The sequence below is a fragment of the Salmo salar genome, chromosome 07 (genome assembly GCF_965601325.2).
Source record: "Salmo salar chromosome 07, fSalSal1, whole genome shotgun sequence".
NCBI classification, from domain to species: domain Eukaryota; kingdom Metazoa; phylum Chordata; class Actinopteri; order Salmoniformes; family Salmonidae; genus Salmo; species Salmo salar.
In genome coordinates, this window is record NC_138297.1 from 17,915,389 (window position 1) to 18,196,790 (window position 281,402).

The 281,402-nt window shown below is 42.9% G+C and overlaps 13 protein-coding genes and 1 non-coding gene across 22 annotated transcripts; 5 read left to right on the forward strand and 9 right to left on the reverse strand.

Moving 5' to 3' along the window:
• Positions 1-3,245: 3,245 nt before the first annotated feature.
• Positions 3,246-47,628, reverse strand: LOC106608658 (protein Dok-7). Of its 2 annotated transcripts, none has more exons than XM_014206749.3 (12): positions 47,508-47,628; positions 47,364-47,409; positions 40,403-40,633; positions 36,646-36,846; positions 30,645-30,764; positions 25,949-26,053; positions 24,614-25,422; positions 19,822-19,870; positions 17,852-17,934; positions 16,611-16,680; positions 10,728-10,904; positions 3,246-8,804 (listed from the first exon to the last, which is right to left on the reverse strand). In XM_014206749.3, exons 1-12 carry the CDS (start codon positions 47,559-47,561, stop codon positions 8,668-8,670), a joined length of 2,082 nt encoding a protein of 693 aa, XP_014062224.1. In that variant the 5' UTR covers positions 47,562-47,628; the 3' UTR covers positions 3,246-8,667. The 2 variants fall into 2 exon arrangements, with proteins under 2 accessions (XP_014062224.1, XP_045577544.2); XM_045721588.2 differs by lacking the exon at positions 3,246-8,804 and adding an exon at positions 8,812-9,421.
• Positions 47,629-47,989: 361 nt separating this feature from the next.
• hgfac (HGF activator) lies at positions 47,990-67,042 on the reverse strand. The gene is given in 14 exon segments (NM_001140139.1): positions 47,990-48,288; positions 48,785-48,927; positions 49,319-49,459; positions 50,088-50,227; positions 51,120-51,405; positions 58,537-58,634; positions 59,471-59,645; positions 59,941-60,051; positions 62,444-62,575; positions 62,879-63,022; positions 63,329-63,402; positions 65,447-65,540; positions 66,207-66,270; positions 66,428-67,042. Coding segments are annotated over 14 exon segments (1,830 nt in total). The 5' UTR covers positions 66,482-67,042; the 3' UTR covers positions 47,990-48,114.
• A 2,481-nt stretch (positions 67,043-69,523) lies between these two features.
• Positions 69,524-149,985, reverse strand: LOC106608656 (regulator of G-protein signaling 12). Of its 2 annotated transcripts, none has more exons than XM_014206742.3 (18): positions 149,787-149,985; positions 147,092-149,060; positions 136,026-136,127; positions 93,264-93,285; positions 91,330-91,502; positions 90,190-90,282; positions 89,749-89,892; positions 89,143-89,322; positions 88,634-88,787; positions 87,783-87,880; positions 87,201-87,398; positions 84,776-84,849; positions 83,190-83,316; positions 82,549-82,648; positions 81,911-81,981; positions 81,275-81,371; positions 80,438-81,031; positions 69,524-70,650 (listed from the first exon to the last, which is right to left on the reverse strand). In XM_014206742.3, the coding sequence occupies exons 2-18, from the start codon at positions 148,967-148,969 to the stop codon at positions 70,313-70,315; spliced, it is 4,443 nt and encodes a 1,480-aa protein (XP_014062217.3). In that variant the 5' UTR covers positions 148,970-149,060; positions 149,787-149,985; the 3' UTR covers positions 69,524-70,312. The 2 variants fall into 2 exon arrangements, with proteins under 2 accessions (XP_014062217.3, XP_014062218.3); XM_014206743.3 differs by lacking the exon at positions 149,787-149,985 and adding an exon at positions 149,482-149,760.
• Positions 149,986-155,019: 5,034 nt separating this feature from the next.
• Positions 155,020-157,899, reverse strand: LOC106608655 (myb/SANT-like DNA-binding domain-containing protein 1). 2 transcript variants are annotated; one of them, XM_014206741.3, is made up of 3 exons: positions 157,262-157,899; positions 156,693-156,980; positions 155,020-156,230 (listed from the first exon to the last, which is right to left on the reverse strand). In XM_014206741.3, exons 1-3 carry the CDS (start codon positions 157,513-157,515, stop codon positions 155,930-155,932), a joined length of 843 nt encoding a protein of 280 aa, XP_014062216.3. In that variant the 5' UTR covers positions 157,516-157,899; the 3' UTR covers positions 155,020-155,929. The 2 variants fall into 2 exon arrangements, with proteins under 2 accessions (XP_014062216.3, XP_014062215.3); XM_014206740.3 differs by having other exon boundaries at positions 157,256-157,899.
• Positions 157,900-163,254: 5,355 nt separating this feature from the next.
• On the reverse strand, positions 163,255-180,594 carry LOC106608654 (E3 ubiquitin-protein ligase DTX4). Of its 3 annotated transcripts, XM_014206737.3 has the most exons (9): positions 180,213-180,594; positions 179,735-179,782; positions 179,322-179,536; positions 175,417-176,560; positions 167,782-167,843; positions 167,317-167,478; positions 166,474-166,856; positions 166,239-166,328; positions 163,255-166,081 (listed from the first exon to the last, which is right to left on the reverse strand). In XM_014206737.3, exons 3-9 carry the CDS (start codon positions 179,527-179,529, stop codon positions 165,851-165,853), a joined length of 2,280 nt encoding a protein of 759 aa, XP_014062212.3. In that variant the 5' UTR covers positions 179,530-179,536; positions 179,735-179,782; positions 180,213-180,594; the 3' UTR covers positions 163,255-165,850. The 3 variants fall into 3 exon arrangements, with proteins under 3 accessions (XP_014062212.3, XP_014062214.3, XP_014062211.3); XM_014206739.3 differs by lacking the exon at positions 179,735-179,782 and having other exon boundaries at positions 175,417-176,521; positions 180,213-180,593; XM_014206736.3 differs by lacking the exon at positions 179,735-179,782 and having other exon boundaries at positions 180,213-180,593.
• A 274-nt stretch (positions 180,595-180,868) lies between these two features.
• trnaa-cgc (transfer RNA alanine (anticodon CGC)) lies at positions 180,869-180,940 on the reverse strand. The gene has a single exon. It is a non-coding gene; the product is annotated as a tRNA-Ala (tRNA).
• A 1,660-nt stretch (positions 180,941-182,600) lies between these two features.
• LOC106608695 (uncharacterized) lies at positions 182,601-187,346 on the reverse strand. Its single transcript, XM_014206801.3, has 3 exons — positions 187,194-187,346; positions 183,566-183,695; positions 182,601-183,280 (listed from the first exon to the last, which is right to left on the reverse strand). The coding sequence occupies exon 3, from the start codon at positions 183,276-183,278 to the stop codon at positions 182,628-182,630; it is 651 nt and encodes a 216-aa protein (XP_014062276.1). The 5' UTR covers positions 183,279-183,280; positions 183,566-183,695; positions 187,194-187,346; the 3' UTR covers positions 182,601-182,627.
• Positions 187,347-202,176: 14,830 nt separating this feature from the next.
• On the reverse strand, positions 202,177-218,440 carry LOC106608653 (coronin-1B). Of its 2 annotated transcripts, none has more exons than XM_014206734.3 (11): positions 218,288-218,440; positions 216,692-216,897; positions 215,908-216,030; positions 215,440-215,569; positions 210,456-210,637; positions 207,751-207,870; positions 205,791-205,895; positions 205,527-205,672; positions 205,239-205,296; positions 204,703-205,035; positions 202,177-204,160 (listed from the first exon to the last, which is right to left on the reverse strand). In XM_014206734.3, exons 2-11 carry the CDS (start codon positions 216,893-216,895, stop codon positions 204,038-204,040), a joined length of 1,524 nt encoding a protein of 507 aa, XP_014062209.1. In that variant the 5' UTR covers positions 216,896-216,897; positions 218,288-218,440; the 3' UTR covers positions 202,177-204,037. The 2 variants fall into 2 exon arrangements, with proteins under 2 accessions (XP_014062209.1, XP_014062210.1); XM_014206735.3 differs by lacking the exon at positions 218,288-218,440 and adding an exon at positions 217,929-218,257.
• An 8,752-nt stretch (positions 218,441-227,192) lies between these two features.
• On the forward strand, positions 227,193-232,029 carry LOC106608652 (zinc finger HIT domain-containing protein 1). Its single transcript, XM_014206733.3, has 5 exons — positions 227,193-227,322; positions 229,355-229,531; positions 229,753-229,832; positions 230,945-231,114; positions 231,625-232,029. The coding sequence occupies exons 1-5, from the start codon at positions 227,298-227,300 to the stop codon at positions 231,644-231,646; spliced, it is 474 nt and encodes a 157-aa protein (XP_014062208.1). The 5' UTR covers positions 227,193-227,297; the 3' UTR covers positions 231,647-232,029.
• Positions 232,030-233,681: 1,652 nt separating this feature from the next.
• LOC106608650 (uncharacterized) lies at positions 233,682-244,570 on the forward strand. Its single transcript, XM_014206731.3, has 5 exons — positions 233,682-233,932; positions 234,364-234,415; positions 235,139-236,384; positions 243,404-243,540; positions 244,164-244,570. Exons 2-5 carry the CDS (start codon positions 234,401-234,403, stop codon positions 244,275-244,277), a joined length of 1,512 nt encoding a protein of 503 aa, XP_014062206.3. The 5' UTR covers positions 233,682-233,932; positions 234,364-234,400; the 3' UTR covers positions 244,278-244,570.
• A 287-nt stretch (positions 244,571-244,857) lies between these two features.
• Positions 244,858-248,497, forward strand: LOC106608694 (ceramide-1-phosphate transfer protein). 2 transcript variants are annotated; one of them, XM_014206800.3, is made up of 5 exons: positions 244,858-245,231; positions 245,338-245,403; positions 246,216-246,433; positions 246,573-246,941; positions 247,144-248,497. In XM_014206800.3, exons 1-5 carry the CDS (start codon positions 245,157-245,159, stop codon positions 247,370-247,372), a joined length of 957 nt encoding a protein of 318 aa, XP_014062275.1. In that variant the 5' UTR covers positions 244,858-245,156; the 3' UTR covers positions 247,373-248,497. The 2 variants fall into 2 exon arrangements, with proteins under 2 accessions (XP_014062275.1, XP_014062274.1); XM_014206799.3 differs by having other exon boundaries at positions 244,859-245,231; positions 245,333-245,403.
• Positions 248,498-255,570: 7,073 nt separating this feature from the next.
• Positions 255,571-262,456, forward strand: larp7 (La ribonucleoprotein 7, transcriptional regulator). Its single transcript, XM_014206727.3, has 13 exons — positions 255,571-255,881; positions 256,161-256,388; positions 256,719-256,819; positions 256,923-257,006; positions 257,097-257,261; positions 257,360-257,465; positions 257,624-257,986; positions 258,155-258,293; positions 258,526-258,674; positions 258,922-259,037; positions 259,153-259,312; positions 261,554-261,645; positions 261,826-262,456. Exons 2-13 carry the CDS (start codon positions 256,178-256,180, stop codon positions 261,901-261,903), a joined length of 1,764 nt encoding a protein of 587 aa, XP_014062202.3. The 5' UTR covers positions 255,571-255,881; positions 256,161-256,177; the 3' UTR covers positions 261,904-262,456.
• Positions 262,457-263,077: 621 nt separating this feature from the next.
• Positions 263,078-266,612, reverse strand: LOC106608649 (stabilizer of axonemal microtubules 1). 2 transcript variants are annotated; one of them, XM_014206729.3, is made up of 4 exons: positions 266,533-266,612; positions 264,595-264,777; positions 264,261-264,460; positions 263,078-264,167 (listed from the first exon to the last, which is right to left on the reverse strand). In XM_014206729.3, exons 1-4 carry the CDS (start codon positions 266,568-266,570, stop codon positions 263,122-263,124), a joined length of 1,467 nt encoding a protein of 488 aa, XP_014062204.2. In that variant the 5' UTR covers positions 266,571-266,612; the 3' UTR covers positions 263,078-263,121. The 2 variants fall into 2 exon arrangements, with proteins under 2 accessions (XP_014062204.2, XP_014062203.2); XM_014206728.3 differs by lacking the exon at positions 266,533-266,612 and adding an exon at positions 265,255-265,792.
• A 2,081-nt stretch (positions 266,613-268,693) lies between these two features.
• Positions 268,694-273,948, forward strand: LOC106608647 (perilipin-2). Its single transcript, XM_014206725.3, has 9 exons — positions 268,694-268,809; positions 269,133-269,164; positions 269,526-269,721; positions 270,186-270,268; positions 270,591-270,876; positions 271,430-271,614; positions 271,840-271,947; positions 272,121-272,411; positions 273,172-273,948. The coding sequence occupies exons 2-9, from the start codon at positions 269,135-269,137 to the stop codon at positions 273,292-273,294; spliced, it is 1,302 nt and encodes a 433-aa protein (XP_014062200.1). The 5' UTR covers positions 268,694-268,809; positions 269,133-269,134; the 3' UTR covers positions 273,295-273,948.
• Positions 273,949-281,402: the final 7,454 nt, after the last annotated feature.

Sequence of the window (281,402 nt, forward strand, 5' to 3'; positions counted from 1 at the left end):
GTAGGCCGTATTATAATTTCCGACATTTGGTAGACCGTATTATAATTTCCGACATTTGGTAGGACGTATTATAATATCCGACATTTGGTAGGCCGTATTATAATTTCCGACATTTGGTAGGCCGTATTATAATTTCCGACATTTGGTAGGCCGTATTATAATTTCTGACATTTAGTAGGCCGTATTATAATTTCTGACATTTGGTAGGCCGTATTATAATTTCTGACATTTGGTAGGCCATTTGTTTGTCAACTATAGTTAGATACATGCAGCTTATTTTGAGTCATAACTTGTTGCCTCAGGACTAAATAAAGTAGTGCTCACCAGAATAATGTCTTACATCAATAGAATGAATACCTTAGTTATCTAGTTAACACTGGTAAAGATGCCTGTTTCGTTTAGGTCTGCGTTTAGGGACCAGGGAGAACACAATAACTCCAAAACAGTGGAAAGATTGGTCCTGTGCAAAATGTCCAAATGTCATCAGTTTTAAGGAAATGAAAAGCTGCAAAAATTATGAAACTCGTTTCGGATAAGACTTGGGTGCATATTTTATGTGGTTGACATACTGTCTGCTTGCATAAGAGTGTCAAAGATAACACTTTACAGCGCTTTCACATTTTCTCAAGAGATGCTGAAAGAAATTATATTTCTCCAATCCTGTTCCCAAGACAAAATTAACATCTGTTCTATAATTTTACTGCAAGATATGAATAATTCAGCAGGAGTTAATATTATATTATGCTACATGTGAGAGTTTATAGGCCTACAGTCAGTGTCCATCAGAGGACGCTGGTGGGAGGCGCTATAGGACGTGCTCATTGTTATGGCTGGAATGGAATAAATGGAACGGTATCAAACACATAAAGCAAATGGAAACCACGTTTGACTGTTCCATCTATTCCATTCCAGCCATCACAATGAGCCAGAAGCTTACCAGTTGCCATTTTGGGAGCCTAAAGTGGTGTTGATTGAAGATCTGCTGCAGCTGGGTGATTTGGGGATGAGGCCCGTCTGTGCAGCTTTGGACAGTGTTGGTGTTGTCGGGGATTTGCGCAAAGTATTATTTACTTTGTGGTGATCTGCCTATGTAGTTAAATTCATAATGTTTTTATGAAGAATTCACATCATGTTTCTGTAAAACTTGTAAGCATGCTGTTTAGGCCCAGAGGTATTGGAACAGAAAACAGTGTGTGTGATCACCTAACTACACATTCTGTGTTGCATGAAAATAGCTTTGGGGTTTTCTAATATTTAACTTAATTATCTAACAAGCACATTGCATTTGATTGTAAGCCTACTCATTGACATTATTATAACTATCCTATGCATGCATCAACCAATGGTTGCGTGACACATCATCAACTGTACCATCAGCCACCAGATTGCTATAACATGAGGTTAGCTAGCTGATCCTTAAAATACCTATCCAGGTGTTGTAAGATCTGGCATGCGTCAGCAACGCTTGGGCAGAGGAACAAAGCACCTGTCACTGGCTGCATTTACCCGGCAACCCAATTCTGATCTTTTGCTCAATTATGGGAAAAGGATCTGATCTGATTGGTCAAAAGATTAGTTAGATGTAAAACATCAGAATTGCGTTGCCTGTGTAAACACAGCCATTGGGTGCGTTCCTCTGCCCAGGCGTTGCTAACGACTGCCAGATCTTACAACGCCTGGATAAATATTTAACGTATCAGCTAACCACATCATATGTTATAGCAATCTATTAGTCGATGACACAGTTGAGGATGTAGCATGCAACCATTGGGTGATGCATGGAACGTCTGAGCGGGGGAACACGACCATTGAGTTGATGCCAGTTTTGGTTAAGTGTAAACCTATCCATGGTTAATGGTATGGTCCATGGGGAGGGGCCATTTGTATAAAGCTGTCTGTTTCTCAAGTGTGCGGTGCTTCATTTCTATTCTAGCTCAGGTATGTGAGCTGTGAGGAGGCTGTCACTAGCTGGCTGATGAGATCAAACATCATTCATCATTAGCTGTGATATCCGTTGATAATAGGCTGCTATTTGGTTGTACGCGTCAGATTTTCGACCATCCTTTACATGGCGAAGCTTTCTTTATTCTCGACTTGGAAGTCACCAGTGTCTTCTAAACTCCCATGACTAGTTGCAGGAGGACAATTTGATTGGGAAAATGATCCGTTATTGAATTAGATAATCTTTTGCTCCATGAAGTAATCCAACAGTGTATACGTCACCATCTTGTCTATTTCTGATACTCTCTTACTGATTGAGACAGGTGGGTGTCACTCCAAAGTGCTGCATGGCATGACCGAGATTCAGAAATCAAGTGTCACTTTGAATGACACTCACTTGGGGTGTATTCATTACAGAAGCCGTTTACTGTTTAAGAACCAAACGGAAGCAAACAGTGCAAAACTAGAGTTTGTATTGGACAGATTCAGGTACAGTAGGTCCCGTTTTGTTCCGTTTGCGTCCATTTAAGAAACGTTTGCAATGGAATCGCCGGAATGAATACACCCCAGGCTTGATGATTAAGAGGATCAGAAATAGACATGATGGCAGCATATACATTTTTGGATTCAGAAGAAGCTGGTGGGAGGAGCTTTAGGAGGACGGGGTCATTGGAATGGAATTCATGGAATGGAGTCAAACATGTGGTTTCCATATGTTTGATACCGTTCCCTTTGCGCCATTCCAGTCTTTACAATGAGCCTGTCCTCCTATAGCTCCTCCAACCAGCCTCCTCTGGTTGGATAACATCATGGAGAAAAAGGAGATTTATTTTAATAAATAAAAATTCTCAACTCAAACGTTCCCCCTGCAACTAGCCATGGGAGTTGAAAAGTATCGCCAAGTAACGGTTGGTCGAAAATCTGCTGCTTACAACTAAATAGCAGCCTGTTATCAACGGCTAATCACAGCTAATTATGAAAGACATTTCATCCCACCAGCTAGTCACTAGCCCGGTATACACCAACCTGCTATAGTTGTTTTGGCAGGGTAGGCCTGATTTTGAAGCTTAGCTTTCGATTTAATTCGAACCAGTGTTTTAGCAGTGACTGAGAATTTCTCTATTTTGTAAATATTTTTATCGTCCTTGTAAATATCGATTAGATTGAGTCTGTAAATAACCTTTTCACTGTAAATAAACTGGACACTGTTTTGCACCTGACCATGCTGCCTCCTGTTTCTCCAACATTTGGTCCCTACAACAAGCAGAATAATGATCTTTCACTCCAACCAAAACAAACAACCATTTGGTTGTAGGTGTTTTATTACAGTGTAACCATTGGGTTTATGTTCAATGAGCCACATGAGGATACAATTAGTCCCATGAGTGAACCAGTCACACATCAAACAATGTTATTTGTTATAAATACAATTTAATGAAAATAAGGCTTTCAAAAAAATACAGACATTGTTTTTAAAACTCTTTACATTGATCTGTACACATCTTCAAATGTATAATGTTTGAGAAAACCAAGATGACTAGAATTAAAACAGGGAAATGTATTTGCAGATACTGGAGAAATATACAGTACCAGTCAAAAGTTTGCACACACCTACTCATTCAAGGGCTTTTCTTTACTTTTACTATTTTCTGCATTGTAGAATAATAGTAAAGACATCAAAACTATGAAATAACACATATGGAATCATGTAGTAACCAGTATTTTAGATTCTTTAAAGTACCACCCTTTGCCTTGATGACAGCTTTGCACATGCTTGGCATTCTCTCATCAAGCTTCACCAGGAATGCCTTTTCAACAGTCTTGAAGGAGTTCCCACATATGCTGAGCACTTGTTGGCTGCTTTTCCTTCACTCTGCAGTCCAACTCATCCCAAACCATCTCAATTGGGTTGAGGTCGAATGATTGTGGAGGCCAGGTCATCTGATGCAGCACTCCATCACTCTACTTCTTGGTCAAATAGCCCTTACACAGCCTGGAGGTGTGTTGGGTCATTGTCCTGTTGAAAAACAAATGATAGTCCCACTAATCGCAAACCAGATGGAATGGCATATCGCTAAAGAATGCTGTGGTAGCCATGCTGGTTAAGTGTGCCTTGAATTTGAAATAAATCACAGACAGTGTCACCAGCAAAACACCATCACACCTCCTCCATGCTTCACGGTGGCAACCACACATGCAGAGATCATCCGCTCACCTACTCTGAGTCTCACAAAGACACAGCGGTTGAAAGCAAAAATCAAAAATTTGGACTCATCCGACAAGGACAGATTTCCACCAGTCTAATGTCCATTACTTGTGTTTCTTGGCCCAAGCAAGTATCTTCTTCTTATTGGTGTCCTTTAGTAGTGGTTTCTTTGCAGAAATTCGACCATGGAGGCCAGATTCACACAGTCTCTTCTGAACAGTTGATGTTGAGATGTGCATGTTACTTCAACCCGTGTAGCATTTATTTGGGCTGGTAACTCTAATGAACTTATCCTCTGCAGCAGAAGTAACTCTGGGTCTTCCTTTGCTGTGGCGTTCCTCATGAGAGCCAGTTTCATTATAGCGCTTGATAGATTTTGCGACTGCATTTGATGAAACTTGAAAAGTTCTTGAAATGTTCCAGATTGACTGACCTTCATGTCTTAAAGTAATGTTGGACTGTCGTTTCTCTTTGTTTATTTGAGCTGTTCTTGCCATGATATGGACTTGGTATTTTAACAAATAGGGCTATCTTCTGTATACCACTCCTACTTTGTCACAACACAACTGATTGGCTCAATCGCATTAAGAAGGAAAAATAATCCACAAATGTACTTTTAACAAGGCACACCTGTTAATTTAAATGCATTCCAGGTGACTACCTCATGAAGCTTGTTGAGAGAATGCCAAGAAAGTGCAAAGCTGTCAAAGGCAAAGGGTGGCTACTTTGAAGAATCTCAAATATGAAATATATTTTGATTTGTTAAACACGTTTTTTTTGTTATTACATGATTCCCCCCAAAATCTACGCAGAGAGCTCGGAAATTCAAGCACCTGGCCACAGATAAAATAATGTCTAATCACGATATATCTACCGTAGCTTTGGTTGGACTGATCATGTCAACATTGTACTTTCAAAATCTTATATAGCAAGCTTGCAGTCCTTCTCATATGAAGAGAAATGACAGATGAAACGTATCGGTGTTCATCGGCCATTGGACATAAACATTACTCAATGAGTGGAGGAATCGGTGGTTAACTTCAAGAGTTGCAAAGCAATTACTAGTCTGCTATTCAGTGGAGTTGGTGTGTGCACCATAAATTCAGAGAATGCCAGACTTTGATGACAAAGTTTGATGTCAAAATTTGCCCACAAAAGACCGCCGCACCACCTTCCTGTTCAAGTGAGTCCAAAAATGTATTGTATGCTGCTGCATAAATGATGTAATATGCCAGGGAGATATGTATACTGTAGCTAAGAAAGCATTACTACGTGTATGTTGTGTAGTAAGCTGTTGGTGGTGCACATGTAGCCTATAGCCTGTTTTAGAGAAATGTCATCATCGAATATTGTAAGAGCGTTCATTATCTGCTTATATGCCCCCTTTATCTATCCTACGGTTCTGACTTGGTGTACAGGGTGAATACTGTAAAAACCGCCTATGTTCTGAATTATGTTGCTGTACATTTCAAAAGTGCTGAGCAAATAGTTTTATTGACTACATCCATCCTAACTCGCTCATTAATGTCCTAATCGAAATTACGGATTGCCTCTCCACTCATCGTCCCCTTATGCCATGGTTTGTACATCTCAATTGTCAGTAGAAACCACATTTGTTTAAGCAAGTCAGCCATATCAGCTATGTTTTTTAAAAGGTAGTAAATGAGGCTGAATGAACTGTTTCGCTGCCAGAGAAGGCTCCGCTGATAGCCAGGTGTAGCAGTGTTAAGGATTCCCTCTTTGGTGCTGAAAAGAAAGCTCTGCTGTTGGGGCTGTTGGGACAACTTTATCTAGGCCCTAACAGTTTGTGGGCACCGTATTGTATTGTTTCATTATTCCGTTTTTCAGTTTTTGCTGGCATGCAACCAAACATTTTTGGGGGAGTTTGCCCCCACCAGGATTTACATTCTAAAATTGCCAGTGTATACTTGGCATGTAGGTTTCTCACTCCTGGGTGGCACAAATTAGGATATGGGGGATGGGAATGGGTGGAGTACATTAAAATGAAATACTGGAGTATGACTATTGTTTAAAAACAGTAGTATTTTTGAGGACACTGTAGTGTTTAGGCGTATATTACTGTTGTATTTACTAAAGTGTTTTTTAAGGATAATTTTGTAGTATTTACGATAGAATTCTACAGTATATTACCAAATTCTATAGTAAGTACTACACATGATCGAGGGATGCTACAGGATGTGGCATTGTATTTCCCAGTATACTGCTAAATTATATAGTAAGTACTACACATGATCAAGGGATACTACAGTGTGTAGTATAGTATACTTACTATATAATTTAGTAGTATACTTGTGCTTACAATTACATTGGAAGCACTACACGATCGAGGGATACTACAGTGTGCAATAAATATAGTATTCTCCAGTATTCTACAGTTTATTACAGAATGATGTAGTAACTACTACGGTAGAATCTTTTCCTGTCGGTGAAACTTTCAACAAACAATAGGGAATACAGACAAGAAGCAATTTAAATTCCTCTAAGGTAAAATGTACAAAGGAACTCCTGTCTTAAATTATCTATTTCAAAAATGTATGTGTGCATAATGGGGGCCAAAGGCTCTTCTGAAAAACATTTCCGGGATATTGTTTTACATTTTTCATTTCTGCAAAGCTGAAAAAAATCCTATGAATTTTCTTTCGACATGTACTGAATTATTTATAGGGTGTGTGTTGCTAAAGCTCTGTCTGTCCCTCAGCGAAGCCACGTGAACCGTGAAAGCTGAAAAACAAATGGAGAGCACCTAGAAATGAACTCTACATATGTGGTCAACAGTGGGCAATTAGCCGCACTCAAGCCAACCAAAGTTCATTTAGACAACGCAGAACAATAACAAGCCTGGGCTGAGTCATCAGAAGCCATTAATGAGGATTTAGTTGTGTTGTTCTCATCGGTATACAAAGACCGCCGCAGCTTCTATGCCCACTTTGTTGCATTAGCTTCACAAAGTTTCTAAAAAGCGTGGTGAGCGTTCTGAATGAGTAAGACTGCATGTAATGTACAGGACAAATAGAGACTGATTATCCATTATCTACCCGGCCCTGTGCTGAATTAGCCTCTATCAAAAAGCCTCAATCAAGTCTTTCGTACAACTAACCGCTGTAGAATTAATACAATGATAATCAGAGAGGAGTTATGGAGGTAGACGCTCTTCATTTTTTCATCTCCCTCATCTTCCCCAAATGAGATCCTAATCATATTGCATCAGATTAGGGGTGGCACTGGTAAGACTGTGAAAAACCCACTGCTCGTCCGGGTAATGACTCCCCCTAAGCCTGGCACTTTCAGCCCCCCACTCCACCCAAGTCTGCCCGGGCTGTGACAGTGACATAATGCCTTCTAATGAGATTTCTGAATATACAAAAGCCTTGTTCACACTGCAGGCCTTAATGCTCAAATCAGTTGTGTTTTTCAAATCCATTCTGGACTATTGAATGTCCAAACAGCAAGTTACAAGTGACAAAATCGGATCGGTGTGTTCTGACACCATTTGCTGACAAAGCTATGCTAGTAGTAATGACGGATGTGTGTGCGGTGTTGTAGGCTGATTGGTGGTAGTGCTTGTGCATCCTATCCCTCAGAAGTTAGGTAGCAAGGTAAGGTGGCAACAATGCCTGCCATGGACATTTCCCAGTTGCTTTGAATGTTCAAAATCATAGTGTAAGAACACTTTTAAAGCCGCGAAGGATAAAATGATAAAGTCCTTTTTGGCTAGCCACAGCAGTCAACTAGTTAGCTAGCCACAGCAATCAACTAGTTAGCTAGGTAGCTGTTTAGCTTTCTAGCACATTCACTCATTTGTTGGTAAACAATTAACAAGCTAGTTAGCTACCACATGTTCACGTCAAACTGTCAACAGAGCAGCTAACAAGCAACAAGATATGCCGAATAACAGTCTAAAATAATTCAGATTTGACCGTTCAGCCACAATTTACATGGCCAGGAATCAGATTTGTATCTATTCAAACCACCTACGAATGTGGTTTGAAATGTAGCTTGAAATATCCGATTACATGTGCTTTTGGGCTGGTCAGTCTGCAGGAAAAATGAACAGATGCAAATCAGAAATGCAAATAAATAGGATTCGAGTCACTTTAAACTGCCAATGTGAACACGGCTAAAGAGAGCCTTGATTGAAATGTTCCCTTCCATCCAAGCAGCAACTTTAGTTTTTTCCTTTGAGTTTGATTTCATGTTGCTTTCATGATGATTGTGGCGCGTCAGTGCTGTAGGCCTACTGTCGGTATAATTCACACTGAGGGCAGAAGGCTGATTCTTGGGGTTAGCCTTCCCCGGAAGAGCCCAGTAATTGGGACAGAATTCAATGGAAGCTGTCAACAATTGATGTGAAAGAAATCAAATCTGGCAGATCTCCGAGGAGTTTGACATCACGGCAACTTGAGGCGCCCCAGGAAATCCATGTTTCTGGTGAATTCTATACAACAGTCTGGTCTAGGCCTGTCAGATGGCCTGTGGAGGTCAAGATTGGAGGTGGGATGTCACTGTGGCACTATCCTCCTCCTCTGCTCCAGGGTGTGAAGACCCTCCTCTCTCCCCAAGGCATGCTGGGTACCCGTTTTGTGGGCGGCATCTGTAGCAGTGATGTCGATCTGGGCATATTTAGAGGAACTTTTCCCTGTAGAATGAAGAAACACCAGACAGTCCATGAGATCAGTAATATTGTTGACCCTCCGTTCAGGACGTCATGCATAAAAATAGAATGAACACGGTAGAGAGGTTTATTTAAAAACACTGAGTGATCACTCTTGTGTACAGTTACCATTCAAATGAGAGAACAGCAATATATTCCTGTCCTTGAGCTACAGAGGAAGCAATGAGATTGACTTGAAGATTGCTTCAGTTATGCATTCTCCAGGCGATCTCATAAAGTGGACAAATCCTTACAAACATGCTCGCACGCACACACACACACACACACACACACACGTCAACACACTCTGGGAAGATGACCACATTAGAGCGAGTGCCTTCACCACGGTATTCCGAACGCCCTATGACCTTCTGTCGCGGCTAAACTGGAACGCTGCTCCTCCAAGTGATATATAGATGATGGCACACACCAGGACGGAAATCTTCTCGCTGACATTGGAAATGAACCTTTCTCACGTTGAGCAAGACTGTCCCTCATATTCCCGGAGAGTAATGACGTTAATGGTTGACTTTTCTGCCGATTACACCACGCTGATGACGGTGGCTCAGTTGTCACTCGGCAAGACCGGGAGCAATCTCCAACTAAAGGAGAAATAGAATTAGGGGATTATCATTTTCCAAGAGTCTCTCAAGTCTTATTGGAATCGATACACCAGTGGTCGCAAGATACCCTGTCCCTCGTCACCATTCTGTAGTTCTGAGCGATTAGCGCTTTTTGAGGTCGGTGCGGTTTATTATAATACATTTTAAAAAATCACAGTTTTCGATTTTGGTTTCGATGATTTTTCAAACACTAAATACATGATGAAATAAGACATTAAAATTATTTTAGAGCTTTTCAATGAAAATCCCAAAGCTAAAAATAGTGAACATTAAATTTCCAAAAGATTGAAAATATTCCATTGCCTCTGTCAGGTCCACATTGGGTAGACATTAATAGAAAAACAGGAAATTACTATGAAATAATACAATGTTTCAGTTGTGTATATGAATTTGTTTCTATTTACTGACTTTATTGTTTTTCATTCCTTAAAGTCATCCTCTTGTCTCTGCTCAGGCAGTAGCAGCCAGCCAGACAGACAACCTACGTTATCTCTGTGCTCCTTCCTGTTCTGTCTTTAGTCATCCTATTTATCTAGACTAGCCTGCCCAAGTATTCTGCAGAGCTGTCTGACAAAATTATTGAACTAGTTCTTCAAAGTAGATAAGGCGTACTTTCACAAACTGTCTCCGTCCTTCTCGTAGTTGTATTATATTCCTCACTCTCATGTGGTCTATGTGTATCTAACCTAATTTAGCAGGTGAAAAAGTCTCTGTCCGAGCTGGCACAATGCATTATGGTCATTGTAGTTAATTACTACATTTCTGCACTGAACTAGGTTGAATATTTGCTTATGAAAACTACAACTCCCTTCAGCCCAGCGTCCCACATAGTTCTTGATGTCGGTCAGTTGCTTAATAACCGAAAAAAAATTGACATTTTGGTTCATCCCTCAGCACTACTATCCTGTTTCTTTTTGCGTGCAACCAAGAAATCTGAAATACAAATGCTCACACAATAAATATACTGTATGCCACTTGATATTGTCTTTGATCACAATATCACCTTCAATATACAGTGTACTTACATGTCACAGGAGGCTGCTGAGAGGAGGTTAGTTCATAATAAAGGTTGGAATGGAGAGACCATTCCATTTAATCCGTTCCAGCCACTACTATGAGCCTGTCCTCACCAATTAGCCATGTACAATAGTGCACTTCAAGATGCACATCATTTCAATTGGCTATAGAAAAATTCATAGCAAGACAGAAGACATTGAAATCACAGAAGTGCGGACCACCAGAGACCCACAAAAGACAGGTTGTTATTGAGAAAATGGGCTCTTACTCTGTCCTGGAAGGTGTTGGCCAGTCCCCCTGACCCCAGCATGCTCCTGATGCTCCAGCTCCATGTAGTTCAGCTGTTTCTTAGATATGGGGCTGATAGGAATATTGACGTATGTCACACCATCAGCGCGGGGTCTTTCTGGAGCCATCATGTCTGGCGGAAACACAAACTTGGCCCCTGCCAATAGAGAAATACCAGGGTGTTATTCACAGATCTTTCTGGGGGCCTAATGAGGCTGACTTATCAGCAGGCACAGGTGATGCATACCTAAAAAAAATGTGAATCTGAACCACACGTGAGTGTTATTTTCAGAATGAACTTCTCTACACTATACCATATTCTCAATATTAGTGACCCACTGGTGGCCATTTTGTGGCACTTAACATGCTGCTGTGAGTTTCTGTTGGTGTCTCCATCAGGGCAAAGCAATGGTCTCATAGAAAAATCTAGTCCTTGATAGGACCTACAAAAGGTATTAGCAAATGTGTGCAACCGAACCTACTGTACAGATGCCATATCTTAATTTGATCATCCTGTTGTTGCAGGAATTTTCCTGCACAGCAGGAAATGCGAACTTGTCGTGTATTCAAGGTTAAAAAGGTTTGTGAAGTTTGTAATTTCCACTTAAATATTTCAGAATTGATTTTCAATAACGAAAAATGTATCAAGCCCTACAAAAAAAAATTCCATTAATTATAATCCACATTAAAATTCACATGTACTGTTGCTTCAGGATTATTTTTCTGCTGTAGCAAACTGGCTCAAATTAAGATATGGTATCTGTACATACCCAGGACCAAAGTTATTATTTATTGCTGAACGGTTGAAGTAGTTGGAAAAATACATCTTAAAACAACCAAAAGGTGTGTATTGTATCAGTTTTAACAGTCTTTCCTGTCAAACACAGAAATTAGACAAATACAGCAAGTCAATGTGTTCCACCCACATTCTTTGCACCTGCTCTCAGATAGTGTAGAGAGACAAGAGAAGGAAGTCCCCAAAGAGCTTTGCCTGTCATAAAGCTGAAAGCCATTCAGGGTAAAGAGAGGAATACATTACTGGTTGGTTGACTGCCATTGACCTCAATGTCTTATTCGTACAATGGTATAGACCATAGCTAAAATATGTACATTTCAGAGTAGTCGCTTTTTATCAGCTACAGTAACTACCATCGCTTTTCATAAGCTGATCCATTACAGCTTTCCCGGCCTTGAATTAAATAACGTATACAACTACAACCTACAAATAGGGATTTGTGAAGGATCTGATTCAAGGGCTATTACAGAATTTGGTGTTAACCTTTTGGATAGCGATGTAAATCATTACTGCTCACGTAATCCTTTAAATGGTTCAGTAAAATACTTAAACTGCAGTAAGATGTTACTACATCTGCTATTGTAACCTGTGTATCTGCTATCATCAACGGCACGATAAAAAACACTGGAAGCAGCCGTTCTTGAGTAAACATTGTTAAATCACATTCATCTTTCTAGGTCAGTGCATCTACTCCCTATAGCCAGGGGCCATTTTCTGGAAGAACAAACACTGCATTTAAGGCTCTTTCTGTATAAAACGGTTATGGTGGTCATCTTACTGTGAAAACAGTGGGATAGCAAAACCGATACCACTTTACACAGATAGTTCTAAACAGACCATGGGAGGATTTATGTCACTTTTTCCTGTAAAGTCAGCTAGCTTGATTTAGGATCTAAAAGCACCAGATAGTGTACAAATGTTTCACAAATACAACTATAGGATAAAACGTTCTCCCTATTAGTACACACAGTGTTTGACACAAGCCTCTGTTTCATTTAGCTTCTCTCAAGAGAGTCAAACTACAGTATCCCTCATACATACTGATACAGTACATAAAACGCAACGTTAGTGGACTAGCGTTCTGTACATCAAGCTGCCTCACGCTAGAGAAGCAGGAGATAGGCTCCTGCCCTATGGGCTGCTCTGGCTTGGAAAAGGCTACCTACTTCTACAGTGATTCCATTCCTTCATTCCATTTCAAACCTTCAAAATGGCGGCATTGGCACCCTAACCAGCTGAGCACCAACAGTGTCAGGGCAATATTTCTCCAAAGTAATTGAGAAGCCATTCGAGACTGGCAGTCTCTCTGCGGGTCTTTCCTTTGGTATCGTCTGGGAGTACTGATGCCTAATTGATCAGACATTAACCATCCCTTGCAATCACAGCAGGCCGTAATGGCAGCCCATTGCAACAATGGGCATGCACACAGCTTCAGAAGCCGGGATCTTTTAGCCTCCGTTCACACAGAGTAAGCCCAGCAGGGGTGCAGCCATTTTGGCAGACAGCTCTTTGTGGAGCAGCACCGCTCTGTGGATTCTCTTTGGAAGGTCGGCTGCTTCGGCTTGTAGAACAGAGTGCCAATGGTCTGTGCCAATTGTCTAAGCAGGGGCTCGATGCTGATACTCTAGCTTTTTGTTGTACTCTGGTGGGTAGGAATTTGTTTTATCAAGCCCAGGTGAGAGGTTATTTTGCCACCGAAGTTCTATGAAATTTTAGAAGTAAGTTTATTTTTAATAAGGAGCTGAAAGTAGCCAGTTTTGAGATGTTCAGGGAATTTTTTGGCACAGGTTGTCGGACATTTAAAAAAGTACAGTCGCTAGAGAGCTGATGCTTTTGTAAGGTAAACAGTGTCCCCAGTACTCATGACCGAAGACCTGTCCTAGAGAGTTCCAGCAAGCCTGAGGGGCAATAACTACTAACTAATGTTATGGCTTCAACAGGAGGAGGGTGGCAAGGTGACATGGGAACTGAAGCCAAGTGTGGGAGGCAAATGGTGGTGGAATGAGTGATGGGTGTGGTGCCACTGTGTGACAGCGGTGAGGAGAGTTCCAGAACAGGTGTGTAAAGGACTGAGGGGACGTGGGAGTTGGCGGCCTAAGTGACCCTGATGACTGTCCCTTCACCTCACATCATGGCCAACACTCTGTCATGTGCACTTCACTGCCTGGACATCCTTTGCGGAAACGCTGTATGCCGACAGTACAACATTAGATTGAGTGTTCTTCTCACAGCTGTAACACAAAAATGTGTGCTCCTTATGCAACATGAGTTACATAAATACAAAGGCGCTCAGTCATTTTCGAACACACAGAGATGATAATAGACATGGAAGCAGAGACAGTGTACAGCATGTGAAACAACAGGACAAAACACATTTTTACTCACTGTACTGTACAATACTTCAATTGAGTTGACAGCGCAAAAAGCTAGTTTGACACAGGCACTACTGTTCTGTAATACTATTTATCAGACGTTAGTTAAGGCCAGAGCTATATACACTGCTCAAAAAAATAAAGGGAACACTTAAACAACACAATGTAACTCCAAGTCAATCACACTTCTGTGAAATCAAACTGTCCACTTAGGAAGCAACACTGATTGACAATAAAGTTCACATGCTGTTGTGCAAATGGAATAGACAACAGGTGGAAATTATAGGCAATTAGCAAGACACCCCCAATAAAGGAGTGGTTCTGCAGGTGGGGACCACAGACCACTTCTCAGTTCCTATGCTTCCTGGCTGATGTTTTGGTCACTTTTGAATGCTGGCGGTGCTTTCACTCTAGTGGTAGCATGAGACGGAGTCTACAACCCACACAAGTGGCTCAGGTAGTGCCAGGATGGCACATCAATGCGAGCTGTGGCAAGAAGGTTTGCTGTGTCTGTCAGCGTAGTGTCCAGAGCATGGAGGCGCTACCAGGAGACAGGCCAGTACATCAGGAGACGTGGAGGAGGCCGTAGGAGGGCAACAACCCAGCAGCAGGACCGCTACCTCTGCCTTTGTGCAAGGAGGAGCAGGAGGAGCACTGCCAGAGCCCTGCAAAATGACATCCAGCAGGTCACAAATGTGCATGTGTCTGCTCAAACGGTCAGAAACAGACTCCATGAGGGTGGTATGAGGGCCCGACGTCCACAGGTGGGGGTTGTGCTTATAGCCCAACACCGTGCAGGACGTTTGGCATTTGCCAGAGAACACCAAGATTGGCAAATTCGCCACTGGCGCCCTGTGCTCTTCACAGATGAAAGCAGGTTCACATTGAGCACGTGACAGACGTGACAGAGTCTGGAGACGCCGTGGAGAACGTTCTGCTGCCTGCAACATCCTCCAGCATGACCGGTTTGGCGGTGGGTCAGTCATGGTGTGGGGTGGCATTTCTTTGGGGGGGCCACACAGCCCTCCATGTGCTCACCAGAGGTAGCCTGACTGCCATTAGGTACCGAGATGAGATTCTCTGACCCCTTGTGAGACCATATGCTGGTGCGGTTGGCCCCGGGTTCCTCCTAATGCAAGACAATGCTAGACCTCATGTGGCTGGAGTGTGTCAGCAGTTCCTGCAAGAGGAAGGCATTGATGCTATGGACTGGCCCGCCCGTTCCCCAGACCTGAATCCAATTGAGCACATCTGGGACATCATGTCTCGCTCCATCCACCAACGCCACGTTGCACCACAGACTGTCCAGGAGTTGGCGGATGCTTTAGTCCAGGTCTGGGAGGAGATCCCTCAGGAGACCATCTGCCACCTCATCAGGAGCATGTCCAGGCGCTGTAGGGAGGTCATACAGGCACGTGGAGGCCACACACACTACTGAGCCTCATTTTGACTTGTTTTAAGGACATTACATCAAAGTTGGATCAGCCTGTAGTGTGGTTTTCCACTTTAATTTTGAGTTTGACTCCAAATCCAGACCTCCATGGGTTGATAAATTTGATTTCCATTGATTATTTATGTGTGATTTTGTTGTCAGCACATTCAACTATGTAAAGAAAAAAGTATTTAACAAGATTATTTCATTCATTCAGATCTAGGATGTGTTATTTTAGTGTTCCCTTTATTTTTTTGAGCAGTATATTTAGAGAATTAGGCCAACTTTTAGAATTTTGAATACTGTTCTAAATCGAGACATTTAGTTCTGTAGCATTGTTCCCTATGTAATGTTAATGGGGAGATAACAAGGCTGCTATAGAATGTTGAAGTGTGATGTAAATGCATCATAATGCAGAAACCGCATAAGCCCAACTCTCTAAATACACTACCTAGGTTAAGCCACGCTAGGTGTTCTAAAGTGTACACCTCGTCAAATGAAGTGTTCCCTGTCAGGCGCTAGTCTATTACCTTTGCTCAATCTCACAGAGCACTCCAGGTGTCACAGACCTGTCTGTACCTCTTCTTCACCCACTCTGACCCCTACATCTGGTGCTTGTCTCAATCCACCAGGATGCTGTTTGTCTGTCTGTCTGCCATTCCAGACGGTCAATATGTCATTCCACACACTCTGAGCAGCAGGTGATAACTCATCAAAATGATCCACTTTAATGGAGAGAGAGCACAGGAACTTAGGCGAGAAATTGAAAGGTGAAGTTCAGCTAAGAACTTGCCTCCGATTGACAACTGAGAATCAAGAAGTTACCTCAGTTGACCTGAGAAGTTGATGGCCTAGAAGTGAAACCCCAAATTTTCTGTTGAGGAAGATAAACAAAAAATAAACTGCTCATCAGTCAGAGGCACATTAAGGGCAACCTTTGTAGATGTTTTATTTATTTTTAATTTCACCTTTATTTAACCAGGTAGGCCAGTTGAGAACAAGTTGTCATTTACAACTGCGACCTGGCCAAGATAAAGCGAAGCAGTGCAACACAAACAACAACACAGAGTTACACGTGGGATAAAACAAAAGTACAGTCAATAACACAATAGAAAAATCTATATATGGTGTGTGCAATGTTTTGACTGGCTCAGTATTCAGACAAAAAAAACGAACATAAATGACAAACCTCATTATCTTGCTCTCTCCACGCTCATTTTCGGCTATTGTGGGACAGAACACTGGAATATTAAATGCACTCACCTTCAGTCTCATGAAGGAACTGTTGTTGTCCACAACTGCCCACCAGCTCATACTTGCTATTCTTCTCTGGCTGAAAGACACAGTACACAATAAGTAACATGCTTGTTTAGAAGGGGTGGCTTACGTCAAACTAAGTCAAGCCTGAGGCTGTAGTTAATTACAAAGAATTCAGTCCAACTTGAATAAAAATATATATTTCAACAACAGACTAAAACCCAGACTTAAAGATAATCTCTACTCAACAGTTCACGGGAGTCACTCAAGTTAGATTTAGAATTGACTAATTGGAGTGTGCTGAAATCTCACAGGCTTGTCTACTTAAGCTGAAAGGAGCATGTAGCTTGAAGTGTCTCTTGTTCTTATTGAGGCTTATTCATGCCTTTTCTTCTGAGTCCATTGTTCAGGGGGTTTTGCTACAGTCTTTGGTGTGAAAACATGATGGAAAAGTGCAGCCTCAGTGCTTCCTGTCAGACTGAAGCGTAAGAGATCCTGACTTAGGTAGTAAAGCTCTTACACAATGTGTTCTATCTGTTCTGCTCCATAACTGCCAAACAGTGTGTTACACTGACTTGCTTGGCACACCCACATAATCCTCCCAAAAATAACTGTCACTTTATTTTAATGAACTGTTCTTAAAGCTGCACTCTCAAACTTTTGTATAATTTCAGCCAGTAAATTTGAAAGTGGCTCTCACGAGCCAAAATGGGGCCCTGTTTTTTTGTGTACCACATCACCCAACTGTGTACTACATAATCCATTTTGTGTGATATGTTACAAATGTAGCAATTCGTTTATCACACGAATTTTGCAATTTGTGCGATATGTTACACATCTCTTGTGCTTAAGATCCCAGAGTGCATCTTTAAGATGAGAAGGACTGTCACTTAAGACCACCATTGTGTATAAGAGCAGTACTGACACATCACATAAGCATTGTTGACGTTCATCAATGTTTGTTCCACTCATGTTAAATACTAGGGTCACAAAGAAATGGCAAACTGCAAATGTCTGGATAAATTATGAAAAATCTATAACAACCCAAAGTGTTCTAAGTAACTATGCAATATCTTGTAATCTTTGCTGTTACTTTCTCAAAAAATAAAGTATTTCCCTTTTTTCCATAGACATTTGGCCTCACGGGTGTTTCCTTTTAAGTTTGGACCATAGTAATAAAAACAATTGAAGCATTTGAGTGTGATGATCGTAAGAGGAGTGAGGAATCCCATTCATAAACCTCCCACCTCTGAACTCTTCTCCAACGCCCGGCTATCCATGGTATCATACTCAACTTTGCTCCTCTCCTCCATACTTTTCAGCTTCTTGTCTGGTGGCAAGAGGAAAATAAAGTGTGTTTGAGATGTGCAACAATACACCAGAATCCTATTACACTGCAGTAAAGCCTGTCAGAAAAATATCCCAATATCAGGTTTTACTTTTCATCTACTATAGATGTAGGATCTTAATTTGAGCCAGTTTGCTACAGGTGGAAAATAATCCTGCAGCGACAGGAAATGTGATTCATTACATGCATTATAATTAATGGAATTTTTGTAGGGGTTGATACATTTTTCGTAAGTTTTCAAGTGTGAAAATTCAAAGTGGAAATTACAAACTTCAGAAGCCTTTTTAAACCTCAAATACACAACTTTTACACTATACTATTTACATTTCCAAATTAAGATCCTACATCTGTACATGCTGTGAACTAATGCAGCCAAAGAAGCGGTGTCTCTTGGTGCCAAATCACGTAACCTGTCTGATCCTAGGATAGGAAACGATTGGGGAAGACGATTGCAGGGGATTGATTAATCAACATCTTACAAGACCGCAACATGTCAGAGGACAGGATATACTTTAGCATTACATTGTCTGGAGCTCCCTAGTGTGGTTGGGATAAGTGCTGTATTACTCATGGGGATGGCTCTGTTATGAGCACAGCACAGTACAGTGGCCCTGATGTCATTTCCAGTACAAATGGAAACCTTCACAAAACCACATTGTCTAAATAACGGTCAGCGTAATGCTATACAATCTGGGGTCATGCTGGACAAATATGACAATGGTCTATTTAGTTTGTAATTTTCTTGTTTACATCACAGTAATGTAAAATGATATTGCTTCTTATAACATTCTGTTTCATCCTGCAGCAACTGGTTGAGATTCTCTGCATCTCTCCCAACCGTCTAGGCAGCTCAATCGCAAAATCAATGCAGCATGAAGAAACATAGAGAGGCATCGACAGCTTATCAAAGGGAGGAGAAATAGTCCAGGAAATAAAATATCTTAGTCAAGGAGAACTGGGAAAGAAGTGAATAAATGGAGGGGGGAATCCATGAAGGAAGAGGCAGGCTTTGTCTGTTAGCATGGAGTTCAGTCAATAAAGAGAGGAGGAAATCGGAAGGGGAGCGCTCTCTTACCTTCAACGGAACTGAATGACCTTTCACCTCCACACATGGAAGGCCTCCATCTTGTAATTTATGGTCCAGCAGTTGCACTTCAATGGGCTTCTCTTCTTTACGTGTCCCTTCACAGTCCACACCGTTCTCCAAGCAAGGCCCAGAGGGTAGTGGCTGTCCAAAACATACACCACTGTGGTGAATCTGACCAACCTATAGGACAACGCTGTTCCCGGGCAATGCTGGTGTCACCCTTGTGGGCGAATAGCACTCCTCCCCGTTCTTGCACTTGAAGCAGTTTTCGTAAAATGATAGTCCCCTTGTCTTCCCCATTGTGGCCTTGTCGTGCCGAGTTCAGATCACGCAAAGGTCTGCAGGTGGTAACAAGTTCTTGGGATGTAAGCTCACGTCCCAAAGCAGAGACCGTTGACTCATACAGATTCAGTGTGTTTGTCTTTTTACATGGCTCTCCGGTTGTGCCGCGGGAGCCTAATAGCTCAGCTGAGAGCTGCTGGTTCCTCATTCATCCTCTTCAGCTTCTCAGAGCTGTGATTGGTCACTGAGGCAGGTGAGGGCGTGGTCTCGATAACCTCAGTCCATAGGTTCTGTGCTTGCAGCTCAACGCATATCTAGTTATACAGGTTCTGTACATCGATTTAATAATTCATGGGATTCATTAATAAGAACGAACTACTTATCTAAACATGCTGCAAAATAAACAAGTCTGAATAAATTCATGCTTGGACAGGGATATTAAAGGCATATAATAGCATCGGTGTGCATACACACGCACACAGCCAGTGGAACAGACTTACCTGGTATGGCTGGCATTGCTGAGCCCGCTGTGTAGGAGAGCGGGTTCCCCTGTGAGAAAATAAGGAAAGAGAACATCTTCAATAATTCATACTAGATAGAAAAGGTCCTTTCACACAATGTTTTCTCTTTTTGTGCCAGTCTTTCAACTAATATAACTAGGGCATTGTCTTTATGTAAAAACATGAGAGCCACTTTGGATTGCTCGCATAGAGTTACAATGACTTATTGGAACCTAAGGGCGCTTAATGGTCTTTGTTTTCCTAGCTGAGGTTGAGTATCACAACGATGTTGATAGATGTGCACTCACACAATGCTTTATCCAAGAGGACCGGTGCTGGGCAGCTAACAGAGGAATGATTGTACTGTAAGGCTGGACCTTTACGGCACTCATAGGGAATATCTTTCAAAGTGACCGAAGACTACACTAAAGACAAGTCAGAGGAATCAACAGAACTATCCCTTTTTTGATTTCTACAAAGGTCATCAGAAATTAACCTTGATAAAGCAATATGGGATTATTAATATCTAAATGCACCACCAGCAGAGGGAGCTCTAGGTTTAAAAGATCAATAAAGTCACATACTGTATACGGGGCAGAAAAAACATGAACATCATTTGAAGTTGTTTCATCAGAGAGTGAAACAGACTCCCTTCGACGAAAGAAAAGCAATTTGGTTTAAGATGTTTGAAATTCTTATGGTCTGAATTGTTCTTCATTCATTTTATTTTTAACCACACTCAATGAGCTGTATAAGGCCATAAGCAAACAAGAAAATGCTCATCCAGCAGCGCTTCTAGTGGTCGGGTACTTTAATGCAGGCAAACTTAAATCGGTTTTACCTCATTTCTACCAGCATGTCACATGTGCAACCAGAGGGAAAAAAAACTACAGACCAGCTTTACTCCACACACAGAGACTCACACAAAGCTCTCCCTCACCCTCCATTTGGCAAATTTGACCATAATTATATCCTTCTGATTCCTGCTTACAAGCAAAAACTAAAGCAGGAAGTAGCAGTGATTCGCTAAATGAGCTAAATGCCTTTTATGAGCTAAATGCCTTTTATGCTCGCATCGAGGCAAACAACACTGAAGCATGCATGAGAGCACCAGTTGTTCCAGATGACTGTGCAATCATGCTCTCCGTAGCCGATGTGAGCAAGACCTTTAAACAGGTCAACATTCACAAGGCCACGGGGCCAGATTGATTACCAAGACGTGTACTCAAAGCATGGCGGATCAACTGGTAAGTGTCTTCACTGACATTTTCAACCTCTCCCTGACCGAGTCTGTAATACCTACATGTTTCAAACAGACCATCATAGTCCCCGTGCCCAAGAAAGCGAAGGTAACCTGCCTAAATGATTACCGCCCCGTAGCACTCACGTCGGCAGCCATTAAGTGCTTTGAAAGGCTGGTCAACCCTAGAGCCACCCAATTTGCGTACTACCCCAACAGATCCACAGATGACGCAATCTCAATCCACACTGTCCTTTTCCACCTGGACAAAAGGAAAACCTATGGGAGAATGCTGCAAATTGACTACAGCTCAGCGTTCAACACCAAAGTACCCACAAAGCTCATCACTAAACTAAGGACCCTGGGACTAAACAAATCCCTCTGCAACTGGATTCTGGACTTCCTGACGGGCCGCCCCCAGGTGGTAAGGGTAGGCAACAACACATCTGCCACACTGATCCTCAACACTGGGGCCCCTCAGGGGTGCGTGGTTAGTCCCCTCCTGTACTCCAAAACCATCATTAAGTTTGCTGACGACACAACAGTGGTAGGCCTGATCACCGACAATGATGAGACAGCCTATAGGGAGGAGGTCAGCGACCTGGCAGTGTGGTGCCAGGACAACAACCTCTTCCTCAATGTGAGCAAGACAAAGGAGGGCCGAACAGGCCCCCATTAACATCGATGGGACTGAAGACAAAGGAGTTGGGGCTGAAGTGGAGCGGGTCAAGAGTTTCAAGTTCCTTGGTGTCCACATCACCAACGAACTGTCATGGTCCAAACACACCAAGACAGTTGTGAAGAGGGCACGACAACACCTTTTCCCCATCAGGAGACTGAAAAGATTTGTCATGGGTCCTCAGATCCTCCAAAAGTTATACAGCTGCACCATTGAGAGCATCCTGACCGGTTGCATCAATGCCTGGTATGGCAACTGCTCGGCATCTGACCGTAAGGCGCTACAGAGGGTAGTGCGTACGGCCCAGTACATCACTGGGGCCAAGCTTCCTGCCATCCAGGACCTATATACTAGGCAGTGTCAGAAGAAGCCCCAAAGAATTGTCAAAGACTCCAGTCACCTAAGTCATAGACTGTTCTCTCTGTTACCTCACAGCAAGCGGTGCCGGAGCACCAAGTCTAGAACCAAAAGGTTCCTTAACAGCTTCTACCGCCAAGCCATAAGACTGCAGATCAATGAATCAAATAGCCACCCGGACTATATACATTGACCCCCCCCCTTTGTTTGTACACTGCTGCTACTCGCTGTTTATTATCTATGCATAGTCACTTTACAAATTACCTCGACTAACATGTACCCCCTGTACATAGCCTCGTTATTGTTATGTAATTTTCTTGTGTCACTTTTTGATTTGATTAGATTGTTTTACTTTAGTTTATTTAGTAAATATTTTCTTAACTCTATTTCTTTAACTGCATTGGTTAAGGGCAAGTAAGCATTTCACGGTAAGGTCTACACCTGTTGTATTCGGTGCATGAGACAAATAACATTTATTTGATTTAATATAATCAAAAGCACTGCTTAATAAAATAGGTATATTTTTGATTAACAAAAAATGCCTACAATCAGCTATTCTGTTCGACTGACAATTTTTTTGAAAATATTTTGATCTAATCAAGAGTCTCATTCTCTGTGTATGAATAATACCTCTTTCAAAGTATATAAGCATGAGATTTTATGTTGTAAATCACTTGTAAATGAGATTATTCAAAGACCAAACTGAAGGGTTATCGTTTCTTGTGGTTCTATAACAAGCCAAGAAAGCGGAATAAAAAAAAGTTTGTAAAAAGAAAATAAGTAAAAATCAATTCCCTGCACTTGGATGACCTCAGAGAGAGAAGATGGTCAATACAGCCGTTTTTATCTCAATATGAAATCATTTCTGGGTAACAATTAAGTACCTTACTGTGATTGTTTTCAATCAAAAAGAAACAAAAATAGCTTCTTAGCAAAGAGCAATTTATCAAGCAAGAATTTTGCTTGGATTGTATCTGGGAGTAGTCTAAATGGGGAGGGGAAAACTGAAAACTAGCTGTTATTGGCAGAACGGTTTGGAACCCTCTTTCTTATTGGTCTATTAACTAATTTACCGTCTGGTGATGCCACCAGGCAGGCTAAAACGCCATCCCACCAAAAACAAGCTGACATTTCAGGTCTTCAAACAGCTCTTACACTAAAAGGGTATTATCATCCAGCCTCATAGTGTGGAAATATATATAAAACACAGGCAAATAACGTTTTTGACTACACTGGGCCTTTAAAAAGCTCAAGACAACCCAAAATGGTAGTACAAACTCAAGATGGAGGCCCATTTAGAAGAGCAGTAAATATTGTGACACAGATGCTCTTATAAACACACTTTCTACAGAGATGGGGATGTATAATCGATCCATGAACAACATCTACACACAGAAGAGCATTTCCTGACCTTATTGAGTGAGAGGACAGCTGATATCTCAAATGCCTAGTAGAGTCAGTGTTGGGGAAGCTACTCTGAAAATATAGTTTACCAAGCTACCTACTCCTTCACACTGGAAGAAGATACCCTATACTAAATTACACTTAAGAAAAATATAGTTTACTAAAGTTACTTTGGAAAAGTAGTTTACTACATCCAAACTACTTTGTGAAAAATGATCATATCTAAATCTGAAATGTCATAGACTACAAATTGCAGGAACAGATTGCTCTGGAGTCAGACGTTAACAGAATGTGTGACTTAAACACAGAAAGTGAGAAATAGGCACACAAAAAGTGTTTCAAGTGACAAGTAGGCAGGTCTGATGTTAAAAAAGAAAGGAAATTATTGCCTATTTCACCTATGTATTATTTTCTTGGTAGTGTTTAATTCAGTAGTTTGCTAAACTGCTACATGGCTAAAAAGTTGTTAACTACTGAAAACACTACTGAGATTGGAATTTAGTTCAACTACCACCAAGCATCTGCAAAATGCAATTGAATTACTTGTTGAACTACATGTAGTTTACTACTCCCCAACACTGAGTAGAGCGCAGACAGACAGGCAGCAAGATTATTAATGTTCCAACACCAATTGCTGTGAGATAGATTTCACACAAAGGGACGCATTGACAACTATAGCCGGCAACAGATGATACCAAGATGACAAGGGTTTACTCACAGTCGAGCAAGCTGTTATAAAGTGAAGTCTAATCAAAAGCAGCTGACAGTATTTTTGTAGTTTGGTAGTTGGTACTCATGAGAAAAACAAAGCAACTCTGAAGAAACTAAACATTTTGGTACAAACTGTGTCAATCTGATGATAATAAAAGTGAGACAAACCAGTGGAATACAGTCAATTGGATTAAGATAAACATGTTTTTCTTTTTTAACACTTTTCATCCATAGATTAATAAAAGTGACCAGGGGAGCATCTCAATTGTATTTCCTTGATTCCTTGTGTCCTCTCAAAACACATTGGAGATGAGGATCCTAAGTTTCTCCAATAGGTTTTGAGAAGGAAGCGAGGAGAGAGGACACAAGGAATAAAGAAGATTCACCCCAGCTCTCTGTACCTTGAATCCTCCACAGGTGGGGCAGATAGTGAGGAGGGTTTTGGAGGCAGTGGGTTGGGAACTACTGCAGACCTGACAGGACTCTGGGTGTTTTCTGTCACTAGGGGGCACCACCCTTCTTTTACTCTCCTCAGAGTGGCTCTGCAGGAGCTCTGTGGTGGAGCGCCTGGCAACATTGTCCGAGAGACCCCCGGGAGGAGCATCTTTCCCCTCCTGTGATGACTCACATAATGGGGGTGAACTGGCCACCTGGTCCATAGGTGTTGTGGAGGTATCCTGCCCCCTGGCCCCTCCTGTTCCCCCCTGCAGTAGAGTTCGGGGGGTGTCATAGATGTACCTCAGTGAGGTGGGTACCTGGTACTCATGTCCTGGCGCATGGGGACAGATACAGGGGGCCAGGTCTAGAGACAGGTGAGGGGGCAGGCTGAGCAGGGAGCCAAAGTCGTCCCCCCCAGGGCCAATGTCCAGGCTACCCACGTAGGAGGAGAAACTCCCAGAGTAGGAGGAGTGGCTTCCTGTGGCGATGCCGCTGTCGGACGAGCTCTGGCGACCAATCTCCTGCAGCTGCCGGGACCGAGGGGTCTTGGCTACTACACGGGCTCCACCCACCTGGCTGGCGGACGGTTTCTCCTTGGCCTGTAACTGGCCAATGATGGTCTCTGTGCAGGCAGAGCTTGTTGTGACAGGCTCAGTCCAAATGGCCAGCCGGCTGCCGACGATGGAGTCTGATTGGCTGGTGTCGGAGGTGTGAGAGGAGCCTGATATGCTGCAGTCGTCTCCCGCCACAGACAGACCATATCTGGAGGAAGCTGCCAAAACAACATAAGAAAACACATTATTTATTCTTTAAAAACAAAACTATTACTTATATACCGTATCTACACAACACATTGAGGCACTACATCAATTAAACATAACATCAGATTATCCAAAAGAAGTTTCCTCAGTCAATTGTCTGACTGGTATTCACAGCCATAATACTCACAATAAATCAACAACATAATAAATATGACGCTATAGAAATGTACTTTTAGAAGGTTACTTTAAAGCAACAAGCACCATTACTGGGAAACGCATCATTTTCCATGGATTAGTCATGGAGAATAATAACACTAACACTAGTACACGTTACATATGTTAGAGTGGCGGTACTTCCTGAAGTTTGTTTAAAGTGAAAGGAAGTGAGGTCTGTTTATGAAACTAAAGGTTGGTGTTTTCCTAGTGTTGTCGAGGGAAGATAAATGGTGGAGTGGCAGTGGAGGCTGGTGGAGATATTAAATTGGAGGACGGGATCATTGTAATGGCTGGAATAGAATAAACGAAGAGATACAGCACCTGTGCTGCTCTGGTGAGACAGCATGTTGAGTCGTTTCTCCAACTCCTGGGCCTCATGGTTCACCCTCTTCTCAGAGTAGGCCTGGCTAGCGACAGCGTTGGTGTCTGTCAGAGTGAAACACACAACAGTGTTCATTTTATTTTACCTGTATTTTACCAGGAGTCAACAGTCAACAACAATACGTAGTATCAATAACACACTAATACAATGATGAACTGAGCTGCAGGATAGGAAAGAAACTGCTTAGGGAAGTCACCATGAGGCCGTTGGTGATTTTAAAACAACAGAGTTCAATGGCTTTGATGAGAGAAAATTGAGGATGGATCAACAACATTGTAGTGACTCCACAATAATGACCTAAAAGACAGAGAGAAAAGTAGAATAAAAGTATACAGAATCAAAATATGCAAAACGTATCATCCCCAGCTTCCAATTGGCTCATTCAACCCCCATCCTCTCCCCTGTAACTATTCCCCAGGTCGTTGCTGCAAATGAGAATGTGTTCTCAGTCAACAAGGCACTAAAGTAATACTGAAAAAGAACACTGCTTACACCAGACACTGGGAGAGGAATTCACCTTTCAGCAGGACAATAACCTACAACACAAAGCCAAATCTACACCGGAGTTGCTTACCAAGAAGACAGTGAACGTTCCTGAGTGAACAGTTTTGACTTAAAATCTGCTTGCAAATCTATGGAAAGACTTGAAGATTGCTGTCTATCCATGATCCCCAACACTTTTACAGAGCTTGAAGAATTTTGAAAAGAATAATGGGCAAATATTGCACAGTCCAAGTGTGCAAAGCTCTTACGAGACTTACCCAAAAAGACTGACAGCTGTAATCACTGCCAAAGGGGTTTCTAACTTCTATTGACTCAGGGGTGTGAATTCTTAACTAATCAAGGTGTTTTATTTTTCGTTCATCTTTTTTTTATTTCTTTTTCTTGCAATTTGATATTACAGAGTATTTAGTGTAAATAGTTGATAAAAAAATATGATTAAATAAATTTTTATCCCACTTTGTAACACAAATCCAAGCGGCTCTGGCACCCCAATGGTGGAACAAGCTCCCTCACGACGCCAGGACAGCGGAGTCAATCACCACCTTCCGGAGACACCTGAAACCCCACCTCTTCAAGGAATACCTGGGATAGGATAAAGTAATCCTTCTAACCCCCCCCTTATAAGATTTAGATGCACTATTGTAAAGTGGTTGTTCCACTGGATATTATAGGTGAATGCACCAATTTGTAAGTCGCTCTGGATAAGAGCGTCTGCTAAATGACTAAAATGTAAAATGTAATGTAATGGGTGTAGTCTTTCTATATGCACTTTAGGCCTACGTTAACCTGATTTTAACACTGAAAAGGCTTTTTCTAAACTAAACTAAAATATCCATCTGACATTGTTACATATACCATGACATTTCGAGTTATTAATTTAATAAAACAACAAACTTTACTATGTAGTTTTTATGGCGTGATGGTGCACCCCATAGAAAGACTGGCAGCCGTCACATGTGTAGCTTGTTGTTTATGCTGGCCAATCAAAGCGGCAAAGAGGCTCAACATGTAGCAAGTGGAGTGAGAGTTCACTAATGCAATGCAAGACGGAATAAAATGACGGATTTAAAAGTTAGCGAAATGAGAAGGAGTAGGCTACAACGAGCCTTTTATCTGAATGGGGTTGGTGAGAAAGAACAACATGTGACCTCAATTTGCCTAGCTAGCTAGCTTCTCTGGGCTACATTTACATAAACATTTTAGTCATTTAGCAGACACTCTTATCCAGAGCGACTTAAGGTTAATGCATTCATTTTAAGATAGCTAGGTGGGACAACCTCATACCACAGTCATAGTAAGTAAATTATTCCTCAATAAAGTAGCTATCAGAGCTAGTAAGGTGGTCAAAGAAGTCAAGTGTGGGTGTTAGTTCATGAAGGGGGGGGGGGGGGGGGGGGGTCGGAGTGAGAAGGAGATGCGAGGCTGGGTGCTGTGGGATTATTTAAGATACTCTTTGAAGAGGTAGGATTTCAGTTGTTTTCCGAAGATAGGCAGGGTCTCTGCTGGTTCCACCATTGGGCTGCCAGAACAGAGAAGAGCTTGGACCGGGCTGGATAAAACAGAAAGGTATTACCTGAACGTTCTCAATAAGAACACTCATTTCTGTTTCCTGTTGCAAAACATTTTGCTACGGTGTGCCCTCTATCTGTGAGGGTGAGAACGCCAGGCCTTTAGAGGGCTAATAGAGAACAGAGTCACATGGGAACACCTTGCTGTTTATGCAACACTACATGTGTTTATTAATAGCACTGCTTGCCACGTGGCCTCTGTGGTACACGCGACGGATTGTTAATACCGCGGCCAGGATCTTATAGAAGTTACCTTAGTCCTAACCCAAGATCAGCTGTTATTGCTAAGTTACATTGATTTCCTGGTCAACCCATATTTTTGAAAGGGTGCTTCCCAAGGGTCATTGTCATTTTGGTTGTGCAAGTAGAGTGCAAAATGACATACAAATGGCAAAGGACTACCACAAGAATTTCAATATGTTATCTAGCTGTTAATGAATGGACTGTAATAACTGACATCTGCTTCAGCTTCTTGTTAACAACCGTGTTCCCTTGCACGAGAAGGGACAGTGGTGTTTACAGAAGAGTAAGGAGACTAGACACACAGATTGAGAGAGAGAGAGAGAGAGAGAGAGAGAGTATAATTACTCAAGAAAGAGGGGAAGACAGAGGAAGGAACAGATTGAAGGGGAGAGAGGAAGAAATAACACAACAAGATGGAGGACGGCAATGAGAGAGAAAGAGAGAGAGAGAGCGAGAGAGAGAGAGAGAGAGAGAGAGAGAAAGGAACAGAGTGTATGTACACAGAGTGTGTGTGAGAGAGAGGCACCGAGTTTGTGATGGTGGGGGGGTACAGGGGACACTGGAATCATGGGGATGAGGTTACACACATGCTCAGAGTGATTAGAAGGGTTTGGTGTGCTCTGTTTGTGTGAACTGTGACTATGACCCCCCCCGCTTTCCCTCTGACATCGTCTCCTGTATTTATTCTACTACGCACTACAATAATAGAAAATTAGTTCAAGGCCTGATTGGGCGAGGGGGATGTATGAACCCAGGAATACCCACACAGCAAATTCACCAGTGTTACCTAGTGTTGATTTTTCAGTGTAACATTTCTAGTGTTAATTCAGCTGTTTAATTAACTCTGTAAGTGTTAAATTAGCACTCATTGGTGTAAAATATCCTGTGTTGGTGTTAATAACCAGTGTTAATCCAAAACCACACCCCTCATTAACACATTTCCCATTATGTTTCTTTCAGTGTCTATGTTTTGTATGTATATTGATTGATTAAATACATTTTATGCTAGTCAAATATAAATAACATCAATTCTTCTAAACTAATCCAATCTGTTACTTGGACTTATTGCACCTGTTAATGAAATGATTGTTCCAGTTAAGATGTTTTAGGTAGTCTAATATCTTAGTCTTCCTAACCCGGAAATCATTCTGAATGTAGGTTGCGGGTGAATAAAAATTCCAAACGTTGGATATCCCCACTCTGGCTGTATTCCAACAGAAAGTACACATCACTTTGCAAGCCAGCATAATGTGACTTGCAGGCCTGATGTGGCTTGTAAACCATACGTTTCAGGCCACTGTATTAGGTTGAAACTAGGTCCTCAAAATAAGGCCTTATGAAATATGTGTTGTATTGTGTTAAATCATTTAATATGAATGATAACATATTTGTTTAGGATTTCACTTGGTGAAGGCCACGGGACTGAAAATGGATGAATACAACAACCATGTACAGTATCTGTCACTAACAAAAACAGTTATGGGTGGTAAGTCTACTATTCACTTGAAAGGCAAGACACTCTGGGAAATATGCAAATAAGGCTTTACACTAAGCAATGTGTTAATTTAACACTGAAATTGTGGACCCTTATAGACACTGGACCAGTGTTAAATGTAACACTCTCAGTGTTGATTTAACACTGGAGAATTTGCCACAGCTGCAGCGCACACCCTAACCTCTACCGTACCTCTCTCACGATGCGACAGAGCATTCAGAGGTGACTGGATTTAATTTGTTGCTATAGTTACAGTTAGTACAGTGGTTATCCTATTACATATGTATAAGGTGGTCCCGTTGTATATGCTGCTTATGGTACAGTTAGTTCAGTGGTTATCTTATTATATTCACTATTATTACAGTCTGTACCCAGCTAATCCAATTAAGTATAAAACAGCTGTCAGTCATCATTCTGTTGGATCAGAGTACATTGCATGGAATCCATGGGACTCAATGGAAGTGGCTGCATTCCAGAAAGCACATGGGATGGACCCCTTTTATAGAGAGGATAAATCCCACTGGAAGTATGTCTCGAAGAACACTTGTTTTGATTAAGACGGTAAGTGTTCAATTTAAGTGTTTGCCAACTCAGAAGGCGAAAAGGCAATGGATACTCTACATCTATATACCTTATCTCAGAATGACCTTGATGGATACATTTCATCCATCCCCATTTAAATTGCCCAGAAATTTGATAAAAATACCCCCAGCTGCCATATGTCCTGTACACCACCCTGGTCGGTCTGTGCTTGTTTAGGCAAGCCGTATATCTAGCCGTGACAACCTTCATACCTACGCATCAGTAAACACCTTTGGTACTGACCTGGCAGGACTGGCCGAAGTCCAAAAGGGACTCTGCTGGGGGAGATGCCTCTGACGATGCAGTCGAATAGAAAGCTGATCTGCTCACCCTCCATGGACGATAGGAAGAAGACGCCAGCCCCTGTAGGAAACACACAGAGACAGACGGCTTAATGTCACATTCCACTCTTTAGATTGTGGTGAATGTTTCACTACACCCGTCTGGGTCAATTATAAATGGATGGAAGTAGAGTGCAGTGATGCATCTTTGTACTGGCCAGTTGGCTCACAAGCATAGCAATTGCTAGCACCCATTAATTTTGTTTGCAGACTGAATGGACATGATTCTGGATTGTCAACCAGACAATTGTTGTCCATTTCAACTTAGCCAGATAGTGAAATAAGAGCAACCTTGAACTTTCATAGATATAAAAAAAACGCTGAAGTTAGATTATGTTAACCAACTACATTCTAGAATATGTACATAAGCTACGGCTAAATAAAGCCTCACACAACACAAATGAACTGTAAAAATGTCAATCTCTGATATACAGCTCCGGTCACTCAAAATGTCCAATTCGAAGCGTAAAGTTGGTATAGGTTGAGAAGGTGTTAGGGTTAATGGGTCAGGAGTTATTTGCCTTCTCCGCTAACAACCAAGGCTGCTAACCATCACCCCCAAGCCTTAGACACACCAGGGAGGTCACCAAGAGGGTCCTTCTGTCACTTGGTCCTGAGACCACCCACCACAGAGCTGGCCCCCTTCACATTCTTTAGATGCCACCGACCCTAAGAAGAGGTCAGAGGTTAGCAGCTAAGACCACTCAGACGTCTACACTGAGGGGACTCAAGAAGCATGTTACAACATCTCCTGTCTGCAGTCATCTGTTGTCATCTGTCATCCTGTTCTGAGTAAAATGGCTAATTCACAAGGTTAATTAACAATCTGACTTGAGAATAATTTACAGTATTCATGGATTCTCAATAGCTGCAATGTCTACTACTGCACCTATGTATTGATTTATGTCAGTACCTGGGTGGAAAGTAATCCATCATTGTTCACCTGAAGTATGAATGGCGCTTTGAGGACAACGCAAGGCTCTGGCTACAACAACAACAAGCAACAAGTGAAATAACATACTTCCTGAATGATGACATCATGAAAAGCCTTCAACAAAGCTAAGCAGCACATCTTGCACACTCCCCACCCTAACGTAATGAACCCCTCCACTTCTGCCTTATAGAGTCCGAATCATAGGACCAAACCAAGGCTCAGCCATTTGCTGGGGGGATAGGGTTTTAGACTAGTATGTAAGTAAACTCTAAGCTCTGCGGTGAAGCAATGAGAGTCAATTTTGGGTCTCTTATTTTTACCCAGGATCAGTAGCAGTTGACAGTCGTCCAAGCAGCAGGCAGGGTTGGGGAGTAACATATTACGTTTTTTTTTTACTGTAATCTGTTACATTACCAGCAGAAATATTGTAATCAGATTGCAGATCCTTTTGAAAAACTTGATTACTTCTAGGATTACTTTTAAATTCAGAAAGGATGTTTGCCCCCAAAAAATTTGACACCTTTCTGTTTTCTCAATGACATTCAAATCAGCATTGAAAAAAGTTGAAAATTTAAGTTTGTTCTGCCTGAGCGAGTCTGACCACAAGACCACTATGATGACACCAAATGCATTTTGATAGATCGCGAGAAAATAGCAGGAATACTAGTCTTTTGTATGCTACAGTCGAAGCTATGTCTTCCAATGGTGCGACTGCTGTCGGCATCCAAAGATTATCCAATTTGAATAAACGCTTGAAGGTAAGGATGTAGCCTTCCGGCGATACGGAAATCAATTAGGTCTATTATAGGCTACATAGGCCATTAATGTGAATCACACTGATGCTCTGCTATTGTTTTGGATGCTTTTCAGAAATGTTTTTCTGTATTTAAACCCAATAATGGTTGAACTGAAGTAGTTTAAACTGCCTATCAATCATTGTTTTTGTGACAAAGAAACAAATCGGAAGCAAACAGAGCAAAACAAGAGTTTCTATTGGGTAAATTCAGGTAGGTTCCTCCCCGTTCCGTTCTGTTTGATTCCGTTTAAGAAATGTTTGCACCAGAATCGATGTAATGAAGTTGACAGCCAGTGAAAAATGTGCTCTTGTGACAGCTGCATCGTGCGGATCCCAGCCTATGGAATAAAAGTTTGAGTTCCTCCCTTCTAAACTCCCCCGTTATGTTGTGCTCCATACGAGTTCAATTTAAGATGACCATGAGTGGGGCTTTTAATGCTCAATTTAATTCGTGCTAGTTTAAAAAAAATCTATTGGCCTAACGGACACATGGTCAAACTTTGACACTTTTGATAGACTTAAACAGCTGCAAGTTATGGAAATATTAACGTTTCACCTACAAAAACGTAAACAATAGGCCAATAGCAAATGTAGCCAATGGAATTTTTCAGGCAGAACTGGGTGATTTCCGCTAGATGGGCCAAGTCAAAATTTGCTATATTGTAAACATTTATGGGGGGGAAAAAGTGCTTTTTGGTCTTAATTTGAGGTTAGGGCTAGGCGTTAGGGTTAGTACTGTGGTTAAATTTAGGGTTAATTTATCCTTAATCCGAAAATGTGTTTTGCATCGCCGTGTGCCTACCAAATTTTGTAACAATGCGGAGAACTCCATACAGCTCCGCATTGACATGATTGGTTGACGGTAGATGGGGGCGGGAGGTCCTGTATAAACACAAACTCACTTCCTTGACAATTTCCTTCCCAATAGCTCTGCGCTGCCCTGCGAAGTGCAATAAGTATGAATGCCCTGACTTCTGCAGATGCCGTATCACTGTAGATGCTGCACGGCCAATGTAGACGTCAGATTGACCATGCAGCGGCGTTTAAGAGGAAAGTAAAAGTAACTGAAAGTAATCCGATTACGTTACTGAGTTTGGGTAATCCAAAGGGTATGTTACTGATTACAATTTTGGACAGGTGTATTTAACTAACAGAACAAACGGATTACATGTAGAAAGTAACCTGGCCCACCCTGGCAGCGACCATTAACTGACACCAGCAGCAGTAGATGAAAGCACTGAATGAGCACTGAGTAACTAGTAACTGTTACGGGTTACATTTAGAAAGGAACCTAGCTAACCCTGGCAGCGGCCATTAACTGACACCAGCAGCAGTAGATGAAAGCACTGAATGAGCACTGAGTAACTAGTAACTGTTACGGGTTACATTTAGAAAGGAACCTACCCAACACTGAATGAGCACTGAGTAACTAGTAACTGTAATAGGTTAGATTTAGAAAGAAACTACCCAGCACTGAATGAGCAGTGAATCATATAGGAACACACTTATTAATGTATATCTGCGTTCAGACGGCCTTGTCCCTGCTCTTTAAAATCATTATAAAAGCCCTGTATTCCTCAATGGAAGTATCCTTCGTTTTGAGGTCTCTTTGGTAAGCTGCTGTCCAGTGCAGACTGTCTGTAGACTGGTCTGGACAGACTGATCTGATCTACAGACTTTGAACAGACATTAGCTTCCAGCTACATAAAAAGCAGTAAGAATATTTCCTCTCTCATTATACTGTAGTTTTGTTATCCATCCCCGTTCCCATTGTCATAACATGGCTTTGAAACATCTCAGTTTTGATATTTGACAATCCCTGGGAGTTGTTTTAGACAGACTTTGAGCCTGGCCTTAGAGATAGTCTACATGGGAAAGACTGAAGAGGCCAGTTCACCACCAGACACCATGCAGCAACGTTACCCCCCAGCCAGAGGTCCAGTAACACTGTCGCCCCACTTCTCCATCTGCTGTGGATAAACTGTGCTGCGTCAACGTATCTCTGGAATGCATGCCCTTCGCGACACTTAAACATTCAGACGCGCCCATGTATAGATCCCGTGTACACACACACACATTTTTCCCATCTTTGAAAAAGGGATGTGCTTCCCTTTTATTTATGACGCATGGATTGGAAAACTCTCCCCGAATGTGACCTTCACGATATTAAGTTGCACCTCTAGCCGAAGATTGAATGGAGCTAAATGAATCACGGATCACATACTGGAGTCTCCTGTTTCCAGTTCATCGTGTGTATTAATATTACTCTGATGTCTTCAGCTTTGCGTTCCTGTCTGTGTCCACTACAGGTGTTGACACGCGTCCTTTCCACCTTTAACGGTTTAGAGTCTATTCCAGGATGTAAACTGCAAAATACCATATCACAATCACATACACATGTTACGGCCATGGAAATAAACTTAACGTGCTCTCTGCTCAAGTATGACTTCATTGACTTTATATTTAGAGATTAAGTTTTGCTGGACCAAGGCTAAATGAGATTGGATTTCTATTCAAAGCTTGCAAGCTTTGTGAAAATCGGCCATGACAACAAGTACTTTATTTCATGTCGTCTACCCAAGTTACAAAAGCAGATGTTTATACGTCTGATCCATCTTGTCTGACGACTCAAACTGAATTCTTCCGCTGTTCTATGTTCACTACATACTTCAGTCTGAGACTGCCATCGTTGAAGTCGTTTGTGGTGAAGTCAAAATGAGAAGTCATCAGCGATTGGATCATCTCTAACCAATCAGAGTATCAAAGCCAAAGACGCATTTTCAAATGCCGCTTTACCCACGTGTGTTCTTGCCCACCCAACCCATCGATTTTTGGGACCAATCAAACGGTCTAGAATGGATTTCCATCCTAGAAATCATCAGTTCCCGACTCATTGCGGTGAGATGAAACTAACATGCAAAGAGCTATTTTTATGATTCTGTGTCTCGTCAAACACCACTGAGCATATTTAATGTAAGTCTGGCCCCAAGTATGAGTCATAAAAATTAAGAAACATCCAGCAACTCTGTTTACCACTCTCAGTAGTCATAGTCCCGACACTAATGTTCTCCGCCTGAATGATGCCATTTGGCACGCTGTTCCTACAGGGTAGACGACTCAGAGAGAGAAAAAAAGGAAAATGTAATGATCTAAACCCACTGAATGCCAAACTCATCTTTCATGCTCTCAGTGATGAGATAAATCCCAGAAACATGTAAATTAGATAAACTTGTGGAGTGAGACAAGCTGCTGAAAGCACATGCCAACATACGCTCCATGTGAACATGAAACACATTTTGTAAACAGTGGTACTGAAGTCTAGTAACCAAAGTAAGTGAAAAATAAAACTTGGCAAAAGCTTGGATATATCGTTTGAATTAACTTCTGTAGTTGTCCACTCAATAAAATCAAGTTTAGTCCCAAAGGTCACCATAAATAATAGCCATCATATACAGGTAACTGACAAAATAAAGGAATCACTTGAGTAAATGAGGGATACATAGTATATTGAAAGCAGATGCTGCCACACAGGTGCGGTTTCTGAGTATATTAAGCCATTAACATCCCACCATGCTTAGGGTCATGTATAAAAAGTGTTTCCCACCACCATCGACAAAACACCAAATTATGGAATTTCTCATGGAAGAATGGTGTCACATCCCTCCAATAGTGTTCCAGACACTTGTAGTATCTATGTCAAGGTGCATTGAAGCTTTCCTGGCGGCTCGTAGTGGCCAAATTCCTTATTACGACACTTAAATGTTGGTGTTTCCTTTATTTTGGCAGTTACCTGTATAACCCACAGATCATTCCTTAATGCCACATTCACCTTGAATTTGAATCTATCAAAGATCAACTGTGGGGTCTGATTTCCTGTTGTTATGTACTGTATTGGATTAGCATTCTTATGACCAAACAGAAACAGACGCTTTATTAGTTCCATGATACTTCATCAGATCATATAGTCATAGAAGTTTGTTCCAGTTCCTAAAAAAACAGTCCAAGACTAATTTTATAGGCCATTGGGCTTAGATTTAAAGGATCCATCTGCTAAAGCCTAATGTCAAACTGGAAATCCAATGACAATGCCATTCTTCATTTTCGTGACACAATATGAGAGCACAATGGTTAGTAGCCGTAGCACAACAACAACAGCGACATCAATCAACTCACAGTAGCCGCATCGCGTCCCCCCCTCAAAGACGAAGCCGTTTGGTACAGGCCCATATCTGCGCAGGTCTGGAAGGTTCCACTGGCCGATGATAACGGGGAGAATGTCCCTGACCAGGACCAATAGGTTGTTACACAAGTGAAGGGTCGCAGGCCCGCTCTCTAACATGGTGCCTGGTAAGATACCAACACTAAACCTGTGGACTGGACAGAGAAGAAGAGAAGTTGAAAACCAGTTAAACAAAATACAATAAAAACAAATAATTGATTTAATCAAAACATATCACTCCCTCGACACAAATAATTGTTTTATTGGTAGCCAATAACTGAAAAAGGGATAGAAATAACAATTTCATCCTAAACATTATTGCTCCAGTATGGCTTTGATTTAACTGTATAGTAAAAAAGGAAAACAGTGAGTGCATTGAGAGTGAGATTGGTAAGCTGAACAGAGTAGAGCTCAGATCTGAAGCCCAAATGTAATCAATCAGAGCTTGTCACAAACACCAATGTAATTGACTCAATATTTTTGCTAATGAGCAACACAAGAGGAACAGCAGGCCTGGTCAGGGTAGGAACCTGTGTTGTCTGTTTATCTGTTTTATAAATGTTTTAAGTGTGTGTGTGTGTGTGTGTGTGTGCGTGTGCGTGTGTGTGCGTGTGTGTGCGTGTGTGTGTGTGTGTGTGTAGACTGGGTGTTTTGTGTATGTGAATTGTAAGTGCTTGAGAAACAGTGTGTGAGTATGTGTACAAGTGGGAGTTCCTCGATACCAAGCAGGAACTACATTAAAATACATGAGTGATGCCAGTGAGTAAACTCTGTTAGAAGAGAGATTGATGGCGCCAAAGATGAGAAAATGTCAGCCAGTCCCGGCGTGTCATCGCTCAGTTTGAGAAAGATTCATGGGGTGTCACAAATCACAACAAAAGCGCTGGCACACAGCGGCCCTCAGCCACAGGCTGGCAGGTGACATTTCTGCGTGCCTGGCCACAAGTCAGCAAGACGGTGGGTTGAGCACACCTCCAATCACATCGACAGGGCTGTAGTGGAGCGGGTCGAGAGCTTCAAGTTCCTCGTGTCCACATCACTAAGGGTCTATCATGGTCTACACACACCGACACAGTTGTGAATAGGGCACGACAACGCCACTTCCCCCTCAGGAGGCTGAAAAGATTTGTCACGGGCCCTCAAATCCTCAAAAAGTTCCACAGCTGCACCATTGAAAGCATCTTGACTGGCTGCATCACTGCTTGGTATGGCAAATGCTTGGCCATAGACTGTTCTCTCTGCTACCGCACGGCAAGCGGCATCAATACACCAAGTCTGGAACCAGCAGGACCCTGAACAGCTTCCACCCCCAAGCTAGTTAGTTAAATAGTTAACTTAATAGCTACCCGGACTATCTGTATTGATCCTTTTTGCACAAAAGTTTTTTACCCATCATATAGACATACTGTTCATTATCTGTCACTTCACAATTTATTTTATTGACATTGTGGCATTGTATTGTGACAAAACTGCACATTTAAGAGTGGCCTTTTATTGTCCCCAGCACAAGGTGCACCTGTATAATGATCATTCTGTTTAATCAGCTTCTTGATACACTGTATATACAAAAGTATGTGGACATCCCTTCAAATGAGTGGATTTGGCTATTTCAGCCACGTCTGTTGCTGACAGACGAGCACCCAGCCATGCAATCTCCATAGACAAACATTGGCAGTAGAATGCCTTACTGAAGAGCTCAGTGACTTTCAATGTGGCACCGTCATAGGATGCCATCTTTCCAATAAGCCAGTTTAGCAAATTTCTGCCCTGCTTAAGCTGCCCCGGTAAACTGTAAGTGCTGTTATTGTGAAGTGAAAACTTCTACGAGCAACAACATCCCCGCCACGAATTGGTAAGCCATACAAACTCACAGAACGGGACCGCCGAGTGTTGAAGCATGTAGCGCGTAAAAATCGTCTGTCTTTGGTTGCAACACTCACTACAAAGTTCCAAACTGCCTCTGGAAGCAACATCAGCACAAGAACTGTCCGTCGGGAGTTTCATGAAATGGGTTTCCATGGCCGAGCAGCCGCACACAAGCCTAAGATCACCATGCGCAATGCCATGCAACGTCTGGAGGGGTGTAAAGCTCGCCGCCATTGAACTCTGGAGCAGTGGAAACGCGTTCTCTGGAGTGATGAATGACGCTTCACCATCTGGCAGTGTGACGGTTGAATCTGGGTTTGGTAGATGCCAGGCGAACACTACCGGGCAGATTCAAAGCATAGTGCCTCTGTAAAGTTTGGTGGAGGAGGAATAATGGTCTCTGGTGCGGTTTTTTGTGGTTCGGGCTCGGCCCCTTAGTTCCAGTGAAGGGAAATCTTAACGTTACAGCACATAATTACATTCTAGACGATTCTGTGCTTCTAACTTTGTTGCAACAGTTTGGTCATGTAGTGTATCTACCTCAATTACCTCGTACCCCTGCACATCGACTCGGTACTGGTACCCCGTGTATATAAGTTGTCATTACTCATTGTGTATTTTATTATTGCATGTTTTACTTTTCTATTATTTCTCTATTTTCTTTCTCTCTGCATTGTTGGGAAGGGCCAGTAAATAAGCATTTCACTGTTAGTCTACACCTGTTGTTTACAAAGCATTTGTAAAGAATAAAGTGAAGAATAAAATTACATTTGATTTGATTTGACACTTCACACCAGAGCACGACAATTACCCCACTCACCCACAAACACACAGTAGAACACACACACTAGCATTTACATTGCACACACACACGCACACACACACACACACACAAGCACACAGACAAAGGGCAGCTGCAATATGTCCGCCTGACCATTCCAATTACACTCCACACAATAGATCAAATACATCAGATTTTTTTTACACTCATTTGTTCCACAACACAATTCAACTGGACTCTGTGGAGTCAATAAGAGTTCTACAAAATATAAATTGCCTTATTAAACTTCTACACCAAAATCAGAGCATAAAAATGTCAAAACACATATTAATGAATACATATTTCCGGATGTTGACAGGGATATGAATAGATACAACCAGTTATAACCCATTCCATGCTCAATCAGTCATCAAACTGACATCTAAAACACCTTACTGGTTACATTGAAATGATTTGGTTTGATGCACATGTTATGTAAATTCATATTGCACAACACTTGGGTGACCCAGAAGAGCACGTCAATGGAGAACACTGTCAACAAGGACCTACCCGTAAGACTGCCTGTTGCCTAGGCTGTAGTGTAGCAGATACCAATGTGCCAGGTCCAGCTAAAAACACGCTGATTTGACTCAACGCCTAACAGTTATACACATTACATACTACTTATGTAACAGCGTAGGTTCCGTCCCTCTCTTCGCCCCAACCCGGACTCGAACCAGGGACCCTTGCACACATCAACAACTGACACCCCACGAAGCATCGTTACCCATCGCGCCACAAAAGCCGTGGCCCTTTCAACGCAAGGGGAAACCCTACTTCAAGTCTCAGAGCGAGTGACGTCACCGATTGAAACGCTATTAGCGCGCACCACCACTAACTAACTAGCCATTTCACATCGGTTACACTTACATGGGCCCCCTGCAATAACCATCGGGCTGAAGGGGACACGGATGTCCAAGGCTAAAATCTACTACATGAGTTCAACTTATTACTTCACAAACTAATCCACATAGTACAAATATGGGGCACAAACAATGACTACCATAAAGCAGTGCATCTCCCACCTTCCCCCAGACTGTAGCGGATGCGGATGTCCCAGGCCAGCAGAGCCTCCTTTCCATCGAAGCCCAGCATGACAACCTGGCCCAGGCAGAGGATGACCAGCGTGTAGCCCACCCCCTCATAGGAGAGACATGTCTCCAGACCACAGATGTCCTCCAAGGTGACGCTGACCCTCTCCCGGTGGCCCTGGGCTTTATCCGACTTGTCTTTGTAGACCAGAAGTACCAAGCAGTCTGGGAAAATTGGGAGAGAAGAGAGAACATAAGGAAAAACTTAAGTTTCACAAAATTATGATGTATAAAATTGATGATCTATTACATTTGTATCCTACAACATAAAGGGTCAGTTTCCTGGACAGACTAAGATCATTCTTGGACTAAAAAGTGTGTTCAAAAGAAATATCCTTTGAAAGTGCTTTTTAGTCCAGGACTAGGCTTAATCTGTGTCCAGGAACTGTCACAACTTCCGCCGAAGTCGGCTCCTCTCCTTGTTCGGGCAGCGTTCGGCGGTCGACGTCACCTCCATTTTTCATGTCTTGTTCCCTGCACACCTGGTTTTCATTCCCCAATCAATTCATATGTATTTATTCCTCTGTTCCCCATCATGTCTTTGTGTAGGATTGTTTGTGTTACCTATATTTTGATATTGTTACGCGCATTACTTTTTGTCTATGTTCTGTGTTTTGGGCACATTTTATGTTATTTTTGTGCTGTCATTTTGACCGGAATAAAAAGTGCGCCTGTTCACTACTCTGCTCTCCTGCACCTGTGCCATGATGGATCGCATTGTCCAGACCATGGACCGCTGAGAGAGACAGGAAGTCTCTCCAGCGCCTCGACCAGCTCAACCGGGGTTATCTCTACCCGTCCCGTCCGGATCCAGCTCCAGTGGAATACGTCTCTCCCTTCCCAGGGAGTATGATGGGACGGCCGCACAGTGCCAGGGGTTCCTTTTACAACTGGACCTATACCTGGCCACTGTTCACCCAGCTCCCTCAAGAAGGGAGAGAGTATCCGCCCTCGTCTCATGCCTCTCGGAGAGAGCTCTGGAGTGGGAAAACGCCATGTGGGGAGAGGAAGACGCGGCGTTGGACCACTCCGAGGAGTTTACCCCCGTTTCCGGGCCATCTTTGACCATCCGCCCAAAGGTAGAGCGGCGGGTGAACGACTCTTCCATTTGTGGCAGGAGACGAGGAGCGCACAGGATTTGGCCACTGGAGCAGGATGGAACGACAGGGCCCTCATCGACCACTATCGATGCAGCTTACGTGAGGACGTCCGACTGGAGTTGGCCTGCAGGGATGCCACCACCACCTTTGACCAACTGGTGGATATGTCCATCCGGTTGGATAACCAGCTGGTCATCCGTGGACGTCCTGAGGGGGCTCTATCGGTTTCATCTCCCAGCACTCCCGCTCCGGTGCCCATAGAGTTGGGAGGGGCTGCACGTAGGGATGCTGGAGGAGGGGCCTTCACGTGCACCATCTGTGGCCGCAGAGGGGACACTGCCGGTCGGTGCCAGGTTGGTCCCTCTGGGAGTTGAGGCAGCAGGCAGGGCACTCTGACGTCACCCCAGGTGAGTATGCACCACTCTCATCCAGAGTCCTCTGTTGTCCACCTGTTTGTACCTATTTGTTTCCCTGAGTTCTCCCCACATTCCCAGCATAAGGCGCTCGTCAATTCAGGCGCAGCTGGGAATTTTATTGACAGAGCGTTAGCACTTAGTTTAGGGATCCCCATTATTCCTGTGGATAGACCTTTTCTGGTTCACACTCTGGATAGTCGACCATTAGGGTCCGGGCTAATCAGGGAGGCCACCATCTCCCTGGCCATGGAGACGCAGGGGGTTCACGATGAGAGAATCAGTCTCTTTCTCATTGACTCTACTGCGTTTCCCATGGTACTAGGCCTTCCCTGGTTGGCTCGTCATAACCCCACCATTTCCTGGCAACAGAGGGCTCTCACGGGGTGGTCGCGAGAGTTCTCAGGGAGGTGTGTAGGGGTTTCTGATGGTGCTACCACGGTGGAAAGTCCAGACCAGGTCTCCACCGTGCGCATTCCCCCAGAATATGCCGATTTGGCTCTCGCCTTCTGTAAGAAGAAGGCGACTCAATTACCACCCCATCGACGGGGGGGGTTGTGCGATAAATCTCCTGGTAGACGCTGCACTGCAGTGTATCCCCTGTCGCAAGTGGAAACGGTGGCTATGGAGACATATGTCTCCGAATCCCTGCGTCAGGGGTACATTCGGTCCTCCACTTCACCCGCCTCCTCGAGTTTATTTTTTGTGAAGAAGGATGGAGGTCTGCGCCAGTGCATTGATTATAGAGGTCTCAATCAAATCACAGTGAGGTACAGTTACCCGCTACCTCTTATCACCACGGCGATTTAGTCAATGCACAGGGTGCGCTTCTTCACTAAACTGGATCTCAGGAGTGCGTACAATCTGGTGCGTATCCAAGAGGGAGACGAGTGGAAGACGGCATTTAGTACCACTACAGGGCATTATGAGTGCCTCGTCATGCCGTACAGGTTGATGAATGCTCCATCAGTCTTCCAATCCTTTGTAGACAAGATTTTCAGGGACCTGCACGGGCAGGGTGTAGTGGTGTATATCGATGACATTCTGATATACTCCGCTACACGCGCCGAGCATATGTCTTTGGTGCGCAAGGTACTTGGACGACTGCTGGAGCATGACCTGTACGTCAAGGCTGAGAAATGCCTGTTCATTCAACAGTCCGTCTCCTTCCTAGGGTATCGCATTTCCACATCAGGGGTGGAGATGGAGAGTGACCGCATAGCAGCCATGCGTAATTGGCCGACTCCCACCACGGTAAAGGAGGTGCAGCAATTTTTAGGGTTTGCCAATTACTACCAGAGATTTATCTGGGGTTTTGGCCAGGTAGCTGCTCCCATTACCTCACAGCTGAAGGGGGGTCCTGTACATCTGCAATGGTCGGTTGAGTTGGACAGGGATTTTGGGCAGCTGAGAGCTCTGTTTACCTCGGCTCCCGTGCTGGCCCATCCGGATCCCTCTTTGGCATACATAGTGGAGATGGACGTGTCCGAGGCTGGGATCGGAGCCGTGCTCTCTCAGCGCTCGGGCACGCCACCGAAGCTCCGCCCCTGTGCTCTCTTCTCGAAGAAGCTCAGCCCGGCGGAGCGGAACTATGATGTGGGGGACCGGGAGCTGTTGGCTGTGGTTAAGGCTTTGAAGGCGTGGAGACATTGGCTTGAGGGGGCTAAACACCCTTTCCTCATCTGGACTGACCACCGCTACCTGGAGTACATCCGGGCAGCTAGGAGACTGAATCCTCGTCAGGCAAGGTGGGCCATGTTCTTTACCCGTTTTGTGTTTACCCTGTCCTACAGACCAGGTTCCCAGAATGTTAAGGCAGACGCACTGTCCCGGATGTATGACACAGAGGAGCGGCCCATGGATCAGACTCCCATTCTCCCGGCCTCCTGCCTGGTAACGCCGGTCGTGTGGGAGCTGGACGCGCACATTGAGTGGGCGTTGAGTACTGAACCCGCTCCACTCCAGTGTCCCGTCGGACTTCAGTACGTTCCGTCTGCTGTCCGTGACCAGTTGATCTATTGGGCCCACACATCACCCTCCTCTGGTCATCGGTCGGACGGTGCGCTGTCTGTCTGGGAAATACTGGTGGCCCACCTTAGCTCGGGACGTGAGGGTTTATGTTTCCTCCTGCTCGGTGTGCGCCCAGTGTAAGGCTCCTAGACACCTGCCCAGAGGTAAGCTACATCCCTTACCCGTTTCACAACGGCCTTGGTCACACCTGTCGGTTGATTTTCTAACGGATCTTCCTCCCTCACTGGGGAACACCACGATCTTGGTCGTTGTGGATCGTTTCTCTAAGTCCTGTCGTCTCCTCCATCTGCCCGGTCTCCCTACGGCCCTACAAACTGCGGAGGCCCTGTTTACACACGTCTTCTGTCACTACGGGGTACCTGAGGATATAGTGTCTGATCGGGGTCCCCAGTTCACTTCGAGAGTCTGGAGGGCGTTCATGGAACGTTTGGGGGTCTCGATCAGCCTTACCTCGGGTTTCCACCCCGAGAGTAATGGGCAGGTGGAGAGAGTGAATCAGGATGTGGGCAGGTTTCTGCGGCCCTATTGCCAGGACCGGCCAGGGGAGTGGGCGGCGTTTGTGCCCTGGGCAGAGATGGCGCAGAACTCGCTCCGCCACTCCTCCACAAACCTCTCCCCCTTTCAGTGTGTATTGGGGTACCAGCCGGTTCTGGCACCGTGGCATCGGAGTCAGACCGAGGCTCCTGCGGTGGACGAGTGGTTCAGACGCGCGGAGGAGACCTGGTCACCTCCAGCAGGCCGCGCTGCGCCAAAAGACCAGCGCGTACCGTCACCGCAGTGAGGCCCCGGTGTTCGCAGCAGGGGACAGGGTCTGGCTCTCGACCCGAAACCTGCCCCTCCGCCTGCCCTGCCGGAAGCTGGGCCCGCGGTTTGTGGGGCCATTCAAAGTCCTGAGGAGAGTGAACGAGGTATGTTACAGGTTACAGCTTCCCCCCGATTACCATATTAACCCCTCGTTCCATGTGTCTCTCCTCAGACTGGTGATGGCTGGTCCACTCCAGGAGATTGAGGTACGGTAGGTTCCTCCGCCCCCTCTGGACATCGAGGGGGCCCCGGCGTACTCCGTCCGTTCCATCCTGGATTCAAGGCGTCGGGCGGGGGACCTTCAGTACCACGTGGAGTGGGAGGGGTATGGTCCGGAGGAGAGTTGCTGGGTTCCGGTGGTGGATGTATTAGACCCTGAACTACAGCGTGAGATCCACCGTCGCCGGCCGGATCGCCCTGCGCCTCGCCCTCCGGCTGGTCCCCGAGGCCGGTGTCGACGCACCGCTGGGGCTGCGCGTCGGGGGGGGGGGGGGGGGGGTACTGTCACGACTTCCGCCGAAGTCGGCTCCTCTCCTCGTCACCTCCATTTTTCATGTATCCATTTGTTTTGTCTTGTTCCCTGCACACCTGGTTTTCATTCCCCAATCAATTCATATGTATTTATTCCTCTGTTCCCTATCATGTCTTTGTGTAGGATTGTTTGTGTTACGTGTATTTTGATATTGTGGATATTGTTACGGTACTGTATTGTACTGCATTGTATTATATTATATTTTATGTTATTGTAATATATTGTACTGTACTGTATTGTACTGCATTGTATTGTATTAAAATATATTTCACATTGTATTGTACAATATTGTACTGTACTGTATTGTATTATATTAAACTGCAATGTGTTCTTTTGTAATATGTTACAATTTAGTATATTATAATTTATTTTACTGTTTTTTTTATGGTATTGTACTGTATTGTACAATATTGTAATGTATTGTACCATATTATATTGTATTATATTATATTGTATTGTAATTTATTTTAATGTATTATGTTATTTTATGTTATATTGTATTGTATTATGTTGTATTGTATTGTATTATATTGTAATGTACTGTAATGTATTCTATTGTACTTTATTACATAGTATTATATTGTATTGTAATGTATTGTAATGTAATGTATTGTATTGTATTATATAGAATTATAATGTATTGTAATTTATTGTAATGTATTGTATTGTACTGTATTATATAGAATTATATTTTATTGTAATGTATTGTATTATGTTATGTTATGTTATGTTATTTATTGCATTATATTGTATTGTAATGTATTGTATTGTCAGTTCTGAGGTGGGAGGATGAAATAGGGGAAGAAGAAAGACCATTAGAAAATGTTTTATACTCGACTTCAGTACATCCCTACTGTCTAGGGAAGAATACGAGTTAAATAAATGGACCATATTGTCTGGCCTGCTTCGAAAATATCAAAAGGACTCTGACTTCCTATATTATCCTGAAAGGCTACACTCAACACAATGATAAGTCAATCAGCGACTTTTGCACTTTGAGTAAACCTGTTGGCAGCACCTGACACTTGTAAGACATGGCCAGAGCCCATAATATGCCAGGCCTACTGTAAGTACCAGTACCTCTTGACATAGTATGAAAGGCAGGTGGAATGGTTATCTTGGGTGCTTGGCATTTACTGTGACCGTACAGGCATATGGTGAAAACAGACAGTAGTTGGTCCACAGTAGTTGGCCAGTGCTCCTCGCTACTGACAACACATGATATCCCACAATAATATTGTGAGTGCATTTACTGTTATATCTGAACCACAGAAGGTTGGTGGCACCTTAATTGGGGAGGATGGACTCGTTAATGGCTGGAGCGAAATGGGTGGAATGGTATCAAATACATTAAACACATGGTTTCCTTGTGTTTGATGCCATTCCATTTGCTCCATTAAAGCCATTATAATGAGCCGTCCTCCCCTCAGCAATCTCCACTGATCTGAACATCAAGAGACACAATAACTAGCCTATAGCACAGTAAAGGTAATCACTTCCAATCAGAAGACTATATTTTAAATTCTTAATAACTACAGACACATTTGACATACAACTACATTTCCTACATTGTATTTACAGCGTAATTGCCTGATGCATGCTTACAAACCAGTTATAAACACACATACAGCAGCGGCCTCTTTAAATGTAGCCTAGCACCAGAACACTTTCATTTTAATACGGGGCGAGCCAAAGTTTGAAGGAGCAACCCAAAATTCGAAACTATCAGCACAGTAGCCTATGCATGGGAAAATATTGAATTCCATGGCATGCAGTAATGCAACTTTGTTGCTGTTTTTGGGGATGTTTAGTAGGCTAAATAACAAGTAGAAAGTTATTTATCGATTTCCTACGGTAGTAAATAGACCACAAGCAGTAAACCTTCGAATTTAATTGTAGGCCTATTAAATGACCATATACATTTAAAAAAAATAAAACAAAGTAAAGTTATGCGCTGATGTTTTTCTAACAACGTGTGTTACGCGCCATCGAATATAGAACAGTGAGCGACGTACCTGCAACCGGCGATGGCTTGCGAAGTGCGACCCACCTATCCTTCCACTGAAAGAGACAACCGTACGAAACAGACGCAAACGTTAAAATATTGTATAACTTTGATGCACATTCAAATTCACTGAATTAATTTGTTTTGTAAAGACCTTTTTTCCATCTCTGATTTTGACATATCCCTCCACGACAACTGAATCCGTCATCTTCAGTCATGGTTCCAAACCAAACAGCTGCGGTGTCGCTGTCCGGTGCCCGAATGAGAGGTCATTTTCAAAATAGCTTTAGCCTACTGGTGAGGGGCACACACTCCCCCTTGTACACGCGCTTCGTGCACGCCCATCCGACACCAACGCAAACACACAGAACCGCACCCACCCAAATTTACAGATTTTTCAACAGGTGATTTTTCAACAGGTGATTTTTCAACAGGTGATTTTTCAACAGGTGATTTTTCAACAGGTGAATCAGGTGATTTTTCAACAGGTGATTTTTCAACAGGTGATTTTTCAACAGGTGATATTAATCAAAATATGTTAAAGAAATGCTACTTGCAATTGACTAAATGAGTTAAAGGTTATCATTTGGGGATGGCTCACTAACAAGACATAAATAATGAATTGTTACACACACATTTAACAATATTTACAATGTTTATTCAGTCACAAAATAATCTTTATTTCACAGTTGTGCAAAAATCACTATTCTTCCACAATAGGACACAAGCTGTAAGGTCCATACAATAAGGCTGATGTCCATTCATTTAGACTTGGGCTTGCGCTTGATAATTGTGTTGATCCAGTTGACATAGCTAACAACTTTGGTGTAGACACCAGGCTTCCCAGTCTTTCCACAGCCATCACCCCAGCTGATGACTCCATACAGGAAGCTGACGTCATCCTTCACACAGGCCAGGGGGCCTCCTGAGTCACCCTGGGGGAACAAGCAGACACACACACACACACACACACACACACACACACACACACACACACACACACACACACACACACACACACACACACACACACACACACACAGGCACACATGCACACACAAACAATGAGTCATCCCCTTGAAACCTTATATTACACAAACCAAATGCACTCCTACCTACATTCAATATTTGTGTCATTACAACACAACATATAAACAAGGTGGGACGTTAACCATAACCTTTCATTAAAGAGAAAGCAGCTGAAAGCCTTGCAATTTATACAGCAGCGTCCTCCATATGTATGTTCTGTGAGCGCAACCCACTAAAGTCAAACCGAAACAGTCCAGAGGCTCCTCTATATATTATACTGTATCACTCATTACACATCCTTATCACATGGCTGACTGTACAATGTACAAGAAAACATTTATGCTCTTCTATTCTAATCAAATTTTGGTCCAGAAAAGGAGCCCTAGGTCTATGCACTCTTACCTGGCAGGCATCCACACATCGGTCGGTCCCGGCACAGACCATGTTGGATGTCACATGGTTGCCGTAGACTTCAGGCTGGATACACCTCTCAAACGGGAAGATCCTCACCCCAGCCTCCTGCAGGTTGCTGTATTTATTCGCCTCTTTGGAAAAATAAGGCAAATAAATCCATAATGGCTTGGATAGACTTATACACTGTAAGCATTAGGTCACATGATAACAATTACATTCATGTAAAGACATGAATAGGACACATGGACCTACTGTATATGGAAGCGCAGGTGATTGGATAGACGTATACACTGTAAGCATTAGGTCATATGAAAACAATTCCATCAGTGAGACATTAATGTGAAGATATGAATAGGACACATGGACCTATATGGAAGAACATGTGATTGGACATGGTGCATTGATGTCTATTTGAGATGTTACATTGTGATATGAAGACATTCAAGACCATAATGACATATCTGACCAGTACAGTGAAGGACACGCAATACACCAGATGACTCTTTTTGACACAACACTTACTCTCATGCATGTGGCCCCAGCCAGTGATCTGACAGCAGTAGTAGTCTGGGAAGGTCATGGCTTTATCCGGCAGGCAGATTGGCCGTATAAATTGAGTCCTTCTCACACAGTGGCCATCTTGTTTTTTCAGTTTCACCAGAACTGTTGGAATAGAAACATTCTTATCATAAGACAGGAAAAGGTGAAGAAGAGTTTTATTTATTTCATTTTTATTTAGCCTTGGCGTGTACATTGAGAACCACTGTTCATTTCCTATGATTATGACCTAGAGTGGGGAAGTCATTCAAATAAGTTATAGAACGCTGTAGGATGTAGTGTAGTCGTTATTCAAAATCTTGAATCATAAAAACACAGAACGATTGCTGCACTACTGAATAATGTCTGTTTTGCTTTCAGAAAATCGCTCTTGTAAAATAGGGAAAGATCAGAAAAGAGAGAAAAAAGTGAGGGAGTACCTTTTGAATGGACACAGATGCTCAGACACTGTCATACCCAAATGTATGTGTGTGTGTGTGTCTGTGTGCGTCTTCACATTGGAGACAGCTGTTCCAAGATGCACAGCTGCGAGCACAGAGCGTGCATTGCAGACACGTAGACTGGGGTGTGTGAGAGTGTGTGTGTTTCTTTGTATGTGTGGGGGGGTGTTGTAGTCTAGGAAGACGTGTGTTAGTCAGTGTTAGAGCATGTGCAATAATGTAAACTTTGTGGGAGTGTGTGTGTATGCAAATAATCAGTGAGAGTAAAAAGGAGCATGACATAGTATATTTACCAATGTCGTGGAGAGTTGGATTGAAGACAGAGAAACGGTCTGGAAAGATGTACTTCTCCACTCCAAAGGTTTTGGTGTCCGAAGTTGTAACGTTGAAGTTATGCTGACCCAGAATCACACGAATCTTCAACACAAGGGGACTGAGGACAGAAACACATCCTTCTCATCATTCTCTGTCACTAGTAGTGGACCATTATGTTGCATGAAATCACTTGAATACAATTACATTTCATTTGCATGATATTAATGCCTTAAGTCCTGGGGCCGTCTGTATCAAGTGTCTCAGAGTAGCTGATCTAGGATCAGGTCCCCCTTGTCCATGTCATTTTAGTCATTGTGATTTAAAAAGGTCAAACTGAGCCTAAGCACTCCTACTCTGGCACCTGGACTGAAAAGTTTAAACCTAAAGACCCAAGACCATAGTAACGAGGAATCTTCAAGGAAAATCCTCCCAGGGCGCTTCAGTTTTTACTCAAACTCAATGTTTGTGTCTAATTATACTGTAGTTTGTGTTCATAAAATGGCCATGTTAAGGTCAAAGCCATGAGTGTCTGTGAGAAAATGTGAGGTTGAAGGTTGAACGTGAAAGCTAGCACACCAAACCTCATATTCTCTGCTGCCTTATGTACCAGTGCAACCATTCCAAGCAAACGCCTACACAAATATTGAAATGATCAGACATTCTTTATTTCTTACTAAGCTTAACATCTAGTTCTTATTGTACATGGTCCCTCAAGAAATGCAGCACGGTAGAATTGAATCACAGTTGCATCCAACACAAACAGGTGACAAAATAAGAATCACCCTACTTCCCAAATGGTAAAGTACACTCTTACAATACAATAGAACCTAAAAGGATTCCAATCCCGTCAATGGAGAACCCTTTGACAAACCGTTTCGGTTCCATTTAGAACCCGTTCCACAGAGAACTGACTCACAGTGGCATAAAATCCAAATAGGTGATGACATAATCAACACAAATGGATGCTCCAAGTAGTAGTGTAATGTCTATATCCTGTAATTCTACAGTACCTGCGAAAGAAGCAGTGTGCTGCAGAGACCACCCAGCAGGATGAGACCAGGGTGCCCGCGCAGAAGCTGTCATCTCCTATGTAGAGGGCTGCCATCCAGGGATGGGAACCGGGCAGGGCAGAGCTGCCACCCAGGATGCGACCCTTGGCCACTGATATCCTCTTCTTATGCCTCTTTCCGCACACAGGCTTCTTGGCTGGCTTGGCATCATTGGTTTGGTTGATGTCAGGGAGGACGTTAGGTAGAGGTGGCGGCCGTGGCACCTGTACCACTCTCCGCGAAGAAGCTGTGTGAGGGAACAGGGAAGCAGACTTAAAGTAACTGTCCAGGGAAAATGTCACTTTTAAAGTTCATATTCTGTTAACTCATACCCAAATAGCATTCTTGACTCGTCCTATACTCGTATTTGTGGCCAAAGCATAATTTTAAGAAAAAACACTCCCCACCTCAAACAGCCTGTTTCACAAATGCTTGCTATTTCCTCATAGAGAATGATGTTTATTTTACCTTTATTTAACTAGGCAAGTCAGTTAACCTGTTAGGGCTAGGGGGCAGTATTGACATGGCTGGATAAAAAACATACCCGATTTAATCTGGTTACCACTCCTACCCAGTAACTAGAATATGCATATACTTATTACATATGGATAGAAAACACCCTAAAGTTTCTAAAACTGTTTGAATGGTGTCTGTGAGTATAACAGAACTCAAATGGCAGGTCAAAACCTGAGAGATTCCTTTACAGGAAGTGGCCTGTCTGACCATTTCTTGAACTTCTTTTCCATCTCTATCTTTTACTAAGGATCTCTGCTCTAACGTGACACTTCCTACGTCGTCCATAGGCGCTCAGAGCCCGGGAAAAACCTGAATGTTGTCATCCCAGCCCCAGGCTGAAACACATTATCGCCTTTCTCAAGTGGCCGATCTAGGGACTCTGGGCTTAGGCGCGTGACCTGACCGCCCCCGTCTTTGTGATTTTTTCCTCTGTTTGCCGAAAAGGAGATTCCCGGTCGGAATATTATCGCTTTTCTACGAGAAAAATGGCATAAAAATTGATTTTAAACAGCGGTTGACATGCTTCGAAGTACGGTAATGGAATATTTATAATTTTTTTGTCACGAATTGCGCCATGCGCACGACCCTTCTTTACCATTTCGGATAGTGTCTGGAACGCACGAACAAAACGCCGCTATTCGGATATAACGATGGATTATTTTGGACCAAACCAACATTTGTTATTGAAGTAGCAGTCCTGGGAGTGCATTCTGACGAAGACAACAAAAGGTAATCAAACTTTTATAATAGTAAATATGATTATGGTGAGTGCTAAACTTGCCGGGTGTCTAAATAGCTAGCCCGTGATGCCTGGGCTATGTACTTAGAATATTGCAAAATGTGCTTTCACCAAAAAGCTATTTTAAAATCGGACATATCGAGTGCATAGAGGAGGTCTGTATCTATAATTCTTAAAATAATTGTTATGCTTTTTGTGAACGTTTATCGTGAGTAATTTAGTAAAATCTTAGCGAATTCCCCGGAAGTTTGCGGGGGGTATGCTAGTTCTGAACGTCACATGCTAATGTAAAAAGCTGGTTTTTGATATAAATATGAACTTGATTGAATAAAACATGCATGTATTGTATAACATAATGTCCTAGGGTTGTCATCTGATGAAGATCATCAAAGGTGAGTGCTGCATTTAGCTGTCTTCTGGGTTTTTGTGACATTATATGCTAGCTTGAAAAATGGTGTCTGATTATTTCTGGCTTGGTACTCTGCTGACATAATCTAATGTTTTGCTTTCGTTGTAAAGCCTTTTTGAAATCGGACAGTGTGGTTAGATTAACGAGAGTCTTGTCTTTAAATAGCTGTAAAATAGTCATATGTTTGAGAAATTGAAGTAATAGGATTTTTAAGGTTTTGAAAATCGCGCCACAGGCTTCAAGTGGCTGTTACGTAGGTGGGACGAATTCGTCCCGCCTAGCCCAGAGAGTTAAAAACAAATTCTTATTTACAATGACGGCCTAGGAACTGTGGGTTAACTGCCTTGTTCAGGGGCAGAAGGACAGATTTTTAGCTTGTCAGCTCAGGGATTCGATCTAGCAACTTTTCGGTTACTGGCCCAACACTCTAACCACTAGGCTACCTGCCGCTCCAGATGTGATAGCCCTGAGGAGGATGAGCTGGCCAATCAGCGGTCTAGAGGAGGATGAGCTGGCCAATCAGTGGTCTACTCGCATTAATATTCTAACTCAAGATTTTTTACGCAACATTTTTGAAAAACATGATTCCACTTTGACATTATGGGGTATTGTGTGTAGGCCAATGACCCCAAAAAATCTAAATTTAATCAATTTTAAATTCAGACTGTAACAACAACATTTTGAAAAAGTCAAGGGGTGTGAATACTTTCTGAAGGAACTGTAGGTCATATTTCATACAAGTCTGGAGTGACTAAGTTCACATATAAATTCTCATTAAAGCAAGTCTAAGAAGCGGTAGACGTGTCCCATTTCTATGCTTTTAGTTCTTAAGTTTCATTTTTCCATCTTTTACTTTCATTTTTGTACACCAGCTTCAAACAGCTGAAAATACAATATGTTTGGTTATGGAAAAATATATTTCACAGCGATTTAGATGGTACAATGATTTTCTACACTATACTTGCTTAACTTGTCACATAAACTGAAATGAGGCGAACTATCTGAAGTTTGGCAACCAGGAAATGGGGGAGAGATTTCTGCATAGTGCACCTTTAAGTTTAGAAGGGCTTCATTTCAAATTAGTTCACATTCACTGTGAAGAGCACTGATTTCATTGTCAACATGTGATAGGGTAATACTAGTCATAAACTGGTACTACTAAACTACTACTAGTAGTAGTCTTTTATTACTACTAATACTAGTGCTGCTGCTACTACTAGTGCTGCTGCTACTACTACTAGTACTACTACTACTGCGCTTACAATTACTACCTACCAGCATACAGTTAATCACTACATACAAGGCTTCTAAGTATACCTCTTATCATTTTGGATTTTACCAGTGGCTCATTTCCCCCTGAAAAGACAATCAACAAATAGAGCTGTTTTATAGAAAGTATTGAAAGGAATCCCAATAACACATTGCCAGAAATTCAGATTAGCATACCATTTGCCACCCAACAATTACCATTCAATGACGCGGTGGAATAGTAGTTGGCACAACATTGTTTTTGCTTTCTGTGCATAACCACGACATCATGACATCGATATAACAGAGCCAAGTTGGCCGAGTTACTGCAGAAGCATTTGGCACTTTCTGAGTGATACTCAGTTTCCTTATCTCAATTTTCACATTTTTCTTAGCTATTCTGACTAACTTTCTATTTAAACATTAGGCTACCTGTGTCAAGATAGCATTCTCTTCTGAGTGGTACAGGAAAGTTAAGTGTAGTACAATTCCAAGAATCTTCTTTTTATCACTAATAGGGCCATTTGTTTATTAAAAAGTGCTGCGCTTTGAATTTTACGTAGGGCGAGGTGTCATGGGTTATGTCACTGTTCTGTGAAAGCAGAGAATAACATTTTTCAGGGAATATAAAAACAGAGATGGTTCTATTCCACTTAAATGAGATGCAGCTGTTGGTGAGATTCAAAAAGCTGTCCAACTCTTCATAACTCATTATAATACAGTAGAGGAAAGTGAGGTAAGTTGAGCTATATTTACATTCAGCATCATTCCCTCAAGGGAAATATTGTATTTATTCTAACAAAGATACCTACATATATTTGATGTCACGATTGTCGTTGGTAAAGGAGGACCAAAATGCAGCAGGACTGTATATGCTCATCTTGACGTTTATTTAAACTATAATCAAGTGAACACCAGAACAACAAACAAACAAACAAACAAACTTACGATCAACGAACAGTCTTGAAAGGCTCACTCACGCTAAACAAGAAACAATCTCCCACAAATGACAAACACACCCTAATATATGGGACTCTCAACCAAAGGCAAATAGACAACACCTGCCTTCAATTGAGAGTCCCAACCCCAATTAATCAAACATAGAAACAGACTCACTAGACTAAACATAGAATACATGAATATCAGACAGTGCCCAAAAACCCCCGGAATACTTAAATCAAATGCCCTTCTAGAAAAACACCACCCTGAACCACATAAAACAAATACCCTCTGCCACGTCCTGACCAAACTACAATAACAATTAACCCTTATACTGGCCAGGACGTGACATTTGAGGATGTTGTGTATCCCCGGAAATGATCAGAATTCATGTAAACATTACAGTTTTGAAAACAGCTTTTCCAAAAAATGTAGTCTCTTGGCACAACTTACCCCAGGTATGGGGTAAATTGAGCTTCGGGACAGGGTAAGTTAAGCCGCCTACACAATTCTGTACTAAATGAAATATTACCACTACATTTTTAAAACCATGTCTATCTTTATTTCCCAAACACAATTCAACACAATCACAATCGCTTGTTTGTCTTTAGAGTAACAAACAAGCGATTACTTTTTTATACACTTTTAACATAGGCCAGGTGTAACGTCCGTTGTTGGAATGAGACCAAGGCGCAGGGGCGGGACGCAGACCCCGCTCCACCACTGGCTCACCCCACTTTGGTGGCGCCTCTAGAGCGGGGACTCTCGCAGCAGGCCCCAGACTAGAGGGCGACTCTGGCTGCGCCGGACAGGCGGGTGACTCTGGCTGCACCGGACAGGCGGGCGACTCTGGCTGCGCCGGACAGGCGGGCGACTCTGGCTGCGCCGGACAGGCGGGCGACTCTGGCTGCGCCGGACAGGCGGGCGACTCTGGCTGCGCCGGACAGGCGGGCGACTCTGGCTGCGCCGGACAGGCGGGCGACTCTGGCGGCTCCGCACTGGCGGGACTTGCAGTAGGCCTGGCTCTGGGTGCAGGCACAGGATTCACCAGGCTGGGGAGACATGCAGGAGGCCTGGCTCTGGGAGCAGGCACAGGACTCACCAGGCTGGGGAGACATGCAGGAGGCCTGGCTCTGGGAGCAGGCACAGGACTCACCAGACTGGGGAGACATGCAGGAGGCCTGGCTCTGGGAGCAGGCACAGGACTCACCAGGCTGGGGAGACATGCAGGAGGCCTGGCTCTGGGAGCAGGCACAGGACTCACCAGACTGGGGAGACATGCAGGAGGCCTGGCTCTGGGAGCAGGCACAGGACTCACCAGACTGGAGAGACTTGCAGGAGGCCTGGCTCTGGGCGCAGGCACAGGACTCACCAGGCTGGGGAGACACACAGGAGGCCTTGTCCTTGACCGAGGCACCGGATACCCTGGGCTGTGGAGGCGCACTGGAGGTCTCGAGCTGAGAGCCTGCACAACCCGTCCTGGCTGGATGGTGACCTTGGCGTGGCACGTGCGGGGCGCGGGCACAGGAAGCACTGGGCTGTGCCGACGCACTGGAGACATAGTGCGCAGAGCCGGCTCAGGATATCCTGGCCCGAGGAGACGCACTGGTGGCCAGATGTGTTGAGCAGGCATACTTCTCCCTGGCTGGATGCCCACTCTAGCACGGCACTTGCGGGGGGTTGGCCTATAGCGCACCGGGCTATGAGTGCGCACTGGAGACACTGTGCACTTCACAGCATAACACGGTGCCTGACCAGTACCACGCTGATTCCGGTAAGCACGGGGAGTTGGCTCAGGTCTATCGCCTGACTCCTCCAATCTCCCCGTGTGCCCCCCCAAAACATTTTTTTTTGGGGGGGGGGCTGCCTCTCAGCCTCCTCTTGCCGTGCCAGCCGATCCTCCCAGAAACGCCGTTCTGCCTTCGCTGCCTCTATCTCCTCCGGCGGGCGGCGGTATTCTCCCGGCCTTGTCCACGGTCCTGCCCCATCCAGGATTTCCTCCCAGGTCCATGACTCCTTTATCCCACGCTGCTTGGTCCGTTGATGTTGGGAAGTTCTGTAACGTCCGTTGTTGGAATGAGACCAAGGCGCAGCGTGGGTTGGGATCATCATATTTTAATATAAATGGTGAACCAGCAAAACCCAAAACAAGAAGCAACCCAACGAACGAACAGTTTCGCAGGCTTCTCACAGCAATGCAAAAACAACTTCCCACACAGACAGGTGGAAAAAGGGCTACCTAAGTATGGCTCCCAATCAGTGACAACGATGTACAGCTGTCCCTGATTGAGAGCCATACCAGGCCAAAACACAGAAATACAAAACATATATAGGGAACATAGAATGCCCACCCCAACTCACACCCTGACCAAACCAAAATAGAGACATAAAAAGGAACTCTAAGGTCAGGGTGTGACACCAGGCCCTGTTATTACCTCATATCCCAGCGATAATGCCTTGCATTACTCCTGGGAAGAAAATATTTACATTTGTCTCAACTTGCCATTGTCTCAACAACTTGCTCAACTTACCTGATGGCCATTGGCACAATATTCCCCGAGGCAAACGTTTTGGCTATATTAGCTCACACAGCTACAAGGATACACTTTCATGCTAGGTTTAGGACCTCATATTGAAGCTTATAGAGACCCCAACTGATATATAGAACAAGTTAGTATTATCTAAAAAAAATGATCTAGATACTTTGGTTTAGATACAAGTATCATGAAACACAATACATTAATTTGACTAAGTGAAAATCTTTTTTTTTACCTAACCACTTTTTTCATGTGGTTTCTTCCTCCTCAGACTCCATGAAATGATGACCTCTTCCTAAATATTTGGTAAAATTATACATGTATGGTTCCCTAGAAACAAGGATGTCTCAACTTTGCTCAATTTATCCCGCTCTCCCCTAAGGTTTTAAGGGAGTACAAATTGAAGACTGACAAATGCATATTTCACCCTCGATCAAGGATAAAGCCCCTTGCAGATCAGAGAGACTCGCTGAGCTCTGTCATTCGTATCAGGTTCCTTTAACCCAACTCTATTTTCTAAAGTAAACTTCATCCACAAAGGTATAATCAATCAATCCTTTAAATGGAGTCCTCTAACAAGGTTATTCATAGTGAGATGACAAGGGCATTTCTCAAAATGACCAGATGAGTACAGTGGCAAATTGTCATGACAATCAATCTCACTCAATGAATAAAATAGATTTTGAAAACCTCAAATTTGGCACCCCTTGGGAGCATGTTCCCACTTCCACCCACTTTTTTCTAAAGCTTCAACCAGCCCTGTTACACTCGACGCATAACTTTTGCCAAGCGTGACAACACTCCCATTATTTTCAATGAAACCTGGGCGTAAGCAGTGCTGCTCCGCGAGAAGCTTGCTCAGCTCAGCTTAAAATAATGCTCTGGTTCTATTTTCAAAATTTCCACACACGGCTCACGCCCGAGAACACTTGATAAAGTGGCTTGCGCTCTGCTTTCGTGACACCCCAGTATAGCACTCATGTTACTCACATAAACGCATGACACAAGACGGTACATCACAGTTCTCCCAGGAGATGGCTCTGTCGTTGAGGGTGTAGCACCACGGCATCTTGTCCCCGTCTGGGTTTCTGGACAGTGGACATGTTATGCTGGTGTTATGACACACTTTACAGTAACCCGGCCTGGACCCCAAAAGAGCAAGCATAAGCGCAGCGACAAGGGAAAAAAATCACCAAGAAGAAAGAAACCTCAAGAGCAGTGGTATTCAAAGTCGGGGTCGCGACAAAACTGTTCTCATCGTTCTCGCAGGGGATCTCTCAAAAAACATTTTTTCTTTTTAGGAACAAAATATTCAGAGTACAGATTATTGTATGGGACAATATACAAATGTTTTGGAGAAAGACAATTTGAAAAATAAAATGTTATTGAGTAAATATATTTATCGCTTTCTTTTCATTTTGATAAGTATACCGATTTTAAAGGTTACGTCATTATATTTGGGGTGGGGTCGCCAGAAAATGGTCCCTGCTGAAAAAGTTTGAATACCACTGAAAAACAAGAAGAACCAGAGTCAGAGGGGGAAGTCCCTCAGAGGGGGAAGTCCCTCCTCTGGCTGTAGCTGGTAGAATAACCATATCACCATCAAAACCAGACAGACAGACAGACAGACAGACAGACAGACAGACAGACAGACAGACAGACAGACAGACAGACAGACAGACAGACAGACAGACAGACAGACAGACAGACAGACAGACAGACAGACAGACAGACAGACAGACAGACAGACAGACAGACAGACAGACAGACAGACAGACAGACAGACAGACAGGGGGGAGTCGAATGATAGTGCTGTGATAGCGGTGGCACGAAGCATAGACAGACTTACACTTCTGTTCTGGGTTGCCAGATTGGTTGTCAATAAAGACTTAAAGAAATAAAGACAACGTAATGCCACACACACCTGCAGTAGGAGTGTTCCCCCAAGCCCCTGAGGGTGGCGCGCTCCACAGTGCCCATGTGGAGTTCATCATGTAACAGGTCAGAGTTCCACGGCAGACAGCGGGCACCAGAGACGGTGGTGTTCACTACGCCACGGTAGTCTGTGCCCTTGTTGTCATAGCACTCTGCCTCTGGAACTGAACAACAAGAGATGTGAGGGATAAGAAAATAAGTATATCACAGTTTCCTGTGTTTATGTGTTTGTTTATGAGAGTGTGTGCGTGACTGTCGGTTTGCTTTATTTTGGAATATCTAAATGTTTATAGTCTACATGTAACCATAGAGTAAGATAAACATCATAAAATCTACCTCTATCTCAGTGAATGACCTCTGGCTCAGACTAGTAATTCTAAGCTAATGCTATGCTATGCTAAACTAGGCTAACCTAGCAATGTAAATGTAACTGTGTTAGCATGTAGCGGTTGGACTAACCGATGCTACAGTAGGGTCCACTGTAGCCAGGCCTGCAGGCACACACCTCCTCCCTGGTGGCTGTGATGAGGCGGCACGTGCCATCGTTCTCACAGGGGTTATCACTGCAGACTGAGGACAGTTACACATTACATTATGACAAACCACAGCACTAGGATCAGTTCCAACCACCCATTTCCTGCCTGATAAACACAGGAGCTGGTCTTGCATCAGTGCCTCTAAGGGTGTTAACTTGGACCAAAACAAACATGAAGCAGTAGACTACCTACATTAGAGTGCTTATGGTTCAGGGTTGCAAAAGTATAGTGGGAGAAATGCATTCACTAACACAGACACCAGTGTAGTTGTCAGATTTGACATGTAGTTCTTGGTGTGGCCTTGTGGGGACAGTACGAGTGGGAAAAGCCTACATAACAGGCTGGCAAGGTGGGGGCAGGAAAAGGCAAGTCCTTCTGTACCAAACTAGACGAAGGGGAAGTTCTGCCAGCAAATGGTAGCGCAAAATCCCATTTGTTTGCATTCCCTTATAAAAATCCTTCCTACCATGACAAAACAGGTTCCGGTCAAACGGGCTCTCCAAAATGCCTTTCTCTTTTGTAAGTCCCATAAAACATCGACCATTGAGATGAAAGACCCTTCAGCGAGATTCGGGTGTGTCCCACACTCCCCTCCTGAGTCACGTTGAGTCATGTAATCTGTCTTTTCATCTACAGCAAGGTTACACTTGTAACCATGGAGAGTAGATTCAAAGAGACAGCCTCTATAGCAGGGACGGGCAACTGGCGGCCCCCTTTTTGTAGGCCCGTGGAACAACTGTCGGGGTCTCAATTTACTGTTTAGCGTTAGAATAATAGCATGCAATGAGGTGCAATTTCATCAGCAGTCACTCAGTTAGCCCATAAATTAGCAGTGCTGACATATGAGGCCATTTAGGATAGCCCAGTTAGGTCACATAGTGATTAGCTCGTGGAAGATCGCATACAGTCACCTCATTGTGTTGTAGAGCAATTCCCCTTGGATTAATGAGGACTATAATTATTAAGTCATTATATTTATTACAGTAATATAAGGTATTGAGATGGATGGTCTGTGTGTGTGTGTGTGTGTGTGTGTGTGTGTGTGTGTGTGTGTGTGTGTGTGTGTGTGTGTGTGTGTGTGTGTGTGTGTGTGTGTGTGTGTGTGTGTGTGTGTGTGTGTGTGTGTGTGTGTGTGTGTGTTTATGCGTGTGTTTATGCGTGTGTGACTGTGTCACCTCACCAGTCAATAACTGGGAAACCCCTTTGAGTGTACAAGAGTGAGGTATCTCTTTAAGTAATGGAAACGTGTGGCAATGCTGTGTTGTGTGTATGTGGTTGAAGTGGTTGTTTGTGTCTCCAAAACACTGGATACTAGAGTGACTAACAATAAGCTGAGATGGCTGATACTGGACTCATCAAGGTCTGGAGCAAGGCTACAGCAAGGCTACACTTGTAACCATGAGAGTAGAATCAAATAGACGGCCAACCCTGCTTTTGGTATCTCTAAAGTAGGCCCACAAACCAATTGTCCAGGTCTCAACTTACTGTTGAGAGTTTGAATAGTAGAATACAGAAGGTGCAATTTCAAAATGTGATTGTGCATCAGCAGTCACTCAATTAACCCATGTCAGCTAAATTGTTTTAGATTGGTAAGTTAGTCTAACAGCCAGCTATCTAAACTCGTAGTAAGCATGGTCGAACTGCCGACCGGGATGGGGCCCATTGATCATCAGTTATCAAAACCACAAACATTTCCCTCCACCCCATGGCAAAATGTAGAGAATTGCAGGAGAATAGCTTTAAAACTTTACATTTTTCTATCCGCCCCATGGCAAAAAGAGTAGAACTGCATAAAATGAGTTATACCATTTCAAAATCTTCTCTCTGCCCCGTGGCGAAATGTGCAGAATTGAAGGAAATTAACTTTAAAACTAAAAATATTTATCTTCACTGTCATGAGGGGTGCAGCTAAAATGTTTTGCTCACAAGGTGGGGGGGTGGTACGCAGACAGACGAGCCACTGCGGCCCCTCATGATGAGTTCCATTTATTTGTGTCCCCCACCCCTATCAAAGCTGCCCATCCCTGCTCTATGGGAACAAACGTGAGGTGATTTGTTTTTTTGGCTGGGAGGTTCAGAGGTTTTCTCAAGGCCTGGTAGCCTCGCCCAAACCGCCCCCAACCATTAAGGCATTGAGAAAACAGTGTGATGCTTGGCAACACAGCCGAGACTAAAGCCTGATCATCTGAGAGGTGTGGGAGATTGAGGAATGTCGGAATGGGAAGTATTGAGACGGAGATTTACTAGAGAAGCCCTCATACTCCAAAGGTTTTAGGGGCCCCTCAGGGGCCCATTCCCCTGCCAAGAGACAGCACCTCATCAAGTCTAAGGTTCCACTCGCATTTTTAACAAAAGATAACAAGACAAAAAATACATGGCAAGGAGTGGCTAAAGCAACAAAGGTTGAAAGAAAGCATGAACGTTACCGGTATAGCGGACTCTCTCACAGGAGATCTCCCCGTCCACACATGTGCACCGTTCCACATTACGGTGGTAGATTCTTCCCCAGGATTCTCCGATGTCATAATATCTCAGGTGTATGGTTTCATAGCACTTCCCTGACAAAGGGGAGAACAGAGGGATAAAAGGTAGTTGGGTGAAATGTGAGAGGAGGAGGAAGGGAACAGGTCAATAAGGTGTTAGGGGGCATCGTTTGTGTTTGGCACTGTGAAGAGCAAGATATGGGTCAATGCTCTATTTTTCAAAAGGGTAGACAGTTTCTCTACCACCTCCACACCTCTAAATGTAGAGTAAAACCCCATTGGCAATTGACTCTAAGCTGAATGTATAACTGCTTCAGTTTCATTGAAACTACTTTGAAACACAAGTCCATATAGAAAGTATGATTGTGAGTGACTCACTCTGATCACAGTGCCTCCCGGTGAAGTTCTCTGGACAGGAGCACTCAAAGGAGCGTCTGTGGGGGACCAGAGTGCAGATGCCGCTATTTTGACATGGATTCACCTGACACAGGTCTGTGAATCTGCGTGATGAGTGGACGAACACTAAAACACATCAAATAAATACACAAGGAACTATATTAGTGAAAACATTAGTAAGAAACAGTATAGTACATCAGTAACATCAGAATATAGTATGTAGTAATTTTGGCGTGATTAGCTTTCAAGCTGTAAGAGAACATTTCGAAAACGCACTTAGATTCAGACGGATTGAAAAATAGTCCATGCTTATGCATACTGCTACTGTAAATAGCAGGAAATGTGTATCTAAGATTTTATAGATACAGAGACAATAGAGACTTAGTAGACTATGAAGTCTTGTCCACAGTTTCTACAGAAAAGACCTCTTACCACTAGGTTGAGTGTTCACAGATGCACAGTATCCCCACAGAAAGTCCCGATCAAAGTTGTGCGTCAGAGAACACCTATGATTCAGAAATCAAAACATTCCTGTAAAGCACACACAGCAGTTTCAACTTAGCCATTGAGATCAAGGAGTCAGATAGCAAATCAACAGCGTGTTGACAACTAGCAGTCACCTGGGTAGGAAGTGTGAGCATACTAAAATGGACCCTTATTCCTCAGAAACCTGTATGTCTCAGTAAGTAGCACTGTATGTACAGGAGGTGGGTTTGAAACTGATACCATATTTAATAATGACTGTCTTTAATATTTATTGAGGAGAAGGTCCTAACAACGTTGCACTTCTTTAATCCTTTTTGGGCAAAAATGATATCCACCCATCCATCCACACCCACTAACTAAAACCTCGTACATTACAAAAACCCAATACACCAAACCCAATACATTGGGTTTAAAAAACGTTTGAAAAAAAATAAATAAAAAGGGATAAAGTGACTTCCAGTGGCTGAGGTTCTAAGAGGACACACGCACACGCACACACACACACACACCCTCACACACCCTCAAAATCCCTCACAGTTAACGATGAGCCAGCACTAGGCTCTTGCTGTTAATTGAGAACTGAGTGGAAGAGGGCAAGAACACCATCCATATTGAATTGCATCCTAGTTGTTCATACTTGCAGACACCTGTAGCCCTGTCATAGCCTGAGTGGATTTATCCTGCAGCCACAGCGCAGTTCCACAGATGACGACCTATATCATAGCACTTCCTGTCCAACAGCTGTGGTTATGAGACACACATCTGTGGTCTCGTCGTTTTCACAATACAAGAGTTTAATCAAAACAAGTAAAGACTGTATTGTGAGACATGACATCATTAATATACACCATTAAAACAGTGGTGAAAAAAATACCCAATTGTCATTTTTGAGTAAAAGTATAGATACCTTATTAGAAAATGACTCAAGTAAAAGTAAAAGTCACCCAGTAAAATTCTACTTGAGTAAAAGTCTAAAAGTATTTGGTTTAAAATATACTTAAATATCAAAAGTAAATGTAATTACTAAAATATACTTAAGTATAAAAAGTAAAAGTATAAATAATTTCAAATTCCTTATATTAAGAAAACCAGACAGCACCAATTTCCGGATAGCAAAAGGTACACTCCAACATTCAGACATCATTTACAAACAAAGCATGTGTGTTTAGTGAGTCCGCCAGATAAGAGGCAGTAGGGATGACCAGGGATGTTCTGTTGATAAGTACATGAATTGGACCACTTTCTTGTCCTGCTAAGCATTCAAAATGTAAATAGTACTTTTGGGTGTCAAGGAAAATGTATAGAGTAAAAAGTATAATATTATCTTAAGGAATGTAGTGAAGTAAAAGTAAAAGTAGTCAAAGATAGAAATAGTAAAGTAAAGTACAGATACCCCAAAAAACTACTTAAGTAGTACTTTAAAGTATTTTTACTTAAGCACTTTACACCACTGCATTAAACCATTAACTCAGGTTATAAAACCAGCGTAACCATGTTATAAACATGTTATAGCATATTCATTACAGTTTATGGTGAATAAATTAGCAGTGCTGACTAGTGCTGACATATGAGGCCATTTAGGATAGCCCAGTTAGGTCACATAGTGATTAGCTCGTGGAAGATCGCATACAGTCACCTCATTGTGTTGTAGAGCAATTCCCCTTGGATTAATGAGGACTATAATTAAGTCATTATATTTATTACAGTAATATAAGGTATTGAGATGGATGGTCTGTGTGTGTGTGTGTGTGTGTGTGTGTGTGTGTGTGTGTGTGTGTGTGTGTGTGTGTGTGTGTGTGTGTGTGTGTGTGTGTGTGTGTGTGTGTGTGTGTGTGTGTGTTTATGCGTGTGTTTATGTGTTTATGCGTGTGTGATTGTGTCACCTCACCAGTCAATAACTGGGAAACCCCTTTGAGTGTACAAGAGTGAGGTATCTCTTTAAGTAATGGAAACGTGTGGCAATGTTGTGCTGTGTGTATGTGGTTGAAGTGGTTGTTTGTGTCTCCAAAACACTGGATACTAGAATGACTAACAATAAGCTGCGATGACTGACACTGGACTCACCAAGGTCTGGATGAACTGATGGTGATACAGTGGTGGTGAATGCTTCCTCCCTGACGGAATGGGAACTTACATTCTTTCCTATCTACTGTAAGAACTGGACCCACAGAAACAAAGTTAGATACATATGGTTATCATGAGTACAAGTCATCATATTTTATTATACACATATTCTAGGTGTCAATTCTGCATTCTCTGCAAGAAAATGACAAAATAATTTCAACTTTTTTCATTAAGTTTGCCGTACAAGATCAAGTTCGAAGTAAAAATCCTATTCAAAGTAAAAACTAATAACACTTTGTGGCAGAATAGAGGTAATTTAATGTGAATATGCTAATGAACAACCAGGTGTTCTCCCATGGCGTCGGAGGGACAATGAATCCTTTGAGTTTGACAGTGGCTCCAGCCAGGACCCAATTAAGTTATATTACTGTAGAGGCCCAGTAGAAGGGCACCATAAATCTCATAACTTCATCCTTCCCTTAGACAGCCTAATCATTGTTCTGGTATGAAAAGAGATGTGGACCCTTAACACAAACTAAATAGTACTGGATTCCTACTGCATCGACGAAAGAGATCATTATCTCTTAGTTCTTGATTGGTAAAATGGTTAATGGGCTGTATTGTACTATTGTGTAAAGTTATTATACAAACTAAATATTTAAACATTTCATAAACAAAGAGGCCTACAGGATAGTGACGATTACGCACAAATCAATTAAACAGGTGCTTTATGTTGTTAATGTGAATAGGAAATAATTACCTTTATGACTATTGTCGTTCACATTTCTCGTACGTAACGTTTCATATCCAGGGAGTACCATTCGCTGTTATCAAAGTGAAACAAAGTTAAAGTAATGCATTGTCAGTTTACTTTGTTTCCAAATTACGCACGTAAAAATATGCCTCTCCAAACGGTTCACTGGTTGCGCTCTAGAAGAACTGCAATAATTGTAAGAAATAACTGTTTTTAAATTCACTTACCGTCCGTGAACTGAGGACATACGGTAGGAAAAGTAACACAAAGTATAGCATCATAATATTTTTGTTTGTTTGGTCGCTGACTTAGATATCATGCGCAAAATTTTTCGAAGTAAATTTCCTGAAGGAAGTCCGTTAGATTAACGTTGTCACGTTTTATCTGTCAACTCCAGAGAACTCAGTCTGCTTTTGGTCATTGAGAACGTGAGAAATCCTGCAAGAGCGATACTGTCCTCTGTAAACTCAAAATCTATTGAGTAAATCAATTTCGTCATTAGACAGACTTTTCGGGTATGGACATTATTCTACACAAAACATCGAACGTTTTCCCTCACGACACGCCCACGATGAAGCCTGCGGATCTTTTGATGTAATGGAAAGTAACCTTTTGGCGGATGGGGGCGGGTGACGGTGCGGGATCCCTCCTCTCGATCTGAGCTTGGTCGCCATGCAGCGTCCCAGAGTTGTAAACATTCCAAGTGCGGCATGCTGTGGCAAGAATACCCACTGTCCCATAACCAAGCCTCTAATTTTCCAAGGTTGCAATATTTGACATCCCTGCAGATGCTATAGTAAATTACACAATGAGACCTAGTGTTACAGGATTTCGGACAGTTTACAAGACCGGTAAAAAAAAAAAGTGGGTTATAATGTGCGGCTCAAATATGAAATTGTTCACTTTAATGATAACTAACACTGTTAATAATTTACCATTCTGACCAACTGGGCAAACAGACTGAGAAGACAAAACACACCAAGGAGAATTTTGGAATGTGAAAATCTTATAAACCAAATGATAAGGGTTTTACAGGTCTATGTTTGAACCAGGTTGGGTAACAAGTATTTGCATTCTATTTTTTTTTTTATTTCAAGCTAAATGAATAATTAAAGGTGCAATCTGAGATTTGTACATCTATTGTTGAATGAAATTAATGATATACACAACCTTTCAAATGTTTGGGGTCACTTAGAAATGTTCTTGTTTTCCAGCAAAACATACATGAAATTAGTTGCAAAATGAAAAGAAAATATAGTCAATACGTTGACAAGGTTATAAATAATGATTTTTAATTTAAATAATAATTGTGTCCTTCAAACTTTGCTTTCGTCAAATAATCCTCCATTTGCAGCAATTACAGCCTTGCAGACCTTTGACATTCTATTTGTCAATTTGTTAAGGTAATCTGAAGAGATTTCACCCCATGCTTCCTGAAGCATCTTCCACAAGTTGGATTGGCTGGATGGGCACTTCTTACGTACCATATATGGTCAAGCTGCTCCCACAACAGCTCAGTAGGGTTGAGATCCGGTGACTGCTCTGGCCACTCCATTATAGACAGAATACCAGTTGACTGCTTCTTCCCTAAATAGTTATTGCATAGTTTGGAGCTGTGCTTTGGGTCATTGTCCTGTTGTAGGAGGAAATTGGCTCCAATTAAGCGCTGTTCACAGGATATGGCATGGCGTTGCAAAATGGAGTGATAGCCTTCCTTCTTCAAGATCCCTTTTACCCTGTACAAATCTCCCACTTTACCACCACCAAAGCACCCCCAGACCATCACATTGCCTTCATCATGCTTGACAGATGGCGTCAAGCACTCCTCCAGCATCTTTTCATTTTGTCTGTCTCACGAATGTTCTTCTTTGTGATCCAAACACCTCAAACTTAGATTAGTCTGTCCATAACACTTTTTTCCAATCTTCCTCTGTCCAGTGTCTGTGTTCTTTTGCCCATCTTAATCTTCTCTTTTTATTGGCCAGTCTGAGATATGGTTTTTTTCTTTGCAACTCTGTCTAGAAGGCCAGCATCCCAGAGTCGCCTCTTCACTGTTGATGTTGAGACTGGTGTTTTGCGGGTACTATTTGATGAAGCTGCCAGTTGAGGACTTGTGAGGCGTCTGTTTCTCAAACTAGACACTCTAATGTTCTGTGAAGGGAGTAGTACACAGCGTTGTGTGTGTGTGTGCATGCGTGCACGTGTGCTGGCACGCTTTTTGCGTGTGCATGTGTCTATGAGTGAGTGTGTTTATGTGTGTGTGATTGTGTCACCTCAACCAGTCAATTACTGGGAAACCCCTTTTGAGTGTACAAGAGTGAGGTATCTCTTTAAGTAATGGAAACGTGTGGCAATGTTGTGTTGTGTGTATGTGGTTGAAGTGGTTGTTTGTGTCTCCAAAACACTGGATACTAGAGTGACTAACAATAATCTGAGATGACTGACACTGGACTCACCAAGGTCTGGATGAACTGATGGTGGTACAGTGGTGGTGAATGCATTCTGCCTGATGGAATGGGAACTTACATTCTTTCCTAACTACTGTAAGAACTGGATCCACAGAAACAGGGTTAGATATATATGGTTATCGTCAGCACAAGTTATGCACCGGGGCCTCCCACTCCTCTTTCTACTCTGGGTAGAGACAGTTTGCACTGTTCTGTGAAGGGAGTAGTACACAGCTTTGTACGAGATCTTCAGTTTCTTGGCAATTTCTCGCATGGAATAGCCTTCATTTCTCAGAACAAGAATAGACTGACGAGTTTCAGAAGAAAGACCTTTGTTTCTGGCCATTTTGAACCTGTAATCGAACCCACAAATGCTGATGCTCCAGATACTCAACTAGTCTAAAGAAGCACAGTTTTATTGCTTCTTTAATCAGGACAACAGTTTTCAGCTGTGCTAACACAATTGCAAAAGGGTTTTCTAATGATCAATTAGCCTTTTAAAATTATAAACTTGGATTAGCTAACAAAACGTGCCATTGGAACACAGGAGTGATGGTTGCTGATAATGGGCCTCTGTACGTCTATGTAGATATTACAAAAATCTTCTTATCAATTAGATGTTATTTTAATGGACAAAAAATGGCTTCTCTTTAAAAAACAAGGACATTTCTAAGTGACCCCAAACTTTTGAACGGTAGTATATAGCCATTGATTCTTGAAGAATATAACTTAGAAATGCCTCGTGAGTTTAGTTCTTCGAACATAGCCCCATCGGGTGGGGCTGTTTGAAATCCCAGATTGACCCTTTAATTGAATCCTTCAACATATGACTCCTTACCATACAGAAATCAAAATGACTAACGAGAGAGGCTTCCATGCTGGAATTATAAAGGTAGGCATGTTTATTGGGTGGAATTTGAACAACAGCCAAACATAAAGCCAATCATAATACTGTAATGGTACATTTACAGATATGAAGATGGATCATATGTTGTTCCCAATGAAAGCGTGGAATATATATATATTTTTTACTTTACCTTTCTTCAACTAGGCAAGTCAGTTAAGAACAAATTCTTATTTACAATGACGGCCTAGGAACACTGGGTTAACTGCCTTGTTCAGGGGCAGAACGACAGATGTTTACCTTGTCAGCTCGGGGATTCAATCTAGCGACCTTTCGGTTACTGGCCCAATGCTCTAACCACTAGGCTACCTGCCAACTAGAATAATGCAGTAAAATGTACTAGAGTTGCGAGGAGTTTCCATTGTTCCCACAATTTGTGAATCCTATCTTCTCCTCTACCTGAAAGAGGTTACGTTCTATATCCCCTGCCTTGCAGTACCTACAGTATCAGCAACCATGTTTTAAACAAGGTCGCCTATCCCTTGATAAATTCCCAAACAGTAGTTTATTACCAAAATTGTTCATCAATCTGAACTGGCAATTCATTTTCTTTTCATGTATACCCACTAAACACACACCAGAGTAATGTTAAATAATACAATATATTTCACCAAAACAATTATTATACATTCTATCAGTTCTGGAGTGAAAATCAATAGCTTTTTACGGTTAAAGTCCCTCATTTGTCAAGTAAGCTCCAGTTTGAACAGACAGTGACTCAAGCTTGGAAAGTGCTGGTGAAGGTTGCTCAGCCTCAGAACTCACACGATTGTGGCCTTGTACATGTCAGTGTTAGAGTCTTGGATCCCCTCTGATTGGTCGCGGGCGTTGAGGGGCACCTGGGAGGTCTTCATCCGGCTTTGGCACTGCCGGAGCTCAGTGGCATACCCTTGGAAACTGAGGTTGAGCTCGGAGTCTTCTCCCCGGATGATGGTGACCTCCCCCACCTTATCTCTCTCCTCCCCCTCCTCCTCCCCCTCCTCTAGACACACTCCCTCCACGTCCATCACCTCCTGCAGGGCAGGCTGAGAGCGGAGTGTTCCAAGACAAGGCGCCCTCTTGTGGGAGCGGTCAAGAGCACATGCTCTTTTTCTTCTCTCTGGGTAAGGAAGGGAGAGATGGGAGAATTAGTAATGGAAGGATGTGCCATTGGAAGAATCCCAATTGCATTCTCCTAGAGTCCTCTCTCCTCTCTCCTCGCCTCCTCAAAAACCTATTGGGGGAGAAGGTCAGAGGGGCGGGACCTCTGGCTTTCCCATCCAATGGGTTTTGAGAAGGCGGCGAGGAGAGAGGACGCGAGGAGTATGCAATTGAGATTCTCCAACTGTGTTCCAGCTGAAGTATTCGCCACAGTGGTCAACAAAGAGGATAAGTACCAATACTCCACAGCCTTGAGGCCTCTAATCTACCATGAATGGGTTAATATAATTGCTAATCAGTGTTGAATCAACTTCTACCGTTTCCAGCTACAATAGTTATTTACAACATTAACAATGTCTACACTGTATTTTTGATCAATTTGATGTTATTTTAATGGACAAAGAAATGGCTTTTCTTTCAAAAACAAGGACATTTCTAAGTGACCCCAAACTTTTGAACGGTAGTATATAGCCATTGATTCTTGAAGAATATAACTTAGAAATGCCTCGTGAGTTTAGTTCTTCGAACATAGCCCCATCGGGTGGGGCTGTTTGAAATCCCAGATTGACCCTTTAATTGAATCCTTCAACATATGACTCCTTACCATACAGAAATCAAAATGACAAACGAGAGAGGCTTCCATGCTGGAATTATAAAGGTAGGCATGTTTATTGGGTGGAATTTGAACAACAGCCAAACACGAAGCCAATCATAATACTGTAATGGTACATTTACAGATATGAAGATGGATCATATGTTGTTCCCAATGAAAGCGTGGAATATATATATTTTTTGTTATTTAACCTTTATTTAACTAGGCAAGTCAGTTAAGAACAAATTCTTATTTACAATGACGGCCTAAACTACATGTAGTTCAACTAGTAATTGAACTGAACAATTTCCAGATGCTTGGTGGTAGTTGAACTAAATTCCAATCTCAGTAGTGTTTTCAGTAGTTAACAACTTTTTAGCCATGTAGCAGTTTAGCAAACTACTGAACTAAACACTACCAAGAAAATAATACATAAGTGATATATAGATGACACAATAATACATTGTCACTTGAAACAAATTGTTTTTGAGTTTAATAGGCTAAATTACTTTCTGTTAACAGATGAGCCCAAAGTGAACTGTTCTTGCAGTTTGTAGTCGATGACAATTCAGATTTACAAATGACAATTTTTCACAAAGTAGTTTGGATGTAGTGGACTACTTTTTCAAAGTAACTTCAGTTAAGTAAACTATGTTTTCATTAAGGGTAGCTTTAGTATAGCTTCCCCAAAACTGTTGCTAATGATTCACTGACGGTTTACTGCAGTGCATGTGGTATGACTTGTCTAACACCTCCCTTGTCTAATATACAAAGTCTTTCAGAGGATCTGATCATCCATGTTATAATCAGTGTAAAACAGAGTCATAGGGCCACCAGCGCTTCTCCACTGAGCAAACACTGGTTGAATCAACTTCATTTCAATGAAATAACATTGAACCAACGTGGAATAGATGCTGAATTGACATCTGTGCCCAGTGGGTTGTCTTGACATACGCCCTTTTTTGATGGTAGAGGACAAAAAGAGTGAACAGCGGAACCAAGGGGGAGGGGAGAAAATCCAGACACAACCTTTTAAGAAACCCTCCGGAAGAGCTTTTTCCGTCTCCATTATGATGGAGCTCTGACCCTTGAAATGCAGTTTGTCCATTGAGCTGATCTCAGAGCAGTGACCCGTAGGTGACAAAGCATCAGGCTCAGAGTATTTTGGCTTGATGGCTTCTGGTCCAGGACCAGTTCAGATCATTGCGCACTATGATCTAACAACATGAAACCATCTCAACCATAACAAGAACTATGCGTGCCTTTCAGCTTGTCTGCTTAGCTTCAAAATAACAAACTGACACTGTTTAACTTATTGGTTATTCATTAGGTCCACTGTGTACACTCGACTACTATGGTCTAGACGTGTTGGATGTCAACCAAACGTGGCACTTGTGCAAAAACTGAGCAGTGTTGCATTGATATGATGATACACTGTCAAACAGAGGTACATAACACAGAACTTTATCAAAGGTGCATTTTTGGATCCAGATTGAAGTCTGTAGTCAGAATGGAGCTGTGTCACTATGGCCATGGCACATTTCAGTGAGTTTTCTTAGCTGTATTTTTATCTTGACAAGTGTTGACAAGAGTGACTATCACAGATGGAGAAAGAATATCTGCACTGAAGCCAGTGTACGTAATGAGACATCACATTAGAAGAATTGGTTCGCTGACTCATTCAGTTCTGCTGTAACACATCTCCATGATACTGAGAGAGTGTGAGTCGAGTCCAAAGCTACAGATGTAGGATCTTAATTTGATCACTCTTGTTGCTGAGAATGTTCCTACAAAGGAAATGAGGGTTCAAGAGTGAGAAGATAGTTGATTTATGAAACCAATCCAGTAGTGAAACAAATGATGATGCTCCATCTGTAACTGTGATATTACAGTTCCAATGAGTAATATTTATCCTCGTCCCTCCTGTGGCCCTTAAACAAAAGGTCTAAGTGACTCCAACACATACACCCTCTGAGCTCCTACGCCTCTGATTCACAGAATCGATGCAGTATTAGAAACACAATCTCCACGTCGTTCCCATTCTCACAGCTGAACACACACAGCGACCTCTTTGCCAAGCGTAGGCCTACTTAAAAAGTTTATGTGCTCAAAATTGTCTCATGAAGCTACTTCAAATAATAGTCAACATCAAATTATTACAGTGGGAATTATAAGTAAGTATATTGAGCGATTGAAGTGGTTTGGAATAAACGTCTAGCTCTCATTAAAGAGTTGAGCTAAGAGGTGTAATTCTTGTCTTAGCACTGCTGTTAACATGAGCCTGCTGGCTGTCTGTCAGGTGTCTTCTGTCAATGTCCTAGGGCACCAGACTAGCCCAGACAGACCAGCTCTCCCCAGGGCCAGTTTGGAACAGAACCAGCCGCACAGCTCAGACTGGCTGAGATCAGCCCCAAAGCCCCCTGGTTGCTGCCAGATTGATGATAAGACAGACTGAGGGTCAGGCGAATCCAGCTTACAGGTGTGTCAGCCAGACTGCTTCCCAATGTTCCCTACATAGTGGAATGCTTTTGACCAGGGCACTATATGGAGAATAGGTTGCCATTTGAGACGCAGCCAGTGAACCCTAAAGCGAGATGAAAGGAGGTTCGAGCCACCACGTCCCTCAGGCACACAGGCATGCCCTCAGGCACACAGCCATGCCCTCAGGCACACAGGCATGCCCTCAGGCACACAGCCATGCCCTCAGGCACACAGGCATGCCCTCAGGCACACAGCCATGCCCTCAGGCACACAGGCATGCCCTCAGGCACACAGGCATGCCCTCAGGCACACAGGCATGCCCTCAGGCACACAGGCATGCCCTCAGGCACACAGGCATGCCCTCAGGCACACAGGGTTCACAGAATTCTCAATCATTTGAAGCTATTGACGTTTATTTTTTGCCGGTATTACGATTGTCACCTTTTCATTTTGTTGTTATGGTGCAGTGGGTTGAACGCTAAGCCCTGTGCCTAAGTGGTTGATTGCATTTGAAAGTATAAAAGCCGTTCTAAATTGTGGATATGAGCAATGACAAATAAGTCCCATTTATGAAAACGTTTGTGTGAGAGGCCAATGATATCACAAAGTCTTAGAATCAGGACCAATCACTATACAAATCAAATCAAAATGTATTTGTCACATGCTTCGTAAACAACAGGTGTAAACTAACAGTGAAATGGGTCCTTTTTAAAAAATGCACTTGCTCTGATAAATACAGTAAAAATATGATAACCAATCCACGGCGTCAAATGTTATGCATTGGTTCTTTACTATGACTAGAAAACTGAACAGTTCTGAGCTTATCCTCAAAAGCCCTAGTATGGTAGATGAGGTTATTAATGCCTTAAATGGTGGAGGAGGAACAGTTATACTATATACTGTCGCCCTCTAGTGGGCAAAAATAAAGAATTAAACAAATAATGACCAATACATGTTAATCTGACCAATTCAAGTTTATCTGACCAGCTGCGCAACCCTCATTTGATTTGACATGGAAAGGAAACACATTATTAAGATACCCATCAGATTATACAGTGTATTTGAGATATTACAACGGTAAATGTATCTCAACAAAGCACAATCATGAGGTCAAATTGATTGTTATTTCAAATGTTAGGTGGAGTGACCCTAGCAGACCTGAGTGTTTTGTTTTTCATCATAAGTTTACATTAATGCCGTAGTCAGGGATTGAACTGGGATATCCTATAGGAGCGGACCACAGAATCTCTCTGTCTGAGTGCCAGTCTGTTGATGCTATCATGCCAACTCCCTGTCACACTCATTGTCATGCAAGCATGTTTGGCTGGACAATGACAAGAATGGAGTTGGCAAGAGCACAAACAGATCTGGGATCAGGTTATAGGGGGAGACAACAGATCTGGGACCAGGTTATAGGAGGAGACGACAGATCTGGGACCAGTCTACCCAAAACCACCCTTATTGGCATTAGTTACATTTGCCAAAACCCCTCAGTTTAAAAACACAAATATTAGGGCCTACCTGTAGTCAGAAACAGCTGGAAGAGGTTGCTTTAACTGGGACATATGTTTGAGTTACAGCTGGGGTTTCTGTGTTTGTATGAGAACATCACTAGCTTTTTCATCCTATTTTTTTTACCTTTATTTAACTAGGCAAGCCAGCTAAGAACAAATTCTTATTTACAATGACGTACTACCCAGGCGAAGCTGGGCCAATTGTGCGCCGCCCTATGGGACCCCCAATCACGGCCAGATGTGATGCAGCCTGGATACGAACCAGGTACTGCAGTGCGCCCATAGGGCAGCACACTCTTGCACTGAAATGCAGTGTCTTACACCACTGCGCCACTCGGGAGCCCAAAACTTGAACAGATATTAGTTAATTAACATCTAAGCCAAAGTGGAGGTGAACTTCATTCCACTGCTACTCCGTTCCAACTCTAATAAGTAAACTCCAGGGAACATAAACCCTTGGCTCCTACTTAGATGAATCCTTTGGTTTGTAATATATGGCGTCTGTTAACCTGTGGAAAACACTTTCTCCAGCAGAGGATGGGAGTCTTGAGAGTAGCCATAACATAAACTAACAGAGAAATGATTTCATTTCTACTCATCCCACTGATTATTAAGAAGACAGTAGTTTGATTGACTGAAGTGCGAGATGATTGCATTTATATGTAAATGAATGATACAACATCTAATTATTTGAGTTTACTCAGAAATGTGCTTGATGCACTGCATACAATTATTTCTCTCTGATGATGTGTCAATTTGTCTTTTTTAAAGGTCAAAGGTAATTCATTCCAGGCCATCATAATGTGACATAAAAATGGTACCTTTCAGATGTACTGTCACTAATTGTGTGCATGCCGCGTTCCTCCGTGCATACAGATGCATACTAGCTGTCGTGCATACAGATGCGTACTGGCTGTCATGCATACAGATGCGTACTGGCTGTCGTGCAAGCAAGAGCATTCCGCAAGGCACAGGTAAAGAACAGAACATAAATACTGCATGCATAATAAAGAACAAAAATTCTATGCATTTTCAGGCAGGGACTTTCTGTTTAGCTTGGAGCGGGCAGTGAGTGAGTGAGAGCGAGAGTTTGAGAGAACAGAGACAGAAAAAGAACACCCCCCCCCCACAAAAATAGCAACAGTTTCTCTCTGCAGCAGCACAGTCAACTAATGCAAGGCGGACCTGTTACCATGGTTCCTAATGTGGCAGAATCAGGCTGATGCGCTTAGTAACCAGAAAAGACAAGCAGAGAGAGACTCTGTGAGTCTGATTCTACCCACTCGTATCATCTTGTGTACACATATCACCTTACAGATATCTATTGACAGAGCCATTTAGAAAAGGTCAGGGCTAGACACGTCGTGTCCTCCGGAGTGATGGACTCGGTGTACTTTGAAGTGTGCCACCCTTTGAGCTGCAGGCATGGGTTAAACATAATTTGTTTTCATTCAAATACTTAAATGTTTTGATTGAGCCTGCCTGGAGTGCTATAATGGATGCACTTCAGAAGACTATTCCATTGGTTTGCACTTTGGGGACTATTCCATTGGTTCCATTGCATCAGACAAGTTTGATCAAGTGCATGCTTAAGTATTTGAAACAAAATGAATGCTATTTGAACCCAGGTCAGATGCTGAAAACACTTTTTTGCTTTATATCCTCTGCCATATCATGTTTCAAGAGTTTCCTGTCTAACAGAACACAGAGGGTGTTATTTAATGGAAGCCTCTAATGTAAACCAGGTATAGTTTGGCATACCTCAAGGTATCCATCTTGGCCCCTTACTTTTTTCTATTTTTACTAATGACCTACCACTAGCATTAAGTAAAGTCTGTGTGTTTATGTACGCTGATGACTCAACATTATACACGTCAGCTACCACAGCAAGTGAAATCACTGCAACACTTACCAAAGAGCTGCAGTCAGTTTTAGAATAAATAAATATAAATAAATATATTTAAAAAAAACTTTAAGCATTTTATTTGGGACAAATCATTTTCTAAACCCTAAACCTCATCTAAATCTTGTAATGAATAAAGTGGCAATTGAGCAAGTTTAGGAGACTGCTGGGTATAACCCTTGATTGTAAACTGGCATGGTCAAAACATATAAGTCAAAACATATAGGTCAAAACATATAGGTCGTTGCTCTGCTTTCTTGACATCATAATCAACAAAATACGCCCTACAGGCCCTAGTTTTATCACACCTGGACTACTGCCCAGTTATATGGTCAAGTGACACAAAGAAGGGCATAGGCAAATTACAGTTGGCCCAGAACAGAGCAGCACGGCTGGCCCTTAAATGTACTCGGAGGGCTAATATCAATAACATGCATGTCAATCTCTCCTGGCTCAAAGTAGAGGAGAGATTGACTGCATCATTACTTGTCTTTGTGAGAGGTATTGACACGTTGAAATCACGAACTGTCTATTCAAACTGCTAACACACAACTCAGACACCCATACATACCGCACAAGGCATACCACCAGGGGTCTCTTCACAGTCCCCATGTCCAGAACAGACTCTGGGAAAACGCACAGTACTACGTAGAGCCATGACTACATGCCTCTACGTAGTAATTCAAGTGAGCAGATAAATCTTTTTTTTTTTTTACATAAAACCTCACCTCAAAACACGGACAGTAAAGAGAGACACACACAGACACTCTACAAACAAACACATTGTAATATTGCTGTATTGTAGTATTGTACATTTGTAATTAGAGAGTAATAATGTCCTGTATGATGTATTGTTTTATTTATGACGTAGGCTGTTGTTTTGTTTTGTTGTGATGTAATTGTTTAAATCCTGTTTGGACCCAGGAAGAGTAGCTGCTGCCTTGGCAACAGCTAATGGGGATCATAATACATACTAAATAGATGAGCTGAGACATGTAAACACCTTATGTAATTCTAGCCGTCTTGCTTCTTGATAGATTTTTTTTAGCTGTACAGTTCTTCAAACAGCACAGCTGGATAAGGCTCACTTTTAAATTGGGATTTCAAAGTGTGTTGTTATTATTTTAATAGGTGTTTGAACAGGTGAAACTAGATTCATTTGGGACTGTTGTGGCAGCGTGCATTCAATCAGAGCATGCCGTTATCAGGAGCAACAAAATCATTTGGAACTCTAAAACTGCAATTATCAGAAGTTAGTTGACTGCATTCACCAACTTCTCTGGATCACCATGACTATCAACCTCACTTAAAGGTCCTACTGTATATAGTGGAGAACGAGAAACTGACCAGTGGCTAGGGGGTATGGGAAATAAAATCCAGGAGTGATACAGATATACACGGCTCATACTAAAAGCATTAGATGAGGTACATTACAGTAAATACATTTTTTTCCAGAACTGGTTGGAAGATTCCTGGAATCAAGAGGAAATAATCTTCCAACCAGGAGTTCTGGAAAATCTGGGCATTTTGGGAAAGTTACAGAAATGTTGCAATCCCTCAGAAGACACAACAAATCAGAATTACACACAAACACAACATCGAATGACCCTCTCACACAGACACAACAATCAGAATTACACACAAACACAACACCGAATGACCCCTTCACACAGACACAACAATCAGAATTACACACAAACACAACATCGAATGACCCTCTCACACAGACACAACAATCAGAATTACACACAAACACAACACCGAATGACCCCTTCACACAGACACAACAATCAGAATTACACACAAACACAACATCGAATGACCCCTTCACACAGACACAACAATCAGAATTACACACAAACACAACACCGAATGACCCCTTCACACAGACACAACAATCAGAATTACACACAAACACAACCACAAAAATCTGAATTACCCAGACACAGACGCCACAAACTTCTCAGAAGTGCACAGACAAAGCAGCTAGCATGCATGAACAGGACAGGGAGAAGGAGGTGGAAGACAAACTAAATGAAAGCGATGTAGGTCGTGTTGGGGAAAGTTGGTGAAGAGGAGACATGGAGTAGTAACTGAATTTGAGATTACAAACGTGTAAAAAGACAGACGATGTGATTCCAGGTCTAACATTTATTAGATCTAATCAAACACAGATACAGAATGAATGTTCATGATTATCTACAACAGGCATCCACAGAAGGAGAGGATGATTCCAAACAGAGTGTGACATGCAATTCAACAATGATACCGTTCATGTTAAACTAGCTCTATCATCACTGTCTATAATTATCACCATTTTGTGAAGAAAAAAAACAATTTTAGTTTTCTTTCTCTATATATTGAATTGAATTTTAAAACCAGAGTGAAATACTTATTGGCATTGTTGAATTGCATTGCATTAGATGATGGGATGGAAGAAAATACAGCTTTTCAATTCAAATAATTCAATACAAATAATACAAAGTACATGATCATCTTTTCAAATAACAATTTCAGAACTCTTTGGTTTAGTTTTATCTTGTCTGTAGCTGTGTAGTGGGCAGAGAACTACACACCAATTATAAACTCACAATGCAAGCAGAGAGCTTTTATTGACTGACATGAATGCTGGCTGTGACTCATGGCAATCTTTCAGGTTTTCTATTACAGTCAATCAAACCAAACAATTCACACCTGCATAGTAATTGTAGCTTGCTAGAATTGGTTGCTGTGAAATTATAGTAGGACTATTTTTCATGGATTGTAATGACAATTGTCATTTTGACCATTAAAGCATTATGAATGTATAATGAGAGTTTATTCACCTGGGTCAAATCTGTATCCTCATATACTCTGAGGTACAACAATAGGAAACTTTCTACGGTTTACTATCACCTCAAATCTCAGTTAGGTTGTAAAACCCATCAGTTCAGTGGTATTCCAATGTAAATGTCATTCATTTCTAAATATATACATCACTATTTACAATTGAACTCAACTTACTATTGAAAGTGACCACAAACAATGCTATCTATGTTTATTAGAAAGTATTCAAAGGAGTAAAAATGATTGGGGTACAACTGAGAGAGCAGTTGTACATAAAGTGCATTGAAGTCAGTATAAAATGAGTTGTCATTGGAAGTCAGGTCACCCTCAGACACACACGATCACACACTCTCCATCTCTCACACATACACAAACACATATACACACACACACACCAACACACTAATACATAGTCACAATGTGGAAATACCTGAGCTGGGCTGGCCATTCCCACATCCATCCTGGGAGGTTTGGGCGCAGGGCGCAGGAGGGGTGAAGTTAGCCTCGGGCAGGCTGGCCTCGTGGGACAGCGGCATCGGCGAGGGAGGCAGAAGGGTGCTGTTGGGGCTGTTGATGTCCCCCTCTCCCACTAGAGTCAGGTCATCATGGGTGTCTTCCTCCAGCGTTCTGAGGCCCGGGCCTCTAGCCTCCAAGAGGCGGGGGATGGGGGAGAGGGTGGCGCCGAAGGTGGGTATTGGGTGGCGGGCTGGGGGCAGTGCCCTGCGCCCGACAGCGGAGTGGGAGTGTCCGTTGGCACTGCTGAGGGAGGAGTCCAGGCTCTCGGAGCGCAGGCTGGCGTTGAGGGGACCCCGGGCGGGGGTGCCGCCCATCCCGTTCACCCTGCCTGCCCCCTGGCCCTGTTTGATGGAGGTGGGGGTGGAGCAAGTCGCGCCTAGGGAGGCAGTGGAGGGGGAGCAGGTGGTTAACCGCAGGAAGTCAGGTAACTCCAGGTCCTCTTTGTTCAGGAGGCCTCTCTGGGCATTTCTCCGGCTGCTCTGTGCCCGGCTCAGGAGCTCGAAGAATTCTAAAGAGAGAGAAAGCAGTTACTTCCTATTCCTAAAACCCTCCCCAAGAACAAGGAAACAGGTCAGATAAAAAGGGGATTAGTTAGTTTAACGTGTACAGTACACAGCCCCACGCTGCACTGAGAGATAACTGTGAAGGTTGAAGGCTCCTTTGAATGATGCCAAAGAGATGGTGTTGGTGACGCAGCGAAGCAAAGCTCAGAGAAGCCACCACAGAGTAGAAAGAGAGGGGGATGATTTACCTTCAGCTTCATCTATATTAATCTTTTTCGGTTTTCTCTTTTCCGTAGGAAGCGACGGGTCTGGTCCGCTTGCCTTTCCTGATGACCTGTCATCTCCCTGCAGACGCAACAATAACAACGCACTCCATTAAGGGGGAGGGAGGAAGCTGTGCATGCCCTGTACTAACACCACTACGACACATCCCGGACAGATTGACTTACACTGTGAGTGTTTAAGTGTTTGCACCTGTTGCCCTGTTATATTCAGAAGTAAAGGAAAACCCCCAAAACAACCATAAAACACAGGCACGTTGTTCCTTTTATGCGTGTTGTTTCTTTGATGCGCGTTGTTTCGTTGATGCTTAGTAAATCAAGTTAATGTAATATCCCTAGGGGACAAGGTCAGGTCTCAACTATAAAGGCGACCTGGAGGCTGAACTACAAAGCAGGGGGTCAGTCAGTGTTCAAGTCAGCTGCAGCCAGCATTCAAGCAAGGAAACCACTTGGAACAAAGTAGAGTAGAGCACTTGAGCAATTATTATGTGACGTTAAATTGTTAAGAAGCAGCATAGCAGGGGAGCCGGAGACAGCACATTTAGAAGTTTAAGGATACTTGAGAAAAGTGGAAACAGGGATAAAAGAAGGAAGTCTCCTTACTGTTGCTGAAAGACTCCTGCTGGTCAAAGATGGCAGATGGGCTTTCAAGGAGGCTGACTTGGACTTGGAATCTATAGAGAAAAACAACATGGGGGTGAATCTGAGCCAACGAGCCATTATCACTAGAAGTAAGTGGGACAACAAAACAGGACATAGATTACAAGAGTGGTTTGAATTCCTGGAAACAGATGGGCTGAAGTGCAAGGTCAACATTGGAAAAATGTTGCCATTGGATTTGTCCAGTCACTATCTTAGGGTGATTGGGGGTTTGAGTATGCCAGTGGGTCACTGTTAGCCTGGTCCCAGATCTGTTTGTGCCGTCTTGCTAACTCCTATGGACAGTGTGCTACCTTAGCATGTAGCGCTGCCTCCCTGAACCTACCTCTGACTGGGCTTGAACTAGACTGCCCGTGCAAACCGTTTGAGCTATACAACAGGTACCAATTGGATAGCTCAAACGATGACATTTCAAGCTAGCTGTGGAGTGAGCTTGTGGTACATTCTTAGCTTGGTTACACTGGCAAGACAAACTGGGACCATGCAAGGTCACTGTAGGAGTGAGTGGAAACAGTGACCTTCTTCAGGGTTGGTTGACCTTGTCTCTTGTGTTTTGGAGTTTGGTGTGGTGGCGGTTTTACCTTTCCCTGAAGCAGAGGGATCCGCTCTTTCCAGCACTATGCGCAAACCGTCGAGGCTGGATATGGCCGCCCCTAGGTCTAAAGGCTCCGTTTCTCCACTCTGTCAAAATACACAACATTTTAGCAAGTTAGCTTGCTAGCATTATTAGCATGTTCCCATCCATTTCAACAGATTAGGATGATGCCATATTAGCATGTCATTCAAACATTTAGCGTATCATCTCAACTTCTGTGTACTATCATTAACCATGTAAGACATGGAAGCCCTCGCTCTACTTAGAATGTGGCTTTAGCTTCCTGTATAATACTGGGGTAAATGCTTGGAAACACACCACAGGACAAAAATAAAGCAACTAACTGGCAAGGATTTGGGGAAAGGGAGGAGTCTTTCTACCCCCTTCATCCCTCATGTTTCAGGAGTGTAGTCATTCATAATTATAGCCCTCTCTCTGCAAAATCTGAGGCTGGTTGAGTCAGAATGAGCTAACCACCCAGTAACATTTGAAGAGCATGAGGTTCCTTCCCCCTTCCAAGCCAATGAGACTCCACCCAGTGTCACTGTCATGCTCTACAGAAGCGCTGGGGTGGGTTGGATACACAGCTGCAAACAGAAAACCTCGAGGCGACCCAGCCAGACTTACTATTTTGGCCACCAGATCGTTGAGGTGGAGGCCATACTTCGCCACGACAGGGCGCAGCACCTCAGTAACGGGTTTGGTGGGTTTGGCCTTCAAGCCTACGGACCGATTAATGGGTACCAGGTCCAGCCTAAAAATAGAGGGAAAATAAATATACAGATACTTTCTCTTACCCAATCATAGGATTTCATTAAGATTCTCTTGGGAGAATAGAATGGAGGTGCGAAGAGTTATTTTAAATTTTAAATTGGTAAATAAAAAGGGTGGAATGTGAGAGAGAGAGAGAGAGAGAGAGAGAGAGAGAGAGAGAGAGATATATAGAGAGAGATATAGAGAGAGAGATATAGAGATATAATAATATAGAAGGTACATTATATGTGCGGACACCTGCTCGTCGAACATCTCATTCCAAAATCATGGGCACTTATATGGAGTTGGTCCCCCCTTTGCTGCTATAACAGCCTCCACTCTTCTGGGAAGGCTTTCACTAGATGTTGGAACGTTGGTGGAGCGACAAGAGCATTAGTGGGGTCGGGCACTGATGTAGGGCGATTAGGCCTGGCTCGCAGTTGGCGTTCCAATTCATCCCAAAGGTGTTCGATGGGGTTGAGGTCAGGTCTCTGTGCAGGCCAGTCAAGTTCTTCCACACCAATCTCGACAAACCATTTCTGTATGGACTTCGCTTTGTGGACAGAGGCATTGTCATGCTGAAACAGGAAAGGGCCTTCCAAGTTGCCACCAAGTTGGAAGAACAGAATTGTCTATAATGTCACTGAATGCTGAAACGTTAAGATTTCCCTTGACTGGAACTAAGGGGCCTAGCCCGAACCATGAAAAACAGCCCCAGACCATTATTCCTCCTCCACCAAACTTTACAGTTGGCACTATGCATTTGGGCAGGTAGCGTTCTCCTGGCATCCGCCAAACCCAGATTACGCCGTCGGACAGCCAGATGGTGAAGCATGATTCATCACTCCAGAGAACGTGTTTCCTCGCGCTTCCAGTCCAATGGCGGCGAGCTTTACACCACTCCAGCCGACGCTTGGCATTGCGCATGGTGATCTTAGGCTTGTGTGCGGCTGCTCGGCCATGGAAACCCATTTCATGAAGCTCCTGAGGAACAGTTCTTGTGCTGACATTGCTTCCAGAGGCAGTCTGGAACTCGGCAGTGAGTGTTGCAACCGAGAACTGATGATTTTTACGAGCTACGCACTTCAGCACTCGGCGGTCCCGTTTAGAGAGCTTGTGTGGCCTACCACTTCACGGCTGAGCTGTTGTTGCTCCTAGACATTTCCACTTCACAATAACAGCACTTACAGTTGACCGGGGAAGCTCTAGCAGGGCAAAAATTTGACAAACTGACTTTGGAAAGGTGGCATCCTATGACGGTGCCACGTTGAAAGTCACTGAGCTCTTCCGTACGAGCAATTCTACTGCCAATGTTTGTCTATGGAGATTGCATGGCTGTGTGCTCAATTTTATACACGTCAGCAACAGGTGTGGCTAAAATAGTCAAATACACTAATTTGAATGGTTGTCCACATACTTTTCTGCCATGTAGTGTATACAGTAGATGCATCTGCTATTACCTGAACAGGGTGCGCTTTTCCATTCGGAGGTCCCGTGAGCTGAGGGTCATGCAATCTTGGTCCAGCACTAAAGGCTAAACAAAATTGAAAACAACATGAAAACCTACTCATAATGCCATGAAGCAATGCCTAACCAATATAATAATAATATATATGCCATTTAGCAGACGCTTTTATCCAAAAAGCCATTAATCGGCTCCATTAATTCACTGCACGGAACCTTTTAAGCACACGTGTTTCCGCACGGAACCTTTTCGGAGCAGAACCCAACATGGAACACAGCTACAGTCAACGCTTGCGTTTTTAGCTAAATCGCTGAAGACTGTGTGCCTCTAGTCCAAATCTTGTATTACATATTTTTTTTATTTTTTTTTTTACCTTCATTTAACTAGGCAAGTCAGTTAAGAACAAATTCTTATTTACAATTACGGCCTACCGGGGAACAGTGGGTTAAGTGCCTTGTTCAGGGGCAGAGTGGTAACGCGGGTGCAAGCAGTTGCTCCCGACGCCACTTGGGTACACTGCAGCATCCACCGAGAGGGTCTTGCTGCCAAAGGAATGCCTGACAGCTTGAAAGATGTTTTGGACACTACAGTGATAATTGTTAACTTTGTTAAAGCAAGGCCCCTGAACTCTTGTGTATTTTCTGCACTATGCAATGATATGGGCAGCGACCATGTAACACTTTTACAACATACAGAAGTGCGCTGGTTATCAAGGGGCAAAGTATTGACAAAAAAAATAATAATTGAGAGACGAGCTTAAAGTTTTCTTTACTGACCATAATTTTCACTTGTCTGACCGCTTGCATTATGATGAGTTTCTCACACGACTGGCCTATCTGGGTGATGTTTTTTCTCGCCTGAATGATCTGAATCTAGGATTACAGGGACTCTCCGCAACTATATTCAATGTGCGGGACAAAATTGAGGCTACAATTAAGAAGTTGGAGCTCTTCTCTGTCTGCGTTAACAAGGACAACACACAGGTCTTTCCATCATTGTATGATTTTGTGTGTGCAAATGAAGCTTACAGACAATGTCAAATGTGATATAGCGAAGCATCTGAGTGAGATGGGTGCGCATTTACGCAGGTACTTTCCCAAAAGGGATGAAACAAACAACTGGATTCTTATCCCTTTCATGCCCTGCCTCCAGTCCACTTACCAATATCTGATTAATCGAAATTGCAACAAGCGGTTCTGTGAAAACCTCATTTAATCAGAAGCCACTGCCCGATTTTTGGATTGGGCTGCGCTCAGAGTATCCTGCATTGGCAAATCACGCTGTTAAGACACTGATGCCCTCACTAGCATGAAAACTAAATATTGGCACAAACTGTGTGTGGAAAATGATTTAAGACTGAGACTCTCATCAATACAACCCAACATTGCAGAGTTATGTGCATCCTTTCGAGCACACCCTTCTCATTAACCTGTGGTAAGTTATTCACAATTTCCGATGAACAAAAAAACTTTTATATGTAAGATGGCTAAATAAAGAGCAAAATTATTGATTATTATAATATTATTATTTGTGCCTTGGTCCTATAAGAGCTCTTTTTCACTTCCCACAAGCCGGGTTGTGCCAAAAACTCACACTCATTCTTATGTTTAATAAATGTATCATATAGTGTGTGTGTGTGGCAGGCTTACAATTGTGGCAAAAAAACTACATTTGAGAGTGCGCTGACCCTGGTGCTAGAGGGAGTATGCAGCTGGAGGTTGAATGTTTGAAGGGGTACGAGACTGTAAAAGGTTTGGGAACCACTGGGCTAGACCAACTATATCTTACACCAAAGACATCTTAAATCAGTTTTTTGTATGTTTTTCTGCCGTGAGTAATATGCGGCAGGCTATTAGACTATGTATTGTATAATGGCACAATCATTATTTTAATTCAGGTTTTTTTGCGGGCTCATACACTACCGTTCAAAAGTTTGGGGTCAATTAAAAATGTCCTTGTTTTTGAAAGAAAAGCACCTTTTTTGTCCATTGAAATAGCATAAAATTTATCAGAAATACAGTGTAGACATTGTTAATGTTGTAAATGACTATTGTAGCTGGAAACTGCAGATTTTTGAGAAACCGACGCCTCACAAGTCCTCACCTGGCAGCTCCATTAAATAGTACCCGCAAAACACCAGTCTCAACCTCAACAGTATCACATATGACGGTGGCGGTAATATGGTCACTGCAACAGCCCTACCAGTAACGCAATGCACTGCTTTTTAAATGGAAAAATCTTTCTTTAGTGCCAAATTTGAGCAAATTCTACAATTGTGATTAATCACGATTAATAATGCCATTAACTCGATTCATTATTTGAATCATTTGACAGCCCTACTTAATACATCAATGAATCTGGATAATGTCACTCTAAATCCACATTGAGATGTACAGTAAGAATCAGTGTGCTTCCCTCACCTTCTCTCCTCCCACCAGGAAGAGGTCGACGGCGACCATATTGATGCAGAGTTTCTGACAGAGGACCCGGAGCACCTCCCTGATGGTGGCTCCCGGCCGCAGGGTCACAGAGGAGCACGAGCCATCCGGCAAGGTCACATTGCAGTGCTTGGCGGAGGACACCCTGTCCCACACCGGCACTGAGTGACGATTGTCCCCCTACACAGGACAAACCATAGTCAGAGATAAAACTCAACAGAAGCAAGAGAGGACCAAGAGTTAAAAACAGCAACAATGTCTCTATGTCTTGTATTGTATGTAGTGTTTAATGTTCGTCCTGTCTGCAAACAAATCTCCCTATGGGGTAAAAGAAACTACATTGAACGTCTGAACCTTGAAATGAACCCCCATTAAGTCATATGTTTCATATAACACCTGTCATAACCATTTTGACAGCGGCATACCCGAGTCAAGAGGACTTTCTGGCAACATGCCACGAAACTAAACAGAGTCGTGATCTGTATAATGTCTGCTTCTACTACAGAGCTATCTTGGTTCAGCGTTGCCATGGTGACCTGGCCTGGCCGTGCATGCAGATGTTACCTCGATCTTGCCCGCTGAACAGGAAGTGGCCAGCTCCAGACTGGCACCTGAGGACAAGGAGCCCTGTGATTCCCTCCGACCGTTGCTGCTCCAGGAATCTACCCAACACAGGAAGGCCAGGGAGGTCAGAGGTCACAGTTAGGAACTCATTCCACATATACACAGAAAACGCACCAGTATTGCGATATTCTTTCCATGCAAAATGAGAACAAGAGGCAGACATAACTATTTGTTCCTTTAAAAACCTACTGTATGTACAATATTGTGTGCTATAGCTCGGGAAATAAATAAATGTGACTCTGGATGACAACATAATGATGTTTGTTTCCAACATTAAGGCTGTTTACCTTTGTGGTTTTTTTCTTTACCACGATACAAACTAGTATCACGATACTGGTATCATCCCATCCCTACTTACTATCCATGCATCATCACAACACAGCTACACATAAAAGACAAGCTACTATCCATGCATCATCACAACACAGCTACACATAAAAGACAAGCTACTATCCATGCATCATCACAACACAGCTACACATAAAAGACAAGCTACTATCCATGCATCGTCACAACACAGCTCCCCCCCTTAAAAGACAAGCTACTATCAAGGAAAAACATTTGCATAACATCGCCAATGACATAAATCAGATGAAGCTCAAAACACCATTTCAAATGCCGCTTCAGAAGCATGCAGTGCTGTGCTGTGTATTGCCTGACCAAAGAACATAATGCATGCCAGAAAGCTTCATGTCAATATTGAAACCATACACAAGAAGTTCCCTCACAGGAAAAAAACGTTATTTGAATTGAATACATAAGATTAACTTCTATGACTGAGGATTGCTGACCGAGGTTGATTTCTCCAATGTCCTTTTTCTTGGGTCCCTTCCCGAAGCTCCGGTTCCGGGACCAAGAAAAGAAGGTGCCCCGTTTCTTATGCTCATCATGCTCTTCTCCGGGGTCGTCATTTAGTGACCTTCCTGACCTCTGCTTCCTGGCCTCCTATTGGTCAACAAAACAACTAGTTCAAACAACATGTCTAACACCTGGGTTGTATACATTAGTGCACAATGTAGCAAACCGTTTTTCTATTGAAAACATTTAGAAACAATAAAAATTGCAATGGAAAATGAGTTTCTTATTGGACAAGTTCAGGTAGTCCCTTTTGGTCTGTGTTCCTTCCATTTGGTATCAAGTGAATATGACCCTGATGTTTTGAAGGTTAACAAACACCTATACTGGCTACAACACAAAATGTGCATCCCACAGGCGAATGACACAAACATTTGCGATGGTTACTAAGACAATAGCAGATACTATTTGGGCTGTTAAGGTTACTTTAGTACAAGGCAGGTACCTTTATGGGCGTGGAGAGGGAGAGGGAGGAGCTGGCGCTGTGCTTGGAGGGGGCGGGGCTACAGGGGATCTGGTAGGGGTCAGGTAAAGGTCGTCCCTCCACCTCGGCCAGCATGCACTCCTGATACAGGCCAGACTTGAGGAACCTGGAGTAGCTGTCAAACTTCATCAGGTTGAAGATCTACAGACAAAATGGGGATAGAAAAGGGTCTGGTGTTATGAAGGGTCACAATCAGTTATGACATGTGTTATGACATATGTGGTAATAGCTATGATTAAGTCATGTTTGTAACAACATTGGACAGATCTACACTGACGTTGTACAGGCCTGTGAGTTTGTGTGTGTGTGGGGGGGTGGGGGGGGGTGGATGCCAGTTTGTGTTTGACCTTGGTAAAGCACAAGAGCCATTTTGGAAACAGGCAGATTACACTGAATAATAAAAATTGTTCCAGCAGTGCTGCCCCGGCAGTTGACACTGTGCTGCTCATAGCCTTATGTGTGTGTGTGCGTGTGCGTGTGCGTGTGTATAAGGGTGGGTTGACAATAAAATATATTATTCTTTATTCAACAATATAACATAGAGTTCCAGGCAGTTGGTCCTCTCACTTGTAACTGCTGAGCCTTGAACATGTTTGGACATGGGGAGGTGAGGACGTCGTCAGCCAGTTGGGCCTGACTGTCGATGTTGACCGGCGTGGTGGCTTTACTGGACAGGAAGCTGTTGTAGATCTCCCCTGCCCTCTGGGATAGCTGGAGAGGAGAGGAAGATGTTTTAAAAACACACACACACAAACAACTATGACATAACCTAGTCCATTGTTATGAAGGGGACTGATTCTGGTGTTTTACACACAGATCCTCACTCAGCCACACAAGGTGCTGCACAACCAGCACTTCTAAGGGCACCAAGGAATTGTCTGTCGAGACACGCAGACATGTCCAGTATATTGAGGGCTCTTTTTTAATCAATCCATGACATCCAAAGCCTATGGACTAGATAGGAAAGTATGGTTTGGTCTTGGTGATGTGTACGAGGAAGAACCTTACCTGTTTTTTGTCCGTTGCAGGTATATGACTGAAGTATTCGCAGCCCTGCCAGAACAAGATATTCTCCTCACTGAATTCCTTCTTGAGGAATTCCTGTGGAAACACAAACAACAGCTTTATCATACCTGCAGTAAGCATGGAATGTTCGGGTCCAGTGTTGACTGGCTATTGATGGATTCTGGGTTCTAACACCTAAACTTGAAATAAGGTTAATTATCAGGTATTCTGTTGAAATATTGAGTGCTATGGTTTAGAGGGTCTACGCCAGAAGTAGATGGTTATCTGTAGGAGGAAGGTATATGGTGGGTGCAATTAAGCTTGGAATGTACTGAGTGTAGGGAAAACGATCATATGTGGCAGGCATTGATAAGGGGAGAGAGCCATGGATTAGTGATGAAGGGGGTCGAACTCAGGTCACGTTAAGGGAGAAGGAAAGGTTTATTACCTGTATCACTTAGTTTCCTGCCTAGCAATAAAGATACAATGTTTAGCGAGAAGGAGGAGACTCCATCCAAAGTGGGGTACATATACCACCACTATTGTAAACATGTTTTTGTCGGTTCAACTGTTCGATCCTTTGGGAAGAATAAACTTGGTTTAAGCTATCATAGTGTCCATCGAGTTCTTACTCTGATAATTAGAACCTAACACTATATAGTTAACTATTGCTTCTATTCCATAAGAAGAGAATGGTTTAACGCCTTCAAACTCAACTCTGGACCTCGAAGTCAGTTCCACTGCGTTTTTTCATTGTTGCCCTCTAATCAGGGACCGATTTAGACCTGGGACACCAGGTGGGGGAAATGAATTATCAGGTAGAACAAAAAACCAGCAGGCACCAGACCTCGTAGGGTAAGAGTTGAATACCCCTGTATGTCTGAGGTAGCTTCACATTGATTTCATCCAACAGAATGGAGAATGAGAGAGGTAACTGTAACATCACGTAACATGCAAACTAAAACATAATTTTGGGTGTCTGAGGTAGACGAGTATAGATTTCATCAAACAGAATGGAGAATGAGAGAGATAATGGACTGTTGAGTTTGTTGGGTTTCAGATCACATAACTAAACTAACAGTGAACTAAAATGATGTGAACTAAAATAAAACTCAATTTCCCAGAGTTCTTTACTGTACATACTGAGAAGTAGCGGACGCCAATGGGGTCCTGGAGCAGGCGCTCGAAGCAGGCGGCCCAGCTGGCCACCCGGCGTTCTGACAGCCTCCTGAGGCTGCCGGCGCCGGGCAGACTGCCATTGCTGTTCAGACTGCTCTGGCTGCAGCAGCCCTGGAGCTGCACACCACCACCATGGTCTGGAGAGAGAGGGAAATGGTAGGGAAAGTGGTTAGGGGACAACGGGAGTAGGGACCAGACCTGTTCTGACAGTGACTGTTCTGACAACAACAGCCTTAATACTGCACCATAGTCTACAGCAGAGAAAAAGTTCATTCAGTGACACAATTCTAAGCTAGTTCAAAGATAGGGGAGAAAATGATATTAGTCCAAAACCACTCAAAAGAAGGGAATAGCTTGTGGAATCTAGAGAAATAGGCCTATTTAAACAAGTACTTCCAAGGACTCACAGTTAGTGCCTGCTATTATGGCGGCAGATGCCCATTTCAAAGTCCCACCAACCAGAAAGCAAAATAACAAAAACACAAAAAGGAAGGCAGTAAGGTCTGTTACCAAAATGCTCTTGAATGGTCAATGTCAGGCAAGAGGAGTGTTCACGATCTGCCAATGCTAAGGGAATTGAGGAATTTTAAGCCCCTGTTAGGAGCTTTCTGAAAACACTACACAGATGAATCCATAGCCTCCAGCACCAGGGTATCTGATCACTGATAAGCATGCACAAGCACGGGACAAATAATAATTCAATGTAGCCTCTAAATGCTATTGCAAATATTACATGACAACTTGGACACTGAATCATGACTGTTCGTGACTGACTACTTTACAATGTTGTGAGTAATGCCTCGGGATACAGTCTAACTATAGAAGCTCATGCCTTTGTTAGCCAACTCGCCCAGCTGAATCAGTAGGTGTCAGCAGAGTTGTAAAGGCATAAAACAAGCTGGTTTTTACAAGCCTTCACATCTCCCATTAAAAGACGCAAGAGACGTATTCCATTTTCTATTGCGCCAATCAATTTGTCCCAGACATTTGTTTATATTTTAATTTCAAAGCTCTGCCAATCGACCTCAGTGACATGATATTGACATGATATTTGGTTTGGAGTTAGCCGTATTAGATTTGATGGTTTGGAATCTTGAGTTTGCCAGCAGAGAGCAAATATGGGTCCTGTGTTGCTTTGTTAATGAGGTGGTTTTCAGGATAAATAGCATAGCGTTTCTTCGCCACATGCTCATTGAAAGAGCTAAGCAGCTCCTCCAAAACCACAGCTCCATTGAACATGGCGTTCAGCAAACATTATTAAACGTCTGTGAAAGGGGGAACCGACAGCAAACACCCAAGCCCAAACCCTATCCTAAAACAGTGATTCCCAACTCCAGTCCTCCAGTGTCCCGAACTTCGCACATTTTTGTTGCAGCCCCGGACAAGCACACCTGATTCAACTAATCATCGAGCCCTCAATAAGTGGAATCAGGTGAGTTTGTCTGGGGCTACAACAAAAATGTGTGCTGGTTGGAATACTCGAGGAGTTGGGAAACCCTGTCCTAAAACCCTTGCACAAGAGCCTTTTGGTGAGGTCGTAAATAAATAGGTTGACATCATATTCTGTGAGCCTGTTTTATTCAATAACCTCAGAGTTGCGTGTTGTGGAGAGCTTAATAAACACACAATAAAAAGCAAACATACAGGAAGCAGAAAGCCGCATTCAAGACAAAGGCACACAAAAAGTGACTATTATTGTTCAACAAAAAAGTCCATGGAGGGACAAAACGCCCCATTTGGCCCATGCTTGTTTTGGAACACTTTCGTTGAACTCAACTTAAAGCGTATTACTTTGCCTAGTACATACAGGTGCAGGAAACAAATATATGTGCTGTGTTCTGTCATCACAGATAAAGTGAATGTAAGAACAAGTGTAAGGAAAAGAGAAATGTACTCACCACCTTCTGAGGAAGCAGCCGACTGAAAGACAACAAAGAGAGACATGAGTGAGAAGATGCCGTCATGACCTCCTCCTGCTCTGAGGCAAGGAACCACTGGAGCCTGAGCACAGAATGTCTCTCCAGGCATCCCACCAGTGTGTGTGTGTGTGTGTGTGTGTGTGTGTGTGTGTGTGTGTGTGTGTGTGTGTGTGTGTGTGTGTGTGTGTGTGTGTGTGTGTGGCTATTATTGTGGGATGTGGGTGTATCCAGCCCAGGGCCTCTGCACACACACACAGCTGCTCACACCTCAAGAATGGGTCCCACTTCTCACCACACACACACTCACTATCTATGACTCACACGCTTTGGACACACAAAAACACACTCGGAGCACATGAACACATTCGGAGATGCACACTCTCTCTCACACACACACACACACACACACACACACACACACACACACACACACACACACACCACACACACACACACACACACACACACACACACACACACACACACACACACACACACACACACACACCAAGTGGCATGTTCCCTCTCACTGGTGTGGTGGTCAGACTAGAAGTCATCATGAGGAGCCAAGTAAGCGGCCGTTGCTTGCACTAATAGGCCACTTTTCACATGCTAATTCAGGGGCTGAGTGGGCAATGAAAGTCTATATAAGACTATAGGCCACAGAGTGATCAGCAATTCTGACAAGCATCTTTGGAAAGACAAAAACAAAAAAAACACAAAGCCTGGGTGTAATCATTATGCCGATTTTGTTGCGAAACGTTTTGTCTGTTTACTCCAAACGGAAAATGCAAACAAGAGTTTCTATTGGACAAATTCAAGTAGGTCCCTCCCTGTTTGTTTCCGTTTGTTTCTTAAACGGTAAATGGTTTCTGTAATGAATACACACTCCTGGAATTTCATTTTTGGCATATTTATTATAGAAATGGTCTCTTCTCTTCACAAGAATAGGTTGATTTTATGCAGCAGCTACAAATGTTTACTTAGCAAACAATTTGAAGACTGCTGGTGAGAGAATGGCAAAAAAACAGGGATATCTGTTAACATTGGTTTAGTAAGGCTAAAATAAAGGTTTACAGCTGAAAGGCAAATATTTTCAAATGCAGCAGAGGAAATGAGTTGAGCATCGTTCAGCTTTGTCCAAGAACACACTATTAATTAGTGTGTTGGAGGATTCATTTAGAAAGAGAGACCGAATCCCTACGAGGTTATGAGAAGCCACTTCAGCGTGAACATGCTGGTAGATACAGTCACCTCCAAAATGATTGGCACCCTTAGTAAAGATGAGCAAAAAAAACTCTTTATAATAAATAATACAAATACTGAGCTGTATTGTACGCTGAAAACAATTGAGAAATTCAATATTTTATAATAATACAATTGCTCAGAGGAAGAGATTTTGTTTAACAAGTAATTTCAAAATATCTCTAAAAGGGATAAGGATATAGCCTTTTTCTAAAATGTTAAAATTTGATTGGAGAACACATTTGAAGGCATATTTGACCATTCCTCCATACAGAATCTTTCCAGATCCTTGATATCCTTTGTCTGCTCTTATGAACTGCCCTCTTCAATTCAAACCACAGGTTTACAATGGGGTTCAAGTCCGGAGACAGCGACGGCCATGGCAAAATGTTGATTTTGTTGTCCATTAAATATTTCTTTGTGAATTTTGATTAGTACTTGGGGTTATTGTCTTGCTGGCCAAGTTTCAGCCTCCTGCCAGAGGCAACCAAGTTTTTGGCTAAATTGTCCTGTTACTTGGTAAAGTTCATGACCTTAACAAGGGCCCCAGGACCAGTGGAAGCAAATAGCCCCATGTCACGGCTGTTCGAAGGAGCGGACCAAAATGCAGCGTGTTCGTAGTTCCACATATTTATTAAACGTGAAACTGAATGCAATACACTTAAATACTTGAATATACAAAAACAACAAACCGTGACGCAGAGGAAAACACACTACTCAAAAGATAATAACCCACAAACAGGAAGAGAAAAAACCCTACTTAAATATGATCTCTAATCAGAGGCAATGAGGATCAGCTGCCTCCAATTAGAGATCAACCCCAAACAATCCCAACATAGAAATAGAGAAACTAGAACTTAAACATAGAAATAGAAAACATACAACAACCCAAAACACCTCCTGTCACGCCATGCCCTACTCTACTATAGAAAATGACATCTTACTAGGGTCAGGACGTGACACCCCATAACATCAAAGATCCACCACCATATTTTACCGTAGGTACGAGGTACTTTTCTGTCCACCGGATGTGTCTAGACAAGGCACTTCCAACCAGGCTAATGCTTGAGATAAATCATATAGATGGCGCCGGAAGATGGCGCCGGAAAAAATGGAAGCTGTTTTACGGGCGCCTAACCAATTGTGCTATTATGTGTTTTTTGTCACGTTATTTGTAACTTATTCTGTACATAATGTTTCTGAAACCGTATTTTACGGCAAAAAAGAGCTTCTGGATATCAGGACAGCGATCACTCACCTCGGATTAGACAAAGATTTTTTCTTCAACAAGCAGGACGCACAGGATGTACTTCAGACACCCGACAAGGCCGAAATCCCCGTCATTGGCAAGAGAAAGAGACGCAAGTATAGAGGACACAGGGCGGGGTGCCTTGTAAGGATCCGCTGATGGCGAGTGGGAAATCTGTCCTTACCATCAATATTACTTGCCAACGTACAATCATTGGACAATAAATTAGATGAGGTACGATCACGAATATCCTACCAACAGGACATCAAATAGTGTAATATCTTATGTTTCACCGAATCGTGGCTGAATGACGAAATGGAAAACATTCAGCTGGAGGGATATACGCTGCACTGTCTAGACAGAACAGCACACTCCAGTAAGACGAGGGGGGGAGGGGGGTCTGTGTATATTTGGAAACAACAGCTAGTGCACAAAATCTAAGGAAATCTCTAGATTTTGGTTGCGTATCTCATGATAAGCTGTAGACCACACTATTTTCCAAGAGAGTTTTCATAATTTTTTTCGGGGATGTTGATTTACCACCACAGATGGATGCTGGCACTAATACCGCACTCAGTCAGCTGTATAAGGAAATAAGCAAACAGGAAACCACTCACCCAGTTGCGGCGCTCCTAGTGGCCGGGGACTTTAATGCAGGGAAACTTAAATCAGTTTTACCTAATTTATATTAGCATGTTAAATGCGCAACCAGAGGGCAAAATCTAGATCACCTTTACTCCACACACAGGGACGCGTACAAAGCTCTCCCTCACCCTCCATTTGGCAAATCTGATCATAATTCTATCCTCCTGATTCCTGCATACAAGCAAAAATTAAAGCAGGAAGCACCAATGACTCGGTCTATAAAAAAGTGGTCAGATGAAGCAGATGCTAAACTACAGGACTGTTTTGCTAGCACAAACTGGAATATGTTCCGGGATTCTTCCGATGCCATTGAGGAGTACACCACATCAGTCACTGGCTTTATCAATAAGTGCATCGAGGACGTCATCCCCACAGTGACTGTACGTACATACCAAAACCATAAGCCATGGATTACAGGCAACATTCGCACTGAGCTAAAGAGTAGAGCTGCCACTTTCTAACCCGGAAGCTTATAAGAAATCCTGCTATGCCCTCCGACGAACCATCAAACAGGCAACCCGCCAATACAGGACTAAGATTGAATCGTACTACACCGGCTCCGACGCACGTTGGATGTTGCAGAGCCTGCAAACTATTACAGACTACAAAGGGAAGCACAGCCGCGAGCTACCCAGTGACACGAGCCTACCAGATGAGCTAAATCACTTCTATGCTCGCTTCAAAGCAAGCAACACTGAGGCATGCATGACAGCATCAACTGTTACGAACTACTGTGTGATCACGCTCTCCGTAGCCAACGTGAGTAAGACCTTTAAACATGTCAACATTCACAAGGCCAGAATGATTACCAGGACATGTGCTCAAAGCATGTGCTGACCAACTGGCAGGTGTCTTCACTGACACGTCCCTGATTGAGTCTGTAATACCAACATGCTTCAAGCAGACCACAGTCCCTGTGCCCAAGAACACTAAGGTAACCTGCCTAAATGAATACGGACCCATTGCACTCACGTCCGTAGCCATGAAGTGCTTTGAAAGGCTGGTAATGGCTCACATTAACATCGTTATCCGGGAAACCCTAGACCCACTCCAATTTGCATAACGCTCAAACAGATCCACAGATGATGCAATCTCTATTGCACTCCACACTGCCCTTTCCCACTTGGACAAAAGGAACACCACGTGAGAATGCTATTCCTTGACTACAGCTCAGCGTTCAACACCATAGTGCCCTCAAAGCTCATCACTCAGCTAAGGATCCTGGGACTAAACACCTCCCTCTGCAACTGGATCCTGAACTTCCTAACAGGCCACCCCCAGGTGGTGAGGGTAGGTAGCAACACATCTGCCACGCTGATCCTCAACACGGGAGGCCCTCAGGGGTGCATGCTCAGTCCCCTCCTGTACTCCCTGTTCACCCATGACTACATGGCCAGGCACGACTCCAACACCATCATTAAGTTTGCAGACGACACAACAGTGGTAGGTCTGATCACCGACAATGACGAGACAGCCTATAGGAAGGAGGTCAGAGACCTGGCCGGATAGTGCCAGAATAACAACCTATCCCTCAACATAATCAAGACAAAGGAGATGATTGTGGACTACAGGAAAAGGAGGACCGAGCACGCCCCAATTCTCATCGACAGGGCTGTAGTGGAGCAAGTCGAGAGCTTCAAGTTCCTTGGTGTCCACCTCACCAACAAACTATCATGGTCCAAACACACCAAGACAGTCGTGAAGAGGGCACGACAAAACCTATTCCCCCTCAGGAGACTGAAAAGATTTGGCATGGGTCCTCAGATCCTTAAAAGGTTCTACAGCTGCAACATCGAGAGCATCCTGACTGGTTGCATCACTGCCTGGTACGGCAACTGCTCGGCCTCCGACCGCAAGGCACTACAGAGGATAATGTGTACAGCCCAGTACATCACTGGGGCTAAGCTGCCTGCCATCCAGGACCTCTACACTAGGCGGTGTGAGAGGAAGGCCCTAAAAATTGTAAAAGACCCCAGCCCCCCAGCAGACTGTTCTCTCTGCTACCACATGGCTAGCGGTACTGGAGCGCCAAGTCTAGGACCAAAAGGCTACTCAACAGCTTTTACCCCCAAGCCATAAGACTCCTGAACAGGTAATCAAACGGCTACCCATTGTGTATCGCCACCCCCCCGGCATCCCCTCATTTATGCTGCTGCTAGTCTCTGTTTATCATCTATGCATAGTTACTTTAACTATTCATTCATGTACATATTACCTCAATTAGCCCGACTAACCGGTGACCCGGACATTGGCTACCCGGACTATTTGCACTGTCTCCCGCCACCCCCCACCTGCCAACACCCTCTTTTACGCTGCTGCTACTCTTTGTTTATCATCTATGCATAATCACTTTAACTATACCTACATGTACATATTACCTCAATTAGCCCGACTAACCAGTGCCCCCAAAGCTTAATGACAAAAGATTGCATAACAAGAGATAATTTAAATATCTTTGTGGATCTACTATTGGTCACAGCTGGGAGAAGCAATTTATGCATCTAAAATAACATCCTTCATTGATCAATGACTTGAGGAATATGACCAGACACATTTTGTACCCGCCCACTGACTGACTCAGTCTCAGAGTCAGTCAGTGGTAAATAATGTTGGACCATCTGAGGGTTAGGGATCACGTTCATGTGCACCCACTGCGGTCCATTCCATTTTGGGAGTGACGGTGACCATATTTAAACCTTGCATCAGGGTTTTCCCTCTCTCACAGAGGCGAAACAAGGGGCAGTCCCAAGAACCACAACATCTAGTCTTCACTCAACAACCACAAGGCTGCTGAACCAACCTCATACAGACGGGTCCTAAAAGCCACCTCTTGTGTGGTGGCTAGAACACATACATAGAACACAAAAATCTCTAAAACTGGAAACACTTATCTCCCTCACTAGCTTTAAGCACCAGCTGTCAGAGCAGCTCACAGATTACTGCACCTGTACATAGCCCATCTATAATTTAGCCTAAACAACTACCTCTTCCCCTACTGTATTTATTTATTTATTTATTTTGCTCCTTTGCACCCCATTATTTCTATTCCTACTTTGCACTTTCTTCCACTGCAAATCTACCATTCCAGTGTTTTACTTGCTATATTGTATTTACTTTGCCACCATGGCCTTTTTTGCCTTTACCTCCCTTATCTCACCTCATTTGCTCACTTTGTATATAGACTTATTTTTCTACTATATTATTGACTGTATGTTTGTTTTACTCCATGTGTAACTCTGTGTTGTTGTATGTGTCAAACTGCTTTGCTTTATCTTGGCCAGGTCGCAATTGTAAATGAGAACTTGTTCTCAACTTGCATACCTGGTTAAATAAAGGTGAAATAACTAAATAAAAAACATACAGCCAGGAGTCAAAGGGAGAGAAGATGAAGGGGTCAATAGAAAACAGAGGGTGGAGAGAGCACCCACTCAACTGTTGCTTCAGTAGATCTGTCAGTTAAAAGTACTAAAAACACCACCTTTAAATACACAGTAGTCTCCAGTAACCACATTTTATTCTAAACTACAGACAGCCATCATCTATGATATGACACACGTCTTGGTTAGTTTATAACTCATAAAAAGTCCCTACTGAAACCATGCAATTGGGTCATTCTACGAAAGTGGTTGCTTTCCAGTCCACCGCCTTAACCACGAGGAAAAACAGTTAAAACATCAGATAATAACACAAAATATATGCTTTTGTTTTAATTGAAGTGTTTTTGTGTTAATAAAACATATGTAAGACAGTTCTATTGCAAAAAAAATGTTTTATATATCCTAGCTTGTCCCTCGGGTCAGGAGTCGTGGTCAAGTGACATATTTAGAATTGAAAATATATATTTTTTACACACTTTAAATGTCATAATACAAAGGAAAGTAGTATAGTTATTTAGTGGATTACTTAAACTAAAATATCAACTAAATATTATAAATAATTTACAGGGAATACCTCTCAATTTCATGTCCCTCATGTTACCCCATTATAAAAACCACCATAAAAAAAACATGCAACATGCTGGCCAGCTTCTAACTGGGTCAAAGGTTCTTCGGAGGTGGGGCTGTTTTGAAAAGCACATGGTGAGTCTGGAATCTCTCTTCTATTAGCAATTTGATGATTATTTATTATTTATTATTTATTATTCATTTCATGTGAAGCCTTAAGATGTGTCACCGGTGTTCCACAGCTTACAGTAAAGGGAAAAGGGAATTTGATAAAAAATAATTGTGGTTTGAGCCACTATGGCTGCCATCTTTTCATTATCATGAAACTTTTCTGTCTTTGATTATATATTCAAATTAAATAGTCAAATTATATTCTGGAAAGCCTGAATTTTCATCAAAATATGGGTAATACCAGTGACAAAAACGCTACAGGGATTTTTTTTAATATGTTGTAAAAATAGCAAAATACATTAAGCAGTCATGTATGTTAATTTACATTTTTAAGGGGTTGACTATTATCTGACTAAGTATTATTACCGTTGTGCCCTTGAGCAAGGCACTTAACCCTAATTGTTCCTGTAAGTCGCTCTGGATAAGAGTGTCTGCTAAATGACTCAAATGTCAACACAAAATCAGTCGCTATAGTAGAAGCCTAGCCAAATACCGTATAGTCCTAGTAGTAGTATGATATTTCAAGGCCTTGTGTTGTGTTACATTGATGGGAAAAACAGTTGAGATGTCAGCCATATCCTGTTCTCTAGGATGATGGACTTACCAAACAATCTTTAATTCATGTTGCCTCATAGGAGAGCATAATACAGTGCATCTCATCCTGACACATCGCGGATCATAGCCAACCAAGTACCTTCTCTCCTAAATCACTATGTGTCATATGAGAAGCGTTTCTGATGAACGATAATTATACATGTCAGATCATGTCATGTCAGGTTGCCTTTCACATATGTAGGTAACACTTCACGACACATAATCCATAAAAAAATTGCAATTTCAACACTCTTTTGATTTATCTCGCCACACCTACGAAAGTTGTCACACTGGTGATTCACGAAACAGAGTGTGTGTGTGCCTGTGTGCGTGTGTGTGTGTGTGAGTGTGTGTGTGTGTATGTGTGCGTCATCCGTGTGTGTGTGTGTGTGTGTGTGTGTGTGTGTGTGTGTGTGTGTGTGTGTGTGTGTGTGTGTGTGTGTGTGTGTGTGTGTGTGTGTGTGTGTGTGTGTGTGTGTGTGTGTGGTGACAGCCCACAGTGGTTGCTGGGACTACACACACACACACCTCTGTGTGTTTTCCAGCTCATTATTTCCTTCACAGCAGTACACCCCTGTGAAGAGATCAAGTGATGGCTGCCCACCTCTGTTGTCTCAACTGCTCTGCTCTCGTCCTCTGTTCACACCTCCAGTGACTGGCTCTATCCATGGGTGGCACTAGGCAGCCAGGCCATAACTACATATGAGGACTCTGAGGTCAGGACCTCTGTAATTTAAAAAAATAAAATAAAGAAATAAATAATTAGGAACTCAGTCGGGGTCTCAACTTACTGTCGAGGGTTAAAATAGTAGGAGCAATTTTGAAACTCTGTTGTTCATCAGCTGTTTCCATTATGTTGTTGTATGTCACTCAATTAATTAGCCCATGTCAGTAAGAAAAGTTAGATTGGTCAATTTGTCTAGTTAGTCTAGCCAGCTAATCATGGCCCTTAACTCCAGGGGGGGCCACATTGATTTTGTTAGTCATCTCACTCAGATATCATATTAACATGGCATACATCATGGCAAAATGTGTCAAATTACAGGAAATTATATTTTAAAACTGCTACAACAGAAAAAGTTCTGTAAAGCAAATGTATTTGTTAACTTTTATTTAATAAAATACTTTTTCTGCTAACAGATCCCTCTGTACGTATAAAATTATAGTTTTTAATCCCGGTGCTGAGTTCATGTGCGTTCATGTGTAGTGGCTAATTGTATATCTAATAGGCTATGTGTTTGTAAATTGATTGAGACGAATGAAGCAACAGCATCCAATCTGATAATGGCTTGGGTACATTTTCAAAAACTCCAAATAGCATTTTTGAGTTTTAAATTGCATAGAAATGTAGTAAAACAGTTTACTGAAGTCCTGATGTTTTCATATAGCCCAGGTGCTGGTAGAGAACTCAAGGGGGAACACAGATTATACACTGATTCCTAAGAAGTAATGTAGGCTACAGTCAGGTCCAACATTATTTATACCTTTGATAAAGGTGAGAAAAAAATACTGATTTTATTGTATAAAAAATTATCTAAAAAATATGTCAAAATTATTTGTACCCCTAAAGATTCTTATCAATAAAATTAAAACAAAATACCATCTGCATTAACATTCTACTTTTTAAAGTTAATGTCAGTTTAAGGAACTGTCTTGTGGCTTTTACATGGATCCTGTTTCACTGGGGTATAAAAATGATGTAACACACATTTGGATACAAAATGGGTACCAAAAAAATGGCACAAAATTAAATACGACTTACCACTATTAGGGCAACAATTAATATGTTTAAAACCACTGGAACAGTGGTAAACTTGCCTGGTATTGGAAGCAAGTGTATCTTGTCCCCACGCACAGTGAGGAAGATGGTTCGGGAGGCAAAGAAAAGCATGGTCTCATCTTTGGGTCACCAAGTCTCCAAATTTACAATTAGATGTCACCATGCCAATAGGCTCTTTGGAAGGGTTGCCAAAAACAAGCTTTTACTGAGAGCAACCGAAGAATGTAAACGCCTGGAGCTTGCTAAACGGCATTGGCACTTTGATTGGAACCGGTGCTATGGGCAAATGACAAGAAAATTGGTCTCTTTGGCCACGCATACCAGTCGTGGGTTTGTCGTCAAAAGAAGGATGCAGATTATAGAAAACAAGGGTGCCAAAACAAGGGCGGCAATAATTGACACCTTTAGATGTATTTGTATAACTTGTTAAACAAAATCTCTTTCTCTGAGCAATTATATTAGTATAAAATAAAATAATTATATTTTTTTTGCATAAGATATATTGCAGTATTGGTATTATGCATTTTATACAGTCTTTATTGCTCATCTTTATCAAGAGTGCCAATAATTATGGACCTGGCTGTACATCTGATAGTGGCCTCCAAATCAAATCAAATCAAGACAAGCGTATGACAGCCATGTGTAACGAACATACAGTTGAAGTCGGAAGTTTACATACACTTAGGTTGGAGTCATCACAAATTTCTTGTTAACAAACTATAGTTTTGGCAAGTCAGTTAGGATATTACTTGTGTCATGCACAAGTCATTTTTCCAACAACTGTTTACAGAGAGATTATTTCACTTATAATTCACTGTATCACAATTCCAGCGGGTCAGAAGTTTACATACACTAAGTTGACTGTGCCTTTAAATAGCTTGGAAAATTCCAGAAAATGATGTCATGGCTTTAGAAGCTTCTGATAAGCTAATTGACATAATTTGAGTCAATTGGAGGTGCACCTGTGGATCTATTTCAAAGCCTACCTTCATACTCAGTGCCTCTTTGCTTGACATCATGGGAAAATAAAAAGAAATTAGCCAAGACCTCAGAAGAAAAATTGGAGACCTCCACAAGTCTGATTCATCCTTGGGAGCAATTTCCAAACGCCTGAAGGTACCACGTTCATCTGTACAAACAATAGTAGGCAAGTATAAACACCATGGGACCACTCAGCCGTCATACTGCTCAGGAAGGAGACACATTCTGTCTCCTAGAGATGAACGTACTTTGGTGCGATAAGTGCAAATCAATCCCAGAACAACAGCAAAGGACCTTGTGAAGATGCTGGAGGAAACAGGTACAAAAGTATCTATATCCACAGTAAAACAAGTCATATATCAACATAACCTGAAAGGCCGATCAGCAAGGAAGAAGCCAGCTCAAAAACCGTCATAAAAAAGCCCGACTACGGTTTGCAACTGCACACGGGGACAAAGATCGTACTTTTGGAGAAATGTCCTCTGTCTGATGAAACAAAAATGGAACTGTTTGGCCATAATGACCATCGTTATGTTTGGAGGGAAAAGGGGGAGGCTTGCAAGCTGAAGAACACCATCCCACTCGTGAAGCATGGGGGTGGCAGCATCATGTTGTGGGGGTGCTTTGCTGCAGGAGGGACTGGTGCACTTCACAAATTAGATGCCATCATGAGGAAGAAAAATTATGTGGATATATTGAAGCAGCATCTCAAGACATCAGTCAGGAAGTTAAAGCTTGGTCGCAAATGGGTCTTCCAAATGGACAATGACCCCAAGCATATTTCCAAAGTTGTGGCAAAATGGCTTAAGGACAACAAAGTCAAGGTATTAGAGTGGCCATCACAAAGCCCTGACCTCATCCTATAGAACATTTGTGGGCAGAACTGAAAAGGCGTGTGCGAGCAAGGAGGCCTACAAACCTGACTCAGTTACACCAGCTCTGTCAGGAGGAATGGGCCAAAATTCACCCAACTTATTGTGGGAAGCTTGTGACTACCTGAAACGTTTGACCCAAGTTACACAATTTAAAGGCAATGCAACCAAATACTAATTGCGTGTATGTAAACTTCTGACCCACTGGGAATTTTATAAAAGAAATAAAAGCTGAAATAAATAATTCTCTCTACTATTATTCTGACATTTCACATTCTTAAAATAAAATGGTGATCCTAACTGACCTAAAACAGGCAATTTTTACTAGGATTAAATGTCAGGAATTGTGAAAAACTGAGTTTAAATGTATTTGGCTAAGGTGTATGTAAACTTCCGACTTCAACTGTATCCATTGAGACAATGTACAACCACAATGATGTTAAGAAAGAAATAAAACTAAACCTTTCCAATGTAAGCATTAACATATGGCAGCCACAGGCTATGCATACATTTCCAACACAAATGCAGGTTTTTCCTAAACACTGCTTTTTTTGTCCTAAACACCACACATTCAACACTGACCCAGGTACCAAACTGTAGCTCAGCTGAGATGTAGCTCAGGCCACAGCCCACTGCCACCCAACTGTAACTCAGTTGGTAGAGCATGGTGCTTGTAACGCCAGCGTGGTGGGTTCGATTCCCAGGACCACCTGTATGTAAAAATGTATGCACACGTGACTGTAAATCACTTCAGATAAAAGCGTCTGCTAAATGACGTATATTATTATTATATTAAAGACCAGAGTTGTAGAAGAAGTTAAAACTATGGCAGATCACATCCCACTTCACTTGTTTAGGAGGGTTTTGGTTAAGAGATATTCACTTTCTTGATCACAGAGAGAAATGCCTTTTCAACCTTCACGCAAGTTGAAGCAGTTCCTCTGTCCCAAAGCACAACTGTAAAAACAACCGTTACCACAATGAATGTGATTCCCCACTCCAGATTGATGTTAGTGAGAGAGAACGCCCGACACAGCTGTTTTGAGTGGGAGGAGAGGATAGAGAAAGAGAGAGAGGAAAAGAGAGAAAAAGAACAGGAGAGAGAGAGTAATTACTAAAGCAGATGCTTTAACAAAAACAGGAGTCCTTTACCACCACCACAAGACAAAAGAATGAAACCTACGAAGTTCTCAGGAGTTTACTTACGGTGTTGAAGTACCAGGCTTTCTTGAAGGAGAGTCTCTTTTTGAGACTCATTGTTCTCGGAGTCTGGTGTATGTTAACAGGCAGACAGATATGTGTCTGAGCGCATACCTGAACACTCCCCACCAAGGGCGGAGCTTCAATGCAGCCAATAAGGGGAGCCCCCAAGAATGTTTGTCATATCATAAAAAAAAATGGTGACAAAGAAAATAAAATGATATGGTAACACTTTACATGACACCCGGTGTCATAACACGTCATGACAAGGTCTTAACCATGTCATAATGTCATAAAAACTGACATAACTTGTTATAACCTGTCATAATATGGTCATAACACTGTCATGACCCATATATTTAGACTTGTTGTGACATATATTGTGTTATTTTATGGCTGGTTATGACACCTACATAAGAGTGTCAAACCCCACATTTATTCAAATTCATTTTTTTCTCTGCCAAGAAGTTTCCTTTCATTTGAAAGCTTGTTTCTAAAATCCTTTGTTGTTGTTGTAATGAATTCCTTACAGTCATGTTTTTTCATCAAATTTTAAATAACTTGTAGAAAATATGCTTTATGACACTGTCATTAAGCATTATGACCATCCTGTTTCACTTTACTTGGACTAAGAAAATACACTTTATGAAGCATTATGACCATCATAATCATATAAGCCAGATAGGCCTATCACGTAAATGCCCTTATATCAAATCAAATCACATTTTATTTGTCATACAGTGAGGGAAAAAAGTATTTGATCCCCTGCTAATTTTGTACGTTTGCCCACTGACAAAGAAATGATCAGTCTATAATTTTAATGGTATGTTTATTTGAACAGTGAGAGACAGAATAACAACAACAAAAAATCCAGAAAAACGCATGTCAAAAATGTTATAAAAGGATTTGCATTTTAATGAGGGAAATAAGTATTTGACCCCTCTGCAAAACATGACTTAGTACTTGGTGGCAAAACCCTTGTTGGCAATCACAGAGGTCAGGCGTTTCTTGTAGTTGGCCACCAGGTTTGCACACATCTCAGGAGGGATTTTGTCCCACTCCTCTTTGCAGATCTTCTCCAAGTCATTAAGGTTTCCAGTCTGACGTTTGGTAACTCGAACCTTCAGCTCCCTCCACAGATTTTCTATGGGATTAAGGTCTGGAGACTGGCTAGGCCACTCCAGGACCTTAATGTGCTTCTTCTTGAGCCACTCCTTTGTTGCCTTGGCTGTGTGTTTTGGGTCATTGTCATGCTGGAATACCCATCCACGACCCATTTTCAATGCTGGCTGAGGGAAGGAGGTTCTCACCCAAGATTTGACAGTACATGGCCCCGTCCATCGTCACTTTGATGCAGTGAAGTTGTCCTGTCCCCTTAGCAGAAAAACACCCCCAAAGCATAATGTTTCCACCTCCATGTTTGACGGTGGGGATGGTGTTCTTGGGGTCATAGGCAGCATTCCTCCTCCTCCAAACACGGCGAGTTGAGTTGATGCCAAAGAGCTCCATTTTGGTCTCATCTGACCACAACACTTTCACCCAGTTGTCCTCTGAATCATTCAGATGTTCATTGGCAAACTTCAGACGGGCATGTATATGTGCTTTCTTGAGCAGGGGGACCTTGCGGGCGCTGCAGGATTTCAGTCCTTCACGGCGTAGTGTGTTACCAATTGTTTTCTTAGTGACTATGGTCCCAGCTGCCTTGAGATCATTGACAAGTTCCTCCCGTGTAGTTCTGGGCTGATTCCTCACCGTTCTCATGATCATTGCTACTCCACGAGGTGAGATCTTGCATGGAGCCCCAGGCCGAGGGAGATTGCCAGTTCTTTTGTGTTTCTTCCATTTGCGAATAATCGCACCAACTGTTGTCACCTTCTCACCAAGCCCATTCCAGCCTTGTGTAGGTATACAATCTTGTCCCTGACATCCTTGGAGAGCTCTTTTGTCTTGGCCATGGTGGAGAGTTTGGAATCTGATTGATTGATTGCTTCTGTGGACAGGTGTCTTTTATACAGGTAACAAACTGAGATTAGGAGCACTCCCTTTAAGAGTATGCTCCTAATCTCAGCTCGTTACCTGTATAAAAGACACCTGGGAACCAGAAATCTTTCTGATTGAGAGGGGGTCAAATACTTATTTCCCTCATGTCACGTCCTGGCCAGTATAAGGTTAATTGGTATTGTAGTTTGGTCAGGACGTGGCAGAGGGTATTTGTTTTATGTGGTTCGGGGTGGTGTTTTGGAAAATAGGGTGTTTGATTTAGTATTTCCGGGTTTTTGGTTTATGGTCTGTGTTTATGTATTTCTATGTGTTATCTAGTTAGTTGTATGTCTATGTTTGGTTAATTGGGGTGGACTTCCAATTGAAGGCAGCTGTGTGGTGTTGCCTTTGATTGGAAGTCCTATATTAGTTGGGTGTGTTTGTTTGTCTAATTGTGGGAGATTGTCTTTGGATTGCTGTGTTGCCTTCAAGGCTGTCATTTTGTCGTTCATCGTTTTGCTTATTTTTTGTATACGTGTTTGTTTGGTTTTTCCCTTCTTTTCCGTTAAATAAAGAAGATGAGTATACACATACCTGCTGCGTTTTGGTCCGCCATCTCTAACGACAAGCGTGACACCTCATTAAAATGCAAATCAATTTAAAACATTTTTGACATGCATTTTTCTGGATTTTTTTGTTGTTATTTTGTCTCTCACTGTTCAAATAAACCTACCATTAAAATGATAGACTGATCATTTCTTTGTCAGTGGGCAAACATACAAAATCAGCCGGGGATCAAATAGTTTTTTCCCTCACTGTATGTGCCGAATACAACTTACAGTGAAATGCTTACTTAGAGACCACAGACCACGGCCACCCAACTGTAGCTCAGTTGGTCGAGCATGGCGCTTGTAACGCCAGCGTGGTGGGTCAGTCATCAGTCAAAAAGAGGGTGTCTTGTCCTGCTCCTAAAATCTGCTCCTGCATTAATCCCAGATTACAGCATTGGGGTAGGTGCGTGTCTGACATCAATGTGTGCGCAATTACAATTATAATTTAACATGGTCAAATATATATTTTTGTTATATATAACATAAACATACAGTTGACACGTAGGCTTTGGTGTATGGAACATTTTGCCTTGTGTGGTAGGTTTTGTGGGTTTTGACACTCTTATATTAAAGACATTTCTTAAACCTGTCGTCCAGGGCCGTATATTTAGAAATACAGTGAGCTCCAAAAGTATTGGGACAGTGTCCATTTGTTTTGGCTCTGTACTCCAGCACTTTGAATTTGAAACGACTGACTTTTTGTACATGGTCCCCTAAAATGGGGGAACTAAAAGTATTGGAACAAATTCACCAATGTATTTGGTCCGATATTCCTAACACAAATTGGGCACAAAATAATCTGAAACACAAACAAAACAGCAAATGAATCCAATGCTTGATGTAATCATTGTGTGCTAAGAATATGGGACCAAATAAACTTTTGATAACTTTGATACACACAAGTGAACTTGTCACAATACTTTTGGGCCCCTAAAATGGGGTGGGGGGGGGGGGTGGGGGGAGAAAGAGTCCATGTACAAAAAGTGCTGTCATTTCTAAACGGCTCATATGGATGAAAATACCTTCAAATTAAAGCTGACCGTCTGCATCGAAAGTGCTGGAGTACATAGCCAAAACAAAACACACTGTCCCAATACTTTGAGCTCACTGTATCTCTGCTAGAGCTGACCTTATCTGCTATTGTCCCTTCTCAGTGTACAGGGCTTGAGAGGGATGCCTAAGGTAAAGCCAAACATGTTTAATGTTAAAATCTGCTACTCTTTTGGAACGCAGTATTGTCAAGATAACTACTTTTTACCGTGTGTAAAATTGCTTGTTTCATTTGAAAGCTTTTTATAAAAATACAAAAAATGCATGAAATGAAATGTATGCATTCACTACTGTAAGTCGCTCTGGATAAGAGCGTCTGCTAAATGAGAAATGTAAATGTAATGTTATGTAGGTGTCATAACCAGCCATAAAATAACGCAATTTATTTCACAACAGATCTAAATATGTGTCATGACAGTATTTTATGACCTTATTATAACAAGTTATGTCAACTGTTATGACATATTATGATATGACCGTGTCATAACGTGTTATGACGCTGGGTGTCCTGTAAAATGTTACCTTTATATCTGCATTTATTTAAGATATTACCTCGCATATCATTGGCACATTCGTCCGTTGTCATGGATTCCCATAATGCATTTTAGGATCCGACCAATCTGTGACAGTCTGCTCATCTGCGTCAGATCTAGCCGGCTAGCTAGCTAAAAATCGTAGCTCTGGCTAGAATGGAACGTAGGTATAAACCTGGGTCTGAAACGCGAAGAGAAAAGGAAGGAAAAACCTGGTCACATGGGCCCTTTACACATTTATTTAGTCAAGTTGAGCAGCATGACAAGATTGAGACTAACAACAATGTACCTGACACTGACAGTGAATCTGGTGACCGTGTCAATGACATGAGAAGCAGCTGCATGGCAGCATCAAGCGAGGAAAGAGTGCTTCGAGTCCGACAGCTAGCACCGAGGCCAGGTCAGGAGGAGGATGTTGAGCAGGGGAGGAATGACAGTGTCACCAGCGAGGACCTCATTGGTAGGAATAACAACGAGGGGGTCCCCATGGGAGTGAAAGCTCCGCCGCTGGTCCCCACCCAAATGCTGCCACCATGTCTGTACAAGTCGGAGAGAGCCGGAGGAATTTGAAGAGGTACCGGACCGGAGGACCTCAGTTCCCCTATACTCCTGCGCTCACTGTTGCCGTGGCAACCCACATGAGCAATACAGTACATTCAGCCTCCGCAACCACAGTGCGTGAGGGATTCGGATGAAATAAAACACAACTCCCTGCTCCCTCCTCCTCGAAAAATGTCAAACCACATTGGCCTCTTTCCTATTCTTTTGTTTCCAGACACAGTTTTCTATATGCATTGCCTTGAGAGGGCTTGAGTCACTGATACATTTAAACCAGATGAATTTTCATATAAGATTTAGCATTTATCCTCATCAGGTTGCACCGTTCAGATATAATTTGATCCACCATAACTAACAACTACAACTACAAAAGCAATGGACCATTTCTATAACCAAGAAAACAATGTATGATTTAATGAAAATAATTCTGTCAACTATTTGACTGGTTCTACTAGCAGTTTTTCCTTTCCACAAAAGAGAAGGAAAATACGTTTTGAAACCTTTGGCATTGGAGTCGGACTGAGTCGCAGTTCTGATGTTCTTTGGCAATCTCTGGGATCTGTGTGCAAATTGCTTTGGAACCCACTCTATTTTCCCAAACATGGGTGGCCCATTCCAAGGTTTTCTCACAGCTGATGGACAAGCCTTATTCCATTTCATTCCTCTCTTAACACAGAGTTCCCATCCTTTCATCATGGCCTGGAAGTGCCGTGTAACCATGGTTTCACATGTAGTACTTCTTAACATGTTAAGATTTCCCAGAGGATTGTTTTATGTCCTAGTGCATTTGAACATGGTACATTATGGTCTATTAATGTTTATCATGGGAATGTCCTCTCAGTCATGGTCTGTGTCAAAAGAGAGAGAAAAGAGAGTGAGAGAGACAGACAGACAAAGAGAGAAAAAGTGTGCATGTATGTGGTTAACGAAAATTAAAACAAAGACAAAACAGTTATGAAAAAAACTATTTCGTAAACTGAAATAATATAATTAACTAAACCGTTTGAAAAACTAAAACTATTCTGAATCTATTATCTTTGACTGCAAAACTAACTAAAATAACAAAAAAAAACAATGAATTATGTTGTTTGAGTTTTTTTTCCACTATCACCACAAGAGACTGGACTCAATGCTGTAACTATGGGAATACATTTCTTTAAAAGGTGGTAACATTCTAGCCAATGATAAGGCAGATTCGCAAGTGAATGACAGGCACAACGCCGATATAACATTGTTTTTCTCAAAGTTGCCAGGATGCCACGTGCTCTTATATCAGTACATTTGTAAAAACCTAAACATTACAAAACTTCTATTCGATCAAATAAGCTTCACGTATTCGACACTCTCTCATTGACCTCCATACAAAAAAATATTTTTTTTGACTGGTTAATGCTTATTTTCGCACAGGCAGATTTTGGAGCACGGTCAGCCCTATGGCTTCGCTTCTACCTCTCTGCTATCACTAGCGATCACTAGCTACAGTATCACTAGCTATCAGGGAAGAAATCCGCTAGGTAACTAGCAGAGCCAAAGGGCGAGAATGCCAGGATAGTGGGTTCAATTCCCAGGATGACCCATACATAAAATATATGCACGCATGACTGTAAGTAGCTTTGGATAAAAGTGTCTACTAAATGGCATATATATTATTAATATCGCATGTGTACAAATTTACCAAACACAAATAACCAATAACCAATCCATTTGTTTTTATTTAATGTGCAGCATCTTTTTAGATCAGTTCCTCATCCAATTGTCATGCTTACGATTCTTCCTTACTGACTGTGAGCTGTTAGAAGAAAGCCTAGTAGAAAATTCCCACACTTTATGCTTACTGACATTTTCCAAAATGCCTCAGCCTGTTCCAACCATTGTCTATTGAGTCCCAGTGGTTCTAATAGTCAAAATGAAGGCATCCCATGATGAGACTCCATAAGATGGAATCCGCAGTAGGGGAAACAGCACCACTAACCACCCCACGGCCCTTCTTATTGTTTTGTTGACGAAGCGGAGGAGCGTCGCACAAAGTGGTAAAAAAATGTGCAGTACATATTCTGCTATTCCATCGCATGTGTAATGATGTCCAAAGAGGAAACAACTGTTGTTTGCAGTAACTTTTTTGTTATTGTAATATCGCAAACGGATGTGACAGCTTCACCATTAATGATTCCAGCTTTAATAATCCCTGAGCCAACACTCCCACAACCAAATCAATTAGTCTGATATTTCCTTTCCTCCCTATACTCTATTCCTATGCGAACACTCCAATGTCAACAAGACCTCGGCAGCACTCGTCAGAAGTTCTAAACAAAGCAATCTCCAATTGAAGCAGACAACTAATCTCTGCCTGCTCTCTTATGGCAGACTAAAAACTATTCCTCTGAAAACAACATCAAGAGAGGGGTTTGGAAGCCACTTCCTTTGACTGATAAGATGGAAAATGCATTTCTTCCCCAACAAAGAGAGGAGAAGAAGAGAGAGAATAGAGACTCCTCTGGCAATATGTGAGCGAGTGAAGATACCCCCCCAGACAGAGCGACAGCATTGTGTTGTGTGCTTCAAAATGTTTTCACTGGGAAATGTGTTTAGCCACAACGTCCCTGTAAGTTTGCTAGACACTGTGTAACATCAGCTCAGATCTGATGATGAGCTCATGAACGATGATTGGGTGACAGTGAGGGATAGTAAACAAATTGAACGCAATTAGACTAGTCTCTCCCTAAATGTGCCATCTACTTCCTAAATGCAAAGTGGGCATGTAAGACCAAGGATAAAACAGAGGATCATTCCTCAATTCTGACCATGGCATGCATACAGTCAGTGTTCATACATTTTTCATGACTTCAATGGGTGATCATTCATTGCTGGTGTTTGGATGTAGCCTAGAGGACTTATCTGGGGCTATTTGTTTGCAAATTCAATAAAATGTCCACTTGTTTTGAATAATTCTACTACAAAGATCTTCTCGCAAGCATACACGATGTCGCAGCCTAAATATCTTTGCCTTGAAGAGCAGCAAGGAAGGACCATGATCAGGTCAAACAAGGAACTGGAGCCCACTGGAACCAATCAGCTGTACACAACCATTCAGCCTTTGGTGTAATCAATTCCAGAAACAAAGACCTTTAACTGTCATTTAAGGTCAGTCTGATTTTCATGTGAACAACAACCATTGTCCCGTTGCGTTTCATCTCCTAATCTCCCTGATCTGTGCTAATCACAGTCATTCTTCTTTAAGAAGAATTGGCTCTCCAATTAGCCGCTACAGCCGCAGCAGATGGGGTCGGCTCCAGTCTGGACTTAAACTGGTATGTGTTAAACTGGTATGTTGTTGTAGACTACCTGAGCTGGGTGTGTGTGTGTGTGTGTGTGTGTGTGTGTGTGTGTGGTGTGTGTGTGTGTGTGTGTGTGTGTGTGTTTGCATACGTGTGTGCACATGTATGCGAGCGCACCCATGTGTACGCCCACACGTGTGTGTACGTGCAAGTGTGTGTCGATACACTATATATACAAAAGTATGTGGACACCTCTTCAAATTAGTGTATTCGGGTATTTCAGTCACACCCGTTGCTGACAGGTGTATAAAATCGAGCACCCATCCAATCTCCATAGACAAATATTAGCAGTAGAATGACCTTACTGGAGAGCTCAGTGTCAACGTGTCACCGTCATAAGAATCCACCTTTCCAGTTCAACAAATGTCAGTTTGACAAATGTCTGCCCTGCTAGAGCTGCCCCGGTCAACTGTATGTGCTGTTATTGTGAAGTGGAAATGTCTGGGAGCAACAACAGCTCAGCCGCGAAGTGGTAGGCAACACAAGCTCACAGAACGTGACCGCCAAGTACTGAAGTGCATAAAAACAGTCTGTCATCGGTTGCAACATTCACTACTGAGTTCCAAACTGCCTCTGAAAGCAACATCAGCACAAGAACTGTTCATCGGGAGCTTCATGAAATGGATTTCCATGGCCGAGCAGCCGCACACAAGCCTAAGATCACCATGAGCAATGCCAAGCGTCGGCTGGAGTGGTGTAAAGCTTGCCGCCATTGGACTCTGGAGCAGTGGAAACGCATTCTCTGGAGTGATGAATCACGCTTTACCATCTGGCAGTCTAACGGACGAATCTGAGGTTGGCAGATGCCAGGAGAACGCTACCTGCCCCAATGCATAGTGCCAACTGGAAAGTTTGGTGGAGGAGGAATAATGGTCTGAGGTTGTTTTTCATGGTTCTGGCTAGGCCTCTTAGTTCCAGTGAAGGGAAATATTTACGCTACAGCATATAATGACATTCTAGACGATTCTGTGCTTCCAACTTTGTGGTAACAGTTTGGGGAAGGCCCTTTCCTGTTTCAGCATGACAATGCCCCTGTGCAGAAAGCGAGGTCCATACAGAAATGGTTTGTCGAGATCGGTGTGGAAGAACTTGACTGACCTCAACCCCATAAAACAGCTTTGGGATGAATTGGAATGCCGACTGCGAGCCAGGCCTAATCGCCCATCATCAGTGCCCGACCTCACTTATGCTCTTGTGGCTGAATGGAAGCAAGTCCCCGCAGCAATGTTCCAACATCTAGTGGAAAGCCTTCCCAGAAGAGTGGAGGCTGTTATAGCAGCAAAGGGGGGGACCAACTCCATATTAATGCCCATGATTTTGGAATGAGATATTCGATGTAAAGGTGTCCACATACTTTTGGTCATGTAGTGTATATATCTGTGTCACTGTTAGCCAGGTCATTTAAGCTGGTGCTTAAAGCTAGTGAGGGAGATAAGTGTTTCCAGTTTCAGAGATTTTTGTAGTTCGTTCCAGTCATTGGCAGCAGAGAACTGGAAGGAGAGGCGGCCGAAGGAGGAATTGGCTTTGGGGGTGACCAGTGAGATATACCTGCTGGAGCGCGTGCTACAGGTGGGTGCTGCTATGGTGACCAGCGAGCTGAGATAAGGGGGGACTTTACCTAGCAGGGTCTTGTAGATGACCTGGAGCCAGTGGGTTTGGCGACGAGTATGAAGTGAGGGCCAGCCAACGAGAGCGTACAGGTCGCAGTGGTGGGTAGTATATGGGGCTTTGGTGACAAAACGGATGGCACTGTGATAGACTGCATCCAATTTATTGAGTAGGGTATTGGAGGCTATTTTGTAAATGACATCGCCGAAGTCGAGGATCGGTAGGATGGTCAGTTTTACGAGGGTATGTTTGGCAGCATGAGTGAAGGATGCTTTTCTGTGAAATAGGAAGCCAATTCTAGATTTAACTTTGGATTGGAGATGTCTGATGTGAGTCTGGAAGGAGAGTTTACAATCTAACCAGACACCTAGGTATTTGTAGTTGTCCACATATTCTAAGTCAGAACCGTCCAGAGTAGTGATGCTGGACGGCGGGCAGGTGCAGGCAGTGATCGGTTGAAGAGCATGCATTTAGTTTTACTTGTATTTAAGAGCAGTGGTGTCGGAACGGTGTCGTCTGCGTAGAGGTGGATCAGAGACTCACCAGCAGCAAGAGCGACATCATTGATGTATACAGAGAAGAGAGTCGGCCCGAGAATTGAACCCTGTGGCACCCCCATAGAGACTGCCAGAGGTCCGGACAACAGGCCCTCCAATTTGACACACTGAACTCTATCAGAGAAGTAGTTGGTGAACCAGGCGAGGCAATCATTTGAGAAACCAAGACTATTGAGTCTGCCGATGAGGATGTGGTGATTGACAGAGTCGAAAGCCTTGGCCATACTAGGGCAGCCATGACAGTGATAACGCGTTAGCTGGGAGTGTTACTGTGTTAGCATTCCTCTCACTGGAGATGTTTACCTTTCTCATTCCTGATGCTCTACATCTCTCAGAGTCAGACACACCAAACCCAGGCTATATAACAGTCAGAACTGAGTGTTTCTTCCTTGTTCCAGAGACGGGTAATATCAATTTAACCCCGCCTGACCCTTCGTACAGGTACAGTGACCTAATGTCTTTCCGAGGCATGACATTCGCTCCATTAAGCAATTGCTAATGTCGCTCTGAATGCAGATACGTCAGTGTGGCGGAAGCGTAAAAAATTGGTAACTTCATTGAGAATAGATTGGATAACATCTGACATCTCAAACTTTCATAACAGGCTTACTGTACAGTGTGTGACATTCAACGTTGAGCTGAAAACATCATTGCAGTAAATCAGTTGAGGAACATTGAGGAAGATCGAACGGGTCCACGCAAGAAAAATATTCAGACATCACAGCCTCGTTGACTATGACAGAGGAGAGCCTTGAAGGCGTGCAGAGTTGGCCACATTAGACCCCATCACGCCCTCGCCCTGCTTTCTCTTCACTTTCTCTCCCACAGCTACACAATAAATGGGCTTTCCAAACTGAAACCTTGCACTTGTAATTAGCCCTTAGATTCTTCACCATTAGTCTCCCAAAAATAGCCTCACTACAGAGAGAGAAAGCTTGAAGGGTTTCATGCAGTGTTTTAAAAATCAAGGGTGATCTTACTTGGGCGGTCTCCCATTATGGCATTAGGGGCCACGCCCCACTTGTCATTGGTAAAAAAAAAATAACACTTGTGATTGGTCAACAACAACAACAAAAAATATATATATATATATATATTTTAATAATATTTCAAAAATATATTGTTCAAAAGAAACTGTTCAGTGTACTTACTACTCTGCCCCTCATTGACTACTGGTAGCAGCATCTTTGCCTCCATGGGTGCATAGGCTTTGCGAACATTGCTTGGATAGCTATTGGCTATGACGGGGAACTGTTAGCATAAATTATAACAGCACAAAGTAAATGAACCATCCTGGGGCTCTCAAATGTGCGTTCAGTCAGAACTGGGTCTAATCTAGTCTCCCTCCCAATACGTCTCTCACGCCAGACGCCGTGAGACTAGATCTGCTCTATCAGGTACAGGTGGTGTTGAAGCAAAAAGCTAATTGTAATTAACCTGATATCTACATCCAACAAGAGTCGAAGGACAGAGGAATACACTCGCTAGAACCTTCTCACCGAGGATCTGGTAAGACAGAAAAGCATGATGGTGGCTTACTGCTTCCCCCCATGTTGTTCGTCAGGTTCTACTATAGGTGAAAGGGCGACATGTGTGGACTAAAACAGCATAAAACCGGGTGTATCACAAAGCATGATCAAATGAATTACCCAGCTACAGTAATTTTCAGACATATTGAGAAATAGTTTGGTAATTTTTTTGGGGGGGGTTGAATTAACCAGTTATCTACCTTTGATAAGCAGCTAGCTATCTATAGGTAGCTGGTAGCTTGCTAGATAGTGCCCATGCCAATATCAAGTCTTTCTAAACTCAGTTCTGACTAACTCGTAAATGTGAAGTTATTTCAGAATGAACGTTAACTGGCTAGCACATCATGCTTCGTGACATTATGTTAGCTAGCTAACCCCAGTTAGATAATATGTTTTCACTTATTGCATCTGCATGCTTGTAGCGTTCTCCCTGGTGTACTCGTTCGTTTGTGAGCTGGCTGCTCATTTTAAATCTAATCTGGTCAAAACTGAGGCAGCATGAGCAGCAGTGGTCATTCGGTTTTGACGTGCAAAACTGAAATTGGTGTATTTACGCTGTTGTCCAAATGCACAGATCACTTTATATACTGTATCTTCTCAAAGAAACTAATGGTAGTTCAAAAACGTGGCATCATATTTCTGTCATGCTGCTTTGTCCCGAGTACTTAGCCAATCAGCGGCCACCACCGGTGGTTTTGTTTTAGCCTATGATGAGAGGGACAGCTAGTTTCCGTCCTCCTCTGAGTACATTGACTTCAATTAAAAACTAGGAGGCTCATGGTTCTCACCCACTTCCATAGACTTACACAGTAATTATAACAACTTCCAGAGGACGTCCTCCAACCAATCAGAGCTCTTGCAGCATGAACTGACATGTTGTCCACCGAGAATTTATCTAGTACTGAACGCATTAGCTACAGCTAGCTAGTACTGCAGTGCATAAAATGTGGTGAGTAGTTGACTCAAAGAGAGAGAAAGACAATAGTTGAACAGTTTTGAACAAATTAATTTATTCAAAAACGAAGCAGGAGCAAGAAAGAGAGAGAGAGATTGCTGTATTTAGCAATTTTTGTTCTCTCACTTTCACTGACAGTGCCTTCAGAAAGTACACAGACCCCTTGACTTTTTCCACATTTTGTTACGTTACAGCCTTATTCTAAAATTGATTAAATAAATAAGAATCCTCAGCAATCTACACACAATACCCCATAATGACAAAGCAAAAAAATAAAAACAGAAATAAGTTATTTACATAAGTATTCAGACCCTTTGCTATGAGACTCGAAATTGAACTCAGGTGCATCCTGTTTCCATTGATCATCCTTGAGATGTTTCTACAACTTGATTGGAGTCCACCTGTGGTAAATTCAATTGATTGGACATGATTTGGAAAGGCACACACGTTTCTATATAAGGTCCCACAGTTGCACAACACATCAGAGCAAAAACCAAGCCATGAAGTCGAAGGAATTGTCCGTAGAGCTCTGAGACAGGATTGTGTCGAGGCACAGCTCTGGGGAAGGGTACCAAAACATTTCTGCAGCATTGACGGTCCCCAAGAACACAATGGCCTCCATCATCCTTAAATGGAAGAAGTTGAGAACCACCAAGAGAAGGGCCTTGGTCAGGGAGGTGACCAAGAACCCGATGGTCACACTGACAGAGCTCTAGAGGCCTTGATGGTAGTGGCCAGACGGAAGCCACTCCTCAGTAAAAGGCACATGACAGCCCGCTTGAAGTTTGCCAAAAGGCACCTAAAGACTCTCAGACCATGAGAAACAAGATTCTCTGGTCTGATGAAACCAAGATTGAACTCTTTGGCCTGAATGCCAAGCGTCACATCTGTCTGGAGGAAACTTGGCACCCTCTCTATGGTAAAGTATGGTGGTGGCAGCATCATGCTGTGGGATGTTTTTTAGTGGCAGGGACTGGAAGACTAGTCACGATTGAGGTAAAGATGACTGGAGCAGAGTACAGAGATATCCTTGATGAAAACCTGCTCCAGAGTGCTCAAGACCTCAGACTAGAGAGAAGGTTCACCTGCCAACAGGACAACGACCCTAAGCACACAACCAAGACAACGCAGGAGTGACTTCGGGACAAGTCTCTGAATGTTCTTGAGTGGCCCAGCCAGAGCCCAGACTTGAACCCGATCAAACCTCTCTGGAGACTTGAAAATAGCTGTGCAGCAACGCTCCCCATCCAACTTAAGAGGATTTGCAGAGAAGAATGGGAGAAACTCCCCAAATACAGGTGTGCCTGCCACACCTGTATGCCAAGCTTGTAACAAGACTCGATGCTGTAATCACTGCCAAAGGTCCTTCAACAAGCTTCCGAGTGGCGCAGCGGTCTAAGGCACTGCACTCGGTGCAAGAGGCGTCACTACAGTCCCTGGTTCAAATCCAGGCTGTATCACATCCGGCCATGATTGGGAGTCCCATAAGGTCATCCGGGTTTGGCTGTGGTAGGCCGTCATTGTAAATAAGAAATTGTTCTTAACTGACTTGCCTGGTAAAATAAAAAAACAAAGTACTTACTGAAGGTTCTGAATACTTATGTGATATATATATACATATTTTTTTAAATAAGCATTTTTTTGCTTTGTCATTATCGGATATTGTGTGTAGATTGATGAGGGAAAAAATGTATTTAATCATTTTTAGAATAAGGTTGTAACATAACAAAATGCGCAAAGCACTGTAATTAGCTAGAAAATGCAGCTAGCTAGTTTAGCCTACTCAAACACCCGGCTCAAACAGAGAGGGATGCTATGTTAGCTAGCTGGCTATGACTATCCAACACTAGAACTCTTCCAATTCAAGCTAAGCTTTTGGTTTTATTAATTTACTGCCACCGAGGCATGCCTGTGTAACAGATAAACTGCTTGCTGACTGTTCACTGTACTGCGGGTTTACTAACATGTTAGTTCTAATAGCTATGTTGACTAGCTATAACGCTAGCTAATATGGTGAGAACGATTTAGGCTGTGTGTAGAGGTTAACAGTTATGATATGATATGAAGGTTTGGCTTGGAAAGTTTTTTTCGCCTGGTCACAGATAGCTGATGTGTTGTGCACTGAAGTTACCAAGTGAAGGGAAAATGTGAGAGGAGGAGAGCTCGTAGATGCGAGAATGAAAACAATGAGCAAAGTGATCATGCTGTTTGTATGTGGCTGCTATGAAAGTGAACTGTGTTTGCACGTGATCAGGAGCGTGTGTATTCATTACGCTAATTCTTAAATAAAACGAAACAGGGATAAACATACCTGAATTTGTCCAATAGAAACTCTCATTTGCAACTATTGGACAAATGATTACACCCCAGATCAGCTAGATGTGTGCAAGGTGGGATTAAATGCCCTGTCTGTCACCTTGATTATTCACATTTTTCTCTCGACCTGTGCACCTACACTATCGTTCAAAAGTTTGGGGTCACTTAGAAATGTACTTGCTTTTGAAAGAAAAGCACATTTTTTTGTCCATTAAAATAATATAAATTGATCAGAAATACAGTGTAGACATTGTTAATGTTGTAAATGACTATTGTAGCTGGGAACGGCAGATTTTTTATGGAATATCTACATAGGCGTACAGAGGCCCATTATCAGCAACCATCACTCCTGTGTTCAAATGGTACGTTGTGTTAGCTAATCCAAGTTTATCATTTTAAAAGGCTAATTGATCATTAGAAAACCCTTTTGCAATTGTTAGCACAGCTGAAAATGTTGTTCCCATTAAAGAAGCAATAAAACTGGTCTTCTTTAGACTAGATGAGTATCTGGAGCATCAGCATCTGTGAGTTCGATTACAGGCTCAAAATGGCCAGAAACAAAGAACTTTCTTCTGAAACTCGTCAGTCTATTCTCGTTCTGATAAATGAAGGCTATTCCATGCGAGAAATTGCCAAGAAACTGAAGATCTCGTGCAACGCTGTGAACTACTCCCTTCACAGAAAAGCGCAAACTGACTCTAACCAGAATAGAAAGAGGAGTGGGAGGCCCCGGTGCACAACTGAGCAAGAGGACAAGTACATTAGAGTGTCTAGTTTGAGAAACAGACGCCTCACAAGTCCTCAACTGGCAGCTTGGTTAAATAGTACCCGCAAAACACCAGTCTCAACGTCAACTGTGAAGAGGCGACTCCGAGATGCTAGCCTTCTAGGCAGAGTTGAAAAGAAAAAGCCATATCTCAGACTGGCCAATAAAAATAAAAGATTAAGATTGGCAAAAGAACACAGACACTGGACAGAGCAATTCTGCCTAGAAGGCCAGCATCCCAGAGTCAGCTCTTTTCAGCTGTGCTAACATAATTAGAAAAGGGTTTTCTAATGATCAATTAGCCTTTTAAAATTATAAACTTGGATTAGCTAACACAACGTGCCAATGGAACACATGAGTGATGGTTGCTGATAATGGTCCTCTGTACGCATATGTATAGTTGAAGTCGGAAGTTTACATACACCTTAGCCAACTACATTTCAACTCAGTTTTTCACAATTCCTGACATTTAATCCTAGTAAAGATTCCCTGTCTTAGGTTAGTTAAGATCCCCACTTTATTTTAAGACTGTGAAATGTCAGAATAAAAGTAGAGAGAATGATTTATTTCAGCTTTTATTTATTTTATCACATTCAGAGTGGGTCAGAAGTTTACATACACTCAATTAGTATTTGGTAGCATTGCCTTTTTAAATTGTTTAACTTTGGTCAAACGTTTCGGGTAGCCTTCCACAAGCTTCCCACAATTAGTTCCTCCTGACAGAGCTGGTGTAACTGAGTCAGGTTTGTAGGCTTCCTTGCTCGCACACGCTTTTTCAGTTCTGCCCACAAATTTTCTACAGGATTGAGGTCAGGGCTTTGTGATGGCCACTCCAATACCTTGACTTTGTTGTCCTTAAGCCATTTTGCCACAACTTTGGAAATATGCTTGGGGTCATTGTTCTTCAGCTTGCAAGGCTCCCCCTTTTCCCTCCAAACATAACGATGGTCATTATGGCCAAACAGTTCCATTTTTGTTTCATCAGACCAGAGGACATTTCTCCAAAAAGTACGATCTTTGTCCCCGTATGCAGTTGCAAACCGTAGTCGGGCTTTTTTATGACGGTTTTTGAGCTGGCTTCTTCCTTGCTGATCGGCCTTTCAGGTTATGTTGATATATGACTTGTTTTACTGTGGATATAGATACTTTTGTACCTGTTTCCTCCAGCATCTTCACAAGGTCCTTTGCTGTTGTTCTGGGATTGATTTGCACTTATCGCACCAAAGTACGTTAATCTCTAAGAGACAGAACACGTCTCCTTCTTGAGCAGTATGACGGCTGCGTGGTCCCATGGTGTTTATACTTGAGTACTATTGTTTGTACAGATGAACGTGGTACCTTCAGGCGTTTGGAAATTTCTCCCAAGGATGAACCTGACTTGTGGGGGTCTATAATTTCTGAGGTCCTGGCTGATTTCTTTTGATTTTCCCATGATGTCAAGCAAAGAAGCACTCAGTTTGAAGGTAGGCCTTGAAATACAGCCACAGGTACACCTCCAATTGACTCAAAAGATGTCAATTAGCCTATCAGAAGCTTCTAAAGCCATGACATCATTTTCTGGAATTTTTCAAGCTGTTTAAACGCACAGTCAGCTTAATGTATGTAAACTTCTGACCCACTGGAATTGTGATACAGTGAATTATAAGTGAAATAATCTGTATGTAAACAATTGTTGGAAAAATTACTTGTGTCATCCACAAAGTAGATGTCCTAACCGACTTTCCAAAACTATAGTTTGTTAACAAGAAATGTGGAGAGTGGTTGAAAACGAGTTTTATTGACTCCAACCTAAGTGTATGTAAACTTCCGATTTCAACTGTAGATATTCCATACAAATCTGCCGTTTCCAGCTACAATAGTCATTTACAACATTAAAATGTCTACACTGTATTTCTGATCAAATACATGTTATTTTAATGGATAAAAATGTTGCTTTTCTTTCACAAACAAGGACATTTCTAAGTGACCCCAAACTTTTGAAGTGTAGTGTACGTTGTAAACTTTAATTGATAGGCTAGGTTGTATAGGGAAAATTTGAGTATAATGTTAAGTAGCCTAAACCTATCGATGTTACATTGAGCTGGGTGAAAAGAATATGAATAACAGTCATCCAATATCCTGTAATAGAAATAAGGCCATGCTCATAATTAAATAATCGTCCTCCCTCATCTTAAAACGGCACCGACCACTACTGTCATACTGGGAACCTTAACTGGCGGTGGTAGACTGGGAAATAAAACGGGGATGGGGGTTTCGGTTAAGTCAGTCCCCATAGGGGAAAGGCGAACGGATGCCGTCGTCTAGTTAGTCCTCATGGGTATTTGGCATGGGGACAAGTTCGGGGCAGCTCTCAGAGGGGCAAAAATAGATGTTTCTGGAGGGAAACAGACAGAGACAGTGTGGATTGCTGTGTTTAAATACAAACTGTTACAGAGACTGAGTGGGTGAGAGTAGGGAGAGTTATATGTTCCGCTGTGTAAAAATAAACTTGAAATATTATAACACACTGGTGTCATCTAATCCAATTTTGCTTCCAAAGGCCAATCTATCCATCCTTTGAACCACCCACATCTTCCTACTAGAGAGAGTTGTTGCCTGCAATTAAATAAATGCAATGAAATAAATCTGAAATACTGATGCTAAGTAATCCTAGTATTTATATCTATATACTACTTTTCTCCACCCACCCATGTGTGCTGCGCCTTTGGGGGGATTAGAATGTTACATCAGTGATGATATCAGGCAGTTCTCAGGTCAATTTTCCTTTAATAACCTCCTACAGGGAACGGGGGAGGGTAAACTGAACCTAGATTTGTCATTTTAGGGGCAACATACACCTCAAACGCCTCTGGAAATACCATGACCACATACCATGTACTGTACTTTATAGCACAAACCACAGGTGTTACTGTTTTGTTCAACAGAAAGCAACTAGGTCACACAATAGAATACTGCATTAGTCCTGTGTGGCTCCGTTGGTAGAGCATGGTGCTTGCAACAGCAGGGTTGTAAATTTGATTCCCACTGCGGCAGGATATGAAAAAGTATGCAGTACTGTGAGACACGTGGATTAAAAGAGTCTGCTAAAAGGAAACATTATATAAACCTACGTCCTAGATTTCAATCCATTGATATGTGTCGATAAGTTATTGAAATATCTCACGAGAGAGAAAAGGGTAGTGTTTGGCTTTGCAAAGCAAAGCTCTCACAATAGCGTCGGAGAGGAACTTGTCTCACAAAGATCTGTGTTTATTCTATCCATGGTGCTAAGGAGACAGGACCTTGGCATTGTTTCTCGACGTTCTCTGCCAACATATGGCCAAAGATACCAACAAACGCTTTCATTCCCTGCATTATTGAAGAACCGCATTCTCTTAGTTCTAACACGACACCACCTCTTACTCACGCCCGTACGAAACAGACACAGGTTTGAGGTTAAAGACAAATAAAAACAATAAAAAAAAACAAGTGTGTACTAGTTTCTCTCTCCGACATGTTCAAACCGTTTCCTTTCATGAGAAACGGTGTCCTAGTTCCATGGTTTTCCTTCATTGAGTTACTTCCACACCCTTGGCAGGAGATGTACTGCAAACGATGCAGTATGAAGGAATAGATGAAAAGTAGAAAGAAATCAAAATAAATAGGAATGTAAATAGCGTGGGTGGGTAGATGGCCTTGGAGGTGAATCATACTGCTTTATTCCCAGAGCCTGCCTATATCTCAGATAGGAGGAGGCTATCCAACACAACCAGGTAAATGGGACAAAACAGCGCTGACTGTTGCCAACTAATTTAATACACCTCCTTTCCCACCAGGCAGTTGGCTAAATGTTGACAGAATGATGTCATGGTTTTGGTGTCACTGTAATGACATCATTATGTTTTGAGCTGGGTGTACTATGCACAATAACCACCCAACCACATGGTCAGTGTGGGAGTACACAGTACTGTATTTCTGACCTCGGTTGGTCAGACACTGCTTTCTTTCTGTGGTCTTAAGGTGGTCAGCAACCGCTGTCGCATCTGTCTGTTTGGTCACAGAGTTTCCATCCTCTGAGTTCTGCAGCTAACTGAATCTGGAGTCCAATGCAGCTAGCCATTTTCCAGTCTGTGGGCAGAGAGGCAGCTTATTTAACGCAATGAAACCTCTGCAGGAGGAAAAAAAGTGCACCGCTGTGAAGAGGCATTTAGGAAATGTCAGGCCACTTGCTCTTTACATCCCATAATGCTGTGCCCGAGGACACATTTCGTGAGAGCAACTGTCCACCCACACGTCGACGCTCTCATCCTGTGACGTCTGCGAGATAAAAGCGTGTCGTGATCTTCCCTCGACTGCTAATCCTCCCAAGAACACACCATTTCTGTACCGCCTTTCAAGTCACAGCAGCAGCATCATAATGTCCCAAGCAGAATCCAGACGTATACATACGGTGTATCTCCATATACGGCTCTGGCTGATCCCATACATTTAGATTAGAATAAAACATCTAGACTAAGCCTAGGCTACATGTTTCTACAGGTTGCTTTAAGAGAAAATAGACCAGAGACAGAACATATACCAAAAACAGATGTGCCACCACTGGTTCCTTTAAGACAAAAACATAACTGACTGTCTAACAGCAGGGGGTGAATCAGTGCACAGTAAACAGAGAGGGGCAGAGTAAAACCACATGCAACCACATCAAGTTCAACCTCAACTCAAGCTGCTATGGGCAACCCAAAAATAAAAAAATTCTCCATGTCGGTTGGGTCCTTTAGGTTGGGTCCTTTACACCAAAACTGTGCTGCACTCCTCCAAACGACACTAATTCATTTGAAATGGGTCACTAGCCAAGGGACTCCAAACACAGCGCCACTCAGTCAACAGTTCATAAAGAACACTTGATGAGAGTTGACGATGAGAAAAATCACTCATCACTTCACAAAACCCTTTTAGTATGATGCCTGATTTAAATTCAGTTTGTGTCCCCGGTCCCAGTATTCAGGAAGCAGGACAGTATCTCTGTATAGAACTGCACAGTGTGTCACATAGCTACACACACATGCAAGCTCTGTTAGAGGCTGGAGCTGACCAAAACATTCCTCTGAAGGAACACACAAGCTAACCACTGTGAGGCACTTAAACAGTCAAATATGAGTTACAAAGAGCCCAAAGAAGGCAAGAAAACTGTCAGGGAGATGCAGGAAGACACCACAGCACAAAGATAAGCATGAAGAGAGAGAGAGAGAGAGACGCTCGATGAGTTTGATGAGAATACTTACAGAGTTGAGAGTTAAAGTTTGCTCCATGTATGGCGCTGTGTGCAGCTTGTGTTTGGCTTGTCTTCAGTGCTGATGCAGCTCCACACGCCCGGTGTGTGGAAACAAGTCCATTCGTCGGCTCACTCCGCGGTGTGTGTGTGTGTGTGTGTGTGCTGCCAGGGAGAGCTCAGCTCAGGCAGAGAGCGGCAGTCCAAGATCCTGACAGCTACTGAGAGTTCAAACACTCCCTCCCCCTGCTCCTACTGTGCCTTGCTTCCTCTCTCTCTCCCTCGCTCACTCCCTACCTACCTCTCTCCCTCCCTCCCTCCCTCCCTCCCTCCCTCCCTCCCTCCCTCCCTCCCTCCCTACCTCCCTCTCTCACTCCCTACCTCCCTCTCTCCCTCCCTCCCTCTCTCACTCCCTACTTACCTCTCACTCCCTACCTCCCTCCCTCTCTCACTCCCTACCTCCCTCCCTCCCTCTCTCACTTTCCCTCTACCCACTCTATCATCCTTCCCTTTCAATTTATTTTTCTCTCCCTCTGTCTTCATTCCTCCTCACAGTTCCTGCTACGCCCACAAAGTGGATCTCTTAGCCTCAGGCAGGCAAACCAAGCTTTGTTAACCAGCCTATGATGTGTGAGGGAACGCAAAACCTTAGACTCACGGATAAGGGAGGGCCATCAACTCTTGGCACACACATAGGTACACAAAATAGCATACACTCACAAGCATTCCTTCACACTATTTGTAATGCATTTATACACATAGACCACAGAAACGCACAGACATTCCAAATACACACACACACACACACTTATCATTCAGTGTGCAAAGCATCTGATTTAAGTCAGAAATTAAAGCCTGAGATTGGGAAGGAATTGGCGAGCGAGGGGGGAGGGGGCCGGCGGGGCTTTGACAAGTGTGCTGAAAAATGAATAGAAGAGAAACAAAGTTCCCAAACAACAAAGCCCCAGTGTGCAGCGAGACGCTCCTATCACGCAATCTCCACACACACACAAAATACATCAACCGCTGATCATCACAGCTCCTCTGCTGAAACCAAATGGCAACCAGGACAAGCGAAACAGACAGAAAACAGCAGATTAGGCTAGCCGACAGGACAGTCTGGCATAACTACATGTCAGAGGCTCTATGAGGTCAAATATAACAGTGTTTACTGATTCCTGACCCCTGTTGCCGCGGCTCTGACGCACACGACTAACCACGAAAAAAGCGACAGAGCCGCCGCATGTGCTTGCAGCTTCCGTAGCATCAAACGGTGAGAGGTTATCCACAAGCAGGGGTCTCACCACAGCGCCGCTGGCAGGGTCTCCCAGGGGCCCACGTTGTCCGCTCATGTAGAGATGTGTGCAGTGACCGGTGGCAGCTTATCACATTTTGGATTCCCACAGCGTGAGAAATGGGCTCAATAACATCCTAGGGAGTCGAGGACAGGACTGAGGAATCAGGAGGGTAGGAAAAGCCCTCAAAACAAAACACCTTCCAATCCCTGTATAATGGGATATTCCAACGTGATGCACGCTCGTAATCTGGAGAGGCTGAGATACGATGACACTTGCTATTTATATGGTGAGGAACAACATAGGGAATCTTACATTGTGGGTGTAAAACTCCTTTGATGTAGCTTGCACAACATGCACCTGTTTGCCATTCCATATATTGTCTTTACAGGATGCCTGCCAAATGGAGGCTCTCACTTTCATTATCAAGAAAGAGCAGATGATGTGTTTCTGTTGCTCTACATTGAGTAATTTAGCAGACTTACAGTAGTGAGTGCATACATATTCATGCTTCCTTTCCGTACTGAGCCTTGAGGAGGTTCTCATTGATCTTTGACTGATGATCATATGAAGCTGTTATAGCGTAGTTAAACTTGACTGAATGCCGTTCTCCGGTGAAACAATGGTGTCTGGTTTAGCAAGGATGGTGACGCTGAGCCCTTGGGGTGATGAGCCCTTGAAGTGGAAACCAGGGGTGGGCGATAGCCATAGATGAGGATCTAATTGCCTTTGGCCACCATTAGAAGAAAACCTCAAACATAGTAATTACCTGGAATGTATACCATGACTTAAAGCTGCATGGGTAAATTGCACTCATTTTGTCATGGTTTCAGGGTGGCTGAAATGATGACTGCACAATGAAAAATGTGCAAATACGCCACTGTTAAGTTCTTACCAGACCACAGACGTGCTTACACAACAACTGTTTTGCAGCAACAAAAAACTCCCAGAGGACCAGCAATTCCTAAGAAACCCTTAAAAGGTCCAATGCAGCTGTTTTAATCTTAATATAAAATAATTTCTGGGAAACAATTATTAACTTATGTTAATTTAAATGGTCAAAAATAAACAAAAATAGCTTCTTAGCAAAGAGCAATTTCTCAAGCAAGAATTTTACTAGGACTGTCTGGGAATGGTCTGTGTGGGGAGGGGAAAACTGAAAACTAGCAAAGAGGTTTGGAACTCTTGCTTATTGGTTAACTAATGTCACAAGGCAGGCCAAAACTTCATCCCACCAAAACATTTCAGCCAGTCATTTCAAACAGCTCTTACACTAAAACGGTATTATCATAATTTTCACAATTTCACAGTATTATTCTGACCTCATAGTGTGGAAATATATATAAAACACATGACAAATCATGTTTTTGACTTCAATGGGCCTTTAATTAGGAACTTCACCATTTCATAATTTAGAAAAGTACAGCTTGAGGAAAATGCTATACTGTAAAGGTGGGATTCCCTTCCGGGACTATGTTAAAATTCCCTTAGCCCCACTCTGCTCTGCAGCCACCCGCTGACCAAAATACTATTTAGCTGGTGGAATACACCCAAGTCTTAATGTTCCAGGAAACACTTGAGGAAATCCTACTACTCTTACTTGCTGTTCCCAATTTGAACGGGGATTCCCATTCAGTCTGTGGCAACCGAAATATAGCCTTTTGTTTTTCTAGGCCAAAACTATTTCTGAGAGAATTACAGTTTGCGTCATAGAGAGGATCAAACAGTAGGATGAGCTACTACCCTGAAAGCCCAATTATAAAATAGACATCAAAATGAGTTATTATTTAATTCAATACGAGCTGACCTTAGCCCATTGTTCATTTTTCTCTCTATAATAGTCCTTTATTCTGTTGGATTAGAGCTATAAGTAGTTCATTACTAGATAGCAGGTTTTCTTTGTGTAGGCCAATAGCAGACCTTTTTTTTAGGATCCTATTATAGGTGTATAATTCAGTTGTTTACATCCAGCATGTGCAGTTAGCAGGCTCTGTAGACAGAGATCATAGCTAATGCTAACATAAAGTATGAAAGCTGTAGCTCGTTTTATTGACCTCACAGACACTTGCAACACGTCAAATGCCCCGTCTCTCTCCATAGCCGTCACAGTAGCTGTTGACCCTGAAGAGGCTGCAAGGCCCTAGTGTACTTGACCCTGAAGAGGCTGCAAGGCCCTAGTATACTTGAAAGAATTTGAGATGGCCTCAACCAATGACATCGCTCTAGCGTTCGAAAATGGTGAAGTGGAGCAAATCTATCTATATATATATAGAGTTCCCGGTTCAGGGTTCACACACTGACTGACAATACCATTATCTTATCTTCACTCCTCTGCAGTACCAGTGACTCAGAAATCCCTAACAAGTAATCTAACAATTCCCCAACAACTACCTAATACACACAAATCTAAATGGGTGAATGAGAATATGTACATATAAGTATATGGATGAGCGATGGCCGAGCAGCATAGGCAAGGTGCAGTAGATGGTAAAATACAGTATATACATGTGATATGAGTAATGTAAGATATGCAATCATTTTTAAAGTGGCATTATTTCAAGTGGCACTGTTTAAAGTGACTAGTGATCCATTTATTAAAGTGTCCAGCGATTGGGTCTCAATGTAGGCAGCAGCATCTCTGAGTTAGTGATTGCTGTTTAGCAGTCTAACGGCCTTGAGATAGAAGCTGTTTTTCAATCTCTCGGTCCCCGCTTTGATGCAACTGTACTGACCTCGCCTTCTGGATGATAGCAGTGTGAACAGGCAGTGGCTCGGGTGGTTGTTGTCCATGATAATCTTTTTGGCCTCCCTGTGACATCGGGTGCTGTAGGTGTCATGGAGGGCAGGTAGTTTGCCCCCGGTGATGAGTTGTGCAGACCGCACCACCCTCTGGAGAGCCTTGCGGTTGAGGGAGGTGCAGTTGCCGCACCAGGCAGTGATACAGCGCGACAGGATGCCCTCGATTGTGCATCTGTAAAAGTTTGTCAGCAGCCTGAAGAAGGCTGTTGCGCCTTCTTCACCACACTGTCTGTGTGGGTGGACCCTTTCAGTTTGTCTGTGATGTGTACGCCCAGGAACTTAAAACTTTTCACCTTCTCCACTGCTGTCCCTTCGATGTGGATAGGGGTGATGCTCCCTCTGCTGTTTCCTGAAGTCCACGATCATCTCCTTTGTTTTGTTGACGTTGATGAGAGGTTGTTTTCCTGACACCACACTCCGAGTGCCCTCACCTCCTGCCTGTAGGCTGTCTCGTCGTTGTTGGTGATCAGGCCCTCTACTGTTGTGTCATCTGCAAACTTGATGATTGAGTTGGAGGCATGCATGGCCACACAGTCGTGGGTGAGCACACACCCTTGTGTGAGGAAAGGGCTGAGCACACACCCTTGTGGGGCCCCAGTGTTGAGGGTCAGCGAAGTGGAGATGTTGTTTCCTACCTTCAACACATGGGGGCGGCCCGTCAGAAAGTCCAGGACCCAGTTGCACAGGGCGGGGTTGAGACCCAGGGCCTCCAGCTTGACGGTGAGCTTGGAGGGTATAATGGTGTTGAATGCTGAGCTGTAGTCAACGAACAGCATTCTTACATAGGTATTATTTTTGTCCAGATGGGATAAGGCAGTGTGCAGTGTGATGGCGATTGCGTCATCTGTGGACCTGTTGGGGCGGTATGCAAACTGAAGTGGGTCTAGGGTGGCCGGTAAGGTGGCGGTGATATGATCCTTGACTAGCTTCTTAACCTGTTAGGGCTAGGGGGCAGTATTGACACGGCTGGATAAAAAACGTACCCGATTTAATCTGGTTACTACTCCTGCCCAGTAACTAGAATATGCATATAATTATTGGCTTTGGATAGAAAACACTCCAAAGTTTCTAAAACTGTTTGAATGGTGTCTGTGAATATAACAGAACTCAAATGGCAGGTCAAAACCTGAGAAGATTCTGTACAGGAAGTACCCTGTCTGACCATTTCTTGGCCTTCTTTGCCATCTCTATCCATTACAAAGGATCTCTGCTATAACGTGACACTTCCTACGGCTGCCATAGGCTCTCAGAAGGCGGCAAAAAGCTGAATCGTGGCTTTGCAGTCTCTGGCTGAAAAAAAGTAGCGCGTTTGGGTAGTGGCTGGTTACAGTACTGTGAGACTCAGGCGCGTGCCCGCGTCGACCGAATGCTTTGTTTTCTTTCCTCTGTTTACCTAAACGGAGATTCCTGGTCGGAATATTATCGCTTTTTTACGAGAAAAATGGCATAAAAATGGATTTTAAACAGCGGTTGACATGCTTCGAAGTACGGTAATGGAATATTTAGACATTTTTTGTCACGAATTGCGCCATGCTCGTAACCCTGATTTACCATTTCGGATAGTGTCTGGAACGCACGAACAAAACGCCGCTATTTGGATATAACGATAGATTATTTTGGACCAAACCAACATTTGTTATTGAAGTAGCAGTCCTGGGGGTGCATTCTGACGAAGACAACCAAGGTAATCAAACTTTTGTAATAGTAAATCTGACTTTGGTCAGGGCTAAACTTGGTGGGTGTCTAAATGGCTAGCCGTGATGGCTGGGCTATCTACTGAGAATATTGCAAAATGTGCTTTCACCGAAAAGCTATTTTAAAATCGGACACCTCGATTGCACAAAGGAGTTCTGTATCTATAATTCTTAAAATAATTGTTATGTTTTTTGTGAACGTTTATCGTGAGTAATTTAGTAAATTGTTAGTAAATTCCCCGGAAGTTTGCGGGGGGTATGCTAGTTCTGAACGTCACATGCTAATGTAAAAAGCTGGTTTTTGATATAAATATGAACTTGATTGAACAAAACATGCATGTATTGTATAACATAATGTCCTAGGTGTGTCATCTGATGAAGATCATCAAAGGTTAGTGCTGCATTTAGCTGTCTTCTGGGTTTTTGTGACATTATATGCTAGCTTGAAAAATTGGTGTCTGATTATTTCTGGCTGGGTACTCTGCTGACATAATCTAATGTTTTGCTTTCGTTGTAAAGCCTTTTTGAAATCGGACAGTGTGGTTAGATTAACGAGAGTCTTGTCTTTAAAATGCTGTAAAATAGTCATATGTTTGAGAAATTGAAGTAATAGCATTTCTAAGGTATTTGAAAATCGCGCCACGGGATTCAACTGGCTGTTGCGTAGGTGGGACGAATTCGTCCCGCCTAGCCCAGAGAGGTTAAAGCACTTCATGATGACATAGGTGAGTACTACGGGGCTGTAGTCATTTAGTTCAGTTATCTTTTCCTTCTTGGGTACAAGAACAATGGTAGCCATCTTGAAGCATGTGGGGACATCAGACTGGAATAGGGAGCGATTGAATATGTCCGTAAACACACCAGCCAGCTGGTCTGCACATGCTCTGAGGACCCGGCTAGGGATGCCATCTGGGCCAGCAGCCTTGCGAGGGTTAACAAGTTTAAATGTTTTACTCACGTCAGCCACGGGGAAGGAGAGGGGGAGAAGCAGTCTTTGTTAGCGAGTCGCAACGGTGGCACTGTATTATCCTCAAAGCGGACAAAGAAGGTGTTTAGTTTGTCTGGAAGCGTGACGGCGGTGTCCGTGACGTGGCTGTTTTTGTTGTCCGTGATTTCCTGTAGACCCTGCCACATACGTCTCGTGTCTGAGCCGTTGAATTGCGACTCCACCTTGTCCCTGTAGCGGCATTTCGCTTGTTTGATTGCCTTGCGGAGGGAATAACTACACTGTTTATATTCAGCCATATAATATTCAGCATATTAAATGCAGTGGATAGCGCTTTCAGTTTTGCGCTACCCTAACCAGAAACCATCCACGGTTTCTGGTTAGGGTAGGTTTTAATAGTAACAGTAGATACAACATCTCCAATGTACTTCTTTATAAACGCACTCACCGAGTCAGCGTATAGGTCAATGTTGTTCTCTGAAGCATGGCTTCCGATTGGTTAGACCAGCAATTAATGTTTGTCGTCACTGGTACATCCTGTTTGAGTTTCTGCCTATAAGACGGAACGAGCAAGATGCCGTCGTGGTCGGATTTGCCGAAGGGAAGGCGGGGGAGGGCTTTGTATGCATCGTGGAAGTTAGAGTAACATTGGTCGAGAGTATTAGCCCTGCGAGTCGTGCAATCAATATGCTGATAGAATTTAGGTAGCCTTGTTCTCATATTTACTTTGTTAAAATCCCCAGCTACAATAAATGCAGTCTCCGGATATATAGTTTCCAGTTTACATAGAGTCCAGTGAAGTTCTTTGAGGGCCGTCTTGGTGTTCGCTTGAGGGGGAATGTACACAGCTGTGACTATAACTGACGAGAATTCTCTTGGTAGGTAAAATGGCCGCCATTTGATTGTAAGGAATTCTAGGTCGGGTGAGCAGAAGGACTTGAGTTCCAGTATGTTGTTATGATTACACCATGAGTCGTTAATCATAAAGCATACACCCCCGCCCTTCCTCTTCCCAGAGAAATGTTTATCTCTGTCGGCGCGATGCATGGAGAAGCCCAGTGGCTGAACCAATTCCGACAACATATCCCGAGAGAGCCATGTTTCCGTGAAACAGAAGGCAACTCTCTGGAAGGCAACCCTTGCACGAATTTCGTCTACCTTGTTGTCTAGAGACTGGACATTGGCGAGTAGTATAATCGGGAGCGGTGAGCGATGTGCACGTCTACGGAGCCTGACCAGAAGGCCGCTCCGTCTGCCCCTTCTGCGGCGACGTTATTTTGGGTTGGCTACTGGGATCAGATCCATTGTCCTGGGAGGTGGTCTGAACAGAGGATCCGTTCCAGGAAAGTCATATTCCTGGTCGTAATGTTGGTAAGTTGACGTTTCTCTTATATCCAATAGTTCTTCCCGGCTGTATGTAATAAAACTTAAGATTTCCTGGGGTAACAATGTAAGAAATAATACATAAAAAAATACTGCATAGTTTCCTAAGAACGCGAAGCGAGGCGACCATCTCTGTCGGCGCCATTTTATATAAGATACAGGTTTATGTTCCAAAGAGACTTGTTGAAAACCCTATTGAACTTAAACAGAGAACCAGATGCCTCAAGTTTTTGACACTACTGTTTAGGGTGTGTGTGTGTGTATGTGTGTGTGTGTGTGTGCATGTGTGCGTGTGTGTATGTGTGATAGCGAGGGGCTGTAGAATCCCTGAGCAATGCTAATAGGGGAGAAATGTGGGAATGTCATTTAGTAGCACTGCTCGTTAGCAAGGCCATACCAACAGGGCCCATGCCTCAGGCTGCTCGTTAACAAGGCCAAACCAACAGGGCCCATGCCTCGAGCCCACACAAAGACCACTTTGTGAGCCACCCTCGCCGCAATTGTGGCACCAAATATGAGAGTTGAAGGCAAACAGAAATGAAAGGTTCAAAAAGAGTGGAAACTGGAGCAGAACGGGGGAGGGATGTTCGGCTGAATGTCCAAATTAGTCAAGCTGACCAACTCCTCTGCATATAAGCGAGCAGCATGCCCTCAAAATGCAGTTCCCATAAAAGATGGGTACACAGCGTTACAGGGCCATTTTACAATGTTACAATAAGCCAGAACAGAGTTTTATTGAATTAAGTTGATTGAACACCAGATATTTTACTCTAATAAAAAAAAAATCAAATTCCAGAAACACAAATGGGGTTAATACCAGGCAAACCGAGTAGGATGGTGCTAGGTTTTAAATTATATGACAGCAGTTATAAATACTGTACTGGACATGGGGCCTACCTCCAGGTCGTCCAGTGATCGTGCCAGACTGAGCCTCTTGGAGTGTCCAAAGGAGCGACGGCCAGAGGAGCGGCCGGCGCCAATGCCCCAGAACTTGGAGCCCTGTCATGGGGAGAAGAGAGAACATTAACCTTTTACTGCAGTGGGCTAAATCAAGGTCACACTGAGTATTTCTTAGTAGTCTTTAAACAAATCTACTTTGAAACCAAAGTACACACCTCACACACATGGTTATGGGCTTAAAAAAAATAAGACACATGTACCATGCAGATATAGAGTTGAAATGTATTCGATTTTGATACTTCATATACATCACAGAAGACTGAAATATAACAAAACTGTTCGACATTGTTTTTTAAATGTTGATTAATTATGAAAAATATGAATAACATTCCACCCATGAGGCCACAAGGTCATTTGACTGCAGGAAAGGGATAATGACTGTCTGCCAAAACATCACACTACTACATGGACCACTGATCCAATCATGGTTTCTGTCATACTTAGCTATGGGTCATGAGCCTACATAACACCATCATAAACATGACATAATACCTTTAACATGATGTAAGCATTAGGGATTAGTAAAGTAAACTTGTCAATGGTGATCATCCCTTTGTCTGGAATACACTTCCATACAAAATAGGCATATCCCTATACACTGTACAAGCTTGTAGTTTTGGAGAGATTTGAGAGTGATAAGGGACTATCTCACTGGGCAATTAAACCAAGATGATGTAAACCAACCAAGATGATGACAGATGTTCTTCCTGCCATGACCTTCAGGCCATATGGCGTGTCCTTAAATAAACAGGGGTCCTGACACACAACTCCCTTCCTGCCCGACAACATAACTGTGATTGGCCAACAGATTGTACAAAAATAACGGATTGGCCACAAACACACACACACACACACGGCCCATTAGGCTCAGTTCTGCACAATGTTGACGATTTCACAGACACCAGTTGGGCTGAGGTAGTGAAAAAATTGTTTTTCACCTACTTTACCTCAAAAGCCTCCATCAAACTCAACTCCTCCCCTTTCATCTGCACCTTAATCTCACCGTTTCACTGCTACACTAAAGGAGCATGAGAAACACATTTCGCCAGCAGCCCTGCTATTATAATGATGGGTGAAAGCCCAGCCTAATGTCTGAGCTGGAATAAAGAATTGCCGGTAATTACCATGGTATCACATGGGCTCTATCCTGTAATTTGCCTTAGCTTCCTGTGCAAAACTTCTTTTCAGAACAGAGGACATTTCAGACAGACACATTATTCATCCAGTGTATGCACACAGGATAATAACTTTTGCTTGGATAAACAGCGAGAGACAAACACAACGATAAACAGCGTAATATTTTCCCCTATCATCTGACTCGGGTAATCTGCTCTCTGTACTGGAAAGAAGAAGAGCGGAAATAAAAAATGCATCAGATGGTTGAGGAGGATTCTCTCAATTTGTGCAAAGATTCTATTTTGCCAAATGCCTGATTTTCCATGGAACACATCCATCTTTATCTACTGTACTCATGCATGCAATAGCGTAGCCACAGGAGAAACATAATATTAAAGGTTAACTTTCTGTATTGGCTTTTCAAAGTACTTTAATATGTTTTGAGGATTTTTCCAAAAGTTTAGAATGCACCTTTACTTCTGTGTCAACAGGAAACATATTGAGTATACAGTATACAGGTAACTGCCAAAATAAAGGAAACACCATCATAAAGTGTCTTAATAGGGCGTTAGGCCTTGTGATGCGTGGGTCAGCTGTTTGTTCACCCGCCCGCAACTGCTAATAACCCATCCGCAACCGGCCTTCTACACAGTATGTGATAAAGTGAAACTTTGAGGACCACACCTAACCCTAGCCCGCAAATAGAAAATGGATAGCAGAACGATTTTTTGACAGGGCTTTTTTGATAGGCCTAGGTTTCTGCTTATATTTTCAGACATTTTGGTAGGCTGTTTGTTAGTAATTAGATACATGCAGCTTCTCTTCTGTCAATACTCGTTGCCCTAGAAGACTAAACAAACCTTTGCTCACCAGAATGTCATAAAACAATAGAATGAATGCTTAAATCTAGTTGACATCGGTAAAGTTTGTTTTTGCTTTCATCTCTGCTTCTCTCAAGCAGCAAATACGTTTAGGGACCGCAGAGAATATGCAATAACGAAGAATGTTGTGCAAAATGTTCAAATGACATCAGTTTGACCGGTTTTGAGGAAAATTAGAAGCTGTTAAAAACGACACAACATGTTTTTGATAAGATTTCAGTTCGGCTTGAATGCATATTTTATGTGGTTGAAAGACAATCAGCTTTTATGATGCTGATAAAGACAGCACTTTGAATGCGCCATTAGGGACCGTCTGTAATTATGTCATGATGCTAAAATAAATAAATAATATTTCTACACTTCTGTTCCCGAGTCAAAACGTACATTTGGTGTATAATTTTACTGCAAGCAATGCTTAATTCTGCAGCGGTTAACACTATATTAAGCTATGTGAGAGGTTATAGACCTACAGTCAGTGTCCAGAGTTCAGATGGGTTAAATGAAATTCTAGCCTATCTGAACAGTACAGTTCCCTTGACGTGACATTTTGAAGTCCCCATCTTGCGACTGTCGAATTTTTATAGCGCCTCACAATCATCACACATAACACTGCTATCATCCTCTTTTACCAAATCTTTCCCAAACATTAGACTACTGTTCTGGCCCTCCCTTCTATTTATTTTCAACTCTCTATTTCAAAGCCGTTCTCTTACTGAATTAAACACCGACATTGTCCTTTTTGTCTCAGTGGATCGACATTAACTTAACAAGTAAAAAAATAATTTGACAAATGGCATGTATTTGGCCCTAAAGCTTAGGCTACACACTAACGTCAAATAAAAAGAACGAAAGGAAAAACCTCAATCTAGCATATAGACATGAATTGCACAAGAATTTGTGAATTTAATGCATTGTTTTCTCTTTATTCTACCCATTTATGGATTTTAATGCATCTCTTTATTCACAATATTCCATGACCCTTAACCCGCCCACCCCGCACATATAACCGCAGGGACTGCGGGTTATGAGTCAACCCGCGCATCACTAGTTGCTTCCAAAATAAATGTAATACTTTTAGTGTTTTGTCGATGGTGGTGGAAAACACTCTCAGGCACCGCCTCAGAATCTCCCATAAGTGTTCAATTGGGTTGAGATCTGGTGACTAAGATAGCCATTGTATATGGTTTACATCGTTTTTATGTGTCACGTCCTGACCAGTGAAAAGGGTCATTTGCCATAGTAGAATGGTCAGGGCGTGGCAGGGGGGGTTGTTTTGTGTGTTTTGGGTTTTTTTGTTTCTAGGGGAATTTGTTCTAGTTTTCTATTTCTATGTTTCGTTTTCCATGTTTGGCCGAGTATGGTTTCCAATCAGAGGCAGGTGTCTTTCGTTGTCTCTGATTGGAAGCCATACTTAGGCAGCCTGTTTTCCTTTGGGTTTTGTGGGTGGTTGCTTTCTGTTTAGTATGTTAGGATACCTGACAGAACTGTTTGGCTGTCGTTTGTTTTTCTTTGTGAAGTGCTTTCATTAAAAGTAAAAGATGAGCACTATACACGCTGCATCTTGGTCTAATCCTTTCGACGCCTGTGACAGAATCACCCACCACAAGAAGACCAAGCAGCGAGGGAGGAAGAGCGGGACCGAACACTATGGCTCAGGGTCATGGACCTGGGAGGAGATCCTAGATGGGGCAGGACCGTGGACAAGGCCGGGAGAGTATCGCCACCGCCGGAGGAGATAGAGGCAGCGAGGGCGGAACGGCGATACTGGGAGGAACGGCAAAAGGAGGCTGAGAGGCAGGGGGGCATACGGGTAGTTTGGCTAGGTCAGGGGGAGCCCTGACCTAACTTCCCGGGCGTATAGGAGAGAGCCGTGGAGAAAACCGGAGCCAGTTCAGGAGTCAAGTGCGGAGTTCAACGCAAGATTCCGGAGAGTGGTACTGGCGGAAAGGGCACTGCGGAGCGGGCGTGCAGAGGGGCGAGAAATGCATTATGGTGTGATGCGCACTCTCGCCCATCCGCACGCACAGTCCGGTGCGGTCAGTACGGGCTCCGCAGCGTTGCCATGCGAGAGTTGGCCGGCAGCCAGGAAGAAGTGCGCCGGCTCAACGCATCTGGTCTCCAGTGCGTCTCCTCGGCCCAGTTTATCCTGCGCCTGCTCTACGCACGGCAGCCCTCATTCCCCAGCACAGCCCAGTTCGCCCTGTGCCAGCGCTCCGCCCGTGCCGGGCTACAGTGACCAGTGCTTAATGAAGTGCTTTCATTAAAAGTAAAAGATGAGTACTATACACGCTGCGCCTTGGTCTAATCCTTTCGACGCCTTTGACATCATGCTTATCAAACCATTCAGTGACCACTCGTACCATGTGGATGGGGGCATTGTCACCCTATGGGAGCATCGCCATGGTAGCCAAAAATCAACAAGACAAAGGAGCTGATCGTGGACTACAGGAAACGGAGGTCCGCATGCCCTCATTCACATCGACGGGGCTGTAATGGAGCGGGTCGAGAGCTTCAAGTTGCTCTGTGTCCACATCACTAAGGATCTATCATGGTCCACACACACCAACACAGTCGTGAAGAGGGCATGGCAACGCCTTTCCCCCCTCAGGAGGCTTTGAAAAGATTTGGCATGGGCCCTCAGATCCTCAAAAAGTTCTACAGCTGCACCATTGAGAGGATCTTGACTGGCTGCATCACCGCTTGTTATGGCAACTGTTTGGCATCCGACCGCAAGGCGCTACAGAGGGTAGTGCGTACGACCCAGTACATCACTGGGGCCGAGCTCCCTGCCATCCAGGACCTCTATACCAGGCGGTGTCAGAGGAAGGCCCTAAAAAATGTCAAAGACTCCAGCCACCCTAGTCATAGACTGTTCTCTCTGCTACAGAACGGCAAGCGGTACCGATACACCAAGACTGGAACCAACAGGACATTGAACAGCTTCTACCCCCCAGCCATAAGACTCAAAAATGGTTAAATAGTTAGCCAAAAATGTACCCGGACTATCTGCATTGACCCTTTTTACGCAAACTTTTTTTGACTCATCACATACGCTGCTGCTACTGTTTATTATCCATCCTGTTGCCTAGTCACTTTATTCCTAGTTATACTGTATGTACATACAGTGCCTTCAGGAAGTATTCATACCATTTGACTTTTTCCACATTTTGTTGTGTTATAGCCTGAATTGAAAATGGATTAAACAGAGATTTTTGGGGGTCACACAATACCCCATATAATGTCAAAGTGTAATTATGTTTTTCAATTTTTGTTTTACAAATTAATAAAAAATGAAAAGCTGAAATGTCTTGAGTCAATAAGTATTCAATCCCTTTGTTATGGCAAGCATAAATAAGTTCAGGAGTAACATGTTTTTTAAATGACTACTCCATCTCTGTACCCCACACATACAATTATCAGTCAAGGAGTGAATTTCAAACACAGATTCAACCACAAAGACCTGGGAGATTTTCCAATGCCTCACAAACAAAAGCACCTAATGGTAGATGGGTAAGAAGAAGAAAAAAGCAGACAATGAATAACCCTTTGAGCATGGTGAAGTTATTAATTATACATTGGGCAGTGTATCAATACACCCAGTCACTACAAAGTCACAGGCATCCTTCCTAACTCAGTTGCCGGAGAGGAAGGAACCCGTTTAGGGATTTCATCACGAGGCCAATGGTGACTTTAAAACAGTTACAGAGTTTAATAGCTGTGATAGATGGCATGGATCAACATTGTAGTTACCACACAATACTAACATAACTGACAGAATGAAAAGAAGGAAGCCTGCACAGAATAAAAATATTCCAAAACATGCATCCTGTTTGCAACAAGGCACTAAAGTAATACTGCAAAAAATGTGGCAAAGCAATTAAGTCACTTTTTGTCCTGAATACAAAATGTTATGTTTGGGGCAAATCCAATAAAACACATTACTGATTACCACTCTCTCCACTCAAGCATAGTGATGGCTGCATCATGTTATGGGTATGATTGTAATCGTTAAGGACTGGGAAGTTCTTCCAGGATAAAAAACTTAACAGAATGGAGTTTAGCACAGGCAAAATCCTAGAGGAAAACCTGGGTCAATCTGCTTTCCACCAGACACTGGGAGATTAATTCACCTTTCAGCAGGACAATAACCTAAAACACAAGGCCAAATCTACACTAGAGTTGCTTACCAAGAAGACAACATCAATCAAATCAAAGTTGGTCACATACACATATTTAGCAGATGTTATTGCATGGTATAGCGAAATGCTTGTTCCTGAATGGCCAAATTAAAGTTTTGACTTAAATCTGCTTCAAAATCTATGGCAAGACCTGAAAATTATCTTGCCATAGACAGAGCTTGACAGAGCTTGGAGAATTTTGAAAAGAATAATGGGCAAATGTTGCACAATCCAGGTGTGGAAAGCTCTTATAGACTTACCCAGAAAGACAGGGGTAATCACTGACAAAGATGCTTCTACAAAGTATTGACTCTGGTGTGAATACTTATGCAAACAAGATATTTCTGTATTTCATTTTCAATAAATTTACAAAAAAAAATCTAAAAACATGTTTTCACTTTGTCATTATGGGGTATTGTGTGTAAATGGGTGAGAAACAAAGTCTGTAACACAACTAAATGTGGAATAAGTCAAGGGGTATGAATACTTTATGAAGGCACTGGATCTACCTCAATTACCTCATACCCCTGCACATCAACTTGGTACTAGTACCCCATATATTGTCACAGAAGTTGTCATGTAGAGAAGAGGACCAAGGCGCAGCGGGATTGTGGACACTCATGTTTATTCAAGGAAACATGTAAAGCATCCACTTGAACAAAAAAAACAATAAACAGTACTTACAATGGTAACAGTGTGGCAGGCTCAAACCAACGCAGTGCACACAAACACCACCCCACCCCAAGAAAACACACACACCTATATAGGACTTCCAATCAAAGGCAACTCAACACACCTGCCTTCAATTGGAAGTCCCAATCACCCACACAACATTTAACAAACAAACCACCTGCCACATCCTGACCAAGACTAACACAACACACCCTCTGCTGGTCAGGACGTGACAGTACCCCCCCTTCAAGGTGCAGACCCCGGGATGCACCTAAAAAAAGAAAAACACAAGAAAATCCCCAATACCCCAACAAACAATAACCCCTAACAAATAAGGGAGGGAAGGGAGGGTGGCTGCCGTCAACGACGGCCCTGTGCTACATCCTGGAGGTGGCTCAGGTGCAGGCCGTTCCGGGCAGTCGGGCCACTCAGGCAGCTCGGGGCAGTCTGGCCACTCCGGCAGTTCGGGGCAGTCTGGCCACTCCGGCAGTTCGGGGCAGTCTGGCCACTCTGGCGACTGTTGACTGGCGGGCAGCTCTGACGACTGTTGACTGGCGGGCAGCTCTGACGACTGTTGACTGGCGGGCAGCTCTGACGACTGTTGACTGGCGGGCAGCTCTGACGACTGTTGACTGGCGGGCAGCTCTGACGACTGTTGACTGGCGGGCAGCTCTGGTGACTGTTGACTGGCGGGCAGCTCTGGTGACTGTTGACTGGCACTCCAGTCTTGCCCCGTCAACCAGCCCTTGTGCCCCCCCCTAAAAAATTCTTGGGGGTGCCTCTCGGTCTCCCTTACCCGTTGTGTCTCCCAGTCCTTGCCAAACTTCTTCCGCTGCTTGGTCCTTTATGGGTGGGGAATTCTGTCATAGAAGTTGTCATGTAGAGAAGAGGACCAAGGCGCAGCGGGATTGTGGACACTCATGTTTATTCAAGGAAACATGTAAAGCATCCACTTGAACAAAAAAAACAATAAACAGTACTTACAATGGTAACAGTGTGGCAGGCTCAAACCAACGCAGTGCACACAAACAACCATCCACAACCCCAAAGAAAAACACACACACCTATATAGGACTTCCAATCAAAGGCAACTCAACACACCTGCCTTCAATTGGAAGTCCCAATCACCCACACAACATTTAACAAACACAAACCACCTGCCACATCCTGACCAAGACTAACACAATACACCCTCTGCTGGTCAGGACGTGACATATATATTGTCACATCCTGACCATAGAGAGCTCGTATTTTTCTATGGTAGAGTGGTCAGGGCGTGACTGGGGGGTTTTGTGTAGTTTAATTTTTCTATGTTATGTTCTAGTTTCTTTTTTCTATGTTGGGGTTTTCGTATGATTCCCAATTAGAGGCAGCTGGTCATCGTTGTCTCTAATTGGGGATCATATTTAAGTAGTTGTTTTTCCCACTTGGTTTTGTGGGAGATTATTTTGAGTTATAGTTTATAGTTTATTGTATGTCTTGCATAGTTTCATATAAATAAAGATGTGGAGCGATACCCAAGCTACGCCTTGGTCTCCTTCCTACGAAAGCCAAGTCCCATCCAAACGTGACAGAATCTCCTACCACCAAAGGACCAAGCAGCGTGGCCAGGAGTGGACATGGGAAGAGATCCTGGATGGCAAGGGACCCTGGACGCAGATTGGGGAGTATCGCCGTCCAAGGGAGGAGATAGAGGCAGCAAAAGAGGAACGGCGACGCTACGAGGAATTAGCACGGCAACAACGGAAACCCGAGAGGCAGCTCCCCCCAAAACATTTTTTTGGGGGGGGGCACACGGAGGGGTCGGCGGAGCCGAGGTGTGAACCAGAGCCAGTCAGGGAGTCGAGTGTGGAACTCGACGAAAGATTCAGGAGAGAAGTGTTGGCGTTGAGAGCGCTGCAGAGCGGGTGTGCTTACCGTGGGGAGCGTGTGACCAGTCAGGCACCGTGTTATGCGGTGATGCGCACTGGAGATACAGTGCGCATTCATAGCCTGTGCCTGCGCCCCGCATTTGCCAGGCTAAAGTGAGCATTCAGCCAGGATGGGTTGTGCCGGCTCAGCGCTCCTGGTCTCCAGTGCGCCTCCACGGTCCAGTATATCCTGCACTGGTTCTACGCACCAGGTCTCCAGTGCGCCTCCACAGCCCAGTACATCCTGTGCCTCCTCCTCGCACTCGCCTTGAAGTGCGTGTCACCAGTCTGGTGCCACCTGTCCCGGCTCCACGCACTAGGCCTCCAGTGCGCCTGCTCAGTCCGGTGCGTCCTGTGCCTGCTCTCCGCAACCGCCCTAAGGTGCGTGTTACCAGTCTGGCGCCACCTGTGCAGCCCCACGCATCAGGCCTCCAGTGCGCCTTCCCGTTCCAGAGCTTCTGGCGACAGTTTCCAGTCCAGAGCTTCCGGCGACTGTTCCCAGTCCAGAGCTTCTGGCGACAGTTCCCAGTCCAGAGCTTCCGGCGACTGACAGAGATTGACAGAGTCGAAAGCCTTGGCCAGGTCAATGAATACGGCAGCACAGTATTGTTTCTTATCGATGGTGGTTATGATATCGTTAAGGACCTTGAGTGTGGCTGAGGTGCACCCATCACCAGCTCTGAAACCAGATTGCATAGTGGAGAAGGTGCGGTGGGATTCGAAATGGTCGGTAATCTGTTTGTTGACTTGGCTTTCGAAGACCTTAGAAAGGCAGGGTAGGATAGATATAGGTCTGTAGCAGTTTGGGTCAAGAGTGTCCCCCCTTTGAAGAGGGGATGACCGCTGCTGCTTTCCAATCTTTGGGAATCTCAGACGACACGAAAGAGAGGTTGAACAGGCTAGTAATAGGGGTTGCAACAATTTCGGCAGATAATTTTAGAAAGAAAGGGTCCAGATTGTCTAGCCCGGCTGATTTGTAGGGGTCCAGATTTTGCAGCTCTTTCAGAACATCAGCTGACTGGATTTGGGAGAAGGAGAAATGGGGAAGGCTTGGGCGAGTAGCTGTGGGGGGTGCAGTGCTGTTGACCGCGGTAGGGGTAGCCAGGTGGAAAGCATGACCAGCCGTAGAAAAATGCTTATTGAAATTCTCAATTATAGTGGATTTATCGGTGGTGACAGAGTTTCCTATCCTCAGTGCAGTGGGCAGCTGAGAGGAGGTGTTCTTATTCTCCATGGACTTTACAGTGTCCCAGAACTTTTTTGAGTTTGTGTTGCAGGAAACAAATTTCTGCCTGAAAAAGCTAGCCTTGGCTTTTCTAACTGCCTGTTTATATTGGTTTCTAACTTCCCTGAAAAGTTGCATATCACGGGGGCTGTTCAATGCTAATGCGTTGTGACTAAGCATGATGGAATGTTCATGTCTTAATTAACTCAGGAACCCCACCTGTGTGGAAGCACCTGCTTTCAATAAACTTTGTATCCCACATTTACTCAAGTGTTTCCATTATTTTTGCAGTTACCTGTAAGGAGCCATTTAAGTACTTCTTCCATGGGGAAACTCACTCCCATCACAGTTAAATAGTGAAACAGGGACATCTTGTGGACAATGAGGAGAAGAACAGAAAAGGCTGTTTGGAACTGAACTTTCTCTGGATGTGGATTTATGACAATGACATCATTGAGGTATAAGCTAACAGGTGGCCTTTTCATGCTCAATTCACAGCCAATTGAGCAGTGAAATGGCTGTTGTGTCAGAGTGAATGGTCTGTCCACCCTCTCAGTGCCTAGCAACTCAACTCCTGCAACAGTTTTATCACTTCCTGTAGAATGTAGTTGAACATAAAGCAAACAGAAACACAAAACCAGATGCTAAACAGAAGGGAGCATGCAAATGTATTTTTGTTGCGTTGCACAATGTAAATATAGGAGCTATATTAACTTTGGGTTAGGGTTACACCCTGGAAAAATTTACTCTGGGCTCCCGAGTGGCACAGTGGTCTAAGACACTGCACCTCAGTGCTAGAAGAGTCACTACAGACCCTGGTTCAATTCTAGACTGTATGACAACTGGCTGTTATTGGGTGTCCCATAGTGTGGTGCATAATTGGCCCAGTGTTGTTAGGGCTGGGCTGTTGTTGTACATAAGAATTTGTTCTTAACTTACTTGCCTAGTTAAATAAAGGATAGATACATTCATTAAACACATACAAGCATTGACACAACAGCATTCCCTCTTCTTATCTCACCTTGGTATTGGCATCTTTCCTGGGATTTCCATTCAGCAGCTCTCCAGATTCTACTCTCCAGAGTCGTTTGGCCCACTCCTCCCTCTGGGGCAGCAGCATCATGGTCTCTGCTGCCAGGTACCTGTCTGGTGGGATCTGGCTCATGGGGGGTGGCAGAGCGTTGGTGCTACCCACCGTGGCTGGTCCTGACCAGCTGTTAGTGGCCGGTGTTGCCTGGGATTCGGGCTCTCCACCTCGGCCCTTAGGCCATCTCTGCTTAACACTCATAGAGAACCAACGCTGACTGCTTCTGAAGGAGCCTCCTCCTGTTAGGTTCTGTTTCTGGTTCTTAGCCAGAAGGTACGGTGGTGGCGGGGGCTTGAACTGAAACTCCAGCCTGGGAGGAGGGCCACCGGATGGGCCTGTTAACGACGCCGGGCCAGGTAGAGATTCGGAAAGGGAATTTGTGCTGCCTGGATTAGGATGGCCGTTTAGTTTTAGGCAGCCATTTTGATTAGCTACTATTTGGGTGAGGTCTCCTTCAGCCTGGGGGTAATCCTCCCATGGACAGCTGGGGAGCTGGCCCCCAGGGTCGTTTCCGCGGGCGATGGGGAAATCCCTGTCCGCTCTTTCCTCAGGGGGGGAGGTGTTTCCAATCCCGCTGTCTCCGTTGCTGCTGGCGCTGCCATTCTTACCGGTGCTGCTGCGATTCTGTTGCGTGTGGAGGTGGTGGGCTGAGTCTCTGTCCAGCCTGGTTCTAAGCCTCTCCACTGCCTCCCCCATGTCACAGTATAAGACAGATACAAACTGGAGGACAGAGGGGGGAGTGAGGGGGAACTCCAGGCAGCCCTGGGTGTCTGGGTCGGGGGTGCAGTCGAAGCCGAAGCGCCCTGTGATGCCCAGGTGGTCACTGTGGTGGCACAGCTCGGGGTCGATGAAGAAGACGTGGCAGGAGGTACTCAGGGGACCGTTCTGGCCAACGTGGCCGCCAGAGATGTGTGCAGTGGTGACCAGACAAAAAAAGCGCCTGTCCTCGGAACACACCACGCCCAGGACAAGGTTCTCGGAGGGGAAGGCGGCCAGGACGGCTCCTGTGTCATCACAGAGGCGGACGCAGTCGAACATGATCTTCATCATCACCAGCGTGTGGGTCTCCTGCTCTGTGCCCAGATGTCTGATACACCCACGGATCACCTGTAGGCAGTCGTCCTCTGAGCCACGTCTGGACAAGGCCAAGATCAGTTCAGTAGAGCCCAAGTAGCCCACCACCATGGCTGTGTTCAAAATACTCCAGTCTCGATTCACATCATCCTCATGCTCGTTGAAAACAGAGTCGCCGTCTGCCACTCGGGCGGTTTCCTCCTCAGACAGGAAGACAGGCTGGGTTTTGGAGTTCGAAGGCTGGATCCAGTGGGACATGTCAGGTTCTGACACAGGTCTTGGTTTAGCTGGGGTGGCATTTACGGAATTAGATGACGAGTTGCCAGAGTGGTCCGAAACAGTGCGAAAAACTCCCCCCTTCTGAAAAAGCCCCTTTCCCTCTGTTCTAGAAATCCTTAATTCCTCATCGCTGGAGGATAGGTCCACCGAGGGCCCACTCCCGACAAGCACCACCAACCGTAAGGGGCCTTTACAGGTGCCAATCAACTGCACCACAGCCTCATGGGATGCCTTTGCCACATCAGTTCCGTTGACGCTCACTATACGATCCCCCTGCTTCAGTCCCACATGGTCTGCAGGGCTGCCCTCCAATATACCACTCAAGAGGCACGGGCCTTGTCCCGATAAGGTAAACCCGTATCCTACACGTCCTCGAACAACCTCAACCCGTCTGACTTCATGAGGAGAGGTCAAATCCAGACGCCTCCGCGCCCCTTCAGCCTGTCCCGGCATCCTCATCCTGAATATGGCCGTTTTTAGAGGCAGAGCGTTTGAACCGAATGTCACTCTGGAGTGATATCTTTTAAGTGCCAACACTGAAGTGTAAACACTAAAAGTAGACAAGAGAGAAAGATTTAAGCTGAGTGAGATACGGTGTATAAAATAATGATTAGGTATAGGCCTACTGTAACATTATTTTTAACAACTGAAACTGTAACACTTATCATGTGATATCATTATGGTACACAACATATTGTTATACAATGTATAAACGAAATAATAATGGTGTGATACAATGTATTGTGCACAAAATCCATAAAATATATTTCTCCTTTATTTTAGAAACATTCACTGTAAAGAAAATACTGTAAGATTTCATTCTGCAACAATAATGCTGCACACTATAACAATCTCCAATTTTTTTTACGGAAATATACGTATGAGTTGTTATAGTTTAAGCAGACACGTATGGGTTGAAGAGACCATTTAGCCTCGTCCCATGTCAGCGTGCAAATGAACCATCTACTAACCATAGAGTAGACAACGCCAGCTGGCCCCTTTCTCAAGAACGGTTCAATCAATGCACGAGCATTCAAGCGAGACGTTTCTTAATGAAACATGCTCGAGCGCCTTGATTTGGTTTCGTTTGACATCGTTTCTCTACCGCGCTTAGTTAAATGTTTACAAAACAGCAGACTACTTCGGCATTGTCCATCAAAATACAACAAAACAAAAAAATAGCCTTGCTAAACTATTTCCTAGTATTAAATGTAAAGTAGTCTCCCACACGCTCGACGTCTAGATACAATGTTGCCAGTGCTGAGACTGAAATTACCGTTTTAAAGCTTCATGAAGTCAGTTTAAAAGTTGCATACTCCCAACAGTCCAAACTAGTTACAAATCCACACGTCCGTAGTTTCCGTAACATAATTTATATTTTCCAAAGTTTCCCTCCAGTATTATGGTATTCCATATACCACGGATGACAAACTCCACTCGCCTCCATTCACTGTTGGGATTACAAAGCGTCTTTCATAGTAACCATGACATCGTTTTCAGAGCACGTGATTTCTTTCGCCAATCCCCCTGTCTGAGAGCTAAATATTCAAATATTTGCGGTGATCCTATTGGTTCTGATCATCTGAAATTGATAGCCTAAATAAAAACATTGTTGATATTGTTCAGGCCACATTTCAAACACATATCATTACCAACGTGCGCTAATTTACACTTTACTAAGCATGACAAATAACTATGCAGATGTAGCCTAAATGGCTATTAAATGCAACCACCACCACACAATTAATAATGGATATATAACAAGCTAATTAACATGACGGGATGAATTACACGCTCAAGAGGTGATCATTTGTTGCGTCCTGCCAGGAGAGAAAAACAACAACAAAAAAACAGGAATTATGGCTAAAATGCTGCAAGGTCGCAAGGGGAGTGAGTCACATGGTCCTATTGCACGCCACAGTCAAATAGACACAGTGAGTCAGTCAATGGAAACAGTGAAAGCCAAGAAATGGTATGTATGTTTAGGCCTACTAAAACCCGGGACAAAAAACCTTAGGCCTTGTAAGATAGTGAAGTGATAGTCATTTGAATCGAATAAGCAGGCTATTGATATTTTTTTGTATATTTTTCTGTATATTATTTAGCTGTTTTCACAAATGTAAAATGCAAAGCCTATATGTGGCAAAACTACATTCAACTCCCTTCTTTAATCCCATGGTTTCACATAAGAGAGCACTTCAAGACAATGCGGTTTTAAGTGAGTTAATGGAACTGTCTTCTCAAATTATCCACAACACTAACCATTTCCTTGATTTGTCTAATTAGGATGTCTTGCACTTTCAATCGCTCAATGTGATCCAAAAAAATGGTTTTAACAACATATATTGTATATCCCTTTCCTCTGAATGAGGACTTTTTCAGTCAAGGCACTAGCTGCCATATCAGATATATCACATACAGATACACTACCGTTCAAAGGTTTGGGGTCACTTAGAAATGTCCTTGTTTTTGAAAGACAAGCAAATTTTTTGTAGGTTAAAATAACATAAAATCGATCAGAAATACAGTGTAGGCATTGTTAATGTTGTAAATGACTATTGTAGCTGGAAATGGCTGGTTATTAATGGTATATCTACATAGGCGTACAGAGGCCCATTGTCAGTAACCATCACTCCTGTGTTCCAATGGCACGTTTTGTTAGCTAATCCAAGTTTATCATTTTAAAAGGCTAATTGATCATTAGAAAACCCTTTGCAATTATGTCAGCACAGTTGAAAACGGTGGTGCTGATTAAAGAAGCAATTAAACTGGCCTTCTTTAGACTAGTATTTGGAGCATCATCATTTGTGGGTTCGATTACAGGCTCAAAATGGCCAGAAACAAATGTCTTTCTTTTGAAACTCGTCAGTCTATTCTTGTTCTCAGAAATGAAGGCTATTCCATGCAAGAAATTGCCAAAAAACTGAAGATCTCGTACAACGCTGTGTACTACTCCCTTCACAGAACAGAGCAAACTGGATATAACCAGAATAGAAAGAGGAGTGGGAGGCCCCGGTGCACAACTGAGCAAGAGGACAAGTACATTAGAGTGTCTAGTTTGAGAAACAGATGCCTCACAAGTCCTCAACTGGCAGCTTAATTAAATAGTACACGCAAAACACTAGTCTCAACGTCAACAGTGAAGAGGTGACTCCGGGATTCTGGCCTTCTAGGCAGAGTTGCAAAGAAAAAGCCATATCTCAGACTGGCCAATAAAAAGAGAAGATTAAGATGGGCAAAAGAACAGACACTGGACAGAGGAAGATTGGAAAAAAGTGTTATGGACAGACTAATCTAAGTTTGAGGTGTTTGGATCACAAAGAAGAACATTCGTGAGACAGACAAAATGAAAAGATGCTGGAGGAGTGCTTGACGCCATCTGTCAAGCATGATGAAGGCAATGTGATGGTCTGGGGGTGCTTTGGTGGTGGTAAAGTGGGAGATTTGTACAGGGTAAAAGGGATCTTGAAGAAGGAAGGCTATCACTCCATTTTGCAACGCCATGCCATACCCTATGGACGGCGCTTAATTGGAGCCAATTTCCTCCTACAACAGGACAATGACCCAAAGCACAGCTCCAAACTATGCAATAACTATTTAGGGAAGAAGCAGTCAGCTGGTATTCTGTCTATAATGGAGTGGCCAGCACAGTCACCGGATCTCAACCCTATTGAGCTGTTGTGGGAGCAGCTTGACTCTATGGTACGTAAGAAGTGCCCATCAAGCCAATCCAACTTGTAGGAGGTGCTTCAGAAAGCATTGGGTGAAATCTCTTCAGATTACATCAACAAATTGACAACTAGAATGCCAACTGTCTGCAAGGCTGTAATTGCTGCAAATGGAGGATTCTTTGACGAAAGCAAAGTTTAAAGGACATAATTATTATTTCAATTAAAAATTATTATTTATTATCTTATCAACGTCTTGACTATATTTCCTATTCATTTTGCAACTCATTTCATGCATGTTTTCATGGAAAACAAGGACATTTCTAAGTGACCCCAAACTTCTTAATTTGAGCCAGTTTGCTACTGCAGGAAAATAATCCAGCAGCAATAGAAAATGTGAATGATGTGGATTATATTTCATGAATTTTTTTTAAAGGGTTGATACATTTTTCGTAAGGGAAAATCAAGTCTGCAATTTGAAAGTGGAAATTCAGAAGCCTTTTTAAACCTCAAATACACTACAAGTAAAAAATGTCCTGCATCGCAAAGAAGTTCTCAGGGTGATCAAATTAAGATCCTACATCTGTAGTATGTTTTGTTACACATTATACAGTACCCGTCAAAAGTTTAGACACACCTTCTCATTACATGGTTTTTCTTTATTTTTACTATTTTCTACATTGTAGAATAATAGTGAAGACATCAAAACTGTGAAATAACACATATGGAATCATGTAGTAACCAAAAAAGTGTTAAAAAAATCTAAATATTTTTTATAACAGAGATTCTTCAAAGTAGCTACCCTTTGACTTGATGACAGCTTTGCACACTCTTGGCATTCTCTCAAGCCTACTTCATGGGGTAGTCACTTGGAATGCATTTCTGTTAACAGGTGTGCCTTGTTAAAAGTTAATTTGTGAAATTTCTTTACTTCTTAATGCGTTTGAGCCAATCAGTTGTGTTGTGACAAGGTAGTTGTGGTATACCGAAGATAGTCCAATTTGGTAAAAGACCAAGTCCATATTATTGCAAGAACCGCTCAAATAAGCAAAGAGAAACGACATCATTACTTTAAAACATGAAGGTCAGTCAATCCGGTCAGTCAATTTTGCAGTTGCAAAAACCATCAAGCGCTCTGATGAAACTGGCTCTCATGAGGACCGCCACAGAAAAGGAAGACCCAGAGTTACCTCTACGGCAGAGGATAAGTTCAACAGAGTTACCAGCCTCAGAAATTGCAGCCCAAATAAATGCTTCACAGAGTTCAAGTAACAGACACATGTCAACATCTACTCCAAATTTGCGATTTTTGGTTCCAACCGCCGTGTCTTTGTGAGACGTAGAGTAGATGATCGGATGATCATGGTTGCTACCATGCTGTGTTTTCATGTGTTGCTGCCATGCTCGTGTGTTGACCTTAGGTCTCTCTTTATGTCGTGTTGTGGTGCCTCTCTTGTCGTGATGTGTTTTGTCCCCGCAGGAGGCCTTTGCCTTCTGGTAGGCCGTCATTGTAAATAAGAATTTGTTCTTAACTGACTTGCCTAGTTAAATAAAGGTTCAATAATAATATATATATTTTTTTTATCTCTGCATGTGTGGTTCCCACCGTGAAGCATGGAAGAAGAGGTGTGATGGTGTGGGGGTGCTTTACTGGTGACACTGTCTGTGATTTATTTAGAATTCAAGGCACACTTAACCAGCATGACTACCACAGCATTCTGTAGCGATACGCCATCCCATCTGGTTTGAGGTTAGTGGCACTGTCATTTATTTTTCATCAGGACATTAACTCAACACACCTCCAGAATGTTACTGTCAGACCAGGTGTTGTATGTGGAGGATGAGGGCTACAGTTGATATCTCAGATAGGGGGGAGTGAGGCCTAAGAGGGTTTTATAAATAAGCATCAACCAGTGGGACTTGTGACGGGTATACAGCGCTGACCAGTTTACAGAAGAGTATAGAGTGCAGTAACGTGCCCTATAAGGAGCATTGATTGCAAATCTAATAACCGAATGGTAAAGAATATCTAGCCGCTCGAGAGCACCCTTACCGGCCAATCTATAAATTACGTCTCCGTAATCTAGCATGGGTAGGATGGTCATCTGAATCAGGCTTAGTTTGGCAGCTGGCGTGAAAGAGGAGCGATTACAACAGAGAAAACCAAGTCTAGATTTAACTTTAGCCTGCAGCTTTGATATGTGCTGAGAGAAGGACAGTGTATCATCTAGCCATACTCCCAAGTACTTGTATGAGGTGACTATCTCAAGCTCTAAACTCTCAGAGGTAGTAATCACACCTGTGGGGAAAGGGGCATTGGTCTTACCAAACCCCATGACCTTTGTTTTGGAGGTGTTCAGAACAAGGTTAAGGGCAGAGAAAGCTTGTTGGACACTAAGAAAACTTTGTTGTAGAGCGTTTAACATAAAATCCGGGGAGGGGCCAGCTGAGCTATGTTGTTGATGTAAATTGAGAAGAGTGTGGGGCCTAGGATTGAGCCTTGGGGTACACCCTTGGTGACAGGCAGTGGCTGAGACAGCAGATTTTCTGGCTGGCTACTTTGAAGAATCTAAAATATAAAATATATTTTGATTAGTTTAACACTTTTTTGGTAGAAAATAGTAAAAATAAAGAAAAACCCTTGAATGAGCAGGTGTGCGCAGATTTTTGACTGGTACTGTACGTTATCATTTAATATGCTGTGTTATTGTATGTAGATCATATTACATTACAGTACACACAAAGTGTGAATGCTGACTTTATGTCGGCTACATTATGACAATATTTAGGATGAAAGGGAGACAAGATTGTACCAGGAATAGTTGAAAGACAGACAAAAAATGACAACAGAACATACGTTTTTATTTCAGTCATACATTTCAAACAAGTAGGCTATGCTAGTTGGAAGATGCATACACCATAGCAGGACACACATTAGAAAATAAGTGATACAACACCAAATGCCCATGCCTTTTGTCATTAAGATATAGAATTTGTGGACAAATGTTGTCTTTTGTCAATGTGAATAAGCACAGTATTTTCCTAGCTTGTAGATATCTCTCAAATCGGTCAATGAATGGTGGAACTTGTCTTAAAGCAGCCTCAGCCATACACCTCTGAACCCTCACCCCTGACCTCTCACTCTCTCGCAGCAACCACTAGATGGCCATGCTAGAAAGGATGAAACAGGCCTCTCAGCACTGATGAGCAAGTTGCTTTTTTCCTCTCTCTGCCAGTGAGCATTCAGGTCAGGGGTAAGGTTAGGGTGAGATTGACATTATTTACTCTCAATCAGTTGTTAAAAAGTGTCATACACCAGGTGAAGCATAGCCATATTATAGCATAAAACACATAGCCATATTATAGCATATAACACATAGCCATATTATAGCATATAACACATAGCCATGTAGCATATAACACATAGCCATGTAGTATTTAACACATAGCCATGTAGCATATGGCATTTATTTTCTAGCATAGCCATATAGTGAGCACCACCGGGACGCAATTTCGATACAGCTACGACTTCTCGTAGCAGGTTAGGAGAACTTACGCAGCAGGTTAGGAGAATTAATGTAGCAGGTTAGGAGAATTAGGTTAAGGTTAGGGAAAGGGTTAGGTTTAGGTTTAGGGTTAGCAAAAATGCTCACCTAACCTGCTACGAAAAGTCCCTTGTATCGAAGTGGCATGTTTTTAGGGAGTCCTGACCACCATCACCACCCTCCTTGGACCCCTCACTCTGGACCCTTCATCCCTGGCCTGGCTCTTTGACCCCAGGCTGGGCAGCAGCGCCCCAGGCTGTCGTGGGGGCAGTCAGTGGCTGGATCATCTTCTCCAGCAGGTTCATCATGCGCTCCTGGAGCTGCAGGCTCTGCACCTGGAGGAAGTTCTGCTGGTGCATGACGCGGCGCACCTCGCGGCACGTCTCCTCCACTGCCCGGCTCACCTTTCGCTGCTCCTGCAGCATGGCCTCCATCACCTTCAGCTTCCGCCGCTTCAGAGACAGGTGCTGGTGCACCTTCTTTCTCTTGGCCGGCGCCGGGTGGGAACTGGACAGAAAAGGGTTTTGTTAATCAAAGCAATGGTAATGACATCATTTATAGAGAGAGTTATACAAGCATTCAAGAGTTCTGTAAGGAGGGCCCTTTTCGATCAAACTTGGTAAAGCGGTTTCTGGGATAAGCCGAGAACTACAAAATAATGTGAAATTAAAGTAAACTCACTGTATGCTAATTACTCACATGCTAATTAACTATCATCACAATACATTGTGATGTTTATCACTTAGAGAGCCTTGTGGAGACTATCAGTTCGTACCAATGACAATAGATGACCCCTCTCAGCAAGGGTGGGCAGTTTAGCTCAATACCTCAGCTTGATACCCCCCCCCCCCCCCCCCTCTCTCTCTCTCTCTCTCTCTCTCGCTTTCTCTCTCTCAGGGGGTGTCCTCTCTCTCTCTTTCTCTCTCTCTGTTTCCTCATTTGAAGCCCAATATGTAACCATGGCCTTACTCAGGACAGGGAAGCCCAGAGTGCAGGCTGCCAGAGCTCTCCCATCCATCCAGGTCCTCCCTCATCTCCATCTCGTCCGAGGAGCCTGTGTACTCCGGAAGGAAGCCCATGGGGAGGCCCTCCGCATGGGACATCGAGGCCTCTGTGGAGGTGGAGGGGCCAGGAGACTGGAGCTCAAACGGGTTCATACTCCCATTATCATCAGTCTTGGTGAGGAGCTTCTCTATTGCTTTGTAGTACGGCCAGTCGGGTGTCCCACCGCTCCCATTGGTTGTGCACTTCATTTTCCTGTCAAATAAGGAGTTAAGGATGGTATATATTAGTTTGGGTAAAGTAGGGGACATAAGAAGTCTGGGTTTCTAAGTATCATAGCAGCCCGTATTGAGTTCTAGTTATGCAGGATGCTCTGACACCTGTGGAGTTCCATTCCAACGTAGCCTACTTCAGTTCTTTCTGGATATTAAAGTGCATTCATACAATACAAGATTTTTATGGATTTATGTTGCCACCTTTTTCAACCCCCCCCCCCCCCCCCCCCAAAAAAAAGCAAAGGTATTTCTTACACTTGCCTGTACTGGAAAGACATGTTGGTGATTTTCATCTTTATCTCCTCCCGATGGCGTTGTTCTCCAGTGAGCTCGAAGAACCTCTGGGCCATCTTCTCGTAGATCTTGGCGTTCCTCTTACATTTCTTCAGCTCGGCGACGTTCTGTTCCCATACATACAGAAGCCCCTTCATCTCTGCATCGGTCCAGTTTCGGGCCCTTCTGTGCTTCTCGCTGTGGCCCGGAATGAGGTAACTAAAACTCTCCTCGGCAGCCATTTTGAAAGCCCTCTCAAAAGCACTCTCTTCCTGTTTTGGTTTTGTAAACAAAAATAGGCCCCAAAAACGGTTTAGTTTGAAAGCCCTTCTCTGCTGTCTAGCATTATTTCTTATGCTGTCAGTGGAATGTGGTTGCAAACAGTCACACACCGCTCTGCCTGTGCTGTGCCCTTCCCCCGAGCTTAGCTGAAAGAGGACTCAAAATGGGGCCTAGGGCAGGAGAGGGATCCGGTTAAAAGCTTTTAAATGGAGGAAATCGTCACTGTGATGTCAAGTTGCCCTAGCAACTAGGAGGAGGCCCCTCTTTCTCCCTCCCTCCCCCTCTCTTAACCACTCCCTCTCTTTCCCTTCCTCTCTCTCGCTCTCTTGCTCCAATGCCACAACAAAAAGCTTTTAGCTGAAAGGCAATGAGGTATACCAGAGATTACAGGAAAAACAGATTTGAAATATGAGCCTTGGGGGAAGGAGGGAGTAGAGCAAAAGAGCAGGTGTCATTTGTTTCCTTGGCAACAGGCCTTTGGACTGGGCTGGCTGCCAAGATGTTACTGCATTTAAATGCTTTTAATAACAGACAGGGACTGGCTTTTTGCAGTCAAAGTGGTGGAAACAGGAGTATATTACTCTTCACCTGAGGAAAAGACACCTACATTTTTTTATCAAAAGCAACATACTTTGGCAGTGTGTGGATACTATTCTCAATGCACAATTAAATGATATGCAAATAATATGAAAGTGCAGGGGAAACAATTGTATTGAAACGGGTATGTATGGGTAGTTGTAGAGTACATTCAGGGGGGAGTCAGTGTATTCTAATCATCCAAGACAATGGGAGTCTTGTCGGTAGGTCAGCTTATGTGTGGACAATTTAACACCCTCCCCCTCCCACACCACCATATGGACCTTGGCCTGTAAGGGTGAGCTCAGCATGTTATCTCTCTCAATTCAATTCAATGGACTTTATTGGCATGGGAAACATGTGTTTACATTGCCAAAGCAATTTGAAATAGATAATAAACGACAGTGAAATAAACAATTAGAAATTAACAGTAAACATTACACTCAAAAAAGTTTCAAAAGAATAGAGACATTTCAAATGTTATAGTATGGCTATGTACAGTGTTGTAACAATGTGCAAAAGGGCAAATAAATCAACATAAATATCGTTTGTATTTACAGGGGTGTTTGTGTTTCACTGGTTCACCCTTTTTTGTGACGACAGATCACAAATCTTGCTGCTGTGATGGCACACTGGTATTTCACCTAATAGAAATGGGAGTTTATAAAAATCTGATTTGTATTCAAATTCTTTGTGGGTCTGTGTAATCTGAGGAAAATATGTGTCTCTAATATGGTCATATATTTGGCAGGAGGTTAGGAAGTGCAGCTAATTATCCAGCTCATTTTGTGGGCAGTGTGCACATAGCCTGTCTTCTCTTGAGAGCCAGGTCTGCCTACGGCGGCCTCTCTATAGCAAGGCTAAGGGAAAGGGAAAGGGGGATACCTAGTCAGTTGTACAACTGAATGCGTTCAACTGAAATGTGTCTTCCGCTTTTAACCCAACCCCTCTGAATCAGAGGCTGCCATAATCGACATCCACGTCTTCGACTCCCAGGGAACAATGGGTTAACTGCCTTGCTCAAGGGCAGAATGACAGATTTTTACCTTGTCAGCTCGGGGATTCGATCCAGCAACCTTTCAGTATGCTCACTGAGTCTGTGCATAGTCAGAGTTGTCCTTAATGTGGGGTCAGTCACAGAGGTCAGGTATTCTGCCACTGTGTACTCTCTGTTTAGGGCCAAAATGCATTCCAGTTTGCTTAGTTTTTTGGTTAATTCTTTCCAATGTGTCAAGTAATTATATTTTAGTTTTCTCATGATTTGTTTGGGTCTAATTTTGTTTCTGTCCTGGGGCTCTGTGTGATTTGTGTTTGTGAACAGAACCCCAGAACCAGCTTGCTGAGGGGACTTTTCTCTGGGTTAATCTTTCTGTAAGTGATGGCTTTGCTATAGAAGGTTTAGAAATTGCTTCCTTTTAGGTGGTTGTAGAATTTAACGGCTCTTTTCTGGATTTTGATCAGTGGGTATCGTCCTAATTCTGCGTTATTTGGTGTTTTACGTTAGATACAGAGGATGTTTTTGCAGAATTCTGCATGCAGTTTGGTGTTTGTCCCATTTTGTGAATTATTGGTTGGTAAGCAGAACCCAGACATCAAAGGGTTCTATAACTGTTTCAAGTATTTTTAGCCAGATCCTAATTGGGATGTTGAATTCTCTCTCTCTCTCTCTCTCTCTCTCTCTCTCTCTCTCTCTCTCTCTCTTCTCTCTTTCTCTCTTTCTCTCTTTCTCTCTCCCTCAATTCATTTCTAAGGGGCTTTATGGGAAACATATGTTTACCTTGCCAAAGCAAGTGAAATAAACAATAAATAAAAGTGAGAAGAAATACATTTAACATCAACAAAAAACCGAGAAAGAGAGAGAGAGAAAGGGAGGGAGAGACATTGTAAATACCACCAAAAATTATCTGTTTATTTACTGTATCTTGCCCCACTATTCGTACTACAACTATTTTCACTTTGCTAAAACACTGATAATATAACACTTGAAATGCTTATCTCTTTTCAACCTTTTTGAGTGCAATGTTTACTGTTCATTTCTAATTGTTTTTTGTTGATGTTAGTTTTAGCAATGTGAAAATAGTTGTAGTACGAATAGTGGGGGAAGATGCAGTAAATAAACAGATAATGTTGGTGGTATTTACAATGTCTCTCCCTCCCTCCCTTTCTCTCTCTCTCTTTCTCTCAGGTTCACTCTCTCTCTCTCACAGATTTAACTTCTTTAGGAAAACAGCCCTAATGTTGTACACAAACATCATTATGTTGTCATCCAGAGTCACATTTATTGATTTCCCGAGCTATAGCACACTGTTTACATACAGGAGGTTTTTGGTCTGAGTTTGGTCTGCTTTTCGTTTTCATTTTTGGCATGGAAAAAATATTGCGATACCGATATCGCCCCGGGCCTACAAAACAAAGTGCACTGATGGATACGAGCCATTATACTGTAGTCAATGGCAGGTTTCAATACTAGTTTCCATTATACTGTAGTCAATGGCAGGTTTCAATACTAGTTTCCATTATACTGTAGTCAATGGCAGGTTTCAATACTAGTTTCCATTATACTGTAGTCAATGGCAGGTTTCAATACTAGTTTCCATTATACTGTAGTCAATGGCAGGTTTCAATACTAGTTTCCATAAAACACTCTGGAGACAACATGGACGTGATAGCGTCTGTTTGGATAGCCTGCTGAGATCTCCAACAGGAGTACATAGAACATCCTTTTCTCACCTTGGAGTTCGCGTTTTAAGAGGGCTACTTGTGAAAACACCCCCAACCAATCCTCAAATTTCCAAGAAGGGGCCTCATTGAAGTCGAAAGAGATTATATTGCCACTAATAGCCGGGTCCATCTGTGACTTACCATCACTTTGTCTTTATTAGTGACACTTTCTGTCACTGTGTCTTAACACTATTTTGCCCTTATTAGACCTCCTGGTCCATCTGCTCCAAAGAAACTGACAGTCGTTCAATCATGCCATAACACAGGCAGCTTCTCACAATCCATCACTGCTGTCACTTACATATAGAAAACATCCATTATTGAAATGGACAGAGAACTAGAGGTTTATGTTAGAGCACTTACCAGACACTGATATCCAAAGCAACTTACAATAAACTGTGGGAGTTTGAACCCATGATTGTTGCTAAGCCGCACATGACCACAAAACACTACATATTGATGTGTTTTCATGTCTGTCCTGAAGTGGCAAAAGATGGTAGAAGAGCAAACCTTGCTTCAAATGTATTTCTAGTTCTATACTGAACAAAAATATTAACACAACACGTAAAGTGTTGGTCCCATGTTTCATGAGCTGAAATAAAATATCCCAGAAATGTTCTATACACACAAAAAACGTATTTCTCTCAAATGTTGCGCACAAATTTGTTTACATCCTTCTTAGTGAGCATTTCTCCTTCGCCAAGCTAATCCATCCACCTGACAGGTGTGGCATATCAAGAAGCTGACAGGAACAGCTGCACCTTGTGCTGTGGACAATAAAAGGCCACTCTAAAATGTGCAGTTTTGTCACACAACACAATGCCACAGATGTCTCAAGTTTTGAGGGAGTGTGCAATTGACATGCTGACTGCAGGAATGTCCACCAGAACTGTTGCCAGAGAATTGAATGTTAATTTCTCTATCTTAAGCCTCCTCCAATGTCGTTTTAGAGAATTTGGCAGTACGTCCAATCGGCCTCACAACCACAGACCACATGTAACTACACCAGCCCAGGACCTCCACGTCCGGCTTCTTCACCTGCGGGATCGTCTGAGACCAGCAACCTGGACACGTGATGAAACTGAGGAGTATTTCTGTCTGTAATAAAGCCCTTTTGTTCGGAAAAAAATATTCTGATTGGCTGGGCCTGGCTCCCCAGTGGGTGGGCTTATGCCCTCCCGTGCCCATCCATGGCTGCGCCCCGGCCCAGTCATGTGAAATCCATAGATTAGGGCCTATGAATTTATTTCAATTGACTGATTTCCTTATATGAGCTGTAACTCAGTAAAATAGTTGAAATTGTTGCATGTTGCGTTTTTATTTTTGTTCATTATACATAATTAAATAATTTGAATAATATCAAACTTGGATAATGTTTCAAGAGACCCCTTTTGGCATTGTAAGGATTATGCTTCTAGTTGCTTGGTGGTGCCAGGGCCATGTTCTCACTTCATTCCTCAAATTAACCCTGAACAAGAATCAAATCATGTGTTATCTGAAAAAGGGAACTCCAAGACTTCCAACAATGGCAAGCCTCATAGAATCCTTATGAATTTGGAGCCTATTCCAACCATAGCCATTTCACAGACACAGACAATGTTCATCTACTTATACCTCTTGACCGTCTGCATGTCCGCAAATGTATTCAAGCAGCTCGAGCCTGTCAAATAGATCAAAACCTAATCAGAAATTGGACTTAATTGGCCAGAAATTGCACTTTGTGTACAAAAGCCCTCTCATAACCATACAGTGATATATAGCAACTGACTGGTAGTCTACAAAGACTGCGAAATGCTAGTAGGTGTGTTGGCTACTGTGCTACACATTTGCCTAGCAACTAAAAGAAGAGCAGAAATTCAACAGTCATTGTTTAATCTAATAGGCTACTCACACTACTGTATATGGCTTTTCTCATTCGTTAAAGTGGACATAATCCAGACAACTAATCCAGAGCATAGACTAATCTAGAGATGAACTGTCCCTCGTGGTTTCGCATGGTTAGACTGAACCAATAGACTGTAACTAATCTGAAGAAGAACCTAATAGAATTACTGTATTCTTTGTAAAAAAAAAAAAAATGCATAAATGCAAAAACAATGTTGGGGTGGTTACTGTATTCTGAAAGGCACTTTCCATCAGGCAAATCAGGAATATTTTTTGGTTGCCTGAAAATGGTCACTTGCCCAAACATGTTTACATGCAGAAACGCCATAAGTTGGCCATCTTTCACTTTAACAATGGTGAGGAACCAGAGAGTTCAGGTTAAGGCTACTGGAATTCTTGCAGTTTGGTTGTTTCAGTAAAATAATTGCACGCCTTTACCAACTGCTTAGTTTACTTGCCCTGGGCCGTAGGGAAACCCTTAACGTCACACATCCACACATTTAAAAACACCAACACCGTTATCATTATAGTCATGTTAATTTAATAGTCCCACGGTTACTTCAAATCTTTTTTACTTTTATACATGTTACTACTTTCTCTGCCATCATAGATATCTCCACGTCATTCGTTCTCGCCATTACAACTTTTACAGAGGTTTTATACAAAGTGTGAATGAGCCTTCAATCGTTGTTTCATTCCCATTGACAGACATGTGCCTGGGAAAGAAAATGATAAGTACCAAACTGAGCATTGCAAGAACTGACATAAAACATGACTGACTACATAAAGTCCTACATTTCCCAATCCAGCTGCAGGAGTCATCGAAAGAATTACAAGGTACCAAATGCATGTACCCCTAATCACAAAGTAGAATGGGTATGTAGTCTTCATGTAGTCATACAGCTTTAAATGTGGCTAAACAATACCTCAAAGTGAAAAAATAGTGGTTTTGAATTATTTGAACTGAACAATTTGATACAAATGATTAAAAAATAGAGAGCACATTAAATAAAGGAGGTATTAAGTGTACAGCTATGTTATACTCGTACCTTTAAAAATGGTTTAATGGTTTTAAGTCGTGTACATTAACACATAAATCCAGTGCATACAGAAAGTATAAATGTTGGCCTAACATTGTATGTTAACACATACTGATAAATATTGTCAACAGTATCGCTTTATAAGCAGGTCCGTCATGGACCTAACACAAACCGACTGGACCGTTTGACCACAGATTAGATTGACGACAGAGCAAATCTTTCAAATTGTACCTCGTTATGGCAAAAACAATAGAAGGTTCGCTTTCCTTAGAGCTGCCAATGGTGCCAACATTGTCCAAAACAAAGAAAATACAATGAAACCCAAAGTAGCTTTAACTGTTATATCTAACTTTCCGTGTTTCCTTTTGACTGAAGGAAAAAAGAGAGTATGCCCTGTGCAGTGCAAATCTGACCTCTGGTGGCAGGTCCAATCATAGCTTTATTTCTGACTCAACTGTCTATAGGGGCCTTTTTTCCATTCCTGTTCCTTCATCTGAATTGACATGAAAGAATAGGAGAGGAAGCTACACAAGACTATTGAGATGCACCCATGGTCTGAGGAGGACTCTTATTTTGTACATTTAGACTCACCCACCCCATCAATAGGGTTCCCAAATCATTAATATTGATTGGCAACGGATGAGTCTAAAATCGATGTCCAGTGAAATTTTTTGAACACACACATAGTGGCTCATAATACTCAGGAGCCCTCCCGAGAAGACTCAAGCTTGACACATCTCCTTACAATGCCACATATAGAAAATAATGCTCTGGCAATCAAATAGACAACGTACAATGTTAAAAATTAAGAACAAAATGGAATGTAAAAATGATACTCAACTCAACTGAGCCAATATATATCAACTATTTAAAATGTACAACAATGCATTTTCCAAATGGTACAGCAATTAATAAAATACCGATAAGAACCTAGAGGAAAAGGGAATGTATTTTCGATAAGTACCACTAGAGGGCAGTAAACACTCATGCTCACACATATCCAGTCATAAACTTCAGATATTTTGAACGTTCTCTATAAAGTTTTCTGCACCCTCAGTGGGTAGGTTCAACCGGATGCATCCGGTTTTCATAGCAAATGGAAATAGAGACGACTTCTTCTTTTGGACATTAACGAGGCGACATCACAGAGCTAACCGTCTTTGGTGACGCTCCATCTCAACTCCTCCACATTTACTGGATTGGTTAAACATTGCAGATTCAGAAGAGAAAATCCCCTAACATTTTTTTATTTTCTTGTCAGGACTAGAAAGAAAGAAACGCCGCTCAGACGATTCTTTTAAGCCTGCTATGTTAGGTTATGTTTTCTGTAACGAGAGATTTGTTACTATGCTGCCAAAGGTCTAATACTTTAAGCCTAGTATTCTCTCTTGCCCTCTTCCATTCAATACCCTATTAAGCATATTCCCTTTAATACCCATTTTTAGCACTCATCCTTCCACTTACAGCCGCTCTGGTAAACTTGGTACACCATTGAATTCAAATGGACCAATTAAGATTCAGTACATTCTTGTCGAACTCTCAGGGTCTAAACGACAACTTCTGTCCAACACTGAATTGCATGTGCACTGTGGCATCAAACCTGTCACTGAATGACATTTTGTGACAGCCCCATTAACGTAGCAGAAAAAAGATATATACATTCCATCATACAACTGACCCATGCAGTGGAACCGACCCACAGCCCACCTGTATCAGAGGGTTTATAATGTCGTACCTCAGTTAGCTTCTCTACAAACTACAGCCAGAAAGTCTATTTGTCTGTTTCTCTATTTGTTTTATGTCCCGTTGGTTCTTTTTTTGGCTCATCTGTTCATCGGTTCATTCATTTCTTCTCGTATGCTGTCTTTCAGGCTGTCTGTTTCTGTGGGTGTCACAATTTGTACCGTCTGTGTTCATTTCTGCACTTCTCTTTTTTAAAACATATTCATATGTCTATGACTCCCCCTCTCCGTTCCTTTGTCTCTCTGACTCTGTATGTTCATTGTCTTAGCTCTGCCCTCCAGTGTCTGACAAGTCTCTCTGTTGCTGTTTGCCCATCGGCCCGTCTTTTAGCTCAGTCTCTGGGTAGGCACTCCTCCTCGGTGATCCCCTGGGCCTTAAGCTCATCCAGAACGTTGTCCAGGTGGCCTGGGTCGGGGTAGCCGTGTCCCGTCAGGTTGGAGCCGAACTCCGTCTTGTGGTGCACCTCGTTCCAGATGACTGTGTCCGACTCGCCCGTGGTGCTGGATGTGCCCACTGAGAAGATGAGCCGCCGGTCCCACGCCACCAGCAGCAGCCTCAGTACCTGGGGGGGGGGGGAGAAAGAGACAGAGTGAGAGAGAGAGAAGGAGGAAATTAGTTAGCCACATAGTCCAGTCATTTCATCCACAGCAAACCGGTACAACTGGGTAAACTAGTAATCAAGAAGTTAAACATTAAACAGGAAGTAGGCTGGTGTTTACCTTGCGTCCCTTCTCGCTGTCAGGGAGGTAGCAGTGTCGGGGGAATCCCCGGGCGGTGAAGGGCTTGCCTGGGTTCGGGTGCTCAGGGCCCTGGGAAAGGTGAAAGGTCATGATTAGAATGTAAACAAGTGACATGTACATTAGTTCTTCCTAAGTACTAAAGAGTGAATTGAAAATGATGGTCAACATCATGATTTACAGAACATCAGATGTGGATAAGCAATAAGGCTGTTACCTGGATGCCTGGCGGGATGTTATAGATGATGCGGATGGTCTTGCAGTCGGGGTGGCCGGGCAGCGAATGGGGGATAACGTGGTACTCCATCTTGCCAGGCGGCTGGTTGCCCGTCTTCACGCCGTAGATGGTCTTGCAGGTGGGGCACTGAAGGCTGCCATCCTTGTTGCCATTGTTGTACATGGCCACCAGACACTGTAGGTGGTACTGGTGCCCACACTGAGCCAGGCGACCCACCGACTCTGCCCGCTGGATGCCCCCAACACCGGGGCCTTTGTAGCCCGAGGGCCCAGGCAGGGCCTCCATGCAGATAGTGCAGTCCTCCTCTGGGGGGCTGCGGACCTTCTGAAGGTACCTCTTCACTACTTCCTCAGGGGTCTTGCCTGAGAGAAAGGGAGGAATGGATGAGAGAGAGATTTTCACAAATTTCCTATGCTGGTGTCTGACTGTGTGTGTATGTGTGTGTGTGTGTGTGTGTGTGTGTGTGTGTGTGTGTGTGTGTGTGTGTGTGTGTGTGTGTGTGTACATGTCTGTCTGTGTGTCTCTTTGTGTTTGTGCGTGCGTGTCTGTCTGTGTGTCTCTGTGTGTGTGTGTGTGTGTGTGTGTGTGTGTGTGTGTGTGTGTGTGTGTTTGTGTGTGTGTGTGTGTGTGTGTGTGTGTGTGTGTGTGTGTGTGTGTGTGTGTGTGTGTGTGTGTGTGTGTGCGTGCGTGTCTGTCTGTGTGTCTGTCTCTCTGTGTCTCTCTGTGTGTGTGTGTGTGTGTGTGTGTGTGTGTGTGTGTGTGTGTGTGTGTGTGTGTGTGTGTGTGTGTGTGTGTGTGTGTGTGTGTGCGTGCTACACCCACCTTTGCGAGCCTGCTTCTTGGTGGTCTTGCGGCAGCAGTGGCCGAGGCCGGGAACGGGCTTGATGTCACTCTTGCTGACGGGCGGGGGGTGGAGCACCAGCTTGGGGGGTCGGGTCAGACAGACAGGAAGTCCTGCGGCGCTCATCAGGATCCCTGTAATACCTAAAGACAACCAGCAGAAGGAGCACTGAGACCACTTCTCCATCACCATCTATTGACACTGTTTAGACACAATCTCATCCATCAGAAGCTACTCTCATTGACCATATGTGGGTCACATTCATTAAGAAATTAAGCCTGATTCTCTGTAACACTGTCTATCATTGTTAGGTAAAGTGACCGTTGATAGGCCTAGCAACTAAGAGCGAAAATTAATTTGGACACTGGCATTTCCTTAATAGCTCAACTAAGAAACTAGGCTTGTTGTTTATATTGTTTTGATAGTGTTTTAATGACTGTTCCTACCTGCCAATGCAGGGTGGACAGGGCTGGATCCATTGAGGTTCTTCACAGGAACCGTTGGGACTCTGAAATACAAAACACACACTAGGGTTAAAACACCACTTCGTAACACACACACACACCTAGCAGACACAAACACACACCACACACAATCACACACATTTGGATTAGGATTAGGCACACTAATTGCTGTGTCATAGGTAAACTGCAGGTGGGAAACACACAGGTGACCATAGCGTCTGCTGTTTGCTGTGTCAAGGGTCACATCTTGTTAGCAAGTCAAAGAGCTTTTACCAAGTCACGTTTTAGACACAATGGCTAAGTGGCTCATGGACTAGAATAGCACCATGTTCACATGTCACTGCGCCAACCAGGACTCCCCTAGTTGTCTAAGCCCTTGCTGAAAACAACAACCCTAACCTGAGCCAGCACTGCTTTATTGTTCAGTACATAGAAGGTTGTGAAACTTCTGAATATTTATCAACAGGAAATAGAACCCTTTGGAGTCAGCAGAGTTGGCCCGTTGGTCAATTTCATCTTAATTCCAATCACCTCAGAAATGGAATATCACTCCTATAGAAAAATTCCATGCCCGATATAACTGACAGAAATTGAAACAGAATTCAATAGCCAGGCTTGAAATTGCACATCATTCCCTACGGTCTTCTCTGTGGGACAACTGAAAGACTGCTGTGCTGTATCATTCTCATGATGAGACTCCACATTATTCGCAGTATAATCCAATCCGAAACCATACTCACTTTGCGTTGAATTTGATTATGGTCATCTTGACTTTGATTGTGGGGTTTGTTTCTCAGCTGAATCTGCAAAACCCCTCAGCTACAAATAAATGTTCTATCCCAAAGACGCTTTCTCCAAGCTTTAATCTTTCTCAATTCTATCTTCCTTCTCCTTTCCAAATCTAAAGAATAAATCCTTGTTAACCTCAGATATGCTGTATCTCCCTGCTCCAGTCTCTCTCTCCAGTCTCTCTCTCCTCTCTAGATCAGTCAGTAGGTGTATGATTGTCCCATCTTATTCCTCTGGCACTTATAGGGATAATCCACCTGTTTACATCTGTTGATATCACCACACTGAGATTACCTGTCAATTAGCACATCACCGTGCAAGGCCGCCGTACCGCAGACAGACACCAGCGCATACTGTAGTAATGACATTAGCTGGGGTCACACCCTCTAACCCTCGACACTAACCCTCTAGGCAATGCTGTGGGGTTTCACTGAGGGATAGTACATGACGTGAAGCAGGGACTGGGATTGGTCTCGGGTGATTAATAAGGATCCGCCCCTTTTTTGCCTAAAATAACATACCCAAATCTAACTGCCTGTAGCTCAGGACCTGAAGCAAGGATATGCATATTCTTGATACCATTTGAATGGAAACACTTTGAAGTTTGTGGTAATGTGAAATAACTGTAAAAGAATATAACACATTAGATCTGGTAAAAGATAATACAAAGAAAAAAACATGTGTTTTTTGTACCATCATCTTTGAAATGCAAGAGAAAGGCCATAACAAATTATTCTAACCCAGGCGCAATTTAGACCTTGGCCACTAGATGGCAGCAGTGTATCTGCAAAGTTTTAGACTGATCCAATGAACTATTGCATATCAAATCAAACTTTATTTGCCACATGCGCCGAATACAACAAGTGTAGACTTTACCGTGAAATGCTTACTTACAAGCCCTTAACCAACAGTGCAGTTCAAGAAGAAGAAAATATTTACTAAGTAGGCTAAAATAAAAAGTAATAATAAAAAGTAACACAATAAGAATAACAATAATAAGGCTATATACAGGGTTCACTGGTACCGAGTCAGTGTGCAGGGGTACAGGCTAGTTGAGGTAATCTGTACATGTAGGTGGGGGCGAAGTGACAATGCATAGGTAACAAACAGCGAGTAGCAGCAGCGAGTAGCAGTCATTGGCAAATTGTTCGGTGGCGATTTTTATGAATTGTTCAGCAGTCTAATGGCTTGGGGGTAGAAGCTGTTGAGAAGCCTTTTGGTCCTAGACTTGGCGCTCCGGTACCGCTTGCAGTGCGGTAGCAGAGAAAGCAGTCTATAACTTGGGTGACTGGAGTCTCTGATAATTTTATGGGCTTTCCTCTGGAGGTCGACCGATTAATCAGAATGGCCGATTAATCAGGGCCGATTTCAAGTTTTCATAACAATCGGAAATCGGTATTTTTGGATGCCGATTTGGCCATTTAAAAAAAATATAATAATTTAGACCTTGAAACGTACTGTTAGCCCACCAACTTGGATATTTCTTAGCATCTTTCTGTTTTTGAAGACAACACTGCACTGACCAACTGTGGATCATTCGTTGAATATACATTACCATCCACCATACCCAAGGTCCATTCCTCAACAGAGATATTCCTCATCTGCACATTTAGAACCAGTTACACCCCCATCAGTCCCTCTTTAAAAATGTTGGTCTAAAGAAAATGACCCCATCCCTCCACAGGACCTGTCTGGTGTCATCCCCTAAGTTGGCTGACCAATAGGGAAACACCATGCAGTTCATTGGGTCACCACCCTCACCCTCCTGCATGGTAAACAAGTGACTGTCTGGGTTATCTATCCCCATGGTTCTCTCAGGGATATTACGGTGTTGACGAATGTTTGAATGAAACAGCACCTTGTGAACTAGATTTGTAGATATAAACACATTGGGGAACACACTCATGCCAGGGAGCGAACTTGCAAGGTGTGAGATAATGAAGGATGGAGAACGGGTGGAGGGGAGAGGAAAAGAGTGAAGGAGGGGAGGGAGAGCGAAAAGGTGACGAGGAGTTGGGACTTGGAAGTTAACTATGTTGTTTAGTCACGTTTGTTTGATCCCTGGAGCTCTAGAAATTATATAACAAGAATAGTCACACACAGCCTGGCCATAGGAAACATATACACCCACAAGCTCTAAAATGATGTGTTGTGGGTCAGATCCTAAAACAACTGTCTGGTTCACAGATACCTGGAAATACACACACAATTGCCAGGAACACTGTGCCTGGACCACTGACATGCACACACATGACAGGGGAGAAAGGGGTTGACCCTGTAACGTCATGGGTTAATCTCTTGACGTGGCTGACCATGCCCCACCCACTCATTTTGTCACGCCTGCCCCCTGCTCCCCCTCTCTGGCGCTCGAAGGTGCCAAGCGGCCCATCATTACGCACACCTATCACCATCGTTATGCGCATCATCGGTTCATTGGAATCACCTGAAATCCATCACTTATTGATTGCCTCCCCTATATCTGTCTATTCCTCAGTTTCATCCAGTGTCAGCATTAATGTAGTTTTGTTCCCTCTGTCCAGTCCTTGTTTTGTTTCATGTCGTTTATTTATTAAATATTCACTCCCTGTACATGCTTCTCGTATCCCAGCATTTGTTATCACAGAATGCTGACACCACAATATTGGAAGCATCAGGGAGTTTTTTGTTTCTTGTTTTTTTGTTGGTGATGTCGGGTACAGGTGCCGCTGCCAAAGGAACCAGGGGTGCCTTGGCTGGCTTGAGAGGTTTTCTTGCCTCATTTGGCTCGGCAGGCTCCCATCCCACGTCATACCTCAGCCAGCTCATCGGGCTCCCACGCCTCAGCCGGCTCGTCGGGCTCCCACGCCTCAGCCGGCTCATCGGGCTTCCACGCCTCAGCCGGCTCGTCGGGCTTCCACGCCTGACGAGCCTGCTCCCGCTCCCCCTATCTGGCGCTCGAGGGCACCAGGCGGCCCATCATTACGCACACCTGTCACCATCATTACGCGCATCAGCGCTTCATTGAACTCACCTGGACTCCATCACTTATTGATTGCATCCCTTATATCTGTCTATTCCTCAGTTTCATCCTCATGTCAGCATTAATGTTGTTTTGTTCCCTGTCCAGACGCTGTCCTTGTTTTGTTTCATGTCGGTTATTTATTAAATATTCCCTCCCTGTACTTGCTTGTCGTCTCCCAGCGCCTGCCCTCACACACTTCACTTTTTTCAAAGGAAAACTTGCCAAACAATCGTGAACAGAGACTACAACTATGCTATGAAGTGTTGAATGCATTAATCAATTAAACGTATTGGGCCGGTGTCCTGGACACAGATTAAGCCTAGTCCTAGAAGTGCAATGTTATTGCGGGTGTAACGAGTGTTTCTAGCTCCAACAGTGCAGTAATATCTAACAAGTAATATCTAACAATTTCACAACAATATACACAATATACACAAATCTAAAGTAAAGGAATGGAATTAAGAATATATAAATATTTGGAAGAGAAATATTGGAGCGGCATAGACTAAAATACAGTAGAATAGATTAGAATACAGAATATAAATATGTAAACATTATTAAAGTGACTAGTGTTCTATTATTAAGTGGTCAGTGATTTCAAGTCTATGTATATAGGGCAGCAGCCTCTAATGTGCTAGTGATGGCTATTTAACAGTCTGATGCCTTGAGATAGAAGCTGTTTTACAGTCTCTCGGTCCCAGCTTTGATGTACCTGTACTGAATCGCCTTCTAGATGATAGCGGAGTGAACAGGCAGTGGCTCGATTGGTTGTTGTCCTTGATTATCTTTTTGGCCTTCCTGTGACATCGGGTGCTGTAGGTGTCCTGGAGGGCAGGTGCAATTGCCGTACCAGGCGGTGATACAGCCCGACAGGATGCACTCAAATGTGCATCTGTAAAGGTTTTGTGAGGGTTTTAGGTGCCAAGCCAAATTCCTTCAGCATCCTGAGGTTGAAGAGGCTTTGTTGCGCCTTCTTCACCACAGTGTCTGTGTGGGTGGACCATTTCAGTTTGTCAGTGATGTGTACGCCGAGGAACTTGAAGCTTTCCATCTTCTCCACTGCGGTCCAGTCAATGTGGATAGGGGAGTACTCCCTCTGCTGTTTCCTGAAGTCTACAATCAGCTCCTTTGTTTTGTTGACATTGAGTGAGTGGTCCTTTTCCTGGCACCAAACTCCCAGGGCCCTCACCTCCTCCCTGTAGGCTGTCTCGTCATTGTTGGTAATCAGTTTATTATTTTGGAAATCACATTTTCCCCCCACAAAATAGGCCTGAAACTGTCTGGTACTGCCCTCTCGTTAAACTATATGTCACTTCACAAAAAAATTATAATTGAAAATGAATTAATAAGCAGTGATCAGTGATTCTTGTGAAACAAACTAGGCGTCCGCAAATAGCCGACCCTCCACAAGCCCACGAATACATCTCTCAGCCTCTGACACCAGACTTCAGCTACTGTCTGTCTGGTATAGTTCAATTAGAGTTTGGGGCTCCCGAGTGGCGCAGCGGTCTAAGACACTGCATCTCAGTGCTAGAGGTGTCACTATAGACCCTGTTTCGATTCCAGGCTGTATCACAACCGGTCGTGATTGGGAGTCCCATAGGGTGGCTCACAATTGGCCCAGCGTCGTCCGGGTTAGGGTAGGCCGTCATTGTAAATAAGAATATGTTCTTTAACTGGCTTCCCTAGTTAAATAAAGGTAAAATAAAAAGAAGTCTTAGCTCTTCCCAGTGAGTTGGTCACTCAGCAAAAAGTGCCCTGTAGTGCTAAGAGGAGATCATTGCTACACTCTCACTCTTCTCACAATAACACATTCCTTCAAACAGCACCAGTAACTATGTCAATATTGATACTCGCCCTGTGGGCCTATCCTCAGGTGACAACTCATCTATTTGCATGTATGTATTACCTAAGTATCTACTACCTCACCTTAAAAACAACCTAGGTTGTCCTTTGCCAGGATCCCATACCACAAAGAATCTTGCACTCAATCCCAAATCACCCCCTTACCCCTCCTACCCACAGATTTGAAAAAATTAGACAGGTAATATGGCACATGCAAAAGTGATATGGAAAAAGGTGGAGCTTAAACCTGTCTCTCCTATCCTTTCCCATCTACACATGCTTGAGTACTGGGTAGTGGCTCATTATAGCATTTACCAGTATGACATGACCCTAAGTCCCTACCCCTAGACACTTCTCAATGGCCCCTTGTCAATCTGAAAAGATGGCATTGGTGAAAGCAACATGGTAGTTGTCTAAACCAAGCCCCTCAGGCACCAGGAACACATCTCAAACTGAGACGCTGCTTTGTGTCTCCAAGACTGGAGACGTATGGCTCTGACAGTCCCCCTCCCCTTCCCACTCCCTCCTCAACCAAATGTCCCTCATCAACAAGTCTCACGTCTCCATATTACCCCCATCGCCACCCACCATCAATGTCACATTCACTCTCAGGGCCAACTCCCCAACCAATACCACAGGACAGTCACGCAGCGTCGGTTTCTCAGGGTAACACTTGGGCCAGTCGCTACAACGTTGGGATCTCCCCATACCCCCTGCCCTGAGAACCCCCTGCCTCTGCCCATGTCCCAACATTGTTTTGTAAATGGGAACCAGGACTCGGCTCTGCCCACAATGGTTGCCGCGGTGACCGCACCCTGACATACTCACACTAACAGGGGTAGAGGGGCCTGTAAGAATGAGAATAGGCCTGGGTGCTGTGTGTGTTAGGGAAGATGTCAGTATCTCCCCACTCCCTCCTCCCCCCTCCTCCCCCCTCCTGTCCCTCACATTCTAACTGTGTGAATCAAATCTGAGTGACGCTTGTGAAAATGCGGCATTCTTTATATGACTACGTTGTTTGGGTGTTGCTTTCACATGGAAATGAACAGGCTAACAGAATTTGCCATAAGGATTAAAGGCTTATGAATTCTAATGAACTGTTTATGTCAGATATGGGCAGTGATTATGGAGGCATGTCTACGCTAGTGGAAACGCTTCAGATCAAAATGTATAAATTCCTTGCATATCCTCATTTTTCTTACCTCGTGTCGTGTTTATCTGCGAGAGACAAGTCCGTACGTTGGGTTAGTCGACCGTGTATCATGATGGGATTACCCATTGCATAGGGTACATAACACTATTGAATCTCATTCTCAACACTGAAAGGCCCTTGTCTTCAGAAAGAATACTTGGCCAAACTCTTTGGGACGACTTCCCAGGGAAGGGTTAAGCCTAGTTCTGTAGTAAAATGCATGTTCAATAGAGATTCTCTGAAGAGCCATTCAATATGTAATAACAAGACAAGCAGTGTTCCCATGTCTATTGATTTTAATGATAATATACTGATTCTGTGACTTCAAGTATCGATTCTCAACAACAGTAAAAAAAACATTCACTAGTGGTAGTCGGCTGTGCTTGCACCAAAACTTGAGTATTTCTCCTCCTATAGCTTGGCCAATATCTTCTTTTTTAATGGTGAGCCAATATGTTTTCAGCACTTTTATGTACATGACTGATCAACATTTTTTATTATGGCTCTCTCTTGTCCCTCTGCAGCAGACATACAGTGAGCAATATGTTTGAAACATCGAATTGCAATAAAATCGCAGTATCAAATCAAAGTGCATTTGGAATGGTGATAAATGGTGACACAAATTGTATCGTTTACCTACTGTAAGTATCGTGACAATATTGTATAGTGAGGTCCCTGCCTGAACAGGTGTAGTATTGGGATAGTACCTGGATAATTGATCATTTAAAAGGAATTGGTGTAATATTAAGTGAATTGTAGTGACATAGCAACAGCTGGAGCAGTGACTCACCCGGAGGCTATAAGGGCTCTGGACTGGGCCATGGCGATGCGCTGCAGGGCAGGTCGGCTCAGCCCAGCCAGGCTGGCACGGGGAGGCAGGGGGGCGGCACAGGCCGCCGCCGCTGAAGACACCGGCCCCAGGACACGGGCAGAGGGCGAGGGGGTGCAGGAGGAAGCTGATGTGGAGATGAGAGGAGGGGGGGGCGCGGGCATCGACAGAGGGGCAGAGGAAGCCATGGATGCCATGAAGAAGGAAGAGGAGGGGGGAAGAGTAGCACTGTTGGAGGAGATGGAGGAGGGCGGAGGAGGCGGAGGAGGTGGAAGGGGGGGTAGAGGCGGGGGAGGGGGCCGGGTGGAGGAGAGGGACAGGGCAGCGGTGGCCGAACCCAGGAGGGAGAGCGAGTGGGCAAAGCCACCGCCCCCTCCGACCCCCAAGCCACCGCTAGCCCCGCCCACGGACGTCCTGTGGGGAGGAAAGGACCTGCCCATGGAGGAGGGGGGACGGGGGAGGGTCAGCGAGTAGGACCCCCCCATGGCCGAGTAACCCCCACCCAGTTTGGGGCTGGGAGGCTTGTTCTGGGGTGGCCTCCTGCCCAGGGTGTGGGCTGTTGCCATGGCGCCCGCCTTGACGCTTAGGAGCAGCATGCATTGCTGACAGGCGCAGGGCTGGCCCAGGGAGGTGATTGCGGAGGCTGGCAGGGCGCCGCTGGGGTAGGCGCTACCGTTCCCGTTCCCCATCCCGCTCAACCCCACCCCCATGCCTACTCCAGACACCCCCAACAGTCCCCCGGGGCCGGGCCCCCAGGCGTGGTGTGACTTGGGAAGGGGACCCGAAACCAGTGGGTAAGCCAGGTCAGAGCGGCGCTGGATGCGGCGGCAGCGTTGCGTCTGCCCGTTGATCTGGGTCATGCTCTGGAAGTGGATAAGATAGCAGAATCCCAGCGGCGCCAGGTCCAGCCAGGGCTGCTGGCGGTCGCGTGCCGCCTGGATGGCGATGCCCACCTCTGTGTCGTAGGCCGTCCACGAGCCTGTGTCGTTCTCCCACTCCCACAGCCAGCCCTGACCCGGCGCCGACGTCGGGTCGTAGAAGCTGCGGCGCACCGGTCTGAGGGTACCTGGGGTAACGGTAGAAAGACGAGGGTCACGCCACAGAACTACAGAGAGGGGAACAAGAAGGACCTGTTCCAGAAGACCTGTCAACTAACCACACACTGTCACACACCCACTGTTCACAACACTGACATGTATTATTACACTACTGCATTAACAGACGTACATTGACACAAATCACTAGTATGTTTCTAGCCATATCTCTAGACATGATTGTGTTTCTTCTTTTATGTGATTTGATACGACCAGTTCAAGTTTAAAAAAAGAAAAGGAAAAACATGAATACATTTTTTAAATAAGGCTTTGTTGTTGACTAAGACCAACAGAGCTACATGAGCTAAATGTTCTGTAGGCCCTGCTGTAATATTTGTTGTAGTCAAGCAGATTACACAACCAGCAAATCTGAGATATAGGTGTGTGCTCGCTAAGAATTTGGGCAAACAGGCTAACAGCTTTCCCTTGGTAACCGCACACCATGTTCTGGATTGTGATTGGTCGCTGGCCTTGGTCGGGCTCAGAGCTGGTCATGTTTGCTTTCCCAGCGAGTCCAGAGACTAAACTCAGAGAATGTTCAATAAAGCCCTGTCCATACTGTTCACCTATTACCTGGGATTTAAATAACTTCTAATCCTGCAAAAATATTACATTGAGAATGACTGGCAGACAATGAATGACGGTTGCTTGTTTTAACAAAGACTACATTTTGGGAGAATAAATTGTGTAAAAGGGCTTTTTAATTTATTTTTATTTCACCTTTATTTAACCAGGTAGGCCAGTTGAGAACAAGTTCTCATTTACAACAGCGACAATAGAAAAGTAAAGCTTCAACTAAGAAGGCACAAACCAATATAATGAATCTATCAATATAGTATGTTGTTCAAAACAATAGGGTTTGAATGTAAAGTATACTTGAAAAACATACATACTTAGTATAGTCTATTACAATGTAGAGAATATACTAGACACACAACAATGCCTGGAATGCAACAGAGTAATTATTTAATTGAATCTGAACTCAACCCAACTACCCCCTTCTCTCAATGACCTCAGACTTCTGCAATTCATCTCTCTCTCTAGTTGTGGGACAAGGGCAGCCTACCCCCTCTCTCCCCACAGCTATCCCGGCCTGGGAAGCAGGCAGACTGCACAAAAGCTTTTGTCAGCCAAAGTTGAGAGGAGGGCGGTGGTCTTGGCCAAAGTGACAATTCTTCCCTTTGTGTTATCCCATACTTTCCTCACTTCAATGTGTGAAGACTTCTCTCTTTGCCAGCACCTAAAGTCTGGAGGGCTTGAGACAATCGGTACCATTCTACAGAATAGCATTAACAGCCTTAATAAGAGGCCTATAAGGGAAAGTGTTGGGATGAAGTAAGGTTCAGATAGCATTTCACCTTCACCCTCTCTATTCAGATAGCCAGTCATAGGTGAGAGTAGAGTATATACAGGAGTTTTATAGAGATTTAATTTGGAAATGTGCTGCTCATGAGAAATCATGTGAGCCTTGCAGTTGCACTGTGAACCCAATCCAGGATTGCATGGTATGGGTATGTGTCATGATAACTGTGTGATAAAATAGTGTGTACCCTCTGCTTCCAACAAAAACATACTGCTGATCAATGTGGTATAACTCCACACAAACAAGCGGGCAAGCTAAAATCGACCCCAATTTCCCCCTCGGCCTTCTCGCCGTTATTCATGATCATGTTTTGCATACTCATAATGAGAGGCCTGAACAGCTCATCCATAACTTTGGCCTACATACACTGTAGATGTCCATATACACACTACAACCAGTGACTAACCGCTGAGTATTGGCACACTGTACGCTCACAGCCTTTGAAGTCGTGAACACAGAAGCTGAAAAACCCTCCAGTCGTACTGTACATGTATTCAATGTACATAGCAGAATCCAGGGGCCTGTAATGCATCAAGTGTCTCAGTATATGAGCGCTGATTTAGGATCAGTTTTTCCTTTTAGATTACAATGAATGAGATTGCATGGACCTAATGATAAGTAGACTCCCTAATGAGAACAAACTTTTTAAGCATGCAGTTTTCCAGGCCCAATTCAGTTGCTTTCCATATATTTCCAGATATTTATTTCCAGATATCAGCATGCTCCAGTTTACTGCATGATGTAAAGGCCTATTCCAAGCCGTTGCATTTATCAAGAGTGGACTGCACTTGCAAGATGTGGAGAGAAGGAGCATAAAATCAGCTTGTAGCAACATGGAAGTGATGCAGGCTACTCGGTGTTGAAGTTGAAGATATTAATAGCACAATTTGGCTACCTCTCTATTTTTTCTTCGATTTTTTTTATTTATCTCTATGCTAGGTTTCTCTTTAGCCCCTAACCATGTTATCCAGATCTATAATGTAAATATGATAACAGTGGTGATGCTGACAGAATCTTGTGAAATAATGTTTTGTAAAATTCAAAACACATGATCAAGAGAAAAATAAAAATAAAACGGTTTGGGATAATGGAGGCAACTGCAGTTAACAAACAAGGCCTTGAAAATCTCAGTGAACAATAACAGTCTGCAACCGTGCATGCACACATAGGCTATAGCCTAGTCTGCATAAGATGTCGCATCAAACAATAACATAAAGGCTGTTATTTAAAACATGAAACCAAATGTGGGTTTTATGAGTTAAATTAGAAGTGCTGGCTATTGTATTGCTGTGTCGTATGCCACATCATCGGTTTCACTGCAGTAATAACACTGTAATAGCGTAGGGCCAATTCATATTCCCTCAATACAAATAGGCCTATGTCACGGCTGTCAATCACATTCGTCTTACCTGTATCTTGTCGGAATTGGTGCATGGAATGCAAGTCGACGATGTAGGGCGAGAGGCGAGTGTCCACCTGGCCTAAGACAACACTACCACCCCGTGGGTCGTTGCGGATGACTGCCTCGATGTGGTGAGAGACCGCTGGGCTGTAAGGCCGCCAGCGCCCGTGCTCGTTCAGCCATTCCCATACCACCACGGCCGACGCTAGTAACATCCTACTCCTGCAAAAGAAAATAGCACAAATTACGCGTCTAGGTGGTTTTCTTTTTAGAAATGTCCTATTTTACACACATCTCCGTGCGCAGCTGCATCCATCTTGAGACATTTACAAGCTAGGATAGGCTATCGAAATTTGTTTATATTAACTATAATATTGCAGCTCTGTCATAGGTAGGCTACCTATTGTCTGTGCAGCCTACCTTCCATGTTGATATCCCGTACAGGTAGCATACAACAATATTTCGTTCCTTTGTTCAAGCGAATCAATAAATCATTAGAATCGTTTTTCATATAGCAGGGCAAAAAAACAAGCAGGTTCCTTGCATTTTGGTCCGTATGCAGAAAAATGACGTATATGTTAGGCTACTGAAATCATTTATATGGCACAATCCAATTTGGGTGTGTGAAGATGCTATGTGCTATGGTGGTGGTGCACTGAGTTTGGATACATCAAACATTAATAAAGTGGGTTACTGTAACAAGTGCCAGATATGTATGCATTATTTTAATAGATACAATGTAACAGATATGCAGCGAGCGCCCACTGGTCACTGAAAAGACCAACAACTGTCAGGAGTTCCACAGCTTTAGTCCACTGTATTCCCTTAACATGTTAGGCGTATTGGTTTATTTGTAGGTAGGCTATAGCCTAAAGTAAATCAATATAGACATATTTACCAATGCCGGGTAGCCTACTTTTAGTTCGCCTTCTGCTACCTCCAATCAAAGCCAATCCAGTGTGGGCTATGGTATTTTCGGTTTTACGGTTTAGCGATTATCCATCTCGTTCTGTTAGAAAAGATAGCCTAGTATTGCAAATCCAAGACGTTTGTGTCGAGAAAAATCACGGATTCGCGTTATATAATTGCCCTGACGTTCAATGCAATAGCTTTGTTTAGACTATTTGTTTGAATCTCTTTGAAAGCGCATTTGGGTTTGCATAGCCAGGTCGTGCAATTGGTCCATGATGTGTCTTGGTTTTATGAGTGGGTTGCATTTATATGAGAGGACCACTGGAAATAATTCCGTGGGTGCTCCCGGCAAAATAATATTTGACTAAATGTTGGCGTGAATGCTTGGACCAGTGTTTCACCCCGCCCAGTTTATAGGTAAAGTAACCAATCAAATTCCAGAAGCAATGCCCAATACTCCGCCCATGGCTGAGCGGACAAGGAAGCATAATGTGCAAGCAGCATTCATTGTCACAGCCCTATAATAAAACATAATAAATAAATGACATGATTAAATGTGTTATTCGGAGTTAGTATGACTTTAACTCCAAATGACAAGTTTCTGTTGTAATGAATTTCTTGTGTAGACAATAGGTAAAAACATGGAGATGCCGGGGATTGAACCCGGGGCCTCATACATGCGAAGCATGCGCTCTACCACTGAGCTACATCCCCATTGGTTATAAGCAAAGTTGCAAAAAGCCTTATAAAGCTAGTAAATTTTAGAAAATAATAGCTTGTATAGATCTTTCACTAAAAGTATATTTATGAATTAAAAAAGTATAAGTATTATAGCCTACACTTTTTATAATACTAATATTTATTTTTTTGAAAAACACACTTAAATAATAGTCATTTAGAAAATATTGTTTTATTTCAACAATATAACTATCAATCAAATCAAATCGAATGAAATATTATTTGTCACATGCGCCGAATACAACAGTGAATTGCTTGCTTACAAGCCCTTAACCAACAATGCAGTTTTAAGAAAAGGAGCACACAATATAATCACATCAGCGCAAACACTTAAAAGCCTCATGCAACCGTTTTTATATCAATACCAAATGACTTCTGGGTAACAATTAAGAACCTTACTATAATAGCGTTTCATTAAAATGGACAAAAATAGCCTTTTAACAAAAAAATATTTTTCAAGCAAGAATTTTGCTAGGACTGTCAGGGAGTGGTCTGACTGGGAAGGGAATGCCATGCAAACCTGCTGATTTTAAAAATGTTTTCAACCTTTATTTAACCAGGAAAAGCACATTAAGACCCTCTTTTTCAATGGAGACCTGGCCAAAAAGGCAGCAACAATCAATACATTACAGAATTATAACATACAACAATACAATTCAACAACATGTTCCAGCCTAAAAAAAACATTTACACTCCTCTGTAACAGTCTCTCATCAAAAATAAAAATGTAAAGGCCCTGTGTAGATTGTATTTTCAACCAGCAACTATCAGGAATAACACTGATCAAATCTTTTCACACTTTTATAGTGTTTGTTTCATCAGTTGCTGTATAACATGATACAAAACACAAGCAAAACATCATTTTGACTGCACTGGGCCTTTAAGTTGTATCAGATAATAAAAATAATAAAATTGTCACATGCAAATCAATTAAATGGTTGGCCTACTGCTCTCTGACTGTGGCAGAGGCTCCAATTCACCACATGTATTTCTCTGGAAATAAACATCATGCACAAAAGACATGAAACAGTATAGCACAAAGTCAAGCCATAGGCCAGGGCTGAATTTAATGGCTATTTAGATAGACCTGCCCAACCCTCTTCCTGGAGATCTACCGTCCTGTGGGTTTTCAGTCCAACCCTAATTTAACACACCTGATTCTACTAATTAGCTGCTCAACAATACCTTACCTAGCTGAATCAGATATGCTAAATTAGGGTTGGACTGAAAACCTACAGGACAGTAGATCTCCAGGAAGAAGGTTGGGCAGGTCTATCTAAATAGCCATTAAATTCATAAAATATACAGAACACAAATATTTACAATACAAATCATCTCATAGCAACAGTGCAAACCCCAAAACTTCGAAACCCATGAAACTTTGAAACCGTTTAAAAATTACATTTTATATCTAAAATACATTAATATAGCTTCATGTATTCAAGCTGCAATTGTTGCTCTTGTCAGTCACTTTGATAATTGGATTGATTTAGTACACTCTCTGTTGCTCTCTGCCTTGATTGTTATAACACTGGTTTGTAAGGTTTACAATTATGACAATTATGACAATGATGGTGATGATGACAAGTAGCCAATGTTCTGTCAAGCGCTATTACTGTACAAAAATGTATTATGGAACTCTTTCCCCTTTCTGATCCTTTCCTCACAATGCAGTCACATCATTGTTGTCTTTGCCTCCCTCATAATCTTCAGACCAGATAGCACTACCAGAGCACTGATGCAGGTGTATCAGCAAACCTCCCCGTCCACTTTCTTCTCCTCCCACTGCTCCCTCATCACCTTTGCTATCCCCCTTTTCCTCCATATTCTCCTCTCTCTTCCCCTCACACTCTCTCCTCTCCTTCTTCGCGTCCATGACCTTCACTCTCTCCGTCAGGCCACAGCCCTCCGCACTGGAGTTGTCATCCGAAGAGTCGTCCACTCGGTCCTCCCTCTCATCCCCCTCCTCCTTCTTCCCCTCCCCCTCGCTTTCCCCTCCCTCACTCACTCTCTCTACATCCTCCTCTTCGTCTCTCGGTTCCTCCTCTCCTACAGTCTCCACATCCTCACTGAGAGGCCAAAAGCGACGCCTGAACCACACCTCCAGGTCTTGGACCCCGCCCCTCACCCGGTCCCTGGCCCCACCCTCCCCAAGGACCAGTTGGTGGACTGTGTACTGGCCATTAGTCTGGCGATTTAGCCACATGTACAGGACGACCAGGAGGGCAACGAGGGTGACCAGGATGAAGAAGACAGTCAAGACGACGAAGGTGGAAGTGGTTTGGTCTTTGATTTCTGGATAGTTAGTAGTCATGTCTACAAGGGAGAGTAACATTGGAAAAACTGTTTAAACTGACATTTGACAGGAACATTGGGTTGGATCTAAAGTGATTGGTTGGCCTCATCTGCACTATAAAAATAACATTTCAATTGTCAGACTGAATTGAAATGGAATTGACCCCAACTGACAGTCACAAAATACAAGTCTCTTATTCTAAAGCTGTTCAAATCCAGTCATGTTTGGCCTCTTATTAGAACAAAACCATAAATCCGTTATTATTGGGGTTATCAGGGTCACATAGATTTGATGTCGCAACGTACCTCTTCAAATAGTTCTCAGAAAAGTTGAAGAAATCTTTGCTCAATCCAAGGTAAAACTGCTGCGGTGGAGATCCAGTTTCTTTCCTTTCAATTGGAGGTGATCCATACATTGATTTATTAATGACTGGATCTGTAAAGAAAATATAGTAACATTAGCTTCCTATTGACGAAAATGTTTGCAGTATAATTGAGCAGTGTTCATTATACCTCCTGACAAGCAACACAGTTCACCTCCCAATTACAATATCCATGCAGCAATTTTTTTAAATATACATACAGATAATTACACCTGAAAAAGAAATGTTTGTGGCGGAAAGGTGGACTCTCAGAAAAAAATATTTTACAGGATAAAGTATGGCTGGTTTTAAATGTAGACTGAAAACTGCTCATGAATAATAATATGATTATTGTAATCAGAATCTGTCACACTGACTGGTTGTGAATGGTTCTGACAGTTGTAGTGTCATGGTGATTGATGTGCCATGCTATTGTTTCATTGTGCTGTACTGTCCCTGCAGATACCACAAGTCACACCTCACAAACACAGGAAGTGAGTGTGAGGCGGAGGCAATGGGAGAATCTCAATTGCATACTCTTCGCGTCCTCTCTCCTGTCTCCTCGCCTTCTTCTCAAAACCCATTAGAGGAGAAGGTCAGAGGGGTGGGACCTCTGTTTTTCTCATCCAATGGGTTTTGAGAAGGAGGCAAGGAGAGCAGAGAGAGGACGCGGGGAGTATGCAATTGAGATTCTCCCCCTGATTCTGCATGTGTGACTCACTAACAGGAAGCCAGCAGATGCTTTCTCTCCCTCGGTCTTGCTCACATATAGTTGAATAATTATAACAGTCAATTGGAAACTGTTATATAGATGAATATGGATGCTTGTATAGATAAATATGGATGCCTGTCAGAGTCGACAAATGCATTTTAAAATAAATGCACCTGTGGTTTCCCCAAATCTGTGTGGATAGCTGACATATTGAGTAAAGACTAATTTATAGTTCTAGTTTAGACAGGAATGCAATGGGATTCATGTACACAATCTCTCAAAAGTTTGGGGTCACTTAGAAATGTCCTTGTTTTTGAAAGAAAAGCATTTTTTCTGTCCATTAAAATAACATCCAATTTTTCAGAAATACAGTGTAGACATTGTTAATGTTGTAAATGACTATTGTAGCTGGAAACGGCTGATTTTTAATGGAATATCTACATAGGCGTACAGAGGCCCATTACCAGCAACCATCACTCCTGTGTTCCAATGGCACGTTGTGTTAGCTAATCCAAGTTTATCATTTTAAAAGTCTAATTGAGTATTAGAAAACCCTTTTATAATTATGTTAGCACAGCTGAAATCTGTTGTTCTGATTAAAGAAGCAATAAAACTGGCCTTCTTTAGACTAGTTGAGTATCTGGAGCATCAGCATTTGTGGGTTCGATTACAGGCTCAAAATAGCCAGAAACAAAGAACTTTCTTCGAAACTCGTCAGTCTATTCTTGTTCTGAGAAATGAGGGCTATTCCATGCGAGAAATTGCCAAGAAACTGAAGATTTTGTACAACGCTGTGTACTACTCCCTTCACAGAACAGCGCAAACTGGCCCTAACCAGAATAGGAAGAGGAGTGGGAGGCCCCGGTGCACAACTGAGCAAGAGGACAAGTACATTAGAGTGTCTAGTTTGAGAAACAGACACCTCACAAGTCCTTAACTAGCAGCTTCATTAAATAGTACCCGCAAAAAAACAGTCTCAACGTCAACAGTGAAGAGGCAACTCCGGGATGCTGGCCTTCAAGGCAGAGTTGCAAAGAAAAAGCCATATCTCACTGGCCAATAAAAAGAAAAGATTAAGATGGGCAAAAGAACACATACAATGGACAGAGGAACTCTGCCTAGAAGGCCAGCATCCCGGAGTTGCCTCTTCACTGTTGACGTTGAGACTGCTGTTTTGCGGGTACTATTTAATGAAGCTGCCAGTTGAGGACTTGTGAGGCGTTTCTCAAACTAGACACTCTAATGTACTTGTCTTGCATTTCTCAGAACAAGAATAGACTGACGAGTTTCAGAAGAAAGTCCTTTGTTTCTGGCTATTTTTAGCCTGTAATGAAACCCACAAATGCTGATGCTCCAGATACTCAACTAGTCTAAAGAAGGCCAATTGTATTGCTTCTTTAATCAGGACAACAGTTTTCAGCTGTGCTAACATAATTGCAAAGGGTTTTCTAATGATCAATTAGCCTTTTAAAATGATAAACTTGGATTAGCTAACACAACGTGCCATTGGAACACAGGAGTGATGGTTGCTGATAATGGGCCTCTGTATGCCTATGTAGATACTCCACAAAAAAATAAACAATTTCCAGCTACAATAGTCATTTACAACATTAACAATGTCTACACTGTATTTCTGATCATTTTGATGTTATTTTAATGGACAAAAAAAAAATGCTTTTCTTTCAAAAACAAGGATATTTCTAAGTAACCCCAAACTTTTGAACGGTAGTGTATGTGGACTTGTTGTTTCCTATGACGTACAAATGTGACATTCTGCTCATCAGATGAAAGTTATCAACAAGGCATAGTTAATCCCAACTAGATTGCCAACTTGATTATGCAAAATATGTTAAGCAGTGTTTTCTCTCTCTTTCTACATCCTACAATGCCTTTACATTTATGCATATGACCAACCAGCCAATAAGTCAAAGGCATATCTGAACATTTCCCGTTACATGTTTTCATGTGGTGCAGGCAGGCAGGGTACAGTAGGCTGTGTTTAGACAGGCAGCCAATTCTGATCTTTTTTCCACTAATTGGTCTTTTCAACAACCACAGTAGATCTTTTCACATCAGATCTTTTTCAGAGCTGATGTGATTGGTCAAAAGACCAATTAGTAGGAAAAATATTAGAATTAGACTGCCTTTGTAAAGGCAGCCATATTGGCGGGAGCACTGATTTAATAAGGATCTTTAATAAGGATCTCACTGAGGGATGTGCTGTTTACATACTCTGTTTATATGCATAATACCTTCGCAGCATTAGCACAGATAACGTAAATGTTTTAAGCAAAGGCCCACTTGATATGCAATCATTAACCACACCCTTTACCCCCAATGCAATTCTTTCATTTTGTAGATTGGTATTGGCATTTAATTCAGATACCCATTAGCTGTTGCTGAAGGTGCATCTACTATTCCTGGGCTCCACACAAGACATAAAACATGACATAATACAAAACCTCAATAGACAAGAACAGTTCAAGGACTGAACTACATCCACTAGGATTCCTCTTACAGTTCTGAAACTAAATACACCAGGGTCACACACAAAAAAAGAAAAAGGGAGGGGAAATGTGTAAAAGTCCTAAAAAGACTAAATAAAAACCCAGTAGGAGGAGAAAAACAGTGGTGGGAGAAAAGTGAGGAGGAGATGTGGAGAGAGAGATTGATTGGAGAGTGTGAAGCTGAAGGATGGACATACAGAGAGTGGAAAGAGCCGTGACAAGATGGTCACACATAGGAAGATGAGAAATGTCAGAAAGATGGAAGAAAATGTTCAAACAGATCCACACCATAAAATGCCAAACATAGGGGAGATTTGATGAATTACGATTGATTAAAAAAAAAGTAAACTCACCAATGTGTTGCTATAAAATGAATTGAATTATGGTTTCAAGAGACAGACCCAACGAGGCAGGTGTTAGTGGTGGCACTTTTTTAAACAAGAGATGGGGATACAGAAACTTAAAGATAGGCGTGTAAGAAATAGAGCGAGAGGGGATATAATGTGGGTGGAGAGAAAGAAACAGAGAGAGAGAGAGAGAGAGACAGAGACAGAGAGAGAGAGCGAGAACCTCCTGCTGAAGACCATATTAGAGACACATATTTCCCTCAGATTACACAGATCCACAAAGAATTCGAAAACAAATCCAATTTTGATAAACTCCCATGTCTATTGGGTGAAATACCACAGTGTGCAATCACATTAGCAAGATGTGTGACCTGTTGCCACAAGAAAAGGGCAACCAGTGAAGAACAAACCATTATAAATACAACCTATATTTATGTTTATTTATTTTCCCTTTCGTACTTTAACTATTTTCACACCATTACAACACTGTACAACACTGATACAGAGAGAGAAAGACATAGAGACAGAGAGAGAGACAGAGAGACAGAGAGAGAGACAGAGAGAAGAGCAGAGATTACTTTATTTTTTATTTTTTTATTTAACCTTTATTTAACTAGGCAAGTCAGTTAAGAACAAATTTTTATTTACAATGATAATTGATAATTGATAGATAACCCAACCCACTAACTCAAGCAGGGTGGAGTGGAAATGTTGCAAGGGATGATAAGCAAGTAAAGTGTGCACCCAAATATACATCCAAATATACATAGAAAGAGGAAGCTGTAGTGTTCTGTGTACTTTAGCTGTAGTGCAGATTGAAGGTTTGACAGCTGGTGTGCAGGGTAGCTACATGAGTATCAGATGTGCAGCCAGACTTATTAGCCACTCCTTTTGCCTCATCTCTTTCAAACATACCGTTTTTCGATTCCTCATAAATCCATGGAGCCTGAACAGTTCAAACAGTCAGTTTCTTAACAGGTGCATGTTTATCAATAGTTGGAAGAAGCAATTTCATAAATTCATCAAGTGCAGCATCAGCAAGTTATTGATTTCATTAACCTTATTTCTTAGGCTACATATATTAATATGGGCTATTTTTAGCCCTTTCCTGGGTAGCTTATCAGAGATAAAGCAAGAAAAAAATATATACATTCAGCAGTCCATTAATCAATTGGTGTGTGTACGTGTGGTGTGTACTGTGATGTTAAAGCTATGAACCCATAGTCTTGGTTCTCTCATCCCTTCCAGGCATTTTTGGGAGGGAGGGTGGACAATGAGCCTGTCATAGCGGATGTAAGCAATGTCCACACGCGCTCTGGCAGCTTTCATGGCTGGGATCAGGTATTTTCTCTTCAGGCGCACAGCTTCAGGATAGTCCTCGTTGAGGAAGATATACATTCCTCTCAAGTTCTTGGCTCTTCAATTTCTCTGAGATCACTTCCCTCACTTTGTCCTCAGACTCCCTCCAGGTCTCGTGGAGATTCTGCTATTCCGTCCACAACCATGTTGTTCAGTCTTGATTGTACCTGGAGATAATCTGATTTATCCATTATTGTTATCATGGATTCACACATAGAACTGATGTCCTCTCTCAATGATTTACAGATTGCTGTCATCTTGCCATTCTTCTGTTTAAACTCATCAAGCTGACCCTGGGAGAACTGAAAACTGTTCTTCAGGTCCTGGACCTTTCTGGTCAGGTCGTCCATTCTTTTATTAGTTGACTCCACCAGTATTTGGACAAAACACTTCAAGCTATTTTGTTATTTTTGTAACAACTGCTTGTAGAACTCTTTTTGTTAGTTTAAAAAATCCTTCACCTAGTTGTCCATGTGGACCAATTTATCTGTGCATTCTGAAAAGCTATCCAAGGATTGTTCCATAGGATTTTGTTTTTAGGGAGTGATATTGTGAAAGTGAAAGTGAATGTGAAAGTTGTGTGATTGTGAGATATGACAAATTAAGCTGATTGAAATTTGGATAATAAGATTGATTGAATTGTGGATATTAAGAAATATGGATAAATAGCTTTGAAATTTGTATAATAAGAGATTGAAACTTTAGAGATAAAGTAACATAATATTGAGTATAATGGGTTACTAGAGATGTAACAATAGAAGAAAAAATATATACAACTTGCACACCCACACCCACACGTATGTAAGTGGTGTAAAAAGTATTATGAGAAATGTTCAGAATGGTCCCTTTATGGATAATTTGAGGTGTGATAAGGTTAAAGCATTGTATGGGACTTGACTTACCCCTAACCAATAAAACTATAAATAGAACCAATGAATGTTGAACATGATTTTCTGTTAACTAAACTTAAGGCTACAATTGATTGTACTCCTGATGGAGTTTTTGTTGATATCCCAAACGATGAGATATTAAACCAATGAGTAAGCAGGCAAATTGAACCAGTCCCCCAGGATGACTGGGGGTCTGACACTGCCTCCTAGTCTATTTTGTCTCAAATGCCAGAAACCTTATAGATAGAACATTCCAATGACAGTGAACTGATAGGCAGTGCTAGCCTAGTTATAATAACTGCTTATCTCTCCCCTTCTAAATTGACCAATGTATTTTATAAATTTGGCACATTACATATGAAGCTTAAAATAATAGACATTTAATAAGTGTGAAGCAGAAAGTGAACATCCAACAGAAATTTGAAATAAATATATAGACTAACATTGTTAGGGTAGACTAAAATGAAAACAATGCCTTCCAATATGGAGAAGGTTATCATGTTTGTTTTGTTTTGTTTTAAACCTTGCAATAGGGAGGAAAGCAGAAAGTTGTTTGAGAGTGATCTGTGTGTATTAACAAAGTGATTAGGAAGGTCTTCCTATTGGGAAAGAAGGAAACAGATATGGAAACTAGTGAAAGTAACAAAGTGAATAGTAATTGGCTTTCAGATAGCACTCCAATAATGCAATATCTTAGTAATTTCAAGTAGTAAACAAAGGGATTGAGCATTGGGACTGATATTAAATTAGAGGCCGCTCACTCTTCAAGGCCTGGTCCACTGCTCTTGTGTTTAAGTAATCTGTTGTTTGGGTTAGAGATCAGCTTCCTGTGGAACAATAGCTGCCAGTACACACTGAACCCAAACAGGCTGTAAGAGGCACAGTGGGGAAATTTGGGACAGAGGTTTGAATAATTGAATAAGACACGTTTTTGACAATGTATTACTCAATTCTATAATATGGGTAGCACCAGGGATTTAAGTAAGAAGGTAATGTCATCTAAAACAATAATCTGTTTCCATTACCTGGAACTGTGTCCAGTGATTTAAGTGGGTAATGTCATCTAAAACAACAATATGTTTCCATTACTTGGAACTGTGTCCAGAAGGAAGTAGATCCAAGTAAATGTTTTAGTACCGAATATTGATCTGATAATCCAGCACCAACTTTTTGAAGGTCCTAGCAGATTTGTTAAACAACAGGTTTTATATTGTGACTAAGTTTATGTCCCAGGGATAGTTTGTACAGAATTGTATGTCAAAGGAACAGGTCGAAATGACAGTGATTACAAGAGAGGGGCTCTAGGTTTGTTTACTTTAGAAGGTGCCTATTCAGCTTGACGGGACACTGTATCATCTGATGTGTCTATCAAGTTTTTTTCTATGTTTATCAATGATTCTGTATCTCTTCCTTTGAAAGGATTTCCAAGTCAAGTGCCTTAGGAGAGCAGTTAAAGGTACCCGGATCCAGCTGTTAAGGGAGCTCCCAAATTAAAACCTCTCTGGGCTAGGCGGGACGAATTCGTCCCACCTACGTAACAGCCACTTGAAGCCTGTGGCGCGATTTTCAAAACCTTAAAAATCCTATTACTTCAATTTCTCAAACATATGACTATTTTACAGCTATTTAAAGACAAGACTCTCGTTAATCTAACCACACTGTCCGATTTCAAAAAGGCTTTACAACGAAAGCAAAACATTAGATTATGTCAGCAGAGTACCAAGCCAGAAATAATCTGACACCCATTTTTCAAGCCAGCATATAATGTCACCAAAACCCAGAAGACAGCTAAATGCAGCACTCACCTTTGATGATCTTCATCAGATGACAACCCTAGGACATTATGTTATACAATACATGCATGTTTTGTTCAATCAAGTTCATATTTATATCAAAAACCAGCTTTTTACATTAGCATGTGACGTTCAGAACTAGCATACCCCCGCAAACTTCCGGGGAATTCGCTAACATTTTACTAAATTACTCACGATAAACGTTCACAAAAAGCATAACAATTATTTTAAGAATTATAGATACAGACCTCCTCTATGCACTCGATATGTCCGATTTTAAAATAGCTTTTTGGTGAAAGCACATTTTGCAATATTCTAAGTACATAGCCCAGGCATCACGGGCTCGCTATTTAGACACCCGGCAAGTTTAGCACTCACCATAATCATATTTACTATTATAAAAGTTTGATTACCTTTTGTTGTCTTCGTCAGAATGCACTCCCAGGACTGCTACTTCAATAACAAATGTTGGTTTGGTCCAAAATAATCCATCGTTATATCCGAATAGCGGCGTTTTGTTCGTGCGTTCCAGACACTATCCGAAATGGTAAAGAAGGGTCGTGCGCATGGCGCAATTCGTGACAAAAAAAATCTAAATATTCCATTACCGTACTTCGAAGCATGTCAACCGCTGTTTAAAATCAATTTTTACGCCATTTTTCTCGTAGAAAAGCGATAATATTCCGACAGGGAATCTCCTTTTCGGCAAACAGAGGAAAAAATCACAAAGGCGGGGGCGGTCGGGTCACGCGCCTAAGCTCAGTGTCCCTTGATCGGCCACTTGAGAAAGGCGATAATGTGTTTCAGCCTGGGGCTGGGATGACGACATTCTGTTTTTTCCCGGGCTCTGAGCGCCTATGGACGACGTAGGAAGTGTCACGTTAGAGCAGAGATCTTTAGTAAAAGATAGAGATGGAAAAGAAGTTCAAGAAATGGTCAGACAGGCCACTTCCTGTAAAGGAATCTCTCAGGTTTTGACCTGCCATTTGAGTTCTGTTATACTCACAGACACCATTCAAACAGTTTTAGAAACTTTAGGGTGTTTTCTATCCATATGTAATAAGTATATGCATATTCTAGTTACTGGGTAGGAGTGGTAACCAGATTAAATCGGGTATGTTTTTTATCCAGCCGTGTCAATACTGCCCCCTAGCCCTAACAGGCCTGGCAATTTTGTTTGTTTTTACCCTACGATTTTTACTATATACACGCCAGCACCCACACACAACCCACCTGTTAATGAATATTTGTTAGTGGTTAATACTCTGTTTGATTTATTGATGAGGGTCTTAAATTAAAGTGATAGAACCAACGTGAAGCACTACGGACTGTCATTCTAAATTTGGGTTGGATAATTTATCAATATTTATAATTATGATATGGAAAGGAGAGGCTTCTAGAGACAGAGCTATGCCCCTAAATTGTGAGGAGAGCCACTAGATTGTAGCTTGGGCTAACCTTGCCCCAATCTCATTCTATCAAGGTTGGTGTGAAACTGTTATAACATGTGTTCTCTCTCTTCCCTGTGAAAGTCAATATGCATGTGCCCTAGACCAAATTCAGGAGATCTCTAGAGACATAGAGAAAATTGACAATGCTAAAAGAATTGTGTAAATTGGCTCTGGAAAACAGAGAGGCTCTTGACTATCTTTTGGCAGGTCAAGGGGGTACTTGTGCAATTATTGGAGATGAATGTTGTACTTTTATCCCAGATCACTCTTCTGATATGACTGCTCTCGCCGAATACATTGCCACTGTTGCTAAGAATAATTCCCCACAACCAGAGTGGACGCCTGCAACTTGGTTGGAATCCCTGTTTGAAAGGTTGCTAGATCGAATCCCTGAGCTGACAAGGTAAAAAAAAATCTGTCATTCTGCCCCTGAACAAGGCAGTTAACACTGTTCCTAGGCCGTCATTGTAAATAATTATTTGTTCTTAACTGACTTGCCTAGTTAAATAAAGGTAAAATAAAAAATAGTATTACCATACTAATTAGATTGTATAACCCAGAATGAAGGGCTTGAAATTAGTGTCTTGTTTTTTTTTCTGCGTTGATTTCCCTAACTTTAATAGGAGTATAGAATATTATGATACAGAAGCTAAAATCTAAATGCTTACATTAAAATGTAATAATTATCATCACACAAGTGATAAGAGGATGGAATGTGATGGAAATGTGTATGTTTGTGCTTTTCTAATAACCAATTTCTGTGTTATGTTTATGCTTTTCTATAAACCAATTTCTGTGTTCATGCAAGTGACTGATTGAACGAATCCTCACTGTCAGTATCTGCAATTTGACAGTACGCCTAGAACCTTGTTTAGAGAAAGGGATATCTCATTTTCAAGGTCTCAGCTTAGAGAGAAGAAGCCTGTGAGGTATTGGTCTGTCACATGCATGACCCAGTATTTGTTCATCACATGAATGAAGCAAACATTAATTATTGAATGATGAATAAGCTAAATCATGCAAATATAACTTGTCAGTATATAAGGGAACTAACGGGACTGCACCGTTAGAGCTCACTTCAGACCGGTACTTTATGCATCTAAGTTTGACTGTGACCTTTCCAGCTTGCTGACAAAAAATAATGATTAATTTAAGATTGACTTCGAGTGCCCCTGTGTAAGAATTTCCACAACAGCTCTTAGCTTTATCCTTTGAAAATATACACAAGAAAAGATTCTATGGAATTGATATGTACAACCATGGAGGGTTGATGTCACTAAAGGAACCCACCAATTAACATACTGTACCTGCAAAGTTCAAGGTTCACAGATGCATACAGTCCAATGGCCACAGAGTGGCTGAACCTAACTGGACATAGTGATTCTGCTAATTAACACCAACTCTTATAAAAGCAGCTCGCACTCTAAAGTGCAAATTATATCAGTTTTATCAGGATTTCCCAAACTCGTTCCTGGAAAGGCACACACCTGACTACAGTCGTGACCAAAAGTTTTGAGAATGACACAAATATTAATTTCCACAAAGTTTGCTGCTTCAGTGTCTTTAGATATTTTTGTCAGATGTTACTATGGAATACTGAAGTATAATTACAAGCATTTCATAAGTGTCAAAGGCTTTCATTGACAATTACATGAAGTTGATGCAAAGAGTCAATATTTCCAGTGTTGACCCTTCTTTTTCAAGACCTCTGAAATCCGCCCTGGCATGCTGTCAATTAACTTCTGGGCCACAACCTGACTGATGGCAGCACATTCTTGCATAATCAATGCTTGGAGTTTGTCAGAATTTGTGGGTTTTTGTTTGTCCACCCGCCTCTTGAGGATTGACCACAAGTTCTCAATGGGATTAAGGTCTGGGGAGTTTCCTGGCCATGGACCAAAAATATCGATGTTTTGTTCCCCGAGCCACTTAGTTATCACTTTTGCCTTATGGCAAGGTTCTCCATCATGCTGGAAAAGGCATTGTTCGTCACCAAACCGTTCCTGGATGGTTGGGAGAAGTTGCTCTCGGAGGATGTGTTGGTACCATTCTTTATTCATGGCTGTGTTCTTAGGCAAAACTTGTGAGTGAGCCCACTCCCTTGGCTGAGAAGCAACCCCACACATGAATGGTCTCAGGATGCTTTACTGTTGGCATGACACAGGACTGATGGTAGCGCTCACCTTGTCTTCTCCGGATAAGCTTTTTTCCGGATGCCCCAAACAATCGGAAAGGGGATTCATCAGAGAAAATGACTTTACCCCAGTCCTCAGCAGTCCAATCCCTGTACCTTTTGCAGAATATCAGTCTGTCCCTGATGTTTTTCCTGGAGAGAAGTGGCTTCTTTGCTGCCCTTCTTGACACCAGGCCATCCTCCAAAAGTCTTCGCCTCACTGTGCGTGCAGATGCACTCACACCTGCCTGCTGCCATTCCTGAGCAAGCTCTGTACTGGTGGTGCCCCGATCCCGCAGCTGAATCAACTTTAGGAAACGGTCCTGGTGCTTGCTGAACTTACTTGGGCACCCTGAAGCCTTCTTCACAACAATTGAACCGCTCTTCTTGAAGTTCTTGATGATCCGATAAATGGTTGATTTAGGTGCAATCTTACTGGCAGCAATATCCTTGCCTGTGAAGCCCTTTTTGTGCAAAGCAATGATAACGGCACGTGTTTCCTTGCAGGTAACCATGATTGACAGAGGAAGAACAATGATTCCAAGCACCACCCTCCTTTTGAAGCTTCCAGTCTGTTATTCAAACTCAATCAGAGTTTGAGAGCGAGAGTTGCACCCCTTCTGAAAAAACCTACACTCGACCCCTCCGATGTCAACAACTACAGGCCAGTATCCCTTCTTTCCTTTCTCTCCAAAACTCTTGAACGCGCCGTGCTTGGCCAGCTCTCTTGCTATCTCTCTCAGAATGACCTTCTTGATCCTAATCAGTCAGGTTTCAAGACTGGGCATTCAACTGAGACTGCTCTTCTCTGTGTCACGGAGGCTCTCCGCACTGCTAAAGCTAACTCTCTCTCCTCTGCTCTCATCCTTCTAGACCTATCTGCTGCCTTTGATACCGTGAACCATCAGATCCTCCTCTCCACCCTCTCCGAGCTGGGCATCTCTGGCACCGCGCACGCTTGGATTGCGTCCTACCTGACAGGTCGCTCCTACCAGGTGGCGTGGCGAGAATCTGTCTCCGCACCACGTGCTCTCACCACTGGTGTCCCCCAGGGCTCTGTTCTTGGCCCACTCCTATTCTCGCTATACACCAAGTCACTTGGCTCTGTCATATCCTCACATGGTCTCTCATATCATTGCTATGCAGATGACACACAATTAATCTTCTCCTTTCCCCCTTCTGACAACCAGGTGGCGAATCGCATCTCTGCATGTCTGGCAGACATATCAGTGTGGATGACGGATCACCACCTCAAGCTGAACCTCGGCAAGACGGAGCTGCTCTTCCTCCCGGGGAAGGACTGCCCGTTCCATGATCTCGCCATCACGGTTGACAACTCCCTTGTGTCCTCCTCCCAGAGTGCTAAGAGCCTTGGCGTGACCCTGGACAACACCCTGTCGTTCTCCACCAACATCAAGGCGGTGACCCGATCCTGTAGGTTCATGCTCTACAACATTCGCAGAGTACGACCCTGCCTCACACAGGAAGCGGCGCAGGTCCTAATCCAGGCACTTGTCATCTCCCGTCTGGATTACTGCAACTCGCTGTTGGCTGGGCTCCCTGCCTGTGCCATTAAACCCCTACAACTCATCCAGAACGCCGCAGCCCGTCTGGTGTTCAACCTTCCCAAGTTCTCTCACGTCACCCCGCTCCTCCGCTCTCTCCACTGGCTTCCAGTCGAAGCTCGCATCCGCTACAAGACCATGGTGCTTGCCTACGGAGCTGTGAGGGGAACGGCACCGCCGTACCTTCAGGCTCTGATCAGGCCCTACACCCAAACAAGGGCACTCCGTTCATCCACCTCTGGCCTGCTCGCCTCCCTACCTCTGAGGAAGCACAGTTCCCGCTCAGCCCAGTCAAAACTGTTCGCTGCTCTGGCACCCCAATGGTGGAACAAGCTCCCTCACGACGCCAGGACAGCGGAGTCAATCACCACCTTCCGGAGACACCTGAAACCCCACCTCTTCAAGGAATACCTGGGATAGGATAAGGTAATCCTTCTAACCCCCCCCCCTTAAAAGATTTAGATGCACTATTGTAAAGTGGTTGTTCCACTGGATATTATAGGTGAATGCACCAATTTGTAAGTCGCTCTGGATAAGAGCGTCTGCTAAATGACTAAAATGTAAATGTAAATGTAATCAGCATGACAGAGTGATCTCCAGCCTTGTCCTCGTCAACACTCACACCTGTGTTAATGAGAGAATCACTGACATGATGTCAGCTGGTCCTTTTGTGGCTGGGCTGAAATGCAGTGGAAATGTTTTTGGGGTATTCAGTTCATTTGCATGGCAAAGAGGGACTTTACAATTAATTGCAATTCATCTGATCACTCTTCATAACATTCTGGAGTATATGCAAATTGCCATCATACAAACTGAGGCAGCAGACTTTGTGAAAATGTATATGTGTGTCATTCTCAAAACTTTTGGCCACGACTGTATATAAAGTCCCACAGTTGACAGTGCATGTCAGAGCAAAAACCGAGCCCTGAGGTCGAAGGAATTGTTCGTAGAGTTCAGAGACAGGATTGTGTTGAGGTACAGATCTGGAGAAGGGTACCAAAACATTTCTGCAGCCTTGATGGTCGCCAAGAACACAATGGCCTCCATAATTCTTAAATGGACGAAGTTTGGAACCACCAAGACTCTTCCTAGAGCTGGCTGCTCGGCCAAATTGAGCAATCTTGAGAGAAGGGCTTTGGTCAGGGAGATGACCAAGGATCCGATGGTTACTCTGACTGAGCTCCGGAGTTCCTCTGTGGAGATGGGAGAACCTTCCAGAAGGACAACCATCTCTGCAGCATTCGACCAATTAGGCCTCGATGGTAGAGTGGCCAGACGGAAGCCACTCCTCAGTAAAAGGCACATAACAGCCCGCTTGGAGTTTGCCAAAAGGCACCTAAAGGACTCTCAGACCACGTGAAACAAGATTTTCTGGTCTGATGAAACCAAGATTGAACTCTTCGGCCTGAATGCCAAGCGTCAGATCTGGAGGAAACCAGGCCCCGCTCATCACCTGGCCAATACCATTTTTCAGCGGCAGGAACTGGGAGACTAGTCAGGATCGAGGGAAAGATGAACGGAGCCTGGGGTCTGAATACTTATGTAAATGTCATATTTCAGTTTGTATTTCTTTATACAATTGCAAACATTTCTAAAACCCCATTTTTGCTTTGTCATTATGGGGGGTATTGTGTGTAGATTGATGAGGGAAAACAGTTTAATCAATTTTAGAACAAGGCTGTAACGTAACAAAATGTGTCAAAAGTGAAAGGGTCTGAATACTTTCCGAATGCACTATGTTAAGAGTTGAAGCAGTGCAGAACCACTCGGCTGACATACACTGCAGAGCCCAGAGGCAGGAAGTGAGTGGTTCAAGAGACACAGAGCTGATGCTCTTTCAACCTGGGACCACATCCTGTTATGTGCTCCACTGGCTAGTACAAACACAACACCAGAAACTACTGGGGAACCGTAGAGGCAGATTTTCATTCATGCACATTTTGCTATGATGTTGTGGGAGGACTAAACTTAACAATCCATTTCTAATGCTGAATATAATTGAGTTCTTCTTTCCAAAGAGTTGAGGTATCAATCAGAAAAGCTTCAGGAGCATGCTTATCCTGTATGATAACAAGATGATAACCACCTGATTTCACCATGTATGATAACGCAAGATGATTACCACTGGGTTACACAGTGTATGATAACACAAGATGATAACCACTGGGTTACACTGTGTATGATAACGCGAAATGACAATCACTAGGTTACACAGTGTATGATAACACAAGTTGATAACATAAAATGATATCCACTGGGTTATGGCGCCAGAGATGAAGGTAGACGTTTTACGTGTCCCCAACCTATTGTGTTTTTTTTTTACATTTACATTACATTTACGTCATTTAGCAGACGCTCTTATCCAGAGCGACTTACAGTAGTGAATGCATACATTTCATTTCATACATTTTTTTTTCTTTTTTTTTTTTTCTCGTACTGGCCCGCCATGGGAATCGAACCCGCAACCCTGGCGTTGCAAACACCATGCTCTACCAACTGAGCTACAGGGAAGGCTTGTTCGTTTATTTGTGTTGTTTGTAACTTATTTTTTTTCACTTATTTTGTACATAATGTTGCCGCTACCATCTCTTATGACCGAAAATAACTTCTAGACAGAAGCAGAATCCTTTTTTTCCTTTCACGACTCTGACGAGAAGGATATACTGATTTCTCGGGAACAGGCCCAGATCCCTGCGATTTGCGTGAATTTGTAGGTGATCTAATAAACCCCCACTTCCCTCCATTCTGCTAGCAAACATAGAGAATAATATCGACAAGCTACGCAGAAGATTAAACTACCAACGGGACATTAAAAACTGTAACATCTTATGCTTCACGGTGTCGTGACTGAACGTCGACCCTATCAACATACAGCTGGCTGGTTACACGCTATACCGGCAGGATAGACAAGGGGCGGCAGACTGTATTTTTGTAAATAACAGCTGGTGCACGATATCTAAGGAAGTATCGAGCTATTGCTCGCCCGAGGTAGAGTATCTCATGATAAGCTGTAGACCACACTTTCTACCTAGAGAGTTTTCATCTGTATTTCTCGTAGCTGTTCACATACCACCACAGTCAGAGACTGGCACTAACACAGCATTGAATGAGCTGTATTCCACCATAAGCAAACAAGAACACGCTCACCCAGAGGTGGCGCTCCTAGTAGCCGGGGACCTTAATGCAGGGAAACTTAAATCCATTTTACCAAATTTTTTACCTGCATGTTAAATGTGCAACCAGAGGAAAAAAAATCTCTGGGCCACCTATTCTCCACACACAGAGACGCATACAAAGCTCTCCTTCGCCCTCCATTTGGCAAATCTGAACATAATTATATCCTCTTGATTCCTGCTTACAAGCAAAAATTAAAGCAGGAAGCACCAGTGACTAGATCAATAAAATAGTGGTCAGATGAAGCAGATGCTAAGCTACAGGACTGTTTTGCTAGCACAGACTGGAATATGTTCCAGGAGTACACCACATCAGTCATTGGCTTCATCAGTAAGTGCATCGATGACGTCGTCCCCACAGTGATCGTACATACATACCCCAACCAGAAGCCATGGATTACAGGCAGCATCCACACTGAGCTAAAGGCTAGAGCTGTCGCTTTCAAGGAGGGGGACTCTAACCCAGAAGCTTATAAGAAATCCCGCTATGCCCTCCGACGAACCATCAAACAGGCAAAGCCTCAATACAGGACTAAGATCGAATCGTACTATACCGGCTCTGGCACTCGTTGGATGTGGCAGGGCTTGCAAACCATTACAGACTACAAAGGGAAGCACAGCCGAGAGCTGCCCAGTGACACAAGCCTACCAGACGAGCTAAACTACTTGTATGCTCGCTTCGAGGAAAATAACACTGAAACACGCATGAGAGCACCAGCTGTTCCGGAAGACTGTGTGATCACGCGCTCCACAGCCGATGTGAGTAAGACCTTTAAACAGGTCAACATTCACAAGGCCGCAGGGCCAGACAGATTACCAGGACGTGTACTGTGAGCATACGCTGACCAACTGGGAAGTGTCTTCACTGACATTTTCAACCTCTCCCTGTCCGAGTCTGTAATACCAACATGTTTTAAGCAGACCACCATAATGCCTGTGCCCAAGAAAACGAAGGTAGCCTGCCTAAATGACTACCGACCCGTAGCACTCATGTCTGTAGCCATGAAGTGCTTTGAAAGGCTGGTCATGACTTACATCAACACCATTATCCCAGAAACAGATCCACAAATGATGCTCTCTCTATTGCACTCCACACTGCCCTTTCCCACCTGGACAAAAGGAACACCTATGTGAGAATGCTGGTCATTGACTACAGCTCAGCGTTCAACACCATAGCACCCTCAAAGCTCATCAATAAGCTAAGGACCCTGGGACTAAACTCCTCCCTCTGCAACTGGATACTGGACTTCCTGACGGGCTGCCCCAGGTGGTAAGGGTAGGTAACAACACATCCGCCATGCTGATCCTCAACACAGGGGCACCTCAGGGGTGCATGCTCAGTCCCCTCCTGTGAACTCCCTGTTCACTCATGACTGCACGGCCAACCACGACTCCACCATCATTAAATTTGCCGATGACACAACAGTGGTAGGCCTGATCACCAACAATAACGAGACAGCCTATAGGGAGGAGGTCAGAGACCTGGCCCTGTGGTGCCAGGACAACAACCTCTCCCTCAACGTGATCAAGACAAAGGAGATGATTGTGGACTACAGGAAAAAGAGGACCGAGCACGCCCCCATTCTCATCGACGGGGCTACAGTGGAGCAGGTTGAGCGCTTCAAGTTCCTTGGTGTCCACATCACCAACAAACTAACATGGTCCAAGCACACCAAGACAGTCATGAAGAGCGCACGACAAAACCTATTCCCCTCAGGAGACTGAAAAGATTTGTCATGGGTCCTCAGATCCTCAAAAGGTTCTAAAGCTGCACCAGAGAGCATCCTGACTGGTTGCATCACTGCCTGGTATGGAAATTGCTCAGCTTCCGATCGCAAGGCACTACAGAGGGTGGTGCGAATGGCCCAGTACATCACTGGGGACAAGCTTCCTGCCATCCAGGACCTCTATACCAGGAATTGTAAAAGACCCCAGACACCCTAGTCATAGACTGTTCTCTTTGCTACCTCACTGCAAGCGGTACCAGAGCGCCAAGTCTAGGTCCAAGAGGATTCTAAACAGCTTCTACCCCCAAGCCATAAGACTCCTGAACATCTACTCAAATGGCTACCCAGACTATTTGCATTACACCCCCCCCCCCCCCCCCCCCCCTTACACCGCTGCTACTCTCTGTTGTCATCATCTATGCATAGTCACTTCAACTAACCTGTGCACCCGCACATTGACTCTGTAACGGTACCCCCATGTATATAATCTCACTATTGTGTTTTTTCTGCTGCTCTTTAATTACTTGTTACTTTTCTCTCTTATTCTTGTCCGTATTTTTTGAAACTGCATTGTTGGTTGGTGGCTCGTAAGTAAGCATTCTACTGTAAGGTCTACACCTGTTGTGTTCGGTGCATGTGACTAATAAAATTTGATAACACAAGATGATAATCACTAGGATATACGTTTGCTATGAAACGAAATAATTGTACTACTGGTAGAACATATTCCCCGTTTGTTTACTTTCCTATTTTGTTGTGTGTATGTTAGTACACTGGCTTACTAAATCGTTTCAATGACAGCTATGACTTCCTGTCACATGACCAGTGAGGGTAATTAAGTGCCTGTTGTACAATGCAAAAGAGAAAGGAGTGTTTATTGGAAGATTTGCACAGTGGAGTGTCATTTTCATCCTCTATTGGTTCACAACCACACACATAACATGATGTGTATTATGACAGAGCATACAGAATTATTACTCAAGTAAATAAAACAAACACATGAGCCCGATGTGAACTAACCTGGTCCCAGAACTGTTTGTGCTGTCTCGCCAACTCCTGTAGTCATTGTCGACAATACAGCCTTAAGCAGATCTGGGACCAGACTATATGTGAACAGTACCCAAGGCTGCAAAAGGGATGAGGTATAAACTGCTGATAAATGCAATTTTTTTTAAATGTATCATAGTGAACTATTATTTGTCAGTTCCGTCCAACAGTCGAGCATCGTATGCCCTTTCTTTCCCATCTTCCAATAGAAACACAGCAGCTGCTGCTACATTAGTCTAGTAGGTTCTACTGGCTTGGATTACATCATTCACAGTAAAAAAAAATAATCATTATAACGTTTTAAAGTTCTGTGCCTCGTGACACTCATAGAACTGCTATGGTTTTAATGGTATCATATTATGTTCGTTCTGCTTGGAACACATTGAGGTAACACTTAACTTGAACTCTGTTATAAGCTGTCATTGGAGTTTATAACCCTTTGTGACAAATGATACTGCATGTTGCTGCATTCACCTAAGACAACTTAAGTTGGAGAGCACAAATTAAGTGTTACCTTCTAAGGTTGAAAAAAATGATTACAAAAATCGCCCAAAAAGAGATTAACAACATATATGATAGTAATGTTTTTAAGCTACCTCCAACTCACGTCCTTCACATAATTTGTAAGAAAAAGCGCTTCATATCAAAACCAACATTATTTGGAAATTGACCAATCTGTTTTTCTTTATATGTCAATATAGGCGCTGTACAGCACAATTCAATACAACTTATCCAATCGCAATGAACCAGTGCAATTTTGTAAACAGTATAGCGCATATACAATTATATTGATAATACCAATGGTCTGATTGTAGAGTAATCGCTTCCTATGATGGTAATGTATAAAGCCAATGTATAAAGCCATACATGTACAAATGTATAAGTATCAATAATGGAGTATCACATTTGATATGACATGATTAGCAGCTGTAACTACCTGATGAAACAATCCCTAATGGATTCACAATGCGAGTGCTTCAATGAACACAGCAACCGTAAATGATCTGGCAATCTACTTGGTAACATTTATTGAGGGTGTACACACATACACACAATGTATACTGATGTGCCATTTTGCAAAATGTACCAAATTAACATAGACCTTTGTGCCAGATGTCATAAGGATTCGTGAGTAGGCTATGATTGATTCCGCATGTCTTAAGTTCTGAAGTGATACACCTTCAAATACTGTCACCATCGATGCTCTTTCAAAAAATCCGGTGACATGTCTTACTGCAGTATGGATGTTTTATACAGATGATCTCCATTCATCCTATATCACCTGCTATCTAACTGAAGCAGCATCTAAAGAGTTGTAGGGTGCATCTCAATTGTGTTTCCTTGTTGCCTCTTCCTTCTCAAAACCCATTGGAAGAGAAGGTCCGAGGGGAGGAACCTCTGACCTTGTCCTCCAATGTGTTTTGAGAAGGCGAGGGGAGAGGATGCGAGGGAACAAGGAAACACTATTTAGATTCACCCACAGCACAACTTCACTATAACAGCTCACCTTATTCTCAGCCCCTCTGTGATATACACAGTTAGTCACGGAGCTACACTTCACTACATCCTCCCACTCAGCTTAGGGTACTGCTGTTGATTCTAGTAAGGCTATGGTCTATGGAGTTTTAGTAAGAATGCCCTTTGGGTGTAGTGGTGATGCCCCATCGGCCAATCAGACATCCCCGTCCTCGATGCGGACCAGCTGCCTCTCCAGCAGCTCGATCCTCTGGCCCTGGGCCAAGACCACCGAACGGAGGGCCCTCACCTCCGCTAGCACCTCACTCAGCACCTCCTCCTGGAGCAGGGGAGATGGAGGTGAAGAGGGAGAATGCAGTCACACACATGATGACATCCTAAATCGTCACTTTTCTGGCACTTCTACCTCCATACTCATACTTACTTCTCTAAGGGAGACAACCTAAACTTGAGCAATAAGAAACTCTCGTTACAAAATGTTTTGCTAAATCCCAAATCAATTCGTCACATACACATGGTTAGCAGATGTTATTGCGAGTGTAGCGAAATGCTTCTAGTTCCGAAAGTGCAGCAATATCTAACAATTCCACAACAACTACCTAATACACAAACATCTAAGGAATGGAATAAGAATATGTACATATAAATACACGGATGAGCGGCATAGGCAAGATGCAATAGATGGTATAAAATACAGTATATACATATGGGATGAGTAATGCAAGATATGTAAATATTATTAAAGTGGCATTATTAAAGTGACTAGTGATCCGTTTATTAAAGTGGCTACAGTGTGTCCTGGTGAATACACCCCTGCTATGCTTACTACCATACCCACGTATAACCAAACTCCATTCTCACCTCTCTTCTCGCCCTATCGGATGCTCCTTCTCCTTCTGCTCGAGTGACCCTCTGCTGCACCACCCCCTCACTCTCCATTTCACTGGCGGTGGCGGTTGCCGTGGGCGAGGCGGCCTGCCGGGGGACTGTGGAAGAATCTGTCCCGGAGACCTGCGACAGCAGCTTGGGCTTGTTCCTGAGCTTGTCCCGGTGCTTGGAGGGGGTGCCAGCATAGCCCCCGCTCAGAGAGACTAGCAGGGGCGCCGCGTCCTGCCCAGCGATCCAATCCTCGGCCAGGAGTGAGGGCTCCACACCGGCAGTGTCCGGGTACAGGTCCCCCTGGAACAGGTCTGACTGAGGAGGCAAGAGAGAGGGGAGGGGGAGATGGAGGTTTGAGTAAAACTCTCTGTTCCAATATCCACATTGACATGCCACTTAGTAGAACGTCATGTTTTGGGCATGGATTCTAAGTGGGATGCTAGTATGGCTATTGGAATACGGCCTTAGTCCAAAAATGTGTTACTTCAAATGGCTTTGTTTCGAAATGCATGGCTTACCTTCCGTGGTACCGTCATAGAAATGGGCTCTACTTTCCTCTCATGCAATTTGTAGAACCTGCAATATGAGAAAGAGAGGAGACATAGATTAAATCAAAGAAAGAGAGAGAGTGAATGAATGAATGAAAAAGTGACAATGAAAGACGAGATAGAAATTCATTACAGTGGGAGGGAATGAAAGGGGGAATGTAGGAGGGAGAGAGGGGTGAAAGAGAAAACAAAGGAAGCAAATACACAGAGGAAGAATTCAACTAACAACCATGAGGACGTGCTGAAAAATCTGTTCACCTGGCGATCTCACACTTGTTGACGTCCACGCCCCTCTTGCTGAGAAATCCTGCTCCTCGCTGGGGCTCTTTGCTGCTGTACAGGCTGAGGAAATGGACGTAAGGCGACTCGTCCGTCACCTCAAAGTACCGGATGGTGCAGTCCCCCTGAGAGTGATCAACAGAAACGGGACTGAACCAAACATCCAGAGGGGGATTTTCTAATCTGATCATATTCCGCCAGCAGAATTTGTTGAAAGTGTTGTAGGAAATGGTTGTACTGTACCTTTCCACACAGGTAGACCATGTTAGTGTCAGGATCGTAGTAGGGAAGGAGAACACCATTACTGGTGTCCATCTCCTGCACTGCCATTGGCTCAGACATATCATTCTGCAACACAAATACCAAATACTGTTCATTGACTACAGCATTCGAATCCTATTGTTCCCTCGAGGATTGGCAACAACACTTCCTCCACACTGACTTAACACAGGTGCCCCCCGGGGGTGTGTCCTCACTCTCCGTTTACCCACGACTGTGTGCCTTTGCACGATACCAACTCCATCATCAAGTTTGCTGACGACACCACGGTGGTAGGCCTGATACCAACAACGAGTCAACCTATCAGGAGGTAAAATAACTAGCATTGTGGTGCCAGGACATTAACCTCTCACTCAACGTCAACAAAACAAAGGAGTTGATTGTTGACTTCAGGAAGCAGAGGAGGGAACAAGCCACCAAACAACATCAACGTGACTGCAGTAGAAACAGTCAGCATTTTTAAGTTCCTTGACATGGACCAACACCACCCCGGGTTCTCTCCAAATACTACCGCTGCACCATCGAGAGCGTTTTGACCGGTTGCATCACGGCCTGGTACAGGAATTGCTCTGTCCACGACCGCAAGGCCCTCCAGCAGGTGGTGAAGAGGACCTAATACATCACTGGGGCAGTGTTCCCAGCCATCCAGGACATCTAGTTGAAATGGTGCCTGAGGAAGTCCTGCAGCATCAAGGACCCCACACACCCCAGCCACATGGTGTTCACTCCCTTACCGTCAAGCAGACTGTATCTGAGCATGAGGTCTGAGTGCAATCACTTACTCATTCACACACACTTGCTGCTACCACTTATTTACTATTGCTAATACTGCAAAATTAAAAGTCCCCCCCACTACCCCTTCCCTGATACATGTGTAAAAATTGGAACATAAATTGTTCCTTCCTGTATTATACTTATGCTAAAATGTTTATTCTATTGTACTGAAACATTTACTTTATGTATGTATTCTTATCTTTAATTATTTATTATTGTCGTTGCATTGTCGAGATTGTTGGACTGTGTATACCATCTGTATGTATCCCTTATGACTAATAAAACTTAAAACTATGAGCTTGCATTTGAATCTACTCGACCTCATGCTGATAATGTACGTCACTGCTGTGCCTGGCTGAACATGTAGCAGCTGAACCAGTTGATCTGGCTACCTTTCCAAGGCACTATGAAGATTCCACTGTCTACAGTTAGTGTTTACTTAGCTCCCACTACTTGGTCAGTGTGTGTAGTGAACCCCTAGGTGCTGCGGCAAGGGAAAATAAACAGGGCTGACCTGAACGGTACTGTTATGACACCGCAGCACAACACTCACCTCCACCATACACTCCCATAAGACTCAAGGTCATGTACACTGTGTACAAAACATTGAACACATTTCCATGACATAGACTGACCAGGTGAAAGCTATGATCCCTATTGATGTCTCTTCAAAATCAGTGTAGAAGGGGAGGAGACCGGTTAAAGAAGGATTTCCAGGCCTTGAGACAATTGAGACATGGATTGTGTATTGTCTTGCCCTTCAGAGGGTGAACGGGCAAGACAAAATATTTAAGTGTCCTTGAACAGAGTATGGTAGTAGGTGCTAGGTGCACCGGTTTGTGTCAAGAGCTGCAACACTGCTGGGTTTTTCCAAACTCCAGTTTCCTGTGTATCAAGAATGATCCACCACCCAAAGGACATCCAGCCAACTTGACAACTGTGGGAAGCATTGGAGTCAACATGGGGCAGCATCCCTGTGGAACGCCTTCGACACCTTGTGTCAAAACAGTCCATGCACCAATTTAGGCTCTTCTGAGACCAAAGGGGGGGGGGGGGGGGGGGGGGGGGTTGCGCAACTCAATATTAGGGAAGTGTTCCTAATGTTTGGTATACTCAGTGTATATGAAATGTGCCCATCCAGCCACCGTACCGTATCCCACAAGGCCAGCTGCCTTTCACTCATGCGGCTGAATCCCGTGGTCAGGATCTTCCCGTCGGAGAGGAACACGGCCCTCATGGGCCTGGTGCCATCGTGGACCTTCTCTTTCACCTGAGACACACAGCAACAGGTGGTAGGTAGAGTCAATGTCAAAAGCCACTAGTACAGAAGGTAGAGTTCATACAAACTTATACAATACACAGTATTTGGGGGATTTGGCTGAATCCAATTTTCTTTGATAAGAAGGATATTTTCTTAAGCAGTGGAGAGTTTGTGTGTTACAGTCCACTTTGTGTTGGTTACTTTCCCCTTGAAGGATAATAAAGTTGTATTGCTTGTTATTGGTACTTAAAGACCAGAGGAAAAGGTGAAGCGAGAGGGACAGCTGGGTTGAAAAAAATCTGTCTTCTCCAGAAAGATTTATTTAATTTATTTCGCTCACCAAGCGAGGAGTTTTGGTATGGAAGTCAATGAGAGTGTCATATTTGGTCAATAACAAAAAAATATAATGGCTTATTTGCTACGTGAGGTTTATTTGATCTAATTGAAGTTTCATAATACTTAGGTTGTTACGAGCGTACTGATATAAGTAGGACCCGTGACATCCCGGCAAATTATTTTTTCTTTTTCTATCAGAATTGTCTTGAGATGGCGATGCATATTCATGACATGTGGCTAGTAGCATAGCATCTCTGTCCAATGAATACAGGCCGGTTGACATTAACACCCCAAATTCTAATATTCAAAAAAGGATTAAATTAAACTAAATGCATCCATCAATCCAAAGAGAGGAATAGGCAGGAGCTCGACAGCCCACCGTTCCGCTCTGTGGACAACAAATCCCGTTTTTAAAATGGAGATTTACAGTTGAATTCAGACGTTTACATAAACTTAGGTTGGAGTCATTAAAAAAAACTCATTTTTCAACCACTCCACAAATTTCTTGTTATTAACAAACTATAGTTTTGGCAAGTCGGTTAAGACATTACTTTGTGCATGACAAGTAATTTTCCCAACAACTGTTTACAGACAGATTATTTCACTTATAATTCACTGTATCACAATTCCAGTGGGTCAGAAGTTTACATACATTAAGCTGACAGTGCCTTTAAACAGCTTGGAAAAATCCAGAAAGTGATGTCATGGCTTTAGAAGCTTCTGATAGGCTAATTGACATCATTTGAGTCAATAGGAGGTGTACCTGTGGCTGTATTTCAAGGCCTAATCTTCAAACTCAGTGCCTCTTTGCTTGACATCATGGGAAAATGAAAAGAAATCAGCTAAGACCTCAGAAAAAAATTTGTAGACCTCCACAAGTCTGGTTGATCCTTGGGAGCAATTTCCAAACGCCTGAAGGTACTATGTTCATTTGTACAAACAATAGTACGCAAGTATAAACACCATGGGACCACACTGCCGTCATACCTCTCAGGAAGGAGATGCGTTCTGTCTCCTAGAGATGAACGTACTTTGGTGCGAAAAGTGCAAATCAATCCCAGAACAGCAAAGGACCTTGTGAAGATGCTGGAGGAAACAGGTACAAAAGTACCAATATCCACAGTAAAACGAGTCCTATATCGACATAACCTGAAAGGCCGCTCAGCAAGGAAGTACGGAAAAAAAAAAAATATTATGAAATGTATTCACTACTGTAAGTCGCTCTGGATAAGAGCGTCTGCTAATGTCTAAAATGAAAATGTAAAAGACCAAGAAGCCACTGCTCCAAAACCACCATAAAAAAAAAGCCAGACTACGGTTTGCAACTGCACATGGGGACAAAGACTGTACTTCTTGGAGAAATATCCTCTGGTCTGATGAAACAAAAATCTAACTGTTTGGCCATAATGACCATCGTTATGTTTGGAGGAAAAAGGGGGACGCTTGCAAGCCGAAGAACACCATCCCAACCGTGAAGCATGGGAGTGGCAGCATCATGTTGTGGGGGTGCTTTGCTGCAGGAGGGACTGGTGCACTTCACAAAATAGATGGCATCATGAGGAAGAAAAATTATGTTGATATATTGAAGCAACATCTCAAGACATCAGTCAGGAAGTTAAACCTTAGTCGCAAATGGGTCTTCCAAATGGACATTGACCCCAAGCATACTTCCAAAGTTGTGGCAAAATGGCTTAAGGACAACAAAGTCAAGGTATTGGAGTGGCCATCACAAAGCCCTAACCTCAATCTGTAGGTCATTTGTGTGCAGAACTGAAAAAGTGTGTGCAAGCAAGGAGGCCTACAAATCTGACTCAGTTACACCAGCTCTGTCAGGAGGAATGGGCCAAAATTCACCCAACTTATTGTGGTAAGCTTGTGGAAGTCAACCCGAAACATTTGTCCCAAGTTAAACAATTTAAAAAGGCAATGCTACCAAATACTAATTGAGTGTATGTAAACGTCTGACCCACTGGGAATATGATAAAAGAAAAGCTGAAATAAATCATTCTCTATACTATTATTCTGACATTTCAGTCTTAAAATAAAGTGGCGTTACTAACTGACCTAAAACAGGGAATTTTTACTAGGATTAAATGTCAGGAATTGTGAAAAACTGAGTTTAAAAGGTATTTGGCTAAGGTGCATGTAAACTTCTGACTTCAACTGTAGATATCTCGTCATTATATCCAAATCTCTTATGACTTCTTTCCATTCATTTGCATGGGTGTGTCATACGACATAGGACAGACAGGACTCACCTTGAGGACGGTGCCCCGTCGTGGGTCGATGACACGCAACGCCTTGTCCTTGCACACGGTGCAGATGGCACTGCCCTCCCGGTTCCAGCTCACGCTGTAGATCAGGTCGGGGTGGGCATCGGCTATCTGGTAGACCAGCTCCCCGGTGCCCACGTCCCACACACACACCAGGTTATCACAGCCTGAGAGAGAGAGAGTAGACAGAGGGGAGAGAGCCACACATACACACAAAGAGAGAGATACATACAGAGAGAGACAAAGACACAGAGAGAGCGAGAGAGAGACAAGAAAGGAGAAAAGCGATGCAACATTCAAAACAGGTGTTTACAGAAGAGGGTTAAACATGCACACTACCAATCTCAGTTTACCAAGACGTCAACCACAATAAAAGTGCAGAAGTAAAATTGTGTGTAGGAGTTCTGTACTTGTAGACAACTAAAACCTAAATACAAATGTCATATGGATACAATCAAATGTATATGAAAAGCATGCAAATAGTCATAATACAGACATAACACCCTAAGTAATGCAGACAACCAAATTGCTTTCAACATTTAAATCTTAAGCTATAAAAAAATTGAGTCGCAGTAATTTATTGGGTAAATCACCAACGTTTCGGCATCACTGTGCTTTCTTCAGGGTCACCTGAAAAAGAGTTTGTGTGTGTGTGTGTGTGTGTGTGTGTGTGTGTGTATATACAGTGGGGAGAACAAGTATTTGATAACCTGCAAAATCGGCAGTGTTTCCTACTTACAAAGCATGTAGAGGTCTGTAATTTTTATCAAAGGTACACTTCAACTGTGAGAGACGGAATCTAAAACAATAATCCTGAAAAATCACATTGTATGATTTTTAAGTAAATAATTTGCATTTTATTGCATGACAAGTATTTGATACATCAGAAAAGCAGAACTTAATATTTGGTAGAGAAACCTTGGTTTGCAATTAGAGATCATACGTTTCCTGTAGTTCTTGACCAGGTTTGCACACACTGCAGCAGGGATTTTGGCCCACTCCTCCATACAGACCTTCTCCAGATCCTTCAGGTTTCGGGGCTGTCGCTGGGCAATACGGACTTTCAGCTCCCTCCAAAGATTTTCTATTGGGTTCAGGTCTGGAGGCTGGCTAGGCCACTCCAGGACCTTGAGATGCTTCTTACGGAGCCACTCCTTAGTTGCCCTGGCTGTGTGTTTCGTGTCATTGTCATGCTGGAAGACCCGGCCACGACCCATCTTCAATGCTCTTACTGAGGGAAGGAGGTTGTTGGCCAAGATCTCGCGATACATGGCCCCAATCCATCCTCCCCTTAATACGGTGCAGTCGTCCTGTCCCCTTTGCAGAAAAGCATCCCCAAAGAATGATGTTTCCACCTCCATGCTTCACGGTTGGGATGGTGTTCTTGGGGTTGGGGTTGTACTCATCCTTCTTCCTCCAAACATGGCGAGTGGAGTTTAGACCAAAAAGCTCTATTTTTGTCTCATCAGACCACATGACCTTCTCCCATTCCTCCTCTGGATCATCCAGATGGTCATTGGCAAACTTCAGACGGGCCTGGACATGCGCTGGCGTGAGCAGGGGGACCTTGCGTGCGCTGCAGGATTTTAATCCATGACGGCGTAATGTGTTACTAATGGTTTTCTTTGAGACTGTGGTCCCAGCTCTCTTCAGGTCATTGACCAGGTCCTGCCGTGTAGTTCTGGGCTGATCCCTCACCTTCCTCATGATCATTGATGCCCCACGAGGTGAGATCTTGCATGGAGCCCCAGACCAAGGGTGATTGACCGTCATCTTGAACTTCTTCCATTTTCTAATAATTGCGCCGACAGTTGTTGCCTTCTCACCAAGCTGCTTGCCTATTGTCCTGTAGCCCATCCCAGCCTTGTGCAGGTCTACAATTTTATCCCTGATGTCCTTACACAGCTCTCTGGTCTTGGCCATTTTGGAGAGGTTGGAGTCTGTTTGATTGAGTGTGTGGACAGGTGTCTTTTATACAGGTAACGAGTTCAAACATGTGCAATTAATACAGGTAATGAGTGGAGAACAGGAGGGCTTCTTAAAGAAAAACTAACAGGTCTGTGAGAGCCGGAATTCTTACTGGTTGGTAGGTGATCAAATACTTATGTCCTGCAATAAAATGCAAATTAATTACTTAGAAATCATACAATGTGATTTTCTGGATTTTTGTTTTAGATTCCGTCTCTCACAGTTGAAGTGTACCTATGATATAAAATTACAGACCTCTACATGCTTTGTAAGTAGGAAAACCTGCAAAATCGGCAGTGTATCAAATACTTGTTCTCCCCACTGTATGCATGCATGCATGTATACACACATATATATACATACACAGTGAGCACCATAATTCATTGGACAGTGACCATTGTTTTGGTTCTGTACTCTAGCACTGAGTTTGAAAGGACACAATGACAATGAGGGTGAAGTGCAGACTGTCAGCTTTAATTTGAGGGTATTTTCATACATATCGGACAAACCTTTTAGAAATTATAGAAGCTTTTGTACATAGTCCCTCCCATTTTCGGGCATCAAAAAACGTTGGACAGTTTAACATAATGTAGAATAAAGTAATCATTGTTAATATTTGGTCGCATATCCTTTGCATGCAATGACTGCTTGAAGTCTGCGATGCATCGACATCACCAGACGCTGGGTATCTTCCCTGGTGATGCTCTGCCAGGCCTGTACTGCAGGCATCTTCAGTTCTTGCTTGTTTCGGGGACTTATTGCCTTCAGTCTCCTCTTCAGCATGTAAAATGCATGTTCAATTGGATTCTGTTCCGGTGATTTACTCAGCCAGTCAAGGATTTTCCACTTTTTGGCTATCAAAAAACCCCTTCGTTGCTCTAGCAGTATGTTTAGGGTCATTGTCTTGTTGCGTGATGAAGTGCCATCCAATGAGTTTGAGGCATTTGGTTTTATCTGAGCAGATACAATATTTCTGTAGACTTCAGAATTCATTGTTCTACTTCTGTCTGCAGTCACATCATCGATGAAGACAAGTGAGCCTGTTCCACTGGCAGCTATACAGGCCCAAGCCATAACACCCCCTCCAACATGTTTCACAGATGAGGTGGTATGCTTTGGATCATGGGATCATGGGCATGTATGGCTGCCATGGGCATTTTTTCTCTGCACTTTCCTCTTTCCATCACTCTGGTACATGATAATCTTTGTCTCATCTGTCCACAATACTTTTTCCAGAACTCTTGGGGCTCTTTTAGGTGCTTTTTAGCTAACTGTAATCTCGCCTTTCTGTTCTTCAGGCTTATCAGTGGTTTGCATCTTGTAGTGTAACCTCTGTAGTCCTGCTGGTGTAGTCTTCTATGTATGGTAGACTTTGAAACATCTACACATGCATCCAGGAGAGTGTTTTGATCTGTTGGGATGTTGTCAGGGGGTTTTCTTCACCATAGAGAGAATTCTCCGGAGAATTCTCCACTACAGTGATTTTCCTCAGTCTACCGGGTCTTTTGACATAATTGAGTTCACCGGTTGTTTTTTTCTTGTTAATGATGAACCAAACTGTTGACTTGGGTATGTCCAGGGTTTTTGCAATGTTCCTGATTGATTGATTTTCAGCCTTATGACGGCCAGCTTCATTTACATCGACACTGCTGTCTTCCTCATGTCGTCACACCCCAACAACAACCTCCAAAGGCAATAAAGTCTAGAATCAATACTATTCATCAACAGCTCTCCTACATTCACTAACGACACAAATGAATACACCTGCCTAACGACACATCTGTGAAGCCAATTCAACAAATACTTGTAGTACCTTAAAATGGGGGGACTGTGTACAAAAGGTGCTGTCATTTCTAAACGGTTCAGCCGATACATATGAAAATACCCTCAAATTAAAGCTGACAGTCTGCACTTCACCCCCATTGTATCCTTTCAAACTCAAAGTGCTAGTTTATCCGCCATTAGTCAGCACCTCTACATAAAATAATTCTCTCTGGGTGTGCGCTAGCTCATGTTTGTTTTTATTCGAACATTTGAAACCTTCCCACGACCTCTTAAACTGTTTAGTTTCATGTTAACCTTAACCACAGTCTCCTTTAAAACTCGCAAACCACATCAAATGTATTTATAAAGCCCTTTTTACGTCAGCAGATGTCACAAAGTGCTTATACAGAAACCCAGCCTAAAATACCAAACAGCAAGCTATGCAGAAGTAGAAGCACGGTGGCTAGGAAAAACTCCCTAAAAAGGCAGGAACCTTGGAAGAAACCTAGAGAAGAACCAGGCTCTGAGGGGTGGCCAGTCTTCTTTTGGCTGTGCCGGGTAGAGATTATAAGAGTACATGGCCATTAAGGCCAGATCGTTCTTCAAGATGTTCAAACGTTCATAGATGACCAGCAGAGTCAAATAATAATCACATGCTGTTAATTGCAAGGGAAGGAAACTCAATTCCTAGCTTGTATAATGAATTTGGAATTGAACTGTTTGTCATGTAACACCTCTCCAGTACATTTAGATCTGTCCTTAGACTCTCCCCATTTACATTGACTGCTACATGTTAGCCTTCTCTGGCAATCACACAGGGTCCAATGTTCGACACATGGGTGGCTAACTAGCTAGCTACATGCTACCCTGACTCGTGACCAAACTGTGTCCTAACACTATCATTATGTCTACATTTCCAGGTGTGAGCGAGACTACATGCAACACTTCCCTCTTAAAACACTCAGTTCTTCTTTCTCAGAAAAATCCTAACATAAGAGGTCTCACATTATCATGGACCTGGGGATCCAATTGTGCCCCTACCATGTCTACCTTTCCTTGCCTTTTACCAATCACATTCATTGATACAAGAGGCATCGCTAGTGGGTTGGATAGTCCAAAGACAGACTACTTGAGGTGCAGACATTGTCCTCTGCCATGTGTTGTCCTCTCAGACGGCCATGGCATTATGATCACACTATCCGACGTGAGACAACGAGGTGCAGATAGGTGAGATTACCTGCAGTTAGGAGGATGTTGAAGGCTGTCGGGTGCCAGGCCAGGATCCCCACTCGTTTGCTGTGGCCCTCCAGTGTCACTACAGGCTCTGTCATTGGCCCAGTCAGCCCTCCATCAGGGACCTCCCAAACCTGTCATAGACAATACAACCAATGACAACACTTTGTAACAGGAGTAGAGCATACAACTGAACCTTTGTTTCAATTCTACAGGCCTAACCAATGACAGCATCTGCAGCATTCTCAACACAGATATTCCCTCTGGATAGTAGAACATATATCACAAGGCCAACATAATGCCATCATATAATAGGACATCTGCTATGTCTCCTTAATGAACACATAACTATCATCCAGCAGTCCGCCTAAATCTAAGCAAAGATCTGGACAAGGGTTGAAAGTGTCATCACAGACTACTGTGATCTGCTTATGCTGCTTTTTTAGAGGGCAGCTACGTTCCCATCACTCACCTTTACGGTGCAGTCCTCCGAGGCACTGGCGATGATGTTGTCGTCATGAGGACACCACTGGACGTCCAGCACCGGGGCCGCGTGTCCACACACCGTGGGAGTGGCCTGGTCAATCCTGCCACTCTGTGGGAGAGAAGCAGGTGTAAGGTGGGCCTGGTGACAATTCATCATCAGATAAGTCACAACCTCCAAGGTAGATCTCAATAGTACTTACTCACCAACCGAAAAGCACTGTTTTACATGAAAATCAGTGGGTCAGGAAGACTGAGTTGCCGACATATTGCTACAACCCATCCAGTAACGTCAGCCGAGTAAGAGCAATTCCATGGCAACGGAATTACGCGTTCACTTTAAAATGTCAAACAAAAGCCAAGATTTCAAAGTTTAACAAACCATTGAACTCTATGCACAATGACTACTTTGAACAATTTACATGGTCAATAAAAAATAAACAAAAACATTTACTGGAAAAACTGTGCAGATGCAAGTTTGGTAACAGAATTAAGGTAAAATCGCCCTCAGTTTTATTCTAAACTTTGTTGGTGCAGAGTTCTTCAGAGTTCTTCCTCAATGTGTTTTTGTCAAATGTTCTGAGTTCTATGGTTTGTTAAACTTTGAAATCAATGGTTTTTGTTTGGTATATATTTTAAAGTGAAAAATGATTATGCTGAGTCTCAGCATAATACCATTACCATGGAATTGCCCATAAACACCTTTAGGGTATTGAACCGATGCTTATCCTCAATCTGAGAGAGGTTGGATGCTTAAGTGGGCAAGTACAAACCTTGTTGAGTGGCAGGACGAGGAAGGCCCCTCCTCCGCCTGATTCAATGATGACTGCGGTGAATTTGGGGTTCACAGCGCAGAGGGGCCCGTCCCATGTGACGCGGGACACTCGGACATCATCGATGCAGTGCTCAGCCTTCCAAGCCTGGGCGAAAACGTGCCTGAACTTGCTCTGTCTGACCACGCCTCTTCGGAACGACATGACTGACGAGAGAGATATTACTTGTTAACCATAATGCACCCTAAGCAACAACATGACAAATCGATGTGGAGGTTTTTATCCTCAACTTGTAATGATGTAGCTAGCCTATGCAGCCACACCACAGGTGAGAAATGTACCATGGTTCCAATATATCTACCACATCAAATACATATTGAGACACTCGCATGCAAGTAGCGATTAGAATTCATCAGAATTCTGGTGGTGGTAGTTTTGCTTCTTGCGAGTCAGTACTAATAGGCCTACCAGCTACCACGTGCCTATGAGTTCCAAAACTTTTTGAGCCATGTTCTTTTAAGAACATCCTCAAGGAGGCTACAATGTCAAGAGTCAAGCCTATGAAACAAATTGTCTCGTCCTGTCTCTGTGAAACCCCTATCAGCTCAATACGAGCTGATTGGGGTACACAATATGGCACTAACCAATAAATAAATGTATATTCAGTTAGTCAGTAACATTTAATGAGGCTGGGGATAAGTAAGTAAATAATGTGCAACAGCCAAATTCTCCAATAATGTGAGTCAGTCAGTTCTAAGAAGAACATTTGGGGAGGGGTTGGCAGCTAGAGAGAGACAACTACAGAGGGGAGGGGGTGCCACTCAATGCTTTATAGCTGACGATACAGTATCCATCTAAACAAGGGTGTTAACATGTGTTACATCTAACCTAACAATGTAGCCTACAACAACATGATAGTGAGAAATGTTGGCTTGGCTTGCATCCAGATCATTTGAATGTAAGATTGTCACTGGGAGTGGTAGGTGTAGTTAGCAAATACTGTAGATGCACAACGCACATTATTAGCATCAACATTAATGGAAAAGGTGGGTCAGAAAATATCAAAATAAAAGGACACAAAATACAACTAAGAGAATGTAACAAATAGCCTAAAAGTAGCCTGCCCTACTTGGAGAAGCGATTCGACAATGTGAGGTTTTAGGAGATTTTAATTCGACTATACAATAGCAAGGAGTTTTAGTTAAACAAAACTGACATTTTTGTTCAGTTACTCTACCTCGATTTCAGGCAACTTCAATTGGAAAAGATAAAGGCCGAAGACTAGAACGTGACAAGAGGAAGCGAATAGAATAATCCGTCACCAGCAGTAACTTAATCCTTTGCTATGTCTGAGAGACGGCTACACAGCCGACCTACCACAATGGCAGGGAATAATTGTTGTAGATGGATAAACACAAGCGATGATTAGCGCTCAAGAAAAATAAAGACGCGCGGCGCACAATCCTGTTGCAAAATTAATTTCCACCTAGTTGGTTAAAAAATGCGTATCTGTGGTGCAATATTTAAAATGAACAAACATGTAAAACGCGTCAAAACATTGGTAAATGAAAATGTAGACAACAAGGGAATGGTTACCGGGAATTATGGGCGTGCGACGGGAGAGATGCTGACACTTCACACTCTGTGTTGGAATGATTACTGTTTGGAACAGACTTCCAGACTTCCGCCCCTGGCAGGATATAGTGGATGTAGCGTTGTTGTATCCATCGCATTTCTCAACAGTATTCTATTGGATTGGCTTGCTGCACTAAAAACAAAGGCCTACTGTACTACCTGAAATGCCAAACAAGTGTTGGAAATATGTGTGTAAGTGACGTATTCTGTCAACGTTGGCATTACATGACGGCAGCAAAAATATATATATTTTGAACCACATCAGAAGCATTTATCAGGCCATACATGTACTCATGTGACTGAAATAACAATAACGAGAATATATAGATGGGGTACAGGTGTTGTGGCGAAAATCTCCCCCTGCCAGAATCCCCCCCCCTTTCGCGTTAACGCGCACGCACTCAATTCTTCATTGCTGCGACTTGCTTGCAAATTGAGATCACTGATCACGTTAAACTTCGTTAAATTATAATTTTTTTGTGTCGGATTTACCGCGGGGGGAGGCACGAGTAATGTCTGCAGTTTTCGGTTTGGCTATTTATTTGAAGTGTATTAGTCTATAAATAAATCTCTTTGACAAAATTCGTCATCTCTCCCATCTCTTATTCGACTAGTAGTTGTTCTGAAGTGTTTATTGCTTGCCTACATTTTACTCCCTCCTCTATGTTTAATATAACACACATTAATTATTAATTTCGGTTGCCTATCCTGACGAAAAGTTTGTTCTATAGAAAGTATTTGACTCTGACGTGTCACAGAATGTATTTGACGCTAGCAGGGGGGTTCTAATTTCCTTAATTTTGTGGCTAGAGTCAAATACTTTCTATAGAACAAACTTCATGTCAGGATAGGCAACCGAAATTAATAATTAATGTACAGTTGAATTCAGAAGTTTACATTTTCTTTCTGAGGTCATGGCTGACTTCTTTTGATTTTCTCATGATGTCAAGCAAAGAGGCACTGCGTTTGAAGGTAGGCCTTGAAATACATCCACAGATGCACCTCCTATTGACTCGAATGATGTCAATTAGCCTATCAGAAGATTCTAAAGCCATGAAATAATTTTCTGGAATTTTCCAAGCTGTTTAAAGGCACAGTCAATTTAGTGTATGTAAACTTCTGACCCACTGGAATTGTAATACAGTGAATTATAAGTGAAATAATCTGTCTGTAAACAATTGTTGGAAAAATTACTTGTGTCATGCACAAAGTAGATGTCCTAACCGACTTGCCAAAACTATAGTTTGTTAACAAGGAGTTTGTGGAGTGGTTGAAAAACGAGTTTTAATGACTCCAACCTAAGTGTATGTAACCAAGACGAGATGATTGTGGACTACAGGAAAAGGAGGACTGAGCACGCCCCCATTCTCATCGACGGGGCTGTAGTGGAGCAGGTTGAGAGCTTCAAGTTCCTTGGTGTCCACATCACCAACAAACTAGAATGGTCCAAACACACCAAGACAGTCGTGAAGAGGGCACGGCAAAGCCTATTCCACCTCAGGAAACTAAAAAGATTTGGCATGGGTCCTGAGATCCTCGAGGTTACACAGCTGGAACATAGAGAGCATCCTGACTGGTTGTGTCACTGCCTGGTACGGAAATTGCTCAGCCTCCGACCGCAAGGCACTACAGAGGGTAGTGCGTACAGCCCAGTACATCACTGGGGCTAAGCTGCCTGCCATCCAGGACCTCTACACCAGGCGGTGTCAGAGGAAGGCCCCAAAAATTGTCAAAGACCCCAGCCACCCCAATCATAGACTGTTCTCGCTACTACCGCATGGCAAGTGGTACCGGAGTGTCAAGTCTAGGACATGAAGGCTTCTCAACAGTTTTTACCCCCAAGCCATAAGACTCCTGAACAGGTAATCAAATGGATACCCAACGTATCTGCATTGTGTGCCCCCCCAACCCCTCTTTTACGCTGCTGCTACTCAATGTATCATATGCATAGTCACTTTAACTATACATTGATGTACATACAACCTCAAATGGCCCAACCAACCAGTGCTCCCGCATATTGGCTAACCAGACTATCTGCATTGTGTCTCGCCATCTGCTCTTTACACTACTGCTACTCTGTTTATCATATATGCACAGTCACTTCAACCACATCTACATACTACCTCAATCAGCCTGACTGACCGGTGTCTGTATACAGCCTCTGTGGCAGACCAGGGGGTTGGGTCAAAACGTTTACACAGATCAGACACGGACAGAGTAGGAGTAGCTCAGTTTTAAAGGTATTTATTAAAATAATAGTCCAAAAGAAAACGTCTCCCCCAAGAGACCCTCTCCAGGTTACTGTCTTCTGGGCTCCGGGTCTTGCTGTATCCTGTGGGGAACAAAACTGAACTCCCTCCTGTTACCGTACCCAACTATACAGAGTCCTTTCCTCCCCCAATCTCTCCCCTGTGTGCTGCCCTTCTGGCAGCTTTATGGGATTTGTACAGCTGGTGAGCAATCAACCCTTGATTACTCACCAATCCCCAATCCGCCCCAATTACTCCTGGCCGGAGATCCCGTCGAGATTTGGCACGTCCAGCAGATGGAGCCATCGCCTCGTGATGTATACTCCGCCTTGACGAGTCTCCCCCTGGTGGCTGACCTGCTGTACGCCACATCTCGCACTGTTTTTCACTGTCTTTTTACTGTTGTTTTTATTTTTTTTACTTACCTATTGTTCACCTAATACCTTTTTTGCACTATTGGTTAGAGCCTGTAAGTAAGCATTTCACTGTAAGGTCTACACCTGTTGTATTTGTCACACGTGACAATAAAACTTTGATTTGACTTGATGTAAACTTCTGACTTCAACTGTATGTGTGTTATATTAAACATAGAGGAGGGAGTAACATTTAGGCAAGCAATACACATTTCAGAACAACTACTAGTCAAATAAGACATGGGGGAGGTGATGAATTTTGGCAAAGAGATTTATTTATAGACTAATCCACTTAGCCAAACCAAAAACTGCAGACAATACTAGTGCCTCCCCATGATCAAACCGACATTAAAAAATACAATTAAATGCAGCCTAACGTGATAAGAAATCTCAACTAGCAAGCAAGTCACAGCAATGAAGAATTGAGTGTGTTCACGCGAAGAGGGGGGAGAATTCTGGCAAGGGGGAGATTTTTTGGCACAACACCGGTACAGAGTCAATGTGCAGGGGTACAGGTTAGTCAAGGTAATTTATAAAGTGACAATGCATAGATTAGTGTAAAGTGACAATGCATATACAGTACCAGTCAAAAGTTTGGACACACCTACTCATTCCAGGGTTTTTCTATATTTTCACTATTTTCTACATTGTAGAAAACACGATTAAATAACACATATGGAATCATGTAAAACCAAAAAAGATTTTAGATTCATCAAAGTAGCCACCCTTTTCCTTGACAGCTTTGCATTCTCTCAACCAGCTTCATGAGGTAGTCATCTGGAATGCATTTCAATTAACAGGTGTGCCTTGTTAATTTGTGGAATTTATTTCCTTCTTAATGCATTTGAGCCAATCAGTTGTGTTGTGACAAGGTAGGGGTGGTATACAGAAGATAGCCCTATTTGGTAAAATACCAAGTACATATTATGGCAAGAACAGCTCAAATAAGCAAAGAGTAACAACAGTCCGTCATTACTTTAAGACATGTAGGGCAGTCAATCCGAAAAATGTCAACATTTTTTGAAAGTTTCTTGAAGTGCAGTCGCAAAAACCATCAAGCACTATGATGAAACTGGCTCTCATGAGGACCACCACAGGAAAGGAAGACCCAGAGTTAACTCTGATGCAGAAGATACATTCATTAGAATTACCAGCCTACCAGAAATTGCAGCCCAAATAAATGCTTCACAGAGTTCAAGTAACAGACACATCTCAACATCAATTGTTGAGAGGAGATTGCATGAATCAGGCCTTCATGGTCGAATTACTGCAAAGAAACCATTACTAAAAGACAGCAATAATAAGAAGAGACTTGCTTGGGCCAAGAAACATAAGCAATGGCATTAGACCGGTGGAACTCTGTCCTTTGGTCTGATGAGTCCAAATTCAAATTTAAGATTTTGGTTCCAATCGCTGTCTTTGAGAGACACAGAGTAGGTGAACGGATGATCTCCGCATGTGTGGTTCCCACTGTGAAGCATGGAGGAGGAGGTGTGATGTTGTGGGGGTGCTTTGCTGGTGACACTCTGATTTATTTAGAATTCAACAAACACTTAACCAGCATGGCTACCACAGGATTCTGCAGCGATACGCCATCCCATCTGGTTTGCGCTTAGTGGAACAATCATTTGTTTTTCAACAGGACAATGAACCAAAACACACCTCCAGGCTGTGTAATGGCTATTTAACCAAGAAGGAGAGTGACGGAGTGCTGCATCAGATTACCTGGCCTCTACAATCACCCGAACTCAATCCAATTGAGATGGTTTGGGTGAGTTGGACCGCAGAGTGAAGGAAAAGCAGCCAACATGTGTTTGTTAAACATTTTTTTGGTTACTACGCGATTCCATGTGTTATTTCATAGTTTTGATGTCTTCACTATTATTATACAATGTAGAAAATAGTAAAAATAAAGAACAACCCTTGAATAAGTAGGTGTGTCCAAACTTTTGACTGGTACTGTATTTGCACATATACAGTTGAAGTTGGAAGTTTACATACACCTTAGCCAAATACATTTAAACTCAGTTTTTCACAATTCCTGACATTTAATCCTAGTAAAAATTCCCTGTTTTAGGTCAGTTAGGATCGCCACTTTATTTTAAGAACGTGAAATGTCAGAATAATAGTAGAGTGATTTATTTCAGCTTTAAATTCTTTCATCACATTCCCAGTGGGTCAGAAGTTTACATACACTCAATTAGTATTTGGTAGCATTGCCTTTAAATTGTTTAACTTGGGTTAAATGTTTCGGGTAGCGTTCCACAAGCTTCTCATAATAAGTTGGGTGAATTTTGGCCCATTCCTCCTGACAGAGCTGGTGTAACTGAGTCAGGTTTGTAGGCCTCCTTGCTCGCACATGTTTTTCAGTTCTGCACACAAATGTTCTACAGGTTGAGGTCAGGGCTTTGTGATGGCCACTCCAATACTTTGACTTTGTTGTCCTTAAGCCATTTTGCCACAACTTTGGAAGTATGCTTGGGGTCATTGTCCATTTGCAAGACCCATTTGCGACCAAGCTTTAACTTCATGACTGATGTCGTGAGATGTTGCTTCAATACATCGACAATTTCCCTTCCTCATGTGTCATCTATTTTGTGAAGTTCACCAGTCCCTCCTGCAGCAAAGCACCCCCACAACATGATGCTGCACCCCCGTGCTTCACGGTTGGGATGGTGTTCGTCGGCTTACAAGCCTCCGCCTTTTTCCTCCAAACATAACAATGGTCATTATGGCCAAACAGTTCTATTTTTGTTTCATCAGACCAGAGGACATTTCTCCAAAAAGTACGATCTTTGTCCCCATGTGCAGTTGCAAACTGTAGTCTGGCTTTTTTAGTCGGTTTTGGAGCAGTGGCTTCTTCCTTGCTGTGCGGCCTTTCAGGTTATGTCGATATAGGACTCGTTTAACTGTGGATATAGATACTTTTGTACCTGTTGCCTCCAGCATCTTCACAAGATCCTTTGCTGTTGTTCTGCTATAGATTTGCAGTTTTCACACCAAAGTACGTTCATCTCAAATCAAAGTATTTTAATCTCTAGGAGACAGAACGCGTCTCCTTTCTGAGCGGTATGACGGCTGCGTGGTCCCATGGTGTTTATACTTGTGTACTATTGTTTGTACAGATGAACGTGGTACCTTCAGGCATTTGGAAATTGCGCCCAAGGATGAACCAGACTTGTGGAGGTCTGCCATTTTTTTCTGAGGTTTTGGCTGATTTCTTTTGATTTTCACATGATGTCAAGTAAAGAGGCACTGAGTTTGAAGGTAGGCCTTGAAATACATCCGCAGGTACACCTGCAATTGACTCAAATGATGTCAATTAGCCTATCAGAAGATTCTAAAGCCATGACATCATTTTCTGAACATTTCCAAGCTTTTTAAAGGCACAGTCAATTTAGTGTATGTAAACTTCTGACCCACTGGAATTGTGATACAGTGAATTATAAGTGAAATAATCTGTCTGTAAACAATTGTTGGAAAAATTACTTGTCATGCACAAAGTAGATGTCCTAACCGACTTGCCAAAACTATAGTTTGTTAACAATACATTTGTGGAGTGGTTGAAAAACGAGTTTTAATGACTCCATCCTAAGTGTATGTAAACTTACGACTTCAACTGTATGGCAAAAGCAGTCGGTATAATTTAACCACGTCAAAAGCTGGCCATATACAGTGCATTTGGAAAGTATTTAGACCCCTTGACTTTTTCCACGTTCCAGCCTTATTCTAAAATGCATTCAATTGTGTGTTTTTTTCGCTCATCATTCTACACACACTACCCCACAATGACAAAGCAAAAATGGTTTTAGACATTTTTGCTAATTTATTTAAAATAAAAAACAGAAATATCACATTTACATAAGTATTCATACTCTTTACTCAGAACTTTGTTGAAGTACCTTTGGCAGCGATTACAGCTCCTTGTCCTCTTGGGTATTTGAGGAGTTTCTCCCATTCTTCTCTGCAGATCCTCTCAAGCTCTATCAGGTTGGTTGGGGAGCGTCGCTGCACAGCTATATTCAGGTCCCTCCAGAGATGTTCGATCGGGTTCAAGTCCAGGCTCTGTCTGGGCCACACAAGGACATTCAGAGACTTGTCCCGAAGCCACTCCTGCATTGTCTTGACTATGTGCTTAGGGTCGTTGATTGTTTCAAAGGTGAACCTTTGCCCCGGTCTGAGATCCTGAGGACTCTGGAGCAGGTTTTCATCAAGGATCTCTCTGCACTTTGCTCTGTTCATCTTTCCCTCGACCCTGACTAGTCTCCCAGTCCCTGCCGCTGAAAAACATCCCCACAGCATGATGCTGCCACCACCATGCTTCACTGTAGGGATGGTGCCAGGTTTTCTCCAGACGTGACGCTTGGCATTCAGGCCAAAGAGTTCAATCTTGGTTTCATCAGACAAGAGAATGTTGTTTCTCATGGTCTGAGAGTCTTTAGGTGCCTTTTGGCAAACTCCAAGCGGGCTGTTACTGAGGAGTGGCTTCCGTATGGCCACTCTACCATAAATCCCTGATTGGTGGAGCGCTGCAGAGATGGTTGTCCTTCTGAAAGGTTCTCCCATCTCCACAGAGGAACTCTGGAGCTCTGTCAGAGTGAACATCAGGTTCTTGGTCACCTCTCTGAACAAGGCCCTTCTCCTCTGATTGCTCCGTTTGGCCAGGCGGCCAGCTCTAGGAAGAGTCTTGGTGGTTCCAAACTTCGTCCATTTAAGAATTGTGGAGGCCACGGTGTTCTTGGGGACCTTCAATGCTGCAGAAATGTTTTGGTATCCTTCCTCAGATCTGTCCCTCAACACAATCCTGTCTCGGAGCTCTACGGACAATTCTTTCAACCTCATGGCTTGGTTTTTGATCTGACATTCACTGTCAACTGTGGGATCTTATATAGACAGGTGTGTGCCTTTCCAAATCATGTCCAATCAACTGAATTTACCACAGGTGGACTCCAATCAAGTTGTAGAAACATCTCATGGACGATTTACCACCAATGCTCCTTATAGGACACATCACTGAACTCTATACTCCTCTGTAAACTGGTCATCTCTGTATACCTGTCGCAAGACCCACTGGTTGATGTTTATTTATAAAACTCTCTTAGGCCTCACTTCCCCCCATCTGAGATACCTACTGCAGCCCTCATCCTCCACATACAACACCCGTTCTGTCAGTCACATTCTGTTAAAGATACCCAAAGCACACACATGCCTGGGTCGCTCCTCTTTTCAGTTCACTATAGCTAGTGACTGGAACGAGCTGCAAAAAACACTTAAACTGGACAGTTTTATCTCCATCTCTTCATTCAAAGACTCAATCATGGACACTCTTACTGACAGTTGTGGTAGCTTCGTGTGATGTATTGTTGTCTCTACCTTCTTGCTCTTAACTGACCTGCCTAGTTAAATAAAGGTTAAATAAAAACATTTAAAAAATAAATCATCAATGGTAACAGGCAAAGGGTCTGAACACTTATGTAAATAAGTGATTTTTTTTTTTATATATATATATACATTTACTAACATTTCTAAAAACCTGTTTTCGCTTTGTCATTATGAGGTATTGTGTGTAGATTGATGAGGGGAAAAAACGATTTAATCAATTTTAGAATAAGGCTGTAACATAACAAAATGTGGAAGAAGTCAAGGGGTCTGAATACTTTCCGAATGCACTGTATGGGTTATATGTATGCACTTAGATATGCCTGTCCCATGTTGCTACAGGTACGACCAACCCACATCCAGGTTTTTGCATAGTAAACAATGTTTTCACTGCATATACCACTATTCCAGAGTATATTTCCATGGAACCAATACTCCCTAGACGTTTAGAGGTTCAAATAAAAAATACAAAAATCATAATTTGTTTATTTCTAACATTCCATAATCCTTCCATTGTTTTGGGGGTTTCATGTAAGGGTATGTAGGCCTATATACTTTAATTATTTCATTTCTAGAAGACTCTAGAGCTCTCAAAGTATGTCATCACTTTGATTTGATTTTTATTTCGTGATTAGTACAAATGTAAATGATTTGTTACCATTGAGAAATAAAGTTTAAACATTTTAATAGCGCTAAATTATATACCGGTGTATTTATTTGGGTCAAGAAGTTATCATAATCCATATGATCATATTTTATCAATTTCTTACTACTAGAAATATCATTTTAATTCCGTGCTCATACATACCACAAGAAGGCGACCATGTCACACGAAGAGAAACGCACAAGAAAATAATCTGGGACAAATTGTTCGCTGCAGGCCTACGTAGATTATCCGAACACGTTTCCTGCTAAAGTAGAAAGGATCAAATGGTTTTTGAAAAGAAGTCTTCGGGTGAGTTTAACCCTCTTTTCTTACTGAAATGGTTGCTTCTGATTATAATAACTATATCGAATACATAACTTGAGTTCACAAGTCAATAATTCAATAACAATTTAATTAACAAACAACCGTTCGTTTGTCACTTGAGCTTGATAACTGGCTAACCTGGTGGTGTTGTGTCCAGATCGTGCAGATGCGCTATCATCACAAAAAATACCGGTTGTGAGCACGTTTGTACTCTAGTTATATGTTTCAGTATAGTATCTCATATTAACCTAGAAAGCAGGCGATAAAGGTACTTCCTCTCATTGCAATTGAATACATGACAACAGAAAGTAACTTTCAGTACTTTTCCAACAGCAAGGTTAACTAATAAATCATCGTCTAGTCCGACTATTACTAGCTATTCTAGCCAGGCTATAGCTGTTCCAGCTGTGTGATAGTCGTTGATATGTAACTAGTGTAAACCTAGCCAACAGATCTGACCGGGTGGGTATAATTTGTGGAACGTTCCAACAGGAATACGTTCCAAAAACGTAGTAAAGTACAAGGTTGCCAACAAACAACGCATACAAAGTAGCATGATCAATTCACCTAGCTAACTAGCTGCCGAATAGGAAACAACTCACCACGTAGCTTATTCTTAATGTTTGTCCATAGGCTACCAGAGTGAAGACAGAATGTTTTTTCTGAATAAACGTGGTGAGTGACAAATTTAATGAAATGGCCCACTCCCTAACTTTGTATGCGTTGTTGTTGGCAATCTTGTTATTTACGAAGCTTCTGGAACAGATTCCTGTTGGAACGTTCCACAAATTATACCCACCCGATCTGACCCACTTGCATACAGCTGCACTAGGGTCGGCCAGACGTGTAGCTTAAGCAGGGGTGAAAGTAGATTTAATTTCTTCGCTATACAGTACCTCCTAAACCAAAAACATGTATGGGCCGAATCATAGAATTACATATTGAATCCCTATTAATTCAATAGGATCTCTGTGGGACTAGTTGTAAATATTTGAGATTTAACTTTAAAAATGTATTACTTTTTATTGTGGCAAACAGAACCAGTCATGATGTTTACATCTGATTTTCAAACAATTACTTCAAATGGGTCTTTTACTAGGCTACCTGTGCACTTTAACCCCCCCCCCCCCCCCCCCCCACCCCCCAAAATGATCCAGCCTCCAAACCACTTTGAATGGAATGAGAGCTTTACTGTTAGCTAGAATGAGAACAAAACACAGCAGTTTACTTAAAAACTAGCAGTCGTACAATTATCTCGGTATAACAGTTGGGATAATGCAGCAGTTCGGAGTACAATGCATTTCTCATCCATGGATTGAGGAACGTTTTCCGAGCCAAATCTCGCGCTGGCTCCGCTGCGTCTTAATCTACACAGGAAACTTGTCTGACCCTATTGCAGCTTTAAGAAAGCAGGTCTGAGTAAAGCATAGCATGCACATATTCAACTAACCTGGCGATACACTTTTCTTCGGAATCGAGAATGAAGAAAGTATCTTATAAATGCCTGTGTCCAGCTCTTTTCCAAGCGACACGGCCATGTGTAGAAGTAGATGACAGCGCGTCACACAGTGGACCAAAATATGTAAATGCATGCAAGCTGGAATTTCTCACTCGATACAAAATATGGATTTTTTTTATATTTCTGAATATTCTCTACTCATTCAAGGGTTTTTATTTTATTTTTACTATTGTCTACATTGTAGAATAAATGGAAGACATCTGGAATCATGTAGTAACCAAAAAAGTGTTAAATCAAAATATATTTATTTTTGAGATTCTTCAAAGTAGCCACCCTTTGCCTTGATGAAAGCTTTGCTCGCTCTTGGCATTCTCTCAACCAGCTTCACCTGGAATGCTTTTCCAATAGATCCCACATATGCTGAGCACTTGTTGGCGGCCTTTAAAACATGAGTCCAACGTAGACTCAAATGACTTAATCCATATGACTAGAGGTATTGGATATTTTAATAAAAACATCTCTCTCCCTCACTACCCCTACTCCCTCTATCTCTCCCAGCCCGTGTAGCGGAGGCAGGACAGAGGCGTGTGTTGGACGATGCAACACGCCAGCGGAGGTTAAATCGCCAGCTGGATGCTCTAGAGAAGGACAACTTCCAGGATGACCCTCTCTCCTCCCTGCCTCCATCTGGTCCTACCGCCCGCCTGCCCGCCTTTAGTGAAGGAGAGGAACCCGGTGTGTGAGGGAACACCTTTTAGACCTGCCCAGTGCTATTGTTTGATGGAGAGCTCTATATTAATTTGTTCATGTGTACTTCTGCCTCCCTTCTCTTTCATCTCTTCATCCTCCTCCTCTCTCTTTCTCTCCCTCTTCTCCTGCCTCTCTTCACTCTTTCTTTCTTTCTTTCTTTCTTTCTTTCTTTCTTTCTTTCTTTCTTTCTTTCTTTCTGTCTCTAGGTAAGAAGAAGAGGAAAACTAGAGGTGATCACTTCAAACAGAGATTTCGCAAAAACTTCCAGACTCTACTAGAAGAAGAGGTAGGTAATAGAATGAGAACACCTCTGACCTCTAACCCCACAAGTAGTCCGCCATATAGAGAAGTGGGTGTCATTTGAAACACACCAGCATCATGTGCAGAGGGGTGCATCCTGACAGAACGTTCAGATAGAAATACATTATGATGGTATGTATCAGGGTTGGTGTCAATTCCATTTTAATTCCAGTCAATTCAGGAAGTACACTGAAATTCCAATGCTTTTCAGTAAGGGAAATGTTGAATTGGAATTTCGTTCACTTTCTGAATTGAAACGGAATTGAAGCTAACCCTCGTATGTATGGTCCTCTGTAGCTCAGTTGGTAGAACATGATGCTTGTAACTGGTTCAAGTCCCGGGATCACCCAAGCGATAAAAATGTATGCACGCGTGACTGTAAAGTGCTTTGGATAAAAGTGTCTGCTAAATGCCATGTAGCACATTTCTCTCACGTAGAATAAGGAATGACGTCAGCTCTATAGAGACTTCTGAATGTGACCCTGGGTGCGTACCAATAATATCTCATTTCTCCTGAAGTTTGAACTCATTCACTAAATTGTCTGATCCAGAACGCCCCAAAGTAAACCCATTCACTACTACCCACAAATCTAAAAGCATTGGATTGGTGGAGGAATTGGCTAGTGGGAGCTTCTACCATATTTCTTATACTAATAATTTCCCTTGAAATCATGAATTGAGATCTTCCCATAGACTGGTTAGTTGTTTAGCAATAAAACCAATGCATGCAAAACAGACAGGGTTGGCTTAGATTGTTGACAACATGTAAGCTATATTTCGTCACCAATGTTTATTGAAAACATACATTTGCAAAATGAGCTCTTGTGTCCTCTCAAATACAGTTGTTGGTTAGCTAGCTAACGAATTTTAGCCATATTAGCATTGATATGAAATCAGTCAGAACACCTCAAGAACAAGATAAAACGAGCTGATTCCCCACATGGCAGTTTGTTGTCATTTTTGCTAGCAATCTGGCCAGCCAGAATCACAACAATACTGTGATTTCTGCCCCAAGGGAGCGCGTTGTTCGCTAACCCATCTATAGCCCCCGTCTTTGCTGAGAGGCTAACCATGTCCTTGCTGTGTTGTGATTGGCAGAATGTGTCTGAGAGGGAGGAGCCTAACTACCTGTCAGCTGCAGCCCCTCCCTCCTCGCTCCCCCCTCGTCTGTTCTGCTCCGTCTGTGGATTCCCCTCCTCCTACACCTGCTGCTCCTGTGGGGGGCGCTACTGTTCCACACGTTGTCTTATCACACACAGAGAGACCAGGTAACTCACACTACACTATGCTAGAGCTGGGACCAGAAACTGAAAATGATCGACACCAACCATACCGATCACTTATCGCAGCCATTTTGTTGATGTCGTTCATTGCGATAAGGAGCCTATACTAAAGAAATGTGAAGTTTGAAATGAAATCCGTTCGCTAATATGGGCGATTGTTAATGGGACAACTGATGGCTACAACCATCAAACCAATAGTAGTAGTTTAAAGGATAATACAATAAAAACTGTGGTGCACATTGTTATTAACTTATTGTTCGATTTATTAGGCAATTTATCGCGATAAGAATTTTTGTCCATATCGCCCAGCTCTAACGCGCACACACACACACACACACACACACACACTGTTCCATACGCTGTCTACACACAGAGAGGCTACGTAACATGAATGCAACACACACACACTACACCCCCCCCACACACACACACAGGATTGTATATTAACCCCACTACCCTTAGCCTCACATCTTTCTCTTCTCCTCTCTCTCTCAGGTGTCTGAAGATGACTCTGTAGCAGCTGATCTGACTATACCTGGTCATGCTCACAAAATGGGGATGGTAAATTCCTCCACCTGTAGCTGTATAGAATGTTACAACACAGGAACGGCGCTACAGATAATGACCGTGTACCAGAGATGCTATGGAGAGAACACTACCAGACAAGTAATGGGGAACGCTACCAGAAAGTTACAAACATGCACACAGTGGCTCAGCACTCTGCAGTGTGACGTCAGTGTTGTGGAGTAGGGTCTGAAGCAGCAGTGGTGCGTGGGTAAAATCACTGGGGAAGCCAGAAAAAAAGCCATATTACAACCTATGTGTTGTGATAATTGCATTGTTTGCTCTATAACTTGTTAATTCAGATTACTTCACGAATAGGTCTATCACTCTGTCATACAGTACACACTTTATTTTTTTGTTGTCCTAGCTAAAATGCTTGCTCGCTAGCTTAACTTTTATTCATGGGAAATGTTAGCTAGTTAACATTAGCCTTCTACATCTAGCTACATATTGAACTTCCATCCTCTCAGGCCAGGGGCACAACATTGTATGAATTTATGGTTGGAACAGAATCGCCGTTATAATCATTGGTACGGAGAATTAAGTAGAACCACAAATCCCTATCTCCATCCATGGCTAATTTAAGAAAGGGACAACTTAGCTAGCTAGCCACCAGAGGACAACAACACAACGAGATGCAACAATTCAATTTGTTTCTGTCAATGACGTATGCTCTCAGTGCGTTTTGATAGGAGTGATGCCAAAATCTAAGCTGGCTTCCAAAATTTACTTGGTCAATTTTTGGGGGAAGCTTGGCAACCATGAATACACGCCACTGGTCTGAAGGGGGCGGAGACTGGGCAGGAGGAAGGGAGGGGTTTGTGTAGTGGGGGGGGATCCCAGGGACTGACTATCTTTGTCTGTTTGGTCTGTCTGACTTTGCTGTAATGATTTAATTAAACATGTTTGATTATGACTCAGTGTGTGTATTGTAAACCTTTATGCTATAGCGTAACCTCCTCTGTGTGTGTGTACGTGTGTGTGCGTGTACGTGTGCACATGTTTGACTGGTGTGTGTGTGTGTGTGTGTGTACCCTGGTTCAGGTTTGTTACAGATGTTTGTTTATAAGCTCTGTCCTGTTAGGAAGAATGTTCTTAGAGGGAACAACAAGTTGTAGGCTTATCCGCTTCCAGGAGGATTAAAACAACTTCCTTTTTCTGAAACCACTGCTCACACGCATCCTGACATCAACACACACCCTTCTGCATAACTGACTAAAGTCTACCAGTGGTAAAGTATATGATTATATGTTTATGTATTGCATGTTATGAATTGGTTATATAATTATATTGGGGGGAGGGTTGTCAAGTGGTAATTAAGGGCAACAACCCCTGAACCTCAGCTGTAAAGGGACGTTAATTATTAATGCACGCAGATTGGGGGGGGTTCCACTAGTTACCACAGCCACAAAGTCAAAATTGGCTATATTGTAGAAATTCATGAATAAATTAAATAGCTTTGTGCTCTTAATTTATGGTTAGGCATAAGGTCAGCAGTAGTGTGGGTATGATTAGGTTTAAAGATGAGAAATGATCGAAATAGGCGTGGTTTATGACTTTGTGGCTGTGCTAACTATAGTGACGACCGGTGGAGGAGAGAGTGAAGGTAGCGCCTGATTTGACACAGACAGGACGTCGGAGTCAGTGGCGGTTCTAGACCATTTCAACCGGGGGGGCCAAGCTGGGACCAGTTGTACTGTTAGAGGGGCCAGTTACATTAGACGTTATTATTGTCATATCGTTTTCTTCACTGCATTAGCAAGCAAAATACCATGTTCATAATCATTAGTGTTCCGAGTTGCCACTGTCTAATAACGGATGTAAAAAAAGAACGATAGCAACAATTAGTTATTTAAAAATGATTTCATACTCCACATTTAGGGGGGCCACAAGGGGGTCCAAAATTGTTGTCACAGGGGCACTGCCCCCCCCCCCAGAACCCCCCCTGGTCGGAGTAGGCTGTATGTGTGTGTTTGTAGCCCATTTACAGAACTGGGAGGTTGAGTTCTCCTGTTAACGAGTGAAATCTGCGCTTGCATCGGGCGCTGTGAAAATGGCGGATGACTGCGCTAGGCTCCGTACAATAATCGGTCAATGTTCGCACGGCAGACTTTGCCCGGTGAAGGAGTGTTGTGTGTACGGAAATCCAGTAACGTGGCGCGAGCAGCTGTCAAGCAAAGCTAGTAGCGGAACGGGGCGCCTCGAGCTGTCAAGCGAGTCGATCGCTGGAGCGCGCAAGGTGAGTAGACTTGAATGAATGGGTGTATGGTTCGTCCTTTTAACACAGATCTTGGATCCGAATACCCTACCCAAACCCTAAACCACTATCGGGGGATGGCAGAGACCGCGAGCAGATGAATCCCTCTTTCAATGCGCGGTGATCATGAGGCACAATAAACTATAGGCAACCGCTGGCGTCCATTTCAAACGGGTATAGCCAAATAACGCAGTTTTCACACAGAGAAGCATGATTTTATTTTAATGTTTATTTTCGCTCTTTTATATGATTTATTTGATGCTGAAAATCCCCTCAACACTGTCTATAGACTTCAGCCCTTGATTGGCCAAACTCTGTGTTCTCTGAGGAGCGCAAAACCGATTGGATAAGAGGTGTGCACACTGCACAGATTATTGTGTGAACATGTTGTGTGTGTGTTTCTCTGTGTGCAGGGCTATAGCCCAGACCCCCATTGATACTGCTGCTGCCATGGAGAGGAAAAAGGTAAAATATCGGAATATTTTATTGTGATTCAATGGAACAGTATCTGTTGCAGAACGTCTGATCATCATGCCCAATGATGTAAAGTACTTTAGTGAAATTACTTGAAAGTACTACTTAAGTAGTTTTTTGGGGGTATCTGTACTTTACTTTTATGTTTTTGACTACTTTTACTACACTACATTCCTAAAGACAATAATGTACTTTTTACTCCATACATTTTCTCTGAAACCCAAAAGTACGCTTTACATTTTGAATGCTTAGCAGGACAGGAAAATTGTCCAATTCATACATTTATCTGATCTGGCGGACTCACTAAACACTAATGCTTAGTTTGTAAATTATGTCTGAGTGTTGGTGTGCACCTGGCTATCCTTAAAAAAACTAGAAAATGGTGCCATCTGGTTTGCTTAATATAAGGAATTTGAAATGATTTTTACTTTTACTTTCAATACTTAAGCATATTTTAGCAATTACATTTACTTTTGATACTTAAGTATATTTAAAACCAAATACTTTTAGACTTTTTTTTACTCAAGTAGTATTTTACTGGGTGACTTTCACTTTTACTCAAGTAATTTTCTATTAATGTATCTTTACTTTTACTCAAGTATGACAATTGGGTAATTTTTCCACCACTGATCATACACCAACCCCCCTCTCTCTCTCTCTCTACCTCTCATTCTTTCTCTCTTCTGCCTCTCTCTTTCTTGTCCTCTCCTTCAGCATCCAGTTGGAGAAATCCTCATCATTCCGATGAGATCTTCAACATCACTTTCGCCCCAGGATTCAGCTAGACACCAAACCCTTCCCCTCCAGCCCTCCTCCCCTCCTCCACCCCTCTCTCTGTCCAGTCCCCAGCTCCAGGCTGAGTTTCTGAGGAGAGCTCCCAGAGCTGCTTCCCCCGACAACGACTCGGCTAGACACCAAACCCTTCCCCTCCAGCCCTCCTCCCCTCCTCCACCCCTCTCTCTGTCCAGTCCCCAGCTCCAGGCTGAGTTTCTGAGGAGAGCTCCCAGAGCTGCTTCCCCCGACAACGACTCGGCTAGACACCAAACCCTTCCCCTCCAGCCCTCCTCCCCTCCTCCACCCCTCTCTCTGTCCAGTCCCCAGCTCCAGGCTGAGTTTCTGAGGAGAGCTCCCAGAGCTGCTTCCCCTGACAACGACTCGGCTAGACACCAAACCCTTCCCCTCCAGCCCTCCTCCCCTCCTCCACCCCTCTCTCTGTCCAGTCCCCAGCTCCAGGCTGAGTTTCTGAGGAGAGCTCCCAGAGCTGCTTCCCCCGACAACGACTCGGCTAGACACCAAACCCTTCCCCTCCAGCCCTCCTCCCCTCCTCCACCCCTCTCTCTGTCCAGTCCCCAGCTCCAGGCTGAGTTTCTGAGGAGAGCTCCCAGAGCTGCTTCCCCTGACAACGACTCAGCAAGACCCCAAAACCTTCCCCACCAACCCTCCTCCCCTCCTCCACCCCTCTCTCTGTCCAGTCCCCAGCTCCAGGCTGAGTTTCTGAGGAGAGCTCCCAGAGCTGCTTCCCCTGACAACGACTCGGCTAGACCCCAAAACCTTCCCCACCAACCCTCCTCCCCTCCTCCACCCCTCTCTCTGTCCAGTCCCCAGCTCCAGGCTGAGTTTCTGAGGAGAGCTCCCAGAGCTGCTTCCCCTGACAACGACTCAGCAAGACCCCAAAACCTTCCCCACCAACCCTCTCCCTCTGTCTCCCCCTCTGTGTCCCTCTTCTCCTCCCCTCCTCCCCCTCTTTCCTCCCCTCCTCCACCCCTCTCCCTGTCCAGTCCCCAGCTCCAGGCTGAGTTTCTGAGGAGAGCTAGCCGTGGTCTGAGAACTGTCTCCTGTGACACCAACGATGTCCTCACCTCCCCCAGCTCCACCCTGGTCTCCCCCTTTACCTCCATCAAAACCTCCACCCTTACCTCCCCCCCACAGCCCCTGTCCCCCTCCATGCCCACTAAAGAGGGTGAGTTTTGAAGCAGTGCCATGGTCTAGTACTGATATTAAAGTCATGTGATGCTTGTCTCTCTCCAGTTCTCAGCTACTGAATAGTAGTAGTAGTGTCATTATAGTATACTAGTAGTAATGTCGGTATAGTATACGAGTAGTATTGTCGGTATAGTATACTAGTAGTAGTGTCGGTATAGTATACTAGTAGTAGTGTCGGTATAGTATACTAGTAGTAGTAGTGTCGTTATTGCATACTAGTTGTATTTGTGTCATTATTGCATACTAGTAGTAGTAGTAGTATTGTTATAGCATACTACTAGTAGTAGTGTCGTTATTGCATACTAGTAGTAGTAGTGTCGTTATTGCATACTAGTAGTAGTAGTATCGTTATAGCATACTACTAGTAGTAGTGTTGTTATAGCATACTACTAGTGGTAGTGTCGTTATAGCATACTACTAGTGGTAGTGTCGTTATAGCATACTACTAGTATTAGTGTCATTATAGAGCAGTAGTGTCATTATAGTGTACTAGTAGTAGTAGTGTCTTTATAGTAAACTACCAGTAGTAGTAGTGTAGTTATAGTAAACAACCAGTAGTAGTAGTGTAGTTATAGTAAACTACCAGTAGTAGTAGTAGTAGTGTAGTTATAGTAAACTACCAGTAGTAGTAGTAGTAGTGTGGTTATAGTAAACTACCAGTAGTAGTAGTGTAGTTAGAGTAAACTACCAGTAGTAGTAGTGTAGATATAGTAAACTACCAGTAGTAGCAGTGTCATTACAGTATACTAGTAGAAGTAGTAGTGGTGTTATAGTATACTAGTAGTAGTAGTGGTGTTATAGTATACTAGTAGTAGTAATGGTGTTATAGTAGTAATGGAGTTATAGCATAATAGTAGTAGTGTCATTACAGTATACTAGTAGTAGTAGTAGTGGTGTTATAGTATACCAGTAGTAGTAATGGTGTTATAGTAGTAATGGAGTTATAGTATAATAGTAGTAGTGTCGTTACAGTATACTAGTAGAAGTAGTAGTGGTGTTATAGTATACTAGTAGTAGTAGTGGTGTTATAGTATACCAGTAGTAGTAATTACATTTACATTACATTTACGTCATTTAGAAGGATTACTTTATCCTATCCCAGGTATTCCTTAAAGAGGTGGGTAATGGTGTTATAGTAGTAATGGAGTTATAGTATAATAGTAGTAGTGTCATTACAGTATACTAGTAGAAGTAGTAGTGTCATTACAGTATACTAGTAGTAGTAGTAGTGGTGTTATAGTATACTAGTAGTAGTAGTGGTGTTATAGTATACCAGTAGTAGTAATGGTGTTATAGTAGTAATGGAGTTATAGCATAATAGTAGTAGTGTCATTACAGTATACTAGTAGAAGTAGTAGTGGTGTTATAGTATACTAGTAGTAGTAGTAGTGTTATAGTATACTAGTAGTAGTAGTGGTGTTATAGTATACCAGTAGTAGTAATGGTGTTAGAGTAGTAATGGAGTTATAGTATAATGGTAGTAGTGTCGTTAAAGTATAATAGTAGTAATAGTAGTGTCGTTATAGTATATTAGTAGTGGTAGTAGTGGTGTTATAGTTTACTAGTGTCGTTATAGAATACTAGTAGTAGTGAATGTATAGTTTACTGTCAATAGTGTAGTTATAGTATACTAGTAGTAGTAGTAGTAGTAGTGTTGTAGTGTACTACTAGTAATGTACTTACAGTCTAATAGTAGTAGTGTCGTTTTAGTATACTAGTAGTAGTGTCGTTTTAGTATACTAGTAGTAGTGTCGTTATAGTATTCTAACAGTAGTAGTATCGTTATAGTATACTAAAAGTAGTAGTGTCGTTATAGTATACCTGCAGAAGTAGTGTCGTTATAGTATATTATCAGTAGTAGTGTCGTTATAGTATACTACTACTAGTAGTGTCGTTATAGTATACTGGTAGCAGTGTAGTTTTAGTATACAAGTAGTAGTGTCATTATACTATTCTTGCAGTAGTAGTATCGTTATAGTATACTAGTAGTAGTGTCGTTATAGTATTCTAACAGTAGTAGTATCGTTATAGTATACTAAAAGTAGTAGTGTCGTTATAGTATACCTGCAGAAGTAGTGTCGTTATAGTATATTGTCAGTAGTAGTGTCGTTATAGTATACTACTACTAGTAGTGTCGTTATAGTATACTGGTAGTAGTGTAGTTTTAGTATACAAGTAGTAGTGTCATTATACTATTCTTGCAGTAGTAGTATCGTTATAGTATACTAAAAGTAGTGTTATTATAGTATACTAGTAGTAGTAGTGTCGTTATAGTATACTAGTAGTAGTAGTGTTGTTATAGTATACTAGTAGTAGTAGTGTCATTATAGTACTCTAGTAGTGTCGTTATAGTACACCGGCAGTCGTAGTGTAGTTATAGTACACTAGTAGAGGTGTATTTGTAGTATACTAGTTGTAGTGTAGCTATAGTATACCAGTAGTAGTAGTGTAGTTATAGTATTATTGTTGTAGTGGTGTAGTTATAGTATTCTGGTAGTAGTAGTGTAGTTATAGTACACTAGTAGTAGTGTAGTTATAGTATAATATTAGTAGTAGTGTAGTTATAGTATGCTAGCAGTAGTAGTGTTGTTATAGTACACTGGTATTAGTAGTAGTGTAGTTATAGTATACTAGTAGAAGTGTAGCTATAGTATGCTAGTAGTAGTGTAGGTATAGTATACTCATAGTTGTGTAGTTGTAGTACACTGGTATTAGTAGTGTACAGTCGTGGCCAAAGGTTTTGAGAATGACACAAACATTAATTTTCACAAAGTCTGCTGCCTCAGTGTCTTTAGATATTTTTGTCAGATGTTACTATGGAATACTGAAGTATAATTACAAGCATTTCAAGTGTCAAAGGCTTTTTTTGACAATTATATGAAGTTGATGCAAAGAGTCAATATTTGCAGTGTTGACCCTTCTTTTTCAAGACCTCAGCAATCCGCACAGGCATGCTGTAAATTAACTTCTGGGCCACATCCTGACTGATGGCAGCCCATTCTTGCATAATCAATGCTTGGAGTTTGTCAGAATATGTGGGTTTTTGTTTATCCATCTGCCTCTTGAGGATTGACCACAAGTTCTCAATGGGATTAAGGTCTGGGGAGTTTCCTGGCCATGGACCCAAAATATCGAAGTTTTGTTCCCCGAGCCACTTAGTTATCACTTTTGCCATATGGGAAGGTGCTCCATCATGCTGGAAAAGGCATTGTTCATCGCCAAACTGTTCCTGGATGTGTTGGTACCATTCTTTATTCATGGCTGTGTTCTTAGGCAAAATTGTGAGTGAGCCCACTCCCTTGGCTGAGAAGCAACCCCACAGATGAATGGTCTCAGGATGCTTTACTGTTGGCATGACACAGGACTGATGGTAGCGCTCACCTTGTCTTCTCCGGACAAGCTTTTTTCCGGATGCCCCAAACAATTGGAAAGGGGATTCATCAGAGAAAATGACTTTACCCCAGTTTACTAGTAGTAATGTAGTTATTGTATATAGTACTAGTGGTAGTGTAGTTATAGCATACTAGTAGTATTAGTAGTGTAGTTATAGTATACTAGTAATAGTAGTGTCATTATAGTATACTAGTAATACTAGTGTCGTTATAGTATACTAGTAGTAGTGTCGTTATAGTACACTAGTAGTAGTAGTAGTGTAGTTATGTTATACTAGTAGTAGTGTAGTTATTGTATATAGTACTAGTGGTAGTGTAGTTATAGTATACTAGTAGTATTAGTAGTGTAGTTATAGTATACTAGTAATAGTAGTGTCGTTATAGTATACTAGTAATACTGGTGTCGTTATAGTATACTAGTAGTAGTGTCATTATAGTACACTAGTAGAAGTGTAGTTATTTATAGTGTACAGGTAGAAGTGTAGTTATAGTATACTAGTAGTAGTAGTAGTGTAGCTGTAGTATACCAGTAGTAGTATAGTTATAGTATACTAGTAGTAGTAGTAGTGTGGTTATAGTACTCTGGTAGTAGTAGTGTAGTTATAGTATACTAGTAGTAGTAGTGTCATTATAGTATACTAGTAGTAGTAGTAGTGTCGTTATAGTATACTAGTATTAGTGTCGTTATAGTACACTAGTAGTAGTGTCGTTATAGTACACTGGCAGTCATAGTGTAGTTATAGTACACTATTAGTAGTAGTGTAGTTATAGTACACTAGTAGAAGTGTAGTTGTAGTGTACTAGTAGTAGTGTAGTTGTAGTATACTACTAGTAGTAGTGTAGTTGTAGTGTAGCTATAGTATACCAGTAGTAGTGTAGTTATACTATTATTGTAGAAGTAGTGTAGTTATAGTATTCGGGTAGTAGTATTGTAGTTATAGTGTACTAGTAGTAGTGTGTATATATAGTACACTAGTAGTGGTAGTGTTGTTATAGAATATTAATAGTTGTGTAGTTATAGTATAATATTAGTAGTAGTGTAGTTATAGTATACTAGCAGTAGTAGTGTTATAGTACACTGGTATTAGTAGTAGTGTAGTTATAGTATACTAGTAGAAGTGTAGTTATAGTATACTAGTAGCAGTGTAGTTATAGTACACTAGTAGTTGTGTAGTTGTAGTAAACTAGTAATAGTAGTGTAGTTATAGTATACTAGTATTTGTAGTAGTAGTGTAGTTGTAGTATACTAGTAGTAGTAGTAGTAGTGTAGTTGTAGTATACTAGTAGTAGTGTATGCATAGTACACTAGTAGTAGTGGTGTGTGTATATATAGTACACTAGTAGTGTCGTTATAGTATATTACTAGTAGTGGTGTCGTTACAGTACACTAGTAGTAGTAGTGTCGTTATTGTATACTAGTAGTAGTAATGTAGTTATGGTATACTATAAGTATTGTAGTTATGGTATACTAGTAGTAGTGTAGTTATTGTATATAGTACTAGTGTTAGTGTAGTACACTAGTAGTATTGTACACTAGTAGAAGTGTAGTTATTTATAGTGTACTGGTAGAAGTGTAGTTATAGTATACTAGTAGTAGTAGTAGTGTAGCTGTAGTATACCAGTAGTAGTATAGTTATAGTATACTAGTAGTAGTAGTGTAGTTATAGTACTCTGGTAGTAGTAGTGTAGTTATAGTATACTACTAGTAGTAGCAGTGTAGTTATAGTATACCACTAGTAATGTAGTTATAGTACACTAGTGGTAGTAGTAGTACTAGTGTTATAGTAGTGTAGTTATAGTATACTAGTAGTAGTAGTAGTAGTAGTAGTGTGGTTATAGTACTCTGGTAGTAGTAGTGTAGTTATAGTATACTATACTAGTAGTAGTGTAGTTATAGTATTCTAGTAATAGTAGTGTAGTTATAGTAAACTAGTGGTAGTAGTAGTAGTAGTAGTACTATTGTTATAGTAGTGTAGTTATAGTATACTAGTAGTAGTAGTAGTAATAGTAGTGTGGTTATAGTACTCTGGTAGTAGTAGTGTAGTTATAGTATACTATACTAGTAGTAGTGTAGTTCTAGTATTCTAGTAGTAGTAGTGTAGTTATAGTAAACTAGCGGTAGTAGTAGTAGTAGTAGTACTAGTGTTATAGTAGTGTAGTTATAGTATACTAGTAGTAGTAGTAGTAGTAGTAGTAGTGTGGTTATAGTACTCTGGTAGTAGTAGTGTAGTTATAGTATACTATACTAGTAGTAGTGTAGTTATAGTATTCTAGTAGTAGCAGTGTAGTTATAGTATACCAGTAGTAGTGTAGTTATAGTACACTAGTGGTAGTAGTACTAGTGTTATAGTAGTGTAGTTATAGTATACTAGTAGTAGTAGTAGTAGTAGTAGTAGTAGTAGTAGTAGTGTGGTTATAGTACTCTGGTAGTAGCAGTGTAGTTATAGTGCACTATTAGTAGTAGTGTAGTTATAGTATACTAGTAGAAGTGTAGTTATAGTATACTAGTAGTAGTGCAGTTATAGTATACTAGTAGTGTAGTTATAGTATACTAGCAGTAGTAGTGTAGTTATAGTATGCTAGTATTAGTGTAGTTATAGAATACTAGTTGTCGTAGTGGTGCAGTTACAGTATACTATTAGTAGTAGTGTAGTTATGGTATACTAGTAGTAGTGTAGTTATAGTGTAGTAGTTTAGTTATAGTATACTACTAGTAGTAGTAGTGTAGTTATAGTATACTACTAGTAGTAGTAGTGTCGTTATAGTATACTAGTAGTAGTGTAGTTATAGTATACTAGTAGTAGTTGTTCAGTTATAGTATACTAGTGGTAGTAGTGTAGTTATAGCATACTCGTAGTGTAGTTATAGTACACTAGTATTAGTAATGGAGTTATCACATACTAGTGATAGTGTAGTTATAGTATACTAGTAGTAGTAGTAGTGTAGTTATGGTATACTAGTAGCAGTGGTGTAAAGTACTTCATAAAAAATACTTGAAAGTACTACTTAAGTATTTTGGGGGGGTATCTGTACTTTACTTAACTATTTATATTTTTGACTACTTTTACTTCACTACATTCCTAAAGAAAATAATGTACTTTTTACTCCATACATTTTCTCTGAAACCCAAAGTACTCATTACATTTTGAATGCTTCGCACGACAGGAAAATTGTCCAATTCATGCACTTATCAAGAGATCATCCATGGTCATCCCTATTGCCTGTGATCTGGCTGTTTGTAAATTATGTCTGAGTGTTGGAGTGTGCCCCTGGCTATCCATAAATTAAAAAAAAAAGAAAATGATGCCGCCTGGTTTGCTTAATATCAGGAATCGTTATCGTATACTAATAGTAGTGTCATTATAGTATACTACTATTAGTAGTGTCGTTATTGTATACTAGTTGTACTTTTGTCATTATAGAATACTAGTAGTGGTGTAGTTATAATATACTAGTTGTAGTTGTGTAGTTATATTATACTAGTAGTAGTTGTGTAGTTATGGTATACTCGTACAGTAGTAATGTGTGTGTGTCTCCAGTCGAGCTGCTGTGTGTAACGTAGTGGTGTACAATAACATTTGTATGTGTGTGTGTGTGTGTGTAGGTTGCACTACTCTCCTGTCTCTCTCCAGTCCTGAGCTGCTAACTGAGCTGTGTCAATCTCAGTCCCGTCCTATGAAGCACGTCTCTGTCTCTAAAGGACTCACCACTGTCTTCTCTGGACGGGGCAGAGGCATAACGGTAAGAAGTGTGTGTGTGTGTGTCACACCACTGTCTTCTCTGGACGGGGCAGAGGCATAACGGTAAGGTGTGTGTGTGTGTGTCACACCACTGTTTTCTCTGGACGGGGCAGAGGCATAACGGTAAGGTGTGTGTGTGTGTGTGTGTGTCACACCACTGTCTTCTCTGGATGGGGCAGAGGCATAACGGTAAGGTGTGTGTGTGTCACACCACTGTCTTCTCTGGACGGGGCAGGGGCATAACGGTAAGGTGTGTGTGTGTGTGTCACACCACTGTCTTCTCTGGACGGGGCAGAGGCATAACGGTAAGGTGTGTGTGTGTCACACCACTGTCTTCTCTGGACGGGGCAGAGGCATAACGGTAAGAAGTGTGTGTGTGTGTCACACCACTGTCTTCTCTGGACGGGGCAGGGGCATAACGGTAAGGTGTGTGTGTGTGTGTGTCACACCACTGTCTTCTCTGGACGGGGCAGGGGCATAACGGTAAGGTGTGTGTGTGTGTCACACCACTGTCTTCTCTGGACGGCGGGAGGACAGAAAGTATTTGGGGCAAGATGTGAGAATTGACCTACTGTGGTGAATATAAACTCTTCCTGACTCTCTCTCTCTCTCTCTGTGCTCCAGACTCCTAGCCCTGCCACTGCCTCAGGAGCAGCCAACCAGACACTCCACTCAGACTCCATGGCCAATAGGAGAGGACAGGCAGGTCCCAGGCTGTTTAATGGGACAAAGCGTTAGACTAAGCTAAAGTGCCTCTGATGACCCCAGCTACTGTATAATGTAATTCAAATGAATGAAAACTAGCAGTCCTGTGGCCCTCCGGGGCCTGGAGTTGAGAACTGAATGACACAATTTCAAACACTATATATACTGCCATGTGCCATTGCCAACACACTAACATCATAGACACAACACACACACCCCGTAATACACACACACACTGTACCTCTTCATGTGAGACATGTAAAGCAATGTGGTGAGGTGAAGCAGGTCTCTCTCTGTAAAAAAATAAATGATCAAATGTATCATAACACTTGTTTGTCTCTGTATTGTGTGTGTGTGTGTGTGTGTGTGTGTGTGTGTGTGTGTGTGTGTGTGTGTGTGTGTGTGTGTGTGTGTGTGTGTGTGTGTGTGTGTGTGTGTGTGTGTGTGTGTAACTTCACTGATAAGATCCAACCCATGGCCAGAGTCTAGAGACATCATGAGATACAGGGACTGTGTGTGTGTGCGTGCGTACGCGTGTGTGTTGATAGAGGGCTGATGAAACAGTGGTTGAGATAAAAGCCAAAGGTTAAAGGTCAAGTACAGAGTGTCCCAGGAGGTGTGGCTTAAATAGGAAGTGCTTCTTTACTGTAATGCATTTAGAAAGAGAAGGAAAGGAAAACAATACTAAGAAATAGTGTAAGCTTCAAAGGGACAAGAAGAAAGAGAGATAAGATATAGAGAAATACAGCTAGGGGATAGCCGTTTACTACTAGTTAGTCGTATTCCCCAGCCGGATCTCTCTCTGTCGCAAATAGCCTGGGGACGAGATTACCTACTAGTATGTGAGGGGTGGTCTGCTGAGTGTGTCTGTGTTCAGGACAGTACCTGTTTGTGTAGACAAGATGGGCATTAATGGGCGACTGCAACGCTACCTGCTGCCAGCCTCCATCATGGCTCTGCTGCTCTTCCTCAGTTCTTTCTGGCTCCGTGAGTTTCCACTTTAACCATAGGGTTTAGCTGATGCTGTTCTCTGTGTGGCTGTGTGTGTATAATGTGACAAACTGTACACGTGTCTCTCTCGCTCTCAGCTCAGGTTGCAATGCGTGATTGTGAGACCTCCTGGCACCCCTGTCTGAGTTTCAATTTCTACCTTCCAACAGTGAGTACACACACACACACAATTTAGCCTGTAGGGAAATGTCTTAACAGTTAGTCGTTCTATAATTTATTTTGTAGTGTAAAACCAAGTGAAAGATTTTAATATATAATAAAGATAAATAGGAAATACACTACGTGGCCAAAAGTATTTGGACACCTGCTCGTCGAACATCATTCCAAAATCATGGGCATTAATGTGGAGTTGGTCCCCCCTTTGCTGCTATAACAGCCTCCACTCTTCTGGGAAGGATTTCCACTAGATGTTGGAACATTGCTGCGGGGACTTGCTTACATTCAGCCATAAGAGCATTAGTGAGGTCGGGCACTGATGTTTCGCAATTAGGCCTGGCTTGCAGTCGGCATTCCAATGGTGATCTTAGGCGTGTGTGCGGCTGCTCGGCCATGGAAACCCATTTCATCACGCTCCCAACGACATTGCTTCCAGAGGCAGTTTAGAACGTGGGAGTGAGTGTTGCAACCGAGGACAGACAATTTTTCAGCACTCCACTGGCCCGTTCTGTGAGCTTGTGTGGCCTACCACTTCACGGCTGAGCCGTTGTTGCTCCTGAAAGTTTCCACTTCACAATAACATCACTTACATTTGACCAGGGCAGCTTTACTGTCAGTGTTTGTCTATGGAGATTGCATGGCCGTGTGCTCAATTTATACACCTGTCAGCAACGGGTGTGCCTGAAATAGCTGAATTGACTCATTTAAAAAGGGTGTCCACATGCTTTTGGTCATGTAGTGTAGATGATACCTCTCGTTTTGTGCATTCATCTTCTCCGCCTCTCTCCCTCTCTCCTGTTCTAGCCGGAGAGCCCTGTTATTCCTCATCCAGGAGGGGTGCAGAGTGGGGGACAGCAGGGTGAGAGGGGTGTAGTGTTGGGTTCTGTGCCCCCTCTCCAGGTGTGTCAAGGTCAACAGTTCCAGGTGTGGCGTCTCATGTCTCACCTGACCTCTTCCATGGCTACGCACTCTGATGATGTTCTGCTGGAGCACTACCTCTACAGCTGGGACGAACTCATCAAGTACGGTGTGTGTGTGTCTGTGTGTGTGAGAGTGTTTATAAGGGGAACACCTTTTAAACTTGCCATGAATGATACAGTAAGGAGTTAGGTGAAGGGCTCTACATTGATTCCCCACTCCTCTCTCTCGCTCTCTCTCTAGGTTTATGGAATCTCTCGGACCACTGGTCAGTTTTTTCTCTCAGAAGGTCAAAGATAAGATCGCTGTCATCAGAGAGCTGGCCCAGCAGGAGAAAGAGGACCTTGAGAAACGTAGTGCAGTAGAAGGACACTCTAGACTACAAACTCCCACATCAGGACTACAAGGCCCAGCGGCCTACAGTTCAGTGCGTTCCATGGTGGAGTCGGAGCTGCAAAGGGGCTTGGTGAACTTCAGTGTTCGGACGCGCTCCGGCTGCAGAAATCTGCTGCGGCTCCACCGTTCCCTGCTCTGGATCCTGCTGCTACTGCAGGGCCTGGAGGAGGGACCGGACGCACAGGGGGTTTACCGCACCCCTGGGGAGCTCTGCAGGTATCCTTTAGACAGAAAACATACACACACTTGCACACACACACTCAAAAGGTTACTTCACAATTTCACTAAATTATTGAAGACCAAGTCTCACCCTACCCATAGCCTGATGGCCATGCCAGCTTGCCAGCATGGTGGGCACAGATGCCTGCTCTCTCACTCATACACACACACTAACCCTAACCCTGTCCCTGTTCCCTAGGGATGCGTACAACGTGGCCCTGGCCCCCCATCACCCCTGGTTGATCCGCAGCGCGGCTGAGCTTGTGTTTGTAGCTCTGCCAGACAGAAGAGTGTTCCTGGATATAGTTTGTGTGAGAAAAGAGGAGGATGTTGGGCCGGTGCTCAACGTCGTTGTAGACGTTATGAGAGAGGTATACACACGCACACAGAGCATACTGGAAGAACACAACATGATGGAGCTGCCATAGAAAGACAGACAGACAGACAGACAGACAGACAGACAGACAGACAGACAGACAGACAGACAGACAGACAGACAGACAGACAGACAGACAGACAGACAGACAGACAGACAGACAGACAGACACGTATGCCAGCACACATAGCCTGCACAGACTATAAAGAAACGTGTTAGAAAGACTGTAGAAACACACAGCAACTCAGTTAGATAGGCCTACCGTATAAGCCTGTTTACAACTGTATATGTAGAAAAGCCCTTATAACTAATGACAACCCTGGAATATCTGCTTCGTGTCAGTGGAAGGAGTGAATAAACATGTTATTTATTCACATGTCTGTAGTTGTTCTTCTGTGTGTGTGTCTACTGCTGTAAATCACAGAACTATAATAAGTACCTGGATCCCCAGGCGGGCACTCTGTCCTTCTGCAGTGTCTCTGACAAAATGGCCCTCCTCCACAGTGTCCAGACCACATTCACTCAGCCCCTCTATCCTGGGTTCTGGCTTCATTGCTTTAAGACCACAGCTGAGTCATGTGAGTTAGAGTCCTATGTCAGTGATGCTTTACCCTACTATTATGTGAATTGTTTATCAGAATTGTTTATTTCCTTCTTCTGTGACCCTCAGAGGATTGACTCTCACAGATTGAGCTCTCTGTAGTCTAGATAGAATTTGAGGTTATGGTTTACCATGCCTTACTAGGGTTTTCCTTTTCTTTGAATAACAGAGGATTGACTTTCACAGATTCAGTTATTTCTAGAATTCAAAGTTATTTTCCCCTAAATCCTATGATGTTGAAAATGAATCTGTATCTCCGGTGAGACTTTACCTCTGAAGGCAGCATGTGATAGGCCATACATAGTTTTCTCAACCTGTTCTTTCCCTTTGTTATCGTGTATTCTGTTTCAGCGGTGGCTATTTTTTATGTAGGCTACAGTGCATATGTTGCTGTATATTCTATGTGTATTTATCCTAGGTCTCTCAGATGCTTGATGTTACAGGTCCCCTCGAGGTCCATATAATACCAATAGTTTTTCAATCAACTGAAGTAAGTAGTTTACTGAGCCTTATTTACTCAATATTGACCATGCTGAAGCAAATGCAAACTGATAAATAAACTGCGTATTTGTTGAACGTCTGATTAGTGAACGACTTCTTTCACATTCAGAGCCTCCTAATGCTCTCGTGACAATCACAAAGCAGCATGAATACTCTGTTTTGAAATGCATTTAACTAAGTGAGTTACATTTTATTTTACAGTGTCTTTTTGAGAAAAACGACATGAAAAGTTTACAATGCAAATTAATTGACCGCAGTAAGTCTTTATTTTATTAATTAAGTGTTGTTACTTGTTTTAACAATTGTTACTTGTTAGATTAACATTTTAAGGTGTTCCAAAAGCCTTTGTTGATGGCCGAGAACATCCTGACTTTGATGGAGGGTTTGTGTTTCTTCTCGGGTTGAGAAGTGGAGAGACAACTCTCTTGAAGTGGAGCCATGACAGCCTTTGGCTCTATGCAGGGTGCTAGAGGCCGAAGGGGAAAGTTGGCATGAACTTCAGTCAACAAACCTACATGGACTTTAGGTTTTAAAATGATTGTGTGCTCATCCTTTCATGTTGCTAATGTTGTGGGACTGTGAAATATTATGCCGTTTCTATGTATAAAAAAAACTGATAAAATAATAATTAGCAGCTAGACTTACGAATGCAATGGTCCTCTTCCCGGGGAACCTTAATCTGGTCCTGGGCTTCCTCTGAGGGCTGTACCTCCTTTTTGTTGCGCCGCCTGAAGCACTTATTGTTTCAAAATAAAATGTCTTACTGAATGTAATTCTTAAAACGACATCATTTATACAACAGCAACATGTATAAAGTAACACCATTGAGAGGTTTCCATATTGTGTAGTAAGATACCCAACAGCAAGTAATAAACACCAAAAAACTACAGCAAAACGCAATAATAACATTTCACTTAGACCCATTTCTGGTTTGTCTGAACTTGGAAATCTTTGGGAGGAATCTGAACCTCCATTTGCCTTGTTTCACAGCCTGAGGAGAACTGGAATCACTCTGGGCCTGCTCCACAGACCCAATAGCAATGATGGATGCCTCTCTGTCATGGATGTTGTTCTCCACTGTGTGACTAGAGGCTCCAGAAATGTTGTCCATCACTTGGTGACAGATGGCGCTGGTGAACAGACTCACTGTGTCATCGTAAATCTGCGAAGAACTAGCAGACACCAGAGAGCTACTACCATCAAGTACAGTCACTCGAGAAGTAGTGGAACTTGAGCTGCAGTGACTAGATGCGCCTCGACGGAACATCGTAAAGGGAGGCTTCCTGATCCAAGCCCCACAATGAAGGAGGGAAGATCAAAGGAAGCAGCAATTGCTTCACTAACTCCTCAGCGAACATGTAGATGAGTTTGGAGGAGAAGGGTTTCCCCACTTGGGAGCTTTTCGCTCTGATGTCTATGAAGAGCCACTTCTACTGGTGAGATGACCCCTGGAAGCATACACTCACTCTTGTTGGATCCAAATGACTTTTGGATCAAAGTAGGAGCAGAAATGTTTAGCTTGCTCTAGATTCTCCTCTTTGTCTCGATCTGAGCTGTTAGGGGCCAAACGTCGAGAGTAAAATCCCTCTCAGCGTATTCTGCAACCTTTTAGAAAGGTTAAGGGCCATGGGTAGAGCTATCCTTTTTGTGAAATCTGATTGTGCGATACATATCGCTCAGAAAGGAATCCATAATTTCAGAGGCTTCATAACATACATTAATTGTAGTTGTTAAAAGTTCTGGCATAGCTGGCAGATTCCTTTCACTGGCCAGATTACTTGAATGCTCAGGTGTGCAAGCAGACATTTGTGCAGATAGACTTCTGCTAGACTTAATGAGCACTTCGCTAATAGTGGCTTCTGACTTCAATTCAACACTGGAGAATTTCTCAATGGTTGACATTACAGGAGATCCAAGCTTTTTCTCAGAAGGTGAAAGTATGAGGATGTTTTGACTCACTAAGCTGCCAGAGGATACAGTCTCTTTCAGAGATGTTTTCTCTGCTATGGAGTCTTCCAGAAGACCACCAACACTATCCCTTGAAGCCAAAACATTTACTTTGTGTGTTATTTCTCGACGCACATCCATTGTTCCTTACTCCCTGGCATTCTCTGGAGTTGACCATAACAGCCAAGACCTCTCCTGTCAATGGTGCAAGGGAAGCCTCAATGTCCACATTCTCCTTAGATGGATTAGTTTTGGCTTGAGGCGCAGCCTGTCCAGTGACTCCAAACCTCTGCAGCTTGGCACAGATAACAGACACCAGCTTCTGGGCGGCCTGCATGGCATATCGCCTGCCAGTGTCACACAACACTGGTCTTGATTTACCTGAGCTGGAAGAGGAGATGATCAGTGAATGTCAGAGTTCACCTGACTCACGACGTCTCTGACCACAGATCTGGTCAATCCAGGTGAGCCAGAAGAGCAGGATTGATCACCCAGCGCTTGGAGAATTGTGGCCTCTGTGATCCCAAAGAGGGCATTCAGAGGATCTGTCAGTCGAGCATCTCCTCCATGTGCCCTCTGCAACGACGTCTGGGAACGTCAAAACAAACACAAGAATTGATCAGTCTTGGCTAATGTTTACATATTGATCTCTACAAATCAATACTTTAAATTCACCTAAATCACAATAATTGTAATATTTATTTCTCTAAAGATGTGGTGTCTGCCTTCTTACTTTACCATAAAAACAGTCATTCATTAGCTTTTCATTCTTAGAAGTGTCATATGCTGTGTAATGTGTGAGAAAAAGTTGGCTTGAGTTCAGTATGTATACGGTGCTAAGATCACTCAGGTCAGGCACACAGTTGAAGTGTGGTTGGTGAACATACCTTGTGGAAGAACGTGGAGTGGGTGTGTGTGAGCTGTAATAAAGTCTGCCACTGCTGCTCGTCCTCAATTCTCTGTTGTGGAACCTGTGTTCGCGGATCAATTCCAGCCTCTGTTCAAATTCAAAGGATGAGGGGTAGGGACTCTTGATGCGTTGACTGCACAGAGACCTTCCACTGCCAGGCCTCTTAGGTAGACTTTCCTCATTCAATTTCACCACACGTTCCTGGATGCTTGCAATGTTGGCGCACTCTGATCCAGTCAGCGAGGGAGAGGAACTAGCTTCTCCAGCGGCATCAAGCTCTAATATTTGTGCAAGGGTCAGGATGAGGATCTCTACCGCCATGTGGGAAACCGTTTTCGCTATCTTCCTATACATTTTGGCAAGGTGTGCTTTGGTTGTCTGTTTCAATACAAGAAAAGAGCATAATATTTATTCTTGAGGGGCTGTGTTGTCAAGTGTGTCACGTCCTGACCAGTAAAGGGATTATTTGTTATTGTAGTTTGGTCAGGATGTGGCAGGGGGTGTTTGTTTTATGTGGTTCGGGTTTGTTGGGCTATGTATTTATGTAAGAGGGGTGTTTGTTTTATGTGTTCCGGGGTTTTTTGGTCTATGTTCTATGTTAGTGTATTTCTATGTTCAGTCTAGTCTATCTATTTCTATGTTTAGTTCATTGGATTGACCTTCAATTGGAGGCAGCTGTTCCTCGTTGCCTCTGATTGAAGGTCCTATGTATAGGGGTGTTTTTGAAATGGGATTTGTGGATAGTTGTCTCCTGTTTTGTGTCTGTGCACCTGACAGGACTGTTAGTGGCGTTCGTTGTTTTGTATACGTGATTTGTTTGTTTTTCCTTCTTTTAAATTTAATAAAGAAGATGAGTATACACGTTCCCGCTGCACCTTGGTCCAATCCTTACGACGCCCATTACAAAGTGCTTAGTTAGTCAATATGATAAACTTCATGTCCAACTATCTATCAAATAATCACACATCAAATGTTGACAGAAACTTACAGGATTTCTCATGCCCTCCTGAATCACCTTCCACTTCCTGATAAAGACACAAGTTAACATGTTCAGTTGTTTTGTAGTGGTCCAGACAAGGTTGTTGTATATACAATGGACGCTATTGATAGATTTTGAGCATACCTATCAGTGAGATTCCTCATGAAATGAATGATGATTGGGAAGCAGACGTCCTCTTGGGTAAAGTAGACTCTTCCGTAGTTCCTTCCTCCTGTAAGAGTTGAATTACTGCCGCTCTGTTTTGGTATTTATCTGGATACTGAGCTCTGGGTGAACAGAATGCCACTGAGGGACCTAAAGGACAAAAATAAATTAGTTTTTTAAATAATGAATCTGCACAAGAAAAGGAACACTAACAAAACAGTACATGTACTAGGAAAATAAATAGTTTAATATAGAAACATCTCTAACCTTCTTCAGTGCCTTGGTCTGCTGATTTCTTTTTGGCCTTCAAGAATACAGTTTTCAAATCACACTATTTGTAACATTAAGTTGCCCATTATTTAGCCAATAGATAGCAAGAGATTCAAACCTAGAAAATAACCCAAGTGGCCAGAGGACCAATCACACCTTCCTCTCATTCTTTCTATCCTATACAGTGTTTATCAAAATGAAAGTAATGAGTTTTTTTATATAAAGATTCTGTATACTTTTTGTTGAAAGACATAGGCCTGCCTCCTTTTTGTCTGACATTGAATCAAGTTTGTAAAATGAAACAAGAGATTAAAACCTAGCAAAAAAAATGTAAAAAATAACAAGAGGACCAATCTTACCTTGCCAGACGTGACCTTCTTCTCTTCCGTTGAGCATCTGGCTTCTCTTCCATCCCTTTCTCCCGGTGGCTATCTTCCAAGTGTTATAATCAAGTGTTATAATCATCATAACTAGCCTATTGCAGTTATCCTCAAAATGAAAGTCATTAAAAGTGTTTTAACCCATGAAGCTTTTTATCTGTAGACATTGTAAAGATTTGTGTTAATAAGACGGTAACACAAAGCTGCCAAAATAAAGCTACCACCTTTTTGTCTGACTTTGAATGAATTTGTAAAACGAAACCAAAAAGTGCAGAAATATGTTCTAGTTATATGCTATGCCATCTAAGCACAGTCTGCACCAAGGACACGGCAGAGAAGGGTCTGTCTGAACTGCAGCTCCTATTAAATAAAACCATTCTAATTCCTAATTCTATGGTGTTGACCTTATTGACGTCATAATGATGGCATAGTGGACAACGGGTGGCCCTGCACAGGAATATGAATGCAACCATTAAAAATAGCCTAATGTGATAAAAAGCAATCTCGGTTGCATTAATAATAAGGCCCATATGGAAGGAAAAGCGATACCTAGTCAGTTGCGCAAATGAATTGCATTCAAATGAAATGTGTCTTCCGCATTTATCCCAAACCCTCTAAGGCATAATAACTGGTTCCACAGCTAGGCCTATGTGATATATTTCCTTCATCACCTGCAAGTCAACATCACATGCAAGTCAACATCATCTGCAAGTCAACATCACCTGCAAGTCAACATCACCTGCAAGTCAACATCACCTGCAAGTCATCCTAATAGAAGTTCAACTTGGTTGATTTAAAAAAATATTTCTGCTATTACTCACCATTCTTTACGTCTGCAAACCGTGTGTCGACTTTGTCACAGCTGTCAGCAAAAAAACCCGATGGTGTGAAAGTAGGACTACGTAAACAACACGAAAACAGACACGATTGGAGATTCAGTTTAAGAATAATTTTAATTGACAGAGATTGAATCGGAATACCGCGAACTGGCGTTCAGCACCAAAGTGCTGTGGACAGCGGTCGTCCCTCGTGCAACCCCATCCTTCAGTAATAGGCCTATAACAAAAAGTGGCGGGCTGCAGTTTGGGTGAAAAAAAGAAGTAAAGATTGTAGCTTTAAGGCAAACTAGGGGGGAAAATGACATGGGCGATAGCACTATCTGTCCGTTCTGATCTGGATGGTAGCAAAATACAAGGTTTTGACTATATTTTGCATTAGGCAAAGTAAGAAATATTTTGAAATATAGCCATAGCTTTCAATAAGCGACATAAGGCACTTACTTTTTCTTCATCCATCTCTGTGTTGAATTTGTAAAACATTTTCTGTGGTCGGGTGTCAATTAATGATAATGGATGGTATAGGAAACCGAACTCGTCCTTACCGTAATACGTCACGTAGGCTATTTTGTAGGCTACACAATGGATGTACATGACGTAACAGAGAGATGGGCGTGTGTATGTCTTTGTGGGGGTTGTTAAAGTTGCGTCAATTCGATTCTGGTATCAGAACAAAATAGTCAGCACATAGTAACTTCTGATTTATTTGTACTTTAATTAATGCAAACACGTGTATGGTAAATGAGTTGTTCGTATATATACGGTCTCTCTGTGACACCTCGCAGGGCAGACAGAGAAGAGAGCGTCACATCCTATTGTTCTCTCTTATATACTCTGACAGAGATAGTTCCCGCTCAATGCTGGCCTGTCAGAGGGAGGAGGAGCGTGGTTTAAACTTGCTCCTCCTATCGTCGGCGTGCAGGCTGGTCCCAGCCTCGTGACGCACTTCCTGTCGCCGGGTGTAGTTCTTGTCTTCAGCAGTTGACTTATCCGTAGTTTATATACTTAATAATGTAGCATAGCTTCCCCCGTATATTAAATAGGTTATGCATACAAATAGCCAGTTCAACCCTAACAGGGTTATCAATCTTTTCATGAAGCAAAATAAATGCTAAGATTTAAAAATAAAACAGTTTTGCCATAAGCATTCACACATGCCTAAAACAATATTCTAAATCCATAACATTTGTTGGCTCTATGGTTTGCTCACCATAGAGCCAACCCCATCCCTTAGTAATATACCTATAGAAAAAAGTGGCTGGGTGGCAGTGCTGTTTAGCTGAAAAACGAATTAAGGGTTGTAGCTTTAAGGCAAACTAGGGGAAAACAACGACACGTGCCCATAGCACTATCTGTCCGTTCTAATCTAAATGGTAGCAAAATAGAAGGTTTTGATTATGTTTAGTTGTACATGATGTGTGTATGTGTCTATAGGCTTGTTCTACATTGCAGCCGAAAGTGCAGGCGATTTCCGACTGACTGATCTACAACACAGAGAACCTTGCATCATAAATAACACTCATTGTTATTTGTAGATCCGTCAGTCACAATTTACCCATGACACATTACGGTTTTGATCCTCTCGAACACGGCCAATATGGCTGCTGCAGTATTTTTGTATTTCGCTCCTTTTTTCGTATTCCCGTGGAGGAAACGTCATCAACAAGAGACAAAATAGGTTTCCAAAGGAAAGCCTTTTTAGAGAAATACAGACCATCTAATTTAGCTTTTGGTACTATTACCTGTGTTGAACGCATTTCCTCTGATATGTATAATCACATTTGTAATTTGAGTGTACTAATTTGCTAAATTATAGTGTGTTAACTAACTAATTATTCGCCAAGAAAGGTTGAGCGACTCACTGTTTCTCAACTGTGCGAGGACCTCACTGGAAAACGAAACACACACGCCAGTAGCGCTGAATTCTAAAATATAGCTAGCTAAATGATTACTTATTGCCGCAGATAATAAGGTAATGTCTTCTGTTTGATTTTTTTACCTTCTAAAATCGTTTGAAACAGCCATACTGTTATTTGTCATACTGAGTGAGTCGCTAGGAAGTTAACGTTGAATTAAGTTGTTAGCTAACTTAGCTCGAATGAGCTAAATACATATAAGCATGCACATTAGCTACAAAAAGTAGACTCTGTGTTCTCACTTGTAGAATTCAAAACACTAGATAACTAATGATGAATGAATGCCAATACCTTCAGTGCAATGTTACTCAGCCATGAGATATGATAATTCACAGGTGTAGTTAAACACATAATGGTAGACACAGAGGAAAGAGCCGTAGGTGGTGCCCTGTCATCTGCCATGAACCCAGGTGGAAAGAACAAAGAGAATGAGAAGAAGAAGAGGTCCCGTGTGAAACAGCTGCTTGCAGACGTGAAGAAGCAGGTGGACTTCTGGTTTGGGGATGTCAACCTTCACAAGGACAGGTTTCTAAGACGACTCGTTGAGGAGTCACGAGATGGATGTAAGTAGTTGTAATGGGCAGCATTTGGCGTCATTGACCCATCCTACGTAGCTGTTGCCTGATCCCAGATCTGTTTGTGCTGTCTTGCCAACTATGGTCATTGAGTTGACAAATGACAAGACAGCACAAACAGATCTGGGACCAGGCTAACATAGCTGGAAACACCAACAATACGTTTTTTGTCTATCTTGTGGTCAGGGTAGAATTTTGGCCCAGATTTGTGATGGAGATTAAGGGTTACCGTACAACAATCATCCTATTCTCACTTGTCCTGTACTGCTCCTTTGGAATTATGTCCCTGTCAACTAACAGTGGTTTTATTTTCAACAGATGTTGATATATCTGTTTTGACATCCTTCAACCGAATGAAAAATCTGACAACTGATTGCAAGTTGATTGCAAGGGCACTGAAAAATTCATCTGTCGTTGAGGTCAAGTATTACTGTACATAATCAGTTTTTCAGTTGCCGGTTGGAATTTTGTATTGAATTCTTAGACGTGTGGTGTTCACTGTGATCTGTTTTGGTCTTTCAGGTCAACCTAGAGGGAACTAAAGTGCGACGGCAGCATCCAATTGGAGAGGATCCGAAAGATGTAGACAACCGAACAGTCTATGTGGTAAATACCAGTTGTGTTCATGTTTGTCAAGTCACGATGTGGTCCTTTGAATACAAAACGCCATATTAAATAAATATATTTTTCCCCCAGGAGCTTCTGCCCAAGAAAGTAACACATGACTGGCTAGAACGAGTGTTTACCAAATGCGGAAATGTGGTTTACGTCAGTGTGCCGAGATACAAAACCACGGGCCACTCCAAAGGGTTCGCCTTCATTGAGTTTGAGACGGAAGAGGAGGCACAGAAAGCCATAGAGGTGAGATGTAAAGATGCCTCTGTAATGAATTTTGTGATCAAATGGATGTGTCCTACGTAGTAATAAGGTAGAGAACTAACCATGTTCTTCCCGTCCAGATGCTGAACAACCCTCCAGAGGACGCCCCCAGGAAACCTGGCATCTTCCCCAAGACCAAGAACAGGAAGCCTATCCCCGATCCACCCACCCTGAACACCACACTAGGTGGGTATTGGGAAGAATAAAGCATTGCTGGTTAACTCCAGAGTGACTACACACAATCACAACAAATGCATATGTCGGAAACTGCCAACATTTAAGTGTCAAGTTAAAGCCCTTTACCTTCTGTTAAACTACTGTGTGTGTGTCTGTGTTTTTTGCAGACGAGGAAGAGGAAAAGAAAATTAGGAAGAAGAAGAAGTCCAGGGGCAGCACCAAAGAGGACGCCCCGTCACAGGCAGAGACAACAGTGGGCGTGGCCAAAGAACAGAAAATAGAATCTGAGTCTAAGCCCTCTGACAGGAAGAGGAAATGCACGGACGAGGGTGCAGAGGTTGTAGCACCTGAGGGGGGCACAGATAAGGCCCCGGCCAAAAGGCTAGAGAAGAAGAGACGGCGGTCCCAGGCAGGGGAAAGCTCAGAGAGTGACGTCCAGGGAGACATGCCGGCCAAGCTGAGAAGGATGAGCGAGGGGGAGGAGGGCAAGGTGAAGGAGGAAGACAAGGTGAAGGAGAGCGATGGGAAAGGTAAGGGTCTTCATTGTATTGAACCTACACATTGCTTGTGAACAGATAAAATCACTGGTTTTGGGTACAAGAAAATACATGTGGGCAGGTTTGACTAAATCCAGTCCAAAAGATGGTCTACTGGTCAGCAGTGACAAATAATGCCTAATAGTAATCTGGTGTCTTCAGATTTGCCTGTCAAGGTTGAGGAGGAAGAGGAGGAGAAGATGGACGACTCCCTGCTAAAAGCTAAGAGGAAGAGGAAGAAGAAGCACAAGGAGAGGGTGAAGATTGGTGAAGAGGTCATTCCTCTCCGGGTTCTCGCCAAGTAAGAACCTTCATGCATCTTTAGGACTAATAGCCTGCTCTGAGTCAATCAAACCAATGGCATTGATTTAATCTAAATAAATCCCTAATTAAATTGGTCTAAACCATAGCATCTTTATTGAACAATCCAATACCCCAGTGTTAGACAAGATATTGTTATTCAAATTGAGAGCTTGCTCTCTCTCGTTCTCTCCTTTCTCTTCCTGCTCTCCTTTTGGCTGGCTGGATGGAAGGAAAGACTGGCTGAAGCTGAAGGTGGAGTATCTGACCCTGCAGAAGAGGAGCATGGGAGCTCTGAAGGCGTGCCTGACCAAGTTCCACCACAAGGGAGCAGGAGAGAAAATGGAGATGGACACCAGTCTCCAACAGAAACAGACACCTTGTTAGTGCCTAATATTTATCCACTACTTACCTATCTGTCAGTCGTACAACTTCTGCATGTTTAAATCCCCTAGTACTCTCATATAAACACCACAAATATTGATATTGAGTCAAATGTTAGTTTACTGTCCACATATTACATCAGAATAAATGCTGAAAATCTTTTGAAACCGGGTTCCCATACAATTGACCATTTCCACACACAATATTATGTCTTCTTCACCATGTCTCTGTCTTTTTTCCCTAAGCTGAGGAGAGTAAGAAGGCAGGTGAAAAGGAGAGTCCCCCCGGCCCTCAGTTTGAGAGTGGTTGCATCGTCAGGATCACCCATACCAAACCCTTACCTGGCAGAAAGGTCATCAAGGTAGAGATGAGCTTTTAACGCTCTTCTTTTACCATGTTTATTATGCATTCATTGTTTCACATACAAATGATTAGAGCCATGTGTTGTTCTAACTCAAAAGTTTGTGTGTATCTAGGACGCTCTCTCTGAGGTGTCCCCAGTGGTGTATGTGGACACCCTAGAGGGGGACGCCGAGGGTCACGTCCGCTTCAAGACTCCAGCAGAGGCCAAGGCCATCATTGACGCTCGCACCGACCTGCAGAACAAACACAGCTGGCAGCTGGAGATCCTCTCTGGTAGGCTGACTCTCCCACTACTACCACTATAGTTCACCAAGGGCCCTGTTCAAATCATCTTAATTTGCATCCTTCCTTCCTCCCTTCTTTGAGGTAAGCGCTGACATGACTAGTGACAGCAACACAGAGGTAGCCTTGCTCACGCCTATCAAATCATATTAGATTAGTGATTTCTTCAAGGATGGGAGAAGAGATGGATGTATCTGGGAGAGTTCAAATGGGGCCATAAACTATTTACTACATCTGAAAAGAGGCAATGGCTATATACAGTGCATTCGGAAAGTATTCAGACCACTTGACTTTTTCGACATTTTATTACGTTACAGCCTTATTCTACAATGGATTTACTCATCCATCTACACACAATACACCATAATGGCAAAGCAAAAAATTTTTTTTTGCAAATGTATTAAAAATAAGAAACAGCTTATTTGCATATGAATTTGAACCCTTTGTTATTAGACTTGAAATTGAGCTCAGGTGCATCCTGTTTCCATTGATCATCCTTGAGATGTTTCTACAACTTGATTGGAGTCCACCTGTGGTAAATTCAATTCATTGGACATGATTTGGAAAGGCATACACCTGTCTATATAAGGTCCTGCAGTTGACAGTGCAGGTCAGAGAAAAACCAAGCCTTTGAGGTCGAAGCAATTGTCTGTAGAGCTCCGAGAGAGCATTGTATCGAGCCACAGATCTGGGGAATTTTTTGCAGCATTGAAGGTCCCCAAGAACACAGTGGCCTCCATCATTCTTAAATGGAAGAAGTTTGGAACCACCAAGACTCAGCCAAACTGAGCAATCGGGGAAGAAGGACCTTGGTCAGAGAGGTGATTTAAGAAACCAATGGTCACTCTGACAGAGCTCCAGAGTTCCTCTGTGGAGATGGGAGAACCTTCCAGAAGGATAACCGTCTCTGCAGCACTCAGGCCTTTTTGGTAGAGTGGCAAGACGGAAGCCACTCCTCAGTAAAAGGCACATGACAGCCCGCTTGGAGTTTGCCAAAAGGCATCACCTAAAGGACTCTGACCATGAGAAACAAGATTTTCTGGACTGATAAGACCAAGATTGAACTCTTTGGCCTAAATGCCAAGCTTCAAGTCTGGAGGAAACCTGGCACCATCCCTACGGTGAAACGTGGTGGTGGCAGCATCATGCTGTGGTGATGTTTTTCAGCGGCAGGGACTGGGAGACTAGTCAGGATCGAGGCAAAGATGAACGGAGCAAAGTACAGAGAGATCCTTGATGAAAACCTGCTCCAGAGCACCCAGGACCTCAGACTGGGGCAAAGGTTCACATTCCAACAGGAGAACGACCCAAAGCATACAGTCAAGACAATGCAGGAGTGGCCAAAGCCAAAGCCCGGACTTGAACCCGATCTAACATATTTGGAGGGACCTGAAAATAGCTGTCCAGCGACGCTCTCCATCCAACCTGACAGCTTGAGAGGATCTTCAGAGAAGAATGGGAGAAACTACCCAAATACAAGTGTGCCAAGCTTGTAGCGTCATACCCAAGAAGACTCAAGGCTGTAGTTGCTGCCAAAGGTGCTTCAACAAAGTACTGAGTAAAGGGTCTGAATACTTATGTAAATGTGATTTTCATTTTCTTTTTTTTATACATTCGCAAACATTTCTAAAAACCTGGTATGGTATATTATGTTTAGATTTTGAGGGGGGGGGGAAACATTTTAATACATTTTGGAATAAGGCTGTAACTTAACAAAATATGGAAGAAGTCAAGGGGTCTGAGTACTTTCCAAATGCACTGTAATATCTTTGTTAATTAACAATTGCTGGTCCTCTGTAGCTCAGTTGGTAGAGCATGGCACTTGCAACGCCAGGATAGTGGGTTTGATTCCCGGGACCACCCGTACGTAAAATGTATGCACACATGACTAAGTCCCTTTGGATAAAAGCATCTGCTAAATGGCATTTTATTATTATATTTCATACAGTAATGATTTATTATATATTATTATTCAATTATATATTGAGTTTTTTGAGTCCCCTTACTGCATCTTAATTTGAGGATCAAGAAAGCATATTCATGAAGGCATGTCCTTAACCAAAATATGTTTGATTATTTTGGCTTCATTTGCTTATTAAGAGAAGAATGTAGCTGAATTATTTGTTGCACTTTGGAAAGAGATGTTTTGGGTGTGTTTTCATGTGCTGCTGCGTTCCAGTGGTTACATTGAAATGGACAATTGCTAATTTCTTCATTAATTTGTACTTGTAGGCGACCATGAACAAAGGTACTGGCAGAAGATCCTGGTGGACCGCCAAGCTAAGTTGAACCGGCCCAGAGACAAGAAACGGGGCACAGAGAAGGTAGGGTTCCCTCTATTTACATTTCTTATGGATTATTTACAAGTATCTCTAGCAGCACCCAACCATTTTCTTTTGAGGAAAACCATTTTTGAATGAGCATGTTGTTCACTCATATTGTTGTAGGCCTTAAGTTGATTTTAACAGAGCAATGTCTCCCCTTCATCTCTGTTTCTGCCCCAGCTCATTTCCAAAGCCGAGAAAATCATCATAGCCCGGGCCAAGGAGGCCACTAAGCACATCCGCTTCATGGAGGACTGATCAAGACTGTCATGTTCTACTGTGCTTCCATTCTTTTCTGAATCCTTTTCTTCCCTAAGAGTTTATTCAAATGTCGGCCATTTTGTCATTCCTAAATGGTAGGTTTTTGTTTTACTGTTCATGAGTGGTACAAGCAGAGAGAAGCCATGGTTTTAAAATGGAATTTTAATAAGTCATGGTAACATTGTTTGTTTAAACAGCCATTCTGTCCAATGTAGTTTCAGTTCCACTAACTGGAAGGTTATGTATGGCTGCTGTTCTACAAGCAGAAAGCAGCTGCATTATTTAAATTGCAAATAGATTCGCTCACTAGTCTTTTATTGTGTTGTAGTGAGAGCTGCCCAGATTTCAGTTATGAAATATGAATGTATATATGCTGTACATAGCATTTCAAAACTTGCCCAGAGCTTCACCCAAGATCAGTTTTCTGTAACTTGTCATGGCACCGATTACCTTTTCTTTTTGAAGTAATGTACCTATTTTCGAATTAATAAACATACATTTGTGGTTAAAGGCCCAGTGAAATAAAAATAAAAAGTGATTTTCATGCGTTTCCACACTGGTTGGAATAATACTGTGAAAATGTTGAAAACGCCCTTTTAGTTAAAGAGCTGTTGAAATTTCTGCCTGTTTTGGTGGGATGGCGTTTCGGCCTGCCTAGAGACATCACCAGGAGATAAATCAGTTAATAGACCAACAGAGTTCCAATAACGGCTTGTTTTCCCGTCCCCACTCCCAGACGGTCTCTTGCTTGAGAAATTGCTCTTTGCTAAGAAGCTATTTTTGTTTCTTTTTGACCATTTTAATTGAAAACAAAGGTACTTACCACCCTCACCCAGATAACACAGTAACCAGGATGGAGTGTTACCCAGAAATGATTTGATATTGAGATAACCTTTAATGGACTGGCTTTTTATTCAGCTCATTAATAAAAACTTAATTGATTATATTGCTGGCACACACATTCTGCTGCATCTGGTGCGTTACTATGCTATACGGTGTCTGATCTTTTACGTTCCTGTCCACATTAACTTATGTAGCAAAAAGCTTAACGATGTAATGTTCAAGTAAGAATTTGTGACCTCTTTGTATAAAAGAAATAAAATGCACAACTAGCATTATTCCTTTTTTAATGTGACTATAAAAAATACCAAAGGTGCTCTATTTAAATAGAAAAATAAGAAAGTCCTCTAGCTAGCTGTGTGTGCAGGTCAGTAGTCAGGACTCTGGCGCCCTCTTGGCTTGGCTGGGGACCATGCAGCTCTTCCTGCTGTGGGAGTAAGGAGACTTATCGCTCGTAGCTGCGGCCAGCTGACTCGGCCCTGTTTCCTGTATCGAGATGGTCCGGTACAGCCTGTGTCCTCCAGCCCCCATGGAGCTGTACTCAAAGCCAGGAGGACAGCCATCCCAGGCTGGGCAAGATGGGATCTCCTTGGGTGTGTAGGTGGGGCGACTGACAGAGTCTTCATCCATGGCCTGGGGGCTCAGCAGCATCTGAGTGGGCTTGAAGCTAGTGGCGCGCTGGGCCGTCTTGGGTGTGTATGCTGAGCGGAAGGTGGTGGTCTTGGCGAAAGCCCCTTTGGGGGTCTCTAGCTCACCTGCGTGTAAAGTGGGGCGGGGACGCATCATGTCCCAGGCACGGTAGTGCTCCTTCATGGTGGACCTGGTCTGGAGGGGTGCCCTGGCCTCCTTTGTCCAGGTCTCGACCGGGGGGCGGGCGGACTGGGGCCGTTGCTGGCACTCGTGGCCGACATAGTCAGCATGAGCTGTGGACAGACCAACCATAGTGCCCTCAGTTGGGCAGTACTCCTCAGCATGGTGCCGGTGCTTGGGCTGCAGTGGCCAGGGCTTGTACTGATCATGGAACTCGCTGGTCCCCTGAAAGATGGCCGGGCTGCTCTCCCAAGCCACCTTGGCCCTGAAGGGCTTGACAGGCTTGGCCGGCAGGCCCAGGTAGTCCTGCCTGTAGCTGGAGACCCCATTGAGGGGGGCGCTGGTGGGCCTGTAGACGGCCTTCTCCTTGGGCTGCCTGGGCTGGACAGGATGGGACATATACTGCGTCTGGTAGTTGGTGGTGCCATCGAAGGGCAGGGTCTCTGGGGCGTCGGGGGCTGGTTTGAAGCTCTTCCTGGCCTCGGCTGGGCCCTTGTAGCAGAATTCGTCTTGATAGGTGGTGGTCACCTCAAATTTGCTGTTGTTCAACTTCAGGTTGTCACGCGTCCTGTAGGGTTGGACTTTCTGGGTGTGCCATGCTCGAAAATCCTCTGAAAACGATAATGAAAGAAAGGACTTAGTTTCGTTTGAAATCTATAGTTTATTGGTATCTGATGACATTCCCCAAGACGCACGTACTGTACCTTTGTATAAAGACTGGGCAACCATCTTTGCTGTGGGCGGATGGTACCCATCAGGCTTGGTCACGATGTGGTTCTGAACAGGGTGAGTTGGGTAGTCCCTGACGTAAGTGCTGCTGTGTCTCATTCTTCCATCAGGTGGCACATACAACTTGGTGACCTTTGGTGGCCTCTGGGTCACTTCATGGGCCACGTAGTCTGACCTGAAAGACATTAAAGACGTTACTCATGACTTGCAACGTGCAGACTGAATGAACTACGCAAACTATTAAAGAGGGAATGTTGTCAGAATCAGAATATCATATCGTCTTTGATGAATTATGTGCTTATCTCTTACCTGAAAGTGGTCATGTTGGATATCTTTCCTTCCATTGGCTGGTACTCATTCTTCGGCTTCTTGGCTGCCCTGACAACAGTGTTGCAGTAGGCAGGGTACTTTTCCTGGTATTCCGAGACCATGCAGCCTGGGATCAGGATACACGGCTCCTCTGGATGGGATCCTTGTAAACAGTGGTGCTTCCTACCAGGAAAAAGGGATTAAGTGTTGGGATTGGTTAGAATGGCCAAGAGAGTGTGTTGTTGAGAATATGCTTTAGGCCAAGTTGGTGTTAAAAACAGTAATGAAATGTAGTTTTTCTTATCAGAAGAATATTGAATTTATATTGTTCTCTGGTTATTTTGTGTCTCTCAGCTACATTCAAATAATGATTTGCTCCCACACAGCATGGAAATCAAGTCTACAGCACTTAAACTTGATCATGTCGTTTAATCAGTTCACAGTCAATATGTTTGCCTTCTTTTGGAAGGCAAAGCCCTACGCCTACCCGCCTTCAAGTAAACATGTATTGCAACCCATACCCAGTTTTTCTTCCTCTCTCATCAACGATTTATCAGTCATATAGTTTACTCTATCACCAGAATATAACTCGCTCTCCATGCACGATCAGATAGGAACTCCGATGTATAAACGACCGCAAAGTTTAAACATTAATCTTACCTCCTTGGCAAAGGTGGGCATCTCCAAATTCTGGATATACCTTGAAACATCGCCCTCATGGAATATCCCTGCACATCTTTACGCTTTACGATCGGGCGTTGTGACCCAATCCATCGTACCAAACAGCGTTGAAATTATTGACCAGAAGAACATCGATTGTGTTGTAGTGGGCTCCAAATGAAGTGCGTAGTGACTGAGAGCGCTTCTAAAAATAAATGCACGTGGATTACTCCCTCTCTAACTGGCGCGTTTGAAGCACTGAGCGAAAACAGATGCGTCTTTCATGAGGATGAGAAATTCTGGACGCGGCTGTGCTTTTGCTCTGTACTAGAGTATTATTTTTAGGGTTTTCGTAGTGGAAATGGATTACATAATGTCCAGCTACTTTTAGTAAACAAAAATAGTTACCTTTAAATGAATGAACAGCAGATATATAGGTCATTCCATGTCCACTCCAATTTCGTAATTGGAGTGGAAATGAATGATTGACATACACTGACTGCAAAACATTAGGAGCCCCTGCACTTTCCATGACATAGCCTAACCAGGTGAATCAAAGTGAAGACTATGGTAAGGAGATTAAGGACAAAATACTTTGCATGGATACACTGAGTGTACAAAACATTTAAGAACACCTGACTGACCAGGTGAAAGCTATGATCCCTTATTGATGTCACTTGTTGAATCCACTTCAATCAGTGTAGATTAAGGGGTGGAGACAGATTAAAGAAGGATGGTTATACCTTGAGACATGGATTGTGTATGTGTGCCATTCAGAGGGTGAATGGGCAAGACAAAATATTGAAGTGCCTTTGAACGGGGTAGGCGCACCGGTTTGTGTCAAGAACTGCAACGCTGTTGGGTTTTTCACGCTCAACAGTTTCCCGTGTGTCTCAAGAATGGTCCACCACCCAAAGTACATCCAGCCAATTTGACACAACTGTGGGAAGCATTGGAGTCAACATGGGCCAGCACCCGACACATTGTAGAATCCACGCTCTGACGAATTGAGGCTGTTCTGAGGGCAAAAGGGGGTGCAACTCAACATTAGGAAGGTGTTCCCGCTAATGTTTTGTACAGTCAGTGTAGGCTACCAGTGAGAATAGGCTATGAGACATATTGCAGCAGATTTTGAGTCAGTGTGCGATCTCCATGACCTAGGCCGTGTCGTAGTTGCAGTGCTGTCCATCTGTTACCTTTTCCTAGCCAAAAAAAGCAGTAGACTGCAGCTGAAAGCGCTTGGCGAGTGCACCGGTCGGTCGGGATATTGGTACCTACCCGCAAGTGCATATCTGGCACATACATTGGAATGCCATGGTGTCGGTGTGTTGACTCGAAGCTCCAGATATATTATTGCATTTTCAATAACAGTTTCGTGTTTTGAGAGAATAATGATTCCAAGCTTGCAATTTAATATTCGAGAATGTTCTATTGTTTGTGTCATAATTAGGCTTGTTCCACAAGTGTGATCATAGAATTGGAAAAAATTCTTTGGACGTGACAGACTTTATGACATTGATATTTGGGCTGTTCTCATTCTATTTCTGTGGATTTGTCATAGTGACCTCAACCTATATTAAATAAATTCCATTATGCCATTAATGCATCGCTGGGCATAAGGCCCATAATACAGTACGTAGTGAGTGGACCCTAATCCAAAAGCACTTCTAATTTTAGCCTGCAATGTCTCAAAAGGTCCACACAGAGGCAGCCATATCCTGTTTTTACATTATCAGCACAATCACAATCGTACTACCTGCTTGGTTTCATATTACATTATTGAATCACATAGAGAGAGAGAGAGAGAGAGAGAGTTAACTATAAACTGTAAAGCTGTGGCATGACAGATGAAGTCAAAATAGGACATTGAACTTTGATAACACTTAACAGGCCATTGGAGCTGCTTTCACTATCAATCAACATTGAGTAACATTTATATAAAGTTGGATTACAAAACCTACCACATCCTGTACAAATTCATAATCTTGTCAGTTTCTCATGTCACATGTTAGACATAGCCTAGGCCTAATGACAAAACCCAATGTAACAAAAACACAAAGCTACACATTGATTCTGCGTTAGACTTTCCTAATATTTCCAAATAAAAATATCGCTTATTGTCTATGATATGCATAGGTCTAGAGCGCCTATAGTATAAGATTCAAGACATCAGTAACTACTAGTACAATGGTGACATCACAAAGTGAATAAAAAAAAGTGATGACATTCATTGTTTGTTCTTGATCCATAGGTTGTACTTTGCTCGTCATCACATCAGGCTGGGCAATTAAAATGATATGATGATCCATTCTGGATTATAATACACTATGTGATCGTATCATAGTTCACACCAGTACAGTGTAGTAATCACAAACGTCACTTAGTCATTGGAAGGTTCTAGCCTACATTTTATAACCAGTGACGTAGTGGAGTTTAAACTTTGTTTTTACCCACTTTTTTATTTTGTGAATAGGGTTAACTGCCTAATACTATAGATCATTTGGGCTCCCGAAGGGCACAGCAGTCTAAGGCACTGCATCTCAGTGCTAGAGGCATCACTACAGACACCCTGGTTCGAATCCAGGCTGTATCACAACCGGCCGTGATTGGGAGTCCCATAGGGTGGCGCCGAATTGGCCCAGTGTCGTCTGACTTCCCTAGTTAAATAAAGGTTACTTTTTTGGGGGGGATTTATTTATGCCCATCTATTTACCCATGGTGCTCAGGATTTATCCTACTTTACCACTACCTTCCTGCTTATAACTATAAAAGGCAAAGGAAATGGGGTTTAGTTCAGTTATGTAGAAAATATCAGTATCTTAGTTCAATATCTATTTAAACCAGACGTTTGAGCATGGCCAAAAATAACAGCCAACTGGGGAATAGTTCATTGAGTAACACCAAAGTATTGAGTATTTCAAAATCACATGGCATGATGACTCAGCCTAAACATGAATTACACTTAATTACAGGCATTGTAATTATAGGCACACTGTCCAGGGCCCAATGACTGTACCATACAACCTAAACGTTTTGATAAAAGTATCCATTATTCTGACACCCATGACTGTAAAGACTCAAGTACTGTAAAATCCAGGTTCAATAGCTGGTCAGTCTATGGAATCCTAGGACTTTTTGCTCGGGATGTAATCCAAAATGGCCAGCAACCATTTTTAGGGACCATGATTCAAAGATATTCTCTGAACATAACCAGCATAAAATAGAATCCAAACAGCAGAAAGTTATGACATTGTATGCACTGAAATAAATAGACCATATCACTATGGGATATCCACTAGATGTTGACTATCAAGTAGCAAGCACATACAATGTATGTCTGACATCATTTATTCTCAAGTGATGCAGGACAGTTCGTGCCCGTTACCTTTGCCCTAGATTTGTTAGTGGCGACCACGTCAAGTTATGAGCAATATCTCGCGAGAAGCAGATATTATAAATACGGACGCTGTCTGTTCACTGTCAAATCAAATCTGATATAGAGTGAGTAACTATACTGCTGGGAACATCATTTACCAAAGTTAGCCAACAGATTTGGTAGGTACATTTTTCAAAGTTTTTATTATATAGGCTGCTTATGAGTGACGGTGGTTGTGTTTTGTGGGAAACTGTTCCCGAATGTGAGAGTTCATCTTTCGATTTTGACTGTGCTGCTGTAACCTTGGCTATACTGTATCAATCAATATCACTTGCACTAATGTGTATGCTGTCGTGGGGTAGGTCAGAACATACAGCGGTAGATCGTTTAATTCGTCTAGTCAGCAGAAAAATAATCAACTAGTTCTCTTTTTATCTTTTTAACGAAACGACTGATTTATTTTGTATAACATTTACTTTTCTCCCCTTGTTTATGTTTGCAGACATGGAGTCAGTTGAAGTCGTCAATAATCAGGTTTGACTTTGGGACTGAAGTATCTAAAAATGAAACATGAGATATAACATACACAAAGTCAAATCACTAACGTGTTCAAGTGGCATTGATAATAACTTTTTTATTTTTTATTGATTCGGTGTTTTCTTGTCCAGTATTGTGAAAAATCATAGCAAGTTACACCGTTTAACACTATACTACTGTAGGCAGGACCAGTGTCCATAGACATGGATTCACAAACATTATTTCGCTAATTGCCTCCAGTGGATATGATCTGGGTTGCTCATCCTAACCTCCTTAGCAACTTGTAACCTAGTATTTGTTTGTACTTGAGATATTTTGTTGACCGAGTGTTCTAACATCCATTTTCAACTGTCACCAGAATGTGGTTGAGAGGGTGGCCAGCCTCCCCTTGGTGAGCTCCACCTATGACATGGTGTCCAGTGCCTACTGCACCACCAAGGATAACCACCCCTACCTCAAGTCCATGTGTGAGGTGGCCGAGCTGGGGGTGCGAACCATCACCACTGTGGCCCTCACTGGTGCAGCGCCCATCATCGGCAAGCTGGAGCCACAAAGTAAGAATCTAGCCATCTCCAAATCTATAGCAACCTGGTATACTTTCACTAATGTAGACCTACATATTGAGTTTCATCTGTTTGATTCATTGGTAAAATCCGGAGACCTAAAAAAACGGAAAAAAATATGCTATTGTGAGATGCCAGAATTGCATTTTTAGCATAATATTTTAAGCACATGCTTATTGCTAACACTGAGGTGAACTGCCAAGCCTTTTGTGACGATGAGAAGATTGAGTCTGACTTCCTAATTTTTAAGGAGCATGAAGTCTGGCCAGACATCTCTGAGCTGTTGCTCAACATGACCTTTTACCCAGTCATTTCTATGTCCTTGCTTTGAAGCAGTAAGACTTTTTGTTGTTGTTGTATGTATTCCTGTGTAGTGCTACAAATGGTTACTCTCCCTTCCCAACCTTGAATGTGATACATTTAGCTCATTATTTTCTGCCCTTTTCTGACCCCAGTTGCCATGGCCAATGACCTGGCCTGTAAAGGTTTGGATAAGATTGAGAAGACCTTGCCAATCCTGCACCAGCCTTCTGAGCAGGTATGTGATGACTCGCTGCCCAGTCTTTACTTAGCACTGACTGGCAACGCGACAACATGCTTCATAACGAATCAAGCGCATGCCAGTCAGTGAGGCCAACTGTAGAGGAATAATGACTCGTACCCTGGGTGACAACCAGTGATGGGTCACCCATTTGGATCTGGCTCTCCCTGTGTCGTAAAAAAGTGTCTAGTCATTTAAAGCACAGGGCTCACTTGAAAATCAGATGTCAACCTCAATGTGACTTCACTTTTTTTTAAATGAAGGATAACTGAAAAATTACCTTTTTTTTTTTCTCTCAATCCAATTCTTCCCGTTTTAGATTGTTGCCAACACCAAGGATGCAGTGACCGGTGCCAAAGACGTGATGTCTGTCACCGTCACAGGGGCCAAGGACAGTGTGTCCCAAACCTTGACTAGCGCGGTGGACCGGACCAGGGGCGCTGTGCAGGACAGCGTGCAGATGACCCGGGCTGCGGTCAGCGGTAGCGTGAACACGGTGATGGAGAGCCGCGTGGCCCAGATGGTCAGCAGCGGAATGGACACGGCCCTCACCACCTCTGAGCGCTTGGTGGACCAGTACCTGCCTCGCACTGAGGACGAGCTGGGTGAGTGTCCGGCTTCTATCTTGTGGCTCAGTGGGCTGACAGCCCAAGCATTAGGATCAGTCATTGATACAATTGAGCGACGCTGGTGATATTTAGCAGGTACTCTTCACCAGAGTGACTTACAATCAGTACATTCATCAATTTTCCAGAGAAAGGGGAGCTTATTCAGCTTCGGTCGAGATCTCAGATAATACACTTGTTCAGAGGTGTCCATGTTTTCTAATGACCAAATGAGGGAAATATCTGTTTTTTGGGGGGCTGAATTATCTTGGTTTGGAGTACAGATATAAAGAGGCATAATCCTGTACACAATGTTTTCCTACAATCCAAAACATAAATGTTGTCAATGGACTCTGTTAGAAAGTGAACTACTCATAATCCATTTCCTAGAATGTGTGAAAACATTCACCGTGCATGCTAACTCCTAAACCCATACAATGTCAGCATTTACGATGATTACAATAATGATTTTATAAGGCGCTTGATGTTTTTTACACAAAACTCTCAAAGTAATGCAATGCTTTATTTCATGTTCCTCTTTTCATCTGGACAGAAATGGAGGCTAAAACAGTGAAAGGGTTCGACGTGGCCAAGGATGCACCTAACTATTATGTCCGTCTGGGCTCTCTGTCTACCAAGCTGCGTAAGAGGGCGTACCACAAGGCCCTGGCCCAGGTCAAAGACACCAAGCAGCGCAGCCAGGAGTCCATCTCACAGCTCAACCACACTGTGGACCTGGTGAGTGACATCAAATTGTGGAAATCGAGAACTTTTCTTGTCCATAGAATGTGGACATTTTCAGAGGATGAGGAGATGACCTTTCTTTCAAATGATTGAAAATGACGCTCCTATAGATCTCATGAGACTCGTTTTACATGGAGACAGAATACAAACATCATTTTTGAAAGGATGGAACATTATTATTATTTTTTGAATCTATTATTTTGTTTTCAACACTTTTAGATTGATTACGCCAGAAAGAATATTGACGGAGCTAACCAGAAGGTGAAAGGCAAACTGAGCTCCCTGGTCGAGTGGAAGTCTAATGAAGGAGATGGCAATGAGGCAGAGGTAATGATCACGTTCCAAAGAGCAGTCCACATAAAATACTATTTTAGCCAAGTCAGATTGTACATCTACCCTCTGGCATATTTCAGTTATTTTATTTGACTAATCATTGGGGAAAGGCTATTTTAATGTGAAGATACAGATTCATTAAATTGACTTCCTCATTTCTCCCCCAGAACATAGAGTCGAGGACCCTGGCGATAGCGCGCTCCCTCACTCAGCAGCTGCAGACAACGTGCCTGGCGCTTGTCTCTGGTCTGCAGGGCCTTCCACAGAACATCCAGGAGGAGGCGCTGTCCCTTAGCCACACTGCCTCGCAAATCTACTCCAGCTTCAGCAAGGCGTCGGCGTTCGGGGACCTGTCGGATGGCGTTCTAGCCAGCAGCAAGGCCCAGCTGAACAAGATGAAGGAGTCGCTGGATGACGTCATGGACTACCTGGTGAACAACACGCCCCTCAACTGGCTGGTAGGTCCCTTTTACCCCCGGCTGGCCCCACCCCACACCGCTGCATCTTCCCCGTCCCAGAAGACACCAGCCCCCGCAGAGGTGGAGATGAAATCCATGGACTCTAAGCACTAGCTGCCTGTTTAACAACTTTCTATCATATCCCATAGTATTGTTCCTTCATCAAACATCCCTGACAGACACACTAATGAGCCTGCATTTATTCAGCATGTTGATGAATAAATGTTGACATACTGTTTGACAATATTTAGGCATTCTGACTGAACGTTGCTCCGTGTGTGCTCAATAATCTAGCTACATTTGCCCATGCCTTGTCTTATGCAGCACAATGCTTTTGATACTGTTGTTTTTGACATCACTTTATATCCTGTTGTAATCATAACTTGCCATATAGTAGTTACTCATTTTAATGCATAACCATGTATGCTTATATCTTTAAACAAGTCTAATAAATGGGTTAATATATCATCTGTGTGTTGTCTTGCTGCCTTGAAAATAAACCGGGTTGAAAGCATGAGAAGGGAATTTGGTGTTTTTATACATTGCACCCATCTTCCGCTTCAGTGAATTGTGTGTGTGTAATGCATTGAGATATCTTGGATATGGAGTTGAGTGATTCAACTAACTGAACAGTAGTGGTATGCTTTTCCAGGACTAGATTTTTCAAGAATGCTGCAACCCTCCCTGTATTTATTTGTAGTCTTAAGAACATACCATTAGGCTTTCATTTGTTGTACTTAGTTTCATTTTCCATTGGCAGGTACCAGACTTCACCTTCTCAGACTTGGCCTCGGAACCTGACCTCTCCTCAGTTGAGGACGATGGCATGTCAGATGAGTCCAACAGCAACGAACCCCTATCAGCTCCCCTTGCCCACCAATAACCTGCACTGTCAGATAAATCAAATGTCCACAGGTCATCTGTCTGTAATGCTTAGTTATATTTTAAAATTGTTTCTAATATTTTTGAAATACCATTGGTAGACATTCATAGTAGTTGATTTGGCCAGTGTATATGAAAATACACTATGTATTTAAATATGTAGGTATTAAATACGCATGGATTTGAACAAAGGTCTGTTCTGTTGTGGATTGAAAAAATATTTATCCGCTGTGAAAGTGACTGCCTCTTCCGTTTGACTTCCGTGTCCAATACAGTTTTGAATGGGATTCAAGATATAGAATTAATGAACGCAGTCCTTTAAGATACCATTTTTGTGGATTATTTACTGATGCCTTAATGACAGCGGTTTTCATTTTTGTACTTCTTGCACTGAACCGTTTAAAAACTACACGGCACAGAAGGCGGCCACTTTCCCAGCGTATTTTCATGGCAGGTGTGTGAGCCTTTAAAAAAAACATTGCAGATATACAGTAACCATGGTGTCCTTTGCTGAACATAATGGAAGACAATGGGATAAAGACTAACAAGAATACATCATTCTCAGTTGCAGATCATTTAGGAGTAAACGTAACCTGTGTGTGGTTGTGTTTCAACAATCAGTTCTTTATTCAGTAAAGACACAAACTAAAGAAAAGCTGGGACCACTTTATTTGACATGCTGCTCATAACGCCTTCATGACAATGTCTAACAAATATGAGGAATAGTCATTTACACAAAATCTCTACAAAAACGTTGCCAGGAATTCTTAACATGACTTCCGATCAGGTCTTAATGACATATGGCAAAAACTGTAGAGCACAACATCCCTCAAGACCTTTTTGACAACTTTGAGACTTCATCTCGATGAAGTCGCTGGTGTATTTTCAGGTTGCCGCTTTCAGTGAATCTCTTGCCACACTTTATACACTGACAAAGTTTATCCCCTGTATGAGTTCTCATGTGGTTTCTTATGCCGCTGTTGGAGGCAAACCGTTTTTCACACAGCTTGCTGCGGCCTGTGTGACTCCGCAGATGCTGTGTGAGCATTCCTGGTACGCTGAACCTCTTCCTACAATGTTCACAGCTGTAGGGCCGTTCACCTGTGTGTTTTCTCATGTGTACCATTAAGTGACCCGAGGTGTAAAAGGCCATTCCACAAACGCTACATAAGCACGTTTTCTCCCCTCTGTGCATCCTGAGGTGTAATGTCAGTATATTCGACTGTGTAAATCCCTTCCCACAGATGGAACAGACAAAAGGTCTCTCCCCGGTGTGTGCGTACATGTGATTGCAAAACTGCTTTAGTCCCAAAGCCCCTGCCACAATGTAAGCAAACATATGGCCTTTCTCCATTGTGAATCTCTTCTCACACTGGTTGCAATGGAACGGCCTGGATTCAGAGTGAACACTTTCATGTCGTCTCAGGTCACAGTGGTTTCTGAAACCCTTCCCACACTGGGAGCAGGTGTACCCGTTGATTTGATAAGACAAGAAGTATAGATACAGCTGAAGTCAGAAGTTTACATACACCTTAGCCAAATACTTTTCAACTCAGTTTTTCACTATTCCTGACATTTAATCCTAGTAAAAATGACAAAGCTGGTGTAACTGAGTCAGGTTTGTAGGCCTCCTTGCTCGCACACGCTTTTTCAGTACTGCCCACAAATTTTATTTTGGATTGAGGTCAGGGCTTTGTGATGGCCACTCCAATACCTTGACTTTGTTGTCCTTAAGAGATTTTGCCACAACTTTGGAAGTATGCTTGTGGTCATTGTCTATTTGGAAGACCCATTTGTGACCAAGCTTTAACTTCCTGACTGATGTCTTGAAATGTTGCTTCAATATATCCACATAACTTCCACCCCTCATGATGCCATCTATTTTGTGAAGTGCACCAGTCCCGCCTGCAGCAAAGCACCCCCACAACATGATGCTGCCGCCCCCGTGCTTCATGGTTGGGATGGTGTTCTTCGGCTTGCAAGACTGCCCCTTTTCCCTTCAAACGTAACGATGGTCATTATGGCCAAACAGTTTTATTTTTGTTTCATCAGACCAGAGGATATTTCTCCAAAAAGTACAATCTTTGTCCCCATGTGCAGTTGCAAACCGTAGTCTGGCTTTTTTATGGTGGTTTTGGAGCAGTGGCTTCCTCCTTGCTGAACGGCCTTTCAGGTTATGTCGATATAGGACTCGTTTTACTGTGGATATAGATACTTTCGTACCTGTTTCCTCCAGCATCTTCACAAGGTCCTATGCTGTTGTTCTGGGATTGATTTGCACTTTTCGCACCAAAGTACGTTCATCTCTAGGAGACAGAACGCGTCTCCTTCCTGAGCGGTATGACAGCTGCGTGGTCCCATGGTGTTTATACTTGCGTACTATTGTTTGTACAGATGAACGTGGTACCTTCAGGCGTTTGGAAATTGCTCCCAAGGATCAACCAGACTTGTGGAGGTCTACCATTTTTTCCCCTGAGGTTTTGGCTGATTTATTTTGATTTTCCCATGATGTCAAGCAAAGAGGCACTGAGTTTGAAGGTAGGCCTTGAAATACATCCACAGGTACACCTCCAATTGACTCACTCCGTCTTCATTCTGCCTTTTCCTCCACCTCTCTGGGTTGGTTAAGATTCCAATGAGGGAACGAGGAGGGACAACGTGGACAGGATGGTATCAGAGTTGTAGAAGAGAACATCTGGAAAAGAGAGAGAATCCAACCGGCTTACTAAAGCTGTTCTCTTTCAGGAGAATCCCCCACAAGCATTTACCACAGAGGGGAAGTTCAAGTTGATCACTTGAGGGATCCTTACCTTCTTTAAGCTGCCCAGGATGTCTATGATGCTGCAGCAGTGTCTTCAGATGCTCAGGGTCAGAGACAGAGACAGACTGCTCACACTCCTCCAGGTCAGTAGGGGTCAGGTTGAGAATAGATGCTGTCTGAGAGGGAGAGAATAATAAGTAGAACAGCTTCCATCCCTATCCTCGCCCTTACCAGGGCCCTCACCTCTCCCCAACCAGGGCCCGCACCAGGGCCATCCCCTCGCCCCAACCAGGGCCCGAACCAAGGCCCTCCACTCAACCAGGGCCCGAACCACAGCCCTGTCCTCTCCCCAACCAGGGCCCGCACCAGGGACCGCTCCTCACCCCAACCAGGGCCCGCACCAGGGACCGCTCCTCGCCCCAACCAGAGCCCGCTCCTCGCCCCTGTCCTTGCCCCGGCCCAGGGCACGCTTCTCGCCCCTGTCCTCGCCCCGGCCCAGGGCCCGCTCCTCGCCCCAACCAGGGCCCCGTCCTTGCCCCAACCAGGTCCCTGTCTTCGCCCCAACCAGGGCCTGAACCAGGGCTTGAACCAGGGTCCTCGCACCAACCAGGGCCCTGTCCTCGCCCCAACCAGGGCCTGAACCATGGCTTGAACAAGGGTCCTCGCCCCAACCAGGGCCCTATCCTCGCCCCAACCAGGGCTTGAAATAGGGACTTCTCCTCGCCCCAACCAGGGCACTCCCCTCACCCTAACCAGGGCCCGAACTAGGGCCCTGTCCTCGCCCCAACCAGGGCCCTGTCCTCGCCCCAACCAGGGCCCTGTCCTCGCCCGAACCAGGTTCTCTCCTTGCCCCAACCAGGGCCCGAACCAGGGACCTCTCCTCGCCCCAACCAGGGCCCGAACAAGGGACCTCTCCTCGCCCCAACCAGGGCCCGGACCAGGGACCTCTCCTCTCCCCAACCAGGGCCCTGTCCTCGCCCCAACCAGGGCCCAAACCAGGGACATCTCGCCCCAACCAGGGACCTCTCCTCGCCCCAACCAGGGCCGAACCAGGGACCTCTTATCGCCCCAACCAGGGCCCGAACCAGGGACCTCTCCTCGCACCAACCAGGACCCGAACCAGGGACATCTCCTCGCCCCAACCAGGGTCCAAACCAGTGCATACAGTGGGTGACGTCATCAGTACTTTTCATTATAAAGTTGGAGGAAATACGTTCCTTGCGTGTGGGGAATGTGTTTTCCAGCCTCTTAAATTCTAGCCAGCTAGCTAATATTTCGATTTCTTTTTTTTTGGGGCTAGAGTTATGCTAGCTCATGTGCATTCCCTTTAGCGTTGCTTGCTAGCTAGCTACAGAGGTTAGTTGGCTACTTAGCTACAGTAGTTAGCTACTGCCATCAGTTGTTGTTGTTGTGTTATCATATTTGACCTACTCCACCATTTTTAGAACCCATACTGACATTTGAATATAGTGCGGGAACGGACACAATGTGGACATGGTAGACACATTTCAATGTAAATGTAGACGCAGGACGTGTTCAGAATTCCATGATCAGAACTCCATTATCAGAAAACAAAAGCTGCATGAACTGTCAAGTCTAGATCCCAGAGGATGAACCCAGTTTCTGACTTGGAATTCCAACATGGATGACCATACAAAAAATATTTTGCCCAGTCAGAACTTGTTTTTTTCCAGAGTGCCAGTTGTCAAATCAAATCAAATCAAATTGTATTTGTCACATGTGCCGAATACAACAGGTGTAGACCTTAGCGTGAAATGCTTAGTTACAAGCCCTTGAATGCACTGAAGTCGGATGTCGGAGATTTCCGAGTTCTAAGTTCCCAGTTGTCTTGAATACAGCATAATTTCACAAAGTTCTTTGATTTCTCTGTCTAATGCAAATCATAGTTGACACCTATTGTACTTTGCTCAGAGAACCTAATTTCTACCCCTGAAAACAACTATATACAGCGATTTTAAGTTTACTTAGACTATGACTGAACTGTGCATTTAGTTGACTAGTCTTGCCATGGAATCGCCTAGCCTATGCTAAGTACCCACATTATAATTTATTGTAGATTCAAAAAAATATGACCATAGTATAAGAACTTACAGATTTTGAGCTATGTGCTGCACTCTAGGTCTATTTTGACAGCATTGTGTTATAGTCTTTTCAACAAAAAGTTTATAAAATGTCTACAGATTTAAATATATAAAAAAAAATGTAAAGCTTAGTTTTCATGAACACTGTATATATACTGTAGGCTATGATGATTATAACAACAAAAGTTGCTTATAACATGAATTATAAGATAGTCATCAGGAGAAAGGGATGAAGGATGAGGTGAAGGAAGAGATACTCAACTAAAGGAGAAGGACAAGTCTGTCAAGGTAGGATTGGTCCTTTGGTCATTCTTTTTTTTGTTGCTCAGTTTTATGCTATCTTGTTTCATTTTACAAACTTGATTCAATGTCAGACGAAAGGAGGCAGGCCTATGTCTTTCGACAGCTTCATGCATATAAAAAAAACTCTTACTTACTTACTCTTGATGAACACTGTATAGGAGAAGGTGAAGAAAGAAGAGTTCAGCTGAAGAATGAGAGGAAGGTAAGATTGGCCCTCTGGTTATTTGGGTTCCTTGCTAGGTTTAATTACTATCTGCCTATGTACTGGCTAAATAATGGGCTGCCTTGACTTGGTGCAACACATGAGGCATAATAATTAATGTGGGACCTGAAATCTGTTTCCTTGAAGACGAAGAGGAAATCAAGTTCCAAGAACACTTCTGAAGCAGGTTAGAGATTTGTCTATATTAAATTATTGCTTTTCCCAGTACATGTACTGTTTGGTTAGTATGCCCTTTATTGTTCAGATTCATTCTTTTAAAAACAAAACAGCTCATATGTATTTTTGTCCTTTAGGTCCCTCAGTGGCATTCTGTTCACCCAGAGCTCAGTATCCAGATAAATACCAAAACAGAGCGGCAGTAATTCAACTCTTACAGGAGGAAGGAACTACGGAAGAGTCTACTTTACCCAAGAGGACGTCTGCTTCCCAATCATCATCAATTTCATGAGGAATCTCACTGATAGGTATGCTCAAAATCTATCAATAGCGTCCATTCTATATACAACAACCTTGTCTGGACCACTACAAAACAACTGAACATGTTAACTTGTGTCTTTATCAGGAAGTGGAAGGTGATTCAGGAGGGCATGAGAAATCCTGTAAGTTTATCTGTCAACATTTGATGTGTGATTATTTGATAGAAAGTTGGACATGAAGTTTATCATATTGACTAACTAAGCACTTGACACCACAGCCTCTCAAAAATAAATATCATGTTCTTTTTTTGTATTGAAACCAAAATATTACGGGAATAGGGCGAAAACAGTTTCCCATATAGCGGAAGAAATCCTCATCCTGACCCTTGCACAAATATTAGAGCTTGATGCCGCTAAAGAAGCTAGCGCCTCTCCCTCGCTGACTGGATCAGAGTGCGAGCATCCAGGAACATGTGGTGAAATTTAATGAAGGTCTACCTAAGAGGCCTGGCAGTGGAAAGTCCATGTGTAGTCAATGGGTCAAGAATTGATCCGCGAACACAGTTACCACAACAGAGAATTGAGGACGAGCGGCAGACTTTATTACAGCTCACACACACCCACTCCACGTTCTTCCACAAGGTATGTTCACCAACCACACTTCAACTGTGTGCCTGACCTGACTGATCTTAGCACCGTATACATACTGAACTCAAGCGAACTTTTTCACACATTACACAGCATATGACACTTCTAAGAATGAAAAGCCACATCTTTAGAGAACTAAATATTACAATTATTGTGATTTAGGTGAATTTAAATTATTGATTTGTAGAGATCAATATGTAAACATTAGCCAAGACTGATCAATTCTTGTGTTTGTTTTGAAGTTCCCAGACGTCGTTGCAGAGGGCACATGGAGGAGATGCTCGACTGACAGATCCTCTGAATGCCCTCTGGGATCACAGAGGCCACAATTCTCCAAGCGCTGGGTGATCAATCCTGCTCTTCTGGCTCACCTGGATTGACCAGATCTGTGGTCAGAGACGTCGTGAGTCAGGTGAACTCTGACATTCACTGATCATCTCCTCTTCCAGCTCAGGTAAATCAAGACCAGTGTTGTGTGACACTGGCAGGCGATATGCCATGCAGGCCGCCCAGAAGCTGGTGTCTGTTATCTGTGCCAAGCTGCAGAGGTTTGGAGTCACTGGACAGGCTGCGCCTCAAGCCAAAACCAATCCATCTAAGGAGAATGTGGACATTGAGGCTTCTCTTGCACTGTTGACAGGAGAGGTCATGGCTGTTATGGTCAACTCCAGAAAATGCCAGGAAGGAGAGTAAGGAACAACGGATGCGCTTCGAGAAATCGCACAAAGTCCATCTTTTTTTTCGCTTCAAACGATAGTGTTGGTGGTCTTCTGGAAGACTCCATAGCAGAGAAAAAATCTCTGAAAGAGACTGTATCCTCTGGCAGCTTGGTGAGTCAAAACATCCTCATACTTTCACCTTCTGAGAAAAAGCTTGGATCTCCTGTAATGACAACCATTGAGAAATTCTCCAGTGTTGAATTGAAGTCAGAAGCCACTAAAGTTATTAGCAAAGTCTATCTGCACAAATGTCTGCTTGCACACCTGAGCTTTCAAGTAATTTGGCCAGTGAAATGAATCTGGCCAGTGAAAGGAATCTGCCAGCTATGCCAGAAGACCATTTAACAACTACAATTAATATAGGTTCTGAAGCCTCTGAAATGATGGATTCCTTTCTGAGGAGCAGGCCCAGTGTGGTTCCAGTTCTCCTCAGGCTGTGAAACAAGGCAAAGGGAGGTTCAGATTCCTCCCAAAGATGGACATGTTCAGAATCAACCTCAAAGTCCACCAGAAATGGTCCTGGTTTAAATTTCATTACTGAGTATTGTTGTATTAGGTATTTATACATAGGCCGACAGTATGTTATTTTGCTACACAGTATGAAAACGTATCAATGGTATTACTTTATACTTGTCTACTTTCCAATGAACAACCCTGTGAATTGCTGTTATGAAAACGTTATGGCTTTTTAAGAATTCCATTTGTGATTAATTTACATTTTATTTTCAAACAATTAGAGCCCCAAACGGAGCAAGAAAAAGGAGGAAGCCCAGGACCAGATTAAGGTTCCCTGTGAAGAGGAGCGTTGTATACTTAAGCCTGCTCATCAATAATTGTATTACTTTTAGATACTTTCCAGTACCACAACATTAGCAACATGTGAGAACCAACATTTATAAAACATCAAATCTATGTAGTCCTACTGAAGTACCTGACA

Bases quoted from the DNA above. Each gene is read 5' to 3' on its own strand.
- LOC106608650 (XM_014206731.3), top strand. The intron at 236,385-243,403 runs GTGAGTTTTGAA...GTGTGTGTGTAG, and splicing joins CTCCATGCCCACTAAAGAGG to GTTGCACTACTCTCCTGTCT. The intron at 243,541-244,163 runs GTAAGAAGTGTG...TCTGTGCTCCAG, and splicing joins GACGGGGCAGAGGCATAACG to ACTCCTAGCCCTGCCACTGC.
- LOC106608655 (XM_014206740.3), bottom strand. From the start codon at position 157,515: ATGGCTGCCGAGGAGAGTTTTAGTTACCTCATTCCGGGCCACAGCGAG. The intron at 156,981-157,255 runs GTAAGAAATACC...CTTATTTGACAG, and splicing joins TCTTTCCAGTACAGGCAAGT to GAAAATGAAGTGCACAACCA. The intron at 156,231-156,692 runs GTAAGGCCATGG...TTTTCTGTCCAG, and splicing joins TCTGGGCTTCCCTGTCCTGA to TTCCCACCCGGCGCCGGCCA.
- LOC106608654 (XM_014206737.3), bottom strand. From the start codon at position 179,529: ATGTTACTAGCGTCGGCCGTGGTGGTATGGGAATGGCTGAACGAGCAC. The intron at 176,561-179,321 runs GTAAGACGAATG...CCCTCTCTGTAG, and splicing joins CCAATTCCGACAAGATACAG to TTCTGTGGCGTGACCCTCGT. The intron at 167,479-167,781 runs GTAGGAACAGTC...GGTTGTCTTTAG, and splicing joins TGTCCACCCTGCATTGGCAG to GTATTACAGGGATCCTGATG.
- LOC106608694 (XM_014206799.3), top strand. From the start codon at position 245,147: ATGGGCATTAATGGGCGACTGCAACGCTACCTGCTGCCAGCCTCCATC. The intron at 245,232-245,332 runs GTGAGTTTCCAC...TCTCGCTCTCAG, and splicing joins CCTCAGTTCTTTCTGGCTCC to CTCAGGTTGCAATGCGTGAT. The intron at 246,942-247,143 runs GTATCCTTTAGA...CCTGTTCCCTAG, and splicing joins ACCCCTGGGGAGCTCTGCAG to GGATGCGTACAACGTGGCCC.
- LOC106608649 (XM_014206728.3), bottom strand. From the start codon at position 265,313: ATGAGGGCGATGTTTCAAGGTATATCCAGAATTTGGAGATGCCCACCT. The intron at 264,778-265,254 runs GTAAGATTAATG...TTTTCCTGGTAG, and splicing joins TGCCCACCTTTGCCAAGGAG to GAAGCACCACTGTTTACAAG. The intron at 264,461-264,594 runs GTAAGAGATAAG...AATGTCTTTCAG, and splicing joins TCCAACATGACCACTTTCAG to GTCAGACTACGTGGCCCATG.
- LOC106608695 (XM_014206801.3), bottom strand. From the start codon at position 183,278: ATGACTACTAACTATCCAGAAATCAAAGACCAAACCACTTCCACCTTC.
- larp7 (XM_014206727.3), top strand. From the start codon at position 256,178: ATGGTAGACACAGAGGAAAGAGCCGTAGGTGGTGCCCTGTCATCTGCC. The intron at 256,389-256,718 runs GTAAGTAGTTGT...TATTTTCAACAG, and splicing joins TGAGGAGTCACGAGATGGAT to ATGTTGATATATCTGTTTTG. The intron at 257,262-257,359 runs GTGAGATGTAAA...CTTCCCGTCCAG, and splicing joins AGGCACAGAAAGCCATAGAG to ATGCTGAACAACCCTCCAGA.
- LOC106608652 (XM_014206733.3), top strand. From the start codon at position 227,298: ATGGTTTTTGAAAAGAAGTCTTCGG. The intron at 229,532-229,752 runs GTGTGTGAGGGA...TTCTGTCTCTAG, and splicing joins TAGTGAAGGAGAGGAACCCG to GTAAGAAGAAGAGGAAAACT. The intron at 229,833-230,944 runs GTAGGTAATAGA...TGTGATTGGCAG, and splicing joins AGACTCTACTAGAAGAAGAG to AATGTGTCTGAGAGGGAGGA.
- LOC106608647 (XM_014206725.3), top strand. From the start codon at position 269,135: ATGGAGTCAGTTGAAGTCGTCAATAATCAG. The intron at 269,722-270,185 runs GTAAGAATCTAG...TTCTGACCCCAG, and splicing joins CGGCAAGCTGGAGCCACAAA to TTGCCATGGCCAATGACCTG. The intron at 271,615-271,839 runs GTGAGTGACATC...CAACACTTTTAG, and splicing joins TCAACCACACTGTGGACCTG to ATTGATTACGCCAGAAAGAA.
- LOC106608653 (XM_014206734.3), bottom strand. From the start codon at position 216,895: ATGTCGTTCCGAAGAGGCGTGGTCAGACAGAGCAAGTTCAGGCACGTT. The intron at 210,638-215,439 runs GTAATCTCACCT...TCTCTCTCTCAG, and splicing joins CAACATCCTCCTAACTGCAG to GCTGTGATAACCTGGTGTGT. The intron at 204,161-204,702 runs GTGAGAATGGAG...CCCCTGCTCCAG, and splicing joins CCGATAGGGCGAGAAGAGAG to GAGGAGGTGCTGAGTGAGGT.
- LOC106608658 (XM_045721588.2), bottom strand. From the start codon at position 47,561: ATGACGGATTCAGTTGTCGTGGAGGGATATGTCAAAATCAGAGATGGA. The intron at 47,410-47,507 runs GTCTTTACAAAA...TGTCTCTTTCAG, and splicing joins AAATCAGAGATGGAAAAAAG to TGGAAGGATAGGTGGGTCGC. The intron at 19,871-24,613 runs GTACAGAGAGCT...ATTTTCTCACAG, and splicing joins CCACCTGTGGAGGATTCAAG to GGGAACCCGCTCTCCTACAC.
- LOC106608656 (XM_014206742.3), bottom strand. From the start codon at position 148,969: ATGAGGATGCCGGGACAGGCTGAAGGGGCGCGGAGGCGTCTGGATTTG. The intron at 90,283-91,329 runs GTATGTACAGTA...GTGTTTCCACAG, and splicing joins TTGGCGTCCGCTACTTCTCA to GAATTCCTCAAGAAGGAATT. The intron at 81,032-81,274 runs GTAAATCATCCC...CTCTCTCTTTAG, and splicing joins TAATATAGATGAAGCTGAAG to AATTCTTCGAGCTCCTGAGC.